General features: G+C 45.3%; 1 pseudogene; it reads left to right on the top strand.

The window, feature by feature from the left end:
- The first annotated feature begins 54945 nt into the window (after positions 1-54945).
- LOC115309215 lies at positions 54946-199045 on the top strand (annotated as a pseudogene).
- Positions 199046-272201: the final 73156 nt, after the last annotated feature.

Here is a 272201-nt window from a genome sequence, read left to right as displayed (position 1 = left end):
AATTAGCTACGCTTCAGGGTAACGACACTTGGCCATATTGTGGCTTAAAATCATGGTTGCCAGTTACCTGAAGCTTTATCTAGAACCACAGGAAACGATTTTCCATCCCCCACAAATGTTTAAACAACCCGCGACAGAGCATTGCAATATTGCATCAGCTTCCTAGCACCGCGTCTAATGCTGAGGGAGTCGTACTTTTGGATCATGACGATCGGCAGTTGCGTTTGCTCTGAACAAGACCCAAAATGGCGGTGCCCAAAACAATATTGGGGAACGGAGTGCCGATACTTTAAAGCTCATTTAGTGGTTCTAGGCATGAAGTGAACTCGGGTGTATTATTTTCCTCTTCGTCTTTATTGTGTATTGATTTCAATCATATCGAATAATGAACACATTATATCACGCTACGCGTGTGTAATTATTTGTCTGAGATTTATTAACCTGACTCAGTATTTAAACCATTCATTTATCGATAGTAAATCTTCCAATATATTTTTTAAATGTGAAGGTAAAAAGACACGGAGATTGATGATGATACAGACGCCAACGCCGCCCTCGGAAATTTTTTGAACACTAGAAATCAGCAGTTTGTCTGCCATCCGCCAGGTAGGGCAACAAAACAACCAAACAGTTTTTAACTTTTTAAAATTAGCTAAGCTCTACACCTATTAAGAAACCAAAACAAGATCATTGTGAAAATTTAATACATCGCAATGTATATCTCTCCTAAACAATAAATGTTATTAGACGCCAAAAAATCTGTTTGATGTGCAAAAAAGATATGCTTCAAAAACAGGTAAGTTTGAAGGGCTCGTGGAGCGTTATGACTTTGAAAATGAAAAAAAAAAGCCATCGTCCACCTCTTGGGTAACCATTGTAGCTCTAAATGTTATAAAAGATTTTATCATAGTTTATTTATTTCTTCAGCGGCATTTGAAGTACCATGACCCGAAGCAAAAAAAAGTGCTACGTTTGATATAAAATATCTAAACAAAAAAAGTTTGCACAACATCACATTTTTTTTACATATTACCAAATATAAGCACTATATCTATAGCTAATGTCATTGCCCTAGCGTTTGTCATTAAAAACATATTTGTGTTGAAAAATGTCAATTTTAGAGCAATATTTGGAGGGATGAAAAAAACAAAGTAGTGCAAATACCAAAAAAGTGTATCGTTACATTCTGCTCCGACATCATTTAAAAAAAACTGCTATATTGGAACCGTGCTATCTTTAATGGATCGTTCATAAAACGTGAACTAGCGGAACAAGTGAGGGTCCCCGCCATCATATTCGCAACGCTACAAATGCGCATAAACAGTAAAAACCAACACATGCATATCAAATGAAAGAGGATTGCATTGCCTTTCGAATGACATTAATCCCACAAAAGAGTATTTAAAAGGAGATGAGTAATGACCTGCCCAAAAGTACCTATACTCCGTTTCATACTTAGCGTGCAACGCTGTCAAAGTACTGGCGCGAGCGCGTGACTTCATCTATGGTTTTGCTTGCGCGAGAACGCGCGCAAATGATTAACGAGATCAAGCCCCACGCTCGCGCCAGTAGCGTTCACAGCGTTGCACGCTAAGTATGAAACAGTATAAACTGCCACATTCAGTGGGACCGTGGCCTTAAACCTGGGTTCCTTAAAACTTCTTAAACCAGAGAACACACTGGCGCCATCAATTAGGAAGCAGTATAAACTCGGAGGTCCGGCATATATTTTTTTTTTTTTATTTCTCGCGCATTATCCTTTCTTTCTTGGCTCGAAAAATTTTCGTCAATGTTATAAACGAGCCTTTCTATGGGTATTCCGCACATTTGACCTCGGAAATCCCGCAAAACCTTCGCTCTTGTGAAATGCAGTTCCAGGGTCACCGCATAGATGGCGCCACAATGCCAGTGTGTTCCCTCATTCTTTAAGAGATCTCGTCTCTCTCAGTCGTACTCGGTCGCAAGAGTGTGAGCGGGCCTTTATTAGGAACATAAAGAAGAGGCATTTTTTCAAATGGTAAAGATAAGGCACGCACGAAAGGTGAACTTTGAGTTCGAAGCAAATTCCAAGCGAATTGTAGCTCTGTTCGAATATATTCGAATCGAAAATGAAATAGTTTCAGGCTTATTTTTACTGCACCATGCTTAAATGAAAGCCCAAATGAAATCGCGAAGTTTGTTTCCAACCTTCCACCGTCCCATATTTCTAAGCCAAGTTAATTTTAATCTAGGTAACTATGTTTATGAGCTGCGACCTCCTCGAAGCCAATGCCCAGATTGGGACGACAGGCCAACGACACATTTAACATAAAACTAAACCTATACAGGTGCCCAGCTATACCTAATTGATGGGGTTTATAAATCTTGTTGCTTCATTTTTGTTTTCTATCAACGTTTGCGAAGAATACGGGAGCCGCCTCCTGCGTGACCACACTAGTTGCCACGAATGCCACCAGTCTAGCGCTCGCCGGAGAAAGGCGCGCGCGATCCTGCGTTATGGACACGTGTGATTAGTACCGTAGTTTTAAAAGTGTTGATTGAGATGAATTATATCAGAATTAACTGCTGGGCTAGTTGGTAAGGCATTATGGAGGACAAGAGTGCAAAAGACACGGACAAGTAGAAGAAGAGGACAGGACAGGACAAAGCGCTACAATCAACTGGCGTTTTTTAATGTGAAAGAGGAGAACGGAACCTGGGAATTTTTTAGTAATGAAAAAGGAAGAAGAAGGCTGCTGTCAAAACAGAGAAACTAAGAAAACCAAAAAAATTATACACACGGACACACACATACATCTATATATATATATATATGTATATATATATATTAAGTTATAAAGAAAACAGGACTGGGGAAATGAGGCTAGGGAAAGAAAATAAGAACAAAACAATTAGGAACAAAAATTAAAAAAAAGAAATTCAAAGAAATATCTAAAAGAGAAAGAAAACTGGAAAATATTAGCGTTTAAGAAAACAAATTGAGGTATTGAAGTTGTCTGTCAGATAAGGCTACTGACGGTGCGCTAATGCATGCGTCCCTTCTGGCTTTGACGGTCATTGAGCCTCAAAGATCTCCCTGGCTCTCGGGTTCTGGTGTTGTTTGAGGATTCTGGTTTTAGGAAACCCAGGGGTGCATTTGCAGTCTCGGATATGTAAGGAAAGGTGTCCTGCCGGAGATGATTTTAGTAAAAGGGCGTGTTCACGCAGTCGGATGTTGACACACCTGCCAGATTGCCCACGTACACTTTGCCACAGGAGAGCGGAATCTCGTAGACGACCGCTATACGGCAGGTGACATACTTGTGTGTGTGCTGAACACTGCATTGGTCTTGTAGATGCTTCTCCGAATTAACCTTAGGACACAGCCTCTTGAGTTTGTCCGGAACAGATATAGCTACATTGACTCCGAACCTGGAGGCTACCCTCAAGTTGTGTGTGTTATTATGTGGATGTAGGAAACTATAGCAGGCCGGTTTTTCCAAACAGGTCGTTCTGTTGGAAGCTGCCAAACTTTCAGCAACATAAAACACTATAAAGGCCCGTTCACACGATGCATTTTTCTCGCGCATCTAGTGTCGCGAAACGTAGTTTCGCGAAATGGTTGCGCCGTCTGAACGAGTCCGAAAAGGTCGCGCGCATCTAAAAAAAGTTGCGCGCACACCTCGCTTCTGGAGCGAGCTTTTGCTGAAACTTTGCCGAGTCCTGTCAATCACTCTGAGGGCGCCGCCAATGGCCGCTCAGAAACGCTTTCACGTGGCCTTTGAGGGGGGAGCGAGCTGTTTGAGAAGACAACTTCACTGCCGGAGTTGTAGCCGAGCCAAATCCGAAAAAAAAAAAAACGAAACCACGAACGATGGATACTGCCGGCGCTTCCGCAAGCACGTCAAGCACCACTGAAGGAAAAGTGGGTAGCATATCGGAAAAAAATCCAGCGATGGACGAAGACGTAATTGGTGATGATGATAATTCGCGTCTATTTTTAGTGATAATTAAGAAATAAAACCCTGAGACAAGGAAACAAAAAGGGACGTACACAGTACCGTTTCAAAACCAGCACAGCGTACAGCTCTCATTTACTTCCACAACAGTCTTCTTCTTTGTCAACCTCCAAACAAATTATACATATTCAACAGTAAATAAAGTAAATGGCAGTGAATGAGAATTCAAGAGTAAATTAAGTAAATGGCAGTAAATGACAGCTGTATGCTGTACTGGTTTTAAGACGGTGGTGTGTATATCCCTTTTTGTTTCCTTGTCTTAAGGTTTTATTTCTTAATTATGATTGTTCACCAGCTCGCCTGCGTTATGACTCTTAGAATGTGGCGGGAGATGGAGAACATGACGGTGAATGGCTAATGGTGATGATGATGATGTTGGCTGTCAACTGAAGCGCCACTTTATGGTCAACACCCAAACTATTTTCGCGAGACTAAACGTCATCGTTGTTGCACGTGAAGCGGTACGTGTGAACGAGCACATTTCGCGAAACTAGAGTGTCGCGAAACTGTTGCGCGCCTAAAAGATGCGTCGTGTGAACAGACCTTTAAACTGGGCAGTGGCGTACCAACTTGTTTTTGAGCGGGGGGGCACACCAGACCCCACCCCCCCCCCCCCCCTCCCTCGGAGCGGGGGGGGGGGGGGGGCGGTGCCCCTGGTATCTCTTGGGCGCCGTCGGCCAGTGTTTGCCCTTCCCAGTGGCGTCTTTCAGGGGGGGGGGGCAAAACATATGCCTAGCCCCCCCCCCCCCCCCCCCGGTTGGTACGCCCATGGAACTGGGATACCCAGAGAGTACCTTTGCACCTGTGCCTCGAAGCTTCTCTTTGCTGATTGCTCATAATATTCCTTCAGGGACGCGTTCCGGCAGCTTTTTACAATCTCTCTTTTAATTAACTTAGAATGGGCCGCGTCATATGATAGAAACCTTTTTTGGACCATGGGTCAAAATCCAACAGGTGTAATTGCTTTGAAATAGAAGCTGCAAATCCAGAAATTGGAGCATGTTGTTTTTTGGCAACTCGTCTCTGAACTTCAATCCTTGAGCCCTTTCGACAAAAGTACTGCGTATGTCGTTGATCTCCCACGTAGCACCTTGCCCAGGCTGATATCGTTCAACAGAACTAAATAATCATCAACATACCTGAAGACACGTGAAACCTTGCTGTTTGACAGGTTCGTGGCGATGTCCCGGTCACATTGGGACAAAAACAAAAATCTCGCATAAATCGGGGGTTACACAGGATCCTGTACAGATTCCCTTTTTCTGTACGTAAGCATTCCCGTTGAACGTAGCCACCGCGGAAGCAAGGTAGAATCTCAGGAGTTCTATAAAAGACTCCACCGCTAGGCCACATTGATTTTGAAAAGAAACTGTTCCATTTGCTTCGACATATTCACTTAATGCTGGGAACAATTTTGTGTGTGGGACTGAATAAAACAGATCTTTTAAGTCGAGAGAAAATGAAAAGCGTAGAGTAGTGGAATTTTGCTGCACGTAATGTATAACAGCTTCTCAATTTGATATCAAGAAAGAGTCATTCAGTTGGAGTTTCGACAGGTGACCCAAGAGAAACCGAGACAGTATTCCCTGCCAAGAACCTCTTTCAGTGACAATAACGCGGAAGGGGCAGCCATCATTGTGGGTTTTAGCTGAGAAAAACATTTCCAGATGATCACCTTTTGCAGCTGTGATCTGCTTTCTCAATTGCGTCAAATCTAGCCCATGACACAGCTGTAGGGCTTTGGCTTTCACTGTTTTTGGTTTGAACCCTGACAGGGTCAAGATTTCGTTCTCCTGTGGCAAAGTGTACGTAAGCCAATCTGGCCGGTATGTCAATATCAGACTGCGTAAACACGCCCTTTCACTAAAAACATTTCCGGCAGGACACCTCTCCCTACATATCCGAGACTGCGAATGCACCCCTGGGTTCGCTAAACCAGAATCCTCAAACAACACCGCAACCCGAGAGCCAGGGAGACCTTTGAGGCTCAAATCATCAAAGCCAGGGGTAGGTTTGCATTAGCGCACCGCCAGTAGCCTTATCTGACACAAAACTTCAATACCTCAATTAGTTTTCTTAAACGCTAAAATTTTCAATCTTGCTTTCTATTTTAAATATTTCTTTAAATTTCTTTCTTTTTCTAATTTTTGTTTCTAGCTGTCTTTTTCTTGTTTTCTTTCTCTAGTCTCATTTCCCCAGTCCTTTTTTCTTTATAATATATATATATATATATATATATATATATATATATATATATATATATATATATATATATATATATATATATATATATATATACATTAGGGGGACCCAAAAGAAACCGAACTAAAGTTTTTTGCACTTATTTATTCCCATTTCAAGTACAAACGTTCAATCGACTTCAAAGTACTGTCCACTTGCACTAATACACTTGTCTAATCTTTTAATCCATGAGTCGAAACATTGTTTAAATTCATCTTTTGTGATGCTTGACAGCGCTTCCGTCGTTTTTTTCCTCACCTCAGCAACGTCAGCAGAACGCTTTCCTTTCATTTCTCTTTTCATTCTAGGAAACAAAAAAAAGTCGCACCCGACCTTGCCCCAAGGTCGGGTGAGTATGGAGGGTGAGGAGCAGGGGTCATACCATTTTTGGTCAAGAATTGTCGTACAGACAAGGCAGTGTGAGCCGGGGCATTGTCATGATGGAAAAACCAATCACCCGACTTCCACAAATCGGGCCGCTTCCGCCGCACACTGTTGCGCAATCTTTTCAAAACCTCCAAGTAGAAAGCCTGGTTAACTGTCTGACCCTGCGGAACAAACTCTGAATGGACGACTCCTTTCACATCGAAAAAACTAATCAGAATTGTTTTGATGTTTGATTTCACCTGACGAACTTTCTTGGGGCGAGGCGAACCTGAAGTCTTCCACTGGCTTGATTGTTGCTTTGATTCAGGATCGTAACCATAGCACCAAGTTTCGTCACCTGTAATAACTTTTGAAAAAAAGTTTGGGTCACTTCGAGACTCTTCTTTCAAAGCACAGCATGCTTCCACGCGACCTTGCTTTTGTTCAGAAGTCAGCAGTCGTGGCACGAATTTGGCAGCCACCCTTTTCATTCCCAAATCTTCTGTCAGAATTCGCTGCAATGAACTCCAACTCACTCCCGACAGCTCCACAATTTCGTCAATGGTCCGTCGTCGATCTTCGTTGATGATTGCACGAATTTTTTCAACGTTTTCATGTGTTCGTGCCGTGGAAGGACGACCGGAACGAGGTTTGTCATCAATTGACATGCCGCCATTCTTAAAACGGGAAAACCACTCAAACACTTGAGTTTTCCCCATGGAATCGTCCTTGTACGCCGTTTTTAACAGTTCAATAGTTTCTGTTCCACTTTTTCCGAGCAAAAAACAGAATTTAACCGCCGCACGCTGTTCACAGAAATCAGACATTGCAAAAACGACGCCCACACGAAACACTTGTCACTATAAACCCAGCCGCAACTAGTCCTAACCTTCTTCGAGGACGGAATTAGGCCTAATGACTCAGCAATGTTCGCTCTATCAACTCCTGGCGGCAAAACGCGGTACTGCAAAAGCTCCGCTTAAAAAACAATTAGTTCGGTTTCTTTTGGTTATATATATAATTTTTTGGTTTTCTTAGTTTATTTGTTTTGACAGCAGCCTTCCTCTTCCTTTTTCATTACTAAAAAAGTCTCCAGGTTTGTTTTCCTCTTTCACATTAGAAACGCCAGTTGATTGTAGCGCTTTGTCCTGTCCTGGCCTGTTCGTCTACTTGTCCGTGTCTTCTGCGCTCCTGTCCTCCAGAGATGAATTAGCCCCATTGAGTGCACCTCTTAAGGTGTATCCACACGACGGACCGGGCCGCGGACCGATTGATCACGTGATACGCGGCCCGCGGGCCGCCCGGCTGCATTGAGCATCCGCACGGCGGACCAAAAGAGCAGACGACAGAGCGAACGGGCCGGTCTAACCCTCAACCTCACAGCTCCGCCAAACGCATGCAGCGAGCTGCTTTGAGGCTATTTGTAAGGAGCCAAGATGGAGGTTGAACGAAAGAGACGTTCGGCCGCGGTGGCCCTGGCGTTGACTATTGAGGACAAGGAGGACTTAAGTGAACCGAAAAAGGCATGGGGACATCTTTAGATGATTATTTGAGTACTCCTCGTGACTATTGTCCCTCAGAGCGGGGAATTGCTCCATGAGCGCGAAGTGAAAAGTTGCATCGTCGCACAACAAAAGGTTCGTCTTCTTCGTCTTCAACAGTTGGGGCCAAAAAAAAAACGACTTTGGATGGGGATTCCAATCCAAACAACAAAAGTCAGCTTGTTGCCAGACTTAGCGCTTTAATAATACTAAAAACGCCGCGGTCCGCCGCCGAGGTCCGGGCGAGAAAAGTCGCTTGGCATTTCTCAGAAGCGCGGGCCGCGGACCACCGGCGGACCTCGAAAACCGGTGACGTAAGATCACGTGATGCGCGGCCCGCGGACCAAAAGAGCAATTTGGTCCGTCGTGTGGATACACCTTTAGCGAGCAGCGGTGCACTGAGGAGAAGCAACGCCCGCAAAAGCGAGCTTCGCTGATATGGTTTCTCCGCAGCGCACCCGTGCTCGGTAAGAGGCGCACTCAACGGGGTTAGCGCGCTGCAGAGCCGTGGCTCGTTGCAATCAACACTTCAAAAGTAAAAAAAAAAAAAAAAAGAGAAAAAAAAAGAATATTGCGGTTTATTTCTCAGAGAATATTAAATAGCGCAGAGGTCAGCAACCTTTTTACTGCCGCTGGCCTTATCGCCGCCAAGCAGACGATAAAAAAAGAGAGAGAAAAAGAAGCAAAGCTGTTCTACGTAATACTGCTCGATTCCCCTCCGAGTAAGAATTTGTGTGTTCATTATTGCTTGCCACCGATGCGAACATTCACATTAAAACGCCCATCTGAAAGCCGTAAACCATTTTAAAGGTGCCTATCTGCCATTTGCAAGACCCACGTTTGACCTCACACTCTTAATCTTGAAAAAAGTATGTTCCCAAATATATACAAGGTGCAAAAAAATTACGAGGTTTCTAACTGCAAAAATAAACTATGCATCACTGAACGCTCATTCTCCACCCAAACGTAGCGTTAGAGGCGCGAACAAGAAGCGATTTTTTGAAATTTTTAATAAGAAAGTGGGGCCCATTTTCGCTTGTTTTCGGTAACTGGCGTCGTAGAGCTCCGTGCTTTATAAACAGTCCATAGGCCGCCATTTTCCCATTGAAAATTTTAGAAAATTCTTTATAGCTTTTGGATAATGAGCGTTCCGTGATGCACAGTTTATTTTTTCGGTGAAAAGAAATTATTATAATTTTTTTTTTTGTTGGACAACAACGTTACTGCCAGATTTTGCAGATTTGAAAATTTTAATTCAGAAAGGCCAGTTACCTGTAAAGGCATTCTTCAGTTTATTGTCTGTTTGGGGAAGACCTGATCAGTTAACTCTATCCGAGAAATCTCTCGAACTTGTTCAGAGTTCATACGTTCGATTATACCGGGTTTACAACCTATCATAACCTTTTTCCTGGTGTGTGTTTGGGATGGAGGGGGGGGGGGGGGGGGGTGGCATTCTGGGTGGAGTGCCGGGGGACGTGTAATTATGCTTTGTGGGCAGCCGGTTGCCTACTCTTGAAATAGGGTCATATTTGAAACTGCAATTCGAAAATTAGAATATTCGCACAATCATAGCAAACAGCTGGCATGCCATGGGCTGTTGCACCGAGAAGACAAGGTCTGTGCGTGACGTCGTCGATTGTTAGTGGATTCGGCCCAAACGGCAACCAAAGCGCATCCGGTTCTAAGACGTCTCAAAAAGCTTAAAACCGGTCTTGTCTTTCTCGGTCTTACTCGGTTGCAAGTGTGTGAACGAGGCGCTTAATAGGGCGAACTTTTGCCAAAAACAAAAAAGAAGGTTAGCGTCGCAGTCTTCGATGTCGGCGAAACAGCAGGATCAAACGCGTAACCGAGATTTCCCCCCCTTCATTTGTTGACCCCCCCCCCCCCCCCCCCCCCAGAAGGAGGAGGCAACAAATGAATCAGCGACCCGGTTTTGCTCCCACGTTCCCTGTCCTCCGACCTAGAGTTACACGTCCAGCCCTGCATCAGCCCCGGGAGGACCGGAGCGACCAGAGCCTCAGTTCGTGCCGCCCCGGCCCCCACGCAGACGGACGCATTCGTCTCGGAGCCTCCACGTCTCTAGGCGTTTCTCTACAGCCTGCCACTCGTGACTTGCAGGCTGCTCCCCCCCCCCCTTTTTAGAGCGCAGCTCTTAGGGGCCCGTTCCCGGCTTGAGCGGCGTCGGCGTAACCAAGGTCACCCCAAGGTCATCCCAAGGTCACATGACCCCCAAGGTCACCCCAATGTCACGTGACCCCCAGAGGTCAGGTGACCCCCCAGGGTCACGTGACCCCCAAGGTCAAGTGACACTCAAAGTCACGTGACCCCCCGAGGTCACGTGACCCCCCCCCTCGAAGTCACGTGACACCCCGAGGTCACGTGACCACACCCCAGGGTTACGTGACCCCCCGCCGAGGTCACGTGACCTCCCCGATGACGTCATCGTCACTGATGACGTCACCGGCATCCCCACAGTCATCGTCATCATCACTGATGACATCATCAATGACGTCACTGATGACCTCACCGGCATCCGCATCGTCATCGTCATCATCACTGATGACGTCATCAGTGACGTCACTGATGACGTCACCGGCATCCGCATCGTCATCATCATCATCACGAATGACGTCACCAGTGACGTCACCGACATCCGCATCGTCATCCTCATCATCGCTGATGACGTCATCGGAGTCCGCATCGTCATCGTCACTGATGACGTCATCAGTGACGTCACTGATGACATCATCGGCATCGTCACGTGACCCCCAAGGTCACGTGACCCCAAGTTCACGTGACCCCCCAGGTCACTTCACCCCCCCCCCCAGTACCCTTCCCTCCTCCTCAAGAGCTGCGCTCTAATTCGGTGTTACAGGGAGTTGTAAACGGCTTTCACTTTTTTTTTCTTTATTGTTATGTTATGAAAACACCTCGTTTCCACTTTCTTGTGTGTGAAACTAAAGTTCTCTAGTGACCTTAATTTCGTCGAACAAGTGCGCCCAGTCGGGTGCAGTTTCTGCAGTTCGACAGTATACAAACTGAACCTCTGCGACAACATCGAGGACGTGATTATGTAAAGACTTTTAATCTTGGGGTCGGCTTGCCGGAGTTCCATCCTCGTTTTCCAACTACTGAACAGTCCAAGCACAATGAAAACATTACACGGGACATTGTCGCTCTTCTCAACTGGAAGGTACCGAATAGTGTGCTGGGTTAATAAGATGTCCTTTTCAAAGGTCTTTGCAGAATGTCCCAAAAGAACACAGCGTCCCAACAGTAGGTGAAGACGTGTTCGATGGTTTCGGATGTCTTACAGAGGAGGTAATCCACACACCAAGGGACAAAAATTTCTTTTTCTTTTAGCACGGTTTTACAGGCAGCCTGCCACTGCAACTTAAAGGGGCGATGCAACAATTTTTGTACTTTGCGCAAATACCGCTTAGAACAGATCCCTGACGTTAATGACCTATGAAACACGCATTCGTTTTTCACTTCACGCAATAGAAGTCCGAGAAAAAAAATTTAAGAAAAACGAGCAGCGTTTACCCCCTCAACTCGCAGCCAGAACAAGCGGCCACGCGATCTGGAGCCGATTATATGCCGCCAATGTTGATCATAGCCACGCGCTGGGGTTGGCAAAGCACAGGACACGCGCTGAGTTCCAGACATTGTTATGGCTCGGCTATTATCGTCGTTGCAGCGATTGGACGTGGGCGACTACCCGAATGCTTCTCGAGCTAGTAATTATCACGAGCCCAAATTGAGTTCCCACGCAGGGCTCGGGTCCAATCTATGAACCGCATTCAAATATCGTCACTTGGGTGTTCTGCGATCCCCACGTTACGTCATCAAATTTTGCAAAGGAGAGATTGAACGAAAATAATTGCTTTTGTCCTTGAAATTTCACCGCAATAAAGGAGTTTCTTGGCCAGTGGCGTTGCGTGCGAGTATCCTTGAGTCCCACTAGTGCCAGTAAGCTCGTGTATAGTGAAAAACATTCCAACTGAATATCGTTGCACAGCTCCTTTAAAGAAAAAGGACTTAGCAGCTGGTGGGACACACATTCTTTTCACGCGACAAAGTGCATCTTGCCCGGGACCCTGGCTGTATGGCGAGCGATACAAAGGTGCGGAAAAAATAAGCTCGACCAGGTCTCGGCGGAGCTTTTTCTTCGTGACGGTTCAAGGTACTCCATTGAAAACCGGGTTTGCAAAAACCAGACATGTACAAGTTACTCAAAAAAGTAATTAAGTTAAGTTATTGAGTATTGGCCTCAAAAGTCATTTGAGTAGAGTAGAAAATAGTGATATGGGAATGTAATTTAGTAAATGACTGACTACCGTAAAAAAGTAGCAAATCGCTTTTAAAGCTACTTTTACATTTTTTATGGTAATAAGATAATCTGTTAATGAAATTCTGCTAGCCAAATATAAAGCAGCTTGTGTTTTCACAGATATGCTTTATTAGTTGGCTCTGCTTCTGCGTGCCCAATTGTTTTGCATTTTGTTTTTGGACAACGATGTGCTTCGTGTGTCTCACTTCTACTTTGAGGTTTAGCACTGCCTGAGCTTGATTTTGCAGATAGTGTTTGCTTGTTTACTGGGTTGCGTAAAGTACACCTAACAAGTACTTGAAGTAAAGTACAAAGTAAATGAAAGGTTATATATACTTCAAGTAAAGTAGTAAGTACACATGATGCAATATACTTGAAGTAAAGTTATATAAATAAAATGTACTATCAATGGCAAGTACAAGTACATTTTAACGCCATCTTTCATGATGCCCTTTCATCCCATATACAGTTTTTTTTACTGGTATGCGTTGCTCCAGCGGTAATCGGAGGTGCATCAGTTTTTTTCGGAAGTGGCGGCAAATATTGGATGAAGTCAAGTCGCCACAGAGTAGTTGCTTTACTTTCTCTGGCGAACTATTTAACACAATCAACTTATAAGGCACTCATTTTATCGATCTTACAGCTGCCATTTCTTCACTCAACAAAATGACAAGATGACAATTTAAAAGACGATAGCGCGTTTTCACATGATGATACGCCATTTTTTGTTTTCAAATTTGAGGAATGTACTTTTAAGTCGAGAGTTGACTTGTCTTGGAGAGTACCAAAGAAAAATACTTTAGTCAAGTACATGCTCAGAGGATGTACTTCAACTAATGTACAAGTTTTCTAAACCTTGTTGAAGCACTACTTTAAGTACCACGCGCTTATGGTACTTTCCAACAGTACTTGTTTATTATTATTATTTTTTTTTTTAAACGGAAAACTAAGATCTCTCTAACGATCTTCGAATCTTGGAAGACCTGCATATTCTGAGTTTTGAGAGGAAAGACAACGCAAAGAGGTTACCTTTACGTTGCCCTTTGACACGGGATTCTTCAAGTACAGCACACATTACGGGAGCACTAGGTGAGCTTCAGAGCGAGTGCTGCACTTTGTTTCCTCCTCTGAGTGAGGATGAATGTGTACGCTTCCTGTAGTGGGCGAGGGTTCCTACATTGGGGAGAAGCAAGGACAAGCCCTTTCTTCAAACGCGTCAAGTCTCCTTTAGCTTCGGTACACAAAGAAACGCCAGTCTTCGGCGTTAATCCCGGAGTTATTGGGCCTCACTCACGTCATGTCTGTCTGTTCCCCGTGCCTCGTAGCAGAGTTGTTGCAGTGTGTATGTGTGTGTGTGTTGGAAAAGGGGGGGGGGGAGGCTCGTGAAAATTTTAGGTGTTTTCGGACCCTCCAAACCACCCCCCCCCCCCCCCTTCCCGCTTACGCCACATGCGTCACCCTCTTTGCAAATATCGGCTGATCTTCCATTTTATTTCTTTTTGTGCAGGAATGTTTGTTCATAAGCAGACCTACCACTAAAATTGTAAAGTAATTTGTAATTTCAGTAGAAGTTACTCCGGAAAAGTAATTAAAGTGAACTACTAAGATAAAAATGTATTTTACAGTAAGTAAACTACTCAGAAAAGTAGTTAAACTACAGTAACTTGAGTAGAGTAGTCGAACTACGCACAAGTCTGGCAAAAAAAGTGCGGCCTCTTTCGCGTCTTTCAAGTACCCGAAAAGACTCGGGGGCTCAGTACTTTGATTAGTCACCGATACTGTCGGTAGGGAGTTCGCCAGTCTCACCGGGATTACATTGCGTAAGAACGGCTGGTTCTTGTCGCGCAGGCAAAAGTGCGAAACGAGCTTGTTAAGGAAGAGATGCGAGAGGTCGAGGCCCCCGTCTTCGACTTTCCGGTAGAGCTGTCCCTTCTCATTCGTTCCCACCGCAATATCCAAATAAAAATGGCGAACACCCATTGGAACTTCTGGATGTTGGCGCGCGGACATGACAAGACTTGCAAAATATACCATATTTTTACTGCCAGAAAAATATTGCACACTGTACCTCTCGCGAATATTGACAGGCCACGATTTGTCCATGTGTCTGTCTTGCTTTTTAAAACTTTCGCTACTTCAGTCCAGTATAAGGCGTGCTGCTCTTATAATACCCCAAGGGCACCCCGAGATAAGTACATGGTGTACTTTCCCAGGTTATACCCGCAAAAAAACCGAGGCCTTAAATCCCACATGCCATGCCACACTCCATAACATTTCCCCCAGTTTACCGCGGCGTCAGTGGCATTACGGATTCCTTTGGTGAGCACAACCGTTTCCATAACACTTACTGCATCACTACAAAAAACGGCAATATCGTCAGCATTTGTAGACACTTTAATCTCGACGCTATTTAAAGAAAAACCGCGAATGTGATTGCTGGCCGCTACACTCACACAAAAGGGGTCGAGATATAGCGAAAACAATAAAGGTGACAGGGGACAGCCCGGTTTCACTGACGTTAGGACAGCAATGCTTTTAGAACCATGATTATTTAACACAAGTCTGGTGGTACACCCTTTACACGCCATGTATTCCCCTTTTAAAATAACGTCTTCTACATTGACGTGTGCTAATATACTTGTCAGGACATCATGTTGGGCTATGTTGAAAGCTGTCGCTGTATCATTGCTATACTTGGCCTTCCCCACTGTTTCCAGAATGCTTCTCGTGACATGCATATTAGTTTGTATAGACCGACACGGCGGCGCAGCTCTGTTTAACAACACGGCCAAAAGGCCGTGCATGCGCAGAAGGTATATGTGGGCAAAAGCGGCCAAGCTCTCCGTGTTTTCTCCATTGCGTTGTGTGGCGTGCGCTCGTTGTTGACGTTGTAGAGACGCTTCTAGATATATTTGTGCGTCGTATTTCCTTCCAACGTATGTCGCATGTTATGCCCGACTATTTCAGTTCGCTACCCGATCCTGGACGGCATCGGTATCGAGACAAACTGTGCGTGGACGGCGTTGCCTTCGACGATCCGTACGCCGTGACCACGGACTGCTGAAGTTCCGACGTGGAGTTTCTGCCACTGACGTCGATGGTTCACGTCGTCGTTTTAGTTTTTTCGCGAAGCCAGTTCACGGCCGACAAGATGCAGGCTTAGGATTACTTTGAGCCGCTTTCCGCGCTGGCGGTGGGATCAACAGACTGTGGGTCTGTGAAAGTGTATTTATTAATCGATTAAATATACACAGCGTCCTTCAGGTCAAGTTGTGATATTTTCTTTCCCTCATAACCACGAGGCACGACAAGTGGTAACGCTTTGTCCGTTTTGCCGCTCTCCTTCTGCTTGGTAGCACGGGCGTAGCGAGCCACCGACTATGCTTGGCCGGTGCTTTTTGCGCGAACACCGTGTGAACAAAATCTAGGTGGTTTCGATCAGGCGACGGTTTCCCTGCGCACATAAGCAAGCATCGGGGCAGAGATTGAAATATAAGCCACACTTGCCTTCAAGAATGTGCTTTCCGCACAAATGGTCTTCCGCGCGAGACGACAGTTCTTTTCGATCCACGGATATTATCCGCCTTCTGCGCCTTTCAGAGTCCATCGGGAACTGGTGGAAAGCCCCTCCGCAACGTGTACTGTACCTTTCGGTGCAATTTACGGCTACACAGCTTTGCGGCATGCTGAAATGTTATGACGCCCATGCAAAACGGGCGCCCTTCTGCCCACACCACCCGGCTCCGGCGCGATCGTAGCGCCGCCGCAGCTCCGTGACTTTAAGCCGCGTGCTGGTCTATAGAGCGCCCTTTTATCTCACACGTCTGGTGGGCTTCGATTACAGTACCGATTATGCTCTGAAGCCTAGGGATAAGGACCTTGGTAAAAATTTTGTAATCTATGTTACACAGTGTAACTGGTCTATAACCCGTGATTTTACGCCCTGTCTTTGCATCCCATGACTTTGGTAACGAGATGTTATGGTCTTCCGCAGAGGACAATGGTAGTCGTTGATTTTTGTATACCTCACGAAAAATGCGCTACAAATAAAGGCTAATTGTGTCTTTAAACGTTTGGTAAAATTCAGCACAGAGACCGCCAGGTCCAGGTGTCTTTTGCCTTGCGAGGGATTCTATTGCGTGGTCGACTTCGCTCTGGGTGATATCACCTTCAATCCAAGTTTTGACGTCCTCATGAAATTTCGGAATGAGTGGTGGAAAATCGTTTAGTTTATCAAACTTTATGGGGTCCGTTTTTCACCAAAGAGTTGTGAATAATATTCAAAGCACGCTCCTTCAATAACTGCCTTATCGCTACTGATTGTTCCTCTACATTCTATTTCTCGAATTTCTCTAGACGAAGCGTGCTTCTTTTCGCCTGCGAGCGCTCGCTTGGTGGGTTGCTCTCTACACAGAAATTTTTCTCAGCGTGCACGCAGGACTTTCCGACGTATATTTTGTCTAGCAGCGGAAAAACCGCGGGTGTCAGTAGCCGTTGATGCCGCTCCGACGGAGCTCATTCCGATACGTCCTTCAAATTCGGAAGCCGGAAGTGGAATGGTCCTCCTCTCCCGCCGCGAGCGAGAGAAGCCACCTGAGTCCTGAGGTGAAGTAGTCCTAGGTTGGCCGAACGTCGTTCTAACACTCCACCATCGCCGTGAGTGGTTGCCAAATGTCGTGGAGCCCCAGCAGCACGAGTGCCGGGGCCATGTTCGAGTTGTCGGTACTGGCAAGGTCCAAATATATAAATGTCACCCACTCTGTCTCGAAATCCACCTAAAACGCTGACCTCATTTCGTCTCAAAAAAAAAAAAAAGAAAGAAAGGCGTTTGTGCATTTGACAAAAAACGTGCTGCAGTATTTTAGTCGCCCCACAGAGGGTGCAGTCGGTATGCCCATGGTACGAAGATGCCCCTCGACTGCAGCCACACCTTCACCGGCAGCACCTCGAGGTGTGGTCGCACGAAGAAGTCTTTGCTCGTTGCAGGGACGGGGAGCTTCCTTACTTTCCTGAAGAGCCCGGCCGCGCAGACGGGGGACGGAAGATCCCTGTAAAGGGAGCGCTGGAAGAACTTTGCTGATGGTGCCCCAGTACATCTTTTTGCGGCTTACTGTGAGGAGGTACTCCCAAGAGAAAGGGGATCAATGAAGCTGGCGATTTCAGCGTAAAAGCGCAGGTTCGTACCTCTGGTGGTGCGGCGCATGTAGTGGTCACCATCCATCTGGCAAGGTACGGGTACCCAAGGTAGTGGAAGGCGCTTAGGGGGATGGGTTCCCTTGTGTCCCTAAAGAGCAGAAATCATTGAACATGCAGCCTCAGCACCACGTTGACAAGGCCTATTTCTCCCGCTTCCAGACCCAGGAAGGGGTTACTCCACGTGTTTTTTCCATTGACTACCTCCAGATGAACGTCGCCCAGCTCCGGTGGATTTTATTGGCGGCTGATTCCGCACAGCAGGCGGCCTACGCCCAGTAGAGAACTGCTGGGTAGGATTCCGACTTTAATACGTACTTTAGCTGTTTAATATGTTATATCACACCGTCATCAACCCCCTCGCAAAAGTTGGGCCAGTCAGTTCGACGTCAGCACGCTGTACGTTGAAGTGAAGTTTTGGGGTGTCGTATATGTGACAATGGGTGTAAGGTCTACACCCCCGCTTTTTTTAGAGCGCACATATGCGCTATTAAAAACCGATAGACGCCTTCTTAGACATGGAGAGAGTTTAGCCTGAATGTCGTTAGTTTTCAGGCGCCACTTCTCCGATAACAGTCCACGTTTGCCGATGGGAGCTCCCAGGTAGCCCTCCACCGTCGTCGTCCATACGATTGCCGCGTAATCATCCGCCTTCGTGACCCACTCCCCGAGCCAGACTCCGATGGACTTTCGCCGGTTAAATTCCGCTCCGGAAGCTCGGGAGAAAAACTGTGACACCGTGACATGGTTCAGCGCGGCCTTTACCTGCATCTTGGAGGCACGTATGACAGTCACATTGTGGGCGTAAGCGAGCAGCTTCAGTTGCTCATTGCCGCTCAGCAGCCTTCATATCGAAGCGTCCTGGATGATGGCCTGGCAAAGAGGTTCCAGCTGAAGAGCGAAGAGTATAGGGGAGAGCGAGCAGCCCTGTCGAACAGAGCGTTCTATCTGTATCAACTCCTTTGTCTCACCTTTGGCAAGCAGCCTTGTTGTTTTGTCTCGGTAGCAAAATGCCACCCAGTCCACCATGACGTCCCCGACACCGCATCTCTTCAGCATCGCCTCCGAAAATTCACGAGAAATCCGGTCGAAGGCTTGACTTATATCAAGCTGAAGTACCGCCACGGTCTGATGTCCTTCTCCAGTTGCTTCCCTGACGACACGCATCGCGTGGAGATTTCGAGCGATGGAGAGACCCCGCAGCCCCTAAGTCTGGTTGTCCCCGACCACGCAATAGAGTCTGAGGTCCAGTCTTCTCGTCATGATTTTGGCCAGGATCTTGTAATCTCCACAGAGGAGACAATTATGAGCCTGCAATCCGTCATCGCCGGGATGGAGCTGTCCGTTGTCTTTTTTGGGAACTTCACAGTGGGACCACTTTGGAAGTGAGACCAGTTCCACAAACCACTTTAGAAGTGGGACCACTTTGGAATAGTACCACTTTGGAATTGAACCCACTTCGAAAGGGGGACCGCTTTGGAGCCGGGACCACTTCAGATGTAGGAACTCTTGCTTGTGGACTCTGTTATTGAGGCCCTTCTCGGGTAAAAATAACCATTTGGTCCAATTGGTGTCCGACAATATGATCCACAATATCCGTAAAGGACAATCGAACGTTTGTATTTTGAGCCTGATGGCTGTATTTTTCATTCTAAACGGCCCACTCTGGAGAGCTCGGAGAAAAGCCAGCGGAGACCACGTGACATCCAACGCAATCGTGACGTAGTTCGTTTCGGGACGCGCAAAGCTGCGTCGAGGCTGACGTCAAAAGGATGGCCTATACTTTGTCTCACCTTGGCATGGACTATTGTTTGCCGCGCATGCTAAAAGCGCGAGCAAGTTGCTTTGTATGAAGCCTCGGCGGCTGCACAGGCGTTCGTGCAGCGAGTGCTCCAGTCAGGGCAGTCAAGGCTAGCCGCTCGCGCTTGGACAGCTTTCGCAGTTAGTCCATACTAAGGTGAGACGAACTATAGTCGTTCCCCCCACCGGAGCGGCTGCTTTTGTACGAGTTTTCAGTGACTGGTAAATTTTCTATGATCTTGTAGAAGGACAATAGCGACTTCTGGGTCACACGAAAGGGATTCTTGGGAAGAGGGGAGTTCCTCCTCCACCTTTTCTCTCGTCGTGGATGGAGGCGAGACAGTTACCGTCACTACCTCTCAAAGTCCCTACGGGTTTTACAAACGAGGTGTTAGCGACATCCACCAGGTGCTCTTTGCTAATCGTTTCATTCGTTTTAAAATTCTTTTTCCTGACTTTTCTAATATATTGGTGTGTTCGATGTGATACTGCTCTTTTGATCACATATAGACAAAAAAATTAGCGCCGAAATTTCTTTGTAGTATCCCTTTAACGTGCACCACGCAGTAGTGATACGCGACCGCGCGCCGGTACGATGCTCATCCAGATCGAAACGGGCAGGGGCGGGATTGAGCTCAGGATCCCTGGGTTCTGCAGCGCGAGCTTTCGCTCCACGTGCTCCGATCTGGTGTGCGCTAGACCACCCGGTTTTATGTGAGTTATATCGAAGGAGGGAGAAGTGTAATACAGGTAATACCAGGACTGATGTATGCGGATGACATAGTATTCATGGCAGATAACCAGGATATATTCAGGAACTAGCTGGAATATCTGGAAAGGAAGGGGACAGCTTGGGCATGAGTTTTAGTAGTGACAAGTTTGGATTTATGGTGTTTAACGACAAAATGAGGGAACCCCTGAGGGTACAAGAAACTGTAATATACCATGTAGGAAAATACAAATATCTGGGAGTCTGGCTTGATGAGAGATGAAAATATCTAGGGGAACACGAGAAGAATATAATTAGAAAAGGGGAAAAATAATCTATTATGAAGCTCAAGGCACTATAGAACTTTAATAGATATGACGTGGTGAGAGGTATATGGAAAGGAGGGATGGTACCATCCAGGACTGTTTTTTGGCAATGCAGTACTGTGCAAAAAATCAGAGGTTCAATTAAATTTAGAAATTCGGCAAAGAAGCATAGGCAAGTTGGCGCTGGGAGCACATGGAAAAACACCAAATTAGGGAGTACAGGGGGACATGGGATGGTCGTCTTTAGATAGCCGGGAGGCAATTAGTAAGTTCAATTTTGAACAAAGGTTAACCGAGATAGATGATACGCGGTGCGCACAAAAGGTATTCAAGTATTTATACATAAAAAGTTTAAGCACCAGATGGACAAACCGAACTCGAAAGCTTACATTTGTATACCTACACACTGGTGATGGGGCTGAACAGAGTGCTTCAGTGAAAAAGGGGAAAATGTGGGAGGGAAGAATGCAAGAGAAATCAGCTCTAACAGTGTGCACGTTACGAAAGCAGGACATAATAAAGAAAAATCTGTTTAACAACTCACTGGGAAGTGCTTTGCTGTTCGAGGCGAGAACGGGAGTTTTGAGGACGAGGACGTATAGGGCTAAATTTCAGGAAACAGACACATTATGTGCTGCCTGCCATAATGATAGCGAGACACAAGAGCACTTGGTTTGAAGTGCACGGGGCTTCGCCCTGCCCTCCCTGAAGGGGTAACGGATTTGGCCGGGGCCCTGGATTTTACTGATGACGATGGAAGGACGGAAGAGAAGAGGATTACAGTGACAAAGAGGCGACTAGAAGATTGGTGGAAATTATCCAGGGAAAATTGAATGATGGACAACTAAAAAGCACAGCTGGGGACAGGCAGGGCAGAGAAAAATTAGGACTTGCTCCCGCGTGGCTCCGGCCAAAATCTCAACCCTCTCTCCTAGTGGGCCAGGTGCTGGGGTAACGCCGACAAGGTTTGACCAGAGGAAATTTGGCGACTCCCTCGCCGGGGGGAAGAGGCAGGGGGTGACACCCCGAAGGTCATCCTGGTGATATCCCACACTGCCTGGTGATAGTTAGGGGGAGAAAATTGGACTTTAAAGGGCGGGAGAAATCATGTTTTTGTATTTTTAGACTTAGGCTAGGTGGCGCGAGCTACCATCTATCGTTCAAGAAGGCGTCGGGTCGCCGTTGCGCCATGCCTCATGTAACCGCCAAGTCCGAAGTCCTATTAAAACACGTTGACTCAAACAGCCGAGTCATAAGGCCACTCGAGGGAGTCGATCGACGTCAAATGGTTTGCGAAAACGCCTCGCTCGCTAAGCCGGCTCGCGAAGTGAATGTTCATCGACAGCAAGGTAGTTATTTGGGCAAGTTGGTTCATGGTTTTAAAAGGCATAAAAGAGCCGAAAACAGCAGGGACGAAGACGCACTTAAGACGAACTTAAGATGCTATTGTTCATAGACATTTACACACCGTTCACAACAAGACACGTTGCTAGCTTATCAGGGCCTCCTCATCGCTGCTACGTGAGACATCCGCTCTCCTCCCGGTTCTTCATCTTCGGGGGTGACATTACATCGACCCTAAAGCCGGCCGGCGTCTCCTCACGAGTGCGAGGCTGGAAACCGGACCCCAAAGCACGACTGGGTCGATTTTCCCGCTGTTTGCTGCCTTATTGTCTGACCTGAGCATCAACCACTCTGCATGCTTCCCAACGCTGCCTTCCATGCTTTCTACCGCGTCACCCTGCTCGCCACACACGTCAACAGCAACAACGCCTTTCTGTAGCCACTACCGCTACTGCAACGGAATCGCTCCATCCCCCGCAGTCTTCAGAGCTCCTGGCGACGCCTCTAGGGGGTGAGCTTTATGGCGGTCCATCGGTTCAGCCCCGGCAATGACGAAAACGACAGAGGTTCTCGTAGGCACGAGCTCGAAGGCACGAAAATAAACAATGTTTTCACCTAAGCTAGGGGTCGGCTGCACCATATATTTCCCGTCCTCATCATAGAACACGCTGCAGGGACTAAGCAAAAGACACACTTCAGATGAAAAGAATAAATGCCCCGATAAGTCATACCGCGAATGTCCAGGGTTGTGTATTTTATCCATTGCATTTTTCCATTATAACTGAAGACTGAATCGAATAGTGACGAAACACCAAGTCCCAGGGTAAGTGCTCACTGCCAATTCACGGCCATGGCATATTTATTTCAAAGGGTGCCGGAGATGCCTACTCCAGGTTCGGCAGCAATAACGAGATTATAACGTTTGTTACCTCCTTAACGTGTACAATGTGTACACTGGATTGTTGTTCCTAGAATGAAGTGATGCTACTGCCATCTGGCTGATAAACCTGGCAATCTTCCAGAGCCTTTCGTACTTCCTAGCTCCTCTCCCACAGTGCGAACAGGTTAACCAATCAGCGTCGAGCACCTCACTCCTCCTCTCCCACCCATCAACTAATCCGGGTCGAATCTCGCAGCCACGCTTTTATTCAAGCTTTAGGTTTAGGCTTCACGATATGAAGAACACATAGACAAGCAATGTTTCACATTAAAACCTGACCGCAGCAAGCCCCGCGCAGTCTTGAGTTTCCGGACCAATGAAAGTTCAGCAGGACTACAGCCAATCACCTAATGTGGCATTGTTTTGTACGGCAGCAGCAGTCTGGCTATTTCTGAATGAAAGTCACCCAATGAAGTCATCTTGAACTTCTGCTTTATCACCTGTCCCGTATGCTTGGCAGCCCTTTTGAAAATTGGGTGGTATGGGAGGAACAAGAAACCATACGATGCCCTTCTTCTAGAAGGATGCCTTGAATTCCCCACCCAGAGAAGTTGAACCGTTCTGCTACAACCATTTCAACAGTAGCCGACGCTGAAGGAATGGCCACTGAAAATAACTCGATCCTCTATGAGCCTAAGCGCCTTATTGTTGTTCTTGTTTGTCGAAACACCCAAGCAGTAAAAAATTGAAGTTTTTGCGCCTAAGCCGTCAGGAACATTTAGAATATCTTGTGAGTTTGTGCACCCCGTGAAACCGTACCACTTATGGTTTCGGTTGCGTCACAGAAACCACCAAAGTTCCCATGGTTGTGTTATACGTTTTTACCATTTTAAATACAAAATACTAGCAGTTATTGTCTGTTATGAAGCGTGGCTCCTGTGCACTTTGACATCAAAGAGTCAGGGTTAAAACATGCCAAAATAATACACTGACCCCTGATCAACAAGATAGCATCTCATACTGGTTACGGATGCTGCTCAGAACTGCATCCGGTAGCTGTGTTGATAACCTGCAGGCTCACAATATAAAGCTTTGGAGCACTAAGCTGACCGGAGCCGGCGGTTCAGTTCCACAGCGAATAGCAAGGGAGAGTGAAAACTACGGTGCTAGCAAACAAAGGCACTTTGTACAGGAACTAGTAGCCGTGTTCTCGAAGACAAACTTTTCGCTCTATGTTTCAGATAAAAAGAGAATGTTCTTTTCTGGTCGACGTCATTCATCCAAACCAAAAAGCACTTGGCGAAATTGCGTTTTTAATTTTGATAACCGCTGCAACAAGGATACCCCATTTGGCACCGCTTTTTCCAGCATAGACAGACTATGCTGGAAAAAGCGGTCGAGAAACTGCATCGCGACGTCGCCGGTGGGAGGAGCCTAATCTCCATCGCCAACAAACTACATCAGAAGAGAACTGCACCATGACGTGTCCGGTGACGTCGCCGAACAGTGGCGATTGAGTTGAAACTACATCGTTTCTTTTTTTCCCTACAGGGAATTTCGGAGAATCGCCGAGTGGGCTAGCGCACACCAGCTCGGAGCACGTGGAGCGAAAGCTCGCGCTGCAGAACCCAGCGATCCTGGGTTCAATCCCCGCCCCTGCATGTTTCGATCTGGATGAGCATCGTACCGGCGTGCGGTCGTGTATCACTACTGCGTGATGCACGTTAAAGGTCCCGGGCTAGCGGTCGTACTGTACTGGCTAAATTACTTATCTACAGTGGGTAACAATGTCGCCATGTTCAGGCAGACTAACCTCCTGCTGAATAAACAACTAACGCCCAATTTTACTTTTTGGCTATATTTGACTGCGTTAGTGCAACTTCTCTCGTGCTGCACGAGAAAGAAAAAAATTTTCCTTCTGGGGTTAAATTTTCGGTGAAGTCGGAAGCAAAAAGAAGAAAAGAGAATATTTTGCTCAAATTGGGCTCGTAGCAAAAGAGGAGGAAAAAGAGAATCAGTTGAGTCCCACGGTGCGCATGGTCTTTTCTTTATGTGCATGTTTATTGTAGTTCAGCTGGCCTTACCTGAAGTAGTTGCTTTAATATAAAGTATATTACTCCTTCTCTCTACCTGGTGTATGGGTGAACTAGATCAACTTAAACCTGTTACCGTTGCTTCCTTGGCTTTTCGCTCAGCCAAATCGCTTATAGGGGGTGCACTCAAATGAAAACACAATCGTGTTGAATCGTGTAAGAGTATTTAGAATAATTATCGATCACGCCGCTGAACTTGCATCACTCCAAGAACATCCTTTTTGTGAGCGCCTTCTCTACTTGAGTTTGTTCGAAACACAGCGACTTCGATCCGAGGCAATCGATGATAGCGTTGGTGCCATCACCAGGTACGGGACTCACAGAGCGGGTGCTATGTTGCGCTTTTTGCACTCCCAGGAGACTTGGAAGAGGGAAGTGACGTCAACGAAACAGCAAACGCAGATTGGATGTTGACAGAAGACAACGAAATCAACACCCAATCTGCGTTTGCTGTGTCGTTGACGTCACTTCCCTCTCCCTAGTCTCCTGGGAGTGCAAAAAGCGCAACATAGCCCCCCACACCAATGTTTTCGTCGCTCCCGACGGTTCCCTGGAAGCCGCCAGCGGCGTAAAAGCATAGAGCTGCGAGGACTTGTTGTTCCACCGTCAGCACACGGGGCCCTTCACGACAACGCTGGAGCTTTCTGCGAAGCTGGTTGTACAGCCAGTGAGTCTCCCCTTTGGTCAGCCGGTATTCGCCCACAAACCTCGCATCGCTCGTCTCGAAATCTCTAAAAACTCGATCCGCTGGCAAACCCAAAGGTAGAGATGAATATGTTAGGGTCGCCATCTTTTACGATGCAGATTGATCCCTGGCTTCGTCCCGACCACTCAGTTAACTGCATCGTCAAAGTGCATCGTGACGACAATTTGACGCCACCGCCAACTGCATCATTTTACGAGCATAGCTCGAACCGCATAAGAAAAAACTACATTTCGACGTCATGTCACGTGACCCAAGAGAATAGCCAATCAGTGCCCAATGCAGTTTTCTACATAATTTAGTTTGCGTTCCAGCATAGATAGACAGGACGTTGAAGAATGGCTTCTGCTCTACGAGCGAATCAGCTAGCATAACAGAAGGGATCCAACTATTATGCTTGCCAACGTTGTCTTTTACCTCAAGGACACTGCCCGCACATGGTTTTTCACTCATGAGGAAACAATCGCATCATGGGACATGTGCAAAGAGAAACTCCAGCATCTCTTTGGCGACCCCACTGGTCGAAGCTGTCCGCTAAACGCAAACTCGCGTGCAGTCACCTACAGAGTCGTACATCACGTACATACAGGACATCCTGTCCCTTTGCAAGAAAGCGGACCCCAACATGCCTGACTCGGAAAGGCTCCCCCACGTCCTGAAAGGTATCGCGGACGACGCATTCCAGCTACTCGTCTCCAAAGACTGCACAACGATGGAGGACGTTGTCAAAGAGTGCCGACGCTATGAAGAAGCAAAAAAACGACGAATCGCCGCAAATTTTGTGCGCCTCCCCAACACGACACCAACATCCACATGTGAAGAGACTAGCCTTCAATCGGACCACATAGCAAAGCTCATCCGCCGAGAACTTGAAGCCATGTTCCCTGTTAACACGTTCACCCGGCTTACTTACTGAATAGCAAGAACCGGTCCTACCGGTCTCTGCCGTCCAAGCAGTCATAAGACAAGAAATCAACCGACTTCATGTTCCAACATACGCACCTGGACGTCGGAATTCTTTCACACGGTCGGATTATGAATCCCCTCCCCTCAACACTTCACCAAACCGGCGTGACCCCACAGCGTGGAGGACACCTCACAACAGACCTATATGTTTCCAATGCAACGCCGTTGGACACATTGCACGATACTGCCGCAACCAGTGGAACGATCGCCCACGCACATTCGCACCGAACAGCTATCGGTCCTCGTTTGGTCACCAGTTTTATGCACCTCCCCGCCCCAACCCTCAAGTTGAAGAACAGCTCACCAGTCGTCCTACATACAACCGCTCGCCCTCTCCACGTCGCCGCCGATCATTGTCCCCCACCCCCCGCCGCCCCATCTCCTTAACCAATGTCCCACGTCAATCGGAAAACTAAGCAATGCAGCTTCGTGAGGTGAAGCTGCTCATGGATCATTGGTAAGAAATCCTCTTCACAAACGTTCACTGACCCCTCATAATCAGATTTTTGTTACAATCGACAATGTTTGAACAACAGCCCTCGTCGAAACTGGCGCTGCTATTTCCATTATGAGGGAGGATCTGAGACGTCAGTTACGCAAGGTCTGAACGCCACCGGACTCCACGTCACTTCGTGGTGCGGACGGTTGTCTAATTCCTTCTCTTGGCATGTGCAGTGCACGTATTGCTCTGAAAAAGAAGACCACGTCCGTCCTTCTTACCGTCATTCCGAATTGCCCTCATGCATTGATCCTTGGATGGGACTTCCTATCCGCCCACAACGCCCTTATTGATTGTGCAATGAGAGAAATTGAACTTAATGTTTCCGCTTCGAACGAAACTTAGGACCTCATTATTTGCAAACTATGTTCCATGGAAACTTGCCGCATGCCACCATTAAAAGCAGTCCCCATCAAGGTGTCAGCTGAAAGCCCTACAGTCGATGGCGACTACGTCGTGTCTCCAAACATGGACATTTTTTTCGCCAAGCGACTTAGTATTGCGCATTCAATTGTTTCTATCCTTGATGATTCCACTTCTCTCTGGGTGGTCAATCTCGGGCATAGCCCGTAACTACTACCTAGAGGCACTTCTCTAGCTGTCACATCACCGTTGTCTGAAGAATCACTATCGGTTACTACCGACAACGACCGACCAACTCTAAATTCAAGTTCGCCGTTGACCTATGATCTCGTTCAACTGACGAACATGATTGATTCTGCGTTAAACGGGACGCAAAAACAACAGCTACATAGTCTTCTCTCGAGATATCACGAAATCTTTGACTTGCCAGCTCATCCTCTTGGCCGATTATCCACCGCCAAACACCGCATTGACACCGGGACCCACCCACTTTTACACCACAGGCGTCATCGAGTTTCGGTAAACGAACGTCGCATAATACAAACCGAGGTGGACAAAATGCTTTCGCGAGACATCATACAGTTTTCTTCCAGTCCATGGTCCTCTCCTGTGGTTTTGGTTAAAAAGAAAGATGGGTCCTGGCGTTTTTGCGTCGATTACCGTAGGCTGAACAAGATAACCAAGAAAGATGTGTACCCATTGCCTCGCATCGATGACACCCTAGACTGTCTACACGGTGCCAAGCACTTTTCTTCTATCGACCTTCGGTCAGGGTATTAACAAATTAGTGTGGATGACAACGACAGGGAAAAGACCGTCTTCATTACTCCAGACGGCCTCTATGAATTTAAGGTCATGCCGTTCGGTCTGTGTAATGCCCCCGCTACTTTTGAGCGAATGATGGACCGCCTTTTAAAAGGTTTACGGTGGACAACCTGCCTGTGCTACTTGGACTACGTTATCATGTTTTCCAGCTCGTTTTCATCCCATCTTGCACGCTTCGATCAAGTCTTGAACCTCTTCAAAGAAGCGGGACTCCAACTTAATTCCTCGAAGTGTCAATTTGGCAGCTCCCAGATAAAGGTCTTAGGTCACTTGGTTGACATGCATGGAGTTCGGCCAGACCCTGACAAGATAAAAGCCGTCCAACAATTTCCGACACCTCAATCACCAAAAGTTGTCCGGAGTTTTCTTGGGCTGTGCTCCTACTTTCGACACTTTATTCGCCAATTCGCTCAAATTGCTTGTCCCCTGACAAACCTCCCCAAGAAAATACCAGCCATTCTCCTGGCAACCGGAACAACAAGCTGATTTCACTCGTTTGAAGGACGCCTTAACGTCTAATCCTGTTATAGGACATTTTGACGACTCTGCACCTACTGAATTGCGCACAGACGCCAGCGATCATGGAATTGGCGCTATTCTAGCTCAGCACCAATCTGGAGAGGAATGTGTACCAGCTTACGCTAGTCGTACACTCTCCCCAGCCGAACAAAACTACACGATAACCGAACGGGAGTGTCTCGCTGTTGTATGGTCCATTACGAAGTTTCGTCCTTACTTATTTGGCAGACACTTTTCTGTTATTACAGACCACCGCGCCCTGTGCTGGCTTTCCTCGACCCAATCAGCCGACTTGGATGGTGGGCTCTCCGTCTTCAGGAGTACGATTTTAAGGTCATATACAAATCTGGACGACTCCACCAAGATGCCGACTGCTTGTCTCGACACCCTGTCGACCCTATTGACCAAACAGCCGACGAAACCGACCTCCCCGTACTTCATATTTCAACTTTTATGAACATCGCAGAAGAACAGCGTCGTGACACAGCTCTAGAGACCATCATTGACAATGTCACTTCAGATTCGACTCAACCCTCCTCTAGGCTTTACACGGTTCACAATGGCATTCTTTACCGACATAATTTTCGGCAACATGGTCCGTCTTTACCTTTGGTAATCCCCAAACACCTTCAACATACAGCCCTAGACGCCTTGCACGATGCCCCAACCGCCGGTCATTTGGGTGTCGTTCGCACCTACGCAAGGGTCAAGCATCGCTTCTACTGGCCCGATATGTACAGGAGCATTAAGCGTTACGTTTCCTCCTGCGATTCCTGCCAGCGCCGCAAGACACCACAATCTCGGCCCGCTGGTCTCCTGCAGCCCCTGCGTCCCACGGTCTGCCCATTTGACCGCGCCGGAGTGGACCTTCTTGGTCCGTTTCCGTCCTCCTCCACTGGAAACCGCTGGATCGCCATGGCCGTTGATTACGCAACACGCTACGCCATAACAAGGCCGCTTTTGACTAGTACGGCAGTAGACGTTGCGCAATTTATTTCAGAAGACCTAATTCTCAAGCACGGCGCACCTCGAGAACTTCTGTCCGACCGTGGGCGCCCTTTTGTGTCACAACTCGTCGCCGAAATTCTATAGCTATGTGCCATCGTCCACCGAAAAACGACGGCCTACCACCCACAGACCAACAGGCTGGTGGAACGCCTCAACAGGACACTTTCTGATATGCTGTCGATGTATATCCCAGCTGACCATCGCAACTGGGACACAGTTCTTCCTTTTGTTATATTTGCGTACAACTCCTCCCGTCACGAAACAACCGGTTTTTCGCCATTTTACCTACTATTCTATCGCGAGCCCATCCTTATGATTGACACACTTCTTCCATTGCAAACCAACGCCCCACTTAAGGTGTATCCACACGACGGACCGGGCCGCGGACCGATTGATCACGTGATGCGCGGCCCGCGGGCCGCCCGGCTGCAATGAGCATCCACACGGCGGACCAAAAGAGCAGACGACAGAGTGAAGGGGCCGGTCTAACCCTCGACCTCACAGCTCCGCCAAACGCATGCAGCGAGCTGCTTTGAGGCTATTTGTAAAGAGCCAATATGGAGGTTGAACGAAAGAGACCTTAGGCCGCGGTGGCCCTGGCGTTGACTATTGAGAACGAGGAGGACTTAAGTGAACCGAAAAGGACATGCTTCTATTACCCACAGAGCGGGGAATCGCTCCATGAGCGCGATGAAGTAAAACGTTGCATCGTCGCACAACAAAAAGTTAGTCTTGTTCGTCTTCAACAGTTGACGCCAAAAGAACACGACTTTGGATTCGGATTCCAATCCAAACAACTGAAGTCAGCTTGTTGCCAGACTTAGCACTTCAATTACACTAAAAACGCCGCGGTCCGCCGCCAAGGTCCGGGCGAGAAAAGTCGCTTGGCATTTCTCACAAGCGCGGGCCGCGGACCGCCGGCGGACCTCGAAAACCGGTGACGTAAGATCACGTGATGCGCGGCCCGCGGACCAAAACAGCAATTTAGTCCGTCGTGGATACACCTTTACAGATCACACCTCCGAAGCCATTTGCTGCGCCGAAGAGGCACGCCAACTAGCACGGCTACGAACACTCGATTCGCAGGAACCACCTACATAGTGTAGTTTCCTATTTGCCGGGCGACCTTGTTCTGGTATGGACGCCTCAACGAACTGTTGGTCTCGCTCAGAAAATGTTTCCGCGCTACACCGGCCCCTATCGTGTCGTCGCACAAGCGAGTGACGTTACCTATGTGGTGGAACCTTTACAACTCTCTCGCGATACACGCCGCACTCAAGCCGACACCGTTCACGTTGTGCGACTCAAACCATACATAGATACCAGTTAACGGCGAGACGCCGTTTCCGCCCGGAGGGAATAATGTGACGAAGAAGAGTATGCGGGAAGATGACGCCGACGGTGCACGCTATGAAGGACTAACCACCATATCTGTATTTCTTATTCTCTTCACTGTATAGTAAACCATTTTCATTATAACGTAACAATATCTTGTGTGCGCCAATGTGAAGACCCGAGTGGTTTGTTTTGGGGTCATAAAATGAACATTATTGTCATCATTAATATTATTATTATTATTATATTATTACTTAGCGCGGATGAATGAAATCTAAACTGACAAGTTGACAGAAAATACACTCAACTACGCAGCCACTCACAGGAAGGTCAGCGGTCGGCCTCAGGGTGAAGTTAGCTTCAAAATGGGTAGGCTGCTGTCTGTTGCCTCGTTTCGCAGAGTTGCCATTGACAATTTCAGCATCAACAGCAGCCATGTCTAAGTTTCGAAGCAGCCAGCATCGATCCTAATATTAGTAGCGGCCTCAGAAGGCGATCATGTAGGCGAAAATGCAGAAGTGCCTGAAAATGTGTGGCCAAAGATGGATGCGAGCAATCATGACAGCCCACTGGGCATCACCTTAGCATTCAACGCCACATACGGCCACACAGAGAATACAGCATTCGTTATGCCCGATGGACTGTTCGAGTTTAAATTGATGCCCTTCGGACTTAGCACCAGCGGCATTCCATCGTGTGAGGGAGGTGGTGGTAGCAGGTTTCAATGGCAAAGCTCCCTCGTGTACCTCGGCGACGTTGTGGTGTTTTTAAGTGATTTCGACGAACACTCGAAACGACATCAGACCGTTTTCAAGACCGCAGGACTGACGCTAGAGCAGGCGAAGTGTCGGTTCACCTACGGCAAGCTGAGGTTTCTTGGTCACGTCCTGAGCAACGAAAAACTGGGGGACACTTAAGCTTCGCCTTTAAGAGCGGAACGCGATAGCGTTATCGGGTCCCGTTCGCAAAGCCTTCTCATGCAAACCCGCGCTCATTCCCAAGCCGTGCAAGCGTGTGTGCAGGGTCTACTCAGTAGCGTCACATGGGACGTCATGTCACGGGAGGTGACACGTGGCTGTCATGTCATGACTTGTGGGATTCGACCTGCCTTGCTGCACCACAAGGTCGATCCCACTCCGTAGCTCGATGTTGAGGACTGCTACGGCCGGGTCCGTCCAGCGGCTGCCGTGGGTTTTGACCAGAGGAATCACGAATTCGGACCACAAAGATACTGAAGAAGCGGGTTTATTCGGCCCCTTTGCCACCACGCTGTGCCCGTCGGCAAAAACCAATTAATAAAAGAAACGGAAAAGTGTCGGCGCTGTCGTATTAGACACATTCACCTGGAGGGGGCCCCCGCTGCCGTATTAGGCAGATTTGTGGGACGAGGGGAAAGCACAAAAAGAAAGAGGCTCATGACGAAAGCTTCCCCAAAAACGAGAGTCTCGGCCGCCGTTCGCGGCCCGTTTATCTAGCTAATCCCGCAGATAAGCCGCGTCCACAATCATTTCCAGAGGGTGCGCCGGACGCACGTTCACTCAAAAGGGCGAGGGTAGACACGCCCTCTTTTAGGAATGCGGCCTTGCCCCGTATCCGGGATGACGTCGCCATAACGCTCCCACGGCCCGCGTGTGCTAGGCCTAGATAGGAAGACGAGGAATACGTGGTTCCCACATACTCTATCGACCAGCTAAACTTAGCAGAACATTTTCCCACCAAATTTAGTGGGTAAATAAGGTCATGACATCATAGCCATGTGTGATATCACACGCGTTGCATTATCGGATTTTTTGGTCCCACCGGCGCCGACGCCGGATTTTCTGTGACAGCTCCTAAACGCTGTTGCATTGAAATGTCCGCCCTGACTCTGCAAAGGCGGCCGACGTAGCCGAATTTTCCAGACCATCAGACAAGAAAGCCGTTCGAAGATTCCTTTGGTTGTGCGTCTACTATCGACGCTTAGTGCAAGCATCTCATAAAAGACGCTGTTTAGTTTTTAATGGGGAGAAGACCAGGACCAGGCAATACACGAACTCAAGCGAAGGCTTCAGTCGCCACTGATCCTCGGCCACATCGGTCTGTCCGCAGAGACAGGCATCCACACGGACGCCAGCAATATGGTGTTCGGAGCGGTGGTGGATTAGCGACAACAAGGTACGGAACGAGTAATCGCCTGCGCCACTCAGACGCTGCCAAAGGCAGATAACAATTACTCAAAAACCGAGAAAGATTTTCTTGCTGTCGTCTGGGCAGTCACCAAGTTTCGCCCTTACTTGTACGGGAGCCCGTTTCTAGTGGTCACAAAGCGCCACTCACTCTGCTGGCTGGTCAACCTGAAGGACCCATCAGGCCGTCTCAGTTGGTGGAGTTTACGGTTGCAGGGAATCGGCACAATTGTTGTCTACACTGTTAGAAAATTCCATCAATCTACTTGGAAAAACCGAATAGAACATGTCCCGTTTTCTGGAAATTCATACAATGTGCTGTTTGCTTTCAAAAACGGGAACTGTACCATATGCATTGAAATGTGCTATTTAGGCAATAAGTATGAGCTTATCCGTATAAATAAAAGAGCCTTACAAGACTACAGTTTATAGTCGGTTCAACTGGTATAAGCGAATTGAACGCGCCCAAAAGTGCCGGATATCCAGCAATTTTTATGGAACTCTATCAGACCGCGAAAGTACAGTGCCCGTGAGCCCTGTAACGCCGCGCGCAGGAAGACATCTCTCACCCGCGCATGCGCAAGCCGCTGCCGGCCGGCGTGGGCCCGCGAGCTGCGGAGTGCTGCTGCCCGTTCGGAAGGCGAGTTCGACGTTGTTATCGCGTCGTCAGAGGCGTTCAAAGGTGCGTAGACGGCTTTGTTTTCCAAGGTACAGTACGTATACGTTAAGTTGTTCCTAACGCAGTGTTATTTTACTATCTCTAAGGGTGTCGTATATTCCAAGTTCGGGATGCCCAGCGTGTAGCGTCTCGTCTTCCCAGCTGCATAAAGCTAGGCCTTTTATAGTTCCTGATTCGGGGCGGCATACCGCCCGACCCTACTTAGTAGTTGGGCACTAGGAGGGTACAGTTTCCGCAGTACTCCCGCATTATTATGCCAAGCCGCTGTCAAAATGCGTGCTTCAGCGCGTCGAATTAAACTTGTTTCGCCGCCAAGTTCAACCTCACATGGTTCAAAGTTTAGCGCTTGATCGGGGAGGGGGGGGGGGGGGGGATAAGGCGATTGGAGGATGAGGAAGATTGGCTTAGAAGGCGTGAACATTGTTCAGTTATGTTTTAAGGAACGAAGTATTTTTATAAGGTCGAAAGCGTAATATATTCTCAATACAGCGTTTGAGAAACGGAGCTTGTTTTTAACTTTCTTTTTTTAAATGCGTCTGAAAGCATAATGGAGCACTGCGTTCCTCTGCTACTCGACCGTGTGAGCGATCTTGGCAGCTTGCTAAATATGCGGTGAAATAAGGGTGGCACCTGCTTGATGCAGAGAAATAGTGCAGGCTTTTGCATCTTAGGAATAGTAACGCATTATCGTGCGATATTTTGAGTCGCCCAGTAAACTTATCCGCGCTGAGCCAGTAATCAATCATCGTCGTGCTAATACTCGTGTGCGTGCCGCGGATGCTCCGGGCGTTTTGCGTACTAAATTAATGCAATTTTTTCAGGACTGATATTTTCTAAATAACTTGAGCTTCTGATAAACGAATTTACTTCGAAATTACCCCGGTCGAGTTGAAACCTTTATTGTAATAGGTGGTATTCACTGGACGCCACATCGGAGCTCTCTGAACGCTGCGCATGCTCAGAGTGAACTCCCGAAAATGGCCTGAGGACACCCTTTTTATGTAGAGTAATGCTACATGCACGACGTCGCGCAGCTCAACCGGAAGTGGCTGTACGCACAACGCTCGTTGATGTTCTTTGATTGGACGTCCCGAATCCTGGCCATAGTAGCAGAGCTTTGCTCTGCCAATAAAAATTACTGCAGAGCCCTCAAACAAATATTTTCGCCCCATCATGACCTAACCAACCTCGCAATTCACGAGCTTGCTTGTTAATATGCGACCAGAGTCGCGCATTATGCATGCAGCCTCACACATTCATTAGCATGCTCGTGAATTGTAATTGGGATTTGTATGCCAAGTTCACTTTTCTTTTTTTTTGAAGATGGGATTTGACTTGTTTTCATCGCTTATCAAGTTCATTCACCTCAATGGTGTGCGATTTCTCCATGTGAATTAAAGGAAGATACTGTATATATCACCGGAATAAAGCGATAAAATATGTTAACTGGAAGAAACTGAGAATCTCTTCCCCAGATAAAAACTGAAAAGGTGTGCCATGTTTGAAAACAATAAAACTCCCGAAGTCCTAGGTATTAATGCTCTCAAACAGAATTGCAATCATAAACGTTCGGTTCAGCGTTCCTTTATGACTAAAAAAATCGACTTTTTTCAGGCAGCAGCATCTTCGACTGCCACTGGATGGCACCAGGTGCTTCGAAGGCGTCAGCTTCCTCTCTGCCATGGAGCTGATGTACGCCACATACCTAAAGTACCCTGCTCAGCTGCTAGCCGCGTTGAAGTTCGTTTAGAGGTAACTATGAATGTGCCTTTCAGTTATGAAAATGTGCGCTGTGAATTTGCTTTGGAAAAATGTATCGTATGGACAGTTCTAATTCCTTCAGGTGGTAGAATTGTCTAGTGGATATTGCATTTCATGAAGAAATTAATAGGCGATTTTTTTGTCTGGGAAGCAGCAATAACTGCTAAATATGTTTTGACAGCGTTAATGACATAATAGGCCGTTAGCAATAAATTATGTAGCTAATCTGTTATCGTGTCCTTGCCAACATCCTAAGCAGTTTGGCATACTTTTGAATGATGGTGTGCCCTTCAACGTATTTCCGGCAAAGCCAATTTGGCTCAAAATTATAAATTTCGAAGACTGTAATCGACTTATTTTTCTCAAGAACCTAATTTTCGCGAATCGCCTACAATTTGAAAAAAAAAAGGTCCCGCGAACAATTCTGGTAAAATGTAAACACATTGGAATCTATATTGAGATCCCACCGCATCGTGAAAATTAGAACCCGCAAATTATTCCAAAACTTCAACTTTGACCTCAATCGCGAAATATTGAGTCCTCTAAACATATTTCGTTTACATTATATAATATGGTACAAGTACAAAAAGTTCAAATTCTGTTTTCATTTGGCAAGGTGCAATGTTTCCGAAACTTATAGGAACACACCAACTGTTCATTACCTCATAAAAGTGCTAACTTGTCGGTGGCCGAACGACAACTATAACATGTTGCTTAATGCAACAATTTTGTGCGCTACGTCATGGATTGATGTAATCTCTAGAGGTAATACAGTAGCGTGTTCCTTTGGTGAGTACTGTACATATACAGGGCGTTTTTTTAAATCTTACTGATTTGTTTAAAGAAAGCCATGAAAGCTACACTTATGCGGTTTCTGCGAGTGAGTTATACGCCCAGGGGGCATTATAGGAGTGGTTAATCTTTGTGATTAGTCGGCTAATTAATTAAAATTTGTTAAATAACTTTTTAATTAGTGAAAATAGACATATGGTTCCAATTAGAAACTTGCTGAGCGTTATCGAAAACCACTAAATCAGTCATTTTTAGAAAGACTTTCAGCGCGTGAGAAGCGTAGTAGTGCATTTAAGTTACCACTCGTGGAGCACATGCAAAGCTAGCTGTCGCGTTGAGGCGCCTGTGCGATTTTTCTGTCTCTTATCTAGCCCCAGCCTTGTACCTGCTCCACGAGTAGTAACTTCAGCGCACCGTTGCTCTTTTCATGCGCTCAAAGTCTTTCTAAAAATTACTGATTTAGGAGTTTTGGACGACGCTCAGCAAATTTCTAATTGGAACCATGTGACAATTTTAACTAATTAAAAAGTTAATTAACGAATATTAATTAATTAGCCGACTTATCGCGAAGATTAATCACCCCCTTAATGCCTCCTGGGCGTATAACTCACTCGCACAAACCGGATAAGTGTAGCTTTCATGACTTTTTAAAAAAAAAAAATCTGTAAGAAAAAAAAAAACAAAAAAACCGCTCGGTGTATCAGACGCATAACGATTCCTCAAACGTATTGCAGTATTCCCATGTAGATATTAAGGGTTTCATTCAGCTTGGTCACACTGTCGCTGAGGCATTGTCAATTACATTAAACAAAGTGTCTAACTTTCGGCAGCAATTCGGAAAGAAATATGTTTTGTAGAGCAGCATATTAGCGTTAGGGTTTGTGTTTGTTTGGCAGGTTCAACAGCAACCTGGAACATGTTGTACCATGTTTTTGTTGAAACTTCAAACTAAGAAAGGCAAAGGCCTGATGTTAACGTGCTGCTTTCTAGACACCCTTATTCACAATTCGCTTGAAAATTGGATGTGCTGCAGTAACTGCGTGACCTGCTCGGAAGGACCGTTTCTCTGTAAGGCATATTATTATGTTGCAATATAATGAAAGAATCAGTATGAATCTGGTATTCAGATATATTGTCATATAGAACCAACACTAGAACTTGTGCATCCTACGGTGCATGCAACTTATATTTTAACCCGCCTTAGTATCGATCGGCTTCAAATGCATGAGCCCTTGTTCTGCAGGGGCACATGAATATACCTGTGACAGGGCTATGCTTATCAGTTAGAATAACTAATATGAACCAAAAGACATGAATGTTTAGCATTCTAATAATAACCACAGTATTCTGCTTAAGCACTTCAGGCAAGTTTTTTTTTTGTAATATTGCATTTACTGGTACTGTGAATTCCTTTTTTTAACCTAAGTATCGTTGGGTGCAACTTTACTAGGCAGGCGAGCTGGTTAATATGACATTCTACAAACCGAGATGGAGGCTTCGAAGACATACGTTTCAATTGAGACGGATGTGTTCGTCCTTTTTTGTAGCCTCCGTCTCGGGTTGTAGAATGTTTTAGCGTTGCGTGCTGACACAAGATCCGAAATGTGTCCAGTTTTTACTGAGAACTGATGCCAGTAAACTGAATTTTTTTTTTGTACAATCACAATCCGTCTTGATGCAAGGATCAGACTTGGAGGCTCATGGTGTGTGCACGGACTCTTCAAATTAAGGGCGTTTGTCTCGGCTTGAAAGTATACTATAGGCAAGGTTTAGAATTTGTCCAGATTGGATTACTAACCGATAGAGAAGTTAAAGAAGGAGCCAGGAACTCCTTAGCTTCTGTTATACATCCTCCTCTAAGAAATCTCACCCATTATTTAAGTCATCTTTTTTTCAGGCGACTTGTGGCAATGAACCCGCAGGAGGGGTCCCGGCAGTCATCAAGAAAAGTTGCTCTGGTGCATCTGAAGGCGCAGGGAGCCCTCCAAGAGTTCTCGAAGTTCCAAAAGAAGTGGAAAGAAACTTCGGTGCTTGTTTAGATTAATCTTTCTTTTCTCTTGTTGTAAATTTGTTGTAAAGGCCAAGATGGTTCTTTTCGAGATGCAGCATGTCAGCATAATTTTTGGTCACATTTTTTTTAGGAGACTGCTCACTTTGATATTTTTTTTATGGCTGAGCTGCCCCCAAAAATATTTGCGGCACGAACTGTGTCTTTTCTTATTGTGTATCTGCTCTAGTCATTTAAAAGAAAAATAAATGTAAATATTTTTGAAGCAGCAAACTGTTCAGTCTTCTTTGCAATGGGTACGTTGCTATGGGTTGGAACCAAAAGGACCAAGCGTGAACTTAGTTTCATAACGAGTTTTTTACAAATGTTTATCTGCCTTTATCCCCGTCACTACATGTACAATGCTCTTTTAACTTGACGTAGCATGTGAACACTTTCTCATGGCATTCCTGGCTGTTCTACTGAGTATATATGTCACCGATTCATTGTTCTGTTTTCAGGATAGTGCTCGCATTAGATACGAGAGTTCAAATTTTCCATACAAGTTTGGGGAACATTTGCGCATTGCAGGTAATTATATGTTGCAAAGACGTGCATCAAGTTGCGCCTGCAAACTGCCAGGACATCCCTGTTTTGCATGTCGCATATCAACTTTTTTAAGGAGGAGCTTGGCATGGTGACATACAAAGCCCGGATGTTCTCATGAATAGCGGCAGTAACATAAAATGGGGCGAGTACTATCACAAACAAGACTGAACTTTTTGGACGCATTGGAACATGTGATGTACTTCGTAAACATGGTACATGTTCTGGCATGGCTTGCAACAGAACGTGCTGTGTGCCACGATAGTACATTTCCTGTAGCATACAGTACTTGTTCCGTGATGATGGTGTGTGGAACTTGTTGTGGCTGCCCATACAGCAACAACATGTCCCGTACTAAAGAAGTATGGAACATGTTCTGTAGTCCGGTAATACAGTACATGTTGTGGCAACAAGGTTAGCATGTATGTGTCCCATATTTTGACAGGAGTTTTTCAAACAGTGTACAAGTCTGGCCGCAAGCACAGCGACGCCGACTGTATTAAGAGCCTCCGTCGATTCCGCTCCAGCAGCAATGACGATGACGACGAGCGTTTTCTCGGCACAATTAGCCCCAATAAAAGGCAGTCCTGAGCTACGCGCACTGATCGAGCGCCTGGAAAGATGAGGGCGCACTGTTCTGCGTGTCTTCTTGCGAGCTCTGCCAACTTTCGCCGTCTGACTAGGTGTACTCAACAAAGAGAACTTTGAGGACAACGACTCTGCGTTGCTACTGGAAATCCGAATCGGCCTTCGAGAGGAAATCTTCCAAGCTTGCCACGATGACCCGACGGCCGGACGCCTTGGCTATAGCAGGATACTCGGCAGGATTCGTGAGAAGTACTACTGGCCCAAACATCCGAAGTTCGTTCATCTGTATACTCATGATCGTGTCATGAGTGCCAGCGATGCAAGAAACCGCCCACGAAGCCGGCCGGACTCTTCCAGCCGATTGCTCCCCGACTTTACCTTTCCAGCAAATGGGAATGAATTTGCTTGGCCTGTTCCCGACGTCAACGACAGGGAGACGATGGATAATCGTCGCCGTAGATTATCTTACGCGATATGGCGAGACGACAGCCCTTCCGTATTGGACTGCTGTGCAAGTTCGCAAGTTTTAAAGCGGTAGCTTTCTAGGCTGAACTACGCCCAAGATCACGCAATCAAGGTCACGTAGTACCCGTGGCTGAAGTGCTCCTTGCTGAAGCCCAGCCACATTCAAGGTCACGTAACCAAGGTTTAACGCCTGAGGCTGAAGCGATGGTGCCTGAATCGTAGGCTCGTAAGCGCCGGTCGCGTAAGCGCAGGTTGCGTAAGCTCTGTTTGCATAAGGGCCGGTCACGTAAGCTCGTAAGCGCCGGTAGCTGAAGCTGACGTAACCTGACGTCGTTAGCCACCCCTTATTATTTAAGTTTTCTGGTTTTGGTTGTTTGGCGGGCACGAAACTCTAAGGTGCTTGCAGCATGATTTAAGTTTTCGGAAGAAGGGGTGGGTGACCTGCTTAAACGGCTTCTAAAAACAAGGATGATTGTCTAACATGATTCGAAGAAAGAAGTGCTTGAAGATTATGTTGTGTTTATAGCTGTACGAACATCAGCATCAATTTCGTGTTTCTGTTCTAATAAGACTGCAAATGCAAGTCAGCGACCGTCCAGTCTATTTCTTCTTTGCCCTCGTCCCAGTCCCGCTGCATTTCACTATGAACTCCAACCAACTCGCCCAAATGTTCACTCTAATAGCTTTTATTTTTTCTTCAAGGGCCTCCTTTTCATATTCTCATGACTTTGTTTTTAATTTTACCATGTTATCAAACCTCAGTACTGTGTACGTTTGCAAGGCAAGGGCAGCGACTTTGTACACAAGAACTTTCTCGTGCCCCCAAGCTTTATAAATCATCTGCGGTTGGATGGTTCATTCACCCAAAAACCCGAGGTTATGTCGCCTTTTGCGCTCAAAGTGGTGGCAGTAAGTCCGCTTCTTCAAAGACAGCCTTCAGACCGCCTGTTCAAAAGAAGAAAGTCAACCTCAAGCCTCTCGCCATTATGCAGAATGGTCAAGGACTAATGCTGAAGTCACTGAGTTCCTTTGGAACAACGTGCGCCTCACGCTGCCATCCAAGATGTCCTGTGCAAAAGAAATAACGCTATAATTCTTGGAGATCAATTAACATGTCCCAGAACAACACCAGTAGACAGTGAAAAAAGGACCGAAGTTTTGCTTCGAGCCGCTCAAACGGGTTGACGAATTGGGAATGTCCAGCTCACTGGCTTTTGAAAGCGGGGTAAAAAGGGCGAGGCGTTTGACATCGGGTGCTTTCGAGCACCAACCGCAAAAGGCTGCTGAAACTATATGAAATCTTTAATTTTCACTATTTTTGCTGCGATTTGTGCAACTAAGTACCTGCGAGGTGGTGAGGTATGACGACTTTGAAGCCAAGCCGCTAGAATAGCGGAGGGAGTCGAGCCGAACCAGCACTGTCTGTGCGACCGAGCGGACGAGTGAGCCCCCGAAAATGGCGCCTTTGCCTTTCCTCCTCTCTCTCAGAGTTGGCGCATGCGTCCAGCGATCACTGAAAAAGACCAATTGGATTGTAGTGAAACAAAACAAAACAAATTTTATGCCTTGTGTAAAACAAGGCATAAAATTCGTATACTTCCTGAAACGAGCAAACTAGCAAACTACAAGGTACCGTGTTCCTGCGGCCGTATAGGCCAGACCGGGCAATGCATTAACATTTGACTCCGGCAAAACCACAACTCAATGAAAGGAACAGCCATATTCGCATTCGGAGATCCATTGCCGAGACGGTTCACAGACACAACAGTGTTGTTCCAACACAAGGACCAATAGACCTCTTGCAAAATTGAAGCGATCCTAGAGGCGTATTACCGCGCAAAGCATCTTGGGTACCTTTGACCACCGTTTCGGTTTCGACTGGCCAACATCAATTCATAACATCCCTTCACCACCAAATACGGTGCACGCATTTTCGAATATGGGACTTTCCTTAAAGTTATGCTGTTGCCTACCAAGAGGGATAGAACGCTGGGCACGTTTTTTTTGAGGTTCCTAATAGACTAGAGATTGTGTGCAGGAAAACAAAGGAAGAAGAAATGTATCGGGTCGATCATCCTGTTCCATCGTCCTAATGTCCTAAGCTTCTTAAATGATCCGTGACACGGGAGGGCCATGTGGCACTCTGGAATGGTAGCCAGGCATCCAGAAAGGTGTGAGACGCGGCAAGCCTTACTCCTTCTCCATGCTTAGTCTAGGCAGGTCCTCAAAGTCGCTGGAGGTCCGTGTTTTACGAGGGCTTTCACGAAGATGAACGGGCGCAATGCAAACGAGCGCTAACTTTACTTCCATACAGTGCTGAGATGCGCTACTTCGCCAACGGGGCAATCGAAATCGAAACGACGCCACTTCTTTCCATGGCCAAAGATGTCCCATAACGCAACGCGCGCGGTGTTGCATGCAGGACATTTTGCAAGAAGTGTATTGTCCCGAGAGATAAATGAAACCTGCCATATAACAAAAAAATGTATCCACGTGTGTAAGCCAGCCATTAGTAACTCTTACGGACAGCGAATTTAACTTTTTTTTTTTGGGGGGGGGGGGATTTGGGTTAGCACTTGAGATGAAGAAAGAAGTGTTTCAAGATCATGTCGTGCCTGTGCCTGCGCGAGCATCAGCGTCAATTTCGTGTTTCTGTTCCAATAATATTTCAGCTGGTAGATAGCGCTTGCCCATTGTATATGTCTTCGTCGTCCTCGTCCCAGTCGCGCTGTTTTTTACCATGAACCGTTAAACTTCGCACTGAAAGGCTTTTGTTGATCACTCAAACCTGGCAGTCACAGCTCGAAACCTAACAAAATATCATGTACGTAAACAGTTTAGACAAATGTTTTTACCTCCAATTCGTAGAGCTCGGTAACAATTTCTTTTATGATGTTTGACATGTTTAGTATTGATATGGTGGACATATTTCTTCATTTTAGCGCATAATGTGGTGACTAAGTAGTTGTAAATCTTGAAAGTGGAACGGTGTAAAACTAATATTAATAATAATTTTAATAAGAATAATAGCTTTATTTACCATGTATAAGTATGGTGGGGGCCGAGGAAAAAAGCTGTCCAAGCAGCTTGACTGGTCCTCAGCCCCCCTCAGGTACATACAGTGGCGAGAAAGACATCTAAAAGAACACAATAAAAATATATAATAATACAAGGTACTTTCATCATAACAATGAACAACATACAACTATCAGCAATACATCACAAACAAGAGTAACACTTGCCTATAAAAGAAATCGGAAAGTTGTACACAAGAAAGGGAAAACTATCCAAACTATTCTAAGATGCTTCTACATAATATATATATACAGGGTGTTTTTTTTTTAAGCTTAACAGATTTGTTTTAAAAAAGCCGTAAAAGTTACATTTATGCCGCTTGTGGAGGTGAGCTATACGGCCAAGGGGACATATTATAAGGGGCAAATCGTAAGGATCAGTCGGCTAACTAATTGAAATTCGTTAATTAACTTTTTAATTAATGAAAATAGACATATGGTTCAAATTAGAAACTTGCTCAGCGTCATTGAAAACCACTAAATCAGTAATTTTTAGAAAGACTTTGAGCGCGTGAGAAGCGCAGTAGTGCACTGAAGTTACCACTCTTTGAGCAGGTACAAAGCTAGCGGTTGCGATAAGGCGCCCGCGCGATTTTTCCGTCTCCTTATCTAGCCCCAGCCAGAGCCGTGTATTGGGAGAGTTTGGCCAACAGGCGGAGCAAAGGCCGCCCCCAGCGCCGAATATTCCCCCCGCGCTTAGAGCGTAAACTAAATTTGTGACACAGCGTCGACCAATCAGGACGCCGCGACGTCAGAATATTGCAAACGACATTCAAAGCGTGAAATAGAGGCGTTCAATCTCGGCCTCTCTGCTCCATCTCACAAATGTCGGCAGTGAAGACAAAGGTACAGGCGCGTGAACCTAGCTCAGCAAAACGCTTTTGTTTGTATGTGAACTCGTGCGTAGGAGCCACTTTCCAAAGCCACGCGCTCGTGCCCATGTCTTTCTCTGCACTGCTGATGTTGGCTTGTTAGAACAGCGTCCTGGAGACGCGGTGTCCCGCTCGGCTCGTGCGCTGGCTTTGGCAGCGCTTTCTTTCACCGTCTCAGCTGAGACGCTGTTTCTAGCAAGTCGGCCCTGGTTTGGAGCGCACGTTCGTTTATTCTACACTCGAATATTGGCGTGACGAAAACCTCGCACGCACAAAGTTTTCAGTCACTGAGAGTTACACCTTTTAACTCTAGCGACGCTAAAACGGCTTGAATTAGTCGTGTCACAAATTTAGAGCTCACGACCACCGCTAGGGGCTGTTTCGCGGCCTGTGGTTGGCCCCGAGATGCTCGCCTATTCAAACCAATGTATGGCCAAACTCTCTGGCCCCAGCCTTGTACTTGCCCCCCCCCCCCCCCCCAGTGGTAACTTTAGTACAATACTACGCTTCTCACGCGCCGAAAGTCTTTTTGAAAATGACTGATTTAGTGGTTTTCGATGACGCTGAGCAAGTTTCTAATTGGAACCATTTGTCTATTTTCCTTAATTAAAAAGATAATTAACGAATTTCAATTAATTAGACGACTGATCGTTACGATGAGCCTCCTATATTATGTCCCCCTGGCCGTATAACTCACCTCCACAAGCGGCATAAATGTAACTTTTACGGCTTTTTTTAAACAAATCTGTTAAGCTTAAAAAACACCCTGTATATATATACACATACATATATATATATATATATATATATATGCATACATACACATATATACACACACATATATATACATATATGCACATACACATACATACAAACAAACACAAACATATATGCTATGCACACGTACGTACACGTACAGATACATACATACACATAGACGCACATATATATACACACATACACATGTACACACTGACATACATATGTGTGTTTTTATGCTTCGTACATTGCGCGAAGTTGACTATATCTGCAAGTGTACAGATCGAAATTAACGTGGTGATAGTTGTTTAAAAGGGATGGTAAAAAATAACGGAGACATTCTTTTCCGGAGTTTAGTCGAGTTGTAGGGACTACCCAGCTCTCTTTGTGTCTTGTAGAGTAACTAGAGGTTTTTATTTGCAGTTGGGAAAGATTGCGTATATTACTTGTATTTCTTTGTGTTTCTAATTTATAGCGTACACTCAAACGATATCCGTATAGGTCGTGTGCCCTGATAACGCGAGAACGACGAAAGAAAATTGAACTTGGTGTTCCATAAGGGGCGTTCCAGATGTGGCGAACATATTTCTTTTGTAATAAATGAATACGCTGTAGATTTGAAGATGTAGTTGTCCCCCACACTAGTTGACAATAGTTTAAGTGTGAGTAAAACAGTGAATTATAAAAAAGAAATTTAAAGTGTGCGGGAAGGAGGTATCGAATGCGTCCAATTAGGCCAGTAATTTGCGCTATTTTTGTTTGCAAGTAGTTTACATGAGCTTCCCATAGCATGTCGGCGGAAGATATGACACCGAGACACCTGAAATTATCTACCTCTTCTATACGACGTGAATTAAGGAATATTTCTGGATGTGTAGGAACGGCTTGTTTTTGTGTCTGAATATAACCGCCTTTGTTTTTCTTTCATTTACTTGCATAGCTTTAGCTGCCGACCAGTTCTCGAGTGTTTTTCTTGTATTATTACATCGATCTATAAGTTCATGAATGTCATGGCCAGAGAAAAATATGCTAGTGTCATCCGCATATACTCTAAATTTGGCTTTGGGGCTAATATTTACAATATCGTTAAGATAAACGTTGAAGAGTAGTGGCCCTAATATGCTGTTCTGTGGCACACCACAAAGCACTGGTTGCGCCTTTGAGCGCATATTGTAAATCTGGACAACCTGTTTCCGATTAGATAAATAAGATTTTAGAAGCAATAAAACCCGCCCTCGGATATGTAGCAATTAAGCTTTTCAAGCAAAATGTCATGATTTACTAAGTCAAAAGCCTTTGAAAAATCCATAAATACACCAAGAACGATGGCTTTGTTTTCAAATTGTGTGAGCATATATTCTTTTTGTTCAAGTAATGCTAGTTCACTTGATTTGTTTTTACAAAAGCCGAATTGGTGTGGCGTCAACAAGTAATACTTATCAATAAATCCCTAAAGTCTCGAGTGCAAACGTTTTTCAAATACCTTTGAAAAAACTGGCAGGATGGAAATTGGCCTATAATTTCCCAGATCATTTCTATCTCCCTTTTTGTAAAGTACTGTAATCTTTGCTTTTTGCATATTTGATGGGAAGACAGCTGTCTCTAAACAGGTGTTAAATATATCAGTGAGGATAGGCGCGACTATATCAGCTACGTGCTTTAGAGGCCGTATCTGGAGACTATCAATATCACAGCTACTGCAATTATTTAGACTTTTGATTACTGATATCACCTCAGGCGCGGTGACAGGTTGTAGAAACATTGATTTGTCATTTCGAATGCTCACATATTCGAGAGCAGCCGACGAGTTACCACGTGTAGTCAGGTTTGCGAAGAAATCAATAAAAGCGTCAGCTAATTCGGCTCCAGACAATTCCTATCCATTCACTCGTAGTTTCGAGACAGGAGCATATGGAGAACCACGATTTAATAGTTCGTTTAGACTGGAACATAACACGTCATGGCGATTGTTTTTATCCTTAAAGCAGAGGAGTGGTATTCTGTCAAATCGCAGCTTCTTTGTCAATTTTTTTCGGTACTGTTTAAACGCCTTCAAATCATCAGGGGCACGAGTATAATAATAAATACATACATAGATACATACATTTTATTGACTCAGTGGGACTATTAAAGACATATATGTTTGCGGGCACATCAAAGCCAGCGAAGGGCTTGTGGGATGACACCATAAAAAAAAAAGAAATGAGAAAAGTCCACTTAGGTGATAAGGTCTGCCTTCAAAATGAGAACTGAAAGATAATAAAACTTTCCCCACCCCCCTTCCCCGCCCCAACCCCATTCCCCCCTCCCCCCTCCCCCTTTCCCGATTGTAGCACAGAGTACTAATCACAAAAAAAAATACAGCATACGAAAGCAATGTACAAATGAATGTAACAACGTAAATAGAATTAACACTTACAGACGCGAGTCCCAAATAAAGTGTAACACAATGCACGGAGACCGCAAAATAAAATAGAAAAAGAAGAGGCAACATTTCGAATCTGCGGTAGCTATAGCAACCAGCACATCAGGATCGTCACAAACGCACACGGAGCAGGCACTAAATACTATCAAGGCTGAGACACTTGAGTTCTTTTTTTGGAGTTTTTAGTGATGTGATATCATAAATATAGTCCGGGAGGGCGTTGAAGACACGTGGCACATAAGATTCGCGCGAGCATTTACCATACCGGGTGCAACAACTTGGCCCTACAAATCGAGGAGAGCTGCGTAATGTGCGGGACGAATGTAGCGGTGTCTTGTAATCACTGCTCCAAAAATTGCGAAGGAGGACGGTCTGAATAAAAAGTGAGCGGAAGTTCGGCAGTTGAAGGCTTTCAAAAATGTCGGCAGTGGTAGAAAGAGGCGTATTTAGAGGATGTTCTTCAGTATGCCTCTTAATAAAGTGTTAACTTTTGCCTGCCAGCGGCCTGAACAGATACGAAACACTGTGATTCCGTACCGTAGCACACTGTAGGCAAGCGCGTGGACTAACAAAAACCGAACATTGACGGGCATAAATATCCGTGTGTTAGAGAGCATACAAGATATAGTTCGTAGTTTACCGCATAAGTAGGACATATGAGTGTTCCAGGACATGTCGAAATCAAAATGAGCACCCAAATATTTCACGTTGTTAACAGATTTGATTGGGTCACAGTTACACGGATGGCAGCATGAGGAGTGGAGAATAAACCTGAGAGTTGCTTGGTGTCTTTTAAGGGGATTGCGGAAGCAAACAAGCTTTGTTTTGGAGCTGTTGATGTCAAGAAGGTTATCCGCAAACCAGTCCATTAGATGGGTGGCATTCGTCTGGAGAATGTTGACTGCAAAAAGGAAATTTATACGACGCGAAGTAAGGAGGGTGTCATCAGCGTACTGGTAGATCTTGAAGCCATTGATAGCGCGAGACATATTATTGACAAAGATATTAAAGAGTAGAGGTGAAAGAACAGATTCTTGAGGTACGCCTACTTTTAAAGAAAGGAGAGAGCTTCTGAATTTCCCAATTAAGACAAATTGAGAACGATTAGTTAGAAAATTCTCTAATAAAGAATAAAACGGTCCCCGAAAACCTAAGCGTTGTAATTTTTTTAGAAGTAATTGATGACTGACAGTGTCGAAGGCCTTAGATACATCCAGGAAGAGCGCACAAGCGAACATATTATTATCAAGCGTTGAGTAGAGGTAATCTGAGAAATCGTCAAGAGCCGGTTGGGTGCCTCTCCCTGCCACGAAACCATATTGGGTGGGTGAAATAATGTCATGTTTATCTATAAAGCCGTTCATCGACTGAAGGTGTTTTTCAAGCATTTGCCCTAAGATTGGTAAAATCGAAATAGGACGATAATTTTCTATTTTTGTTCGCGCACCCCCTTTGAAGGGAGGTCGTACAATGGATAAAAGCAGCGATGCCATCACCACTGCGCTTAGGTCGTATTGAAAAAAATTGGTTGTAATATTTGAGGGTATATTGACCAAGCATAGATTCCGGGGAGATTAATTTCTGTCAAAATGAATGCGTCGACATGAAACATTACATTGCGAACAATTACTCGAAAATGATCCCAGTGCTTACGGATGCTCCGGATGTTGACATGTAAGCAAATAAAACTTTTCCCCTCTGGTTTGTCTATTAGTGACTTAAATGCTTGAAAACTACTAAACAGCGAAAAGTTGCTGCTCATACCTTATATAGCCTTGGCGATATCCCCTACAGAATTAATCCGTAAGGGAGCTGAGTCTGCATTTTTCTTTGCATAGATTTGAGCGTTTTTTGTCCAGATGAATTTGTATTCATTATTTTTCCCCCGGTTCCTAGCCATCCAAAACAACTCGCGGTTGGCACGGGTGAGGTTTTCATTCAGGAACACATTGGGAAGAGTGCCGACATGGTGGAGGCTCCGCGGTCGGCCACGACACCCCAACCACCGCTCCTTCAGAGCAACCGACGCAAAGCTCACCAGGATTAACGGGGCATTGTCAGGTTTTCTGCCTTTTTGGATGGCAGACGCCGAGCAGAGACAACATCCGAAGGCTTGAAGTGCGAGATGCCGATCTTGGAAGCCAGGTCACATAGAGTCTCACCAAGATTTTCCTTTGGGGTTGATGGCAAACCTTAAATTTCTAAATTTGTTAGACGACGCTGCTGGTCTGCGTCGTTCATTTCTGCTTGAAGCTGGCGTATGGTGGTTGCTTGCTTGGTTACTGTGGCCTGGAGTGCCCCGACTTCCACTCTGAGGTCCTGTGTTAGTTGTTTCTGAGCTGCAGCTTCCACTACTATAGAGTCATACTGCGCGTTGATAAAAGTAAGACTCCTCAACTTCTTTTACGGTAGTCTGTAGCCACTCCACAGGGGGCTTTAGTGCCAATAGAGTGTCGACCTTGGCAGGTAGTGTTAGAAGGGTATCGACGCTTCCCTTTAAGCTCAGGAGCACATCAAGCTTTTGGTTGACTGATGCCAGCTGTGCGGAGAAAGCAATGTGTTCGTCCTGGGAGGCACCCTCCACCTCCCCTGCGCTCGTGCGGCCATCCCTGCCACGACATTGCTTGCAGCGCCATTTCTCGCGTTTTGTCGCTCCCATCGTTGTAAAGGTAGCATCGGCAATGCCAGCACATTATCCTAAATGAAGGGACTTGTGGCAGTCAGCAAACGTCATGAATCTACCGTCGGTGGGGACGGATGTGCCACACACACCGCATGCAGGAGATTGAGACATGACGAGGCAGCGAGATTTGAAAGGCAAGGAATATGAAGTTCGGGCTGCAGTAAGAAATCACACGCTCACCGGAACCGTTCAAATAGAGGATGCCAGCCTTGCTCGTAACATCAAGAGGGCGGTGATTGTCGTGGCGGCAAAGCGGTTCACGAGGATGACGCGCCGATGTTCGCAGTCAGATGCCTGTTAATGGGGTAGTGCTCGCAGGATGGAAAATGGCGGCAGTCGAGGCCGTGTCGAGAATCTTGTTGATGTCTGGGCCTGAGACTTCCAGGTGGGAGCCTCACCTTGTGCCGTTGAGGATAGGGGTGTCGAGGGTCTCGAAGCAAAGCTGTGAGAGTAGATTAGGGGCCGCGGGAGGGGAATTCAAGATAACAATTTGCAGAGTGATGGAGACATACGTTTTGACCCCCAGCTTCGTCTTCTTAATAATAATAATAATAATAATAATAATAATAATAATAATAATAATAATAATAATAATAATAATAATAATCAATCAATCAATCAATCAATCAATCAATGTTTTTATTCGTGCCCGGGAACAACCTTGCGGTCTTGGTACAGGTGCACTGTGTTAACATGTAAGGCAGAACAGGGTATAAAGCAATAGTACGGACAACACAAACAACGGACAAGCCCTAGAAAAATACACTTAAAAATTATAAAAAGTAACACAAAGTCACAACACACGATAAGCTTAATGGTACTACCGCCAACACCAATTGCTAGAAAGAAAGAAAAAAAAATGCATTCAAAGTGGGGAATTTCGGCGTGAAAGCCGCAAGTTAGTGCATACAGTTCAAATTTAAGTGATGGCCTTTAACGTTTTTACAAACTGCAGCGTGTTATTGTTAAATATATCGAGTGTTTCAGAAAAAGAAGAATTATAAGTATGCCCAAGTCTGGACACAGGATCGTGGAGGTTGAGTAGACGCCTGTTGCAGAAGGACGCATTTTGCCTTGTTGTTTTTAGAGGAATTTTTAAGAGTACTCTTGACGTCAATACCGTGCAATCAGTGACGGCGTGGACAAGTTTGTATAAAAATAAGATATCGGCAAGTTCTCTCCTACGAAGCAGGGTAGGTAGTGCCACGCTACGCTGAACAGGGACAGGGACATCAGTAGTGGTGGGCACAATGCGCGCTGAGCAACGATGTCTATAGATGGAAAGAAACTTGTTCTGAACCCGTTCTATTTTCGAGGAATTTGTGGCACAAATTCCATTCCATACAACAGAAGCGTATTCAAGCTGTGTTCAACACAATGCACTGTAGAGTATAAGAAATGTGCAGGGGTTAATAAACTCTTTAGTGATGCGGCACGCACTCCCGAGCGTGCGTAGAGCTGCGTTCACGATGTGATCCACATGACTGGAGAAGTGTAAGGTGCTGTCAAACACCACGCCAAGATCTTTGATTCTGTTCATACGTTCCAAAAGGTCTGTCTGAATAACATATGGGAATACAATGTTATGTGTCTTACGAGTGTACGACACGACTTTCGTTTTAGAGCTATTTATCTTTAGGTCATTCTCCCGGCACCATTCTTCAAAAGCATCAACATCTCTCTGTAGCAAAACACAGTCTCGGTCTTCTCGTACCTCCATAAACATCTTAATATCATCTGCGTACTGAAGAAATGAAGAGTGACGAATAATAATATAATAATAATATAATAATAATAAAAGTGTTTATTTGCAAATAAAAATATTACGCTTGATGGAATAATAATATAATAATAATAAAAGTGTTTATTTGCAAATAAAAATATTACGCTTGATGGCGTGCCAGGCTTGGCAGAAAGGTTCAATTTCAAGATGTAATAAGATAAGTCTGGCGGTTGCTGGTAGAAGTATTCAAACGCTTTCAAAAACAAATCGAAATTGTAGGAGATGACTAGTAATTTGATTACTTGTATAGTGTGTACCGTACAAGTTTGTTCGCGTCCCTCCGCTGTGCCGGTTGGGGGGAAGTATCTGGGCCCGTTTGCTCGAAGCCGGTTAACTTTAACCGCGGTTAAAAGTTAACCGCCCTTCCCTACTAGGTACCTACAAGTACCTAGCCAAGTTTGACGAGGGCTGGATGAGCGATAGCTCCGTGTTTTATTATGGGGTGGTAGCTAGTGTCCCCTACTGGCTGTAGCGAATATAAGTGGCTTCCGTGGAAAGGTTCCCGAAATGGGGGGACCCAAAAACTGGGCCCTGCCTGGTTTTCGCGACGCAGCGTGGCATACATTTGAGCTTAAGAAACAATTTTTATTGCTCATGGTACAAATAATCGACAAGGTAAAACTAAATTAACCCTTGTTTGAAAATTTTATAAATATTTGGCTGTACGAAGTGAAGAAAAGCCTCGTTGAAATTTCCTTCCGAGTTCGAAAGAGGACGACGAAGTTGAGTCCTAGAAACGATGAAAAAGAAGTGAGCAGTGAAAGGCGGGCGGTACACCGGCGGCATAAGTGGCCAGCATGTAAGAACTATATATAACACCGTCATAAATTGAAAAACCTGTAATTCGGCTTCACTGAAAATCGACCTATTAGTAAATTACCCGAACATCGAGAAGAACGCTGGAAGTGTAATTGTACGATCGGCGCGCGCTGGCCTTACACTTATAAAATATTTGAAGTAAATAATCATAATAAATCTTTGACGAACGCGCGTGCACGTCAAAATTTGTTTTAGGCTTTTTGCTTCAGAACAGTTATTACTGCAGACGCCAGCAGGTGCAGCGCGTGTAACTACACTCGTAGCATGCACCTCGGTGCTTTTGAAATTCAGCAAAAGGTCTATGGGAACGTTCTCTGTTTTTGTGTGCTATCAATATCCGGCCGATTGAGTCAAGGCAATCCACTTTCCGAAGACGTTGCCATGCCGACAACTATCGCGTTCATTTAGGCTTAGGAATGGCAGAGTCGAAAGTCTATCTAAAAAATGCGGCGAGGTCATTGCTCATGCTTTGCGTTTTAAGTGAGGTAAGGCAACGCGAAAACCTCTTGCACCATTCATTACTGACTAACGCGCCCGCTACTGCAGCTTCTATGACGTATTAGTTCCAAAGCGAGCGGCGCTTACTCACCGGGGCACCGCCATGTTTCCCCGCCGTCCTTACTCTGCCGGTCACGTGACCCAAAATTCCCCATCGTAGGGAAATGCGGTTAACCGCGGTTAGTTAACCAGCTTCGAGCAAACGGGCCCTGGAGTTCATGGTCAGCGGCTCCACTGACAGACGAGAAGGGCAGAGGGGTCGACAGGAGCTCCGGACACGCGGCTGCTGCATCAGACAGATCTCTGAACATTCTTTCCTGTTTATCTGTGTATAAAAACTGGGTCATTTCAATGTCTAAATATTGAACCTAATGAACATGGAAAGGTACATCGCGTTCTACATTTCAAAGAATGATATGTTCTTTAATGGAGCCCACAAACGCCAGAAGTCTGTCTATCCATACGTCCGTCGGTGCCTTTACACGCTATATTTAGCGACGAAATAGACGTCACTTGACGTCATGGTTCCAGGTACACCATGACCTGACCCCATGAGCTCACGTCAATTTCCTCGCTAAATGTTGCTGGCAAATCAACATCACTCCTCGATAAAAACTGTACAATACTTTTTAGACAAATTTTGACTATTGCTACTTGGAGACTGCTTTGCACGCATACTGCACTAAATATAATGGTCGCTGGCAAACTTTTTCCTTAGCGTGTAGTTGTAAATAAGATGTTACCGTTTGTGAATCACAAATCAAAATTCAACATTTATTCAACAACTCAAATTAATTGGGGAGTCTCTTTTCTTTCTCTCGCCCGTCCCTCGGGCGAACAATCTACGTCACCAACCGGAAGCCAATGCTGGGCACTGATTGAACACGAGTGCTGCATCAGCGTTCGGCTAAGGCTTTCGTCCAATCAGTGCCCAGCACTGGCCTTCAAAAGGTGACGTAGAAAGTCCAGTACCACGGCCTTGCTGGCTATGGGTTGGTTAACACTCTCGCGATTACTTACGACCGTGTGCCTCAAAACCTCTTAAAATCCCTTACTACGAGAAAACACACTGGCATTATCTATTAGGTTGCCCTGGAACGATTGCAGTTTTCTTATAATTATTTTTCGCGGATCTCAGATTTTTTACTGGAAAAACTTTTGACAATACTTTAAACAACTATTTCTTATAGACAGTATGTTCGTTTGATTTCGCAAATATCGCAAAATATTCACTCTGGTAAAATGAAGTTCCAGGGTCACCTCGTAAATGACGCGATCCTGCTATTCTGTTTTATCACCGTAAGAGATTACGAGAACTCGGTCGTGACTCGTGAGCTAAGGCAAACGTGTAAACGGGCCTTAACGAGTGATGGTTGGGGGTCCTCCTCATGTGGTACCATGTCCCATGGTCGTGGAAGTTTTTGAAGCCTGATGGTGAAGCGGGCTTTTACAGCACGTTAACATCAGTGTTCATACCACTGTCGGTGGTATACTCTGAAACTAGTCAGGAAGTCCCTATGCTCTCAACTTTGTCGCTTCTCAGTCAAGAATATTGTACAAAAAATAACGGCGAGCCAGGCCATTCCGCAAGGTCCCCACTTTGGCGAAAAGCCAATGGTAAATGTCGTACAGTCCTCCACGAAGAATACTACGTGCTTTCTCAACCCTGGAGAGGGTACACTTTCAGTCTGCTTTTGAATGATATATCAATCTTCTATAAATGCGGAAGTAATACGTCGGCACATTTTACCTCAACAAAGTTCTGACACAAAGATGATTGCGACACTCGACGAAATTATCTCGCTGCAATGTTTTCCACCTCGTACATCTCCCGAAAGAACTTCTGTAATGGGATACCGCCACCGTGGTTGGACAATCTTGGCGACGCTGCTTGTCAGAGGCCAAAAGCCAGATAAGCGTAGAGCTCCGGCGACAATTCACCCAGAAGACGCGTGCGACGAGGAAGGACGAAGCCATGCAAGCAGGTTGGTCTGCCATAGTTTCTTTTTCTCAACGATTCTACCGAAAACTAAAAGCGGAGGTGTCGCGATTAACTTAAAAAGTACTAAACCGCATGATTTGCATGAAACGTATTTGCTAATGCCTTGCGCTGTGAGGAAAGAAAAAAATGCTTTGGCTTCCTCTATTTCTCATCAGTACTTGAAGAAAACAGTGCTGGGCTAGGCCTTGGGAGTTATTATTCGTTTAACGCATTCCTTCTCGCGGGGAGATTTTCATCAGTTGAATGAACGTTGTGAGACACGTTGCATCAAAGACATATATTTTGCCAACTGCGGAAAAGTCTTTTCTCACGTTATATGCGGCTTCTTTGGTAATAGAATTTCTCTACCAGCTCTGGCTAGTCCTTAATTAGGTTCGATGTTCCATGAAGGGCCTCATTTCTTAGTAGTTTCCTGGAAACCACAAGAGAAGCCAACCATGGTTTCGGACGCCACCTTGCTGTCAAGGATTACGCAACAAATACACCCGGTTTATTGCTCTACAAAAACAATTGATAGAAGGACGGTGTTTTTCTAGATTCTGCGAAGGCGTTTGAGCGCGTGCCTCGCGGAAAGCTTCTTCTTAAGCCGAGAAGATTATTAAACAATCGTAACATTTTTGTGAGTGATAGCAGCGTATTTAGATGTAAGACAACAGTCGAAATACAGAATGTCCGTTCCCAACATCAAAAGTTGCGGGGGGGGGGGGGGGGGGGGGGGGGAGTTCGACGAAGATTTGCGTTTGAATGAGTGTTAATTTTTTTTTTTCATTTTAAGAATGACATGGTGGCGGATGCTTTTGGTTTGTTAGCCGACGATTGTGTTTTAACGTATCTGTAAGCACGTGCAATGTTCAGGTATTCGAATCAAGAACATTCACATTGTTTCTGCGAGGTGTGACAATTGGGTCTTGTAATTTGGATAACCATGCACACACTTTGAATGGCTGGGAGAAAAAGCCTCCTTGCCTTTAAAGGTGCCCTGAGGAGATTTCTGAAATTGCCTAAATATTGCGATAACTCATTCTGCGGGCTCTAAGCATCCTAGAAACCCATAATTCATAACGATAGGCGGCCGATTTCCCAATTAAAAAGCAATCAAACCTCGAACACACCGAGATCATCTCCAGCGATTGAAGGAACGTTTTTTCCGGCAGCCAGGACGACATGTTACTTATAAAAGCGCGACATTTCGTTGAGATTCCAAATACTGTTATTACAGAATGTGTATTCTTTTGTAGAAGATAAAAGAAAATAAGAATAGTCAAATGTAAATTTTTTCGTTGAGAGGGAACATAATACTGAAATAATCGTCTCAATTAAATACAGCGCTCTATGTTGCTTTCGTATTCCGCGGGAGTGATATGTTTAGTCGTCAGCTTTCGAGCCCTCGCTCGCTGGGTTTAATCGTAGTCCGGGCTGTATGGGAATGAGCCACGCGCATTCGAGATATCACTCCGCGCTTCCATCGGTGACAGTGGTCCTAGTTTCGGAACACGCTCTTTCCATCGCCGTAGATGAGCTCAGTGTGTTGCGATCTTTGACTGCTTTTTTAATAAGATAATCGGTGGCGTATCGTCATGGTTTAAGAATTTCTAGGACGCTTAGAGCCAGCAGAGTGAGTTATCGCCCTATTTAGGCGATCTCAGAAAACTTTTCAAAGCACCTTTGAAACGATTTTCTAACTTTTTCCTGTTTAACTTGCCTTCTCCTCAGAAATCGCGCATTGTACAAAACTGTTCAAAAAGACGGAAAGGAGGGAGTCCTCTTTTGCTTGGATGCTCGTTTGTGTACCCGGACACAGCCATTCTTCCCCTAGAAGATTAGCCCGTCGCTCAAAATTCAGACAAAAGTTGCTTTCCCCAACCCGTTCACCACGAAGCTGACAGTGCTGTGGAAGCTACGTGCTCGTTGGGCCAGCCACACTTTTGTCACGTGATCACGCTCTCTCGCGCATACCCACGCGCAGAGAATGAGGTCAGGCGATGAAACGAAGGCCGCTGATTGGTCCGGAAAGCGCGGAGCTTCCACTGCAATGCCAGCTTAGGGGTGAAGGGAAAGTGAGGTCCGGTGTCGTGTGACGTGCGTTTGGACACGGCGACGCGCTTTGGGGACCGCGGATGTACCACAGTGAAGAGGCAGAGAGCTTACGAAGGGAAGGAGGTACAAATAGTCTAGTGTGTTTTTAAATTTTCGTACCGAAAGTCAGGCTTTTGACTTTCTACCTCTTTTCTTTTGGCGCACTGAACGATGTGCTGTTAGTAAAATCCCAATCTAAATTGATTTATCCCAGCCTAAAATTCATTTCATGAACCCATTTAAAAAAATCCTGCTAAACACAGCCTCTAAATACAAATACGTGGGACTACTGTTAACATGCAATTTACTTTTCAATTCACAGATTCACTTTATTTCACGTAAGGCAATGGATTAAAAATGAAACTTAAAATAGCGACGTAAACACTCATCGAGGAGTACAAAACTGTTTGCATATAAGTTTTTTTTTTCACTATGCGCAAACCAAATATAATAAGTTTTGAAAATTCAGGAAGATCACCACGATTTAGAGTTAATAAATACGGTAAAAGCGCGTCCATCTCAATGCTTTGTGATCAATAAACGTTGAAGCCGCTTCTCCCCTTTGAAAAAAACGCCGAAAGATCATTTTATAGAAATTTATTTTTCTCCAGTTGAATGATGACCCAAGTCGTAAATTACTCCGACGCGGGTGTCAGATCCGCGCGCGATGGGCACACAGTAGCGAGATAACACGTGGTGTCTAAAGGACTCGTGATTAGACCTTGTGGAGCAAGGACTTCAGTGCAGGACTTCGTAGGGTGAGATGAAACATATAGCGTAGACCGAATGTTTCAATGGCTTAATGCAGACATAAGCTTTTTCTTAGGAAAAATGAATCCATCCGATTGGGCTATTGGGGAATTTAGAGGACAAAACAAAAACTGAGAGCGAAGTGCGTAGGATTGTCAGCGACCTGATTCTTGGTTTCGTTAAATCAAACGTCCCAAACACACACACGGACATTTTTCACTTTCAACTTGTTCCTGAGGACATATAGTTTTTTATTGGTAACATTTTTCTGGCGTACCCTTATAAAGGCATAGTGAAGACCCAAAACTTGTAATATTCTTGCATCTTAAAACAAAAGACAAAAAAAAACAAGCAAAAAAAACCTTCGCGGTAAAATGGGGTACTCCGTATAAGAATAGCCTTATACTTTTAGGGTTGAATACAGTAATATCCTGCACTAGTTGGGACACTAAAATGACTTTGTTTTTGTAAATTACAAAACCAAAACTCTTAATGCGAGGTTGGGACACTAGTCATGACTTTCGTTTCAAGGACACAGTCATTCATTTCGTTTAGAAGTAGCTTAATACTGTAAACCAACAAACACAATCCACAATTCAAGATATGCAGCAACAGAAACATAAATTTTCACTGTTATGCGAGAAAGAGGTCCCATCAAAAGTACTTAAAAGACATTTCAAAAAGAAGCGTGGAGTAGCCATGTTTTCAAAATAACACAAGAGGCATTGGAGAAAATAAAGTGCAATTCCAGCGTCTGCTTAACTGCTGAACTTACCACAAGGCTGAGAAAGAAATCAAATAGACATTATGAACTCGAAAACAGTTTAATACAAGGCACAAAAAAAACAACAGAGATTTTGTTTTATGAAATTACCTTTCACAAACCGAGTTGTATAGTACCGCGTTAACATAAGCAGGGGCCGAGAAAAGGTAAGAAAAATTTTAGTTAATGTCGGTCGTGTCTGTCAGCTAAAAGAGCAGTACAAAGTGTGCTATGCGTATAGTGGCACAAGCTTCAAGAAAATTTGTTTTGTTCTTGAAGCTGGAGATGGGGGCAATTGAACATATTGGAAAAATAATAAATCAGAAATAATTTTTTATAATAATTTGAGTTAGGCGTCTACACAACGACATTTATCCGAAAGAAAGCAGTGTTTTTTCATATTTATTGAAAAAAAAAAACAAAAAAAAAACACGTAATTAAAAGTAAATATGTGTTCGATGTTAAAGACTAAGATTTCCGAGAAATCATTTACGCATACTAGGTTTTCACTAACGCAGACCGATAATTTAGATATGTCTACAATCTTCCAAATAAACTAAAAAAAGCGCTTCAAATTGCTTTCATTCGGATGCAACTAACTTCGAAATATATTGTGTCAATATAGGAATTTATTTTGCATGTTTGTTACTGCTGAATCGTCAGGATATTTATGCCGGCTATGCAATCTCTTTTCTCGCAACTTTAGATTCAGGCTTCAGCGAACATATCTATCAACATGATAATTACCGAACGTAGTGTGGGACACTGTGATATGCTGTTTTTAAAAAGCGTGCCCAAATGTTTGCTTAGCTCAAATAGAATTTTTGAGCGAAACTCTTTGATTTCTTGGAGGAGACATATATAACATACTGATTTCTTAGAGAAGACATAAATAGCTTGGCATTTTGTTGAAAAATAATTTGACATATTTACCGAAATAAGAGTTAACTTGCGGGCGTGCTGCGGATGGTTGTGTATTGGTCAATTGTTTTCTGACCATTTATGCAAATATCTGAGTTTATAAATATAAATTTGGCTCTGCCCTACTGGTGAGATGAAATAGCTCTTAACAACTTTTGAAACCTCAAACGGATTAAAAATAGGTTGAATAACTTTAATTGAAAAGTATTCCTGCAAAAACGTAAATAACAAGATTTAAGAAAAAGCAGCGGCATGGAAAAATAGATGTATCGCACGTGTGAATACTTGAAAGGGAGAAATTGCTATGAAGAGATTTGAATATAAGATCAATAAACATTTTTTAATTGACTTCAGTTTGTTGAAGTCATGGTCATTAATCAGCTCTATCAGCAAGCAAAATTTTTTTAATGCGTCAGCATTAGTGCCCTGGTATATGCGCTGAGCTTGGATTGGTGTGGAGCACACGTATATAACGTTCGCAACGCTGCCTTGGGATGGCGCCACAACCCCACTGGCTGTGAAAATTGGCTAGGAAACACCTTGTGCCAGCGCCGACAGATGGCGGCAGGGTGCATATTTCAAAAGGCTCGGCGATAGGACGCATAGCAACGGAGGCCGCACTGGATTGGCTGGTTATAGGGAGCGACGCCGTGACGCAACACCCAGCAACCGAAGATCTCCGGTGACGTCCCCCTTCGCCAATTTCTCCCTTTAACCTTTAGCTAATGCGCTATGTGCAGGTGAGTTATACGGCCAGGGGAACATATTATAGAGAAGTAATCCTCACGAAGTCGAATAATTAACTACAATTTTTAATTAAATTTATCTCATAGAAATAAACATATTGCTCCCAATTAGAAGCCTGCTCAGCGTTATCGAAAACAACTAAATCAACCATTTTTAGAACGGCTTGAAGCACGTGGGAAGCGTGTGTTTTCAATGATGTTCTGCAAGTTGCTATTTGAAAACATGTTTATCTTCACAAAAATAAATAGTTTATTCAAAGATTTTAGTTAATTATACGACTTATCGTCCGGATTACCTCCTTTATTATGTCCACCTGCCCGTATAACTCACCTGCACAAACCGCATTGGTGTACCTTTCACGGACGTTTTGTAATATAATTGTTCGAAAGCGATGGATAACTCGCTATAGTTTTCAGCCGATTTCCACAGAGGTCTGTAACGTTTGGTTCTAATGGTCACCTTTAACAGCTGGTTGCAACAAGAAACCGACACCGAAAAATGTTTCGCCTTAAGGGAACCACATAAAAGAACATTATTCCCCCGGAAGGATTTGAACTAACAACCTTAAGGGGGGGGGGGGGGGGGATCGAGCGCCAAGGGCCTTGCCGACTGAGCCTACCCCTGGTGTTTCGTTTTATTTATCAATATGAGCTATCCAGGTTGGGGGTCAGACTATGCTAAAACGAAGACAATGGCGTTTGCACGCCAATGTCAGAGCTGTGTATACAGAGAGTTTGGTCAATGGGAGGCGCGGGCAGAGCCAGGGCATGCGCCAGACTCGGAAAGAGGGCTTGGCATGCTTTCTTGACCAACCAGAAGCCGAAAAGAATCCCCTAGCGGTGGTGCTCCGTGGTTGAAAATAGGGAACACGTGATGTTTCGATCATGATCATGCAGGAAATGTACAAGAAACGAATGCGCCGCTCGAACTCCGTTTTGCTTGGACAGAGTGTGACCGCTCGGACGGCAGATTCCCGGCCCTCGACGCTTGGCGTACGGATTATGTCGATCGTTCTGCTAGTTGCACTCTTCCACCATGATTTTGAATCAGCGTGATTGCAACATCACGTGTACCATATTTTCAGTCACCGAAAGTTACTCCGATGCAGTTATAAGGTTTGTTTCTCGCGACCTCCGCCAGGGTATTATTTCCGGCTTCTGGTTGGTCACATTCGAATTTCTGAAGACGCCCTGGAGCACGCCCAGCCCGCTTGCGGCCAATGGCGCCTCCTCGTTTGTCTCCTTTACTTCCCAGCGAATAGTCAAACTCTCTACATATACGGCTCTGGCCAATGTCAAGAAAGGCAGCGAACGTGCGTTTCGAGGCCTGTCCCAGAGCCGTATATCGAGAGAGTTTGGACATATTATGATTTCGCCGCCCTAACGCTCTCCTCCCGAGTGAGCCAATCAGCACGCGTCGCAGAGCGAGAGGCATGAGCGCATGCGCGTGAACTCCCGGCTGCTCCCAGCTGAGTGGGGAGGGCCGCCATTTTCGTTCATTCTCCCGGCGGAATGCATGGGATCGGCATCTAAATCTCGATTATTTCCTTTTATAAAGCTGGCTCTGGCAAGAAAATTATATAATGTCATTCCTCGTTCGATTAAGAAGCTAATAAATCAAGTTTTCTCGACGTATAGCCACAAACTTTTACTCAGGCGAAAAAGAAGTCGGCCCGTAGCAGACGACGCATAGCCTCAGCAGTGCTCTTCTCCGACCAGTCTCCGAGAAGCGTTGCGAAAAAATGGCGGTCGTCTCCTCTATGCTCTTTTCTTTCTCTCTCGCTCCTTCGGCGCTCTCCTCCCTTTCGTTTACTTTTCTCCTCTCCGGCGCCTTCGTCGCCACACCCACTTGCCAAACTCTCCCAATATACGGCTCTGGCCTGTCCTAGAGTAACTGTATAGGCTCTGCTTGCAGAGCCAGAGTATCGCGTTCCTTTTCCTTTCGCCGCCATCTCCGCATTGGCGGAGGAGTGGTCACGTGGGCAGAACTGGATCCGATCGTCGTGCGGGAAAGCGGCCTTCCAGAGCGCCGCGTTTTGGGGGCAACGTATTTTCCGCTTTGCGCTCGCAAAATATAGATCCTAGACCAAAATCGAACGAACCCAAACCTTCCTAAGTCATTGAACATTATGCGTATCAACTGGGTACAGTACAATCCCGTTCTTTATAGCGCGAGCGATGTTTTGGGACATCCGTTTTCAAGGTAAGCGGAGCAGACGACACGGTCGACGATTGCGTTCTTCGCGTCTGCGGCTCTCGCGGAGTGATACGCGATACCGATACGCTACCGGCACATCCGGCCATCTAGGCTAGTCGGCGAGCTCCCGTTTGAAAGCAGGAGGTGCGCTTTTTGCAATCGTAAGGGAAACAGGAAACGACGGGACATCGATCACGGCGCATACGCGGCTCGTCGCCGCACTATTTTCCTTCCGCAGCGCGCCGCAGCACGACAGCACGCCGCCTCGCGTCTGCGCCTTCGTGCCCCTGCAAAAACCGACCGTGGCTTCCCGCAGTGCTTGGCTCCAGAATGGCACCATTGCGGTACTCTGCTCCGCAAGCGGAGCATATACAGTTACTCTAGCCTGTCCTGACGTGATGCGCCATCTAACGGCGCGTGTCAGAAATGAGTGCATCTTCGTTAGGCGCTACCGTTCCGATATACTCCTTTTCTTCCCTGGAAGGCCTATGACACATTCTGTGCTCAAGGGTCTTTGTCAGCATGATCGAGCTTGTATGATTTTACACTATACAGTGTATAATATCTACAATTTATTTTGTAGGTTGTTGTAAAGCGCTGGGAGTCTTCCTTGCCCTCCAGTTCCTTTCTTCAGGTAAGCGAATGAATTTTATAAAACGTAATTACTGTTAATTATTCTGAATTATGAGTTCGTGTTTTTTTTTGTAGTTTATTTCTTGAAATCCAGCTGATCAGTTTCAATATTTCCGCTTACACAAGCAGCGAATAAAAAATGTGTTCAGACTCCTGACTCCTCAAGCTTACACAAAATGTTTTCTATTTACTTCTTTAGCATATTAAAAAAAAAAAACAGTGACAATCTTATTGTAAATTAAAAACCGAAATATGTTCATAGTTACCACAACTTGATCTAAAGTAAATGAGAGATAATTTCAATTCTAGTGGCAACATGTTGATGTATGGTTTCTTTATGCGACATTGGTCTCGTGTGGCTCACTAAACACATCACCGTTTTTTATCGCGAATTTTCTGCAGTTTTTTTCTTAAAATAAATTCTTTAAATATATATAAAATTCAGAACAGAATCAATTTTCTTCCACACATTTAGCACTCGCTATAGGGGACATGGTCTGTAAGCTCAGCTAGAGTTTAGATATCCCATGAACCCAGTGTATTCGTTTTTTTAATAGTTTCTTAACTGGATCAAATCTATTACATAAACTCTATAAGTTTATCCCACCAACGACTTGGCGAACGCAGTCACAAGAACCTACGCAGACACACGCGTGGAAAAAAATAGCCTCTACTCTAAGTTCTCTAAGTTCATGTAAGGTGTGCTTGGCACTTCAACGAAACTTCCCAGCCAAAGGGTCTAAATGAGTGCGAAAAGATTCTATACAGTCTATCCTGAACATTGGAAAATACAAGGCAAAATAAATTTGAACTCGATTCTTAGCGCGACGTTGCGAAGCATAATTATGAATTCCAATAGACAACAAAAACAACAAGAAACTAGTTTTTTGTCATCCAGGGCTAAACTTCGACATTTTGTTGTTTTTTGCTGTCTTCGAACATTTGTTCTTATTTTGTAACATTCAAAATCAAGTTGGCTTATCGAATGCTTCAGTTTTTAGGAAGTTCACCTAAACCGCCGCTAGTATATTTCAAATGTACCTAATTCATCACTTGCTTTGTTACATTAAAATTAGTTATTAGTAATTTACACTACTTATTGTATCGACGCTATTTTTACTTTTCTGGTAACTAGGTGTAACTACTAAGATATTCAGTTTCTCGACATTTCGAGGCTCTATTTTTCCCTGGGGGCAAACGTGAAATAACATGTAATTGAAAGCGTATACGAATAACAAAATTGTGCTCTTATACAATTTAATTCTCCCGCATAATCCGCGAAATGCTTTTAAAATTAAATGAAAGTTTGTTGACCGAGAAATCCGAACGAATAATTAGGAAAGTGCCATGTCAGTGGTGTCTTCCAAATAAGTTACATAAGTGTGCCACAGCGGGTTGTATACGGTCCATATGAAAGCTATAGACGCTTTCAGCGAGTCAGTTACTCGAGCTGCCACCAGTCGGCGCGCCCTTCGCGCGCTTTTTGGGCCGCCATAGCCGCGCCGACCTTCAGTTCCTCGCCGTTGCTCCGCGTTGTATGCTGCGCAGGCCGCTACCGGAGCTTCGTTTTCGTGTTCATTTACGTTCCGCGTTGAAATCTTGCACTTTCTTTGGGTCTTTCCGCTATTTAGAACTTTCATTTAATCATTTGATATTTATATTTCGACATAGCTCTTGTATTTTCTTATTTATGGAATGGAATCGGACAGCGAATGGGTCGACAATACTTATGAGGCTTCAATGACCATGTAAGTTCATCCCATTCTTACGTTTTTGTCGCTAATAAAGGGCAGTCAACACTATTGCGACATATGTAAATTGCAACTGACGCAGTAAGGCTATCGCAGTCGTGCTTCTCGCTGCATGTGCGCGCTCGTTTCCGTAAAGCCGACCCGCATGTCAGCGATTTAGCGTGCGACAAAACGAGCGACGGGGATTTTTTTTTTTTTTTTACTTACAAATACTGTCGCCTCTTGCATCGCTCGTTTTTTTGGGTTTTAAGAAAACGTCGCTCACCGTCTTGGTCGCTTGCTCCGTCACTTCCATGCGGTTTTCCTCGTCGCGCGACTGACTGAGCGACAGCAAAGCGGGTCGCCGTCGCTTATCTGGTCGCTCGCCAAATCGCTTGCATGCGGTTTATACTCAATTAATTTCCATGCACACAGCAATTAACCATTGGCGCCTCGATATTAAGTATAAACCACGTGCAACCGATTCGGCGAGCAACGAGACAAGCGACGGTGACCCCCTTCGCTGTCGCTCGGGCAGTCGCGCGACGAGGCAAACCGCATGGAAGCGACGGGAGCAAGCGACCAAGACGGTGAGCGACGTTTTCTAAAAACCCAAAAAACCGAGCGATGCAACAGGCGACAGTGAGAAATCCTCGTCGCTGACTTTCGTCGTTGTCGCCGTCGCTGGTTTCGTCGCACGCTAAATCGCTTACATGCGGGTCGGCTTTACGGAAACAAGCGCGCACATGCAGCGAGAAGCACGACTGGATAGCCTTACTGCGTCAGTTGAAATTTGCATATGTCGCAATGGTGTTGACTGCCTTCATTAGCGAGAAAAACGTTAGAATGGGGTGAACTTACATGGTCTCTGAAGCCATAATCGTGTATCGTCGATCCGTTCGCTGTCTGATTCCATTTCATAAATAAGAAAATACAAGAGATATGTTGAAATATAGATATCAAATGATTAAATGAAAGCCCGAAATATTGAAAAGACCTAAAGAAAACACACGATTTCAACGCGGAACGTAAAAGAACGCGAAAACAAAGCTCCGGTAGGGGCCGGTGCAGCACACAACGCGGAGGAACGGCGAGAAACTGAAGGGCGGCTATGGCGGCAGGGTCACGTGACGCCAAGATGGCGGCGCCCATGAAATGTTGCCTGAAAGGGTCTATACACTCCGTGCGGGAACTATAGGGGGCGCTTTGAAAAATGCGCGCAGCGCCGCTAGCGGAGGAGCTGGCGTTCGACTGCGAGGCGCGTTCAGCAGCCTGCGGCGTCTTTTTGCATGCCAAGCTGTGGCGGCGGAAGCGCGCACGGACGAAACTTTTGCTTTTTAAGCCGATAAGGTGAGGATGACGTTGCATGAGTGCTGGGGCAGATTTAAGACGGGCATTTAGCTGTTCTCCGCTTCTTATATATTTAGTTTGAGTCGTTATTAGAAGTAATTTTTTTAGTTGCGGTCGAAAAAGGGGCTTGAGGAATTTTCCGAAAAGCGAGACGGCCGCCACCATAATTGCTCTCAGTGGGAACTTTGTTTCGCTCGTCGCTGTAAACCTAGGACTGCTGGAATGATGATATTTGGAGGCGAGTGAGATGTTCACTAAGTTTGTGCACGAAGTGTGCCAAGTTTCTTTAAGACAACAGGTGGGAAAGTTATGTTTCCAACGAATAAAGAAATCCAATATTGGACTCAAAATGTTGTGTTATAGCGGGCTGTGCAAAGTGCAGATTTGGGCACACAGGTGCTTGGACTTGACAGTAACATGACACAGCACTTATTATACAAAAGAAAAAGGTGGCATTGGGAAACCAGGTGAAAATTTGGTTTGGGCGGCGTAACTCAATGGGAACCGGTTTTGACCATGAAAAGGCTGTCAAGAGAATACCACTGGTCGGGGGAGGTGGAGACTTTAGAGGTAGGAAGGGACTAGTGGACTATACTTCCAATTGAAACAACTTTATAAAAAGTGGTTCCAAAGCCGAGAAAACAAAGTTGTCGGCCAACACACGGTTTGGCCGCCAAGGGCTTTTGCAGTCAGCTGTTGTGTAATAACCTGTTGTGCGAGGTGCTGATTTTCGGCGCACAGGTACTTTGACATGACCGTCACTTGGCACGACACTTATTATAACAAAAAGAGTCGGCATAGCGAAACCAGGAGGAAATTTAGTTTGGGCGGCGTAACTAAATGGGAACTGGCTTTGACCGTCAAAGGCTGTCAGATAATACCACTCATCGTGGGAGGTGCACACTTTACAGGTAGGAAGGGACCAGTGGACAGTACTTCCAGTTCGAACCACTTTGCGATAGGTGGCTCTAAAGCCGAGAAAAAAAAAATGTTGTCTACAGAACTCGGGGTGTCAGCGTTTCCACATCCAAAAGGAGGCTGATCAAGAAAGAAAGCACACCATATAAACTTCCATATACAAACGTCGATTCTCCAGTGATTCCGAGTTTCATTGTTGTTTTCTTTAGATTTACATTTGTTACTTTTTTTACCGTTCGAATCTTTCTTCATGAAGTACAGATTGCGTGCCATACACTTGTCCGGAAATATCATCGACACGTACGATGGGGACGAAACTTCTTCGGAGGGCATTCCTCCAAAGAAATTGGCACTGCATACCCGCGAGTGTGGGATGGCATTTCAGTTCGTCCCATCGGCGCTGACACATGCAGGCGTTATTGGTACGAAAACAAACGCAGAGCGCAAAGCGGCAGTGTAGAATATGTCAGCCGTGAGGACACAGTGGCAGGCATGATCGGGAGACCAAATTTCTCGCGTCGTACGGCACGGCTCCATCGTTGTCGCTATCCCACAAAACATCGGCGAGGTGAAAAACTGTGAAACTTTGTCTCCGCGAGATACGACGCATAACTATTGAAGCACTTAATGACGCAGCACAGCTGTGAATGCTGTGAATCCAGCGCAACCGCACCACTCCGACTTCAGTGCGTACCAATGTACGCGGCGTGGTTTCGGTTTCGTTTTCTCTGGGGTTCTCACGACCTACCTTCGCTACCGGCCGCGCGGCGGCGCGCCGGTCGCGTCGCACGGAGTGTATAGGCGCTTTCAGCGAGTCAGTTACTCGAGCTGCCACCAGTCGGCGCGCCCTTCGCGCGCTTTCCGGGCTGCCATAGCCGACCTTCAGTTTTTCGCCGTTGCTCCGCGTTGTGTGCTGCACAGGCCACTACCGGAGCTTCGTTCTCGTGTTCTTTTGCGTTGCGCGTTGAAATCTTGGTTTTACTTTAGGTCTTTTTGATATTTAAGATTTTCATTTAATCATCTGATATTTATATTTCGACATAGCTCTTGCATTTTCTTATTTATGAAATGGAATCGGACAGCGAATCGGTCGACGAAACAAGATTATGAGGCTTGAATGACCATGTAAGTTCATCCCATTCTTACGTTTTTGTCACTAATAAAGGGCAGTCAACACTATTGCGACATATGTAAATTGCAACTCACGCAGTAAGGCTATCACAGTCGTGCTTCTCGCTGCATGAGCGCGCTCGTTTCCGTAAAGCCGACCCGCCATGTAAGCGATTTAGCGTGCGACGAGACGAGCGACGGAGATTTCTCACTGTCGCCCGTCGCATAGCTCGATTTTGGAATTTCTAGAAAACGTCGCTCACCGTCTTGGTCGCTTGCTCCATCGCTTCCATGCGGTTTTCCTCGTCCCGCGACTGTCTGAGCGACACCAAAGCGTGTCGCCGTCGCTTATCTGGTCGCTCGCCAAATAGCTTACATGCGGTTTATACTCAATTAATTTCCATGCACACACCATTGAACCATTGGCGCCTCGATATTAAGTATAAACCGCATGCAAGCGATTGGGCGAGCAACGAGACAAGCGACGGTGACCCGCTTCGCTGTCGCTCGGGCAGTCGCGCGACGAGGCAAACCGCATGGAAGCGACGGGAGCAAGCGACCAAGACGGCGAGCGACGTTTTCTAGAAACCCAAAAAACCGAGCGATGATACAGGCGACAGCGAGAAATCTTCGTCGCTGACCCTCGTCGTTGTCGCCTTCGCTCGTCTCGTCGCTCGCTAAATCGCTTACATGCGGGTCGGCTTTACGGAAACGAGCGCGCACATGCAGCGAGAAGCACGACTGGATAGCCTTACTGCGTCAGTTGAAATTTGCTTATGTCGGAATGGTGTTGACTGCCCTTTATTAGCGACGAAAACCTTAGAATGGGTTGAACGTCATGGTCTCTGAAGCCATAATCTTGTATCGTCGATATATTTGCTGTCCGATTCCATTTCATAAATAAGAAAATACAAGAACTATGTTGAAATATAGATATAAAATGATTAAATGAAAGCCCGAAATATCAAAATGACCTAAAGAAAACACGCGATTTTAATGTGGAACGTAAAAGAACGCGAAAACAAAGCTCCGGTAGTGGCCGGTGCAGCACGCAACGCGGAGGAACGGCGAGAAACTGAAGGGCGGCTATGGCGGCAGGGTCACGTGACGTCAAGATGGCGGCGCCCATGAAATGCTGCCTGAAAGCGTCTACATACGCGCTAATAAGGTTGTGAATATGCATATAGGCTCACAGATAAAGTCATGTCTCGTTAAACGGATTTTCTTAGTATGGCTGCCCTTTTATATAGACATTTTTGACGACGAACTGGGTAAACACATGCAGTTTTACCTCGTTCTTATAGACGAGTCACGTTATAAACGCTTTTTAGAGAGAACGAAGGTGTCCATATTAACGAGATATCACGTGTACTGTAACAAAATTTATGGCACAGATATAACATTTCTGAACCGACTGCTTTTTCGGTCAACAAAAGCCATACATCTTTTTGAACGCATAACTTTTAAGCTTTTCTTATCTACAAGTGATATAGCTGACACGGTGATTAATTGTATGTAACTTTGCTATAGCATTCTGATCAGTTTTGTGCTGCCCAATATTACGAGCTGCTCAATAGGAAGATTTGTTTCAATATTTCCCGTTTCAAGCTCTAAACTGCAAAACGAAAATATGTCTAAGCGTGACTTTGATTAATCGCAGCTGCCAGCTCTCCGCTGGATTGCCCGGATGTTCCCGTCATCTCTAACGGAAGCTACTTCGTCCTGCGGGACAGCAGCACGGGCGAAGGACCGATAGTGCGCTATGCGTGCGAAGAAGGCTTCTTTCTGGAGGGCGATCAAGACCTGACCTGCGTTCTCAAGAACGGATCCTTCCAATGGACACCCGATCCTCCGATGTGCCAAGGTGAGGACTTGCAGTTTGGCAAAACTCTTCTACCGCACGGTCACAAAAGACCCGACGTAAGGCTTGTATCAAATAGTCAGAGTTAGAAGTTGAGTCACTGAGTACCGGGTAAACTAGTAACGAGTATAGTACCAACGACGAAAGAAAGTAACTCAAATTACCTTTTAGACACATCTGAGTTACAGAGTTTCAGGAACTCAATGAAAACATAACTACAAAATAATAAAATATAAATCTGTCATTACCAAAAAAAAAAAACCTTTTTCTTCGCGTAATAATTTTCTTTTAAAATGCTCTCCTTTTCACATAAGCCCCCGGAATATTGAAGACGAAATGCTTGCAATCTCAGAAAGCCTAGCAAAAAATGCTGAAATATGTAACTTCTCAGGCCATGGAGCTTGGTTTGAGAAGTGACAAATTTAAATTGTTCCCGGGAAAAAAAGGATGGTTGTAACTAGCAAGGGACTTGAGAAGTGAATATAAGGTACTTACCATAAGTATTTGAGCTAGATTACTAAGTGCTGAATTTCAAAAGTTTCTGTAAGATACCAAGTTACCCCCAAAAGTGTATACGACAGAGTAAAGGCAGGTTTATACACATGCGACTGCTTATGACCAAGTGCTCTTCAACCTCTTCCTATCTCTTACGACGAGAGAACACACAAGCGCTACCTATCAGGCAGCGGAGGATCACTTGCGATTTCCGTATATTTTCTATTTTTCTTTGGTCATTATTCCCACGCTACTGACTTGAAATTCTTTGCCAGTGTTATACACGGTAATGTTTAATACATAGCACGTGTCTTTGATCTCACAGACACTGCAAAACCTTCGCTCTGGTGAAGTGCAGTTCCAGGGCGACCTGATAGATGGCGCCACAGGGCCAGAGAGTTCTCTCTTAGAGATCACAAAGGCAGTAACGCAATTTGTGGTAAGCAAACGCAAGTGCGTGACCCAGCTTTAACTTGAGTAGAGTATCAACGCTACGTACGAGTCTGCGTAAGAAAAACACCGAAGATGAGCGGTAGACACTGATGACTGCGCATTTCTTGGGCTTCGTCCAATTTCCACATTTTCCTCACGTCTGGATTTTTTCCGCCGCGATGAAAGTCTTACAGTTCTCCCTTTTCAATTTTTTTTTCTGTGAAGTCGATTAATCTTACCAACATGGGTGCCATTCCAAGCCCTGTAATCTGCCATGGTGTCTTCAGTGTTTGAAGGGTGGCTAATTCTCAGAATGAAGATTACCATGATGCGAAGGATTCACCGAGAATAGATAGACATACAGATAGAATTTTTCGGCGCAGGTCAACAGGGAAGAGGACCTGCAGGGCAGTACACTTTATCATATACAGAATGTTTATGCGATACAACGCTATCGTTGTCAAAGGAACAACCAAAGAGTAAATACTCGCGTCTCCAGCTCGTTGCTCGCCCTCCCGCGGCGGAAACGGGAAGCTCTCTTTTGAGGGTCCCCCGATTCTCCTGTTCAGTGGGCACGGCGGAACTGCGCGCGATCATGGCTCGCGAAAGGCCAATTCCGAACGCAAACAACACCCTTCACTGTCCAAACGTATAGTGCTGCAGCCGGTATTGGATTGTGCCCTAATGGAGAGTTTTAGTATTGCGTATAGAAGCAAACGCTAACGCTGTGCGTTTGCGTTAGAGTTGCGTGCCCCACGTTGTGCGTGTGCCTGACCGCCATGCGCCAATCCAAGACCGCAATTTTGGGCTCCGCGCACGCGCAGTGTGAAACACGCAAAGCTAATGCAAACATACTAAAACTCACAACTGTTTTACCGGCTTCCAACGCCAACGCAACGTGCTGCAGTGAGCAGAAATGCAAGCAGGTAGGCGTTCCTTCGATCTGGAAAGCCTGAGATTGGCAAAACGACTGCGCGTAAAAATGAAAGTAACTAGATGTTATGAAAATATTGGTAGCTTAAACATTTTTTTATTTTTTTTTATTTTGGGGATTTGGTAGGATATTGGCGGCGACTTTGCAACTCTTGCCGAGTGTCAGAAGTCGCGACTTTGATAACAAAATATGCTAAACCCACAATTAATGTAATTTTGCATGAATTTCTCGCATTAACGAGAATGCTTTGATTGATTTTAGACAATTTTCATTTTATAACTTGGTGACTAAAAATGCTGCAATTGGCACCAGTGATGATATTGCCACGAATGACAATTGATGAGGCGATGATAACGGAAGAAACTAGACGTTTAATGGGGCGAACTTGTGCCCCAAATGAAAAGGGCCAAAGAAAACAGTAGAGCGTCGCGGGCGTCGATGTCGGCGGAACCGCAGGATCGAGCGCTGGGGCGAGGTTGACCGAGGATCGCCCCTTTAAAGTACAAGCGTTGGGATCTGGAACAATCGGCCCAGAGGGTTCGGCGACGAGAACTTTAGCACCTAGAACAAGCAACAGGATTTTCGAATTTACCAGAACATCATATTTGAGTCAACAAAAATGCGTACCCGCGGCCAGCAATTGAACCCTGGCTTTCTGCGTGGAGGGAGAGCGCGATAACCGTTATGCCATGACCGCGCTGCCTATTTGGCCAGCTGTGAGCGCGGCAATATATAATTAGCGCACTTTCGATTGTCATACTTGTTCGCGTGTTTAAAATTAGATCATAAGCAACAAATTATATGAACCATATTGAATTAACCTGAGACTGGGGTAGAGAAAAAAATCAAAACGTAGACGGGACAGAAAATAGACAGGACGACGTCTCAAACTCAGCTAACTTCGTTTATTTTGTCCACCAGCTTGTCTGCACCATTACGATTTTTTCTAAAATTATATTATACCTTAAAAGATTGCGGATTAAAATATTTGATTTTTAATAGTATTATTATTAATACAAATCGCGGCAATGTATGCCCCCAATAACGCCACGATCAGAAAAATACGCCATTTAAGCACAGTAGTCATTTTAGAAAGGTATCATTTTTTTTCTTTTTAGCATATGAAAATATCTGACATAGTTATCAAGACAGACAAACAGTCAAACACTGGATGCAATATAAAGTTCTATGGTCACGCGTTGCTATAAAAAACAAAAACAAAAAAAGAAACACACACACTTCAGCTGTCTGACTCGGATTTCGTCTTTGGGTTGTCGTAGTGAGGACAGCGTTTATTAATTTATACGTTTTGTGGACATATTGTAAAAATTTGATTTGTTCTGTTACTCTTGTGCTGGGGATAATGTTAAAGCAATTAATCATCTAAATACTCCAAAACCCATTAAAAGGCCCGCAGTTCATTATTTCACGGGACAATTATCTGAGCGAGAAAAGGCAGCGAGAACGCACAAATATCAGCATTGATTTTTTCAACAACTACAATATTCTATGATACCTCTAAGGTGTGTGAAAGAACCTGTCTTTAAAGGGACACTGAAATCTCCGAAATATTTTGAAGTGCCTGATACGAACATGTATGTCAGAAAATAAAGTTTCCGCGAACAATTTAACTGAATAATTACGATGTGAGACACATCATGAGTTATGAAAGAATTCGAAATTGAGACCTATATCGAAAAATTAAATCCGAAATAGAGGCTAGTTTTGGTTTCGCTCCAGAATTAAAACGTGCCTCCTGGGGTAAGCATTACGCTAAACACCGTTTGTTTTCAGGATAAAGAGGTGACCTGCGCTCATAACACCCTAGCTTCCTCGTGTTACCAGAAATAATTTGTGTCGCTCAGTGAATTCGCCAGCACACTAGATAGGCTCAGCAGCGGCACGCACCTCCGACCCTCACTAAACCCGCCATTTTGGAAAATGAGTGGCGCCACTTATAGTTAGTTGGAGTCGCAAATAACAAAGCACACAAGCAAATAAAATAATCAACAAAATATGTCATCCTGTCAAAACATGGGATTGCATGTTTGTTTGCACCCCTGCCAATTAACATTTTGAACAAATTTTTGTTCAATAAATATGCAGGCACTTGTAGGCTTTCCTAGATGGGACTGGCTCGGAGCCGCACAGACGAACAGCTCATCGTAGTCAAGCGTACCATACACAACTTGTAAATTTTTCATAGCACTTGAATGCCTTTTGTCATCAGATACATCAGGCGTAGATCAACCAGTATAGAATTACAGCTATGAAAACCGCGATGATCCATCACATGGTCTATCATAAACAATACGAATCAACTTCCGCTAGACATTTTCAATAAAAGTTCTGTAAGTAAAAGGCACGAAGTTCCACAACACATATGCAAACTTGAAACGTGGCCGAACTAGTAACAGATGCATACAGCCCGCGCTCATAGCTAAAATAAAAAGAAATCGCCGAAAACAAAATGTCGCCGTTACACAGTCAACGCCAATAGCGCGTGCAGGGAGACGCTTTTTTACGCGCTTTAATACCAAAAATAAAAACAAGTGTTTGGTGCAAGACGGTCAGACATCACCGTTTTAAGGAAAGCGCACATGAAGGAACCCTAGGCCGAACTAAAGTTACTGGATTCTGGGAAATTATCACCATTGCCTTACCTGCCTTCTAGCCAGACACTAACCTATACCAACATAAAACGACCAAATCTCGCATGGTGATTGGTTGTAGTAGAAGATTGCGGTTTTATGGCGCAAAAGCAACTAAGGCTATAATGCGCCAAGAAACCTAACTATTACAAAAAAAAAAAGGGTTAAGGATGAAAAGGGCTTTTGTTGCTAGAAGTTATTGAAGTTATGAACATGAAAAGTCTGTAATAGATGACATGACATTAGAGTAACTAAAACTACATTTTGCGTAAAAGGTTGGTGCTCTTTAGGAATTAAAAAACCTGAGTATCTGGAAGCAGCGTCTCATTTCAAAGACACCTAGGTGTAAAAGGGTGTTTCCTGTAGAGCTGCGAGAAGCAACGGCGTCGTTTTTCATCATAGGCTGGACATTCGAGAAGAATACATAAAACACTCAAATCTTCCCGGCAATATTCACATTCAGGAAGCTCCTCCCCGCGCAAGAGGTGCCCATCAATAAGACGCGTATGCCCGATGCGTAAACGAAAGAAAACGGCCTCATAAAACCTCTCTTTATGCCTTGTGCTCTCCTATTCACAAGAAAAGGCTTTATCATATGCAGCTTGTTTTGCAACAGGTTTCATTCTAACAAGCAGAATGAAACCTGTTGGTTTCATTCTACTTGCCAGTGAGATATAACGCAGCACTTAAGTGAACCATAGTAATCTCTGAACGGAAGGCTACTTATATCTACAGCACTGGTACCACAGGCGCTCGCAGCACGATCCACCTCCTCATTCCCAGGGAAACCAACAGGACTTGGAACCCAGCAAAATAGAGCGTTACACCCCTTCCTGGTTGCTTCTACACTTTTTTTTTAAAGTAAACTATAGAGTTCATTTTTAGGGTTGTGAGCGACGTCAGATTTTTTAAGGCACTTAGTGAGTCTGTGTATATCACTGAAGAGGAGTTACTTGCTTGGACAATATGATCTACTGCAAGCAGTAGGCCGTGCAATTTAGCAGTGAAAGCTGTTACGGCTGAATTGAGCCTATTGAGCCTTCGAATACTTCTTACTGAAGGACCAATTATGGCGCATTCAACAAAATATTCCGCTTTTGGGCCGTCTGTGTAGTAGTGATAACAACAATTATGTTCCTTATAAACGTCTTAAAATTCTTGACGGATGACCACAGTTGGCGTATCCTTCTTATTTTGTGAGTGAAAAATCACAGTGCATGCAGTTATATTTCCGTGAAGTCACTCTCTTTGGAACCGAAGCAACTGACAGGTTACTGTCTATACCAATAGACTGTGCCCAGTTCCTAACAAATGGAGGGATAATGCAAGGCTTATTTTCAAAAGTTCTCCGGTATCTCGTGTCCTTGACAGCCTCTTGGGCTGGATGCTGAACGACTGACCGTATCCTTTAATTCATACATAAATCCCGAAGAGAATCGTCGTTGTCAAGGGACATCTCGTTTGCTTCGGCATAGAGACTAAGCACTGGCGATGTTCCATAGGCTCCTGTTGCCAGACGAAGTCCCAAATGATGAACAGGGTCCAGCTCATGGCCTAGCAGAGCCGTACACAAACCTGCCATAGTCTAGGCGTGAGTGGACTACAGAGCCATACATTAGCAAAAGACATAGACGGTCAGAGCCTCATGTTTTGTGGGACAAGACTTTAAGTAGGTTCAGTGCTTTTCGGTATTTCAACTTCCGACTTTTTATGTGAGGCACCAACGATAGCCTACGATCGAAAGTGAGGTTCGAAACTTATGGTCTACATTTACAGGGATGGGGGTCTTGCGCATATATAGAAAAGGATCTGCAGAGGCGTTCCTTATACGGGAGTAGGAGACAGTAACAGTCTTTTCCGGGGAGAAACCAAAGCCGTTTTCATCTGCCCAATTTAAGGGATTGTTGATAGCAACTTAAAGCCCCCGTTCACATTAAGGAAGGTTGTATGATGACATGATGACACAGAGATTTGAAGGTCCTCAATATAGAGTGAATATTGCACAAGGAGAGGTTAGGAACGGGCTATTGACTTCATCTTTACCAAAAAGAGGGTAACGCTGAGGACTACCCCTTGAGGGACCCCGGTTTTCTGGACGAATTTTTTAGAGTAATGGTTCTCAAATGGGTGTCCGCAGAACCTTTGGGGTTCGCGAGTGCATTCTAGGGGTCCGCGAAGCCCTGCCCCATCAGTCGAACCCGGCCATAAAAGTAACTTTTTTCAGATAACGAAGAAATGTTTCAAATTTCGGGCGAGTTTTCTTGTGTGTATGTCAATAAGAGAAGTATACTTCACATTAGCTCTAGTTAGATCCATTTACATATCATTGCTATAATTAACCTATACATTTTTTCTCCTTTCACCACGAACTGGGTCCTCCATCATTTCCGCCGATCCACAAAGGGTCCGCGAAACATCGATGGTTGAGAACCACTGTTGAAAGAAAAACGTTCCCAACTTCAAAAAAAAAACAAAAAAAATTATATTAGAAAAATAGTTCTTTACTGTAGCAAGTATCCTACCTTGAACCCCAGCTTCATACAAATCACAGACAATTTCATGACGCCATGCTGTATCATATGCCTTCTCCATGTAAAAAAACGTGATTTGCACAACGGTGTATTCACAAAAGTTACACGAATTATGGTTTCAAGACGAACTAAATGGTCAATTGTAGAACGACATCCAGGATGTTTTCTTTTTCTAAATAGTGCATAAGTCTTTTGTTTACAATAAGCTAAAAAGTCTTGCTCAGACAGCTGGTAAGGACGATAGGGCGATAGCTAGAAGCAGAGGAAGGATCCTTGCCAGGTGTTAAAAGAGGAATGGCAGTGGCTACCTCACATGTCGAAGGGAATCTGCCCTCGTGCCATATACGATCCAAAAGGTACAATATAAGAACTAACGTAGAAGAATGAAGATATGTTTGCATCTGTTAGTGTATGCCACTAGGTCCTGCAACTAAAGACTTAGTTAAGTGATGAAACATTTCGAGTTCACGTATCGTAAGAGGTCTTCATGGGCGCCAACTGAAGTCTTCACAGCATATCATTCTGCACGCCCTTCGTATGAGAAAGGCGGATGAATAATGTTCGGGGCTCGATAGAAGAGAAAAATGCTCACCGAGAAGACCCTCTTGCTCTTCTAGGCTTTCGGACAAATCCCATTGTGGGAGAGGAGCGGGATTGAGAAGGCATGATGTCGCCCATCAATGCGATTAACTTTATCCCAGACTTGTCTGAGTGTTGCACTACTGTTAAAGGAAGAACCCCTGGAAATTTTCCCGTTTTAACTGAAGTCGGATGTATCTTGCTTGAGCTTTCAGTTGTTTAAAGCAAAGGAGGTTACTTTGCGTGGGGCAACGGCGAAAGATACCCCAATCTCTGTTTTGTTTTTTCCGTGACTCAGTACACTCTTCGTTCCTCAACGGCTTGGGCCGCCGCGGGAAATTCGTGGTAGTTTTAGGAATAGCAAGCACCGCTGTATGAAGAATAAAATTACTTAACAACTCTGTTACTTCATCGACAGGAAGTCTATCAAGTGTCGTGCTTGCAAGTTGTGTCGCTTCAGTAAAAACAGACCAATTGGCTTTCTCAAGCTTCAAACGGACAGTCCGCGTTGGCATGCACTTTTGGGGAATGGTGTTCCTTAAAAAAATAGGAAAGTGCTCACTTCCATATAGATTAGTGCCTGATACACACGTAAAAGAAGTAAAAATGGATGCACTACCGATGGAAAGAGCAATGCACCAGAAAGATAATGATGATGAGCTAAAGAATTTCACAGGGTATCGTATGTTATCCCTAAGAAAACTTGAAGGCAAAAGCCCAAGCCCCGATGCATTAAAAACAGACACATGATATATGTATGTGGCGGTTTCCCTCCGTCGTGGCGTAGGGGTACCACTACGTTGGAAGGGTACCGCGTCGTACTACTGAATGAAAGTTTACTGTTTCGACGCGAGCTGAGAGACAAGAGCGCTAAGACATTCCGGCAAAATATTAAAATTCGCAGATATCAAGTAAACGTTTTGGTACCTTTGGTGTCGCCGACGTGTTTTCGTACCTTTCGCGTCGCCGACGTCTTTTCGCTTAAGCACTTAACGATGAGACATCTAGGGCTTTCGCCTTAATAAGTCGGTTCTCTAGAGTTAAAAGACAACCTGCATGCGACATTAAAATTGACTCGAGTATTCAACCACGGGCATCAATGTGGTCTTTACCCCGCAAGACTTATGCGCGTGAAAATCGCCAAGTAAAAGAAAAGGCTCAGAAAGTTTATGTAAAAACGCATTAAAATCATTTGTCGAAAAAGTAAAAGAAGGAGGAATGTACAAGGAACATACAGTCACCACTTTGTGAAGGAGGAGTCGCACCGCTACTGGCTCGAGTGCAGTATTAAGAGCGATTTCAGATCAGGGAAGGTGCTTTGGGCTGACTCGGGCACGCAGAACTGCAAACTCTTGCGTGCCCGAATCAGCCCTTGTTTGGGCACGCACACTGAGCATTGATTGGACACGAGGGCTGCGTCGGCGTTCGGCGAGAACTCAGATTCCAAGAAATTGCGATCGTCAGTGTTGCTCGATGTTGTCTTGAAAATGGTCTATTCTCGTGCTAAAACTTTCTACAGAACTACGGACATCTGTTAGACATCATTTGATCTGTCTTTATGAGTTACATGCGTTTACACTCGTTGACAGCTTAGTTAGAACACTGGTAGCGTGCAATAACATATTGCGGAGTGCACAAAAAATTTAAGAAATGCTAGTTTTATGCATGGCACGAATGAAAAGATGTTACAAATTTACATGAGGAGACACAAATCAATGATAAAGTGTGCAACAAGAAAATGATCTTATTCCTCCTGCGTAACATGGAATGGATACTGGAGCTACTATATTGGCTTGACGTTATCAGAAACCGCCGTTTTGTAAGATCTGCCTGTTGCTGCGAAAGCACCTATATACCATATTCAGAGGTACACAACTTGTTTTTTTATCTTTTGCAATAGTCCCTGAGGTCATACGTAACTGGCAATATAAGGGAATAAAAACCCGTATTTTGTATTACTGGTGCACCTGTAGGGTTAAAATTCTGATATTCGTAGAAATATCGATATTTCGAAAACGACATTGATATTATTTTTAATATTTTTATTACATTGCAACATAACGAAGTGAAGTAAAGTGGGAAAAAAACGAATGAATCAATGGACGAGACCTGTTGATTTTTGTATTTAACTTTTCTATGTTTTTTTTTTCTTTGCTTCCCTTTACGCTGTTGCTTTGCTTTGATTTCTGTGAATGGAACTGCAAGTGAGTAGGGGTTCCGTTAAGCTGTTTATACCGGTTTTCCCCCTTGTTTCCTCCATCAATGTATGGAAATAGCAAAATAAAGTGTCTTCTTAATATTATAAAGGAAGACTTTTAGCGAGACTTGTGCACTTAACGTGTCACTGGTATCAAGTTAGTCTTTTCTATAATAAAGCAACTACTTAGTTCAATTTTCAAGAAAAGAAAGGCGTAATGCATTTTCGTTTTGATAGTCTAACGAGCAGCGGCATTTTGTTAGCTGTGGAGGGGAATGTCTAACACACAAGTTACAGAATCTGGCTCTCACTCTAGCACGGAACTGTGACTTTCAAGGCAATAAGTCGCCAGATATACAATAAGCAAGATGTGTACAGGGTATTGCACCTTATCCACGATTATCACTGAGCCTATTCTCTGATCTCTATATAGGTAAACGGTCCCTCTTTCCGGAAAAGTCATCAACAAACAAAAAGAACAAGGTTCGTTTGGTCACGCCTTGAGACATTTTCTTTCATCCTTTGTTTACATGCCCTGGCCAGCTTCATCTCATTTAAGAATTATACTCGTGAACGCTTTAAAAAGTCGGTAGAGACAGGGTGCAGGCGAAGACGTGTAAGGTCAAACAGTTTAACCCATACATTTTGGGACAGAGCGAAGAATCACAGGTACATAGCTTTCTGTTTGGGACAACCCCGCCTCCCCCCCCCCCCCCCTTTTCTGTCGCCACTGTCAGTGCTAGAATCCATACCTTGACCTAGGTCGTTCCCAAACCCCATTTTACCGTGTGCCACACTCTAAGAAGAAAGATTACCTCAAATCACTAATGGCAGCATTTGGTTCTCTGAACTCCTATTTGCTACCCGAAAATACATTCTCGTCAAGAGCTAGGTACCGCGTGAAAAACGTTGGAAATAGCTGCACTTTGCCTAAACTAATCGAGAGGCGTGCGAGAGCAAACGCAGCTATTAGTCCGCCACAGACGGGTACATCTGTCTCTCTTAGTCTTTAAAGGGAAACAAAATTATCGCCAGGAAGGCTTAACCGATGATATTTTGCTCGTCTCCGGAACATGTGCGACTCAGCCCAGCATAGCTGAATTTGTTGACCAAATGCAGATGAAACTGGTGGAGTTTATTGCTGACCTACAATCGGTCATACATTACGTGTCACCCTGACCTTGGCCCGGTGCATGAAAGCGAGTTAACGACTGTATTGACTTCAAGGCTATTTGAATATCTTGTCAACACTGATGTGGTGATAGTTGACAAGTCCCCTGGTTTTACTTCCCCTTGCCTATATATAAATATTCATCCAAACGAAACGCCTCTGAAAACTAACATATTTCATTTGTCTCGAATTAAATAATTTCAAGAATTTTTAAAGGACGCGCTTTCAGCACCGGAGTCTTGAAGTCACAGTAAGCCTCAATCGTTAAAATGGAGAATAGGGAGTTTTCGTGGACCGCGTTTCCCCCTCCGCTAAGCACTCCGCAACATAGACGCTGATAGTGTGCCTGCGTGCCGACGGCCTTAGCTGTAGAGTTCCGGGTTTCGTACACTGTTAGAAAAACTCCTGTCAAAATATGGGACACATGCATGCTAACCTTGTTGCCACAACATGTACTGTATTACCGGACTACAGAACATGTTCCATACTTCTTTAGTACGGGACATGTCGTTGCTGTATGGGCAGCCACAACAAGTTCCCTGCACCATCATCACGGAACAAGTACTGTATGCTACAGGAAATGTACCATCGTGGCACACAGCCGCACATGTTTTGTTGCAAGCCATGCCAGAACATGTACCATTTTTAAGAAGTACATAACATGTTCCAATGCCTCCAAAACGACACAGGTTACATTTTTTGTACGTACGGAAAAAGTTCAGTCTTTTTTGTGATAGTACTCGCCCCATTTTATGTTACTGCCGCTATTCACGAGTACACCCGGGCTTTGTATGTCACATGCCAAGCTCCTCCTTGAAAAAGTTGATATGCGACATGCAAAACAGGAATGTCCTGGCAGTTTGCAGGCGCAACTTGATGCACGTCTTTGCAACATAAAATTACCTGCACTGCGCAAATGTTCCCCAAACTTGTATGTATGGAAAATTTGAACTGTTGTATCTAATGCGAGCACTATCCTGAAAACAGAACAATGAATCTGTGACATATATACTCAATAGAACAGCCAGGAATGCCATAGAAAGTGTTCCCATGCTACGTCAAGTTTAGAGAGCATTGTACATGTAGTGACGGGGATAAAGGCAGATAAACATTTGTAAAAAAAGCGTTATCAAACTAAGTTCACGCTTGGTCCTTTTGGTTCCAACCCATAGCAACGGACCCATTGCAAAGAAGACTGAACAGTCTGCTGCTTCAAAAATATTTACATTTATTTTTCTTTTAAATGACTAAAGCAGATACACAATAAAAAAAACAAAAAAACAGAGTTCGTGCCGCAAATATTTTTGGGGGCAGCTCAGCCGTAAAAAATATCAAAGTGAGCAGTCTCCTAAAAAAATGTGACCAAAAATTATGCTGACATGCTACATCTCGAAAAGAACCATCTTGGCCTATACAACAAATTGTAATATTAACAATAGAAAATAAAGATTAATCTAAAGAAGCACCGAAGTTTCTTTCCACTCCTTTTGGAACTTCGAGAACTCTTGGAGGGCTCCCTGCGCCTTCAGATGCACCAGAGCAACTTTTCTTGACGACTGCCGGGACCCCTCCTGCGGGTTCATTGCCACAAGTCGCCTGAAAAAAAGATAACTTAAATAATGGGTGGGATTTCTTAGAGGAGGATGTGTAACAGAAGCTAAGGAGTTCCTGGCTCCTTCTTTAACTTCTCTATCGGTTAGTAATCCAATCTGGACAAATTCTAAACCTTGTCTATAGTATACTTTCAAGCCGAGACACGCCCTTAATTTGGACAGTCCGTGCACACACCATGAGCCTCCAAGTCTGTTCCTTGCATCAAGACGGATTGTGTATGTACACAAAAAAAAAAAAAAACGATTTAGTTTTTTGGCATCAGTTCTTAGTAATAACTGGACACATTTCGGATCTTGTGTCAGCACACAACCCTAAAACATTCTACAACCCGAGACGGAGGCTGCAAAGAAGGACGAACACGTCCGTCTCAATTGAAACGTATGTCTTCGAAGCCTCCATCTCGGTTTGTGGAATGTCATATTAACCAACTCGCCTGCCTAGTGAAGTTGTACCCAACGATACTTCGGTTAAAAAAAGGAATTCACAGTACCAGTAAATGCAATATTGCAAAAAAAACTTGCCTGAAGTGCTTAAGCAGAATGTTGTGGTTATTATTAGAATGCTGAACATTCATGTCTTTTGGTTCATATTACTTATTCTAACTGATAAGCATAGCCCGGTCACAAGTATATTCGTGTGCCCCTGCAGAACAAGGGCTCATGCATTTGAAGCCGATCGATACTAAGGCGGGTTAAAATATAAGTTGCATGCACCGTAGGATGCACAAGTTCTAGTATTGGTTCTATATGACAATATATCTGAATACCAGATTCATACTGATTCTTTCATAATACTGCAGCATAATAATATGACTTACAGAGAAACGGGTCACGCAGTTACTGCAGCACATCCGATTAATGTGAGCAACGAATATTTTCAAGCGAATTGTGAATAAGGGTGTCTAGAAAGCAGCACGTTAACATCAGGCCTTTGCCTTTCTTAGTTCGAAGTTTCAACAAAAACATGGTACAACATGTTCCAGGTTGCTGTTGAACGTGCCAAACAAACGCAAACCCTAACGCTAATATGCTGCTCTACAAAACATATTTCTTTCCGAATTGCTGCCGAAAGTTAGACACTTTGTTTAATGTACTTGACAATGCCTCAGCGAAAGTGTGACCAAGCTGAATTAAACTCTTAATATCTACATGGGAATACTGCAATACGTTTGAGGAATCGTTATGCGTCTGCTACACCGAGCGTCTTTTTTTTTTTTTCTTACAGATCTGTCTAAAAAAATAGCCATGAAAGCTACACTTAACCGGTTTGTGCGAGTGAGTTATACGCCCAGGGGGCATTATAGGGGTGGTTAATCTTTGTGATTAGTCGGCTAATTAATTAAAATTTGTTAAATAACTTTTTAATTAGTGAAAATAGACATATGGTTCCAATTAGAAACTTGCTGAGTGTTATCGAAAACATACGCGCTGAAGCACGGATGTTGAGAGCGGCTTGGCATAATAATGCGGGAGTACTGCGGAAAGTGTGCCCTCCTAGTGCCCAACTACTAAGTAGGGTCGGGCAGTATGCCGCCCCGAATCAGGAACTATAGAAGGCCTAGCTTTATGCAGCTGGGAAGACGAGACGCTACACGCTGGACATTCCGAACTTGGAATATACGACACCCTTAGAGATAGTAAAATAACACTGCGTTAGGAACAACTTAACGTATACGTACCTTGGAAAACAAAGCCGTCTACGCACCGTTGAACGCCTCTGACGACGCGATTACAACGTCGAACTCGCCTTCCGAACGGGCAGCAGCACTCCGCAGCTCGCGGGCCCACGCCGGCCGGAAGCGGCTTGCGCATGCGCGGGTGAGAGATTTCTTCCTGCGCGCGGCGTAACACGGCTCACGGGCACTGTACTTCCGCGGTCTGATAGAGTTCCATAAAAATTGCTGGATATCCGGCACTTTTGGGCGCGTTCAATTCGCTTATACCAGTTGAACCGACTATAAACTGTAGTCTTGTAAGGCTTTTTTTATTTATACGGATAAGCTCATACTTATTGCCTAAATAGCACATTTCAATGCATATGGTACAGTTCCCGTTTTTGAAAGCAAACAGCACATTGTATGCATCTCCAGAAAACGGGACATGTTCTATTCGGTTTTTCCACGTAGATTGATGGAATTTTCTAACAGTGTAGCGGGCTGCGGAGAGCATGGCGGGACGGCGAAAACGATCTACGAAAACTCCCTGATAACTTGGGACTCGGCTTTGCGTCTTCGCGTGACGAACCTTTCGGTCTAGTCCTATGTCGAACTCCCAATCCGCCACGACACATTTCATCCACAGCCCGTTCTATTCTTCATATTTAGGGGCAGTATCCTGATGCCTTCATGCTGTCGTCACTGTTCCACATCTTTTAAGATCAACAAAAAAAGACAACAACAAGAAACAAACAGAATTGAATATGGATGAGACGATCAACACTGTTACTGGCGGCGCCTGAGTCCAGACAGCGACTGCCTCACCGCCGCCTCTGATCCGTCTTATCAAGGCGGCGTACGCGATGTGCGCGTGACCGGCTTGATTCCGTTGCCGCGCGGGAAAGTTCGCAACCTGTGCCCCTCAGTCGGGCAACTGGGCTGGGGAGCCGCCCAGGGTGCAAACAACACTTATAAAAAACCTACAACGCCAATTGAGAAATAAGAAAAAAGCAAACAATAAATAAATAAAAACACAGCGCACCTGTTCGGAAATAGAAAGCTCGAATTGGCAGCCTCTTGGTGTCACAAGTCATGCATGTACGTCATTCAACCGTTTTACAGGCGTAGGAAGAATGCCCAGAATGGGCTGCATCGTCTCCGATCTCGTCAGTCCTTACAGTTTTTGGTTGTTATTTTGCTCTCTCGAAGCGGGATCGCGGCATCTACTTTGGTTTTCCAGTACTGCAGCACTGCCAGAGGTGCTTGATCTGTTTATCCTCTTATGTCTGTCCTACAATTTGGCCGGGCGTCGCGGGGACTTATATTGAGACGCAAATTGCTAACAGCGCCTCCTTCCGGCGCTTTCAATAAACGGGTGTATAGAAATAACGTGTTTCCTTTTAGCTGCATTAGCACGTTTCTTCTAAATCCCAGTAGCGAGTAACGTATTTGGGAAATTTTGGGGCGTGTAACAAGTAGCGGTAATTGCTTGCTTCTTTTCAGCAACGTGCACATGTTGGATTCCAATGATGTGCTAAGACGTAAGGATCCCAACACTCCGAAACCGTCCCACTCTTTTCTTAGTAACCGTTGAGGAGCAGTAGTCTTTTTGTTATTCTCTTCTACGATTGTTATTATTTTCTTTTTATTAACCACCACCGAAAAGAAAGACAGGGGAATTGGTGGCCGAATGGGCTAGCCAACACCAGCTCGAGGCATGTGGAGCGAAAGTTTGAGCTGCAGAACCCGGGGATCCTGGGTTCTAACCCCAAACCTGCCCGTTTCGATCTGGATGAACATCGTACCGGCGTGCGGTCGTGTATCACTACTGCGTGGTGCACGTTAAAGACCCCTGCCTAGTGGCTGTACTGCACTGGCTAAATTTCCCATCTACAGTGAATAACTATGTTGCTATGTTCTGGCTGACTAACCTCTCATTGCATAAACAAGTAACAACTAGTTAAGGAAAATACAAGAAACGTTAAAGCTTCTCAACGGTTAGAATCTCCACTAAAGAATGGCCTGTTCTGACCCTGCAACACAGATGTTTGTCACGTGTTTACGTAACTTGTGTACTGCACGCAGCTGACGTTTCATAGAATCTCGCTCATTCGGAGCGCATTCTGAAGGACTCATGTATACGTAGCCTTTTATATGTATCAGGCTAAGATAAAATAAAGCGCCATCGTCATCTTTATTGCTGAATGGATAGCATAATAATAAAGCCGATTTCGGTTCACCCTTTCACGTACTCGACCGAAACCGAAGTTTTAACTGTAGACTGTCCACGCTCTGACGCACTCTCGTTGTAATTGTGTTGTGTGTAGGTTCAGTCAGCGGGAAGTTATTTTCAGCCCCAGTGTGCGTCCAGTGTTCCTTCCGCAGATAAGAAAGGTGGCCAGTGCAGTAAGACAGCCTAATGTCTTAAACGTGCATCACGCAGTAGTGATACTTGACCTCACGCCAGCCCCATGCTCATCCAGGTCGAAACCCATGAGTTTTGAAGCGCGAGCTTACGCTCCACGCCCTCTGAGCTACACTCTCAAGAAAAAAGGGTGTCAAAAGGTGTATTCTTACACCCTTTGTCCCATATAATACACCCCCAAACTTCAGTTAGACATACAGCGCCCTACAGTCGAACAGAGGGCCCGAAATTCTAAGGGGGGTTGATAGCCGTGTGGTACAACGTATTAAAATAGGTAATGTACGTTTTGCTGAACACGAAAAAAATAATTCGGGTTACCTCCATCATCGTCGACTGAGGGTGGGACGGGACACGGGGTAATCCCATTCTCCCCCATCTCGCCCGAAAGCAAAACTGCTGCTGGGCCGATTTCTATAAAGTTTATTCTCTCTCTCTCTCTCTCTCTCTTTCCTTTGCCTTACTCTAAAAACTCGGTGTTTTCTTTATGTGGTCTTTGATACGTACTTTAGCTATTTAAAATGTTGTACCACACGGCTATCAAGCCCCTCGTAAAGTTTCGGGTCCAATATTCGACTGTAGGGCACTGTACGTCGAATTGAAATTCTGAGGTGTATTATATGGGACAAAGGATGTAAAGAATACACCTTTTGACACCCTTTTTTCTTGAGAGTGTATGGTGCGCTAACACTCGGCCACCTGCCCCCCCTTCTGTAAAAGGGACCAAACAGGACTGCTATGTCGAAACGCTCCTAGTTCTCGGAGCACGTGGGACGAAAACCACAGTAAACCGTCACGAAAGGCAGTCGTACGCCCGCCAGAATTAGCAGGCTTTTCGGCGTCTGAACTTGGCGGCGCGTTATGCTAAATTTAGCAAGCGGTATTGTCGTGGCAATATGACGTCACGTTACACGCCACATGCACCTTTTCGTCACATGCCGTCACGGTGTCACGTGACAGCCCCCAAACACTCTGCACGTCGTATGCCTCTCTATGTGTCCGCGGTCTGGGGTCAAGAACTTCGAATTGTTTTCAGAGGAGCTGGACTGCCCAAACCTGGGGACGCTGAAGCACGGCTACATCGAACACGACGGCTGTTGCGCTCCCGGCGACGTGGTGGAGTTCTTCTGTGACGAAGACTTCGAGCTGGAGGGCGCCGCTAGTGCCACTTGCCAGTACAACGGGTTCTGGAGTGAGCCGAAGCCCACCTGCAGGAGTGAGTGCATTGCGGTCCTCTGGTCCACAACCGGCGGTTAAAGACGCCTTCACACTGCTTATACATCATTCCAAAGACACGGTCCGCAGACGCGATGAAAACATTATCCGCGGACACCCGTCACGCATGATCTAAACAAAGAGAGAGAGAAAGAAATCGCTGTTTAGTAAACATTGAGGTCAACCAGCGCCCGTTGCTGGTTCGATCTCGAGTTCGAAGCTCGCATGATTCGTAATACTGGCTGTTTCCGCGAAGACTTTAAAAAAATTATTAAAAATAGGGTAAATAAAAAAAAAAAAACACACACAAAAAAAAAACAAACAAAAAAAATGAAATTTAGTTTGGGGAACGAACTGCCAGTCACGGCGGATGTCAGAGATTGCGAAAACAGACGCACATGCTAATGAGCAATGAAAAGAACTAAGGTTTACTAAGAAACGTATTAATTAGTGAAGATAAACATATGGTTCGAATTAGAAACCCGGTGAGCATCACCGAAAACCACTCAATCAAGTCATTTTAGAAAGATGCTCGCATAAGAATGCAGAGTTTTGCCGCGTTCCGATAGAAAAAAAAAAAGCTTTCTTGGGACGTGTTTCTAGGTTTCGGTTTCCTATCGGAGCGCGTTTTTGCGTCAGCCGTCCTGCCCCCCGGTGGCCGAGGCGCGCGACGAACGTAAGCCATACTTCTTCCAGAGCCTGCTTCCTCCTATCCTACGAGAGGGCCGAGGCGGCCGATTCGCTGCTCCGCCAAGTGGAGGCAAGACCGCTGACGCAAATAAGCGCTTCGATAGGAAACCGAAACATAAAAAAAAAAGTCCAAAATAAGTTTTTTTTTTTTTCTTTTGAACGCCTTAAAATGCTGTATTTATCCTATGTCACCCTTAAATAATTCGGTTCACTTTGTTTCCGATGACGCTCAGGGAGCTTCGAATTTTAACGCATGATCAAGTTCTAATAACTAAAAAATCTAATCGGCAAGTTTTAGTTAATTATTCAGCTGACGAGTACGTTTTTGCAGTCTCTGATGTCCGTTGTGGCTGGCACTTTGTTTCCAGACAGAGCGTCCCATTTCTGTTATATTTCTTGCGTTCCAGAGAAACCGGTTGCGCGAACATTGGTTGCCATAGCAGCCGACTCATCGCAAGCAGTCACAAAGCCTAGTCCAGACATTTGCGCTTGAGTGGTATCGCTCACACACACATGCGCCTGAACGCGTTTTAGCGCGGAACTGCGGCAGGAAGGGGTTGCATGCGCCACCGAGTGCGACTTAACTCAACTCATCCCCAACTTTCCTGGACAGCAAACCCTTGGCGACTGCACAAAAATGAGAATATCCTCTGAACGACAAACATAGCAATGTTCCCCGGGAATATTTTAGACGACAGTCATAAGATATCGATAAACAGGAATTAAACTTTTGGACGCGTTGAGTTTTTATTCCACAACTCTACAAATGTTTTCTTTTTTTTTTTGCGTTGAGTTGTTTGGGTTAGATTAACAAAATTGTCAATTTCTGCTTTTCTTGAAAAAAAAAAGAAAAAAGATTGCAATAATCCGGGGTGCTGTAACTGACTGGGTATCATATAGAACGCAAACCGAACTAGGTTGCCAATATTTCTTCGAAAACCTTTTATTCCGCAGAATGTCCCAGGAAGTTGGCCATGTTTCCGCCACGACGCCTTCCGCTAGATCAATCAGAAACCGAGGAAAGTAAGAAAGGTTCACGTGATTACCCGCGCCCTTCAGCGACGCGCGTTCAGTGCCCCATTCTTGCTTTTGTTTGTTTGGAAAGAAGGGGGGGGGGGGGAGGCTACACGAAAACAGCAGATTTTTTTAAGGTAGCGATGGATCAAGCTGGACAGAAACCGCGGAAGCCAGCGAAATTGTCGCAAAATCGGCCACTTTTGACCCCCTCGACGCGCGCCGCGATGCCGTGGAGTTTGCTGGAAGCGACAATAGAGCGTTCCTATTGGCTCCTTACATGCGATTGACTTCGTGTCAACGCAACAGAATGTGCAAGCTGGGCGCAAACGCTCTACGCAATGCTCCGCGTCCGCCTGGTGCAACTGAATGCGTCGCGCCTTTCCACTGAGACGCGTCGAGCAGACCATGTTGACTTTGGAAGTTGGAACCATATTTTCGTAAGTCATTGTGACAAAGCTGGTCACACTCAAGCATTGAATAGAAATATCCGCAATGAAAACTTGCTTGAGTAAGGATGGTGCCTAGCGTCCCACATTTCATACCCTCGAGGTGGCTCTGAGGTCAACATCTCCCATAGATACAGCGAGGGTTGAACGGTCTGCCGGGGCTTCAAACATGTTAGAAAAAACGTATAAATCCTAGCATGTGTGGGGGATCGGTGGCCGAGTGGGCTAGCGCACACCAGCTCGGGGCACGTGTAGCGAAAGCTCGCGCTGCAGAACCAAGGGATCCTGGGCTCAATCCCCACTCCTGCCCGTTTCGATCTAGATGAGCATCGTTGCGGCGTGCGGTCGTGTATCACTACTGCGTGGTGCACGTTAAACACTCCAGGCTAGCGGTTGTACCCCAGGGGCTAAATTGCTCATATACAGCTGAGACACCAGACGCCCATTGAGGCAGACTAACTTCCGGCTGTATAAACATACACACAATAATTTACTTGCTGGCATGTGTTATTCATGCTGTATTCACACGGGAAAGACATCGCGGAGGATTTCTCCACGGGGCGCGCATCACGCGACGAAAACGCTGCGGGCTTTTGCCAGGGATGGGCAAAATACATGCAAATATGTATCGAAATACAAATACAAGATACTTCGTCAAAAGTGTATTTAATTACAAATCTAATTACATTTCCGAAAAAGCATTTAAGTACAAGATACAAATACAACCAATTGTATTTGGTCTCCTCCAAATACTTTTCCAAATACATTCCTCAAAATTTGCGTCATCGACTACAGGGCACCTGTAACGGGTGTCTGGGTATCTCAATTTAATTTTGCATCGCACACTCGGGAGTTAGTGTGCGAGGCTCTAATAACGTAATAGAAATATAATCACAAAAAGAAATGTATTCAGCTTGGACGTAATAGGTGAAGAAAGTACAGAGCTTCAAGCGGCTTTTTTTGTCGATTACATTTTGGTATAGACCAACAAAGAACCGAGACGACCAAGACGCGCAGCGCTAGCTAGAGAGTTTTTATTGTTGCAACTCGCACCAGTTGCGAAAATCTGGACGGCCCGCGCATTTAGAATGTTCCGGGCAAAAGTATGGATGGAAATCAGGCTGGAAAGCATCACAAGTTGTCACAGGCACTTATTTAGCCAGTCTGCCTGTGAACGTCGATTTCGTCGCTATTCTTGCCCTAGACTAGCACCGTAATCACAAAGTCACTAAACGCTCGTGCTTGACTGAGAGACACTGCATTCGGTGCAGAACGTAGTTTTCTTCTTGCTCTGGACACGTCTTAGGATCAGCGAATTGAGTCGTGACAAAAATATGAGGGATGTATTTTCGCCCACAAAATTGTATTTAATTACAATTGTATTTGAAATACCCACGCTTTAGTATTTAAATACACACGTCAAATACATTACCCAATTTGTAATTAAATACAAATGCAAAATACACAAAGTATTTGAAATACGTATTTCAAATACTTGTATTTAATATACTGCTCATCCCTGGCTTTTGCAATGTGGCGCTGTGAGGTCAGCTCCACGGCGGAGGGATGGAGGGATGCTCAACCTTTACAAGCGATCACGGATTGGCTTGGCGGCGGACAAGTTTGCTTTTGATGAGAGTCTGTCGTGAAATGCTTTGGTGTCAAGTGTAGGGACAACTAAATTTGCCTGTGGTGGTGTCAAGAGTGGTAACCGCTAAAGTTGGCTGCACGCATCCCTCTCCCCGGCACCTTGTCGGTGTGAACGGCGGTGTGCCGTAAGTACGTCAGATGGCGCACCCCTGTAGTCGCTGACCGCTTAAAAAACACAAGGTGTGTTCCGAAACCAATGAAGTGCTGCCTTAGCTAATAACAACCAGTAGTGCCAACTCAAAAAAAGCATAACCCCTATAGAGAAGTAAATGTAGATGGTTGAGCGTGGGGGGGGGGGGGGGGGGGGGGGGGTCTAATTGACCATAACGAATGAGGGACACAAAAGGCACACAGACAACACAGGCTTTCGAATTGCAACACAACGTTTACTGGTTTCACGTTGCCTCCCGAAGCTCGACGGGGGAGCGTCTGGGAGGGACGGAGGGAGGATAGTGGGTGAGAGAAGCGGGAGCCACGTGGCCCTGCCAGCAGCTATGCGTAAACGATGGAATTCAAGGGTCTCCTCTGTGTCATTGGCACGTTACCATTGCATGGCTCCTTGAGTGCCGGCGGTGCCTTCATGGGGAAGGAAAAGAGGGTGTTGGGGCAAGGGCAGGAGAAGAGAAAGACGAGAAGATACGGGACTTTCATCCTCTTTATGTTTTTGGAGGAACCCCCTCGCCTCGCAGGAACCGAATCTCTCGATCCAACAGAGAAAGGAAAGGGCTGACTGGACAGGTTTGAGGCAGAAGATTTAATCTGTAGGGACTCAAGGATTTTCCTCCCGAATCGAGATTTGTGCCCCCGAGAATTTTGTTTTCGGAAAACACAGGAGTGCACGAGGGGCAGTTTTTGGCGTTTGCCACGACTGGATGGCAGGAGTCCGGGGATGGAGACGAGATCTCCTTGGCGTGCTCACGGAGACGGTCATTCACGCAGCGCCCCGTTTGACCGAAGCACTCGGCTCCGCAGGCGAGAGGAATACTGTACACCTTTTCCTTCTTGCAAGGCCGGAAGCACTCCGCGTGTTTTTTTTTTGTTTTTTTTTTTTTGTTCATGTGGGTGGGGCTTCTGAGTTGGCGTCTCTCTTTCACATGCCTCCCAATTTAAATTTACATTTGACGATAACTCTGGTATCAAATTGATGTGCAAGCGCGCGCAATCGGTGTGCCGTTGTTGTGGGAGTAAAGGCTCTGTTATACTCCGACGTAACGCGGGCGCGCGTGCGAGTGCGTCACAGCGACGTCACGTCGGCGAAGACCCGACGCTCTATACTCCGGCGTCTTGGCGTAAAGGGCTGTTTATACTCCAACGTCGACGAACGCAACGCGCGCCGGCGCAGACCGTCGTTCGTCGGCCACTACGTTGCGCCGAAAAGCGCCCGAGCGATGGTGTTTACAGTCCAGCGCAGACCAACGCTGGTCCAGCGCGCCCCGACGAACTGCCCCACTGTACGCATGCGCGCCTCCGTGGCAACCGCATCGTCTGTACGCACACAATGGGCGGTAGCTTGCGCCATCTAGCCTAGAGGCAATCGGTCAGTGTGGTTCGTCCTCGTGTTGTCATGTCACGCTTCAAAACAACCATTCGGGGTAGCGGTTAGCAGTTCAAAAACAAGCAAATGTTGGTGATAACGAGTGAAAACCAGCATTTATGTCCTCCTAAATGCCACACAAATGTCAACGAAAAAAAAAAAAAGAAAGAAAAAGCCCGATGACCATTGAATTTAGCTGCTTGCAGGTTCGCCGGTATCTTGCCAAGCGACTCCGGCGATTTCGCCGGGATGCTTCAATGAAATCTATGTACTCGATATTCCACAGAAACCTCTTTCTGACAGGTAGCCGGTATGTTATCATCATAGTAGACTTCCACGCTGACTTAAAGGGGCACTGACACCCCAAAGGTTGTATTTATTTTTATTGTCTAAAACGATGCAAGTTGCAGTCATAGACACGCAAAAAAAACCGCATCGCGAAAAAAAATTTTCCCGCGCGCGCGCGCGCCTTTTTATTTTTGGCTTTTGATTTTCCCGCCTCTCGCCTCCTCGCTTCTTTTGATCGGTGACGTCAAAAATCAGGAAATTTAGAAGCTTTGTAGGCGACATCTCTATAACATTTAATAACGGCAATCGTAAAACATGTTTTTTAACGCAATTGCGAACGCACTACGGCCCTTCTTTTTGAAATACCAAAAATCGGGAGTTCGTTGTGGTGCCGTCTCCTGGATTTGTATCCTCCAACGGAAAACAGGCGACACCGCTCAAAACCGGTCCGCCGCAACGCCACCGCTCACTCCTTTCCTCCTCGCTTTGGGTCGCCATGGCAACAGCAGGGGGTGGTGAAAGAAAGTCGACTCTCAGGTCTCCGCGATTTTTGACGTCAAGGCACCGGCGCCGATCGCGCGGGAACTTCGAATTCGGCATTTGGAAATTGTTTTTTTACTTCACAAATACTGAACTCCCAAATTTCAAATTTTGAGGGTAATGTCCCGGCATCGTTTTCAATCGTTTCGGATAATAAAAAAAAATATGATTTTGATGTGTCAGTGCCCCTTTAAGAAACGGACACCGAAGAGAGCGGACGATGCCTAAATCACGCAATGTACGCGTTCGAAATTGTAACGCACTTTACAAAGCCTATACAAACAATACAGGATTCAGCCCAATTGTCATCGCGTATCGCTACTATCGTTTACAAGCTGAGACCATTTACAAGGTGGGACAGCCCAATTGAAAATTTCTGGCCGGCTAAATAGTTCAGAGGTTTCCGTGACCGCCGTTCCCGTACATTCGACGACGCTTTTTCGATCGGGAACGACTGCCGCTGAGTGCGACTGGCACATGATAATAAATAGCACACACATTAGGTCATCCTTAATTCCAATTAACCCTACCTTTGGCGCGTCATCGAGCTTCCAGCTTTTGCCGGCACCCCAACACCACGACCAACCACCCCCGGCTCGTTAGGTCGATAGGCCTATCGAGAATCGAAGGTAGCGCATCCTCGGAACGGTTCACATCCAAGCACACAATCGCTCAGTCAAGCGCACGAACGTTAAATACGCACACCAACACGGAAACACGACAACAGCACACGACACACGGCAAGAACGACAGGTTCAGATCCCAGAAATGAGCATCTCGCACCACTCTCCGACCGGCTCTGACGACCCCGCCAACCGGATTCCCAAATAAGGCATTCGCGCGAGGGCTTCTGGGATAGCCTGCGTCGGCGGCGCCGACGTCCAACGTCGAACGTAGAGCATGTTCAAGTCCGTCGCAAGCTACGACGTCGCGCGCCGAGCTGCTCAGCGCGGCGCCACGTTCAACTTGACGTTGGAGTAGAGACACCCCGTTCCCAGAAAGCGTCAGCGAGCGTGAACGAGCGCGTGCGCTCGTTGACGTTACGACGGAGTCACGCGCTGGCTCCGGCAGCCCTCGCGCGGGAAGCAGACGACGGCAGCACCAGCTGCACCACTCCGTGTGACGCCATGTTTGAAGAGTCGGACTCGGTCGTTGAGAAGCTGATCGAGGGAATTCGTCCTCACCTGTGTATCTACGACATGAGGCAGTTTGAGTACCGTAGACCGTTCGCTTGTCATAGATGTACCGTATGTACAGTGATCGCCTACGTTTGCGGCGCAGGCGGTGCACCAACAGTGCGCGAGTTTTCGTCGTGCAAAGTACGTCCACGCCGTCGCTCGAGCTTGGGGCTCAAGAAGCCCGAGAATTTTCGTCTGCTTTTCGAAACGAAAAGGAACCGAAAGTGGCGCCCTCTCGCAGGAAACGTGCCTTCGTAGTCATAATCTGCGCATGCGCCGCGCCGGCGGCTCACCGACGCGCGCCGCGGGAGCCGCCAGGGCCGCCGGAGTATGAAGAGGGCGAATTTTCGACGCGCGCGGCGGGACTGACGTGACGCAGCCGACTTCGGCCAGCGTTTGCTTGCGCGCGCGTTACGTCGGAGTATAACAGAGCCTTAAGGAATGTGCGCAGGGCGGGAAGACTGAGGCCCTCAGGCGGCCTCCTTTGGACGGCTCCCAGGCTGCACAATGAGTTTCGTGCTGATATTATCTATAAAAAAAGAAATAGGAAGTGTACTGGGTAACCCGCCTTCCGGACCCTAATGGCTTGCAGAGACGGGCTCCCACCGATCATGGGAGAGCAGGACGTTTTGCAAGAGGAGGAAACGAGAGACTACGCAATAACTGACGGCTAGAGAAGGGGGGGAAGGGGGGGGGGGGGGGAGACAGATTTCTGGGAGAGCTTTTGCAAAATCCAGCATAGACCATGAGATGAGTGATTTAGTCGAAATTGGAGAAATTGTAAGCCCTCCAGAGTGGGGTCCTCTTTTGTGAAGGTGAGACAGCTGGCGTTGGTTTTGAATGCCTGAAAGATGAAAGCATCTGAGATGAAGACAAGATGAAGATCTAGGTATAATTCGAAGATCTTACATTCAGTGTCCGAGCGAGCAAGATACTCCTGCACCGCGCGTTCCACAAAAGAGCGATAAATCTTGCAGATAATCGGCTCGAGGCAGGAACCGATGCAAATCTCAGAGAGATTCGGGAGTAAAAAGTAGTAAGTACAGACAGCGAATGCACGGAAAAACTATACTCGTCTTTACCTCCAGGACTTCTGTTGCCACTCAAGAAGAGGAGGAGACGGACCCCTTCTATGTGGAGGAAATTTAAATGATAAATAATTCGTACACTCTCGTGAAATGTGTTGGAAGTATGAAAAGGGCGACCTTTCAACATGGAACCAGGCACGCAACTGCCCGCTCTTTAATACACTTCTTCCTCTTCCCTCGTGTCGGCAAAGCCGACACGAGCGATGAACTATCTCACACATCTCCCCTACTAAGTAAACTATCTCACACATCTCCCCTACTAAGTCTCACATCGGCAACGTTCATTGTTCGGGATACCTCTTTGGTGGACGAACACATCTTCCACTCCTTGTGTAGGTGTGATTGTTCTCGGCGGAATGAGGTCCAGGCTCCGGTTGCTCAGTTTCGTCTCTTTGCACATCCTCGTGTCCCGGTACTATTTCTGGCCTGGGAATCTGACTTGGTAAAGGAATCAGGTGTGTTCTGTTTCTGCGAATGGGCTCTCCGGCGTCAGTGTCAACCCAGTAAGATCTGGGCTCATTTGCATTGCTTTCGACGACTCCTTGTCGTTGCAGGTCCACTACCCACACGTCGGTTCCTTCGTCAAGGTCGACCAAGTCCCTGACCCCATGCCTACGGTCGAAGTCTTGTTTTTGCTTTCGTCTCTGGGATGTTTCATATGTTCTTACGCTGCTAAGATCTGGAAGGCAGGGAACAAGGCACTTGGATGAAACAGGAATAGTTGTTCGCAACCTCCTGCCCATCAGGAGTTCTGCCGGAGAGTACCCATTTTTCAGTGGACTTGTTCTGTATGCCAACAGGGTCTTATACGGGTCTCCAGTTTTCTTCAGTGACGTCTTTATTATTTTGACCGCGGCTTCTGCCATTCCGTTGCTTTGGGGATATCGTGGACTCGAAGTAATGTGGCGAAAGCTGTACTCTTTTGCAAATTTGTCAAATTCGGCACTTGACAACTGGGGTCCGTTGTCAGATAACACCACGTCCGGTATCCCATGCCTCGCAAAAATGGACTTGCAGTGATTGATCACACTTTTTGACGAGAGGCTGGCAAGGCGGGTCAGTTCTGGGTAGCGTGAGAAATAATCAGTTACGATTAGCCACCAGGCTCCATCCCAGAAAAACAAATCCATCGCTACTCTTTCCCATGGACGTTGTGGGAAATCTGTTGGCAGAAGAGGCATCTTGTGATTGGCGCTCTGTTTGAGGCACACGTGACAGTTTTTGATCAAACGTTCTATGTCTGAATCGACTCCAGGCCACCAGACAGAGTCCTTCGCTCGTCCTTTGCATTTGTCCATCCCGAAATGGCCTTCGTGAAGTTGGCGCAGGACTTGGTCGCGCATCGATTCCGGGATTATCACTCTTGACGTGTATACTAATACGTCGTCAACAATTGAGATGTTGTCTTTGATTTCCCAATAGGGTTTGAGATCCAGCTCCACATCTCTTCTTCTCGGCCACCCTGTTTGAATGATTTTCTGAAGACGCATGCACACTTTGTCTTTACGTTGTTCACTGGCGACTTTTTGAATACTGTATGTTGTCAGAGGCATAGAAGAGGCGACGTGTGTAATGTAGCCGTCAATTTCATTTTCGAGCTCGAAAGGTTCGGATTGTAAGATAGGAGACCTTGACAAGGCGTCGGCTGCAGTGAGATCCTTGCCAGGGACGTAAACAATCGCATACGTGAAACGCATGAGTCTCATGCGCATCCTCTGTAGCCTCGGTGTCAGGTCATCGAGCGCTTTGGACCCAAAGAGTGAGACGAGGGGCTTGTGGTCAGTTTCAAGAGTGAAGTTTCTTCCCACGAGGTAGTCTCGAAACTTCTCGCTGGCCCATACGAGGGCCAAGCCTTCCTTCTCGATCTGTGCATATCGGCGTTCAGTGTCTGTTAGGAGTCTTGACGCGTAGGCGATCACCTTGAACCACTCTCCTTCTTTCTGGCGTAAGACAGCACCTAGACCGTATGCCGATGCGTCAGCACTGACAACTGTTTCCTTGCTTGGATCGTAGATGCCTAGAACTGGGTCTGATGAAAGCATAGATTTCCACCGGTCGAAGGCAAGCTGTTGAGGTTGATTCCAGACGAAGTCGTGCTTGGTGCTTAGCATCGACGATAGCGGTTCTAGGAGCTGTGCACCATTAGGCACGAAGCGCGCCAGATACGTTGCCATTCCCATGATGCGTCGTAACTCCTTCTTTGATTTTGGATTTGGCATCTGCAGAATAGCTGACAGCTTTGCTGGATCTGGACGAACTTGATTGTTCTCAATCACGTGTCCCAGGAAAGAAATCTTCGTAACGCTGAAGAGGCATTTCTCTCTGTTTAGTGTGATCCCCGCTTGAGTGAGACGCTCCAGGACTGCTCTTAGATGGCTATCGTGTTGATCTTTTGTAGATCCCCAGATCAGGACGTCGTCCATATGGCACGCCACTCCTTCAAGACCCAAAAGAACATCGTTCATTCTTCTTTGGAAGTGTTCTGGCGCCGAAGAAATTCCGAACGGCAACCTGTTAAAACAGAACCTTCCAAAAGGTGTTATGAATGTAGTCAAGGGCTTGCTGTTTTCACTTAAGGGGATTTGCCAAAACCCCGAGTTGGCGTCGATTTTCGAGAAAACGGTTGCCTTCTGCAACATTCCCAAAGAGTGTTCCACTGATGGGATCGGGTGCCATTCCCTCTGGACGTACTTGTTCAGTTGCGTAAAGTCAACGCAGATGCGAATGTCACCCGAGGCCTTAGGGACCACTACCATCGGGGCGCACCACTCCACGGGTTCTGTCACTGGTGAAATGACTCCCAGATTCTGCATCCTCTCAAGCTCCACTTTTGTCTTGTTAAAAAGAGGCAGAGGGACCCTGCGAGGTGAAGTCAAGGCAAAGGGCGTCGCATCCGGTGCAAGCTTTACGTCGTAGTCACCCTCCATTGTGCCGAGACCTTGAAAAAGGCTGGGAAAATCTTCCTCAGGGTACAGTCCACGCACCTCGCAGATTTCAGAGAGTACTTTGAGTTTTTCTATAGCTGGCTTTCCAAGCAGCGGTGTGTTGAGGCCACGCAGAATGTAAACTTCCTCTTCGCTACTGTAGTTTTTGAACGAAAGGTTCATGCTTGCGACGCCTAGAACGTGAAGCGACTTGCCGTCGGGCCCCTGCAGCTGGCGTCTCGGCGAGTGTAGAGTGCGGTCTTTGAAGAGACTCCTAAAAAGGTCTTCGGGGATCACCGTCTCATCTGCACCGGTGTCTATCTTGAATAGAACCGGTTGGCTTTGGACCAATATTGACAATTCCCACTTTGAGGCTCCAAAGTTTGATAACGTTCCGAGAAATCCTGGCTCTTGCTTCCCATTGTTCTTCGTTGCGGTGGCGGGTTTCGAGGCAGTCATTAACTGTCCTGTTGAGACGAGCCCTTCTTGTTGCTCGGTGACATTTCTAAGAGAAGATGTCGACCGACAAACCGTCATAAAGTGTCCTCCTTTTCCACAACTCCGGCACACCGTGTCTTTTGCTGGACATCTCGATCGAGGGTGTGTTTCGTGTCCGCACCAGATGCAGGATCGTTCTTGAGCTTTGGTGTCGTGTTGGTAACGTTTTGATAAAGTTCTGTCCCAAGCGACTGCAGCCTTTTGCGGCGCAGTAAATTTCCTTCTGGTGTGTATCTGGTCTACTGATTCTGTGTTTTCTGGGAATCGTAGCTCTTTCTGCTGTTGTCGGACTGTCTCATGCTGACGGGCAATTGTGAGTGCCTTCATCAAGTCCAGCGACGAGTCCAACTGTAGTTTTTCTGAAACTTTTCTGTCTTGCAGGCCCACGACCAAGCGATCCCTGATGAGTTCTTCTTTTAGCTCGCCAAAGTTGCAGGTGTCGGCTAATGTGTGCAATGCCGTCGCAAAGTCTTCCACTGATTCACTCTCTCCCTGTGTTCGGGTATTGAATCGTGCTCTTTCGAAGATTATGTTGCGTCTTGGAAAGAAATAGGTCTCGTAGTGGCCTAACACGACTTCAAACTTCTTAGCGTTCTCAGGACTTAGCTTGAAAGTGTTGAAGATGTCCTCCGCTTGCGTTCCCATCAAGTAGACAAGCGTGTCGACTTGCTTTTCTTCGGTAGCAGCTTGTAATCCCGAGGCTGTGCGGTACCGAAGAAAACGTTTCTTCCAAGCAGGCCACTCGTTTGGAGTGGTGAAGTTAAATGGGTCGGGTGGAGCTATTTGGAACGACGCCATTATAGAGCTGATGTCTGATTGCGTACCTTGTATTAGAGGTTGACCAGAACTGTTCCGTGGCAGCTGCTTTGCGGTCGCTTCGGCGTCTGAAGAGCCGGTTGTTTCGCAAGCTGAGGGATTATGCATGGCCGGATCCCACTTCTGACACCATGTTGGAAGTATGAAAAGGGCGACCTTTCAACATGGAACCAGGCACGCAACTGCCCGCTCTTTAATACACTTCTTCCTCTTCCCTCGTGTCGGCAAAGCCGACACGAGCGATGAACTATCTCACACAAAATGTAAGCAGGCCTAATCTATCTATTGCCGTGGTCGGCATCATCGTTTCATAGGCCACACGTGAAGTCGGTCAGCTGCTCTAGACGAGGGTGTAGTAGCCTATACAATTTTCGCACAGTGCATATTACAGCCTAAAGTCCTTCCTCGAGGGCTTGTGCACATATCCAGCTGATTTTTCGTCACGAGGGAACGCAGTTTGCTTACGACACTGCCTGTCGGTACAGTGACTGAAATCAAAGGGAAGTTCAACAAACCGTTGCCAAAACAACAACCTACGATGCTCGAACACCAGCGCAAAGCATCTCGAAGGGACTCTCCGAGTGTGGTGAAGTGGGGTGAGATGGTTGCGCCCCTGGCGGCAAGCAAGTGAACTACATACGGAGAAAACATGCCATTGACTCCCGGGTGATGGCAAAGGCCGTAAGAAGAGAAAGAGAGCGCGCGCTTCCAGTCCGACCGTGATCCTGTCTCCATCTCAGACGCTTCCATCCTTCTGGCATTCAAAAGCAGGGAAAAAAAATATGCGCAGTGCTTCCGGCTCTGCACGAGGGAGAAGGAGTACAGTATGCCTTTTGCGCGCGGAGCCGAGCGCATCGGTCAGACGGGGTGCTGCGTGAATTACCGTCTCTAAGAGCACGGAAAGGAGATCTAGTCTTTTTTCCCAAAATCCCTTCTTCTAGTCGTGGCTCACGCCAAAAACTGCCTTTCCTGCTCCTCTGAGTTCTCGGAAACCAAAATTAGGAAAGGAGGGGGGGGGGGGGGGGGGGCACAAATCTCGATCAGTGAGGGAAATTCTTGAGTCCCAAGCAATAAATCTTCTGTCTCAAACCTGTCCAGCCCTTCCCTTTCTTTTTAGATCGAGAGATTCGGTTGCTGCGAGGCGAGAGGGTTCATACAAAGACGTAAAAAATACAAAATGCCCGCATCTTCTCCTCCTTATCTGCTCCGCGTCCTCCCCCCAACACCCTCTTTCCTTTCTTCTCCATGGAGGCAGCGCGGGCACTCAAGGCACCATGTAACGGTGACCTGTCGAATGACACACGGCAGACCCCCACCTTCCGTCGTATAGGCATAGTTACTGGCAGGGCCACAATAGAGTAATTGCATATGCTCCGGCTTGCGGAGCAGTGTACCGCAATGGTTCTTCCAGAGAGGCCATCTTGGAGTCAAGGCTGCACTGCGGGAAGTGTCCGTCGCTTCTGCAAGAGCCCCGAATGCGCGAGCCACTCGATCGTCCTGCGTGTCTTTTTGTTTGCAGACTTGGAGAACATGTTGTAGAACATCGCTCGCGTTATAAAGCAACGTGATAATACTGTATCCAGTGGCTACACATAGCGTTGAATGGTCAAGGAACCTTCCAGATCGTTTTAGAATAATGTGGGATGTACATTTTCAAACGCAATGCAAGAAACACGATCCGCCCGAAACTCGGCGCCTGCAAGGTCGCTTGCTCGCAAGAAGGTTGGATCCAGCCCGGTGCACGTGTCCGCTTCTCCGCCAATACGGAGTTGGGGGTGAAAAAAAGAGGAACACGAAACTGAAGCTCTGCAAGCCGAACCTATACAGTTACTCTAAGCCTCATGGCTCCCGCATCTCTCATCCACCCCCCTCCCTCCCTCCCTCCTTGACGCTTCCCCGTTGGGCTTGAGGAGGCAAAGTCAAAACAATGAACATAGGGTCCCTCAATTTCATTCTGTTTAGGGTGATGCCACCCTTTGTAGTACCCGATGCCGACAGCACGCGCTCATGGGTAAAATACAAAGAAATTGCCGAAAACAAAATGTCGCCATAGCACAGTCAGTGCCGCAAACGCGTGCAGGGATACGTTCTTTTTATTTATTTATTTTACCCTCAGGGAGTGAGCATTACAGAGGGGGAAGTGGTTGCATGAGATATCGAAAACAAAAAAAAAAAACAAAAAAAAACACAGACAAGATATACAAGAAATACAATCAGTGCAGATTAGAAAAAAATACTTTCCAAGGCTTTTTTAAAAAGGACGTGATCTGTGATCGAGACTACGGGTGCAGCCAGGTGGTTCCAGTCAAAGGATGTAGACGGTATGAAGGAATGGTGAAAGACGTTATTGGTGCGAGCATATGGGATGCCAACTTTGTGTTGATGGTCAAGTCTAGGTGAAACGTAAAGAGGAGGTATAATTAGCTTATCACGCAGCGTCTCATGAGTGAAATAAATTATATGAAACAAACTTAGACGGGCTACTTTTCTACGAGTTGATAATTCAGGGAGAGAAAGATTAGACTTCATAGTGCTTACGCTGGCTGTCCGATGGTAATTCGAAAATATAAATCTAACAGAAGGATTTTCGACGGCTTCAATCAGATAAATTAGTATAGACTGACCAGGGTCCCAAACAGAAGATACATATTCCAGCTTTGATCGTACAAGGGTTTTATAAAGAATTGGCTTCAAAGACTGGGGTGATAAAAAAAAATTCCTTTTAAGAAAACCTAGCATGCGATTAGAGTTGTTAATGATGTAGTTAATGTGAGTCGTCCATGATAAATCAGATGTAATATGAACTCCTAAATACTTATAGGCCGTAACTAATTCAAGGGGATGGTTATTTAGCGTATAATGGGGCTGAGATGAAGTACAACGAGACACTCTCATAACCTTACATTTGCTAGAGTTTAGTACCATAGACCACGAGTCGCACCAGCTGGAAACAGAGATAATATCGTTTTGTAGTAGGTTAGAATCAGAATCATGAGTAATTTCTCGATAAATAACGCAGTCATGAGCAAATAAAGACATTTTTGAGGATACATGAGAGGGTAGATCGTTAATGTATATAAGGAATAATAACGGACCAACCACAGAACCTTGAGGGACACCTGATGTTACTGATACCATAGTAGAGCTTGTGTTATTCACGTTGACAAATTGCTTACGGTTCGTTAGAAATGAATGTATCCACGTGAGTACCGCCGGATCAATATTTAGTTTACTAAGCTTGGACAAGAGTAAAATATGGGGCACTTTATCAAAGGCTTTAGAGAAGTCTAGAAATACGCAATCTACTTTGGAGCAAACGTCAACGATAGAATGAAGGTCGTGCGTGAATGATACAAGTTGTGTTTCGCATGAGAATGTCTTTCGAAAGCCGTGTTGAAAGGGACAAAAAAACTTATTTGATTTTAGAAAATTGACTATGTTGGAATAAATCACGCGTTTCAGAACAAAAAAGAGAAATAAACGTGTGGGGCAAAATGGCGAGGTGTCTCCCCCCTAAGTGAAGCGAAAATTAAGGCACCCTATGTAAACATTTTGTTGCAAGTCGAAAGCCTGTATTGTGTGTTTGCCTTCCATGTCCCCCGTTCGTTATCGCAGAAACCGCTAGAGAAATCCGGAAAAGTCTTTTAATTTAAGGCGCACGCCATGAATGACCGTTTCAACACTATGTTTCAACGTGTGCCCCCGTAGTGTCTCCATGGCGTCGTAAGCGTTGTTCTCACCGCACCCGCAAGCATGATTCTCACCGCAATTTCTGTCCCCATGACTTTAACTTGCCACAGAAATGAAGTCAGTTACGATTGATAAATGCAACTTGGGGAACATTTCAGACCACCATGAAACACGCTAACGTTACTTGACACTGTTCAAAATTTCGCCAACTGCAAACACAGCATTTTCTCTCCCTATAGACAACTCAAGAAACCGCGAAATTTAGAGGCAAAACCGCTAAATTGGCAACGCTGATACGGCCGATTGACAAATCATGAAGTGTGAACATTTTAAGTGTGTTACACAGAACGTGTTTCTGACTGGTGTGTTTACCGCGTCTAAGAAAGTAGTCCCTTGATTTCTACCTGAAGACTTCACAGACGTGTCATGCTGCTGCCCACAGCACTCCTGGCGGTGTGAGCGCAGCCGTGGTAGATCTGCAAGACGCCTGTTCACTGCAGGTCGCTTTCCAGCTTGACAGACTACGGAAGCTTCGGCAGCTAGGAGTTGCGACGCTGCTACGACAGCGACGCTCGCGTTTGTCTTTGTTTTTTTGGGGAACTTCTAGGAACAACCACTAGAATTGCGACATCCGGGAGCATAACAGTCAGGCTCTTCTGACGTCATTCGTTGCCAATTGGGTACCACTTTGGATACTTGGGCAGAATGGGACGCTAAACTCTTCAGTTGGAGACGCGTTCAAGGCAGTGTGGTTATGAGCAATGCCCTGCGTTTCTGAAGCAATCAGCGCGAGCAGGGGGTGATTTCACGTGATTACTTATGTTTCGAAATCTGCTCAGATGCAGTGTCTTCCAGCTTGCTCGAGTAGTCGGGAATGTATAATACTTTTAAAATGATACCCAAATCGTTGCTGTCGACGCGCAGATTCTCGACGAAATTCGCTAACACCTAGAGCAGGGGTTCCTACTCAGGGAAGGTTCGGTACTCCAACGTCGCAACGATCCGCCTATGGTTATGTTCTGAGGGCCAGTCTGTTTTGCCGGGCATCGGCTGCTACGGATGTAGCCAACACTGCTCCCCTCGATCGCAGCAAACAGCCGCGTACTGATGTCCTCGAAGAGCCCATCTTTCCTCCCGAGTGTCTGCGCCGCGTCATCGGAAATTGGAAGCGTGCGAGAAGACCGTTTTCCTTTTCCGTAAAAGGAAACGTAAACCTAACGAGCGAACGAACGGAACGAAAGAGCACGGTGGGAACCGCGCCGCGGTGTCACGAACCCAGTCCAGTTCAAACCCTGACCGACCAAACGAAAGACGGCCGCATGCAGCTGCAGGGAAATACATTCTAACGCATTTAATAACAAAAAGAGGATCGGCTGGTGGTTCATTTCCATACATAGCGCGAGCCGGCGTGTGAGTGAAGCGCACCGAGTGCGCTTCACTCACACGGGGATACATGGCGCCCAAGTATGGGATCCCTTCCAAACCGACCGTTCCGGTTGTTTCTCCCAGCGGTGGTCCCACATTTCCTCGCTCACCGCTTCTTGTTGTACCCACGGTGGAAGAAACACATTTAGGTGCACGATGACTCTCTGTCCGACGCGGCGGCCACATTATGTTCCGCCAGTGGCGTCACACCTTGTGACGCTGGCGGAAGTTACAGAGTGCTGCAGCGCCTCTTTTGCGGCACCGATCTCTCTCGTAGTAGGATGGATTATGGATCGGGAGCCCTTCGGTAGCACCACCGGCGGCCAGTGCTTGACAGCAGGCAATGCACGCAAATCTATGGGATAAACGAACAAAAGTTGGAATATTGTAGCTGAACGCGTTGCTCAGAGAGTATTTTATGGCGTATTGCGATCATTATACCGGCTGTTTGGATATCCAGTCGGCATTTGTCCGGCGTTCGAACGCAGATTAATAAAAATAAAATGTGCCGGAGCACCACCGACTGTGCTGACGTCGCTTGCTTTAGTTCTGATTAAAAGGCAAGTTCAACAAATGAACGACACGCTCCGAGTTTTAGTTCGTCACAGAAGCCCTCTCTGCAGTTTAAAGCAACGGCTTGTACCAGACGTACTCTGTACAACCGTTTAAAACCGTACGCATGCCCCCAGTAAAGTCCTATTAACTTTTTGTCTGCTAAGCTCTGATGACTTCGAGATCACAAACGACTCCAAATTGATTCTGGACAACCCAAGCTTGTATCATTGAACCGCGTCACAGTGTAGGCCAAACAAAGTCGCAACCCTCGGCCTCCAACCACAAACTATTTAAAATATTGGCAATATATTCTAACGCTTTTAATATATTCGCTCAGAATATTAACTATCATTCTCGAAAAACAGGATAAGAGTTTCCTCGTCCAGAACAACCTATTAAAATTGTAGTTTTCCCCGTTTCTCCCATGGATGCATTGGCTGGTGTCAAGCGATGGCTGCCAGTGGTGCAGCTCGACCACAGCGTGACAAGCCTCGAACTGCGATCTAGCCTATCAATAGAGAACAGTGTTTAATGGTCACGTCTTGCGTAAAGCGCTGAATGGATTTTATAATGTTACAAAGTACCGCCAAGCTGGTGCATGCCGGGGTGCACTTGAGCCAAAAATGGCGGATCGTCGCCGCCAATCTAGTTTTGTCGCGGCGGCGCGGCGCCGGCTCTTACCGTAGGCCAATAGGAGCGTGCTCGCAAACGGCGGCCCGTCACTGCAGCCACAGCAGACCAATAGGAGCGTGAGCGTCTGGATGTGGGAAATGCCATGAGCCAAAAATGGCGACGCGTAGCCGGCATCCAACAGAAGCGCCCGTGGCACGATCAAACCTGGATCAAAAGATGACGGTATATTGAATAAGTCAGGATATCCGGCGCTTTAGTCTTGCGGACGCTAGAGCGCCCCCTCGCCAAGAGAAAGAGGCCTATAGGGGAAGTGGCAGACGCTGCTTATCAACACGCTGAGACGCGGGTTAGGTTAGGTATTGTGCCTGGAACGCGTTCCGACTAGTGTGCTTACTGAGTCAAAAAAAAGCGGTCCCTCGATTTCCGCCATGGTGACGTCAACAAGTAGCATGCTGTCTCCGGCCGCGATACTTTCGGCGTCACAACAAAGGTGGTGGCTGTGGCAGACGCCTGGGGCGGCTTAAGAAAGTACTGCAAAAACGGGGGGGGGGGGGGGGGGGGGAGCGTCTTGGAAACGCGGTTTGAGTCCGACTCAGCTCGTGCGCTGACTTTGGGTGCACTGCCGTAGCCTTCTTTATAGGGAGTATTCACTGGCGGCCATAGCTGTGTGCGCGAATGCTGAGCGCGTGCTGATGGCGAGCTTCCACAGTTCTTTCGCAACGTGCATTCCGCACCCTCAAGAGTGCCGGTTTTAGCAGCCTATTGATGTGAGCTTGTTCTGAGCATGTGCTCTGAACAGCACCCACAAATATGGCGTCCAGTGCATACTCCCTATACTCACAAAGCCTGGCAGATCGCCAAGAGTAGCGGCCGCCGAAATGGAAAAGGTGGAACAGCAGGCAACAGATGAGAGGAGAGCCACGTGACTGGGGCGCCGCTGCGGCGAGACGCCGAAACACACTTCTCTAAGCGAATAAGTGTGTTTCGGGTCCTCGCCGCCTCAAAAGCTGTGCGCTGACGTCCAGGTTTCCCGAGAAATGGCTCTTTGATGCTCTGTGCTACCAGATCCTCGCGCTCCAAATCTGCGACCGAGCACTCTACGGCCCCGTCGTCTAACTGCCAGGCTTCGGGAGTATAGAGGAGGCTATAGCACTGCCAAAGCCAGCGCATGATATGGCTTTGGCAGTGACTGGATGAAAGAAATCATGCTTTCTTTCTCGCTGCTGTCTCTAGCGAGCCGCTCCTGTTCAGCTGCAGGTCGCACTTCAGCTTGTCAGTCCACGAAAGCTTCGGCCGCTATGTTTCGTGACGCTGTGACGGAGCGACACACATGTTCGCTCGTGCTGTTCGCCGGTAGTCCCACGACCAACCGCCACGAACACGACATTAGACAGCATGACAGTCAGGCTTTTGAGACAACATTTGCTGCCACTTGGGAACCATTTTCGATATTTGGGAAGAAAGGAACGCTAAACTTGGCAGTCGGAGACTCGTTCCAGCCACTGTACCGGAAGTGAAATGGCGTTTCGTAAAAACGCCGTACATACAAACGTCGATACGCTTAAAGGAACGGTGCAACAATTTGCGGACTTTGGCTAATTAATTGCGCGAATTGATCCCGGCCACATATAAAACGAAGGACCGAAAACTATTCTTTCCTACTTGCCCTAGTTTTCATTAAAAAAAATAAAAGAAATTGGTATCTCCGGCACCCCTCAACTCAACATTCAAGCGGCACCAGCTTCACCTGTGACGTCATTCGGAGTGGCGTTGGTTTCCGGTTGGGTTCTTCTGGCTTCCGTTTCCCCAGCGCTCGCCGGCTCGCCAGGCTCGCCGCTCTCCCGCTCTCCCGTGGATTCCCGAATCCCGACCAACATGGCGGCGCGGCGGGCAGTCGAAGTCAAAGTCGAGGTCGAGACACCAGGAACAATAACGATACCACGATACTACGGACCACGACCAACGCACTCCGTCGAGCGAGGGAAAGACAAAACGTCCGGGTTGCTCGTGTAGCCGCCGTAGGCGCCACGGGCGTCGACGGATGACGGCGACGGCAGGTTTTGTTGACTTGCGGTAGATAGCGCCACAAATAGTTCATACCCTTTTAGCGGCAATATTAGGCTTTTGAAGAGTTTCTGCATGCCTAAACAACAAGATTTTTTAAACTTAACCTTAAATCAAGCTTACAATTGCCTAACACTATCACTTACAAAAACCACTCCGAATGACGTCACACCACAGGTTGCATTTGCGGCCACCATGTGGCCGCAGGTTGGGAAAAAAAGGGGTTTTTCTTCTGCGATTACGCAGCAAAATAGAGGTATTTTGGGGTATGGTGGCACTTTTTCTCTTACTTATGCCGAAGTAAACAATATAAAAAATACAAGCTGCACATTCGTTCAGTGTTAAAATCATTGCACCGCCCCTTTAAAGCAACTCACGGAGAAGCTCCGAATTTTATTTCAGATCCCTCTTATCAAACTCTCCTTTCACAACCGGAAATGCAAAAAAAAGAAAAAAAAAAAGAAGAACAGTTAACGCGCGGGGTGGACGGAGTAATCAGAAAATGTCAGGTGTTTCCCACGGAATCACAGCGTCCAATGTGACAAAACCTCTGACCCTCTATGGTCGGAAGGCCACTTTCCTGCACCTTAAGGCAGCGGTCCCACGGCAGCCATCTTGAAGAAGGCGTTAGTTCAACCAATAGATGGCGACACGCACCCGTGGGGTGTCCGAAACATTGGTTCACAGTGGGATGGCTCGTGCACCATCACGTTCCCCTCGTGGCCTTGCTCGCGCCGCTTTCAGCTGTGCTCAGCTAGCTCAAGTAGCGTGGCCCAGCAAACGGGTGTATGCGAGAATGTCAGGCTGGGTATAAATTGTTCTCTGATACAGGGAGATGCGGTTCGGCGGTTGTAACGGGCTTTCGCAATAAATCTTAACAAGAAGAAATCAAATGTTGATTGACGTGTTAATATTCTATCAATAAAAATTTCTTCTGCAGGAATGCACGCTCTGTAGACTCAATCTTCCAAGACACCAGTGGAAGCGGATGTCAAGTAAACTGCTTCGCGATTTGCGGTACTTACCTCACCATTTTAATGACGACTAAAAAAAGGTCACGAAATATTATGTTTCACGGGGTCCGGAAGATCTTGTAAAGGTTGTTACATTATAGTTTTTAGAAAACAAACGCCGTTGCAATATTTTCGGAAGTACTGACACACATAATGTTGTAACTACAGCTTAGGAGGAATATGATGAAAACCATCAAAAGAAATAGGAAGACATTTATTTGCAATGGTGACGCTATGAATGAACGGCGTTTAGCGAAGGCAAGTTATAAGCGTTCGATAATTCATAAGTTCGCGTAATTGCTAACTATAGACATGCGTTTTTGTCGGGAGATGGTGTTGCGGTGATGACCTCATATCGGATGTCTCGTGGCAGACGAACAAGCAAGTTTCTTCTCAGCGAATGGTAAGTGTCCAGTGTCAAGCACAACACGTGGCTACCGACGTTGTCGACGTTTCGAACACTTACCGCTTTCGACAAAAGTCCTGGCACCTGGGCTAACTTTTTGGAAAGACTCGAAGTCTTCCTTGAGTCCAACGCCATCATGAACAGTAACTGAAAACGTTCCACTATTCAGTCGGTGGGTGGCGAAACGTGTCCACTTCTGTGGAGTCATGGGCGATGTGTACTCTAAATGGCTGAAAGTTTACACGATGCCTGCCACGACGTCCAAACACGTCATTGACGTTCTACGGTCTCTTTTACCTACTTTTGCCCCACGGAAAATACTTTTCTCTGATAACGCGCAAAATCTTGCTTCAAACAAAATAAACAAGTTTTTGAAGAAAAAAAAAATCGGCGTCAGGCATTACATTAGTGCACCATACCATCCTGCAACTAACGGGCATGCAAAACAAATGGCGTGCAAAAAAAAAAAAAAAAAGAGCTTACGGAAGAAGCAGTTCGGTGAAGAATCGCCAGGTTGTTGTTCCAGCAGCACGCGACGGTCTCATCTTGCACGGTAAAAACACCCGCCGAAGCATTATTCGGCGGGCGAAGAGCCACACCCCTCGATCTCATGATACTATGGCTTACGAACGAAGATCGAGAGATTCCCACATCGGGAGTAATTGCAGTTTATTCGGTCGGACAACTGGTCTACGTAAAGAATTCCACCGGAAGTCGGGCCTTCCATGTAAAACTTGAGTAGGAAAGGCTCTATGTTGGTTGACGGAGTGCCGATACTTTAAAGCTCATTTAGTGACTCTAGGCATGAAGTGAACTCGGGTGTAACATTTTCCTCTTCGTTCTTATTGTTTATTGATTTCAATCGTATCGAATAATGAACACATTATATCACGATACGTGTGTGTAATTATTTGCCTTAGATTTATTAACCTGATTCAGTACTTAAATCATTCATTTATCGATAGTAAGTCTTCCAATATATTTTTTAAATGTGGAGGTAAAAAGAGACGGAGATTGATGATGATACAGACGCCAACGCCGCCCTCGGAAATTTTTTGAACACTAGAAATGAGCAGTTTGTCAGTCATCCGCCAGGTAGCGCTACAAAACACCCAAACAGTTTTTAATTGTTTTTAAAATTAGCTAAGCTCTAAACCTATTAAGAAACCAAAGCAATAACATTGTGAAAATTTAATACATCGCAATGTATATCTATTCCAAAGAATAATTAGATGCCAATAAATATGTTTGATGTCCAAAAAAGATATGCGTCAAAAACAGGTAAGCTTGAAGGGCTCCTGGAGCGTTATGACTTGAAAATTAAAAAAAGCTATCGTCCACCTCTTGGGCAACCATTTTAGCTCTAAATGTTATAAAAGATTTTATTATAGTTTAATTATTTCCTCAGCGGCATTTGAAGTACCATGACTCGAAGCACAAAAAAGTGCTACGTTTGATATAAAATATGTAAACAAAAACATTTTAGAGAACATTAAATTTTTTTCTGCATATTGCCGATTATAAGCACTACATCTGTAGCTAGTTTCATTGCCCTAGCGCTTGTCATTAAAAACATATTTGTGCTGAAAAATGTCATTTTTAGGGCAATATTTGGAGGGATGAAAAAAACAAAGTAGTGCAAATACCAAAAAAGTGTATCGTTACATTCTGCTCTGACATCATCTTAACAAAACTGATATATTGGAACCGTGTTATCTTTAATGGATCGTTCATAAAACATGAACTAGCGGAGCAAGTGAGGGTCCGCGCCATCATATTCGCAACGCTACAAATGTGCATGAACAGTAAAAACCAACACATACATAATATCAAACGAAAGAGGATTGCATTGCCTTTCGAATGACATCAATCCCATAAAACAGTATTAAAAAGGAGATGACTAACGACCTGCCAAAAAGTACCCAAACTGCGACATTCAGTGACAGCGTGGCCTTAAAGGAGCGATGCAACAATTTTTGTACTTTGCGCAAATACCGTTTAAAACGGATCCCTAACGTTAATGACCTATGAACCACGCGTTCGTTTTTCACCCCACGCAATAGAAGTCCCAGAAAAATATTAAAGAAAATCGAGCAGCGTTCACCCCCTCAACTCGCAGCCAGTACAAGCGGCCACGTGATCTGGAGCCGATTATATGCCGCCAGTGTTGATCGTAGCCACGCGCTGGGGTTGGCAAAGCGCAGGACACGCGCTGAGTTTCAGACATTGTTATGGTTCGGCTGTTGTCGTCGTTGCAGCGATTGGACACGGGTCACTACCTGAATGCTTCTCGAGCTAGCAATTATCACGAGCCCAAGTCGAGTGCCCACGCAATGCTCGGGTCCAATCTATGAACCGCATTCAAATATCGTCACTTGGGTGTACTGCGATCCCCACGTTACGTCATCAAATTTTGCAAAGGAGAGATTGAATGAAAATGATCGCTTTTGTCCTTGAAATTACACCGCAACAAAGGAGTTTTTTGGCCAGTGGCGTTGCGTGTGAGTATCCTTGAGTCCCAGGTGTGCCAGTAAGCTCGTGTCAAGTGAAAAACATTCCAATTAAATATCGTTGCACAACTCCTTTAAGTGAGCCAATGGCTGTCATACACAGGGAAGGCTCGGCGAATTGAGGTGCTGCAAATATGCCAAGACCTAACAAAATCAGTCTGCGTCGCGGCACTGAGCACGGCGTTTCACCGTGCACAACGTCACAGCGCAGACCGTCTTTTTAGGTCTAAACATATTTGCAGCGATTGGTTCTCCCAAGTGCTTTGTGGCAGAGTAGGCTCCCCAGAGTTGTTAGATTGACTGGTACGATCTAAATTTGAAACAGGAGAAGCGGCTATGGGCAGCGACAACTTAAGGAACGCTGGTTGTGGCGATGACGTTAAAGGCCGACCTACAACCTCGGTTTTCTGCAAAGATGATGATCCTCTTGGTGCTCTTCTCTCCTAAGCTGCGAAAAAAACCAAGTTGGGGCAAGGTTAAAAAAAAAAGGTGTGGATATAGGAAAGCAGCAGCGGCCAAAAGTGGAAAGCGCGAAATGTAGGTCGGTCTTTAAGATTGCTCTGAAAAACAAAATCGTTAATACTACTATTTTTACGCTTGACCAAACTTGCATGAACTATAGACGTGTGCAGGTACGGCCCCTGGGCGCCTCCATCTTGCTGCTGGTGTGGGTAGATCGTGTGAAAGCCAAGCGTTGCTGAGGCGTACCCAGGGTCTGCAGACCGGCGCCCAAGCAAAGCGGTTTCCATCCACGGTTGCCAGACTAGCTTTCGAAGTGCGGCTGCTTGCAAGCGTCTATATGTGCCAGTTTCTCGTTTTGCCTTCATGACCTTGAAGGATTATGGTTTTACGAACATATTTGAATGGATTAAAGTCTTTGGGAAGGTTGCCTCGCTGCTTGCCGAACCTAGAGGAATGATGCAAAGCCAGGTTTTTCAAAAACAAGTGGCTACATTTAATATTAGAAGGACGGGACGATTAGGTGCACACCGAAAAGTTCGAAGTGCGGCTGTCCATGACCGGCCTCGACCCAGGAGACCTTTTAAGCATTTGTGACGTTCTTCTTCTACTTTCGGGGTTCGAGGCAACGCACCCGTTGTACGGCGCGCGCGTCGAGCCATCGTTCGTCTCCCCGGCGCAGAGCGTGGTGGCGGGTTACGGTGGCGGCGACTGGATAGTGGCGCCCTAGGGGTGCCTCCCACAAGTTATACCTTTTCATTTTTATCTGAACACACGGTTCTCTAGACATGACACGTACGCGCAAGAAAACGATTACATAACTATTCCATCGTTCGTAAAGTCATAGTGTTTTTGGCGAGCTAGGGTATATTCAGTACAAAGTGTAACAGATGTGGCAGTCCTAAAGCCGAAGTCGCATTGCTAGTACATCGTGCAAAACACAGTCTGCAGACGCTGTCTGCGTGTTCCTTTCTTTGTACGACGCTTCTGTCACATTGGTCATCTCTCTGTAGATATGCTCCAAGCATGCACATGTGTCAAGCTTAGTAAACATGCTTCGAACATGGTTGAGGCTTGGCCGCAGATAATTTTGTCGTCATGCCTGCAGCGAATACCCTGTCTTTTGCATGATGTATGAGCTGCAGGAGGCGACATGACGCCACGGGAGGTGAAGCCGGGACGGCTTCCGGTTCGGAGGGACACCTCCCCAACGAGAACCATAAACGAACAAAACCAAAAGACTTTATTGGACGGGAAGGACACCCTTGGTCACTCATGGGGGCGTTCTCAACGACCGCGACCTTTACTTCCGGCTTCACTTGGGATTTTCTCGTTTGACTGGATGGGGCCGGTAGTATGTCGTCTCCTTTTCTTCCTACCTTCGCGGTTTAAGGGCATCTGTTTAAGGGCAGCTTTCCTTTACTCAGGCATCTTCTGTCCGGATCCTGGGGTGTCTGCAAAAGGCAAAAAGCTGGCAGTTCTGGCGAACGAAGTCTACGAGGGCCGCTGCTGTCCTCGGGAAACACTGATGGTCTTCGAATGCCTTGAGGGCTACGATTTGATTGGAGAGGAAATCTTAAGGTGCGGCGCCGACTCCCTCTGGTCATCGCCGCGACCACTGTGCAAACGTGAGTTACGTTCTCAAGCTCTTTTCTGAACATAGTCACTTCGCAAAATGCTTTGCGATGACACCGCACTCGGTTTCGTCCTAAGTCAGAGCTCAGCCGAGGTTAGACCACACACGAACACATGGGTGCAGATAGCTCAGGAAACGGAGAGCGTGGCGAATCGCGAGCATCTTGTTACCGCTCCTACTCGCCAGTGGAATTACAACGTAAGCCAATAAGAACGCTGCAGATTGACTCACGAACCAAGAACAAGGCACGCCCCGCTCGTCTAAAGTTAACAGTGACTATCCGATTTACTCGAGTAATAGCCGCACTGTTTATGAAGAAACCTGTGGGTTCGCGTTTCCGCGGAGCACGCAGACTGCCAATCACCACGATCAACAGCATGATTACAGCTGTTTACAGGACAAAGATAACGTCTTCATGCAAAGATACCATCCGTGAAGATTCATTTGTATGGAGAATCGTGCTATGTTATTCGCTATTCGCTAATTCGCTTTGTTATTTATGCGCAACATAATGACTGGCTGTGTATGTGTTCCGTGGGAACGTAGACGCAAGGGCCTTGTTTATAAATAGTGCGGCTATCATTTCGAGTAAATACGGTATACACACAAGCTAAAAGCGATGGTCGCAGTGTGCTCCGTGTGCCTGATTAAATTTGCTGGAGACGCCGCACGCAAAACGAACGACGATCGCTGTGATATTGCGCTTTTGACACTGTTTGATTGGCCCATCGGCACGTAACGTCGGTTACGTTTTGACTCAAGGGGAAACGAGATATTTGTGATGCGCTTTGGTTTGACGGCTTGTATAAAATTATTTAGGAACTATAATTATGCTGACAACTTAGAGAAACAAAACCAGGGCGAGACCTATCACGATCACGTAGACCTTGCTCCGCGCGATTCGTTTTTCAGCGTCCTTATCGGTCATTGCCGCATACCTATACGGACAGCAAGTTCGTCTGCTTCTTGCGCAGGGGGTTGCTGTGACTTTAGAACGCCGAGCTCTGACTGGCTCTGACTGGAAGGATAGTGGGTAGAGCTGAAGGCAGCTTTTTTTGAGGTCTACCCACCATCCTTCAGTCAGAGCCGATCGCAGCTCGGCGCTCCGACGTCACCAGGACCCCCAGCAAAAAAAGCAGACGAACTTGCGCACCGCATAGGCTACGAAGCGAGGAAAGTCGGGGCTCGCCATGCCCTGCGTTCCATAAACTGCCAGACTGTAGCTGCGCATACAGTAACGTCGTTACACAGTAGGAAGGTGGCGCCACTGTACAACAATTGTCGACAAAATAAACTCGCAAGAAAGCATCGTGGGTCAAGGTAGCGGATTTTTCCGGCCATGTGTTAATTGTAGTATGCAAGATTTGACGGGGCAAGTTTCCATACTCCCAGACAGTACCGTATTTGCTCGAGTAATAGTCGCACTTTTAATAAATAAGGCACGCGGGTATGATTTCCCGCAATGTACGGGCCGGGGATAGCTAACCACCGCAATCGTCGAAAAAATGCGAGCGATTTATTTGCTATCTGCTCAGATCGCATTTTTACGGATTCTACGTTTAAGCAACGCATTTTTAGGGATACTGAAATTCAAAGAACCTGAAACTTACGGTGGAGAGAATAGAGAGGTGAAGACGTATTCCACCGGCAACGAAGTATACGCTAGCGACGTGACGTCAGTATAGTTTCCCCGATGTCGCGCATGCGCAGTGATTAAAAAAATGTTTGATAAACATGACGGTCCGCGTCATCGTTATCCTTTGCCGGCACGAGGAGGATATCGGTGTTGAGGTCGGTAGCATGGCTCCTTGGATGCGGAAAGTGTGGGACACCCTACCCTTTTTTACATAAAAAAAGCAAGTTGTGCGCATTGTTCATACACCGCACGAAGTAGTTCTTACGATATTTGGTTGTCGCAGAAAGTAGTAATTCTTTTGGAGTTTGAAACGTGTACGTCTTGACAGCATAGCATGGATCCAATCTAAAATGTACCTACATATATCGTAATTCTTAACGTAAAGGGGAAAAATTAGTAAGGGTCCGCGTGGAGCCGGACCTTTTTTTGCTACGGTTCTTGAGGTAAAAACGGTGATAGATGGAGCCAGAACGGAAGTTGTGCTTCCCGGGGTGGGGTGGTCCACCCCGTGCAGCTAACGGATGAGGAAGTGGTTAAGACGGTAGAGTTGGGATAGTATATGACTGCGCTCGGGGACAGACTCCGTATAGTGGAGGGTCATCAAGGTTCCCCGCGCCGGACGCCTGACAGGACGCGTAGCCGCGACGTTGTTCAACGCGGTGTTCAATGTGGCGTTGAAAAGGGTGAGTGTTGGGGCCAGTATGAGAAGGGAAGAGTTACGATTACAAGGTGGTTGAGAGGAAGCTATAGTCAGCCTACTGAACTTTCCGCCTTGCCTGTGGATTACGTGGATTGCTCTCCATGGTTCGTTTACACGCTTCAATCATCGCCTTCTCTGGTGCTGGCTGTCTGGCAGAAGCATTGCAACACGCTCTTTAAGAATTTTCACCTGCACTCTTCTCTTTGATATAAGCTCACAAATGGTGCCAATACAAATTGACTTTTGGGAATGCGATAAAATAAAAACTTAAATTTATTCGAAATTTGACGATGCTGGCTCAAAACTACGAATCAGCAAATTAGCTTAAAGTGGGGTATTTATTTAACGTGAGGAGCACTGTAGTGATTACGTGACTGACTGCCCGCCGACGTAATGTTGTGCATATCAAAACCAGCAGGGTCGTAAATTGAAGTCCATATTCCATGGGTTCTACCGGGAGGGCAGTGCGCCTCTTTAGGATGGTCGGCCTTCAGCACGCCGTCTTTGCCTTCCGCCGTGCTTTGCCTGCGTGTGCATGCTCGAAGCTCACAAAGCTCCAGAGTGTAATGGAAGGTAGTAAGCTCGTGCTAAAAGGAGTATAACGGGAAGACCTCTCGGCTGTTCGAACACTATCGATGGTTATTGCAGACGCGGCCACGGACCCTGTTCTCTTTTAAAGGGATACTATAACGATATTTTGGGGCTTATTTCTTGGTCTATACGTTTTCAAGGGTGCAGTGTCACATCGGCCACACCAGTCTCTTGTTGAAAAAGAGAAAACATAATTTTAAAACGAATTAAACGATCAGCAAAGGGCAACTAGTGTATGTCGCTAAAGCCTCGTTTGTAATGCCCCTCTAGGAACCTTTCCAAGTAGTAAGGATGCTTGTCTCACCTGGGACTATACATGCCTTGAACCTGACGTCATCCCGCCAGCTCTACGGCCACCACGAGAGATGAAGGGAAGGAGGAACTCGCCTCTCACAGGGACTCTCTTTTGTGTGTCCCAGACGTCGCTACTGTCCATCTACAAGATTCTGGAACATTAACCCGTCACTCAAAATTGCACAGAAGCAGCTTTGCGGTTAGTTGCGGTGGCCCGATCGCTGGCATACTTCGGACGCTTCGGCAGCTGGAACGGCTATGGCATCCTGTAGACGTCAGCCTCGCCGCAGCTTTGCTCATTCCGAGACAAAGTACGTTGCGATTGCGCCCAATGTCACATTCTCTGCGCTGGCTACTGCCCTAGCCCTTGACCGGTTGGGCCGTTCATAACAAAAAATACAACCATCAAGCTCCAAATAGAAACGTGCGATTGTCATTTACGGGTATTGTGGATCATTTCAGACTATTTCTGAACACGACAGGCATATTTCCAATTTCGTTGAAGCATTCTTTTATGTGTAATATTGTCACTGACAGGATAAAAAGGGCTGGGAGGTCTTTCAATTGTCCCACCGCCAGCACGAACTTCTCTTTTAAAAACACTCCGGTGTCTCGTGAGCTTCGACCTTGCACACGCAGCCAAAGCAGAATGGAAAGCAATTTGAGTCGTCATAGACTAGATTTGAGTTGTTATAGACGGATAGACGTGAAGAAACACAAAGTACCGAACTGTAGAAGAGTCATCAATAAACAACTCAGTCCTGCCCTTCAACAGCGGCCATTGCCTGCGAGGGATTCCTAGTGGACCACGGTACAGTGTCTGGACCCAAATCGGAAGGGGACTACTACGGCCTGGGGGACGCCGTGTCCGTTTCTTGCGACGACGGCTACCGAGTCGAGGGCTCTGACAACCGGTTCTGCGAGGAAAATGGTGAATGGGACGCAGACCCCCCACAGTGCGTCGGTAAGTGCGCGCTGTTGCCAGTCAATGCGCACCGCGAGACACAGTTCGTGCGAACATAACATCGGCGCTTTCTGGGGTATTCCTCATAACGGGTTATGGATAAAATAAAACCAAATGTTAGCGCTTATATTGGTACCCATTACGAGCGCATTTAGCCGTGCTATTAGTTTACATGACCGTTTGGCACTAATAAAAGAAAAAAATAAACTGGAGCTATGTTGGGTAAATGGCTTCTTTGAATGGACTGCAACCTTAGCGAGGCCAAACTTTCACGGAAGGAAAATTTTGGAGGTGCATTTAACCTTCGCATAAAGAACTCGCTGAACAAGTGTGGCAGGATGAAACTCGCGGAGGGCGTTAAAGTAATCTGTAATAAATATCTCGCCCCTAGAATTCGTATTATTTTCTGAAGTTTCCACTGTGCGTGTGTAGCCAGCAGCAGCGGGCAGGAGTCCGCAATTTTCAATGGCTCACCGGAGAAAAGCTCACCGGAGAAAAGCTCACCGCAAAACAGGCAGATTCGGAGAAAGGCTCACCGGCCTTTGAGCGGATGCGGAGAAAAGCTCACCAATTTTTCGTTTTTAACTTGGCGGATTCTGCGTCAAACGTGGCAATTTAACACAATTCGCATTCGTCACTTCATTAAAAATACGTAATCTTTTTTTGCAATACTCTTGAAGTTCATTGTAAATATTTACTAATTCCTCAGAAATTAGTAATAAACCATTTTGTATGTTATTGAAGCCGCAAGGGGGGGGGGGGGGGGTGTAAAATCAGAACATCGTACACCAGTAAAAAAGACAAAAATTTATCGACAGCTGACAGTGCGCAGTCGGTAGCCCTGTCAGATAAAAATATATTTTTTTTTTGCGAGCTAATATGAATAGCGGTGTGCGAACCGTTTCAGCTCCAAGTATTGTGTAATGCCTAATAGACAAGTAGGGATTTGTTGATGTAATCTGTGTCGGCTACGCTGTTTTATTTCTGTTAATTTGACTAACAATCCTTTAGTTGCGAGAACAGCTTCGTCCTGTCGTGTTTGTTGTCTTCACACCGTCGTCGTCGTTTGAGCGGTTTTCATCATGTATAACGTTTACCAACTCGCCCGATTCACTTACTTACAGAAGAGTACTTCTTATATAGGTCACGAGTAACAACGGTGCCAGTGTGCAGCTCTGAAGGTCATGAGTGGCTCGCCGTAGAAGGGCACTATCACACAAAGGCAACGTGTGGAAACATCAACACGAACGGCTAGAAAACGTGCATGTCCGTGGAAGAAAGAAGCCTCGGTATCCTACTTACTGATTTCTCTTGTTTTAAAAGGTTAACAAAAGCTACAAAGATAATTTCAGGCACCGCGTTGTTGCGCATGCGCTTTCGGTTTTTCGGCATTTACAGTTTTGATTTTTAGGTTTTAAGCAGATATTATTAAGTGTTCGAACATATTGCTGTTCTTCAAGTTTATTAAGTTTTCAGTTAGGCCGTTAGGCTTTCGTCTCCAAGAGAGTAAGCCACAAAAACACTCGCCCGCAATTATTAATTTGGGAGCAATATAGCCAATACGCTTAATAAATATTACAAAAAAATTGAGTTTTCTTTTCTACAAAGCTTACGAATTTTATTAACAATAAATTGATATACTTATGTTACGCATGATCCAACAGCCTCTATATAAAAAAAAGAAAATAAAAAAAAAGAATTAGAGCGCAGCTCTTGAGGAGGAGGAGGGAAGGGTGCTGGGGGGGGGGGGTCAGTTGACCTCGGAAAGGGGGGGGTCACGTGATCTAGGGGGGTGGGGGTCACGTGACCGGGGGATCACGTGATGATTACGTCATCAGTGATGATGACGTCATCAGTGGCGTCATTGATGACGTGATCGGCATCCGCATCGTCATCGTCATTATCATTGATGACGTCACTGATGATTTCATCGTCACGTGACCCCCCCTGGTCACGTGACCCGCCCCCCCTAGGTCCTCTCGAAGGAACCCGAGGTCCTCCCGAAGGAACCCGAGGTCCTTCCGAGGTCCTCCCGAAGGAACCCGAGGTCCTTCCGAGGTCCTCCAGAAGAAACCCGAGGTCCTCCCGAAGGAACCCGAGGTCCTCCCGAAGGAACCCGAGGTCCTCCCAAGGTCCTCCCGAAGGAACCCGAGGTCCTTGGGGGTCACGTGACCTTGGGGTCACATGACCTTGGGGGTCTCGTGACCTTGGGGTGACCTTGGGGGGTCACGTGACTTCGCGGTTACGCCGACGCCAACGGCGACGGCGACGCCGACGCCGCTCAAGCTGGAAACGGGCGCCTAAGAGCTGCACTCTAAAAATCGATGAGCTTTTCTCCGCATACGCTCAATGGCCGGTGAGCTTTTCTCTGGATCCGTCGATTTTGCGGTGAGCTTTTCTCCGGTGAGCTTATCTCCGGTGAGCTTTTCTCCGGTGAGCTTTTTTCCGGTGAGCTTTTCTCCAGGATTCGTTCCGCTGTCGGATACAGCAACGATGGCGAGCGTTCTCGCGCTTCTAAGTTTTTCCAGGCTTCCCTCTGCTAGACTGCACACGTCGAAGCGTCAGCTGTGGATTAGGGCGACCCGGCGCGACATTGCGGACGGTTGGACATTGCAGCCCGCCAAAGCACTTCCGCGTTTGAAGTAGCAACTTCAAGGCGTCTTTTTTTTAAAAATAGTGTGTAGATACAAGTTACCTGATTGATTAGGTATGCTGATGTGTTTTTTAATGTCCCACGCAGAGGGAGCGCGTTAGCCGGTGTTCGAGTTTCGGTGATGAGTTTGGCTTGAGCTTGTTCTTGCTTCCTATGTGACATTCTCGCGCTGCTACGCAAGGTAGGTTTCGGTTTCTTAACAGAGTGCATCTCCGCGCCGGAAATTCCGCGGCCTGTGGCCAAAACACGCGAGGTATACGTTCGCCACCACGTATCGCACGTAGAAACGACTATAGATAAGAAAGCCCCCGGACTGGCCAGATGAGGTTTGCCTTTGTGACGTCGGTGCTAGCAAGAAGACGAACTTTTACGTGCAATGCGTAGCGCCGCAGGCAGGTTGCGCGTCTTGGCTGCACCGGGTGAAATTGCTAGCGCGGAGACGCGTTCCGATAAGAAACCGAGACCTAGAAACGCGGCCAAATTGACCTATTGCTATATCATCCAAGCATCAAGGAGAATTGGGGGTTGGTGTTCCACGCAACACACGCGCACGCCTTCTCCGTTTAAAAAAAATCGAAGTAAATAATCAAAATAAAGCATTGACGAACGCGTGCAAGATGCCATTTGTTTTAGGTATTTTCTTTAGACAAGTTACTACTGCTGACGCCAGCACGTGCGGCGCGTGGAACACCAATCCCTGCATTCTACTTGATGCTTGGGTAATATAGCAATGGGCCTCCTGCGGTGCCCAGAGGGTGCTGCGAATGGGACTCGTTAGGACTTGTTTTGGCTAGTACAAATAGTAGCGTCTCAAACTGTCACGCATGCAGAAGCGTGCCTGCTCTGGTGCCGAGCGCGAGATCACGATGAAAATACAAAGACAACGAAAATTCGAACGCCGTCAAAGCTAAGACGCTGAGAGCGTGAGCCAAGAGACGCCATTTCACGCGTTCCAAAGTAGACATCAAAAAGAAAAAAAAGATTAAGCGTCGCGACACAGGTGTTGCGACGTCTCCACCCAGAGATAAGAGACGCGTGCCCTAGTGGCGGTGTCATGAATTTGGCACTTTTGATTCTCTTGCGACGTTGAGTTTGGCCGATTTCTGGCGTCCAAAGGTGTTTTTTCGTTCTTTAGCACCACATAGAATTGAAAAAGCTCGACAAACTTGTCATAAGTAGTGCTATGCTCAATCAGGTGAGCTTGTACTACCCAAAATGAGGGCGCTACAGTTTGTTCAAAGCTTAAGCGCAGGAGGCCTGTTGGCCTATTAGGTAATTTTTCGGAATGCCGTAAAATGCTGCGCGTACCTTATATCATTGTAATACTGGTCATAGCCTCCTATATACTGACAAAGCCTGGCAGATCGCCCAGAGGAGCGGCCGCCGAAATGGAAAAGGTGGAGCGCCAGGCAACGGATGAAAGGAGAGCCACGTGACTGGCGCCCCACTGCGGCGAGACGCCGAAACACACTGCTTCCGAGCGAACAAGTGTGTTTCGGCTCACACTGACTGGTAGCACAGAGCTCTTTGATGCTCTGTGCTAATAGATCCATGCGCTCCAAATCTGCGACCGGGCACTCTATGGCTCTGTCATCGAATTGCCAGGCTTCGTGAGTGTGGAGGAGGCGGTGTATGGGTGGATTTCGTAGTTTCGGATGATTGGCTTGAAGTGTCGAATTGAAACCGTACCTTTAAAGTCAATAATTAAAAGTTTAAGTACTAAAAAGTAGTTAATGACCCAAATGTATTGAAAAGTAATAATTTTTTTTATGGCCATTTGGTACAGACCGCTATGGCATGAACCTGTTTTCTGTGCAATGCGTAGCTTTTGCAGGAGAGATTTGGCCCGCGTTTTCAAAAACACACTGTACATTATGTGCCGTCTTCGTTCACCCTTGACCCCAGCCATGTGGTTGACAATTCCGGTAGCCGGGACGAAAGAAAATAAAAAAAGTAAGGCAATGCAGTTTGCAACGATAAAATGACGTAGAAAAGCCAAAGCAAGAATGATAGACAGTTGCGACTGAAACGTGAACTTCTCTCAGTAGTGTGTCGAGAGCGAAACGATGTTTTCCCGCATACCGGCTGTTCCGCTATACATTATGGCGGCGCCCTCGCAGAAAGGGTCTATAGTTTGATATTAGCGTACGGGCTTGCAGACGGGAGAGATTACTTTATTGTAGAGGTAACTACTTATTTTCATAATACGCAGCGTACAACTGCACCCGGCGTGACTTTGGACCTCACGTAGTTGTACCGGAATTCCGAGCTACGAATGCCACGTCTTTCTCCGTGGGGACTACGGTGTACTTCAAGTGCGAGGAGGGCTACGTGTTGGACGGTCCTTCGAGCACCACCTGCAAGAGCGGAGGCTGGTTCGGCCGCCCGCCCAAATGCCACTGTGAGTATGCATGAAGCTTCTTGGAACAAACTCTCTGTGATGGCTTTGAAGCCAGCTTTCTAGGCGACGGCACTTACTGTAAAAGGCGTCAATGAATACTTCGAAGAATATATGCACAAATCAATAAAACAAGAATTAAACACGCTATAGTTCCCGTTTCTTGACAATCTAGCTGTAATACTTCACACAGAATTATGAATAAGGTGATATTTTTTAAGGGAAAATTTAAGTCTGTTCAATAAGATGAATGTGCGAGCTGGGCTCTTAATCAAAATTTAAACTCTGTTTTGTGTTTGTTTATACATTAGTGAGTCGCAGCGGGCAGCTGTTGTCTCCGCGGTAGATGAGAAATTCGGCAACTTCAGTACCACAGCAGGCCTAGGGTATTTAACATGCGTCTAGCAGACTTGATACACAATTGCACGCGATGCTCGTCCAGATGCGCTAACCCATACAAAAATGGTCTATGGTCGGCTATAGAAAATCCTTTGTATGGCCGGCTATAGAAAATTGGCCCAATTAGCTATAGCCGCTTCTATGGCTGTCTATAGCTTTTCCTATGGTCTACCCTATGGTTGTCTATAGCTTTCTCAATGGAAATTTGGCTATTGAATTTTGTATGGTTTAATCTATGGGTCTCTTTAGAAAGGATGCTATAGCCGCCTATGGCGTTTCTTTTGGTTCCTTTGGCCGTCTATAGCTTCTTGTAAGGTCTTCTATAGAGATCTCTATGGCTTACTTTATGGATCTCTTTAGACACCGTGCTATAGCTGCCTATGGCTTTTCCCGTGGTTTCTTTAGCCGCCTATTGCTCTTTGTATGGCTCGCTATAGCTCATTCTATAGTTCGTCCTATGGTTCTCTCTACCCATCGTGCTACGGCCGCCTATGGCATTTCGTATGGTTCCTTTAGCCGCCTATAGCTTTCTGTATGGTCTGCTATAGAGATCTCTATGGCTTACTGTATGGATTTTTTTAGACACTGTGCTATAGCTGCTTATGACTTTTCTTATGGTTTCTTTAGCCGCCTATTGCTTTTTGCATGGTCCGCTATAGCTCATTCTATAGCTCGCCTCATGAGTCTCTTTACCATCGTGCCATAGCTGCCTGTAGTTTTTCTTTTTACCGCAATCGTATGAAATGTGAAACAAATTATTTGTTGTCACTGGACATTTAAAAAAAAAAAAAAAAACCTTGTGAGACGTGCCGAACTTCATAGCCCCATTTAAAACAAAGAGCTAACATTTCAACAAAACAACAACAAAAAACAAATGCACTCACTCAGGTGTTTGCAAAAGCACAGGTAAACAGACACAAGGCATTGTTTTCAAATCTCCTAGAAGTTTATTACACACAGCCCATTCTGTAGACAAGCACACACTAAGCAATCTCTACTATGTGAAGAGGTACTACTGAGCTGTTATACAACTGAGAATATTGTAAAGCAAACAAGAACCAAAGGCAATTCCTGGGTAGTGTCTAGTCCCCCGGCGGCCGGCCGAATTCCCCCCCCCCCCCCCTTCCCCCCGAAATTCTAATGCCAGTCGCCACTCATTAGTGCTGCAATCAGTTTATCAAAAGACGTTTCATCGAGATCGTTTCATCAACACGTGACGTTTATAAACAACTCAAAATATGTTTTTTTTTGTTTTGTTTTTTGTAATGATTTGCCAAGTGGCGTGAACGGGTGGGCTGAGTCGGTGAGCACGCGCCTCAGGAATACAGGCGCGACGAAATGTCCCTGCAGCGTCCCATTCGCGTAACGAGTGCCGACTAAACGTGTGTCCATGAAACGTCTATCCACGAAAAGGTGTCCATGAAACGTCTTTTCACAAAACGCAGAGAGAATAAGAATGTCAGTATTCTAACTACAATTTTCACATGATTTCAGAGAGCTAATGGCAGGCGACTGCGGTAGAATTACGGGGAAATTATTCTCCCAGCTGTCAGAAGATAGGCACTGCCAGGAGATAGACACTACAGAACGGTCAATTGTCGCCGAGTAGGTTGCAGCGCACTTACGTTCAAAATACCGGACTTGAAAGATGTAATCCGACACGGGCACTGCAGACCAACCACTCAAACACAAAACCGAGAAGGAAGGGATCCGTGAAGATTCACCACGATGCAGCACAAGCTGTCATTTGCCGAACGAAACACTGAACGCATCACAAGAATGTCTTGGGCTTCTTTGAAGAAATCGCTTGTTGCCGACATAGGGGTAGGACTTTTCGATCGGGATACCTTTTAACATAGAAGCGAAATCCACAGCAGCCCCGCGGGCCGCACGGCACGCGAAACTAGGTCCGCAAGCAGCCTCATTCCGGGATTGGCAGCGTCTATTACGTCATCCGTCAAACCACGTGATCACGCGCCTTCCGTTGCATGCGCACAGAGAGCGGAGTGAAGCGATAGAAAGTCTACGGTTGATTGGTCCGCCGAGTCCGCACCTTCTGCAATGCTTTTAGCTTAGGGAGAGAGAGAAAACAGAAAAATTGAAAAACAGAGCTCCTTCAAGGCCAGAACGGGGGTGCGATCACAAAGACTAATCCTCAGGGGCATACCAACAATGAACACAGCGAGAGAATGTGTCACTTATATCCTGTTGACGGTTCGAGCCAAGGTTGATAGTGCAGTGGATGCTATGTGTGGCCTTGGGCTTAAGGCAGGTGCCGTGTCCAGCGTTATCACCAGCTTCGAGACAGTTGTCACGGGACCCTAACCGGAGACATGATTGGCCTCAAACACGCATAGCGTCTACTCTGCTGTCACTACCGAGTGAACAGGACAGCTCCATGAAGGCCCCCCAGCTTTTGGACTTCTTTCTAAACCTGCGCTTCCCAGAAGTGACCCAAAACGAGGCAGGTTTTAGATATCATATTTTACGCCGTGTAGCCCATATTATAATTTAAAATGAATAATTAATGGCGAATACTTTTTCTTTGCGCAGGATGTCCACAAATAAATAAATAAATAAATAAATATACATATGTATACTTATTTACCAAGCACTTTTGAGTTGTGTGTACACTGTTAGGTTCGCATTTTTAAACGTCAATTTTGGGAATCTTTGCATCGTTGTGGCATCTATGATTGCGTGGTTTAAGAAATTTGTGCCGTAATACGTTTTTCATCCGTGAGTTCAGTCTATATCACTGCCATCAATTACAATCTCTGAGCACCATGATGACTCATGGTGGGGATGTGTGCTCCAAGAAGCTTCAATGAGTTTAATGTCTCATAATTTAAAGAAAAAGAAGAGAAATTAGCCACAGCGCTTGCTGATTTGTTGAATTCGCAGAACAGAGAGATAATAGGACGCACCTAGGGTAGCGCGTGCCTAATGATATTACTTTTTTTTTCGGCTGTTATTTTTGTATATTTCGCCGTTCTCGACATGGGCGTTGACGAACATTGCACCGCTGCTTACGCCCCTGCCGGGGTAAGCTTTTTTGTTGTCACGACACTCTATCGCGCTATAGGCGCGTTGATTTAACGCTCATGAAGTCTCGAGAGAATTGTCAGTTGTTTAGTCAGAGCAATGACGCAGCAATCGCGAAATGAGAGACGACTGCGCCTCACTCTGATAAATTGCGAGCGTGGGACTCTCGAGCAGCGTTAACTTGCTGATGATGCAGGGCGCTGCTTTGTCGTTGAGATCCTTTGTCCTGCGAACGCCGGCGAAAACGTTCCAGTGCTCGGCGTACCCTAGGCAGCAGCGCCTGTCAGCGATCACCCGCGCAGCATCGCAACCTTTCTGGAGCCTACTGGCAGTCTGCGAGCGCCGACGATTTATCGTTGCGACTTGAATGAGAGCATTTTATGAACTCCTGCGGTGAACATGAAACACCGCGAACATGAACTCCCGCGAACATAATCCCCGCGACGGCGAACCGCCGGCGCTCGCAGACGGAGGGTTCCGATGCTGTGCGAACGGTTGTTGGAGGACGCTGTGTAGGGTATATTACGCCGGGCGCTGGAACGGTTTCGAAGCCATTCGAAGGGCAAAGGATTCGCGACGACCAAGTAGTGTCTTGCATCTTCAGTAAGCTAACGAGGCTCGAGAGTCCCAAGCTTACATTTCCACAGAGCGAGCGCGGCCGGCCAGATCGAGGCGCAGTCAGCACTCGCGTCGCGATTGCTCCGTCGTTGCTCTACCTACACCGATGACACGTGCACCGGCATTCGAAACCGCCCTCTCGAGACTTTATACGAGTTCAATAGACGGCTTTATAGGGCGATAAACCGTCGTGACAAGAGTAAAGCTCACCTCTGTAGTGGCGTAAGCAGCGTTCTTGACGCCGCGTCAAGAACGACGAAATATACACAAAAAAAAACATTAAATATATTTAACACAGCAGGCAGAAAGAAATACAAACATGGCAGGGACACGGACAAAGTAGAAGGTGCGCTACGAAATACATATACTTACAAAACACACTGGAAACGACCGATAATTAGAGCTAAAAAACGGAAAATTGAGATGACGTCAACGCCGAAATAAGGCTATGCGCAGGGAAAGCAGCCGGCAAAACTGCAATAGTCCTATAGGCAGCTAAGGACGCTTTCGTGATCGCGGGCGTATAGCCTCGGCGACGTACGCCCCGTTAACCTGGCTGAAGAAAATTCTCGCCCCGATCGAGCGCAAGAATGACTCTCTTCCACCTTCGTACATCTCAATAAAAGAAAATAAAAAAAGGGTTGCGGGCCTATAGCCTAAGCAAACCAGTGAGCCGACAAAAAAAATTGGATGGTCGCGAGTCTATAGCTCGGGAGACATACATCCTTCTATAGCCGGCTAAAGCACATTGTAAGGTCGGAGGCTGTAGCTTTGGTGACATAGAACACTATTGAGTCGGCTAAAAAAAATTCAATGGTCGCGATTCTATAGATTTAGGGACATACACCACTCTATAGTCGGCTAAAGCACATTGAATGGTCGGAGGCCTATAGCTTTGGTGACATAAAACACTATAGAGACGGCTAAAGAAAGTTCGATCGTCGCAAGTCTATAGATTTAGGGACATACACCACTCTATAGCCGGCTAAAGAACATTGAAAGGTCAGAGGCCTATAGCTTTGGTGACATAAAACGCTATAGAGTAGGCTAAAGAAAATTCAATGGTCGCGATTCTATAGATTTAGGGACATACACCACTCTATAGCCGGCTAAAGCACATTCAATAGTCGCGAATCTATAGCATCAAGGTCATACATATTTCTATAGCTCGCTAAAGAATAATGAATAGTCACGAGTCTATAGCTGCGTAGTCATAAATTATTCTATAGCCAGGTATAGAAATCGGAATGGTCGAGATTCTAAAGCTTTGAAGACATACATTTTTCTATAGGTGGCTATAGCGTGTTTTATGGTTTCTAATGGCTGACCATAGAGGGCCATAGAAGGTGATAGCTCACCATAGGATTTTCCATAGACGTCCATAGACCATTTTTGTATGGGAACGCACCCGACCCACCGATTCTTCAAGATTTCTCACAATTCTTCATATCACAATCTTCTGCTTTTCTGCCACAGTGATTCAATGCGGTGCGCTAAAGGCCCCCGACAACGGCTGGATGACGGGCAGCTCCACCGCGGTGGGATCGACGGTGTCCTTCCACTGCTTCCAAGGCTACCGCCTACTAGGTTCTCCAGAGCGCCAGTGCTTCAGCGACGGTCAGTGGGGAGGCGACGTGGCCCGCTGCGTTTCGGAGGGTGAGCACTGAACTTCAGATATAGATCGATCGATCAATAAATCAACTAATCAAGCAATCACTCGATAAGTATTCAAAAATATCAATCAATCAGTTAACCCCCTAATCAGCCAAACCGATCACTAAATCTAAAATGAGTCCGGAGCCAATCAATGTATCAATTAATCAGTTAATCAACACATAATTTATAAAAGATGCAGTCAACAAACTAATCAATAATCAGTCAATTAAGCAACTGACCAATCAATGTATTAATCAATCAATCTGTTCACCATCGTAAGTTGCGGGGGAAAAGCATTAAAATTGCTTGGCGAGACCTATGCAGACTCATGATTGGTATAGGCGACTAACCAACAACCGTCAAGGAAAGCGCAGACATATCCCATAATATAACAGTTGGCAAGCTTTCACCCAGAGGGAACTTAGCAAACCGTTCCCGTGTTCCGCGTACCGCACTGCCGGAGCCTTAATTTGAAGCACGCGCTTAAAAGCATGCCTCAAAGTCTCCGGTCGTGCGGTACGCGCGGAACACGGGACGGTTTGATAAAAGTCCCAATTTTCGGACAAGATGTTCTAGAAGAGCAAGTATTCTCATACCCGCTACCCTATACCCCAAGGGGGTTGGGAAACGGAATGGAAATTCGGACATTGGGGTTGCGAGGATGCGGGTTCTAAACTACCTTCGAAATAGCAGAGTCGTGGCGCGTCATTTAGTACGTCACGTACCAGAGGTAAGCGCAGGACACGAGTTGGGCACCAGTTCGGCGTCAGCGTTCGTCCGAGACTCGTGTCATCATCGATTGGACTCGAGCCCCGGCCGAACGCTGAACGCTGACACTCGCGTTCAATCTGCGACTTGCCTCTTTAAGTAATTTTGAAGATACAACCCTCTGGCCTTCTTACCTGGTTAATAAGACTTTCACCGTCACTGCACTCGCTTCTCCCGCTTATATTTAGGAGTCCTCGGGGATCCTTACGTACGTAGCATGTGTCGTAGGGCACGCGTTTCTCCGTTCGCGCGTCGTTGGGTCCCGATAGGGAAAGTGTAATCATTGCTAGTTTTCTTCGAGTTCATGGTTAAAGCGATGACAGCGGTAGAGGCCAGCCTTCAGCGGGACACTACACGTGCGAAGCACCAAGAGACAACTGGTCTTTCAAGAGCACTGACAGGGTATCTATGCTCGCCGAGGTTGTTGTTCAAACATGACTAATGACAGCCCAACCACGCAGTAAACAAATTGTGGCTCGAAATGCGTTTTTTTTTTCAGCCCGAAAACAGCCGGTTGAGAATTGTCTTGTTTGAGGTGCGCTCACTTTTTTTCCAGGTTCACGAGCTGTGCAAACTAACGTTCGAAATATATTCGAAGTCTTGAGTCATGAAAAGGACACGTTCACTATTAAAATAGAAAAACAAAATATAACACAATTTTTTTTGTGGCTTCCAAAAATCTGCAAAGACAATGAGTGAAAAAAAAAGAATGTTGCACATATCACAGGAAATACACGTATTCTACGTCATTCTCAATATGGAGACGTACCGCGGGCTGGACGACGCGATGATGGCGCACGGAGACCAACGTTCCGACGGTCAAGGGGCCGCCACTACTTCCGAGCTGCCGTTGGTGGCACCGGCCAATCGATCTTCAAGCACAAAACAGCGAGCGGGACGGAAATAAGTGCGAAACAATCGCACGACAAACGGTGCCCCTAACGTCCTCGTCGTCTACTTCACACGCCAAAAAAACGAGAAAAAAAAAAAAAAACAACAAAAAACAAACAAACAGAGAAGAGAGTGATACTCACGTGACTTCCGGCAACTCTCTCCACCTCTACATATCTCCCTCCTCCTTGGGCCACATCGTCCACATGTCACGGCCATGAGCCTCCGTGCTCATGTTTCGGGTTCTGTTTCGAACAGTTGCATAATCTTGGTTTTATTAAAAATATACGTGACTCTGTAACAAATATAGGTTGGGTAGTATCCTAGCATTATATTAAATTGCATGGTAAAAAAATGTCTTGTGGTGTGTCAGTGTCTTTTTAATAATTGGGCAACAGTAGACGATGCGATGCGAGTGATGGACCAAGAAATAACCGATAGATGCGATGTAGCCCTTAGCGAGAAGTAGCACAGTCGCGGCATACTTGCGCCGAACTTATTGCGCATGCTTTCTTTGAATTCTTTGTGAAAATGGGCCAATCTCAGACATACCAACCGATATTAGAGCTGTATTTATACTTTGCTCGTCACGGTAATTCCACGGCCCCCTCAGCCACCACCAGAAACATTGGATGGCCTCTCAAACACCGCTGGACACCATGGGGAGAGCTAATGTACCTTTAAAAATGTCCCCAGACTTTTCTCTCCCGTTATCTTTTGATCGCGGGAGTTTGTTAGGACAAAGAACTGCCAAAACATGTTTGAAACTGCCCAGGCAGGATGTATATGGGGCCTGCAGTGGGGCGAGGGCAGAGCATAGTTTTATCCGAATTGAGTTTTGCGGCGTAAATATTCTACTGAAAAAATATGTTTATTTAAGAAAAAAAATTTTTTGACATACGTGTCATTTATAGGCACTTTAAATTAAGTATTTGGGAAGATCCGTGTCCCTTCAATCGCCCCTCTTCCCTTAAACCCATAGTTTAGAAGTTTTAGTCACGCGCTTAGACACTCTGTCGCCATAGCGCATGTCCTCGTTGTCAGGATTTCTCCTTAAAAGGGAGTATAAGAAAATAATTTGTGACGAAACATGGGACTAAGGATGGTTTTACTGTACTTACTTTAAATTTTCCTTGCAGCATCGATTAGGGAGAAAAGCTTCTGCCTCGATCCAGGGGCTCCTGACAACGGCATCAAGCTGGAAAACAACTACAGAGTAGGAAACAACGTGAGCTTCGCTTGCAGATCGGGATTTCAACTCCGCGGAGAACAAAGCATCAGGTGCAACTATGACGGAAACTGGTCCGCGCCACCGCCGCTTTGCATAGGTGAGTTCATTTTGTGCTGTGCCATGTTTACACAGGACGAGGTCGTGAAAAGCGTGCCAACCTAAACAGTCGATTTGGGCATTGCAGTATTTCTGCTTCTTAAACAATGCCCAATTTTACAGCGCGGGAGTCTGTTTAAAGGAGCTGTGCAACGATATTCAATTGGAATGTTCTTCACTTGACGCGAGCTTACTGGCACACCTGGTACTCAAGGATACTCACACGCAACGCCACTGGCCAAGAAACTCCTTTGTTGCGGTGTAATTTCAAGAACAAAAGCGATCATTTTCATTCAATCTCTCCTTTGCAAAATTTGATGACGTAACTCGGGGATCGCAGTACACCCAAGTGACGATATTTGAATGCGGTTCATAGATTGGACCCAAGCATTGCGTGGGCACTCGACTTGGGCTCGTGATAATTGCTAGCTCAAGGAGCATTCGGGTTGTGACCCGTGTCCAATCGCTGCAACGACGACAATAGCCGAGCCATAACAATGTCTGGAACTCAGCGCGTGTCCTGCGCTTTGCCAACCCCAGCGCGTGGCTATGATCAACACTGGCGGCATATAATCGGCTCCAGATCACGTGGCCGCCTGTTCTGGCTGCGAGTTGAGGGGGTGAATGCTGCTCGTTTTTCTTTAATTTTTTTCTGGGACTTCTATTGCGCGGGGTGAAAAACGAACGCGTGTTTCATAGGTCATTAACGTTAGGGATTCGTTTTAAGCGGTATTTGCGCAAAGTACAAAAATTGTTGCATCGCTCCTTTAAGGTGCAACCCAACCGGGCAGGCCGTTTTGCTTCTTTTTTGACGTTTTATGACTTTTTTCATATATTTTACAGTGTTAAAGTTAATGTCAAATGAAAGAACAACTTTTTGGATATACTTTAATGTATTAATGTTACGTCCATTTATAGCTGTTAGTTTATTATTTTTGTTTTAATAGACCCTAATATCTAATATTGAATTTGTTTACTTGACATAACGTTCATTCTTGGAAAAACAGCCTGAGCTTAGGGAAGAAATAAAAAGTTTTTTCCAGGCTGTTTTTCCGAATATGGTATCAACGCGCTCAAGTCATCACCGTTAGAACGTCCAATTGTTCATGATAACTTACGCATATAATAAAGTAAGAAAAATAAGCAACAAACTGGACAGATATGTAAATAAAAAAAAATAAATAAAACACGTTTACAATTCTCTGTAATGCCGAATTAGAGCGCAGCTCTTGAGGAGGGGGGGGGGGAGGGTACGGAGGATGGGGTGTGCCCCTCCTCCCCCTCCATACCCTCCATACCCTCCTCTCCTGCCCCCCTCCCATTTAGCGGGAAATTTGTGCTAAATATCCCGCTAAATTTATCGAAAAATTCCTCGCTAAATTTAGCGGGTAAATATTCCCGCTAAATTTAGCGAGAAAGTTACGAACTTTTTGCCTCTAAATTTAGCGGGAAATTTAGCGAAAATTTCCCCGCTAAATTTGGCGGAGAAACGGAATTGGTGCTAAGGTCAAGTGAGGTGAAGTCTCGCTAAATTTAGCGGGTAGAATTTTCCACTAAATGTAGCGGAAAAGCTTGTCCACTAAATTTCACGTGACGTCACATTCATTCACGTGACGTCACGTGTGACGTCACGAGGGTGAAATTTTTCCGCTAAATTTGGCGACAAATGTTTTCGCTAAATTTAGCGGGAAAAGTTTTCCGGTTTCAGTGGCGCCACGTGTGGCGTCACGAGGGTAAAATTGTCCTGATACTGCTTCACAGCGCACAAGATCAGATACAATTGTGCGCTGTGAAGCAGTATCATGAATAACCAACTCGCCCAAGCTGAAGTTCTGACCCAAATTGCCCTGCTACATTTGGCGGGGAATTTTTTTCGCTAAATTTAGCGGGAACATTATTTGCTAAATTTAGCGGAAAGCTTTTCCCGCAAAATTAAGCGGAGAAAGTTTCCGCTAAGTTTAGCGAAAAAAAATTAACGCTCGTGACGTCACACGTGACGTCACGTGTGGCGTCATTATGGGAAATGTCCCATAATGCAACGCACGTTTACGCCGGCGGCGACGGCGGCGGCGACGCCGCTCAACCCGGAAACGGGAGCCTAGGAGCTGCGCTCTAAAATAAAATTTAAAATGGTAATATTTCATTGTCCTATAAAATTAGAATCACGTCAACTCATCGGAAATATGAGACATGAAGTTACGAGGGTTCCTTCGATATTACATTTTAGAGCGCATCTCTTGGGCGCCCGTTTCCGGCTTGAGCGGCGTCGCCGTCGCCGCCACCATTGGCGTAATCGCCCGTTGCATTATGGGACGTTTTTTATAATGACGTTACACGTGACGTCACATGCGACGTCACGAGGGTCACGACTGAAGGTCACGACGATGGTCATGACCTTCACAGCGGCCTTCACGAGGACTTCACGTGTAACCTTCGTGACGTCAGGAGTGACGTCACGAAGGTCACAAGTGACGTCACGAGGCTCACTAGGGTCACAAGTGACATCACGAGAGAGGAGGGAGGGAGGGAGGGGAGGAGTGGGAGGGGGAGGATGAACGGGGGAGAAGCAGAGGAGGGAGGGGGAGGGGAGAAGGGGAAGGTACGGAGGAGGAGGAGAGGGTACCCTTTTCTCCGCACCCTCTCCTCCTCCTCCTCAAGAGCTGCTTTCTAATTCGGCATTATAGGGATTTGTAAACGTCCTTCATTTTTTGAGAACTTTTATATCGATATTTACACGTGAGGTTTTGTATAAGAGCTAAAACATTTCCCATTGAGTTACGGCAAGTTGCAGTTTCTTCATATAAAATACAGATGGCGACAAGAGTTCAAGAATGGCTTGGTGTGCAGTTGCTGTCGTGTGCCGCTTGCAACGCCACGTGAAACACAGAAAAAGAGCTAGATGTTTGGGTGCCAGATGCCTGGATGCCCGCAGTGAGCGAGTCAGAGATGTCAGAACATCAAGCGCGAGGCTGCGGGTGCAGCACAACTACTTTTGCACAAGTTCGACCGTGCGTGGGTATACATGCCTGGCCCGATCCAAATGAAATGCGCCATGAAAGAGATTCAGCCATTTGCGATGCCGTCAGGTATGCTAAAACAATTGAATGATTTTATCGATTGCAGAAATCATTTTCACAATCATACTGTGACTTGTTGGAATGGCTCAACTGTATTTTGTTTCCCAACCACCTCAGTGGCTTTTAAGTGGCAATGGTATGAAACCGAAACATGAGACATTAAAACACTTTAGTGACTATGAGCCAGTGCACTCTCCTATGAATCCCTGTTTGGCGGGCCGGCCGAGGTGCCCGCAATCTGACGGAGGTCAATCTGAGATTTTGGTTGCACATCAAAATATCTGCAGTTGGTATAAATGAATCTGCGATTACTTTTTGGCTGGGGCGTGCCAGATGACCTTAGTTCGTTGGGCTTGTAAAACCCTAAGATCTAAAAATCGCTTTATTTAACCTAAGTTGAGAGCGCAACCAACGTTACGGACTGATGAAGCAAATGAAACAGTGCCAAGAGCGAGAGGTCGTGCATTTTGTTCTCTTTCTGTTCCTGTGCGATCATCGGCTGAACGGGCGGAACGGGCTGAACGGCTAAACCAAGTGCAATAAAAAATAAATGGCCTTCATATTTATTAAAAAAAAAAACTCTAGTTTGCTGCATGCAATAGCGAACAAGTACGGCCTGGCACGCAGGCACGCGCGTAGGTGCGCCTTGTGGGCCTCACTCAGACATGGCGGCGGGGGGCGCGACGCAGAAGGAGGACAAGGAGGATCGTCCTCGATGAAAAGGGGGAAAACGCGGCGAGCTCGCACTGGCAAGCGCAGGAGAGGCTGCACGGCCGAGCTCAGCGCGGCGCGGCCACTTCACGAGAGCGCGCGCTGGGCCGTCGGCCGCTACCTCGGCAGTAGCGAAAGGTGGCTGTCCGCGCCAGTACGCAGCAGACGAACTTAGGGTGCGGAAGAATGGCATTCATGCTTTTGCATACACAATTCATAAGAAGTGCTTATGTTTCCTCGGAATGTTTAACACAGAATGTGGTTTATAAGCCGAATTCCACGAGAAAACAATCTTGGAGGACCGTCACCAATATCCCTGCTAAATTCAGTGGAGACAGAATGAAAAACTGCGCGCAAAAAACGAACATGAAGACAAGCACAACAGTCGAGTGCTCGCCTGTTGTACTGCCCTTCTTATGTCTGTTCTTTTGCTTGCTGTTTCTCATAATGCTTCAGTGCCAACTGACCCCGTTCTTGGCACTTCACGTGATCTCAATCTGTACTCTAAATTTAGCAGGGAAATACAACTCACGTGACCAAGTCATGGGACCTCAAATCACGTGACGTTAATTTTCTTCCTATATTTATAGAAGGAACTGATGTCACGTGACGTCTAATGTTACCTCACGTGAAGCCAATTTTACCGCCAAATTTAGTGAGGAAAATCGAGGTCACGTGACCACGTTTTATCACCTGAAGTTATATCAACTTCCCCGTTAAATTTAGCGGGGTGATTAATATCAAGTGACATGACACACATGATGTTACTTTAGACGAAGATAAGCTCGCAGCGTTACTGGAACGAGCACCGTAGCTATCGGATGATGTAAGAGAACGATTGGAAGAGCCGATCACCCTCGAATAGAGTGAGCGTGCCTTTGATGGCTTGTCGTCCCGGGAAACACCTTGGCCTGATGGATTTAGCGGATAATTTCTTAAGGAATTTAAGAATGCACTCTCCCCCTCCCCCTTTTTTTAGAGGTGATTCATGAAGTGTACACCCGTAGGGCTTTGCCGCATTCTTTTGCACGGACGAATATTGTGTTGACACCAAAGACGACCTAGGCTACGTAGGCAAAACGTGTAACAGAGTTCCGATCCATTACATTGTAAAATGTTGACAATAAAATTTGCGCGCTCATTTTAGCTAGTAGGTTGCAGCCAGTCTTGGGCAGTCTTGGGTAAGTTACTTTTAAAAAGTAATTCGTTACAGTTACAGTTACTTTCAGAAAAAAGTAGCGAAGTTACCGTTACAGTTACCGCAACAAAAGAGTAACTCGTTACAGTTACAGTTACTTTTAAAAAGTAACGACGTTACTTTTCAGTTACTTTTCTATAACACAAAAAGAAAGTAGAAAAAACTAGAAAACGCCCTTCACCAAGTTTTATTGCATAAAATTAAAAGTACGCTTTTTACTTCATATTGTAACTTGGTAGAAGTTGATTCTCGAAATTAGTGTTTGAAAATTTCCACGCCAGAGTAGCGGCGCAAATCAAAATGCGAAACATGCGCTGTGCGGAGTACTGGCGCTAATCAAAATACGAAACATGCGCAGTGCCCTCCGCGTGTAAAAGAAAAACCACAACGTAAATAGTGCTTCTAGACACTAAGATGTAAAGGCTCGTACACACAGAAGGCTGGATCACACAGACCCGTTCTCTTACGTTACGTTACGAAACGTCATGGGAAAATCTGTGGTTCGTATTAAGCGTGGCTACCAACTCAAGGAGATAGCCTGGCACGCGACATTCGACACGAATTTTTCGGTGACGACGAGCTACGATGGTGAGTTACCGTGGCAACCAAGGACACAAGGCTCGTCGTAACTAGGGTGCCTCAATGTCGTAACGTAAGGAATTGAGCTTGGTTCAACTTTCCACACAGCACCGTTTTCTTACGTAACATCTAAGTCACCGAAACATTCGCGTCTCGAATGTCGCGTGCCAGGCTATTTCCTTGAACTGGTAGCCACGCTTAATACGAAGCACGCATTTTCCGGTGACTTTTCGTAGCGCAAACGTAAGAAAATGGGTCTGTGTGAACGAGCCTTAAGTGTTCAGTTACAAAGTTCAAGCGCGTGCGTAATGATAACTAGATTTTTTTTTTCATGAAGTCTGCACGTGGCTATATGCGGGTCGTGACTCGTGAGAAAGGACGTATTCACAAGTTTGTGCAAGGTAAACTTGACACTCGAAATGTCGGAATAGACGTTTTGAAAAGTGCAACGAAAATCTGAATTGTACGTCGAGTCTCGTTCAGTGATATATTGTTCATAAAACACTGGAAAGTAACGACAAAAGTAACGTCGTTACTCTCATCGTTACCTCAGAAAAAAGTAATAGAACTACAGTTACAAGTTACATTTTTAAAAAGTAACTCGTTACAGTTACAAGTTACCAAAAAAGTAACGAAATTACAGTAACGCGTTACTAGTAACGCGTTACTGTAATTTCGTTACTTTTTTGGTAACTTGTAACTGTAACGAGTTACTTTTTAAAAATGTAACTTGTAACTGTAGTTCTATTACTTTTTTCTGAGGTAACGATGAGAGTAACGACGTTACTTTTGTCGTTACTTTCCAGTGTTTTATGAACAATATATCACTGAACGAGACTCGACGTACAATTCAGATTTTCGTTGCACTTTTCAAAACGTCTATTCCGACATTTCGAGTGTCAAGTTTACCTTGCACAAACTTGTGAATACGTCCTTTCTCACGAGTCACGACCCGCATATAGCCACGTGCAGACTTCATGAAAAAAAAAATCTAGTTATCATTACGCACGCGCTTGAACTTTGTAACTGAACACTTAAGGCTCGTTCACACAGACCCATTTTCTTACGTTTGCGCTACGAAAAGTCACCGGAAAATGCGTGCTTCGTATTAAGCGTGGCTACCAGTTCAAGGAAATAGCCTGGCACGCGACATTCGAGACGCGAATGTTTCGGTGACTTAGATGTTACGTAAGAAAACGGTGCTGTGTGGAAAGTTGAACCAAGCTCAATTCCTTACGTTACGACATTGAGGCACCCTAGTTACGACGAGCCTTGTGTCCTTGGTTGCCACGGTAACTCACCATCGTAGCTCGTCGTCACCGAAAAATTCGTGTCGAATGTCGCGTGCCAGGCTATCTCCTTGAGTTGGTAGCCACGCTTAATACGAACCACAGATTTTCCCATGACGTTTCGTAACGTAACGTAAGAGAACGGGTCTGTGTGATCCAGCCTTCTGTGTGTACGAGCCTTTACATCTTAGTGTCTAGAAGCACTATCTACGTTGTGGTTTTTCTTTTACACGCGGAGGGCACTGCGCATGTTTCGTATTTTGATTAGCGCCAGTACTCCGCACAGCGCATGTTTCGCATTTTGATTTGCGCCGCTACTCTGGCGTGGAAATTTTCAAACACTAATTTCGAGAATCAACTTCTACCAAGTTACAATATGAAGTAAAAAGCGTACTTTTAATTCTATGCAATAAAACTTGGTGAAGGGCGTTTTCTAGTTTTTTCTACTTTCTTTTTGTGTTATAGAAAAGTAATTGAAAAGTAACGTCGTTACTTTTTAAAAGTAACTGTAACTGTAACGAGTTACTCTTTTGTTGCGGTAACTGTAACGGTAACTTCGCTACTTTTTTCTGAAAGTAACTGTAACTGTAACGAATTACTTTTTAAAAGTAACTTACCCAAGACTGGTTGCAGCACGCTATTCGAGATTTAGTCGGGGAGCACCAAACTTGTGGGATTAGGGGCAGATCAATGCAGTCAAATAATTCCTGTAGCGCGGACAGTTTTAGGATGTGTTGGTAGTGACAGCGGCCAAGTAGCAATGATCCAAGTAGCAATGATCCAAGTAGACGTGCAGAAGGCTTTTGATCGTGTTCACCATGATGCTATTTCGGCTGTTTGAAAAAGGGCGAATGTTGGGTTATATTTGAGGGGATCCGTATGGTGTTCACCAGGTGCACCACCAAGGTGGTGCACCTGGCATTAATTGTTTAAGCCCAAAAATACCGGTGTCGTCCCCTGTAAGGCAGGGATGTCCCTCCTCCTCGTTATTGTTCATATTGAATTTAGTGCCATTTCGTTTAAGTGTGACTAAAAGCCAGAAGGTAAGCGTTTTTTTATAGGTTGTATTGAAAGGAAAGTGTTGTCCCTCGCGGAGAACATTGCGTTATTTTGTGTTGACAAGAGAAGTGTTACTGAAGTTTTAAAGCTGTCCTCTTCGTTGTGTAGGGCAACGGGGCTGTAGTTAACCTAGATAAATGCTCTTGATTATAGCACGGTGCGAGGGCTACAACGCCAGCGCAGTTTGAAGGGAAAAGATGGAACACTGTTTCGTGCAAGTACCTATGAGCCCCGTTGCAGCACGTGAAGAGCACAACACCATATTCGGAGAGCGTCGTCGAAGACCTTAAGAAAAAGACATCTCGGTGGCGTAACCGCACTTTGTTGATTTTACTCGCGCGACTGTATGTAATGTATTTTTAACCTCAAAGCTATGGTGTGCCCTGCAAGTATTGTGGTGTACGAGGAGCTGCATCCAGAAGATGTACAGAGTCGTTTCACTGTTTGTTTGATCGTTGGATAGTAAACCCATGTGTGGTTATAACCTCTTCCGCCGAGTCCTTAAAAGGGGGCCAAGCTTGCCCATCGTTTTGTTTGAAAAACTGTTCCTCGTTTTATTTTTTCGTGGGATCAACAAAACCCACTGTTGCTAGTTATGATACAGCCCCGCCTAACAGAAGCCCTACAGTATTTTGTTATGACTTCAGAGTTTGGCCCCCCGGCAAAACTAGTTTGTTTCGTAAAGGAGGATCTGGATTTTTTTTTTAATGCAAGATTTTCACTTGGGTATTTGGCGACTGTCACGTGGAAAAGACTGACGCGAAACCTTCTTGATGTCCTTTTTCCTGTGCCACTGTATCATTTGCGGTACGTCTCTGGGCCTGGACAAGATATACTAGCCCGTGTTAAGAGAATTGGTGTGCCGGCCGGCTATCAAAACGTTTTTCTTTTGGCTGCACAGCTCCACTCTGCCAGTGAAGGTGTGGCTTTTGAAGCGTGGGTTGTACTTCCCTTGGGGCGTAAACTACCTCCTTTGCCGACAGCAGAAAACTATCGAACACGTGTTCGTGCATTGTTGGGACGCTCTTTTTTATTGGGATGTTTTACAGCGTACCCTGAAAAAAGATCTATGCGTTGACTATTTCACCACTATATTTCTCCCTATCGAGAAGGGGGACAACGTGCCATATGACATGTTTATGGCGCTAGGGCTGTACAGTCTATGGCGATCACGCTTGGTGGTGCGACACGCTGACGTCCAACCATAATCAGCGGGTGTATTCTTCATTGAGCTTGCAATTTAGGTCAAAAGTGTTCTTGAAAAAACAGAGACCCCCCCTGAATCTACTGGCCTGCAAGATAGGCTAATGGGTATGAAAAAGGTTTATCACCGCCAACGGGTCCAAGTTTGAGCCCTTGGCGTTTTAACCTTTGTTTTCTTGTGTTCGGCGTGTTTTGTGTGTTTTTACACAATAAAGAGAAAGTGCCTTGCGTGGCCTAGTGAGTTGCGTGTTTGTCTCGCAACCGAAGGGTCATGGGTTCGAATCCCGCCTAAAATTCTTCAAATATTTCTCTGAAGGGGCCGTGAAACGATATTCAGTTGGAATGTTTTTTCACTTTATAGGAGCTTACTGGCAGTACTGCGACTCAAGGATACTGACACACAACGCCACTGGCCAAGAAATTCCCTTTTTTTGCGGTGTAATTTCAAGGACAAAAGCGAGCGTTTTCTATGAATCTCTCCTTCCCAGAACTTCATGTCGTAACTGGGGGATCTCAGCATCCTTTAGTGGCGACATTTAAACGCGGCTCATAGATTTAATCCGAGCATTGCGTGAGCACTAGATTTCTGCTCGTGATAATCAACAGCTCGAGAAACGTTCGGGTAGCGGTCCGTGTACAATCGCTGCAATGACAACAATGGCCGAACCATAACAATGTCTGGAGCTCAGCGCGTGACATGCTCTTTTCCGACCTCAGCGCGTGGTTATGATTAACTTTGGCGGCATATATTTGGCTGCAGATCATGTGGCCGTTTGTTATGGCTGCGAGTTGAGGGGTGAACGCTGCTCGTTTTTCTTTAATTTTTTTTGTTCGACTGTTTCTGCCTGTGGTGAAAAACAAACGAGTGCTTGATAGGTCATCAATGTCTGGGTTCCGTTCAATGAGGTATTTGCGCACAATACAAAAAATTGTTCCATCGCTCCTGTAAGTCAAATGAATAACTTTATAAAGTCAAATTATTTCAGCCATGTGGCGACCTTTAATTCACTTACGTGTCATGTTTTTTAACCACTTTCGTTCCACGCGGCACCTCACATTTCACGTGAAAGTTTGTGGGTTGTTTGAAATTCCCGCGCGAAGTCATGTGGCTGTGGCGTCATGACCGTATCGACCAATCCGGATTTTCACAGCACGTCACTGACACCGGCTTTTCTGCGACACAAGAGCCTTAACGCTATTGCTTTAAAAAAAAAAAAGTGAAAGAACAAGCGCGCGCGTTTGGAAGGAATGCTGAACTGGAAAGCTCGCTCGCTTAGCCCTCGTAGGAGTAACACGCATCGCCGGAGTAGCCGGAGTCTGGTGTTTTGTCACGTGACGGAACCTGCAGGAATATTAAGTACCTACTCAGCATGACGCTAGTCTGGCACTCGCGTCCAATCGCTGAGAAGACGAGCGCTCCGTCAGCGTTCGGGTGGCACTCCCGTTTGCTGGTTCCGTCCAAGAACAAGAAAACGCGGCTGGTGCCAGCTATATAACATATTTTGTGTTAACAGTGATTTCAGCCGAATATCTGCCGTAGTTGTTTTATTCTCAAGAAAAAATTAAGGACGGCAATATTACGACATCTAGAAATACTACATAAAATCTCGAAAATGATCCCTGAAGGACAAACAGAAATCTCCAAACACAGCTAAATAACGGTGCGCGACCGAAAAAATTCGCCTGGTCCGGGTATCGAACCCGAGACCTAAATATACATTTCCAGTAGAGCTCTCTACCAACTGAACTAACCATGGGTTAGACGTCAGTAGAGCAAACAGGTTTTATCAGCTGCCACTAGTCTACACCAACAAGGGTGAAAGGCTTGCATTTTAAGGTTTTAAGGTTAGGATTATAATGCAAATAAATGCAAAGGTGCAAGCGAGCTGGACAAGAATGACTAAAATAATCCCTTGAGGAGTGGAGCAAGGGAAACAAAGGAAAAACACAAATCTCCAAACACAGCTATAGTGACTGGTGCGCGACCGAAAAACTCCGCCTGGTCCGGGTATAGAACCCGGGCCAGGCGAATAGAATCTTATGAATGTATATAGTACACGTTTTTTATACCTAGTGTCGACATACGTTTTCGACTTGCGTTCCATGGATTTCTTTTGCAATGTCTTAAATATTTTGTTCAGAGTAATGAATAACTGTAACATTCCCGAGCATTGCAACAATGTCGGACTCATTGCACGCATTTGAATTCGAGTTTGATTGTGTACATAAATATTTTGTTTTTATTCCACGTAGAAACTAGAGAACGCATAACGTCCCGCAATCCTGATTATGCGCCCGAATATTAATTCAAGTTATAAGAAGAATGATTACTTGCAGGCTGACCGTATTTGAGACAAGGAATCAGGCTGGAACTAACGGACACATTCTTTCTTTATTCCAGGCAGGTTCTACTTCGACAAGCCTCGGAGCGTTGAGGAAAGCTTGAGGAACCAGCTGACGCGCCTTGCCGAGGAATCCGCCAAGTTGAACAAGAACGACGAACAGCTGGAGAGATCGATCAACGTGAACGAGCGAGGTGTTCGTCACATCGTGTACTTCGCATTTGACGCCTCTGCGAGCATTGGGCTCAACAACCTCAAAACTGGAATTGGACTGGCAAAGGCGATCACCAGAAAGGTAGTGCAACGAACAAAGCCAACTCGAAAGGCTATACTCTGCTGCCGGGTAAGAATCCCCGGAACAAGCTCGTTCCGAAAAGCCCTGCACTCTTTCCACTTCAGAGCGAACGCTGGAGAGGAGACGGGAAAGGAGGAGGGTCCCATCACCTCCTCTCCAGCGTTCGTTCTGCTAAAGTGGAAAGAGTGCAGGGCTGTGCGGGAGGAGCTCGCAGTTCTTTCTTTGCCCTGCAGCAGAGTATAGAGATGAGCAAGATGAATAATAGATGTTCGGTGTAAATTCCACTGGACGAAATACAGGGTAAACTAAATGTCTTTCTAAAAAAATATATATGATTCGTAGAAACACGGTAGTTGTGCTGTTTCGTATGCCGACTGATCGCGTTCTTTTTAATGTTTTGTTGCAGGCGGCGCTATGATCACCTGTAACAAGGTGTGATTGAAGAAGAAAGCGCAGCGTGTTTTGTTGTACAGCGAAAGTAGATCGCCCGTTAAAGCTGAATGCTAGTTAACACAGGAGTATAGAAAGAAAGCGCCAGATATTAAGAGATTTGAAGTGTAATATGCAAGGTTTATAGAGACGGGCAGTTTCGGGGACATGCATGAAGCTTGAATACCTACTGTAAAAGAAGGGACTGTCAACGTCGTGCTAACCGCTTTTCAGCGGGGCCCTCTGAAGTCAACTCGTCGTATAACGCATGAAATGATTATGAACCTCGTCCATATTAGTTTCTGAACTTTCGCTGAACTGGAACTGGCAATTACTTTGGTGATACCACAAAAACACTGCTTTATTTTTATTGACGACATGGTAAAAGAGGAGATCGCAGGACCATTTGCAATAAAATAAAACTCGATGAGTCGGCCTACTTAACGCCATAACTTTCGTGTTTCTAACCGTCATAACGTTTAAAGAGGCTAAGACAAGCCAAAATTAAAACACGCGATAACTATACGGCTAGGGACTATTATATGTTCGTATCTTTTTGCTAAAATTTGGTTTGTAAATGACGCCACAGTTCCGTAGATAAATCGATTTATATGCGGGACTCTCGGATCCACACCGTTCGGGGAGGCCGCCATGATGGGTGGGTCTGTGACGTGCTTTGCCTACGGTACCTGGCTGCGTGGCGTCCCCTCACACTCACTCGCAGGCTTGGGCCTCGGCATTTCGCGCTTCAGCTTCCTCTCTTACCTTCCGCGTTGCGAGCACGCGGTTTCGAGACGATCGCTCTCTCCGTCGCAGTCTTCGACACCGATGGCCTCAGCGATGGCAACAGTGATCAAAACTTTCTGCTCAACCTGAACGCAGTTTTTGCAGCAACGATCGGCAAGAAATATCTGACTAACGATAAGATTTTCACATCAAATACAAGTCTAAAAGCACTTCGAGACGTCTTTATATACGATCTGAACCTTCGCTTCCAACATATCAAAACGTCTTGCCACGAAAGCTAAACTAACATACTCTGAGAACCTCTTTTCTACAAATTTATCTTTGTAAATTTTGCGTGAGCATTAATCTGCCGAACTGCTGCCTTGATCGGTATCTGAAGCTTCACCAATGAGCATTTCACTGATCTTCGAGAAGATCCCCAAGAATAGACCGCGATAATGGTGACAGGTACACTCACACTGTGTATCTGTGTAAGTGTATTAATTTCAGTGTATCACTGATACACTGAAATCACAGTGTATCGCGGTCTATCACTCGAAACGAATGAATAAACAAGAGGGAGAGGCGGGGCATGGGACAAAGTAACCTGTTGTATTTGTTTTAGATAATCGTAAATTAGTGCGAGACTTCCACTACCAATCAGTGACGGTTGACGTGAACATAATGGACTTACATTGCTTTATTACAGGGTCCTCCAAACTTTTTGGCTAAAGAGCCCGATCGGAGATCTGTCACAACCTCAAGGGCCGAAGAAAAAAAAAAAAAGAGAACACTTGGGGGACGTTTAAGTTTCCTCATTAAGAGTGGAATGCGATAGGGTTATCGAGCGCCGTCCGTAAAGCCTTTTCATGTAAACCCGCGCTCGTTCCTAAGACGTGCAAGTTTGTGTGCGTGGCCTAGTCCGTAGCGTCACGTGTCACGTGACGTCACACGTGAGCGTTGTGGGTTGTTCGTAATTCCCGCGCAAGGTCACGTCGCGTGACGTCACACGTTTGACGTCACGTGTGATATTCTATAGGACGTTACGCGTGGCTGTGATGCCATGACCCTATCGACCCGATAAATTTAGCGGAAACGTTTTCCTCTAAATTTAGCGGAACATTTTCCCGCCTAATATAGCGGATACATTTTACTCTCGGTACGTCACACGTGACGCCACGAGTGACGTCAGCAGGTGCATGCCGGGATTTTCCGGTCCCGCCGACGCCGACGCCGACACCGGATATTCTGCGGCATGAGAACCTAAACACTATCGCGTTAATAGTAATTAGAAGGAAGAGATTTTAAGTAAATAAGCCTAGATAAGCATTTAAACACCGAAATGAATGTTAGAGTAAGTATTAAGAAATCCTAAGCTGGATTAATACATGTACACATCAAATCGAAATTTAATATTCGGCTAATTATGACATTACACAACATTTGTGACCAAGAAAACTAACCAAGCATGAATCAAAGCGCATGGAAACTTTGGCCCATTCGCGTTGAGCAAGAACTAATACTGACAATATGCAATAGTTGTGACAGAGGACACTAACCGCTCATTCACACTGGTAGCGGATCCGCGTTCGCAAATCGGTTGGGAACTAATGCTAGTGATGACAAAGCTCAATTAATAATATGGCGAGTGGACCCTGGTTACCGACGTAGTTCCTCTCGTTCTTTCTTGTATCTTAGTTTGCGCATTTGGAGCGCGTCGAGGCGCCGTCTCTTAACGTGCACTTCTTTTTGCGCCTCTTCTTCTTCTTCTTCTTGTTGTGAGGTCCAGAGAAGGAAAGGGAAAGCCGGGAGAGATGTTGGCCTCCTGTACGGGGCGAGTCGCTACCCGGCTTGGGGAAGGGGGAGGAGCCGTAGGTGGCTAAAAGAGATAGTGTGGAAATTTGGAAACCAGTCCAATAATGTGATGGGGGTTTGGCACAAATGTGGGTTTCAATTTAACAACCTTGCTGTTTGCGGTGTCTGGTATTTGATCAAAGACGGTCTGCCAAACCAGTCTCACTCAAAAAATCCAAGAGGTCTTTGTAAGCCCTGTGGACAAGCCGACGTGGGGCTTCTGGGATGAGGAGTTCCCGAGTGTTGGAGGAAGGAAGTCCATTGAAAGTGTAGCGTTGAAACAAGGTTTTACGCTCTTCTTCGTATTCTGTGCATACTAGTAGCACGCGTTCAATCTCCTCTAGGGCTCCACAGTGTAGGCAATCAGGACTATTGACTCGTTTAAGTTTGTGCAGAGTTGACCTTGTGTTTGCGCAGTTTGCCCTCAGCCGATGTAACATTGACGCTTGTTGTCTTGACAGCTTGCGGGGGATTGCTGGAGGGGGCCGTCCTTCAGCCGTCTCTCGGTGTGGGTGGCGCTTCTGGTAGAAATTTCGTATAAATCGCCATGCTTCGTTGTACCGGCGAAGAGAAATGGTTGGGGTCTCAAGTCCATGGGCCTCAGTAGCGAGGGCATCCGCCTTCTCATTTCCCGCAATTCCAGTGTGCGCAGGACACCACTGAAAAGCAAGTTGCCAACCCTTTCTTTCAGCCGACCTGGCAGATGCTACAGTTGTTGCAGTTAATGGAGTGCCTGTCTCAGGGTTCCGGAGAAGATGAAGAGCAGATTTCGAATCTGTGAGGATGACTGCTCTCCCTGGCGTTCCACTTCGCACTAGGAGCTCCAAAGCCCGCCAAATAGCCACCAGCTCCGCAGTAGTAGAGGTTGTGGCGAAGTTTAGTCTGTCTGCAATGCAGACGTTGTGAGTTGGGATGAAGACTGCTGTCGTGGTAGTTCCTGTCGCCGGACTAGTGGAGCCATCGGTGTATACTTGCAGCCATCCAATATACTCTGTGTATAGTAGTTCCTGGGTCAAAAGGCGAGAAATAGTCCCAGAAACACTCGCCTTGCTATGCATGTAAGGGAGGGTTTCACTTATCGTCAGTGGTACTTCTAGATGAGGCTGCGGGGGTGGAGGGATATGTCCGGGCGGTCCTATAAGATCTTCGAACTGTCTAGCCAAATAGCCAAAGCGGGAGTTGGGGCGGTCAAGGATGTGTGAGAGTAGTGAACTCCCAGAGGATGCACCATGAATTCTCGCAAGGTGACGGCAGGCGCGCTCATCAGCCCGGAGAAAAACAGGCCATTCCTCGGCAGCAACGAGTGTGGCAACGTTTCCCGCGTATCGCGGCAGTCCGACGCACATCCTTAGTGCCACACGGTGAAATGTTTCAACATCACGTTGTTGTGCTGGTCCGATGTTGAGAAGTGGCAAAGTATAATGTAGGCGGGAAAGGATTAAACCTTTATATAACTAAAGGAGGGCGTGTTGTGGTGTTCCCCAGGCATGGCCGCGGAGGCACCGTAGAACTCCGAGAAGGCTGCGGCACTTGGAGAGAACTTTGCGGACTTCCGGTCTCCAGGTTACCCGATCATCCAACAACAATCCAAGATATCTATGTGTCCTCACTCTCTTGACTGGCATCCCAGCCATCTTCAGTTGCAGCGCTCGTTCGGGGGGGCGTCCTCTCGGACGGTAAAGCAGCGCTGCTGTTTTCTCAGGGGAAAGTGTCAGTCCGAGTTTTTCGATGGCAATGCAGATTGTATCGAGTGCCTCTTGGAGTTGACAACGAATCTTCCTTGCCCTTCGAGTTGGGCCAGCGCACCAAAGAGCCACATCATCCGCATAGATGGATATCTGTACAAGGAACGGTCCCTGCTGGCGAAGTGAGCTTGGAAGCGTTGCCATGGCCACATTGAAAAGTAAAGGACTAAGGACACTTCCCTGTGGAACGCCCTGAGTCACAGTACGTGGACTGCTAAGCGCTCCCGGGGCCCTGACCCGAATCGTTCTACCAGAGAGAAATGCCTTAATATATTCAAGCATTTTCCCTTTTACTCCGAGATGTCTGAGGCGCTGGAGGATAACAGTATGCGGAAGTGTATCAAATGCCCGCTTTATGTCTAAGAACACACAGTGAAGCATGTTGCGGCGTGCTTTTGCCTCTTCGAGTGCAGATGCCAAGTCGCCCATTGCGTCTGCTGTACACCTCTTCGCACGAAATCCTGACAGCTGGTGTGGCAGCGCTTGTGATTGCTCTAGGCGCCATGTCAGGCGTCTCAAGACCAGGCGCTCAAGTACCTTTCCCAGGCAGCTTGTCAGGGACACAGGTCTATAGGATGAGGAGGAGTGGCTCGGCTTACCGCATTTCAATACCGGAATTACGATTGATTCTAGCCAGGTCATAGGCAGAATGCCTGTTCTCCATATTGAGTTGAGTGTCTCTAAAAGTTGTGGATGATAAGCTTGGTCTATGTTTTTCAATGCGTGATACGTGATTCCATCTGGCCCGGGTGCACTTCGGCGTTTGCAGTGTCGGAGCACATATTGCTGTTCAAAGATGGTGAAGTCGTCATCTGCTGTGGATGCTTCAGAAATGGAAGGGCCTATCAGCTCTCGGGGTAAAGCCACGGCTGGTGGAGGAAGGGGGCACGCAAATTCATCAGCTAGCAGTTCTGCCGTTTCTGTCATGGTTTTGTCGTTCCTGATGGCGAGTGCTGCAATTGGGTGACAAGGGACCTTCGCAGCTGCCAAGGCGCCAACTAACCGCCAAGCTTGCGCGGCTCCCCTCGGATTCCCGAAGGAAATACATTTTTGAGCCCACTAATAGCGCTGCAATTTTTTCGTGTGCCTCCTGAACGCCGCATCTATTTTTTTGTAACGTGCCCAGTCGTATTCTGTATCTGTGTGCATAGCCCGTCGTTGGGCTTGTCTCCGTGCCGCTCGGAGGTTGAGAAACTCTAGGTCAGGGACAGGTCGCGTGATGGGAACCTTCACTAGTCGGGTCGCTCGTCGAATGCAGTTTTCAATGATGGCTGGTAGGTCTGTAGCGTCAGCCGCAGTTACCGATGCTGCCATATATTCACGGTAAAGGTCCCAGTTGACTATTTTGCATGTTCTGGTGGCGACTGCAGTTGCGTTCGGCGAGGCTATAATGATGGGAACATGGTCGCTACCCCATGTGTCTGGTTGTATTGCCCACGACACTTTAATCGCAGGCGATGCAAATGTGAGATCAAGGACGCTTTTTCTGACCCCTTTATGGATAAATGTGGGTGCTCCGCTGTTTAGAGTTGTGAGGTTCAGGGCCGCAATGGTGTCTTCCAGGCGTCTTCCCCTTCTGTTGGTTCGGCTATCACCCCAGTTCATGTTGTGTGCGTTGAAATCTCCAGCTAATAAAAGTTCACCTTTAGCTCTCTGTTGAATTTGGTGCAACACATCTGGGTCCCATGTGCCCCCAGGGGCTACGTAAATGGAAACTATTGTGGTGTCTTGCGTGCCGAGCCTTACTATGACTCCCGCATACTCTGCCGTTAATGAGCAGAGATCTGAAAGGCCCAGGACGCTTTGATGGAGGCTTGATCTCACCAAAAGTGAAACTCGAGACCTAGTATTTGAGTCAATTGTGGTAGAATTGTAGAAAACATATGGAGAGAGTCGTACCTCACCTTGTAGGATGTTGGTTTCTTGAAGTGCAACTACATCTATGGTTCTCTGCTGTAGAATTTGCCGAAGTTCAGGAATGCGTGTACGAAGGCCGTTCACGTTCCATTGGAGAATCGATGGGAATTTGGGGTTGCGGTTTCGTTGACACGGCCTGTTGGCTTTCCCTCCCTTTACTATGACTCCATAAGAGGAAGATTCATGTTAAGGAATGAGAGGAGAAGTCGTGCCCACTGCGCATCCACAGTAGATATAAAAGCGTGAGCCATGCGGGTTGCCTTCTGAAGAAGTGGAATCCAGCTTTCCCATGCAGATTTAGCTGTAGGTTCAGCATTCGGGCTGGGAGGAGGCTGCGGCTTCAGTGCAGGCGTCACATTCAATGCTGGTCTGACAGTGTCGGCTTTCGATTCCACAGTGCAGGTGTGGTGGTTGTTCAATTCAGAAGCTCCCTGCGTCGTTTTGCCTTTTCGCTGAAGTGCTGCAGCGTAATTCACAGCACTGACATTAGGCTCCTTGATGGGATCATTCCTTTTTTTCGGTGGGCTTGGAGGGGGCTGACCATTTTGATTTGCGTTGGCTGTCTTATACTGTTGGACAGCTGTCCTTGCAGCACGAAAATCAACGGCATGTTGACGTGCGTAGTTGCGAGTCTCGCTTTCTTTCTTCCATTTGGGGCAGGATGAAGAAGTGGCAGCGTGAGGTTGTCCACAGTTGACACACTTTTCTTGCTCCGAACACTCGGTGTTGCTCTCATGTAAATCTCCGCAGCGGCTACAAATAGGAGGTCCCTTGCAAGTCGCTTCTCGGTGTCCATACGCGCAACACTTACGGCACTGTATGGGGCGTTCCTTGAATAGAGAGACTGGGTGACGGACATGGCCGAGGTAAACATAGCTTGGCAGTGTCGTTGTAGAGAAGGACAGCTTCACTGCTGTGCTCTTGCCAAGTTGTCGCAATCTTGCCACTCGACCTTCCGGAGATCTCACGTTCTGTTCGATCTCTACTTCAGAAAGCGCAGGATCAACGTCTGTGATGACTCCGACGGCGTAGTGTCGCGGAACCGGCTCATATGCTCTGACCTTCATTCCACAAAGCTCGGAGCAGGCAAGGAGCGTTCGAGTCGTCTGGCCATTGCGCGTGTCTACTGCAATTAGGTTGAGTCTTTTGTTGGGACGGACCTCAAGAATGCACTCCGGGCACATTTGTTCCAAAGCAATTGACAGTTTAAGGCTGCTGAGTGTTGCGATGAGCTGATTTTCAACCGTTGATACAAAGATGACAGTCAGCCCCAATGTCATTTTCGGCGAGTGGGTAACTGTATCCGTGCTTTTGCTTGAGTTTGAGTCAGTCTTCTTGCGTTTTTTAGCTCCTTTGGTCTGCCAGCCTTCTTCGTCGTCGTTGAGCTCCATGTCACAGAGTTGTGACTCTTCGGCATTCAATACGTTGATATTTGAATGTTGACCAGCTGCGAGCTCTTCTGCCAAGTCAGCAGCGGAAGCTTCGTACTCCGATTTTGCAAGAGATGTACCGCATATCGAGGAACTCACGCTGTATCGGTCGGTTGCAGCTCTTTGACTTGCCGTTAGTGAGGGAGTTCTGGTGGACATAGCGGAGTCGTTTCAGGAAAGCCGAGGAATAATCCCCAGCCGACCGTCACACCTGCCCGCATGCAGTTGGAGGCAGGCTTCGCACTTGTATAGGCTCAAAGAAAAACGTGTAGAAGGTTGATACTATTAAAATATAGCCAGAAATATGAGAGACGAAAAGAGCACAGACCTATTCGAAGCACGTCTTCTTCTTCCTCCTCTCTTTTTGCGCCGCTAGCATCAGGTCTGCTAGAAACGGGCCTCGGGCCAGTCGGAAGACTTCCACGTGCTGGGGTTTGGGGACCCCTGGTTCATTTCACTGCCACAGAAATATTGCAGCCTTATTTGGGTTATAGCCGAGGCATCTAATCTTAACAATGCTTCCCTACCTAAAAAGTTGAGTGCTGTCTACAATGCACCCTATAATTCTCACACCGAGACCGCGTTCCACACTTCCCAAATATAAAAATCCACGATGTATGTGAATATTGACCATGTTACAATGTATAACAGAAGCGAAACTAAATTTGACGAAACTGCTGCATAGAACGAAATAATCTCACTTACCCGAGCCACCACACAGAATATTGAAAGTCTCTTAAACAAAAATCGAATTATTGCTAGCAATTTGTAGGCACAGGAAATAGGAAATAGCATACACTATACTCGGAGACCCGTTTTCTTGGCATTTCTGAGCGCGCGCACAGCTTTGTTCAGGGCTCAAAAAGGGGAGAGGGAACAAGTGCACGTACCTTTGGATTCATTGCCAAGAAAAGTTGTTCCCGAGTAGAGTTCTTAGGTCGCTCAACGCCTGCATGGACAAAGAAATTCACCTGGACACACTTTGTTCTCAACAGGTACGCTTCTTTCTTTTCAAAAGTTGTACGGCCAGTGCGACTGGTGTATTTAAATAACACAGTTAATTTCATCACTGCCACAACTTAAGTCGGTTTTCGTTTGTGTACATCGTGTATTGTACGAATAGACCGATATCACCAGTCAGTTTTTTTACGCCACCACTGTCGCCATTCATCGTGGGCATCGTTGTTTTTTAGCATGGGCGACATCTCCGCTGCGGTTCTGCGTAAGCAAACCACGAGAGGGCACTGCGCTGTCTCGTGCGCGTGCAATGGCTTTCATTTGATAATTTTACTTTTATGAACACACAACACACACAAACAAAAGGTGGAAGGTCAGGGCGCACTTTCTGCGACAAAGGCGACAAATACCCAGCGAGAAACGAAGTTTGGTTTAACAGATGGCGCCACCTTACGGGGAATTTTTGCAACTCCGAGATGGCCCGAGACCGCAATACTTGGATCCAATCTCGATCTAGAATGACCGAGCTCTTTTCCGAATTGTGACGTAGTGCTCGCGTTTAAATTCTTGCTTGCTAGGCCTTCCCAAAGTTGAACCTTCTGACCACCAGCCGCGAGGACCAGCGGTCGACCGAGGTGCCTCCTATTCACTGCCCCGGGGCAGTATGTTCGGAGCTGCTTGATTGGTCCCTTTAGCTCATAGCGATGGCTACTCTCCTGCCGGGAAAAAACTGAGGGAGAGGAGGAGACGAGAGGGACGTCAGAACACCGAGCTCTGGTTGCGATGACAAGTTGGAAGACGCAAAGCCTCTCTGTCTCTACTCAATCCTCGAACGCGTTTGAACGCCGAACGTCTTTAGTCCGGCATTGGGTGTTCGCGTTCAAACGCGTTTAAACGGTGAGTACAGACAAAGGCAGCTTTGCGTCTACTCCCCAACCGCTCTAACCAGAGCCAGGTGTTTTGACGTCCGCTCTAATTTCCTTCTCTTCCTCAGTTTTGGCCTACACAGTGAAACGAAGTGTTGTTCCATTGAATGTTCGAGGGTAAGAATAAATAGACACAAAAAAATTAGTGTCTTCCGGGACGTTTCCCGCTTTAGCTCCATTGGTTATTACCTGTTTGATTGATGTTGGCAACAATAATAATAATAAAAAAATTGTAAAAATAAACGGAATAAAAATATTAGTTTTAAGTTGTCCACGCACAACATATTTATTTTGACTGCAGACTGTAAATAAAACAACGCACACTCGCAAAATAACAACAACAACAACAACAACAACAACAACGACAACAACAACAACAGCGGAAACGACGACGACAACAACGTCGACAACAACGACAACAACAACAACGTCGACAACAACGACAACAAAAACAACAACAACGACAACTACAACGACCACAACACAAGTGCAGCAGCATATCTGACGCTATAGAAAAATCAAATTCGGTACACGGTTAATAGTTATGGTGTAATTATGCGAAATAATCTATTTCATCGTGCATGATAAAAGTATTTATCGGTCGTACATTGCAACTTACTTTGGAACGCCTTTCTATTTAGATTAACGTCACTGATGATGGACACCGCGTGGGCGCCGTTCGGTTCAACAACACGGCGAAGCTCATGCTCAGCCCAATGAATGTCAAATCTACGGACGCTGCTCTGCTCGCATTGGACGCCGTGGCAACGGAGAAGACAGGTACGTGCACGACGGACTGTTTAGAAAAATAATCCCCGTATAAATCGTACGCGCGGGTACCACGAGAAGTTGAAGTTTAAGACAAAAAATCAACAACATACGACGGCGACAAGCGCCGACAAGCTAAAACAAATTAAACGTATTTCAAAGTAAAAAATAAAATAATCACCGAGATTGAGGGGCAATTTTGTGTTTTATAAGGTGCTAAAAAAACTTGTTCGCACGCGGACACTGGTGATGTTCATTTGTAGGGCAATTTAACTTTTAATATAAAGCTACTCATCAACAGCGCATTTAGATTGGCTCACCAAGAAGTTAGGAGGTCAAGGAGAAATCGCTCACTTCATCAGCCAAAATGGCGACCATACGAGGAGCGCTACTTTCCAAGCATCCAGTCCCTTTAGGTGGCACAAGAAATGAGAGGGGGGTTAACGCTTTGCCGAGTCGCGCGCGCGAGAGTCGCCTGAACTGCTTGTGCCGCAGAGCACGCGAGTTCGGCCGCTGTCCGCAGCGATGAGCGAAGATTGTGGAATCGCGGCTGCCGGAGTGACGTCTATCGCCGTTTCAATCAGAGATAGGAGCGCGTCACGTTGAAGCGAGCTAACGAGCGTGCCAGCAGTCGAGAAAGGACGCGCGTGTGCACTGCGCGGCGGCGTTATCGGTGTGACGTGACTTCCGCGACCCAGTTTTCGTCACATTGAACTCCCAGTTTTCACCTCATTACAAGCGCGGACAAAGACGTAGTTCTACGTCAGCTATCTGTAATTGAAGATTATGAGCCGGGTTCTAGTACCGTATCGACGTATAGACTCTGAAAGACTACTCAACACGTTTTGTATCCGTACATTCTTAAAATCTGTAGCGACTACTCTCCTGCAAAGCAGTTGGGAGAGCCCATTGCGGCCATCTACGCAGCAAACTAAGCAAACCTAAAAATGTTCGTGAAAAAACAACAACAACAGAAAACAGCAGGTGTTGTTTCAGTGAGCAGGGTAGAACGTCATTCTCAGTTCCACAGCGCAATGGAGGATCCTAATAGGTCGCTGATTGTGATTTTGAAAGAGAAGCTGGATTCAATGGCTCAAGTGCTGTTCTTTTTAGAAATTGACTACTGCGCTGCCCAAGTTTGCAAAACAAAAACTGGAGCAGTGCTGTGTGAATTCGCAGTATAGTCGCAGCGAGAGCTGCGACACGTCACGACGAAGTCTTTGTGCATCCACGTCGCGTTCACACACCGTGGGGTCCGTGAACAAAATCGTTTGAAACAAAATAGGCAACCGACCATTTTGCTCCAGAACGCTTTTGTTTCTTTTTTGTTCCGGAGCGCGTGCGAGCCGTCGCACGGTTCGAGCTCTTGGCAATAACAGTGCTACGACGGCATTTGGTTGGCTGCTAGTTCTTCATATTTTTTCAGAGAGCGCGGGCAGTGGCCATCGGCTACTACAAAAGCCATAAGTAGGGTGCCTCAATGTCCTTCTGGTTAGGGTGATGCCACCCTTTGTAGTACCTGATGCCGACAGCACGCGCTCACGGGTAAAATACAAAAAAATCGACGAAAACAAAATGTCGCCATAGCACAGTCAGCGCCAGAAACGCGTGCAGAGACACGCTCTTTCACGCGCTTCTGAACAAAAAATAAAAATAAAAGTGTGGGACAAAATGGCCAGATGCCTCCACCCTAAGCAAAGCGCACATGAAGGCGCCCTAGCCATAAGTATAAAGCGGGCGGCCATGTCGTGCAGCGAACCCAGATTCGATTCCCGCTTGCGACGGGCCATCTTTTCCAAGGAGTTGGCAACATCGACGACGGACACCCTGCGCCCCACTACGCCGACGACAACATCAACAATAACTACGGTTGCAACATCAATAACTACAACATTACCAACGGATGTCATTTTCGGTGGTGGAAAGAGCCCATAAAAGGGATCGCTGTCAAAGACGGGGTTCAAGCGTTGTAGAGCTAAAACATGTGCACTACGGAGGGAGCTAGTTTGAGAAGAAAAAAAGACTGTTCGACGATCAATGGGATTCATTTGATGGACATGCGTTAGCATTGGTTCTTTCTCACCCCTTTTTGTACCCTTTTCCATTCGTTTAGGACACCTTGACATTCTATTATCACCGCTTTCCTGTCGTTTGTTAATGTATTTTCTCTTCGCTTTCCGCTTCACGCTTCCGTCGCCTTGCCTCCGCGACAGCAGCCAAGCGATGCTTACGCTCTTCGATCTCGGCCTTACACCCCCGACGCGTAGCCTGTGCTTTCTTCCGTCGTCGCTCTTCGATTCGGTCACTCGTGGAACGGACGGCGTCCATCGCCTCAGCGGAAACTCAGCTGGGCCGCATTCCGAAGTGGTGCGGCGTCTGCTCTTCTCTGGCTCCGCGCCAGCCGTGCGACGCTCGTATTGGTCCGAAACGTTGACGTCAACACGCGTCACCCTCTTTCTCTGTCGCTGCCGCCGTAGTAAGACATTGAATCTGTAAACACGATACCTCCTCACCACTCCGCTCACCTCTCGACGTCAGGCAAGGCGCTGACAAACGGACGCACGGACCGACACCGGCGGGTTTTCGTGAAGACGAGCGTTCTGTTGCTAACGTATTAAAAACGAGAGATGTGAAAACAAAAATAAGTACGTCAGGTTCTCGTGCATTAGCTATAACGACGCGGGATTTGGTACGATTTTTATAACTCAATTGAAGTGAAGCTGCCACCATTGCCATTTTAAACAGTTTAGTAACTGAATCAGCCACTGAATCTAGTGACCGACGACGTCCTGCATAATGATCAACGTTTACACCATAGAGTATTGCAGCTATGTTAGAGAAAATATTTAGCTGGACTCTTGGGTGGCGAAGTTTTCCCAGCCAACTGAAATTGCCAAAATGTAAGGCCTCTTCGCTAGTAAAAAAATATCGTCAGATTTCAGTAACTACTGTCCAAGTCCTCTCATTTAAGTCTTTTTCGCGAGGCTCGTTCACATATAGGAATTTCTGAAGAAAAAAGTTGCTTCTTCACATAACAGCTTGGAATCAGGTTAATCAACGACAACGTCCTTAGCGTATTTTTGTATTTTATTGTAGTAGTTACGTGCAACGCGGACGAGTGTATGTCATTTACTCAGAGAACCAGTACGGTCTTTTAGATAACGCCCGCTATAGTGACTGATAACTTAAGTAACGCAGGGTGCTGCTTATCATGTTAAGCTCATTGCTTCGTGATTGCGTTTTTAGCGTTCTTATGGGCGAATGTAGCCATCTCATTGGACAAGCTGCGTAGCAGCAATGAGGCTACCTTGATTCGCCACACCCTGCACTTCTTAAGCTGTCAGCGGCTGTAGGGAAGTTCGTGAGAACGGGAGTCACAGGTGCCATGCTTTTGAAGGTCAGGAGCTACACATCTCGTTGACGTTGTGGTGAAGGAGCAATCAATACAAAATATTTCAACTGCGCACCCGATAAAAACAGCATTAATTTTAGTGGTAAAAACGAGAGCTGTTTAAGGTCCGTCTTATTTTCGAAACTATTCACCTATAGTAATTACCCAATCGAAGTACGATAATATTTTACAATTTTAGCCATGGGCAGCTGCGGTGCAAACAACAACAACACCAGAGGAGGCACACGAAGAGAAAAAAAAACAAGGGCGAATCTGTTATCCTCTGCTCGGTTGTTTTATATAATCGATAACCAAACTCGCCTTCAACTTAACAAGCTTCTGCACAATTGTAAGCATTGATAAGTGAATGGATATGCGCTTAAACATGTGTTTTCTTTTTAACAGCTGGCGGTACGGCGATCAGAGAGGCCGTCAAGGCCATAAGGACTAGCTTGGAGATCGTGGACGGTCATTTGAAAAAGGACGGATTTAAACTCAAGTTCAGCATCTTTTTTATCACTGACGGTGAGTAGCTTTTACAAGAGCATTTTAGCTTATTAAGGTAGAAGACGCAAATAGAACTAACTAATTCTGTCGTTGGAATAGGCTTTCGCGCCTAGAGCCTTCCTAGAACGTTTCCAGCAATAATTGTATTAGTTCCAGATGAAGTTCCATTATCACAGGGAAGCTAAATCTGTGATGGGAGCAGATATCTGCATTTAAGAGATCATGAGCAAGCAGTATTAGGTAATGCAAAATAAATGGTTTGTAGAATGAGTTGTGTGATCCGATTTCTTTGTTTTCGGATTCGCTACAGAGCTCCTTGGACATAAATAGGCACCGCTGGGGCTTTGTAGTGTAGCTTTTGACACAAATCAAAGGTGGAACACCTTTAACAAAAGTTGCTCAGTTTGTAATGATATTCTACTTATATTTGCAGGCAAGGCAAACTTGGGTGGCAGTCCTGCCAAAGATGTCGAGAATCTTCGGAAACGTCACTATGCAGATATTTACTGCATTGGACTCACCGGTAGCCCTGATCACAATGCGCTCAAACAACTTGCGACGGATACGGATCATGTGTTCATCTTGCGAAATTACGCTGTGATGCAGTGGTTGGCTGACCACTTAACCAACGGCACCACAGGTATGTTCATCCCTACCACCAGGGGTTCTTGGTTTTCAATAAGGTGAGCGTAGTTCTTCACCTTCGGCTCTCTGCTAGTCAATTCATGAAGACGATGCAAATTCGATATCGAAAATAGGACATACTTTGAATATAACGGAAAATTCATTCAGGAGTCGGATCACGTTTTAGCCCTACAAATATCTTGTTCGGCGGTGCAGCATTTTGTCTGAACTTAAAGTCTCCAGTTCTCTTTATCAAACTATGCATTATAAAAACGTTACTTCTATATATATATATTATATATATATATCTGTCTTATCTTTATATCATACAGAAAATCATTTCTGCGCTGTAAAGGAAGTGTACTTCGGTAAAAGAGGAAAGCTTCACATCAACCAACACCGCAAGTGCAGTATTTTTCGAACCGTAGTGCGCACCTGGCGTATTAGGCCCACGAGCGTATTTCGATTAAATAAAAAAAAATAATAAAAATGCAGCGACCGAAGTTTAGCATAGTTTGTAGGAGGATCGGTGCCCGAGTTGGCTAGCGCACACCAGCTAGGAGCACTTGGAGCGAAAGCTCGCGCTGCAGAACCCAGCGATCCTGGGCAGCCGAGTGCAGCTGTAGCCTCCACCATGGTAAGGAAAAACTAGCGCCACGAGGCGCTAGTGGCAGAAAGGCGAACATACGTATGATCGGAGATTAAAATTGGTCTCGAAAGGCTGCCAGATGGCGCCACCACTGCCGTTGGCGTGCGCCAACACCTCCTAGGAGGTGTTGCGTGCGCCCTCCGTCCTCCTCCTCCTTCCCTTCCCTTCCCTTCCCTCCCCTCCCCCCCCACCCCCCCCCCCCCGGGTTCTTTTTTTTTTTTTTTTTTCTGGTTTGTTTGCTAGGCTGGTGCCGCGCCGGCCGCTGTGAGCGGCCAGCACGGCACCGGTCTAGCAGACGAGCCGCCCGCCATATACTTCACAACAACTGCGCTTCACGTGATATTACCAGTGCAATCAAACAGAAACAGCACGTTCATTGAAATGTATTTTTTTATTGAACCCCATTCAAATGAGTTGCGGTACTTCAAACACGCATCTACAAACTCCATTGGCAGTCCACCGCCCTCAAAGGGGAACCAAGAACTGTAGTAGGCAGTAAACACAGTAAAGTTGTCAAACATGTAAAACGAAATTAATTACTTTAATGTACAAACTAAGAGAAAAGCACTTATCATCGAATTATCTAAATGCTCTATAAACAACTCCCGCAAACTAAACTTCTGAATACCCAAACAAACAAATCAACACTGAAATAAAGGAAAAGGCTTGCAGGTGAGCTGCATAAGAATAAACGATAAATAAACCATAAACAAACTCGCTAATAGGCAATGCAATTAAGAAAGAACGAAACTATTGTTTTGGAGTGTCTACATCTCTGACTGTAGGTGCTTTATCGGTACTCTATCCTGACATATAAACACGAAGCTGTCTAATTAACTGAAGATTGCTCTGACAGCAACTCACCCAGAGGAGCAAGTCCTTGCAGCAACGGATTCGCAACAAGAACGGTGGGGCACGCGTTTTTCCACAAACGAATCTTCCCACAACTTGCAAACACGGTAGCACCGAAGTGCTCGCTGCACAAACGACGCTGGCGCAGCTTGCTCGTCGGCAAGCCGGGCAGCCCGGGCAGGCTTCCAAAGTCCTGGCGATTTGCATACGCAATCCATTTCGATGCTCTGATGGAAAAGTCGAGTTTCGAACGCTGACAAAAAAAAAAAAAAATGATATAGAAGTTCACCTGTCGTCTGTTGGAAAGCGGAAGGATGAGCACTCCGAGGTTACTTCGCCGCGCTGTAGACTCTGTAATACGCCGTCATGAGGCACGCAAAACACTCGGCAGAATCTCTGTCAAACTAGAGACGTACATCTCTAATTATTATAAGCGCGCAGCAGCGTCGCACCGTACTGCATACTGCCGTATAATCCGCACTTTCGATTTTAGCACGCGCGGAACGGTTTGAAAGCTTGGAGTGACGAGCGAGCGCAAACAAAACAAAAAAGACAAAAACGGTCGTTTCCCTTCGCTCTTGGTCGGAAGAGCCCAGAGTGCTTCGCTTTCGGTAGCGAAGATCATATACACGTCGCCTGCGCTGAAAATCATAGCGGCAAATATGAGCATAACAGTTTGGTCGGAGTCGGCTGGGTAGACCTACGAATCTGCTCTTTGGATGGACGTACAGGAGAGGAGCCAGCGACGCGGCGCCCCTATCGGCCCAACCGGGAACTCCGGAGCTGCATTCGGATGTCCTGGGTTCAATCCCCACGTCTGCCCGTTTCAATCTGGATGAGTATTGTGCCGGCCACTGGTGCCGGCGTGCTGTCGTGCATCACTACTGCGTGGTGCACGTTAAAGACCCCAGGCTAGCGGTTGTACTGCACTGGCTAAATTTCTCATCTACAGCCAGGAGGCCCATCGCCCGTTGAGGTAGACCAAGTTCTAGGCTGCATAAACATACACAACCCAATTTTTTTTGCATAGTTTGTACTTGGGGCACTCAAAACTATCCTTCTATTTCGCTCGCCTTGAAAAATCACTGCCTTATGAACGCGCGAGTAACCTTGTATCAAACAGAAGGCATTAACTTAATCTATGATTCACAGAATTCGTCACATCTCGTTAGTATTGATCGACCTTGAAAACAAAGTATCCTTGTATAATCCGCACCTGTAGAAAAAAAAAGCACAGCCAGGCAAATGCTTCGTCACGGTTGCCGGTGGGGGCTCTCAAGGTCAAAGCGAACACGCTTTGACCTTTAACCGCACTAAAACACAAAGAAAAGCACAACAACGCAGCTGCTTTGTCATGCAAGCAGTCGTGAAGCCGGCGAGGTTCGTCGCACATGCGCAGTGGGGGAAGTGAAGTCACCGCTGGAGCGCCATGTGTGAAAGAAATACGTGGCGCGCTGCTTGTAAGAATGCGCTGCGTGTAGGAATAATTTAGCATTCCTACACGCAAGCAGGCTTCAATGTCTTCGGCGAGTTTTCTCTCGCTCTTTCTTCGCCCCTCTTTCATGCGTGCAAATCAAATTTGTACCTATCTCAAATACTCTACTCAAGATACTGTATTTCAAACACTTTTTGAAGTAGCTTGGTATCTTGCAAATACTTTTGGTCGAAAGTATTTGATCTTGTATTTTATATACACTCGTGAGTATCTTGTACTCGCTATCTTAAATACGTTTTTGACATTCCGCAATTTTCCGAGTTTTTCAATATGAAGTGGCGTGGCACGAGCAAACGTGAACATTCTTTCGAGCAACTAAATCCTGTTGCTAGCATGGCCAGCTTTCTGAGACACGCTGTTTTAGTTCCCGATTCTCACCACACGTGGCGTATCAACCTTGAGCAACCTAGAGTTCTTGTATAGGCTCCCCTACGGGAGCCAGAGTTGCGTGTTCATCTCCGTAGCACCGTCTTTCCTGCACGGCATGTTGATCCCGCTCGTCAGATGACTGAATTCGGCGGATAGCGGCGCCGCGCGTTCGAGGCGCGCCCAAGAGCAGGGGAACGTACGCCGGCGCGCGTGCAACGTCTACTTTCCTGCACGGCACTTTATCCGGCTCCCCACGTGATCGCGCAACTCTGGCTCCCGTAGAGAGCGTATACAGGACCTCTAGAGCAACCTAAAGCTTCTCTATCCTGGGAGAAGTGGCGCCATTCATTGTTGTGGAAATGTTCGAGGCACGTGCCGCGCGCCACTTCTGGGAAGACAATGGCGTCTGAAATCAAGCTCAGTACTGCGCTGTGCCGCCATGATCTTCCCAAGGGCTGCACGTTGCACGTGCCTCGTGCATCGATGCCCCTTGCGCTACTTTTAAAACATGAAGGGGCTTTAAAGCAACCTTGGCAGGTTTTCAATAGTGTGATTGTACCGCTTAGGCAACTTCATCCAATCCCCATGCGTAAACCGTGCATGAAAGTGGAGCGAACCAATATATATCGTGCGGTGCCCTTTGGTGAGGTAGAAGCATTGGAGCCACATTGCCATGAACATAGGTGACGTGCGTAAGACAATTGCTTTTATTGCCCGTTGCTAAGCTTTGCAGCTCTACCACCTTCAACCGATGTCCTACTATCCCGTCGAAAGGATCATATCACATTAATATTATTATTATTATTATTATTATTATGACACAATATTATGTGTCATACGATGTTTTTTCAAAATCTCCATGCAAACTCCTATTTCTGCGGTTATCGCCCAGCAGACCAAAAATGCGGCCGTAACTTAATTCTTGAGTAACTTAATTGCTTGAGTGGTGACATCTCAGCCTCTTTTCTGCCCAGTCGTTTTTTTATGCATTTTGAAGCGCGCGCAATCTGGCGTCACTCAGCTCGGGCGCGTAGCTTTGGCTAATGCATAGACGCCATTTTACCACCCAAGTCACGCACCGACTGCGCCAGAGCGTCACGCATGCTGGCACATTCAGGGCAACCATGGATGTTTTCACCCTCAGATATACAGGCATGTAGGCACCCTAGAGCAAGATAAACGGAGAGTTCGAAGCGCGCGACCGCTATCTGAACCTCCTCTCCTGCGCATCTCTGCGGCCTCCCGCCCTTTTCACCGTTTGCGTCTGGCCAAGTACTTTACTAGGAGGAATACATTCCACTCTGCTCATTTGCATTAGACAGACCGCCTACAGCGCCGAAAAGGAGGTCCGCGCCGAGTCTTCTTTTTTTTTTTTTTGTTAAATAAGCTATCATTATCATCAGTCGCAGACATTTCACGACTACGCGCTATGCTACGCCGGCGGTGGGTGCGCCAGTGCAAGCAAGTGTCTCGAGGTGTGAAACAACGTCAAATCTGTTGCGTGGTGTTACCGTTTGATACTTTTTCGAAACGATGCACGCGATATACACCGAGTTTCAGCAAACATTAGATAAGTTTAGGTTTCTGAATTTGGCTTTTAGAAACAAAGAAATCTTCCCAATTATGTGTATTTTGCCGTTTTGCGTTCAAGAGACAATCTGTTATTTTCTGTATTGCGTACGTCATTTCAGTGATGTGCGCACTACTATGCTGTAGTTTTGGAATTTGTATTTACTAGGCGAGAAAACACTATTGTTTTTTTCTTTTAAGGCGCTACCGGCTCTTGGTCAGCAAAACATTTTTTCTTTAGTCCTAAGTTTTTAGTCTTTATTTATTTGGATCTGGAGAGCCGCGGCACCGCGGAAAGCCAGCAGCCCGTACCATGGAGGTCCGCGGTGCCGCGTCTAGTGAACATGACAATGTCATTAATATACACATGCATAATGACGACGACATGAATTGTTGGTATTGGGGAGGATAGCAGTCCGATTCGCAGAAGTCCAGATTTCGTGGAGGCGGGTTGGGCGGGTCAGCAGCGAGCCATGGAGATTTGGCACGCTGTTCGATCGGTGCATGAAGGAGCCCCAGGAACAGGATGGCGCTGTTGCTCACTGGGGTCCACTGGGGTCGAAGCATCAGGCTCCAAGGACGTAGCTCAGTCAAAGTAGAAGCTGCCGCTTCCGAGGAACCAGGGCTCAGATTGAGGCACTGCCGTCGCCCGGTGTGTCATCCTCTCAACGTCGTCGTCGTTGCGTTCTTTATTTATGCGCGTATATATGTATAAATATAATAAGATAGATAAAAAGACACACAATCGAACGGCCAGCGGCGCGCCGTTCTAGTTATATTTCTACCAATACACGCCTGAAAGAATTTTGTTCAGTTTGTGTCTGTAACCGAGCTAAAACACTACGTACACAGGCAAATTCAAAGCAAAATATATACAATGCAAGTGTTTCTGACCCTACATAACAATTGCTTATGTTTGAAATCCTGGGCACAAATTTTGATTGTAAACATCTAACTATTATATAGTCATATTATAACCGCCACATTCTTATGGCAAATTCCAGTGGGCGTTTTAGAGCGCGCCGGGACCAGTTGACCAGATCCGGACTGGAGCACACGGTCCGAACGGGGTCGCGCCGCCTACGGATCCCCAGTGGAACATGACCACTGCTCCGGGATCGGCGGATGCCTTCCCGTCATTCAACTGCCCGGGAATCCCCTTTCCGCGGCCGCCGCGGTCGTTTCGAAGACGTTTTCGCAATCGCGGCACACGTGTTCGACGCACGAGCGGCAGGAATGGCTCAGGCGATTTTAGCAGAGATTGCCGGAATGCCCGTAGCGCGGCAAATACCTTCTCTTCCCCTTCCTGGAGAACGAACCGGCTGTCGAGCCAAGGGGTAAGCAAGCGGCCATTACGAATTCTGATCTCGAGACATTCTAGGAGCCCAGCCCGCGACGTGCTTCTTCTTCTTCTGAGGCGAGATGGGCGAGATCAGGCGAGATGCCCCACGAGAAAGGAAGTTACGTGTGTGCGCCGAGGGCTGGCCCGGCTGGCTTCCGGTTGAACCCGCCGAAATCGTGGGAGCGACTTTTCTCGTATCCAGATCGAGATCTGGAGCGGGAGCTAATCCAAAACGACCAGCTGAAACACGTCGGTCTCGATCCCGATCGCCCCGTGAAATAGGCTCGCTCCAGAAAAGTCGATCCCGGCGCGCTCCAAAACGACCAGTGGATTTCGCCATTAGTTAATATGCTGTCACAAACGCATCGTACAAATGTTTTTTTTTTCGATATACCTATGTAAAGGTATGCTTGGCCGCAAGCTTCTTGGTGCATGGCGGAGTGCTAACCCTACAGGGGAAAAAAGCGGTCCGAATTTGAAAGTCCCGAGGAATAACAAGTATTTATTAAAATACGGAAACTTTAACTGCGGTGTGTGCTATGAGTCGGCAGCTATTATATTCCTCGGGAACTTTACGATTCTCCATTTCAGTAAGAATAAATTCAAAATTTCGTCAAAGTGGCCCTTAGGACCCAATGAAACAATATTATATCGGGCCCAGGAATAAAAAGTATACAACCCTGAGGTTCAAGTAGGTATTAAATAAGAGTATATTAGTGCCCTCTATAGTTTCCGGGGGAACGTAAAGATTTCTGCAGTATTTTGGCTGAAATTATTATTTTATTGCGTTTTGCTGAGAATAGCCAAGAGAGGGCGCAAGGAGACCATGTCCAGTGGAGTTCCTGTATGGACGCTTTACACACGCGCCAAATTACAGCCGCCATTGCTGACCTCCTCTTGTCTTTTCCAAATGGCGAGCCACTAAAGTGGGCGTTGACGAGCCTCCAGAAGGGTCAATGCTGTGGAGAAGGACACAATAGAATCAAATGGGGCAATAACCTGGCCTGCTGTGGTAACGATGAAGTGAAGTAAATGTAATAAGAGGAAACAAGAACTGAAAGTCAGATATGGCGACTCCCATGCACAGCTGCTGCAAAGCGTCTATAGGCTCCCTACGGGAGCCAGAGTTGCGCGTCTGTTTTCCACGTGCCGCCGCGTCACTATCCGCTGAGATCCGATCACGTGAGGAGCCGGATCAAGTGCCGTGCAGGAAAGTATACGTTGCATGCGCCCCGGCGTACGTTCCCATGCTTTTGAGCGCGCCGCACGCCTCGAACGCGCGGCGCCGCTATTCGCCGATTTCAGTCACGTCACGAGCGGGATCAACATGCCATGCAGGGAAGACGGCGCTACGGAGATGAACGCGCAACTGTGGCTCCTGTAGGGAGCCTAGACAGGAACTCTAGTGTCCAGGAATGCTGGGGATGCTCCGATAAGCTACGGTGACTTAGATTGAGCTCGTGAAAACATTGCTTTTGTTACGATTGTGGCTCATATTTCTCCCCAAAGTTCGTACATGAAAGGTTTCCCCCTTGCCTTTCCAAAGGTTCCTTTTGTTTCCTAGAGTTTTCCCCAAAAATAATCCTCAAACAAAAGGGGTGGTTTTACGAAAGTAGCGATTGCCACACTGAGGCGCAAGGTAGAACGGGAAACGACCCACGACAATAATGAAAACTTCTGTATCAAGAAAATAAGAACAAAATAAAATAACAAGTAAACAGAAAAAATAGACTGTTTTTTCTTGTTGTATATTTAGCCCCGCAACGGCAAAACGCTGTGGGTTTTTTTTGTTTTTGTTTTGTCTTCCGTTTGGCAGCCATTACTCTCGCAGATATTGTCTCTAAGCAAACATTAATAAGCAGAGAACAGGACAGAAAGCGAACTACGAGCAGGGTGACCTTTCAAAATGCTAACGAAGCGCCCCCCAAAGTTGAATGCCTTTCTGAACGCAACCTACCTCAAGAAGGTGCGACCAGTGTCGTGGTTATTATATGGGTTCTCTTTGTTATCCATTCACTCATTTCCGTATCTCAAGTTACTTTTTAGTGAACTCCCCATATAGGTAATATGGATCGTAGTTAAACGATGCGTTTAACATCAGCGATGTCACTATAGCTGAAGCGACCTCTTCGGAATAAACCTACGATGTTTTTTTGAATTTTTTTATGTGCCGTTCTGTGCAGTAGCGTGCTAATAAGCCATTCTGATAAACCAGATTTGCGTAACTGTATGTCACTGACGTCGATACAAATGCTGGCCACCAGTGTCACTGACGTCGACACATAATGCGGAAGTATCTTCAAAAGTAATTGAAATACATTTCTAAGTGTTTGTACTCTACTCAAGATATTTTACAGTGAAAGTAACTTGAGTAGTATTTTAAATACTTTATGAATTAGTAACTTAACTTAAATACTTTTATCGAGCATTTTGTCCAGCACTGGTGCAAATACGTGTTCTGATCAACTTGCTCGCCGTGGTCAGTGTTTTGCTACACAACTGCTCCCGCCTTGTTCGTTCTTTAAAATAAATGAGCTCTAATAACCCTTCTAGTTTCGCTTCACTTTTTCTGACATGTGCTCCAGCGTTTAGCTCCCACCCGCTCCTGCAGCGTGCATTGGTGTTTGGCCGGGGTGCGATTTCCTGCGCTTATGCTCTCTTAGTTTCGCTCTCTGAAGACTTCAATTTTTGAAACTCAAGTGCGCGAAGCATAATTTTTTTTCCGGAAATCGCACACAGGGTATGAGCTATTTTGACGATGAGCTGCGCCTCCGCGTGTGGTATTAAAACTTATGTTTTCTGTTTTTTTCATTAATATTCGTTTTCTTTAAGATAATTATATTTCTACACTATTTTTTCATCATTCGTCCGTAATAATGCCGTTTATAGACAAACTCCGCACGAGATAGTTCCATTCTCGTAGGGTTCACTTTGCTCAATATTGTGTACACATTCCACCAAAAATAAATATGATTACTTAACTTCAAGGTCCCATCACATAAAGATATAGTATTTCTAGTAGAAACTTAACTGCATATAATATAAATCGCGTACGAAGTACTGTACTCTATTCCAGGAGTTGTGTGCAGAAAGGGCAGAGGCATTGGCGTGGGCACGTGGCTTTCAGATGCGCTTTCTTTTCGCGAGTGCTCGTGAAAAAAAAAAAAAAAAATGAAAGCCAGGCCCTCGCGCCTGTGCTTTTGCCTGTGCTACACGCAACTCATGAGATACTAGGCACTGAAACCTGAAAGAGAAAAAAAGAAATGCTACTACCCCAGCATTTATTATTGGCGCTTATGTGAATGCATTTCACAATGAATATTTATAGCAGCGCACGCACTCAAGCGTTATATTTTAATAACAGTTGCTTCGTACGATATTCAAAAATGAAGACAAAAATATGCCACGTATTTTCTCGTTCACTAACTTCGCTTGTTTAATCCACGCTTCTGTTTAGAACTGTCGACGTCAGCATCCGTTGCCGAGCGATTTCGTGTGAACGGACGTGGTCACGACTGAAGTGTTTTCTTAACGTTTCCTTACCAGACTATTCGGTGTGTGGCCGGAGCAGCAAGCACACGGCCGAGACAGGACTGGAGATCCCAGATGATAGCCCTCAGGCCCGCATCTACGGAGGTCAAAAAGCCGTTGATTCCTGGCCCTGGATGGTCGAGATGCGAGCAGCCGCCGACGGAGAGGTTATTTTTTAATCATTTCATTGTTTGTGTTGCAATCAATGCACTGTTATACCTCCTTCCCGTGTCTACTTTTTTAGTGTGCAAAATATGTACTTTAAAATTAAATGGGGCATGCACACACCGTCTTATATAGTAAATGTGAGCTGTTAGTGGTTTAAAATGCTCGTTGACATGCCCAGCGTGCTGGTTCTACTTGATGTGATCATCATAGTTCATCTTTAAATACTTGACAAGAGGAAAAATCTTTATCGTCTAGGAATAGCAAGTGTTGTTTGTCTTTATTATATGCACTTCTAAGAGGATCAATTTTGTGCAATTTTAAAACACGTTACTTTTAACACAAAAAGGCTTTAAGAAATGGATTTAACGCGAAAAGCGTCACGCTCGAGTGTAGCGAAAGACCGTCACACACATGCCAAGAAAGCTCACAGTATACAAAATCCACAGCGAGCAATGTATAAGCTCATAAATCATATGAAAGGCCTATATTTACCTGGTCAAAGTACCCGCGGTAGCACATCGTGGAAATTTCTTTTTACTGAAGTCGCATCGCCTCTGAGTTGATCGCGCCATACATTTTACAAGCCGCGTCCCACCTCTCTATGATCTTGGCATGCTGCTACACATCACAATTGATCGCAGTGCCGAGTGCAAGATTATTTTATTAACTGTTTTCCTATTGATCTTCATCAATAGTTCGTGCGAGAGGCGAATTTGTGAGACAATGAAATAGATGTCAATAATATTGTACCACAAAAACGCTTTCACAGTGACTTCATTAAGCGGTTCCAGCGCACACTTCTCGCATATTCGGTCTATTTGAACGGCCATTTCAAGAACTTTATTATTGGGCAGGAGATCGAACTGCGGGGGGCACTTCACTGAGCTAGTTGTCCCCACAGCTCGGTGTTTACTAACACACCAAGCAAATAAATTGAACATCGCCAGCACGGTCTGGGCACGAGTGCTTCGCTCTGACCACTGCTTGTCGAAAGAGGAGCGGCCTTCGAATCGTCATCTCCAATTTCTTTGATCAGAAAGAAACATGAAATTTCCGTTTGCTGTCCCCACAGCTGAAGAGTACCGCTGGAAGCGTGACTGTCCGATATTCTCTCCAATATTCTCTTCATCCTGAAGCCAAGAGTGCAGCCAAAGCTTCAAGCGGGGGCTCGCCGGCGCTCCTGGCTTTGATGCATGTACTTTTAGCGCGAGTGCTCGTTCTGCAGAAGAACACTTCAAAGCAGCGACGTCGAGATCTCGTGCTTGTGGCATTAGCTGCAGTCTCAGCTCAAGACTGAACGGAGTATATTGTGCCAAAATCCAAAGCGTTGCGATTATACTTCGTCTCAGCTTAACATAGACTAGCTGCGAAGGCTGTGCAAGCGCGAGTGGGTAGCCTTGACTGTCTACACTGGAGCACTGGATGCAGGAACACTCGTTCAGTCGCCGAGGCTATAATCAAAGCAACTAGCTCGCGCGTTTAGCTTGCTTGGATATCAATAGTCTATGGCAAGGTGAGACAAGCTATAGCAGTCAGTTCACAGTGGTGTTCAACATGGTGTACTACCTCTAACGTTAATCATATTTCTTCTAAAGCGTGTAAGCCTAGGATTATTCGCTGAATTCGTTTTGAAGTTTGAATGAGTTGTTGCATTTCTCATCCCAATTGGAGCCCCAGTTAGAACCCCGAAGGACCTCAGAAAAAGTAATGGTCACGGTGAAGTGGTTGAGAACAGTTTACGCGGGTTTCGACACACTTCTCCTTGTTTGGTAACTCACACCCGATTAGGGAAACCGAACGAGCGACTTTTAAATTGAGTTAAAATTAGACCGATCCTAGCATCTTCGGTTGGATCAATGCTCTTTGTTTAACCAATTACGATCTAGAGGATATTATTTTTTTTTGTAGCTTCTCGGGTAGCACAGCGGTCTGTTCTGGTACCTTTATTTTCCTAATTTTTGTTAATGACCTCTCTAAACAAATTACTTCCCCTGTTAGACTGTTTGTGGATGGCTGTGTCGTAGATCCTGTTATTTGCAATCCACGTGAAAGTGCCACGCTGCAGTCTGATTTTAACCTGATTTCACGCTGTTGCGTTGACTGGCGAATGAAACTTTACGTTAATTACTAAATCCGAAAGTGTGGGTGTCTCGAGACTGCTCAAAAAACTAACCCTGTCCCACACGTTCTTAATGATATGTCGTTAACATCTTTGGTTTTATACAAGTAGCTTGGTATTCACACAACACGTAACGTTTCGGGGAACGTGCACATACACTACGTATTTTATAATTATAATCGTATGCTGGGATTTCTACGCCGCCACTTTGTTTTTACTATTTCCCCTGTTAAACTACAATAAGAGTTCTACTTGGACCTAAACTTAAGTACGCGTGTTCCATTTGGGATCTTGGGCATGTAATTCAAAGCCGCTCCGCCCGTTTTGTTCTATTCAAATATTATCATACTGCTAGTGATTCATCAATGAAATCAACTCTGGACTTCCCTGACCTGGCCTTACTCCGCAGACACCTTCGTATATGTCTCTTTCATAAACTTTCTAATTCTAGCCTGATTTTCAAAGATAAATCCTTTATTCGCGCACCATACGAGTCATCTCACACCGATTATCAGGTTAAGGTGGGAACGCTAGCGTGTAGTACGAACATATACTTTGACTCCTTTATCCCGAAAACATCAAACGACTGAAACCACCAACCTCCGAAGCCGGAAACACGCCAGCGATTTCATATTTCACATCCACTCCTCTCTGTAATGTCTTCAAGACCTGAGAGTATAAATACAATCAACCACGCATCAAAGAAACAAATAACAAATAAACAAACAAATAATTTTAAAGATCAAATTTCATAACTTCTTGTGTATTTATAAGAAGTTTTTATGAAGAATGAGTTAAAATTTCCCGTGCATATCTGTTTAAAAAGATACTAAATAAGAATATTAACACGAGCTTACCGCAGATCGAGAATTCAGATTGATCAGTGATCGAATATAATTTATCAGTATATTTATACGCCCCAAAATACATAACGATAATAAACCTAAGAGAAGGAGAACAGAGGGGCATACAACAAACACACATCTCTAGACACAGCTGAGTGAATGGTGCGCGACTGAAAAAAATCGAAAGAGAAAGAGGGATTAATAACCTTCCAATATCGACGCGGGGTATTTAACAACAAGGAGGGTAACGTATTATTAAAATAATGGGATTTTGCATCTAGGAGTGATTTTCTATACACGCCAGCTGCAGTACGGTACGCCGACCATCGCTGTTCGTTGTCTGATAGCTTTGCAGCACGAAATATCCTTTTTTTTCTTGCTTGCTAGCCTTTTTAAAAACACGTTATACCAAGGCGATTTAGGAGAGGACGAAATGAAGCGATGTGGCATGTGCACTTTCATGAGGTACGCAACTTGTTCTTTAAATAAACACCAGTTATTCTCAACTGAGCGCTCATCAAAACAATCCGAGTAAGAAGCAAGAAAAAGGCAAAGGTTCCTATTAATGGAATCAAAATCAGCTCGTGCATAATCAGAAATTGGCTTAATTTCTTTTGACCTAAAGCATGTAGGTAGATCTAAGGGAAAATGCAATGAGGAATGATCACTAAGACCTGGCAAATGAGTTAACGAAGAGATGAGCTCAGGCGATGTTGTTAAGATGAGGTCTAAAACAAAAGAGGTCGAAGCAGCAATACGCGTAGGTTAGGTGACCATTTGTGAGAGATTAAAATCAATACACAAGTTCACAAATTCCTGGCGCTCAGACGAGAAAGAACTAAGATGAGTAGAAACATCTGACCAAACTATAGAATGATAATTAAAATCGCCCAAAAGATTGACTGGAGCATTTGGAAATCGAAAAATGAGTGTGTTGATTGCATCGTGAAATTTAGAAACAAAATTGTCACTTCTAGGGGGAGGGCGATAACACGCGCCTAAAATGTATTTCTTGTTATTTTTTTAAGTATGAGACCAACCCACACTAGCTCCAATTCAGATACCACGTTGATATGAAATGACGGTATGTTTTCCGATACCGCAATCAATACGCCGCCACCGCTTCTTTCAGCCCTGTCATGACGGTATACATAGAAATATTTCTGACAATTTAATATCTCGCTGTTACGTATCTTGCCTGATAACCAGGTCTCACTACGAACAACAACATCAGCATTAGAAGAATCAATAATAGACGATAAGTCATCGTTCTTTTTCACGACGCTCCTATAATGTTAATGTCTATAAATGTCTATAATGTCTATAAATAATGTTAATAATGTATAATGTTAATGTCTATAAATGTCTATAATGTCTATAAATAATGTTAATAATGTATAATGTTAATGTATATAAATTATAATGTTAGTAAAAACAGGAATAATATTAGTAGAAGTGATAACATCACAACTTCCACCCCTCGCTGCATGTTATTGCGGAGTTTGATTGGGATTAGAGGCATTATGTGGAGGAAAATTAAAGTGTGGTAGAGAAGTTGAACGAGAGTTGGAAGCTCCGGTATTATGTTGAAATGAAGTGTGCTCCGGCTCCCGGAGTTCATTTCAATAACTGAGTCAGAGGCAGGTACATAGACATAGCATTTGTTTCCAGTGAGAACTTGTCAAACCGCGGTCTAAAAAGCTGTTTCCCTGTCCTCGCAAATTGGAGTAGTTTACGCCGAGATAGATGCACAGAACAGATAAAATATTCATTTACTGAGAAGTTGGTGCCCTTGAATTTAGAGGCATTTGAAAGCACCGCCTCTTTGTTTTTGTAAGAAGCCATTTTAACAATAATTGGGCGACGCCGTTGCCGGTTGAATTGGCCAAGGCGATGAGCCCTTCCCATACATGACGCGGGAAGTCGTAAACCTTATCTTTCGAGGCATACATCAAGGACAGCCTTTTCAGATTGTAACCAAGTCTTTCTCCCAGTATCGCGGAAGCCAAAGAAAAGAATGGTTAGCCCGGCGCGCTTGGCTCTCAGCGTCTTCACAGCGTGTTCTTAGCTGAGATATCTCGGTGGCGGCAGCCTCCATCAAGTGAGCAGAACTGACGCTGCTGTTTACGCCGGTTGATTTTATAGCGGAAAGGTGATTTTCTAGCTGGTTGACCCGTATTGTGAGCGCATTTAGTGATTCTTCGGTGCCCGCTTTGTTTTACTTTTAAGTCTCTAACTTCCTGGAGGATGTTATTTTGGCCTGCCTGACGTGTCCTTAATATATCAAGAACTCCATTTAGTAGAGCTTCTTGTTCTTTGGTCATTGGCCCAGGGTTATACTCAATATCCCCACCGAGGAGTAAGAGCACCCTGAATCTAACACGGTCAACATATGTAGAAATGGATGCACAGGCAATCTTCTACAGGTCTATACATTTGAGATACAACTCAAAGCATGCCTCGGGGCCCGGCAGCACAAAACAACACAAGTCATTCCCTTTGAATTCAAGATGTTCAAATTTACCAACCTGAAACGAGACGACGAAAAACTTAGGCATCTTGATGGCGCAGTTGCTGCCAGGCCCACTGACAAAATTATTTGTAAAGGTGGATGCAAAACGTTTGGAGTGCATGCCGATGGCAATCGACCCCGGAAGGTGGTTCCAGTCCTGGGATGCACAGGGAACAAAATGCGAATAAAATGCTGTCGGGGTAAAATTGTGAATGCAAACCTTGCGCTGATGGCCGAGACGAGAAAAAGCGTGACAAGGGCGGCTGACAAATTCATCGAATGCGATTAAGTTAGGACACTAAGTTTTACGAAATAAAGCGAGGCGAGACATGTTTGGAGGCAGGAATTAAAGTTGCAGCATTGACAAATGAGCTTTTACCGCGTTGTGTGCTTGAGCTTTCAATTTCCTCGCCCGTTTCAGTTCTTATGTGGTGCGACCATCATCTCTTCTCAATGGCTTCTAACGGCTGCCCATTGCCTCCGCGAGGGCAAAGACGACGGCTATCGCAAGAAGAGCGTGGACGAGTTTAAACTTCGTCTCGGTAAGAAAAGACTCGTGACATTATACACTCCCGTTGACAAACTAATCAATGTCTGCCTACATCTGGTGCGGGTAGTGTTCAACCAGATTTGCATTAAGTGAATCGTCGGCGCACGGGCCCTGCCATAGCTTGCTATATAATGACAAAACCTGGCAGATCGCCACGAGATGTGGCCGCCGAAATGGAAAAGCTGGAGCGGCAGGCAACGAATAAGAGGAGAGCCACGTGACTGGCGCGCCGCTGCAGCGATACGCCGAAACACACTTCTGCCGAGCGAACAAGTATGTTTCGGGACCTCGCCGCTGCAAAAGCTGTGCGCTGACGTCCAGGTTCCCCGAGAAATGGCTCTTTGATGCTCTGCGCTACCAGATCCTCGTGCTCCAAATCTGCCACCGGGCACTCTATGGCTCCGTCGTCGAACTGCCAGGCTTTATGAGTATAGAGAAGGCTCCCTGGCTTTAGCAGCGTCAGTGCGGCGTGTTGATGTGCACACTCCTAACCCACCACCGGGCTAGCCAATGTACCCCAGAATTTCATACATAAATAAACAAACATTTAATATAGATCCGCCTGGAGCCTCTGGCTAAAATATGAACCCCCCCCCCCTCTCCAATTTTAAATTTAGCAATCTCGGATTAGCTTTTGGAAGCACTATACAGTTATTTTAATGTACGCTAGAGGTTCAACTTGCGCTAGTGTCTATGCGACTTCCGGGATGTAAATTGAAGCAGACAGCAACAATTCTACTTTTGCGGTGCTCCTGTGCATTCCTGAAAACGCGCGTAAATTTTTTCTCTTCGCCGAAAAAACAAACAAACCATAGATAACTTTTATGTGGGCCGTGCCGAATGGTGTGCACGTTTATCAACACTGTAAACGTGTAATTGCTCTGATTACGTCATGAGTATTCGTAATATTTACTCTTAAAATCAATCGAAGAGAAAAAAAAAAGTACTTGCTTTTCCCCGTACAATCAAGTCAACATTCGACTGGTTGCTGTCTGCTTCAATTTGCAAGAGCACATTAGCGCCAGCTGAGCCCTCTAGCGTACTATATAATATCTGCATCGAAAGTACTTATGCCGACCGGATTTTCTAACTAGAACTTTATCTGAAGCTGCTCAGAGTGTCTTCGATGAAAATATGTTTAGATTTTTTAATGTTTTCGCAAATTGAGTTCTGGTTTATGCAGCGTATTTACTTTTACGAAAGCAAAGGCTTAAATGCTAATTTTTTAAGCCCAGCTTTTAGGCGCCGCCGTTCTCGCATACAGAGGAGTCGGCGTCGGAATCGGCGTCGCCGTCGGCGTAAACGCTGCACACGGAAACGGGCGCTTAAGAGCCTCATGATGTAACACTGCGCGTCTTACATTGCGGGACGGTACAGACCTTAACACCAATTCAATTCCTCGGTAAATTTAATGGAGGAACTGATTTGGTGTGTATGTCTGCGGCGTCCCGTAATGCAACACCGCGCGCAGTGCATTATGGGACGTGACAGGCCACGGCTTCACGGAATGCGGCTTGGCGCCTCTCGCTGCCCCCAAATAGGGCTCTCGCCGCCGTACCCTCCTCCTCCTCTCTCGCCTACCTTCAAGCAAAACAAAAAAGATCGAAATATTAATATACAGGGTGTTTCACGAAAGATGGACACATTCGAAATTGCAAAAACTACGCGTCGCAAAAAAAGAAATAATAATAATAAAAGAAAAGGCTTGTGTCGTCTTGGTTTTTGGCCAGGGGCCCATTTAGGAAAATTAGTGATGTCCGGGATAGTTAGATTCGTAAATATGTTTGCGTAGTTAACCTTTTTTAATATTGTGTTTAAGGGCATGGTTTCAATTAGAAAATTGCTAACATTATCGAAAAACACTATATAAAAAAATTACAGAATGATAGAGGGCATGAGAAGCATTGTACGGCTCTCTGAAAAACCGCACAAGTTCGACGGGTTTTTAATTTTTGGTTTGCTATCAGAGCGCATCTCGGCCCCGACGGCACCGCGCCCCGTGGAGAAATAGTGCAACCAACCTCTGCTGAGCTGTCCTAGCGCAACGCAACAGGCGCTCCTTCAGAGTCAGTTTGCCGAGCGGCCTCGCTCGCTATTGTTCTAGGGACATGTAAATTTTTCACCAATCGCTTCAAAATCATTCCTCGTTTTTTGAAATGTCTCAATTTGAAGGAAGAAGGTGCAACAAAATTTTGTTTTCTTATAGAAACAAAAGGCGGTGGAACTCTCTTGTAGCGCTTCAGGCAGCTTACAAAGGAAACGCTATGAAGAAATCGAAGGTCTACGCGTGGTTTTCTCGCTTCAAGGCCGATGAATTATTGATCGACGACCAGCCTGGCTCTAGGCGACTCTCAACCTCCTCAATTGATTAAAACGTCGAAAAAATTCGGGCATTGTTTACTCCGAGTTTGTTCTTTCTGGTGAAACTATTAATCGGGTGTTTTATCAGGTAGTTTTGTGACGCTTGCCCAACTCAGTAAGTAAAAAATTAAAGGAAGATCTATAAGTGGATTTAAGGGAATACGTTGGCATGCCGCCTCGCAAACCCCACGCACTTCCCCCTTTGGGAAGCGCTAACGCTGACGTGTGTGGCAGTTGCCAAGGGTCATGCTAACGCATTTGTAAGCTAAGGTAAGGCGAAGCGGGCTCGCGGAGCCTGCTTCGCCCCAGCCTTTATCGCAGGCCTCTTCTTGCGCCGAATTTCGGCCATCCGAGCTAGGCGCTGCTTCCACTCCTCTGTCACGTTCCTCCGCCTCGCACGCTTCATCCGCTGCTTGACGCTGCTTTCGCTGTTCACCGGTTTCCCACGCGTGGATTCGCTTCCGTCCCGTGATGGCGCCTTCTGTCCGCAGATGGACGGCGTCAGCTTTTCGCTGTCATATAGGTACTAATGCCAACGCATTAAAACACCCCGATTTGTGGGAAAGGGGGAGGTGTTGTTCCATCACGAGAATACCCGAGCACACACTGCTCTAGGAGTGCAACTATCGTTTAGCAGAAATGGCACGGCACCGCTTCCTCCCCTACTTGAGAGGAAAACGTGTTGTGGGTGTCAAAGGTCCTTCAAATGAGAGTTTGCAAAATACGAGGAATGATTTTAAAGCGCCTGCAGAAACAGTTTACAACATGGCGCGAGAACTTTAGCAGGCGGTGCCGGTCGGCAAACTGACTCGGAAGGGGTGCCGCTAAGTTCCGCTAGCGGCGGAAGCTAGTAGCACGAACGCCACCCCCCTGAAATTATTTCCGGCCACTTTTGGGTCCCCCCTTGTATTTGTATGATTGAGGCGGAGTGTATTTAAGCGGGAACTTCACAACAAAACACGGAAGAAATGCTTTTTGTTTCGTGCCTTGCATTGTTTTTTTTTTTATTTGCAGGACTCACGGATAGAAAAAACACGAGCCATGAACAAGAAGTATTCATTGAAGAAATTATTCGACACGACGGCTACATTGAAGCAACTAACCAGAATGACATAGCGCTTTTGCGCCTGAACCAGACTATTACTTTCAACGAGTTTGCCAGACCAATTTGTTTGCCTCCATCTTACGGTGAGTGTGCGAGCCATTTTGGAATAAGTACCTGGATGAAGGACGATAATGTCAAATGTACGCAGTACACCACGAGGGTATACTGGCACCCTAGAGCAACTAATAGCGAGTTCGTTTCACGGCACTCGTGCCCACGCGTGCCCACTCGCAGCGTGGAACGGGTTCGTTTCGGCCGGCACTCCACGACTGGTTGCACTCTCCGAGTTCGTTTCAGCGCTGACACCCCACGCGTGCATGCACTCGCTGCACCGAGAAAATCGGGAGTGCGCCAAAATGCAATCCCGTCATGCCTCGCTCCGGTGGGGCCGGCGAGGAGCGGGAGCAGACGACGAGGGTTCGTCTGCTACGATGTGTCGCGGAACCGAACGGAAAAAAAGTAGATTTTCTGATAGAAATCGCGTCCCGCGGGCAACAAAATCAAACGCGAGGTTGAATTGTGAGCGTCTGCTATTTCACGAAGGAAGCAATTGACAACCCGTGATTTATTTGCCGGTTTTAAATCGCTCTGCTGCCGTACAAACGCTGAAATATACCAGTGTGTAAAGAAATGCTCAGAACAAACGCAACAGCAGCCCCCGAGATGTCTATCACCATCCGTGTGCGGGTGAAAAATTTAACATTTGTCGACAAAACTCCCCCAGCAGAAACCTCTGACTGCCCAATAAGCACCAGAGAAAGCTAAAGATGGAGATCTTACACGAGGATTGGGCAACATCATCATGTTTAACATTTACCTACGTCAGCTAACTTGCCCCGTCGTATTTTGTTCGAGAAAGCTCTCGTTCTCGACGCCCTCACCAAGGCTAATATCTAATCCACCTATAATGACAATCCAAATCGAAAGTCCCAGTTTTGCTGGATATTCCAACAGGCTAGTTTTAAGCCGTACCCTTTCAGTGGTTCACGCGTAATACCATGCTCAAACGGACCAAGCTTCTGCTTGGACAGAATTATCAGTTTTCTTCAGTGTAAACGGTTATAAGAATTGAAAGATCGCAACCAGCTGCTTTGTAGACAGCTGGTTGCGGAAAGTTACGCAGTCTGTAATTATCTCTACGGCAACCTTGCTGCTTGAAGTCATCGCAACTATAAACTACAGGTTGCAGCGACCAACGTTCGTAGATAAACGTTGTTAGCGACCGCATTCTCGCATTCCCACGCATCACTCCGCACAGAAAGGCGCTAGTTTCGGTTTGAAGTCGGTACCTTTCTATAACATAGATGGCGGCAGCATCAGTCTTCTGCACTCGGTGCATTTGGCGAGTTCGTTTGAGTCCAGTTTTCCGTGCAACACTCTGTGAGTGCGATGCATTCTGGGAGAGAACTCGAACGGTGCCAGTGCGTGTGAAACGAACTCGCTATAACTAATCTGCGGGTCAGTGCAAGGGAACGTCAGCCATCTTGTTACTTAATATAATTTGTTTCCAGTTATCTGAATCTTTATCTGAAATCAAGGCAAACGATTTACGTCCTCCAGAAGTGCTTCCGGAAGTGCTGAGTAGTTAAATGACGGAGCAAAAATATACGGCCTAAGCATTTTACCAGCGTATCTGCATCCTAGGAAGTCGAGCTTTTTCCCATTTAACGGTCGCCAAGTGCACCCGCTCTGCATTACGCAACAAAATGGCGGCGCATACTAGACATTCGGAAATTTGAGTTCCGAAACTCTGCACGTAACTCGAGGCATAACCAGTATAACCGAAATATCTCAATGTAGAGGGCGACTGCATTGGAAGTGTGCTCGCCATTCAGTAGCTGTACTTGACAAGTGTTCAGACCACACTATCGGTGCACTAGAATTATATTAATGAAGTATTCTAACGGTATGTCTTTAGATCTATATTTATATATTCAAAACCTTTAATTTTTTTTTCAATTTGCGTATAATGTGGATTACTAAATCAGTAAAGTGATGAAAGGCGTCGGGCGCGCTGGAAGCGAGATATGGAGCTGAAGTTACCGCTTGTGCTACAAGCTTATGGCTGGCGAAGAGAAAAAAAACGAGGATGATGAAAGACGGAAGAAACTGCGCTGATAATTTTTCCACCGCCAGCCTTGCACCTGTGGCACGGCTGGTAAGTTTGGCGTAACATTGAGCTTCTCACTCCCGGTCTTTCTAAAATGTATTTTTATAGTAGCTTTTAACGACTCAAAAAGTTTCTAATTGGAACAATACCTATATTTTTGCTAACTGTAATTAATTAACAATATTCGAATTAATTTTCCGCTTTGTCTTCACGTAAGCGCACTATATTATAATCCCCTGACGTGTAACTCACTTACACAGACCATTTATTGTATGTGCTTTTTTACGGTTCTTTTACAATAGTTCAGTTGCAATTAAAATCAATTACCCTGCATATAATATATCGGCGATTTCGTTTTAAATCACGCAATAAATCACGCAAAAAAAAAGAGTAATGTCTCAAAAACTGCTAAAATAATACATCATACGTTTTTGCTCTATATTTCTAGATCACAAATTATTTACTTTTAAACAAATTAAAAGCGAATTTTGGAATTGGTGGGATCGTCACAGGTGACGGGTTTGAAAGCAGCATCAGGTTCAAATATCTTCCACACAACAGAGATACTTTTTACGAGGTTTTAAAAGCTATAATAATGGTGCCAAACGCTCATAAACATTTGTTGTCGTCTTTAATTTATTATTGTGAAAAATGCAAAGGATGGCCTCATTGACATATGTACATGATTCGGATGATAACGTTTCTTAACTTCACAAAAAATGTAAATTTTTAAATTAATTTTGTTTTTATTTTTATGAGATGGCCTCCCTATCTTCTAAAAATTGTACTAAGAATGATATGTAATATATTTTTTGAACATATAATTTTGTACATTCAAAAATTAATTTATTTGTAGTTCTAGCTTAAGAGGACGGAGACTTGGGCGAGGTGGTTGTTGATACTTGGGTGAAACAACGCACCAGGTTTACACACAGAAGACAGGCACACAATAAACAAAAAAGCGCAGTGTACGTGTGTTTTTTTTGTGTGCCTGTTTTCTGTGTGTAAATCTTGTGCGCTGTTTCACCCAAGCTTGAAGTTCTATTTCAAGATGCGAAGGTAGGTCGTAGCCATTTGTTTCTGCCAGATTGTTATTTGTTGGCATTTGCTCATAGTGTTAGTTAGTATCCATTTAACAAATGATGGAGTATGTTATGTTAAATATACAGATTTATTCATAAATATGCGCAGCTTGTTTACATAAGAATTAAGAAATAATAATAAAATAAATTTTGAGAAATTAGATACTTGAAATCAAAAGTTTTAAGCATTACCCTCTGAAAGTGTAATCCTAGGTGCTTTGGCACAGGGGATAACAACAAAGGGGCAAGGACCTTTTATCTTCAAAGCACTATGATGCTCAAATGCATTATTTAAGGTGCGTTCTCTTAAAAATATTCAGAATACATGAAACCGTCGCTTGGGAGAGTTAAGAGAGAACCTATATTTTTACGAAATACCCCGATACATTGAGCGGGGAAACTAACTATGGTTAATAGGTCTCGTTAAGTCAGGTCACGCAGCATCAATTTTCTCGCTAAATTTAACGGGGAAAGTGGATCGGTGTTGTGACCAATTTAGCTTTAGCTGCCGGCAATAAAATAATACCAGGGTAACCGACTGACGGCGTCAGGTTTGAGGTGACTGTATACATACAAACACTAAAAAGATCTAGTAACGCAAGTTCACAAGAACATTTATTGAGACCAAAAAGTGACGTTAAAATGTGTTAAAGGCTCACACTTAAGTCCAGGGAAACTTTTTAACATAAAATTGAGTTACAGTCCTAATTTCGAGCGTCCGTTCACAAACGACGTACCGAATGTTCTTGGTAGGATTAAAAGCCTTCTATTCTTTTTTTCTTAATTTTGTGTCGGAGCAGTGATTATATGTGCTGCGTCACTTTTAGAAAGAATAGTTGCCGGCACTTCACGCGCGACTAGATGAAGGAAGTCATCAGCAGGTTGAGTAGTTTAAAGTTTTGTCTTCCTCAGTTTGTTTACGAAAGTTTGCTGCAGGAGCGTCTGTACCAGGTGCGGGAAGTACCAGGTGCGCGACCCGCACCTGGAACTCCCCGCATGCCGTCAGAGAACATATGTCACTTATGACCGTCTACATTGACGCCAATGAAAAAGAACGGAAGGCTATATGTTTTGCCAAGGGCATTACGTCATGCCACGTATCGATGAACACGCATAACAAGAACGAGTTCCTCAATGTTATGTTATAGAACCATCGAGAGTAATGTTGAAACTTGTAACCGACTTTAATAGCGCTTTTCGATCATATGAACTATTCTCGTGAGTTTACGTTACAAGATATTTTGTATAATTATCTGTACTTGCACCCAGTGTATGCAGGTTTTCTTTTTTTTTTTAAGAAAACGACTGTTAGTAGGTTTAAACAAGCCTACACTCTTAAAAGACTTATAGTCCGTGGAGATACGATATCTGGAAAAAAAAGTTGAAAATTCGTTTTAGGACTGGGCACATTTAAACTCTATTGTTTCCCCCCCCCCCCCCCCCCCCCCCGAAATACTTCATCATTACGCATAAAATCTTTGGAGAGAACTATCTACGGGATTTTTATTCTCATGACACAATATAGGGAATTATTTTAATTTTTATTTTTTATTTCTCTAAGTTAATATATTGCACGCGTGTAGAAAAACCCTCAAATATTAAACCTCACATCCCGTGTTTGTATCAGGTTTAATTTATTTAATTGCGACTTAAATTAAACCCAAAAAGACTTTGACAAGGTGCCAAGAATGAATTAATTACTCAGAGCAATATAAATGACAACGACCAAGCTTCGCATCTTATACTAAAGCTTGAAACATTTCGTATTTTTAAATGTACGAATTTATATATCCAAAGTATATAGCATCAGATCTAATTTTTTTGGGTGGTTTTAGACCATACCAAAAGCTTTAAATAAAAAAGATGAAAAAAAACACAAAATAATAAAAAAATGGCTTAAAAATGATGTTGAAATATGTATTTTTTGTTTTCTCTTGTATTCAAAAGTGTTTTTCTCTTAAATAAGTTTATTTGACTATAACAATATTATACTTTCTGAATGTGTGTCTGCTTAGGATTTAATTTTGTATATATAAGCAATAATACAAAAGGTGACACATAATATTATAGTTTAAACCAGGTACATTATTGTAAGGAGTTTAGGCTCTTGACGTTTCACGATAATTTTTAAAAACAATAACACCTTTTTATGAACATGTGACGATATTAACGTAGTTTGAAAAGCCACGTAACAGCTTATTCTTGTTATCCCCGGTGCCGAAGCACCGGGGATCATGGCTTAAAGATTATGTTGAAATATGTATTTTTTTTTTGTTTCCTCTTGTATTCAAATGTGTTTTTCTCTTAAATAAGTTTATTTGACTATAACAATATTATACTTTCTGAATATGTGTCTGCTTAAGATTTAAATTTGTATATACTTTAAGCAATGATACAAAAGGTAACAAATATTATTATCGTTTAAACCGGGCACATTATTGTCAAGGAGGTTAGGTTCTTGACGTTTCACAAAAATATTTAAAAACAATAACACCTTTTTATGAACATGTGACGATTTTAATGTAGTTTGAAAAGCCACGTAACAGTTTATTCTTGTGCGAAAGGTATCTGAGCCTGGCGAGCCTTTCAAATCATCTGCGACGATCACCGAGATTCGAAGATCCGTCTTTGGTTCTTTGGAAGTCAATTACTCAAGAACTAAAAATATTACACTAGAACGCATTCCCGCTTCGTCTGAGGGAATAATTTCACCAGCATGTAAATATTTCCTAAAAGTTTTTGAATTATGATTCATTTATTTTCGTACGATTTGAAATGAAATTGCCAATATAGAATATTGTCCTTAATAGTTTGCGTCTTCTGTGGCGATCTAGGTTCAAGCGGGAAATGTTTCGGGACCCGGCGGCAATTCGCCAGTCCAGCTAAAAACCTCAATTACCTCGATTATTTTCACCGGTATAAAAACGCTACGCGAAGAAGTCTCGGAAAAAGAATGCTTGGGACATGAAAAATATCTGCTGAATAAATATCTGACTTAACTTGATACAATATAAATAAAAAGAAAATGCACCTTGTAAATAAAAAAAAGTAGTTTTGTTAGGCATGGGTCATGTGGTTGACGTGAGGTCGCAATACCTGTCGCGGCTTCACGCCACCTATCCCGGTGCACTGCCAGATTGCCCGGCGGGGTCTGTTTTTCTGAGCATTCATGGTATCTCGCTTTTTTGTTATCTTCTGATCAACGGCCCTCGGAATGTTTGGGCAAGGTGCCGAAAGTGACTCGTTATGGAGCGTGGTAAACGGCGCAAAGCCACGAAGTATCCCACTAACAACAATCGCTGTAATATCTCTGTAAAACCCTGTAACAGATATCGGGACCCCTTCGTGAAAGTGTCCATCAAATAGCCCCCCGAGAGTTTAAGAATGTAGCATATAAAGCGCCTCTAGAACTTCCCCCATCGCAACTCACTCGCTAAACGAGACTTGATGCAACAGGATGAGGAGGCCGTCTCCTTCGGGCGCTCCTTCATTCGCCCTTCTCGCCATCTATGCGCTGCCTCCTCTCCCTCTTCGGAGAACGCTCGAAGTTGGTAAGGAGGGGGAGTCGAGAAAGACGTAACGTCACAATTAGTGGCTGTAGTACTCTGTTGCGTCACAGGTTTTGTCGACTGACGAAACGAAAGTGTGTGAATCAAATTCTGAGCTTTCGAATTATTTCCCTGATAAAATCTTGGTTATTTCGATTGGATAATTTGACAGAGTAATTTAAGGCGCATAAAACTGCTGGAGGCGTGAAGGCCTGCGATCGTTATTTTAATGTTGGAGAGGTCAGGCCCGGAAACAAGAGTAGGAATGTGACTTTTATATAGATTCATAGATTTTCGTTCACTTGCTCCAGTATCCGCTGGCCTTTATATTGAATCAGGCCCGGACTAGGGGTTACACTCAAGGGGCACACTCATTATTTTGATAATAGGGTTGATTAATTAAATCATTCATAATAAATATTCATTTGTTTACCTTGAACCATTAACGAGATTTTTAGCTGCATTTAAACCTGTCATTTATTTTACAATTAGAGTTGTCTGCTGTACTCAAAATGTAGTCAGCAACAAATAAGTCTGAACACGAATCCCACAGATTATTATTACATTTTACACCCAATAAGAGACCGTGCAACTTACAATAGAGTTTCTAGACTGCCTTAGCGTATCCATAAAGTTGAGTAGATTTTTATAGGCGATACACTGTCGTTTTGGAACTATGGTTTTTAATGTTTTGTCCATGTGTAGAATATTCAAATGGCGTAGAATGACATTAAGGTTTGGAACTGTGATGGATATGGTATAATTAGTGATAACTTATAATCATCTCTCTTTATTATTGATATTAAACAATTAGTCTAAGCACGGCGTTTCGATATTGAGTAATGTACTAAATGTATGGGATGTCCACTATTAATAAATACCTACCCTAGTACTGACTTTTTTTCTAAAGGCTTCCTCGTCTTGAAATAAACGCTTTAATCTTAACTTTTGGCTGCAAGGTATACATTTTTTTGTTCTGTATAGGACGGCAACTTTCACAACGTAAGAACTGGCGTCTATCAGTGTTCTTTATAATGTCACCCTTTAATTATTTTCTGCTATCCTGAGTTAAACATAAAGAAAGTTTATTTCGCTTTCTGGTACTTTTATGTAAATTTAATATGTGGGTTAAAACAGTTTGCGAAATTAATAAATTCGACAACTTTGCCCTTACCGTTATATCAAATTATAAGTATATTGTGGAAAAAATGTTTATAAAAATCGTTTGTGTGTAAATTAGTAGATACTTCTATAAAACCCTAATGAAAATGTTCGCATATGATTGCTGAAAACGCGATCCCACGAATTCGTTATAAATCTACGTGTAGTGGTTACTCAGAAATGTGAAATCATTAAGTTATGGAGTTAAATGCATAAAAATATTTACCACATTCTTTCTATCGGCTAATTGAGCGTCTTCAACGCTAACCATAGCAGCTCCTATTCCTTCACCATGTAGTATATTAGTTTATATTGAGACCGCGTTCATTGTCGCCAGCTATATATTAAAAAAGAAACAAATATTTGTGTCATTAATGAAATGAAGAAAATGGGAAGAGTCTTTCATGTATGACGGTGCTGTAGCTTAGTACCCCTAATTTGTTCATCAATGACGCCTGAGATGTGTTCTGTGTGTGCACCAACTCCAGGAATAATATGTCTACCAGGGTGATTTTGATTGTGCACTTCCGTTAGCATATAAAAATGTCCGGGTCTAGCATTTTCTTGTAGGAGATATTTAACACTCTCCTTCTTTACGGAAACAGCTAAACAACTGAATAGGACTAAATAATATAGGAAGCTAAATAATGATCTCAGACGTAATTTAGAGGTGAATATTAAGTAAGAACTAAAACGTCTATAAAAAAGAAACAAACGGACACGGAGAGCTTTAAAGTTTTTCAACAAGAAAATCTAAGACACGGAGATTTTTATATACTAATGAAAGTACTCAAGCCAAATCACCGAGGTAGACCCACTATTTCTAAAATAGGTAAAAAAAAAAAAGAATATAGAGGTACTGCAGCTAAGGCCAAGTAACACATAAAATACTCTTTCAATTAAAGAAAAATTAATTCATTATATACAAATAGACTATATGTCAAAGTATTACAAGTAAAAATGGGCGTAGTGTCAATATACACCAATGTAGCACATTATGAAGGAATACGAGTTGCTCTGGATAGCGTCGATACATTGAACCGGCCTTTAGTAAGAATACGCTAAATATTTTCATGCATTTCAGTATAAAACCTAATAATTCACATTTATAAATACCCACTAATCACAGATTTATAGCACAGCAATACGATCTCCCTTTTTCATTATATATATATATATATATATAGGGTGTTTCAGAGAACGCAGACGAAATCGCTCCTGCGAAAACTACTCATCACAACAAAAGAGGCTTGTGGTGGTTTGGTCCTGGTCCAGGGGCCCATTTAGGAAAATCATTAAAGTCCGGGTTAGTTAAGTTGTTAATTGATTTTGCGTAATTATATTTTTAATATTGTGTTTAAGAGCGTTGTTTAAATTAGAAAATTGCACAGCGTCATCGAAAAAGACTAAATCAACAAATTTCAGAACGATAGAAGGCACGCGACGCATTTTACGGCTTTCTGAAAAACCGCGCAAATTCGACCGGTTTTTAAGTTTCGGTTTGCTATCGGAGCGCAACTCGGCCTCGGCGGCACCGCGCAACGTGGAGAGATAGCGCAACCAACCATTGCTGCGCAGTCATCGCGCGACGCAGCAGAGGCTGGTTGCACTATCTCTCCAAGGGGCGCGGTGCCGCCGGGGCCCAGATGCGCTCCGATAACAAACCGAAACTTAAAAACCGGTCGAATTTGTGCGGTTTTTCAGAAAACAGTAAAATGCTTTGCGTGCCTACTATCGTTCTGCAATTTGTTGATTTAGTGCATTTTAATGATGCTGAGCAATTTTCTAATTGAAACCATGCCCTTAAACACAACATTAAAAAAGTTAATTACGCAAAAATAAATAACAACTTAATTAACCCGGACTTTAATAATTCTTCTAAATAGGCCCCTGGCCGAGGACCAAAATGCCACAAACCCTTTTTGGTTGCGATGAGTAGTTTTCGCAGGAGCGATTTGGTCTGCGTTCTCTGAAACACCCTGTATATATATATATATATATATATATATATATATGACGACTTAAGAGGAACGTCTCCTAATTGAATTCTACCCAGACCACTTTTTAAAACGTTATTTGGACATCTTTATAATTTAGAAAAAGGAAAATCACATTTGTTTTTCGAGTTTATTAATTGTGCGAACAGTTCTAACCTACATATTAAATTTACATACATGTACTCTGACACACATCTAGGCTTTCTTGATGATAAACTGAGGACTGAAGATAATAATAAAAAAGCATTATGTAGAAAGCCTAGAGATAGACGTCAGGTTTTACATGCTAAAAGTTGCCATTCTATACAAAACAAAAAAGGTACACCATACAGCAGGTTAAGGCGTTTATGTTCAGAAAAGAAGCCATTTGGAAAAAAAACGATCGACCACTAAGGGAGGTGTTTATTAACCGTCGATATGCCGCACATTTAGTAAATAACTCAATATCGATAAGCCGTGCCATTCCGCGGGCTTATAGTTTAATACAATAGTAAAGAGAGGTAATTGCAACTGGCAACTCATTTTACTATATCAGTCATAGTTGGCAATAATTATTAATATCCTCAACACCACATGAATATTTAAAAGTGAACCTTTTGGTAGAAGATTTTGGTAGACATCTACCTGGTTATAAATTACGAATATTTTACATATCGATGAAACATTAAAAGCTATAGTTCAACGTGCGCCTCCTATCGCCTTTAAAAGTCACACGATTTTATGGACGGGTAGATTGTCCAGAAACAGCATTGGACGTAGCCTGGTCCGTCTAGGTTTTGTAATATGTAAAAATAATAGCTCTGTTTTGTGTTCAGATTTATGGTTGGCAGAATCTCATCGAGAAAAGCAAACAACTTTAATTTGAAAATAAATGTGTCGTTTAATTGCAATTCGGGAAATGCGGTTTCTTTGGTTCAATGTCAAAACTGCCAAATTTATTATAGAGGAGAAACTGGAACAATTGTTCAAACGCGTGCGAATCCGCGTAGAAGTCACATTCGTACACTTGTTCCCGGACGAGGTCCTCGTCATCTTAATTCTATAGGTCATAATGAAGTGTCTGAATTTAGTGTGATTTTACTTCAAGGTGACTTTAGAATCACCAGAGACTGAAAAACTAAGCCATGCGGCGCGCAAGTTTGTCTGCTTACTTTTGCGGGGGTTGTGGTGACGTCAAAACGCCGAGCTGTGATAGGCTCTGATTGGAAGGATAGTGGGTAGACATCAATGCAACTTGCTTTGAGGTCTACACACTATCCTTCGATCAGAGCCAATCAGAGCTCGGCGTCTTTCTGACGTCACCGCAACCCCCCCCCCCCCAAAAAAAAAGAAAAAGCAGACGATTTGTTTTTCACATAGCAATTAATTTATAATTTAATATTTTAGAAGTTATTTTTATTGGGAACGTTATTTAACCTCAAAAATTGATTATGACGATGCCATCTTGTTTGATCCGAAATGCCTTTAAGCATTGACTCTCTGTATGTAACATAAGCTCAATTAATTGTCCCTCTGAATTTTTATAGACCGCCTGTCGCAGCGGCTGCCCTTCTACGTTGTGAACCAGACCGCTTTTGTGATCGGCTGGGGCATTGAGCAGCAAAAAAGTCCAGTTGAGCGGCTGAAACAACTCAAGTTACGCATTCAGACGCAGGAAACTTGCCGGAAGGAGTTCGAAAACTTTACATATGACGACTCCATGATGTGCGCAAAGTATGCTGAAGGTGAGTGACGTTCTGCCCCATATGATTATTTCGAGGTATCCACATAAAGTCCGAGTGCGTTTTTTTACAAATATGAATATAACATTATTTTCCGGGCAAATATAGCCACTGGGATTTATTGTATCGAGTACCTTTATTAAAATGGCGCCCAAGAGATGTCGCCCTTTTGGCATTTGATGTTCTTCGACAAGCTAACTGAGCGAAGACAATAACGAGCTCTAGTCAATTTATACAAATTGTATAGATTTCGTATCTTGAACACTATATTGATTAAGTAAAAAGTTGCCTTGAAATAGTGACCAATCTTGAGCACCTTATTAAATATATTTTTCACGGGTAGAAGAGAATTGGAGTGCTTCTAGAGCCATGCGAAACCCAACCTTTATATTAGCGACCGCTGCAAAATGCCTTAGTGGGCAAAATAATGTAACAAAACAAAAAATCACGCTTGCTAGCACTGCAGATTTAAGAAAGCCGCGCAGTATGTATACGGGCTTTTATGAATGTTTTGGGTTTGTGCATCGAGAATTCATTTGAACATCGGACACCGTTCTCAAACGTTTTCGTTATTAAAACGGTAGTTTTGTAAGGCCATAAAACCTCAGAAGCTGCGTAAGCAGGAAATATGTACTTCGGTCAGTCCGTAACCGCTGAACGACCTTGCATCAAACGGTAACCGGTGCCAGGGATAGAACCCCGGTCTCCGGCGTGGAAGCCGAGTACGCTGCTGACTGAGCTACAGACCCAGCACGCAGGAAGGAGAGGGTCTGAAGAAGTAGGTGTGAGAAAGCGCGCGGAACGGAAAAAAACTAAACGGGCAAAAAAAAAAAGAAAAAAAAAAGAGGAGCAGAAACGGGTGGTGTAGAAAGAGCGCGCGGAACGAGGTGGAATGGAATTGGCAGGAAAGCGCGCTTTCCCTCTATAGCTGACAGAGACAAAAATCAGCGCGAAGGCTTTTATCAGGGTGGTTATGAAGGGAAGCACGCCCAGCGTCACAATAAGATAATGGTGTAAAGTAATCCGTTTCAATAGAAAACACAGCCCTAGGCGCCACCTAGACTAAGAGCACCATCCACTAGATGCACTGAAAGACTAAGGGTCATTCTGCCTATTGTGTATCCCAGTCAGAATACGACGAAGCGAATACGGAGTTCGGTCCTCCTTTTTTAGTTGGGCGTCGGGCTGTTTCTTGGCAAACTACATACATCACATCATCTCGCGTGTACACAGTTGAGTAAACACATCTATCACAAAACATGGGGTCAGAACTTTTGGGAAAATTCCGCTATCGTCGCAATCGCAAGTGAAGAGCCGAGCTGACAAAGGGTGATCAAGCCTTTTGGGCTACAACGCTGCGCTGTTACGGGACTAGGCCTAACTGCTCTTTATTTGGGCAAGCACAGAAGGGAACACAACGTTCGTCTCCAAAAAGTTTTCACAAGACTGCAAGAAAACGGGATCATTCTAGGCGCCAAGAGGTGCTTGCTCGTTCAAGAACATTTCTCTTTTTGGGACACCTGACTGATCACAAAGGTGTAAGCCCGGACAGAAAATATCTCCAGTTAATTAATCCTGCCTTCTCAAGAGAACACCGCAGAGCTAAAAAAATGACACGTTTACAATTCTCTGTAATGCCGAATTAGAGCGCAGCTCCTGAGCAAGAGGAGGGCAAGGTACGGAAGGAAGGGTATGCCCCTCCTTTCCCTCTGCACCCTCGCCTCCTAATTTCATGCTCCCCTCCCATTTACCTGGAAATTTTCGCAAAATTTCCAGCTAAATTTAGCAAAAATTTTCTTGGTAAATTTAGCGGGGACACTGAATTGGTGCTGAGATCACGTGACATTTTTCCTGCAAAATTTACCGGGAAAATTTTTCCACTAAATTTAGCGGAAAGGTGTTCCCGCTGAATTTATGTGACGTCTCACGTGACGTCACGTCACGTGTGACGTCATGAGGGTAAAATTTTCCCGCTATATTTGGCCGAGAATTTGTCTGCTAGATTTAGCGGTAAATTTTCCCGCTAAATTTTGCGACAGAAGTTCCCCGCTTAATTTAGCTGGAAACGTTTCTCACTATATTTCTCGCCAAGTCTAGCGGGAAAATTTTACCCTCGTAACGTCACACGCGACGTCACGTGTTGCGTCATTGTGGGAAACGTCCCATAATGCAACGCGCGGTTACGCCGACGGCGACGGCGACGACGCTCATCCCGGAAACGTGGCCTAAGAGCTTTGCTCTAAAAGGTTTCTAGGCATGGTTAACTTTATAGCAAGATTCATACCAAACCTGGCCGACGCACTTGATCCCTTCCAAGAGCTACTTCAGAGGGATGCAGAATTCGTCTTAGAGACTCGTCAATAACGAGCTTTCTACAGAGTAGGATAGAATCTGACATCTAGACCAGTCCTGGCATTCTCCTCCCCGATGAAAGCGATAATATTAGCGGCTGATACCTCCAGCTTCGGCATTAGAGTCGTGCTCGCACTGTCGCGGACACTATTAGCTTAAACTCGGCAGCCGTGGCCGTTCCCTACCCTAGCGCCACATAGCAGGAGGACTCCAAAACACCTACCCTGAGTGGCGGAATCGCTCTTCCAGGTTGTGATCACACTCTCCCCTAGTGACTGCTAGATGCAAAAAAAGAAGCCGCCACGGCAGTTACCTATGTTTGCTTCACGGGGTTCTGTGAGAACCTCTTCAGGCACGGAAATTTCGTGACTCGTGGAAACGAGTTAGCCAAATAACCAACAGACATACCGAGCTAAGCATAATTGTTGCCGATGATTGTATACATATCTCGAAATATTATGTTTATTAATTGGACAGAAGCCTGTTCATGTTCTTTTTGCGTGTGAGAAATGCTGTGCTGATGTACTTAGTTCCGTATGTCCCCTTTGTTGAACGTTTGGCTGACTCGTTTCCGCGAGTCAGGGAATCTCCTCACCGAAAGAGGCACCCACAATAGCCTGTGGATCAAACATCGGAAGTACTGTGGCGCCGAGGGTACGGAACGGCCACGGCCGCCTTGTTATTGCTAATAAAGTCCGCGATAGTACAGCTCCAGGAAGATGAAACGATCCGGGCAGCCGCCTACATTTCAATACTATGAACTCAAAGGGGAGAAGGGTACTCGCAGTTTGAAAAGGAAGCACTTGCGATTGCCTGGGCTGGCGAAGAGATGAAGGACTACCTCGTGGGGCTAACTTTTCCCATCTAGGCAGATCACGATCCTCTGACAACATTGTTAACCAGAAAAACCGTGGACGACTTTACACCCAGGCCTCAGCGAATATGTCTCAGAATGATGAGGTACGGCTTCACGATGGAGCATGTCCCGGGAAAAGACCTCGTAGTATCTGACACTCTCTTTGTACAACCCCTACAAGAGTGAAGACAGCTTATGTGTTGCCGGGGAGCTTCCAGAATTTTAGCAATATCTCATTCAACGCGTACCTGCCCCAGACGTCCGTCTAGAACCACTGTCGGCACCTCAAGCAACGATCCGGTCAAGGGTGCCTTGAAACAGTTTATTATCGACGGGTGGCCAAGAGCGAGTTGGATTCCGCCCCCCCCCCCCCCCTTCCCCCTTCCCCACCAGGATTGCCGCCCGATATTAACAGTTTAAAGAGAAGCTAACGTTACAAGCTGGCATTATAAAGAAAATCTCACGGTACCTCATACGTATATTAATGAGGTCCTTTCTACCACAGTTCCTATACGATGAGCACGAGGACGTCGTCAAGTGTTCAAGGTGAACTCAAAAATTGTGTTGGTAGCCTGGCATTACTAGAAACATTTCGAACAGGGTAGATTGGTGTTCAGATTGTCTACAGTAGCACAGAAGTCAGCTGCTCATTCCGAGTACGCTTTCAGGTCGTCCGTGGCAAAAAGTGGCCATTGACCTCCTCTCCTTCGAAGGCGAGAACTGCCTTTTTGTCAGTGATTATCTTTTCTTCTACTTTGAAGTGGTCATCCTTAAATATATAAAAAAAAAAAAAACAAGAAACGATCAATATGAAAGCAAAGTTTATTTTTGCTAGACATGGCGTGCAGGAAACAGTCGTAACAGACAAGCGCCCCCAATTTCGATCGGCCTTCGTGTCATTCAGCAGAAATTGGGGCTTTCGACACGTCGTACGATCCCCAAATATCCACAAAGTAACAGCGCAGCAGAAGCTGCCGTGAAGATAGCAAAAGTGAAGTTCAAGAAGTCGGCTGACCCCTATAAAACACTTTTGTCATACTGTGCCAAACCACTGAGTTGTGGATTCAGTCCTGAAGAACTCCTGTTTAGCAGAAAGTTTCGGACTCAGGTATACCGGTCCCACCAGAGCTGCTTCATCCGAGAGTACCTATCCTCTCTATTTTAAAAAGAAAAACTGAACGCCAAGCAAATGCTAAGCTGACACTCCCTCTAGAAAACCGCACAATGGTGAAGACAACTTATGTGTTGCCGAGGAGGTTGCAAATTTGACCAAATCCTCAATAAACACCTTCCTGCTTCAGATATCTGTCTAAAACAACCGGCGGCAGCTCCAGACGGCGATCTTCTGCCCTGTCGGCAGCTCAAGGCAACATGCATGGCTGCAGTTTGAGTCACCACACTCAAATATTGTATAGCGGGTGATTCCAAGGACTTGCTATACACATGCTCCGTGGAAGTCTTGCTTTCACAAAATTCAACCTTGCTTATATAAGCAAAGTGAACGCCTCACATTCGCTGGATTTACTTCCCACCTGTTGATAAAGGTATCCAAGTCCCCACTAAAAAAAAAAAAAAAAAGAAAGAGATTGGGCCTATGGCACGTGAAGTAACTGCAAAACAAACACGTTGAAAGGGAAAATTTGGAGGCATTTCCTATATTCTCGGTTTGGCCCACAGTCTCAAAAGAATTGCAGGCAGATGTGTTGCGGACGTGTTGTTGTCCACTCCTGACAAACTGTCACGGTTGAGCAGAGCCGTCTTCCTTCTTTTTTTATTAAATGACAAAAAAAAAATAAAAAAAATAAAGAAATTGGAGATGTTGGCTGCCGCGAAGGCATGGCCGGCTACTCCACACAGAGCCGTCAATCCCCCTGTTAGAGATGCTAGTTTGTGCAAGATGACATGCTCTGAACATTTCGTCACTTTTGTTGAAAGGTTATTTATTCACTCTGTTTGTCCCGCGGCAAGCGTTACTTGCGCCAAACAGGCCGCGGTCTTTATGACAGTCTAAGAGAATATGCTTACAATGCGTCCTCGGTGATATCTGGTCACCCTAGCATTCATTGCCGTGACAGTCATTGCGTGCTTGAGTTTCAAAGATGTGAGGCTGTAAAACGTCACCGTTACTAGCTGACATGTGAAATTCTTGATGCCTTAGATATTGCAATGTTAGTTGATGTCTGTGTCAGCCGTCCTTTAATCGCTCTCTCTCTCTCAAAAAAAAAAAAAAAAAAGATTGCTTTTCTTGTACCATGCTGTGCTTGTGTTGTGCGCCTTACCTTTTGCGACTTCTTGGCGTTTTTTAATGGGATGTGTTTTTTTTAGGCTGATCTTCTGTTCCTTTTTTTCTCTTTTTGCTCTTGACAGTGCTAATACATATGACGCTGTATCGGTCTTTATAATTTACTTGTGAGTCAGCGCTCAGTGTACGTCTTTCTTCATGTGGTCCCTAATCCCTTGCGCTGTTTTAATTTTCAAATGTTAAGGAGGCGACCGATTTCAACAGGCGTCATAGAGTTAGCAATCTGCCAGAGTTATCGTAAAATGTCTGGATAACAGACTTAAAGAAATCAGGATCGTATCGTATCGTATCGTATCGTATCGTATCGTATCGTATCGTATCGTATCGTATCGTATCGTATCGTATCGTATCGTATCGTATCGTATCGTATCGTATCGTATCGTATCGTATCGTATCGTACACAACAATTGTTGTTTTTTTCAGTGATAATTGTAAAGTAAAAAAGAAAATTTAAACATCGCAAAATGTTTTAAAAAAAAGAAGGTACGCCCACACTAGGGATCGAACCCGTGTCTGCTGCGTGTGAAGCGGACGTTTTTCCATTAAGCTACTGAAGGATTTTTTTCTTCTTTATTGCATGAGCTACTGAAGGAACTCTTTCGTTCGTAGTAATGCATCCGATCGACTGTATGTCGGAAAGTTTGCTGCCGATTTCCCTCCATTACATGCACTCCCGGCTTGAAATCGGGCAGCATCACTCATTGGCCACATTCGCACCAAGTAAAGAAACCGTACGCGTGCGTATTCAACTCGAAGTACGCACTTCGTGCTTCACGTTTGAGCGAGCGATGTCTTCAGCCACTAGAAAGGACAACGGCTCGGCGACGTCTTCTGGCAATCGGCTTGCTGGTCGGGCGTGTCGTACGGGATGAATATCAATTCCTTTGATCGGTCCAAAATTTCTCTTTCGAAGAAGACAGAATTCGCCAGTACCGTGAAGAACAGTTCTGAAGTAGAGGCCCCACGCCCGGTCGTCCGCTGCCACCCGCGAGTCCCACGAAACGCGAAACGACGCCATGTTGAGAATTATGCAATGAACGCACAGAATGCTTCTGGTTGTCTGTGCAACCCTTTTTTTTTAATCAACGTATTTGCAGCTTTTTGCAAGCCACAAAAAATGGGTTTCACATTTTTTTTAATTTTTAGTATGGGCTGTGTGCCTTCAATGACCCACGACTTTGATTAAATTTGGTGGTCGCGTCGAAACCTTAGAAAACGGCCCGTGACCACGGAAAAGAGGGTGAGCGCGACTCAAATCGGCCAGTTCTCGATCGGCGGTTTTCGGGCGGAAAGAAACCGAATTTCGAACCACAAATTCGGTTATGAGTGGTTGGGCTCTCATATGTTGCGTGCAACTAAAAACCTCGGCGAGCATAAATATTCTGTCAGTGCCCCTTTAATAGATTGGGATGGGGCCAGTGAAACGGCGATCTTTTTTCTGCAGGGTGTCCAAACAGTACATAGCATCCTCCGTGTTTTCTATCTCACGGCATATTCCGCGAAAGTTGTTTTGCGCACGTTCGTTTTTAGTTTGGACACCAACCGCGCAAACAGCACGGTTTTTCTCTTCGCCTCCTTGTTGTCGTTTCTTCCTTGTTTTTTTGTTTTTGGGAGATTGGGACCAATAACAAAGGCAGATGCCTTCATGACGGAGAGGAGAGCGTGTGAATGGCTTTCTGCACCAACGTGATGAGCACGCTTTAATCTTCTCTCCAAAGAGGAAAACAATGGGAGGGTCCCCCCCCCCCCCAACCTCCCCCCTGCGAAAAAAAAGAACTTAACGAAAGCATGCCGGAGTACGGCAAGTGCCGTGATTTTAGAAAACACTTCATCTGCTGCGAGGAAACACGCTATCTGCTCTGTTGTGTCTGGGCAGCCCTTATCACTATACGGTGCGCTCCGTCTAGAAGTCAGGCGACTTCCGCTGTCGCGTATGAGGCCTACAGCGGGAAACACATGTACGACGAAACCTTCCGATCCGACGTGCGGACTGCCGGAATGACCTTGGGGGGAGAGGGCTTTCGTAGCATCGGAGAGCGTTGAAAACCCTCGCCTCCGACCGTCGTATTGCGCGGTCGGACGTCGGATCGGACGGTTTCGTCGTACATGTGTTTCGCGCTTACGGCCTGCTAGGGGAAAGGGATCAAGCGACTCCCACAGTAGATACCACGTAAGTTCCCGCTTTTTTTGCGGATTGAGGCTGACACTCTCTTCTCTGTTTCAGCCAAGGGAGACGCCTGTAAAGGAGACAGCGGGGGCCCCCTAATGCAGGGCGTCGTCGACGACGAGACCGTGTGGACCCAAGTGGGAGTCGTCAGTTGGGGCGACCGCAAGTGCAGCGGAAGGAAACCAGGCGTCTACACTAATGTGGCCAGATACGTTCCCTGGATCAATGAAGTTATGAGCAGAGCCCGCAATGTCAGTGATGCAGCCCAGCCGCCTCTGCCCAGCGCAGACGATGAAAAGGCATAGCTGCTTACAGCGTGCGTTACCTGTCAAACAAACCGGAACCAAACAGCAATGCCAAAAAAGAGCGCCAAATGCGTGTCTTTTTTTTTTCTTTTAAATTTACACTTATTTTTAAAAAAAAGATTCAATTGGGATTTGTAATAAAAGCAGTTTGTTCAACTTGTGCCTAATATTTGAATGATTTCAACGTTCGTAGTATGGTATGATAGTCTCAGCTGCGTGCGGATGTTGGTAGATTTTCAAACTATGAAATTGTTCGTGCTTATAATAATAACAATAATAATAATCTTTATTTTCATTTAAAGAAATGATGGAACAAAAGGGAAAAAGCTTCAACAAGAAGCTTGACTTGCCCTCAGCCCTATCGGCAACCGTTTTCGTGCAATGAAAAAAAAAAAAAATCATATACAGAAAATTATACATTATCAATTGGGATAACAGAAACAAGACACAGAACGCTCAAATATGTAAAAGTAAGTTACGCAACTCTTCAGAAGGTATCGTATCTAGATTTCTATTTTTTCTTCAAAGTTGTTTAGAAGTTTTGGAATTAAATACCGAAGCATTTGCTGCCCATAATTTAACCTGCATAATGGAACCTTCCAATATTCATTATGGCGGGTCAAGTAAACAGTAATATTTTTTCTAATGTAATTATCTCGTTTAATAGCATACTTTCTTTTTTTTATTTCATTCTTAATGGTGATTAGAAGTTTATAATCAGGTAGCTTATGAATTTTTATATTCGCAGATTACTAAACATGGTCTCAGTGTGAGAGTCATAAGGTGCGTTGAAGATGGCCCTCGACATTTTTTTTAAGCAGATAAATTTTCTTGAGGTTGGATGCCGTTGTTGTGCCACAGATAAGGTTACAATAACTCAGCAGTGAGTAAAACAGAGCGTGCTAAATAATTAATTTCACGCGAACTGGTAGAATTTGGCTGTGGCGATACGTTAAACCAACAACACGTGACAATTCGGAAATCAAACAATTTACATGGCTATCCCATGACATATTTTTAGAAAAAAAAACATCTAGTGTTTCACAATTATCCACGATCTCTATCGGACTTGAGGTAAATACTAAATGCCTTGGCATAAAAATTTGTTTATTTTTCGGACGAAAGAAAATAGCCTTTGTCTTTTCAGTATTAATACTTAGTCCATTTTTCTTTGCCCACGCCGCCAACCTCGACAAAGTAAAATTAACGTAATCCAGAATTGCATCGTTGTTTAAAGAGTAAATAAATATAGTAGCGTCGTCTTTATAAATTACAAATTTAGCAACAGGGTCTATATTCACAATATCGTTTATATACCGGTTGAAAAGAAGGGGCCCTAAAATACATTCCTTATGGAACCCCTGAAATAATAGCAACAAAATGGTGAGTTGGGCGAGTTGGTTCATAATGGGAAAAGACAAGCGCCGAAAGACTAGTACAAGGTAAGAATACGACGACACAAGGCGCCTTGTGTCGTCGTCTTCTTACCTTGTCCTAGTCTTTCGGCGCTTGTCTTTTCCCTGAAATAATAGCTTTCTATCGGAGGAATGACCACCAATGTTAATATATTGGAAGCGGTGACTCAAGTATGAATGTAGGAGTGATAATGGCAACCCTAAAATACCTTAGTAATTAAGTTTACAGAGCAGAATGTTATGATTCACGAAGTCAAAGGTTTTAGTAAAATCTACGAACACGCCAGCAACCATTCTTTTTTCTTCGAAATTTTGTAATATATATTCTTTCTGGGACAAGAGGGCTAATTCCATGGAACGGTTTTTTCTGAAACGAAACTGCGAAGATGAAAGTAAATCGTGCTTATTCGCAGATTGAACGAACTGGGACTGTATTACTTTTTCGATGCCTTCAGAAAATAAGAGAAGAATTGAAATCGGTCGATAATTGCTGAAATTATTTTATCTCCTTTCTTGTGAAAAACAGATACTTTCGCCACCTGCATCGCCGTAGGAAATACTTCAGACGAAAAACAAAGATTAAAAATATGAATTACGTATGGCACCATTATACCAATAACGAACTTTAGTGGGCGTATTTGTATATCATCGCAATCGCAGCTAGAGCTGTTTTTCAATTGCATAATTGTAAAAAATACCTGAGCATCTGTGACAGGTTCAAGAAACATGGAATGACTATTTCTGAGTTCTAAGTATCTGCAAGGATCAGTATTAACGTTTGTAGTAGATAAATTTGCAAAATATTCACTGAAAGCATTTGCTAAGGAAAGACCACTTAGATGCACTCCGTCCCGGTAAGTATTATTAACTGGCTGATGGGCTGAACCAAGATTTAACACTGAATTTAGTTTTGCCAAACCAAGTCCGTACGACCATTTCTATCCTTAAACTCCTTATCATGATGCTCAGCTTTAGCTGAACGTAATAATTTTGTTAGTTGGTTGCGATATATTTTAAAGAACCGTAGGTTTTGGGGGTCTTTAGATTTAACAAATGTTTGCTACATCACGTTCTTTGTTTTAAACTTTTCAAGTAAATCAGGTGTTATCCACGTTCTTTTTTATTTTTTTAGATGCCTTAAACATTTTGTGCGGAAAATGACGACTATAAATGCTTTGAAATAGTTTTAGCAAATGTCCATAGACTTCATCTAAATCTTAATTCTGAACCAAACATATCACACCAATTAGTTTCTGCAATCTCTTGTTTGGATGCAATCAACGCTCCGGTGGTTATATGTTGAAACGGGTACGATGCATTATTTCAATTTTGTTTAGGGTTTCTAGTTTCCAAATATGTTGTTAAAAATAGCGACAGTGTACCATTTCTTCTATTAGTATCTAGAATCTAGACGCGACCGAGTTTCACTATGTTTAATTATGGCATAGGCCTTTTGTTCCTAGTAAATGGCAAAAACAATTTCCTTGAGTAAGGTATATACCATAGCACACTTGTGCATCCGAAATGGTTGAGCCAATTAGTCAGACAACACGTGAAAACTATTCGACTGAGTATCCGAATATTTTAGGGGTGTATGACTGCATGCCCTAGTCGACTTGAGTCAATTTGTGAGTACTCTTGAATTTGCCTGTGGCAATTTTAACAATAAAATAACAAACATCTGCAGATGTTTCTCAGTATTATACACTTGCTTTCTATAAACTTGATCTGTATTAATCAAAGTGTGTATGTTTTCATGACCAGAATAATTCATTAAAATATCCTGCCAGTGTTTCATGGATGATTAGACAAGGGATGTAAATCTATATCTGGTAATTGCTTTTTTGTCAAACACTGAGGCCACTACACTGAATGTGATCTGGCTGTTATTGTGGAAGCTAGCGCTTTTGGCCACGCAGGAATACACGCCATGGCGAAAAGTCAGTCACAGGAATCGGGTGAGCGGCTTTAATCTAAACAGAAAAACCGTAAAAATAGCAAATTCTGAACACTTACGCAACCCGTGAGGTGAAAGACAGCGATAGCTGAGATGAGATGTCAGTGCCGCTAAGGTGTGATTTTGGAGAATATGGACTGAATGAAAGGTAAAGGTGCGAGTGCGCGCCAGAGAGTCGCGTGTCGTATCAAACTGAGTAACACACCGGACGAAAAGTCTTTACAGCTTTGGAAGCAATGAGGATGTAATAAGCAGAGAGCATTTCAGCTGTCTGGGTAAAAGAAGAGCGTGTTTTTGTGCCTAACTTCGGTACAAATATTTACACCTGCTAAACGAGAAGTTTCGAATAGACAGGGACAAGGAAGTGAACAAGAGAAAAATGAACTCTCAAATGAAGGTTTATTGAAAGAAGCTCACTATTAATACCATGTTTCTGACTATTCGTTTAGAAAATAAAACTCTCTACCTGTCTGGTGTATTGACGGGTCACTAACGCACTTGTCTTTTGATACAAAATGCATCGTAAAATCCCAAGGAAGTTTTATCGGCGTATGTCCTTAAGAATTGTTGTCTGCTAATTCTGGGTCACATGGGCACCTATCTCAGTACACTGGCAGATTGCACGGCGGGGACTGTTTTACTGACCATGCATGTTATCTTGCTACCATGAATGGCCATGCATGTTATCTTGCTTGCTTGTTATCTTCTTATGAGCGGCCCGTGGAATGTGTGGGCGGAGTACCGAAAATGGCCCGCGTCGATATGGAGCGCGGTTGACGGCGCGGAAGCGCGAAGGGCCCCACTAACAACTATCACTGTAATATCGCTGTAAAAGAAAAGAGCATTCCTGTGCAACTTTATTGTACACCTACAGAAATAGAGAGAAGCAGGCGCTTATTAAAAATGAGGGCAACCGTCGCCTATGGCAGGCGCTTTGAGATCGACCTAGTGCAATCCTGATACCTCGGGCACAAAGCTGTGTCACGGTATGACTGTACGGTGCTCTGTAAATGTCTTGCTGATTCCTGATGTATTCACATATTAATCGAAGGCGCGCAAAGGCGTGGTGGCGTTATCCCGTCCTGACCTTACTCGGTGCGTAATCTCAAGAGTGGACGTGTTACAGATTCATCACTATGGGGGTGCCCAGCTGCCTGCATCACTGCATGGCATTGGAGCTATTTATAGCCGATTCGAGAACACGCTTTATATTTATGCCATTGTTCGCGGAAGTTTCTGGCGCCATTTTCGTGCTAACAATTTCGACAAATGATGCAACTAGAGAGTTTGCACTCACCGGAGGAATATATGTCTCGAGGAAGTGCGCTTCAAATATGTTCACTTGTGACCGGGTTGCTGTCATTGCTACACAAAGGACCACGTGTCAGGCCTTCATCAGTCCTGATGAAGGCCGGACTCTGGCGGAAACGTCGACCAATATGTGATAAAACTCCACTAAAAGCTGCGAAGTTGGTTTACTTTCTTTTACACTTTTCGTTGTCCTACCAAACGCTTCTTTCCTTTTATATATAATATATTGTAACAGTAAGCAAGAGAAAAAAGCCAATTACAACTCCCTGTAACGCCGAATTGGAGCGCAGCTCTTGAGGAGGAGGAGGGAAGGGTACTGAGGGGAGGTTAGACACCTCCTCCTCCTCCCCTTATTCTTTAATGTGCTCCGGGGGGGTCACCTGACCTCGGGAGGAGGGGGTCACGTGACCTCGGGGAGGGGCACGGTGGAAGAAATACATTTAGGTGGTGACTCTGGCTGCTCTCCCCGCGGGGAGCGAGCGACCAGATCGTGTTCGGAACTAGGAGTATACTCTGTTTCACCTTATGATGTACCGCAGGAAAGGCTACAAGCGCGAGCTCCTTACTCTGGGGCACATCCCGGCGGCACAAGCTCTCGTGACTTAAGAGCAGCTGCCAACGCTATGAGCTCGCGCTTCTAGCTTTGCTGCGGTACAACGTGGGGTGAAACGAAGTGCAGTTGTTCCGTGCCGCCGCGGAGGGCGCTGAGGTGTGAGCACCGTGGGTATATGAGGTCTCTCTTCGGCGGCCACGGAGTCGGGGGCGTAGCTTGCTCGCCCTTTTCGCGGTGTGGTGGTGGTGTGTGGTCAGTGGCTGACCTCGTGTTTTGCTTTGGTGCTGTGTCAATCACCGGTGCCACCATCGTGCACGAAGATGAGCATTAAACCGAAGAAGAAGTTTTGCTATAAGGATGAGAAAGACGCGCTTCGTTCCCAACTGCAATTCGGAGTACCGGAACTGCGCAGAGCGAGTGTCCTTGTTTAAAGCTCCATCAAATGACGCTCGTCTGGAGCAGTGGCGTCGTACAATCCCGAGGGCCGATCGCAAGTTACTACCTAGTCTCCTCATCTCGTTGACCAAGTAAAGACCGAGCTTGACAGTCTAATTTCTGTCGAAGACTGGGAATGCGAAGATGTGTGGACAGAAAAGGCTTATGAAACCAAGGCTGTGGACTGCATGCTATATTATGTAACTGGGTTTTTGAGCGTGGAAATAAAAAAAAAGCTACACGCTGCCCTGCATGCCGATCCGCTTTCAGCATCCACAAGAACACTTCTACTGAAGCAGCACTGACAAACGTGAAGAACAGAGGAGGCCTTACACACCCCAACAAGAGCCTTTTCCAGCTACTGAAGAAAGCGGAACAATTCTTCGTGCAAAATAAAAGCCACAAGACTGCCTACTGGGACACAATCGACAGTATTCGTGACACATGCACAATAACGTTTCCATGCGCTGAACACAAAGAAGAAACAATCGCCCAGTTGCTCCCCTACTACTTCAGCATGCGAATGCGACAACACTGTAAGCATATTACGATGAGTAGGAACAAACAAGTTTAAGAGATAAAGAAATCAGCAAAGCAGCGCTCGTCTTCGTTTAAGGGCATGGGCGAGGAACACAGGATGTATGAGATGGCGTTCTTTGGTACTATGCAGTGAATTCAGCCTTTATGTACATTTTGAAGCAAAAATATTTGTCAGGTATTTTTTTACCTGTAAGACGGGGTGACACCATATTGTGCGAGTATAGATGAAAAGTGATTTATGTCTTATAACCGCTACAATTGTTTGACTTTCAGTCACTGTGTCATCATGTCAGTCAGTCCGTCATCATACTGTGTCATCGTTTCAGTTACTATGTCATCATAAATAGGAATTGTTTCTGCTCACAAGGTTTGTATGTTCCACAGTACAAGTTGACATTGTATGTATAAACCATTTGTAATGCTAAAACCTTTATGCGCATTTAAAGAAATATTTCGGCCCCACTATGTAACATTATTAGAATTTATTTGTTACAATAAGGCAGGAGCAGAGTGGAAAAAATCCCCCGATCTCATATAAGGCCACGCAATGTGTGTAAACAATTTATGGAACGGTTACCAAACATGTAGTTTGACAAAACATTCGAGCATGACCCAGGTGTTTACTCTAAATTACTCTAAATTATTGAAGGTCCAGTAGATTATGTCGGGAAGTTTTATATTTATACGAGCATTTTTGTCACGTTGAGTCATCATCGAAATGTTCTCATTGGGGGAAAAAAAAAAAAAACAGGAACCGCACGGGGGAAAAGGCGATCAGTGCCAGTGCGCCAACATAAATCCATCATTTCACAACACAGTACACAGGGACCTGGTAAAGAATGCATAATTTCCTTCACAAGCCCTCTATACAAGTGTTCACAAGCCCCTCCATACTTGCGCGCCATCTATCCCCGTGCGAGTGAAGCGCGCTCGGTGCGCCGAACATAATGTGGTCGCCGCGCGAGACAGAGAGTCATCACCTAAATGTATTTCTTCGACCGTAGGGAGGGGGGCCACGTAACCTCGGAGGTCACGTGACTTTGGGGGGTCACGTGACCTTGGGGGTCACCTGGGGCGTCACGTGACCTTGAAGTGACCTTGGGAGGGATCACGTGACCTGGGGGTCACGTGACCTTGGGGTGACCTTGGTTGCGCCGACGGCGACGGCGAAGCCGCTCAAGCCGGAAACGGGTGCCTAAGAGCTGCGCTCTAAAAGAAGAGGAGAAAGAGAAGCGGGCTCCCGAGCTAGTGGAGCCAGAAGAAGAACGTCGATCGGTCGCACAATAAACCGTTACAATTTGGTGACAGTACTGGGATGCGGACTGAAACACGTTAAGGACTTCTGCCGTCAAAAGGGGAACTTTCCGGTGAGTCGTCTCCCTCGAGCCAGCTACGAGATGACACCGGTTCGCGGTCGAATGTGGCACCAATAGGTACTCAGACGACATTGGTGACACTCGGAGTTCTGGAAGGATTACTGGAACGACAAACGTAAGCAATCATGGCCGCTGCGCAGCAACGGTCAGACGATTTGATTGCAAACTATGCCAACATCTGTCAACGAGTAGCTGCTTTGGAAGCACTTGGGCAACCGCCACAACCAACAGCCGCCGCCATTGAGCAGACTCCTTTCCCAAACCAGACTGTCACTGCACCATCTGCACAGCACCGTTTCAAGTTGAAGCCATTCGATGGTGAAACCCCCTTGGATCTTTGCCTACATCAGGTCGACATAATGGCCGAAGCAAGCCATCGGACCGAATATGACAAGGCACGCGCTGTCATCGCCCAACTTGATGGTCCGGCGCTCAGCGTACTCCATGCACTTGAAGGCACCCGGCTCACGTACACAGCATTAGACGCAACCCTACGTGATCGTTTTCGGGATGGCCACCTACAACAAGTATACTACGCAGAGCTCCGGTCATGACATCAACAATCAAGTTAGAGGTTACCGGAACTTGCGTCAAGTGTAGAACGCCTAACCTACAAATCATCTCCGGGAGCAATACCCGATACCTTAAATCGTGTCGGAACGGCCGCGTTCGTGGATGCTATAAGCGACCCCGAGGTTCAAAAGTTTGCTCGCCTGGCAAGACCGGACACAATACGAGCAGCTGTCGGCCACGCCATGGAAATGAGCGCTGCTCAGTGATAACATACGACTTTTAAAACGGGGGAGTAATGACACGAGCGCCGGCGAGCGAGCGTGTGCGTGGCCGAATGGTTACCATGCTTCGCCGTTGCGCGGACGCTTCAGGTTTGATTCCAGGGTGCGGACTCTTTTATTTTTTCTTTCAACTCGGCGTTCTCGTAAGTTTGAGAACCCTCTCGTCTGATCGAGTTACGATTGTTCTACGCGCCGAACGTTCTACGTCGAATGTTCCAGAAACTGACGTGGGTATAAAATGCGCTCCGCGTGGCGAGCCGGACCCGCTTTCGGCCCATGGCGCTCGATCCTGCTGTTATGCCGCCATCGACGCCTGCGGCGCTAGCCTTCTCCTATTTTACTTCGGCAGAAGTTCGCCGATTAAATCTTTAGTTTCGTTCAGTTATTCGTCGCCTCATCAATTGTCATTCGTGGCAATTTGACTGATGCTGTCTCATAGGTGCTAATGCAGAGCGATCTTGCACAGAAAGGGTATAAAGTCTAATTCCTTCAGATCCTTACGTTATACCTGCGTAAGAGAGCACGAAGAGGCCCGAAATCGTCGGCACGCAGCGGCACATAACGACTCCGCGCACTGAACGAACTCGCATGCACAAGCTTTGGACGCCGCCATCTTACCGATGACGTCACGACTTTTACGAGGTCACGTGACGAGTAGTTACTACTTTGCGTACAACATGGCGGCAGACGGGGAGGGGGGAGGGTGCCACTTTCGAACTTCCGGTCAACCACTCTAAGACCCTTATCTCATTCGTTATGACGATTTTCTTCTAACTAAATAGTTCTTGAAAGCCTAGTTGTCTTGCTAGTGCGCCAGGGGGCGATAGTGTTTGAGGCCAAACCGGTCTTCGCGAGCTGAAAGAGTTTTTGGCGTCAAAGAACCTTTCAAGAACATATTTATTTTAGTGTTCTCATATAAACCCGCGCTCGTTCCCAAGTCGTGGAGCGTGTGCGCGTGGCCTAGTTGGTATCGGACGTGTGACGTTATGTGAACTGACGCGTGAGGTCACACGTGGTTGTGACGTAACGACCTTATCGGCCCGCTAAATTTGGCGAGAAACATTTCCACTGAATTTGGCTTAAAATGTTCCGCTAAATTTGGCGGTAAACCTTTCTGCTAAATCTAGCAGAAACTTTTATGTAACGTCACGTGTGACGTCACGCGTGGCGTCACACGTGGCTGCGCGCGTTGTAATATAAGGTTTTATTGTCCCACCGACGCCGACGCCTGATTTTTTTTGCGGCACGACATCCATCCTAAACGCTATCGTGATAAAAACAGCACCCATGGTGACAAGATTTAGCATGGCGCGCTTTGCAAGCTCCAGAACGCGTTTGAACTGAAAACACTTTTTGAAGCCACAGTTAACCCAACCATAAATAGAAGTACTTCGACATATCTTTATTGGGTTCCCTCGACTTGTGACTTGAGAACAGATCGAGGGCAGTACTGCAGCACCGGGAATCCAAACCGAATCCCGCAAGGATCGGAGAGGACGCAGGGAGAAAAAACGGAGCGAACCAGCTTCTGACGAAGTTTATATTTCAACTAGAAAACAGAAAGAATAAAACGTAGATAGGACGGAACATAGACGTGTGCATTATTTCAATTCACAACAAAGTTTATTCAATGGAATACGGTCGGCCGTTCCCCCGCACATTCATATAGTGAATTCGCGTGGCGCTACCCTGGCTATGAAAAACCGCTTGACAGGTAGGTGGTTACGAACTACAGAGCTATTTCTCCGACATCAACTTTCTGTAAGCTTCTGGAAGATATCATCTAGAAACATATATCTCATTACCTCGATATTTATGCAATCCTTTGTTCACAACAACGTGATTTTCGTTGTAGCTATCCTACATACACCGAACTATTTTAATTCAAGCACGACATTCCTACTGCCTCAGATGAAAAAAAAAGGACAATAGATTCCAGTTTTATTAGTTCAACACCTTAAAGTTCTTCAAAACTGCAGACGAAACTAAGAAACCAATTACTTATTAACTCGATCGCTAATTACTTTAAAGATAGATCTCACTTTGTTTCCTTTGGAGATGTTCATTACAGTAACGTCTTGGTGAGTTCCGGTGTCTCGATAGGGTTAGTTTTAGGACCTTTTTTTATTTCTGCTGATGTTAATGACGTTGTAGACCATCTTCCCGGGAAAATTCGACTATATGTTTGTTGATGATTGTGTTTTGCATAACGATAATATTTGGATTGATGATCAAACATTGTTATGTGTCTAACTTATACAGTTCCGAAAATAAAGCAAAAAATGGGAGATGGAATTTTTTTTAGAAATCTGTGTTAATTATTTTTATTAATAAGGTGAAAACCTGTGTTTTAGCTACGGTAAAAACAATGTAACCCTTCGTCAGGTGACGAAGGGTTACATTGTTAGTGACGAAGAGTTACATTACAAGTCCTAAATGTGAATGATACAATAGTTCTATTTCTCTCGTTCACTGCAGGGCTGGGATATGTTAAAATAACTTTAAAATGTTCAACTAGGGAAGTCAAGATTACCGCGTACAAGACCTTAGTCAGACCAATCTTTAAATATGGCTGCGTGGCCTGGAACCTGACTCCAAAAGGTGACATTAAGGCGCTCGAAGCGATACAAGCTAAGGCGACAAGGCTTATTACTATCGGGACGGTCATAACTTCTTTCCTACATCCTTATTGTTGGACGTTGGGCTTGAGCTCTTGAATTCCGAACGCGCTACCCGAAACGTTCGAAGCTCCTACATAAAAAAGCAAACAAAAACTGTGTACTTGATTGTGAAAAGTATATGGATTTAATTACTAAATCATGTACCCGAAGTTTTCATCTATTAAGTATTGTACTGAATCAATGTCAAATCTGTGGTTTTAAAAGTTGTTTTTCCTAGAACTATCTAAAATTGGAACATTATTGAGGGAGCAATTTCTTCACTTCAGTGAGAAACTTATACGGTAAGTTCAATATGTTCTTTTTGTATGGTATTGCTTGTTGTGTCACAATTGTGTATGCAGTGTGCACAACCAATTTATTAGTTCTGCCTTTTTCCCCCTTTGTTAAGTTATTTTTGCTGTTATATTGTAGGGTGTGCAGTTGATACTTAATTGTTTGTATACAATTTCTTTTTAATTTTCACTCCTGCAATGACCTAACGTTAAGTCGCAGTATTTTCAAAGTATAAGGTATGTTCGTACCCTTCGGTATAACGTATAAGCTTAAAATAGCCTCCCAACAAAATAACTCGTCAACGCAATCGTCCACTGCGAAAACTCGGACGAATTCGTAGCCGAGTTCAGCAGCCGGTGAGAAGAAATAATTTTTTTCTGATACATATCGTCGAAGATAACCAAGACCGCTTACCCGATGTCGACCGAAAAGGATAGCACCCTTCCGTCGAGGACAGGATTGTATGTATCACTTTTCTGTTTTTCGCCCACGTCTTCCGCACTTATCCAGACAAGCAACTTTTCTGATAACGCGGCCATAGTTAACGCGACCGGCGGTACTGCTGTAGACAGCACACAAATTTCCGACTTTTCAAAAAGCAACACACGTTCGTTTTTTTATTTCTTTACATACACCGGAATCACAAGATGTCCCGGCGACCCGCAAAGGTAACACTTTCTTTCAGAGGAAGACAAAGGCTCACATTTCCGCGGACACGTTCGTGGCTCGGCGCTGAGTGAAGGCTTAGCGTCCATTTTTTGCATTGCTGGAGACGATACGAGCTCTTTAGGGTAGTGAACTCTTGGTTCGACCACATAACCGATGACCGACGCATGGTCCAGACCCTTCAAGAGTAGCCTTCAGAAACACCCTTCAGGCTGCTCCTGAAGTGCCCTTCAGGAGCAGCCGTTCTGATGGCTGCTGGGTCAACGTCTCACTTGAGGCCAGCTGGTCTCGGATGAACTCGTTCACCGTGAATCCAAAGTCGCAGTTCTACGACAGGTCCGGTAATCTGGAAACAAATGAGTCTATTAATTCCACGGGTAGCTGCGCTCGCTTCCTGAGCCGATGTCGAGCAACGACCCCTTTTAAAGTTGGCACCAAGTTGCTCTCCAGGGCCACCAGACCGAAATGGTACTCGTACGGTGCAGTAGGTGTCATTTGGCTCTCAGGTAGTTTATTCGTTTCTGGTACCGGAGGGTGTTTCTCCTAATGGATGTGAAAGATTCGTTGGCCTCCCTCCCTAGGCAATGTAGCAGTAGGGCCTTTCGCCGAGCAGGTCCGTGGATGTCACCTCCTGTAGCAAGCAAGTAATTGTTAAACACTCGTTTTCACTGCCTCCACGGGATAGCAGGTCATCCGGTAACAGGCGGCAATGGGAACGGCACCTCGAGGCTTATGATCACTACTGCTGTGTTGCTGCCGAAGCATCTGAAGTAACACTGCTCCAGTACCGGTGAGGAACAGTGTATCGTTCTTTTTTAAGGTCTTTTATAACCATGAAACGCGAATGTGGCGCCGCCACAAAAGTGAGCATTTACGCAGACCACGGGACAAGGTCCTCTGCAAAAAGGAGAATACTGTTGTTGAAGACGACGGCACGAATGAATGGACAAAGAAAGGGAGAATATTTGTGGGTACAAGAATGGGGGCCATTAGAAATTGAGGACGGAACCCCACCGAACAAGGTCGGGTCGTTTGACTAACCTTCGACGATAAGAACACGCAATCATAATTATGGTTCCGTGTTTTCGAGGTTTTACTTTTTTTCAACGAATTCGGGGGTGCTTTCTCGGCGTTTACCATAACTTCGGTGTTTTTCAGTAACAAGTTTCGGTTTGGGACAAAAACTAAAGGTTTATCGGCACTTATAATGACGAAAATATAAACACGGGCATAACATTATTTAACTCTCAGGTAACTTATTGTGACCCGATTACTTGGAGAACGTCCCTGTACCGAAAAGAAAAATAAAGGAGACAAGATGTGTGGTTGCATGAAGAAGGTTCCCGAACAGTGCATTGGGAACTGTGTACCGGCAGGGTAAACAAAAAATAAAACACACACACAGGAGCGCTCACATACACACACACACGCATACGCACACACGCCATACACACACATGCACGCACGCCCGCCCGCCCGCACGCACACATACACACACACATAAAGTGTTTTCCGTGAAGCTTAGGCTGGTATATCTTCCAGAACAGCTTTCATTCTCGGTTTTATGGTTTTCCCCAATTTGATAAATACTGCTCCGTGGTTAATTTTCAGGGTTTATCGGTATTTACCAAAAACGCAGAAGCCTAAGCATAATTATGCAGAATTAATCCTAATTAACGAGACTTCCCAAGTGGCGCAACGGGAAGGGAACACCGAACCGTCCGACCGTGCCCGACGCCTTTGCTCAGCGCCCCGATGAGGCGAACGGGAAGTCGCTGGAGTGACTCTAATCTGTCACAAGGAAAGAATATGAAACATTATATTGCCTTTTCTTTCTGCTTATTGCGCCTCTCAAATACGCGAAAGGCATTCTCCCCCCCCCCCCCCCCCCCCCCCCGCTCTTCTTCGTTCAGCACTTTCAGGCACTTTAAAGATTATGCTATAAACCGGCGATTCACAATTGCGGAGACAACACTCCGGACAGTGCGAAGAAACGGAAAAGACGCAGTGAAGACACGGATTGTTCGTGGTCTGAACTTGTCTAATGCTCATCCAATCATGAGGCTACCCAGCCACTTTTCGTCCGAAGGTTATGACATGTTTAATTACTTCAACGTTGGGTACGCCTTCTAGGGAACACATCTGAAATTGAAGAAAGATAATTGTTTGTAAAATTCGTCACTTGCTTTTTATCAAATACCCTTTCTGGTTTTGATCTGAGCGCACAGATATAATCTAAAGCATTTTGTCCAAGTTTACTTTTTTTTTCTAGTTTTACAGCTCTTCTGACTCTTTCGTATTAAAACGTGTGGCGTCTTAGGCACAAACAAATAAACTAGCATGAGCAGGAAACAATATCAATTATTCGCGAACGCGTTTCTTTTTTTTTTTTTGGTTTGCGGTGCTCACCACTGTACCTCATTTTTAAGGAGCTAGGTATTCTTTAGCTCATTGTGGTCCCCTTAGCGCTTAGTGCGGGGTTGTGGAGTACGGACGCCAGGAGATAAGTAGGATGTGCATTTTCCGGTTTTAACCAAAAAGCACCAATTAAAATCAACCGGCAACCAGAATGCCAAATCGATCGAAACCGAAAAACACCGGTGGGTGCATATTTTAGCCCTAATTAAAACCGAAAGAAAAACACAAAAAAACAGTCACTGTCGTTTAATTTTTTCGCCCTAGCTACGGCTTAAACGTGGCTACAGTTACAAAAAAAAAAAAAAAAACAGGGACAGAGGAGATAAAGACGAATACGACAGGCAAGTGCACACCGCACGTGTTTTTCTGCTCAGACCCTGTCTTTTTGTACACAACAATAAACCATTGTGGTGGTCCATCGGCCTGCCAGGCCGCCGATAAAAGACGACGACGTTACTCGTCGATACGAGCCTGGCGACACGAGAGAATAAACAGACCGCTTTCACCTAAGCTCGGAGTCGGCCGCAACATCTCTTCCGTCCGCAACGTCGAACGCGCTACAACCATGTTGAATCAGTACCAACTCGACCAACTGACTATCTTAATATAGCGACTACTATTTTCTTTGAAACTCCTCCCCCGTAGACGTTTGTCGAAGGTGTTATTTCGTGCATCCCACACACTTTTTATGTCTGTTCAAGGGTCGTGATAATTCTTGAAGAACGCGTCTCTTTAAAGTTAAGCAAGCTAGACATTGACCGGAAAATCTCTGTTAGATCGAGCACTTTTTATGTAACAGAACACAATTTGTAACAGCTAACGATTTCAAATTCTCACTTGCCCGGTTAACTCTGGTGTGACTCATGACTCTGTTCTTGGCCCCCTGGTATTTCTCTTATACTTGAATGATCTACCTAACTCTATAACCTTATCAATTTAGTTTTTTGTCGAGGATTATGCCGTTTTTTGTGTTATCTCCTCTCGTGCACATACCTCCTTACTTCAATGTGACCCAAACAAAGTTTCTAATTGGTGTATCTCATGGCGAATTCCTGTTAGATGAATGCGAATTTCGAGGCATACATACAGGTGTAACGTTTGCACCTACCACATTGCAGGTTCTGCCCTAGAGGTTGTTACATCTTGTAAGTACCTCAGCATTAGTTTAACTGCCCAACCTTTCTGGGAGACACACATCAATTATGTAATTAATAACGCAAATCAAATGCTAGATATTTACATCGCAACTTCTCTATGGCGTCTTTATCTTTAAACCCTTTACTCTACAAACCGTTAGTTCGAACTGAACTTGAATATATATAATCAGTGTAGAATCCAGACCTTGAGGTTTTAGTTAATTACCTGGAAGCAGTACACAATCGCAGTACGCGTTTAATTTATTCTAACGACTCTCGTTTATAAAGCGTGTCTCAATGAAAACTATATTAGATGGCGCTCATCTGGTCCTACGTGGAAAAGTGGAACGACCATTTTTCTTTCCCACATTTTACCAATATTATCAACCATCACACTTCTCGTCACGTACAAATTACCACCATAAAGGAGATGACCCTCACTTTTGCACTAACATGTCTTAGAGCGCAGCTCTTAGGCGCCCGTTTCCGGCTTGAGCGCCGTCGCCATCGGTGTAACCGTACCCCCCCTTCCCCCCCCCCCCCCCCCGAGGTCACGTAACCCCCCTCCCTTGAGGTCACGTGACCCCCCTCCCCCTCAGCACCCTTCCCTACTCCTCCTCAAGAGCTGTGCTCTAATTCGGCGTTACAGGGAGTTGTACATGGCTTTCATTTTTTACTCATAAATACCAAATAACAGCGCTGAATAAATCCACCTGCCCACCTTAATCACCACAATCACCAAAGCATCAGTGTTGACATTTGCTATTAAAAGTTATAGTTTTTCCTTGCAAATTACATTTGTTGTTCCTTTGATGTATTTGCCAATTTTTTTTTGTATTTTTGTATACTTTCCATTCCCTTCTGTAATTCCCTATGGGCCTCGAAAGTAATGCAATAAACAAATACATAATTACTGGCTTAATATCGGTGATGTACGACGGCTATGACTGCAAATCGTCATGATCTTGGCGGTTGTGCTAATTTTTTCACCGTCGCCGGATCAAAACATTTTCCAGAGACAAGTTATTGGGCTGTACGAATTGATACAAACAAAAACAAAAAAATTGGCGAAGACCTCTATATAGTTTTTGGTTATTAGTATAGTACCTTGAAATATTTGACGTGTAAGACGTTTAACATTACATTCTCCCATGCTACGCATATTGCGTTATACTCCATATTATTATATATGTCGTGCTATTATCAAAACATATCCTTAAAAAAACAGTTTAAATAAATTAGAAAAAGCTGGTCGTACAAACAAATTTGCGCTGCAATCGATTAAATTCGCGGGAGGACCGATTTCGGGTTCCTCCCAAGTCTGGCGGTATTAAATAATTTTCCTGGAATCCCGGGATTTAGTTCAATGCTTTACCGATGGTTTTGATACCATAGCCGTGACACTTACGAAAAATCTCTCAAGTACTTCAACATCCTTTGGTGTAAACTGGGGATTCATCTCAACCTGTAACAAAAAAAAAACAAAACCCGGCAGCCTTGCTCACAGCTGTGTAGGGGAATGAATTCGACCCACTAACATTCCAAACTTTCAATCACACTGATATATAACAATGCAAGAGCATGGTCTTTGTTCACAATCCCTGTCCTGTAGTGGCTCGTGTGAAAAAAGCTGGAGATCTATAGACAAATTGTAAAAATCCCAAAAGGCCGTGCGCTGGACGCGCAGTGAATTATGGGAACGTAGTGTATGCTACTCCTAATTCCCGTAGAATCTACAGTTTTTACCCTGGGGAGTACGAAATAAAAAAAAAAAAAGGAGGCGGCAAATACTTGTCTGGGAAGACTGTGTTCTACTCCGTTCATTTGCATTAAACAGCGCGCCTACAGTACTAAATCCTGCCCTAGCTGAGTGAACAGTCCGCGTCCGAGAGACAGTATGCCCATTGCACTGTCCACGCCGTCGCGCCCTCGTGCTGCGCCAAGAGAGAGGACAAGGGAGAAGGCTGCTCACGGCGATATATGGCGTCAGTCACGCCTCCCAGAGGCTGCGCGCGTCCAGCCGTTCCAAATACGCAAGGGCTGTCGGCTTCGAGGCCATGGCACCTTTGAGGAGTAAAACGTATTCTCTAGTGAAGTGCTGGATTCTAGTCTGCTCGTTTTCATTAGACGGTGCGCCTACAATGCCAAATCGGCTCCCCTCTTCTGACGTCACTGCCCAAGACCGTCCACTCATCCTTCACACGAGCTTTCAGATTACCTTCGAATCGTCATTCTGCCTATCTTTCTAGTCCGCCAGTGTTCTTTCTTTTTTTTTTTTATTAAAAATTTCATCTTAACAAGATCTGGGCGTTCTGCGTCGCGGAATGCGAGGCCCACGTTCGACCGGCACTTGCCTTCAATCAGAAAGAATTCGAATTTTAGACGAACATTAAAGCAGCGCTCGCGTCCGACCCCGTACTGGTCTCGGGTGGTAGACGTAGAAAATCTGTGACTACGTCCTTATTCTCGAACAGGGTTCGCACTGTCGTATAGTGTAATAGCGTTTTCATAAAAATATTGGCAGGGACATTTAGATTTAACGTCCTCTAATGCACAAAAATGCGGGATTTAAGAAACGATTGTTAAAGTTTTGTTTAAAAGATATTAAACAATTTTTTCGGGGACGAATAAGAAACGTATATTTTTAACAATTTCCTCCCCTCAATTTTGCGTAAAAACTGACGGTGCATAGCTCACGTGACAGTACTTTCCGAGCCATAATTAGGTGCAAACTAAATGTGTGGCATCGGATCACGTAACGTCAATTTGCCCGCTAAATTTATAACAGGGTAAGAATTCAGTAGATCATCCTATTATAGGCAACAGGTTAAGAATTGAGTAGATAGCCAGCCTCCCGTACGATCATAATGCACTTAAATGCAAAGGTGCATGCGAGCTGGACAATGACGAAAATAATCCCTGCAGAAGGGGAACAAGAGGGACAACGGACAAACAGAAATCTCCAAACACAGCTAGGTGACTGGTGCGCGACCGAAAAATACCGACTGGTCCGGGTATCGAATCCGGGCTTCTTCATTTCCGGTGGAACGCTCTACCAACTGAGCTAACCAGGCTTAGACGTCAGTAAAGTAAATATGTTTTATCAGCTGCCACCAGTCTAACACCAACAAGGGTGAAAGGCTTGCATTTTAAGTTTATTACAATGCAAGTAAATGCAAAGGTGCAAGCGAGCTGGACAAGAATGACGAAAATAATCCCTGGGGAAGGGAAACAAGAGGAACAAAGGACAAACACAAATCTCTAAACACAGCCAGGTGACTGGTGCGCAACCGGCTTTGCGGTTTTTTCGGTCGCTTGCACCTTTCCATTTAATTGCATTAAAATCATAACCTTAAGATGCAAGCCCTTTATCCTTGTTGGTGTTCGACTGGTGGCAGCTGATAAAACCTGTTTGCTCTACTGACGTCTAATCCCTGGTCAGCTGAGTTGGTAGAGCGCTTCACTGGAAACGGAGTGGTCACGGGTTTCATACCCGGACCAGCCGGATTCTTTCGGTCTCGCACCAGTCACATAGCAGTGTTTGGAGATTTGTGTTTGTTCTTTGTTCCTTTTGTTCTCCTTCTCCATGGATTGTTTTCGTCATTCTTGTCCAGCTCGCTTGCACCTTTGCATTTAATTGCATTAAATCATAACCTTAAGATACAAGCCCTTTACCCTTGTTGGTGTTAGACTGGTGGCAGCTGATAAAACCTGTTTGCTCTACTGACGTATAATCCCTGGTCAGCTGAGTTGGTAGAGCGCCCCGCTGGAAATGGAGAAGTCACGGGTTTCATACCCGGACCACGCGGATTCTTTCGGTCTCGCACCAGTCACATAGCTGTGTTTTGAGATTTGTGTTTGTTCTTTGTTCCTTTTGTTCTCCTTCTCCATGGATTGTTTTCGTCATTCTTGTCCAGCTCGCTTGCACCTTTGCATTTAATTGCATTAAATCATAACCTTAAGATACAAGCCCTTTACCCTTGTTGGTGTTATACTGGTGGCAGCTGATAAAACCTGTTTGCTCTACTGACGTCTAATCCCTGGTCAGCTGAGTTGGTAGAGAGCTTCACTGGAAATGGAGAGGTCACGGGTTTCATACCCGGACCACGCGGATTCTTTCGGTCTCGCACCAGTCACATAGCTGTGTTTTGAGATTTGTGTTTGTTCTTTGTTCCTTTTGTTCTCCTTCTCCATGGATTGTTTTCGTCATTCTTGTCCAGCTCGCTTGCACCTTTGCATTTAATTGCATTAAATCATAACCTTAAGATACAAGCCCTTTACCCTTGTTGGTGTTAGACTGGTGGCAGCTGATAAAACCTGTTTGCTCTACTGACGTCTAATCCTTGGTCAGCTGAGTTGGTAGAGCGCTTCACTGGAAATGGAGAGGTCACGGGTTTCATACCCGGACCACGCGGATTCTTTCGGTCTCGCACCAGTCACATAGCTGTGTTTGGAGATTTGTGTTTGTCCTTTGTCCCTTTTGTTCTCCTTCTCCATGGATTGTTTTCGTCATTCTTGTCCAGCACGCTAGCACCTTTGCATTTAATTGCAGTAAAATCATAACCGTAAGATACAAGCCCTTTACCCTTGTTGGTGTTAGACTGGTGGCAGCTGATAAAACCTGTTTGCTCTACTGACGTCTAATCCCTGGTCAGCTGAGTTGGTAGAGCGCTTCACTGGAAATGGAGAGGTCACGGGTTTCATACCCGGACCACGCGGATTCTTTCGGTCTCGCACCAGTCACATAGCTGTGTTTGGAGATTTGTGTTTGTTCTTTGTTCCTTTTGTTCTCCTTCTCCATGGATTGTTTTCGTCATTCCTGTCCAGCTCGCTTGCACCTTTGCATTTAATTGCATTAAGATCATAACCTTAAGATGCAAGCCCTTTACCCTTGTTGGTGTTAGACCGGTGGCAGCTGATAAAACCTGTTTGCTCAATTGACGTCTAATCCCTGGTCAGCTGAGTTGGTAGAGCGCTTCACTGGAAATGGAGAGGTCACGGGTTTCATACCCGGACCACGCGGATTCTTTCGGTCTCGCACCAGTCACATAGCTGTGTTTGGAGAGTTGTGTTTGTTCTTTGTTCCTTTTGTTTTCCTTCTCCATGGATTGTTTTCGTCATTCTTGTCCAGCTCGCTTGCACCTTTGCATTTAATTGCATTAAAATCATAACCTTAATATACAAGCCCTTTACCCTTGTTGGTGTTATACTGGTGGCAGCTGATAAAACCTGTTTGCTCTACTGACGTCTAATCCCTGATCAGCTGAGTTGGTAGAGCGCTTCACTGGAAATGGAGAGGTCACGGGTTTCACACCCGGAGAACGCGGATTCTTTCGGTCTCGCACCAGTCACATAGCTGTGTTTGGAGATTTGTGTTTGTTCTTTGTTCCTTTTGTTCTCCTTCTCCATGGATTGTTTTCGTCATTCTTGTCCAGCTCGCTTGCACCTTTGCATTTAATTGCATTAAAATCATAACCTTAAGATACAAGCCCTTTACCCTTGTTGGTGTTAGACTGGTGGCAGCTGATAAAACCTGTTTGCTCTACTGACGTCTAATCCCTGGTCAGCTGAGTTGGTAGAGCGCTTCACTGGAAATGGAGAGGTCACGGGTTTCATACCCGGACCACGCGGATTCTTTCGGTCTCGCACCAGTCACAGAGCTGTGTTTGGACATTTGTGTTTGTTCTTTGTTCCTTTTGTTCTCCTTCTCCATGGATTGTTTTCGTCATTCTTGTCCAGCTCGCTTGCACCTTTGCATTTAATTGCATTAAAAACATAACCTTAAGATACAAGCCCTTTACCCTTGTTGGTGTTAGACCGGTGGCAGCTGATAAAACCTGTTTGCTCAATTGACGTCTAATCCCTGGTCAGCTGAGTTGGTAGAGCGCTTCACTGGAAATGGAGAGGTCACGGGTTTCATACCCGGACCACGCGGATTCTTTCGGTCTCGCACCAGTCACATAGCTGTGTTTGGAGATTTGTGTTTGTTCTTCGTTCCTTTTGTTCTCCTTCTCCATGGATTGTTTTCGTCATTCTTGTCCAGCTCGCTTGCACCTTTGCATTTAATTGCATTAAAATCATTACCTTAAGATACAAGCCCTTTACCCTTCTTGGTGTTAGACCGGTGGCAGCTGATAAAACCTGTTTGCTCTACTGACGTCTAATCCCTGGTCAGCTGAGTTGGTAGAGAGCTTCACTGGAAATGGAGAGGTCACGGGTTTCATACCCGGACCAGCCGGATTCTTTCGGTCTCGCACCAGTCACAGACCTGTGTTTGGAGACTTGTGTTTGTCCTTTGCCCCTTTTGTTCTCCTTCTCCATGGATTGTTTTCGTCATTCTTGTCCAGCTCGCTTGCACCTTTGCATTTAATTGCATTAAATCACAACCTTAAGATACAAGCCCTTTACCCTTGTTGGTGTTAGACCGGTGGCAGCTGATAAAACCTGTTTGCTCAATTGACGTCTAATCCCTGGTCAGCTGAGTTGGTAGAGCGCTTCACTGGAAATGGAGAGGTCACGGGTTTCATACCCGGACCAGCCGGATTCTTTCGGTCTCGCACCAGTCACATAGCTGTGTTTGGAGATTTGTGTTTGTTCTTTGTTCCTTTTGTTCTCCTTCTCCATGGATTGTTTTCGTCATTCCTGTCCAGCTCGCTTGCACCTTTGCATTTAATTGCATTAAAATCATAACCTTAAGATACAAGCCCTTTACCCTTGTTGGTGTTGGACCGGTGGCAGCTGATAAAACCTGTTTGCTCAATTGACGTCTAATCCCTGGTCAGCTGAGTTGGTAGAGCGCTTCACTGGAAATGGAGAGGTCACGGGTTTCATACCCGGACCAGCCGGATTCTTTCGGTCTCGCACCAGTCACATAGCTGTGTTTGGAGATTTGTGTTTGTTCTTTGTTCCTTTTGTTCTCCTTCTCCATGGATTGTTTTCGTCATTCTTGTCCAGCTCGCTTGCACCTTTGCATTTAATTGCTTTAAAATCATAACCTTAAGATACAAGCCCTTTACCCTTGTAGGTGTTAGACCGGTGGCAGCTGATAAAACCTGTTTGCTCAATTGACGTCTAATCCCTGGTCAGCTGAGTTGGTAGAGCGCTTCACTGGAAATGGAGAGGTCACGGGTTTCATACCCGGACCACGCGGATTCTTTCGGTCTCGCACCAGTCACATAGCTGTGTTTGGAGATTTGTGTTTGTTCTTTGTTCCTTTTGTTCTCCTTCTCCATGGATTGTTTTCGTCATTCCTGTCCAGCTCGCTTGCACCTTTGCATTTAATTGCATTAAGATCATAACCTTAAGATACAAGCCCTTTACCCTTGTTGGTGTTATACTGGTGGCAGCTGATAACACCTGTTTGCTCAATTGACGTCTAATCCCTGGTCAGCTGAGTTAGTAGAGCGCTTCACTGGAAATGGAGAGGTCACGGGTTTTATACCCGGACCACGCGGATTCTTTCGGTCTCGCACCAGTCACATAGCTGTGTTTGGAGATTTGTGTTTGTTCTTTGTTCCTTTTGTTCTCCTTCTCCATGGATTGTTTTCGTCATTCTTGTCCAGCTCGCTTGCACCTTTGCATTTAATTGCATTAAAATCATAACCTTAAGATACAAGCCCTTTACCCTTGTTGGTGTTAGACCGGTGGCAGCTGATAAAACCTGTTTGCTCAATTGACGTCTAATCCCTGGTCAGCTGAGTTGGTAGAGCGCTTCACTGGAAATGGAGAGGTCACGGGTTTCATACCCGGACCACGCGGATTCTTTCGGTCTCGCACCGTCACATAGCTGTGTTTGGAGAGTTGTGTTTGTTCTTTGTTCCTTTTGTTTTCCTTCTCCATGGATTGTTTTCGTCATTCTTGTCCAGCTCGCTTGCACCTTTGCATTTAATTGCATTAAAATAATAACCTTAATATACAAGCCCTTTACCCTTGTTGCTGTTATACTGGTGGCAGCTGATAAAACCTGTTTGCTCTACTGACGTCTAATCCCTGGTCAGCTGAGTTGGTAGAGCGCTTCACTGAAATGGAGAGGTCACGGGTTTCATACCCGGACCACGCGGATTCTTTCGGTCTCGCACCAGTCACATAGCTGTGTTTGGAGACTTGTGTTTGTCCTTTGCCCCTTTTGTTCTCCTTCTCCATGGATTGTTTTCGTCATTCTTGTCCAGCTCGCTTGCACCTTTGCATTTAATTGCATTAAATCATAACCTTAAGATACAAGCCCTTTACCCTTGTTGGTGTTATACTGGTGGCAGCTGATAAAACCTGTTTGCTCTACTGACGTCTAATCCCTGGTCAGCTGAGTTGGTAGAGCGCTTCACTGGAAATGGAGAGGTCACGGGTTTCATACCCGGACCTCGCGGATTCTTTCGGTCTCGCACCAGTCACATAGATGTGTTTGGAGACTTGTGTTTGTCCTTTGCCCCTTTTGTTCTCCTTCTCCATGGATTGTTTTCGTCATTCTTGTCCAGCTCGCTTGCACCTTTGCATTTAATTGCATTAAATCATAACCTTAAGATACAAGCCCTTTACCCTTGTTGGTGTTAGCCTGGTGGCAGCTGATAAAACCTGTTTGCTCTACTGACGTCTAATCCTTGGTCAGCTGAGTTGGTAGAGCGCTTCACTGGAAATGGAGAGGTCACGGGTTTCATACCCGGACCACGCGGATTCTTTCGGTCTCGCACCAGTCACATAGCTGTGTTTGGAGATTTGTGTTTGTCCTTTGTCCCTTTTGTTCTCCTTCTCCATGGATTGTTTTCGTCATTCTTGTCCAGCTCGCTAGCACCTTTGCATTTAATTGCAGTAAAATCATAACCGTAAGATACAAGCCCTTTACCCTTGTTGGTGTTAGACTGGTGGCAGCTGATAAAACCTGTTTGCTCTACTGACGTCTAATCCCTGGTCAGCTGAGTTGGTAGAGCGCTTCACTGGAAATGGAGAGGTCACGGGTTTCATACCCGGACCACGCGGATTCTTTCGGTCTCGCACCAGTCACATAGCTGTTTTTGGAGATTTGTGTTTGTTCTTTGTTCCTTTTGTTCTCCTTCTCCATGGATTGTTTTCGTCATTCCTGTCCAGCTCGCTTGCACCTTTGCATTTAATTGCATTAAGATCATAACCTTAAGATACAAGCCCTTTACCCTTGTTGGTGTTAGACCGGTGGCAGCTGATAAAACCTGTTTGCTCAATTGACGTCTAATCCCTGGTCAGCTGAGTTGGTAGAGCGCTTCACTGGAAATGGAGAGGTCACGGGTTTCATACCCGGACCACGCGGATTCTTTCGGTCTCGCACCAGTCACATAGCTGTGTTTGGAGAGTTGTGTTTGTTCTTTGTTCCTTTTGTTTTCCTTCTCCATGGATTGTTTTCGTCATTCTTGTCCAGCTCGCTTGCACCTTTGCATTTAATTGCATTAAAATCATAACCTTAATATACAAGCCCTTTACCCTTGTTGGTGTTATACTGGTGGCAGCTGATAAAACCTGTTTGCTCTACTGACGTCTAATCCCTGGTCAGCTGAGTTGGTAGAGCGCTTCACTGAAATGGAGAGGTCACGGGTTTCATACCCGGACCACGCGGATTCTTTCGGTCTCACACCAGTCACATAGCTGTGTTTGGAGATTTGTGTTTGTTCTTCGTTCCTTTTGTTCTCCTTCTCCATGGATTGTTTTCGTCATTCTTGTCCAGCTCGCTTGCACCTTTGCATTTAATTGCATTAAAATCATAACCTTAAGATACAAGCCCTTTACCCTTGTTGGTGTTAGACTGGTGGCAGCTGATAAAACCTGTTTGCTCTATTGACGTCTAATCCCTGGTCAGCTGAGTTGGTAGAGCGCTTCACTGGAAATGGAGAGGTCACGGGTTTCATACCCGGACCACGCGGATTCTTTCGGTCTCGCACCAGTCACATAGCTGTGTTTGGAGATTTGTGTTTGTTCTTTGTTCCTTTTGTTCTCCTTCTCCATGGATCGTTTTCGTCATTCTTGTCCAGCTCGCTTGCACCTTTGCATTTAATTGCATTAAAATCATTACCTTAAGATACAAGCCCTTTACCCTTGTTGGTGTTATACTGGTGGCAGCTGATAAAACCTGTTTGCTCTACTGACGTCTAATCCCTGATCAGCTGAGTTGGTAGAGCGCTTCACTGGAAATGGAGAGGTCACGGGTTTCACACCCGGAGAACGCGGATTCTTTAGGTCTCGCACCAGTCACATAGCTGTGTTTGGAGATTTGTGTTTGTTCTTTGTTCCTTTTGTTCTCCTTCTCCATGGATTGTTTTCGTCATTCTTGTCCAGCTCGCTTGCACCTTTGCATTTAATTGCATTAAAATCATAACCTTAAGATACAAGCCCTTTACCCTTGTTGGTGTTAGACTGGTGGCAGCTGATAAAACCTGTTTGCTCTACTGACGTCTAATCCCTGGTCAGCTGAGTTGGTAGAGCGCTTCACTGGAAATGGAGAGGTCACGGGTTTCATACCCGGACCACGCGGATTCTTTCGGTCTCGCACCAGTCACATAGCTGTGTTTGGAGATTTGTGTTTGTTCTTTGTTCCTTTTGTTCTCCTTCTCCATGGATTGTTTTCGTCATTCTTGTCCAGCTCGCTTGCACCTTTGCATTTAATTGCATTAAAATCATAACCTTAAGATACAAGCCCTTTACCCTTGTTGGTGTTATACTGGTGGCAGCTGATAACACCTGTTTGCTCAATTGACGTCTAATCCCTGGTCAGCTGAGTTGGTAGAGCGCTTCACTGGAAATGGAGAGGTCACGGGTTTCATACCCGGACCACGCGGATTCTTTCGGTCTCGCACCAGTCACATAGCTGTGTTTGGAGATTTGTGTTTGTTCTTTGTTCCTTTTGTTCTCCTTCTCCATGGATTGTTTTCGTCATTCTTGTCCAGCTCGCTTGCACCTTTGCATTTAATTGCATTAAAATCATAACCTTAAGATACAAGCCCTTTACCCTTGTTGGTGTTAGACCGGTGGCAGCTGATAAAACCTGTTTGCTCAATTGACGTCTAATCCCTGGTCAGCTGAGTTGGTAGAGCGCTTCACTGGAAATGGAGAGGTCACGGGTTTCATACCCGGACCACGCGGATTCTTTCGGTCTCGCACCAGTCACATAGCTGTGTTTGGAGATTTGTGTTTGTTCTTTGTTCCTTTTGTTCTCCTTCTCCATGGATTGTTTTCGTCATTCCTGTCCAGCTCGCTTGCACCTTTGCATTTAATTGCATTAAGATCATAACCTTAAGATACAAGCCCTTTACCCTTGTTGGTGTTAGACCGGTGGCAGCTGATGAAACCTGTTTGCTCAATTGACGTCTAATCCCTGGTCAGCTGAGTTGGTAGAGCGGTTCACTGGAAATGGAGAGGTCACGGGTTTCATACCCGGACCACGCGGATTCTTTCGGTCTCGCACCAGTCACATAGCTGTGTTTGGAGAGTTGTGTTTGTTCTTTGTTCCTTTTGTTTTCCTTCTCCATGGATTGTTTTCGTCATTCTTGTCCAGCTCGCTTGCACCTTTGCATTTAATTGCATTAAAATAATAACCTTAATATACAAGCCCTTTACCCTTGTTGGTGTTATACTGGTGGCAGCTGATAAAACCTGTTTGCTCTACTGACGTCTAATCCCTGGTCAGCTGAGTTGGTAGAGCGCTTCACTGAAATGGAGAGGTCACGGGTTTCATACCCGGACCACGCGGATTCTTTCGGTCTCGCACCAGTCACATAGCTGTGTTTGGAGACTTGTGTTTGTCCTTTGCCCCTTTTGTTCTCCTTCTCCATGGATTGTTTTCGTCATTCTTGTCCAGCTCGCTTGCACCTTTGCATTTAATTGCATTAAATCATAACCTTAAGATACAAGCCCTTTACCCTTGTTGGTGTTATACTGGTGGCAGCTGATAAAACCTGTTTGCTCTACTGACGTCTAATCCCTGGTCAGCTGAGTTGGTAGAGCGCTTCACTGGAAATGGAGAGGTCACGGGTTTCATACCCGGACCTCGCGGATTCTTTCGGTCTCGCACCAGTCACATAGATGTGTTTGGAGACTTGTGTTTGTCCTTTGCCCCTTTTGTTCTCCTTCTCCATGGATTGTTTTCGTCATTCTTGTCCAGCTCGCTTGCACCTTTGCATTTAATTGCATTAAATCATAACCTTAAGATACAAGCCCTTTACCCTTGTTGGTGTTAGACTGGTGGCAGCTGATAAAACCTGTTTGCTCTACTGACGTCTAATCCTTGGTCAGCTGAGTTGGTAGAGCGCTTCACTGGAAATGGAGAGGTCACGGGTTTCATACCCGGACCACGCGGATTCTTTCGGTCTCGCACCAGTCACATAGCTGTGTTTGGAGATTTGTGTTTGTCCTTTGTCCCTTTTGTTCTCCTTCTCCATGGATTGTTTTCGTCATTCTTGTCCAGCTCGCTAGCACCTTTGCATTTAATTGCAGTAAAATCATAACCGTAAGATACAAGCCCTTTACCCTTGTTGGTGTTAGACTGGTGGCAGCTGATAAAACCTGTTTGCTCTACTGACGTCTAATCCCTGGTCAGCTGAGTTGGTAGAGCGCTTCACTGGAAATGGAGAGGTCACGGGTTTCATACCCGGACCACGCGGATTCTTTCGGTCTCGCACCAGTCACATAGCTGTGTTTGGAGATTTGTGTTTGTTCTTTGTTCCTTTTGTTCTCCTTCTCCATGGATTGTTTTCGTCATTCCTGTCCAGCTCGCTTGCACCTTTGCATTTAATTGCATTAAGATCATAACCTTAAGATACAAGCCCTTTACCCTTGTTGGTGTTAGACCGGTGGCAGCTGATAAAACCTGTTTGCTCAATTGACGTCTAATCCCTGGTCAGCTGAGTTGGTAGAGCGCTTCACTGGAAATGGAGAGGTCACGGGTTTCATACCCGGACCACGCGGATTCTTTCGGTCTCGCACCAGTCACATAGCTGTGTTTGGAGAGTTGTGTTTGTTCTTTGTTCCTTTTGTTTTCCTTCTCCATGGATTGTTTTCGTCATTCTTGTCCAGCTCGCTTGCACCTTTGCATTTAATTGCATTAAAATCATAACCTTAATATACAAGCCCTTTACCCTTGTTGGTGTTATACTGGTGGCAGCTGATAAAACCTGTTTGCTCTACTGACGTCTAATCCCTGGTCAGCTGAGTTGGTAGAGCGCTTCACTGAAATGGAGAGGTCACGGGTTTCATACCCGGACCACGCGGATTCTTTCGGTCTCGCACCAGTCACATAGCTGTGTTTGGAGATTTGTGTTTGTTCTTCGTTCCTTTTGTTCTCCTTCTCCATGGATTGTTTTCGTCATTCTTGTCCAGCTCGCTTGCACCTTTGCATTTAATTGCATTAAAATCATAACCTTAAGATACAAGCCCTTTACCCTTGTTGGTGTTAGACTGGTGGCAGCTGATAAAACCTGTTTGCTCTATTGACGTCTAATCCCTGGTCAGCTGAGTTGGTAGAGCGCTTCACTGGAAATGGAGAGGTCACGGGTTTCATACCCGGACCACGCGGATTCTTTCGGTCTCGCACCAGTCACATAGCTGTGTTTGGAGATTTGTGTTTGTTCTTTGTTCCTTTTGTTCTCCTTCTCCATGGATTGTTTTCGTCATTCTTGTCCAGCTCGCTTGCACCTTTGCATTTAATTGCATTAAAATCATTACCTTAAGATACAAGCCCTTTACCCTTGTTGGTGTTATACTGGTGGCAGCTGATAAAACCTGTTTGCTCTACTGACGTCTAATCCCTGATCAGCTGAGTTGGTAGAGCGCTTCACTGGAAATGGAGAGGTCACGGGTTTCACACCCGGGGAACGCGGATTCTTTCGGTCTCGCACCAGTCACATAGCTGTGTTTGGAGATTTGTGTTTGTTCTTTGTTCCTTTTGTTCTCCTTCTCCATGGATTGTTTTCGTCATTCTTGTCCAGCTCGCTTGCACCTTTGCATTTAATTGCATTAAAATCATAACCTTAAGATACAAGCCCTTTACCCTTGTTGGTGTTAGACTGGTGGCAGCTGATAAAACCTGTTTGCTCTACTGACGTCTAATCCCTGGTCAGCTGAGTTGGTAGAGCGCTTCACTGGAAATGGAGAGGTCACGGGTTTCATACCCGGACCACGCGGATTCTTTCGGTCTCGCACCAGTCACATAGCTGTGTTTGGAGATTTGTGTTTGTTCTTTGTTCCTTTTGTTCTCCTTCTCCATGGATTGTTTTCGTCATTCTTGTCCAGCTCGCTTGCACCTTTGCATTTAATTGCATTAAAATCATAACCTTAAGATACAAGCCCTTTACCCTTGTTGGTGTTATACTGGTGGCAGCTGATAAAACCTGTTTGCTCTACTGACGTCTAACCCCTGATCAGCTGAATTGGTAGAGCGCTTCACTGGAAATGGAGAAGTCACGGGTTTCATACACGGACCACGCGGATTCTTTGGGTCTCGCACCAGTCACATAGCTGTGTTTGGAGATTTGTGTTTGTTATTTGTTCCTTTTGTTCTCCTTCTACATGGATTGTTTTCGTCATTCTTGTCCAGCTCGCTTGCACCTTTGCATTTAATTGCATTAAAATCATAACCTTAAGATACAAGCCCTTTACCCTTGTTGGTGTTAGACTGGTGGCAGCTGATAAAACCTGTTAGCTCTACTGACGTCTAATCCCTGGTCAGCTGAGTTGGTAGAGCGCCCCGCTGGAAATGGAGAAGTCACGGGTTTCATACCCGGACCACGCGGATTCTTTCGGTCTCGCACCAGTCACATAGCTGTGTTTGGAGATTTGTGTTTGTTCTTTGTTCCTTTTGTTCTCCTTCTCCATGGATTGTTTTCGTCATTCTTGTCCAGCTCGCTTGCACCTTTGCATTTAATTGCATTAAAATCATAACCTTAAGACACAAGCCCTTTACCCTTGTTGGTGTTAGACTGGTGGCAGCTGATAAAACCTGTTTGCTCTACTGACGTCTAACCCCTGGTCAGCTGAGTTGGTAGAGCGCTTCACTGGAAATGGAGAAGTCACGGGTTTCATACCCGGACCACGCGGATTCTTTCGGTCTCGCACCAGTCACATAGCTGTGTTTGGAGATTTGTGTTTGTTCTTTGTTCCTTTTGTTCTCATTCTCCATGGATTGTTTTCGTCATTCTTGTCCAGCTCGCTTGCACCTTTGCATTTAATTGCATTAAAATCATAACCTTAAGATACAAGCCCTTTACCCTTGTTGGTGTTAGACTGGTGGCAGCTGATAAAAGCTGTTTGCTGTACTGACGTCTAATCCCTGGTCAGCTGAGTTGCTAGAGCGCTCCGCTGGAAATGGAGAAGTCACGGGTTTCATACCCGGACCACGCGGATTCTTTCGGTCTCGCACCAGTCACATAGCTGTGTTTGGAGATTTGTGTTTGTCCTTTGTTCCTTTTGTTCTCCTTCTCCATGGATTGTTTTCGTCATTCTTGTCCAGCTCGCTTGCACCTTTGCATTTAATTGCATTAAATCATAACCTCAAGATACAAGCCCTTTACCCTTGTTGGTGTTAGATTGGTGGCAGCTGATATAACCTGTTTGCTCTACTGACGTCTAACCCCTGGTCAGCTGAGTTGGTAGAGCGCTTCACTGGAAATGGAGAGGTCACGGGTTTCATACCCGGACCACGCGGATTCTTTGGGTCTCGCACCAGTCACATAGCTGTGTTTGGAGATTTGTGTTTGTTCTTTGTTCCTTTTGTTCTCCTTCTACATGGATTGTTTTCGTCATTCTTGTCCAGCTCGCTTGCACCTTTGCATTTAATTGCATTAAATCATAACCTTAAGATACAAGCCCTTTACCCTTGTTGGTGTTAGACTGGTGGCAGCTGATAAAACCTGTTTGCACTACTGACGTCTAACCCCTGGTCAGCTGAATTGGTAGAGCGCTTCACTGGAAATGGAGAAGTCACGGGTTTCATACACGGACCACGCGGATTCTTTGGGTCTCGCACCAGTCACATAGCTGTGTTTGGAGATTTGTGTTTGTTCTTTGTTCCTTTTGTTCTCCTTCTACATGGATTGTTTTCGTCATTCTTGTCCAGCTCGCTTGCACCTTTGCATTTAATTGCATTAAAATCATAACCTTAAGATACAAGCCCTTTACCCTTGTTGGTGTTAGACTGGTGGCAGCTGATAAAACCTGTTTGCTCTACTGACGTCTAACCCCTGGTCAGCTGAGTTGGTAGAGCGCTTCACTGGAAATGGAGAGGTCACGGGTTTCATACCCGGACCAGCCGGATTTTTTCGGTCTCGCACCAGTCACATAGCTGTGTTTGGAGATTTGTGCTTGTTCTTTGTTCCTTTTGTTCTCCTTCTCCATGGATTGTTTTCGTCATTCTTGTCCAGCTCGCTTGCACCTTTGCATTTAATTGCATTAAAATCATAACCTTAAGATACAAGCCCTTTACCCTTGTTGGTGTTAGACTGGTGGCAGCTGATAAAACCTGTTTGCTCTACTGACGTCTAACCCCTGGTCAGCTGAATTGGTAGAGCGCTTCACTGGAAATGGAGAAGTCACGGGTTTCATACCCGGACCACGCGGATTCTTTGGGTCTCGCACCAGTCACATAGCTGTGTTTGGAGATTTGTGTTTGTTCTTTGTTCCTTTTGTTCTCCTTCTCCATGGATTGTTTTCGTCATTCTTGTCCAGCTCGCTTGCACCTTTGCATTTAATTGCATTAAAATCATAACCTTAAGATACAAGCCCTTTACCCTTGTTGGTGTTAGACTGGCGGCAGCTGATAAAACCTGTTTGCTCTACTGACGTCTAACCCCTGGTCAGCTGAATTGGTAGAGCGCTTCACTGGAAATGGAGAAGTCACGGGTTTCATACCCGGACCACGCGGATTCTTTGGGTCTCGCACCAGTCACATAGCTGTGTTTGGAGATTTGTGTTTGTTCTTTGTTGTTTTCGTCATTCTTGTCCAGCTCGCTTGCACCTTTGCATTTAATTGCATTAAAATCATAACCTTAAGATACAAGCCCTTTACCCTTGTTGGTGTTAGACTGATGGCAGCTGATAAAACCTGTTTGCTCTACTGACGTCTAACCCCTGGTCAGCTGAGTTGGTAGAGCGCTTCACTGGAAATGGAGAAGTCACGGGTTTCATACCCGGACCAGCCGGATTCTTTCGGTCTCGCACCAGTCACATAGCTGTGTTTGGAGATTTGTGTTTGTTCTTTGTTCCTTTTGTTCTCCTTCTCCATGGATTGTTTTCGTCATTCTTGTCCAGCTCGCTTGCACCTTTGCATTTAATTGCATTAAATCATAACCTTAAGATACAAGCCCTTTACCCTTGTTGGTGTTAGACTGGTGGCAGCTGATAAAACCTGTTTGCTCTACTGACGTCTAACCCCTGGTCAGCTGAATTGGTAGAGCGCTTCACTGGAAATGGAGAAGTCACGGGTTTCATACCCGGACCACGCGGATTCTTTGGGTCTCGCACCAGTCACATAGCTGTGTTTGGAGATTTGTGTTTGTTCTTTGTTCCTTTTGTTCTCCTTCTCCATGGATTGTTTTCGTCATTCTTGTCCAGCTCGCTTGCACCTTTGCATTTAATTGCATTAAAATCATAACCTTAAGATACAAGCCCTTTACCCTTGTTGGTGTTAGACAGGTGGCAGCTGATAAAACCTGTTTGCTCTACTGACGTCTAACCCCTGGTCAGCTGAGTTGGTAGAGCGCTTCACTGGAAATGGAGAAGTCACGGGTTTCATACCCGGACCAGCCGGATTCTTTCGGTCTCGCACCAGTCACATAGCTGTGTTTGGAGATTTGTGTTTGTTCTTTGTTCCTTTTGTTCTCCTTCTCCATGGATTGTTTTCGTCATTCTTGTCCAGCTCTCTTGCACCTTTGCATTTAATTGCATTAAATCATAACCTTAAGATACAAGCCCTTTACCCTTGTTGGTGTTAGACTGGTGGCAGCTGATAAAACCTGTTTGCTTTACTGACGTCTAACCCCTGGTCAGCTGAATTGGTAGAGCGCTTCACTGGAAATGGAGAAGTCACGGGTTTCATACCCGGACCACGCGGATTCTTTGGGTCTCGCACCAGTCACATAGCTGTGTTTGGAGATTTGTGTTTGTTCTTTGTTCCTTTTGTTCTCCTTCTACATGGATTGTTTTCGTCATTCTTGTCCAGCTCGCTTGCACCTTTGCATTTAATTGCATTAAAATCATAACCTTAAGATACAAGCCCTTTACCCTTGTTGGTGTTAGACTGGTGGCAGCTGATAAAACCTGTTTGCTCTACTGACGTCTAACCCCTGGTCAGCTAGGTTGGTAGAGCGCTTCACTGGAAATGGAGAGGTCACGGGTTTCATACCCGGACCAGCCGGATTCTTTCGGTCTCGCACCAGTCACATAGCTGTGTTTGGAGATTTGTGTTTGTTCTTTGATCCTTTTGTTCTCCTTCTCCATGTATTGTTTTCGTCATTCTTGTCCAGCTCGCTTGCACCTTTTTGCATTTAATTGCATTAAATCATAACCTCAAGATACAGGCCCTTTACCCTTGTTGGTGTTAGACTGGTGCCAGCTGATAAAACCTGTTTGCTCTACTGACGTCTAACCCCTGGTCAGCTGAGTTGGTAGAGCGCTTCACTGGAAATGGAGAGGTCACGGGTTTCATACCCGGACCAGCCGGATTCTTTCGGTCTCGCACCAGTCACATAGCTGTGTTTGGAGATTTGTGTTTGTCCTTTGTTCCTTTTGTTCTCCTTCTCCATGGATTGTTTTCGTCATTCTTGTCCACCTCGCTTGCACCTTTGCATTTAATTGCATTAAAATCATAACCTTAAGATACAAGCCCTTTACCATTGTTGGTGTTAGACTGGTGGCAGCTGATAAAACCTGTTTGCTCTACTGACGTCTAAACCCTGGTCAGCTGAGTTGGTAGAGCGCTTCACTGGAAATGGAGAGGTCACGGGTTTCATACCCGGACCAGCCGGATTCTTTCGGTCTCGCACCAGTCACATAGCTGTGTTTGGAGATTTGTGTTTGTCCTTTGTTCCTTTTGTTCTCCTTCTTCATGGATTGTTTTCGTCATTCTTGTCCAGCTCGCTTGCACCTTTGCATTTAATCGCATTAAAATCATAACCTTAAGATACAAGCCCTTTACCCTTGTTGGTGTTAGACTGGTGGCAGCTGATAAAACCTGTTTGCTCTACTGACGTCTAACCCCTGGTCAGCTGAGTTGGTAGAGCGCTTCACTGGAAATGGAGAGGACACGGGTTTCATACCCGGACCAGCCGGATTCTTTCGGTCTCGCACCAGTCACATAGCTGTGTTTGGAGATTTGTGTTTGTCCTTTGTTCCTTTTGTTCTCCTTCTCCATGTATTGTTTTCGTCATTCTTGTCCAGCTCGCTGGCACCTTTGCATTTAATTGCATTAAAATCATAACCTTAAGATACAAGCCCTTTACCCTTGTTGGTGTTAGACTGGTGGCAGCTGATAAAACCTGTTTGCTCTACTGACGTCTAACCCCTGGTCAGCTGAGTTGGTAGAGCGCTTCACTGGAAATGGAGAGGTCACGGGTTTCATACACGGACCAGCCGGATTCTTTCGGTCTCGCACCAGTCACATAGCTGTGTTTGGAGATTTGTGTTTGTCCTTTGTTCCTTTTGTTCTCCTTCTCCATGGATTGTTTTCGTCATTCTTGTCCAGCTCGCTTGCACCTTTGCATTTAATTGCATTAAAATCATAACCTTAAGATACAAGCCCTTTACCCTTGTTGGTGTTAGACTGGTGGCAGCTGATAAAACCTGTTTGTTCTACTGACGTCTAACCCCTGGTCAGCTGAGTTGGTAGAGCGCTTCACTGGAAATGGAGAGGTCACGGGTTTCATACCCGGACCAGCCGGATTCTTTCGGTCTTGCACCAGTCACATAGCTGTGTTTGGAGATTTGTGTTTGTCCTTTGTTCCTTTTGTTCTCCTTCTCCATGGATTGTTTTCGTCATTCTTGTCCAGCTCGCTTGCACCTTTGCATTTAATTGCATTAAAATCATAACCTTAAGATACAAGCCCTTTACCCTTGTTGGTGTTAGACAGGTGGCAGCTGATAAAACCTGTTTGCTCTACTGACGTCTAACCCCTGGTCAGCTGAGTTGGTAGAGCGCTTCACTGGAAATGGAGAGGTCACGGGTTTCATACCCGGACCAGCCGGATTCTTTCGGTCTCGCACCAGTCACATAGCTGTGTTTGGAGATTTGTGTTTGTCCTTTGTTCATTTTGTTCTCCTTCTCCATGGATTGTTTTCGTCCTTCTTGTCCAGCTCGCTTGCACCTTTGCATTTAATTGCATTAAAATCATAACCTTAAGATACAAGCCCTTTACCCTTGTTGGTGTTAGACTGGTGGCAGCTGATAAAACCTGTTTGCTCTACTGACGTCTAACCCCTGGTCAGCTGAGTTGGTAGAGCGCTTCACTGGAAATGGAGAGGTCACGGGTTTCATACCCGGACCAGCCGGATTCTTTCGGTCTCGCACCAGTCACATAGCTGTGTTTGGAGGCTTGTGTTTGTCCTTTGTTCCTTTTGTTCTCCTTCTCGAGGGATTATTTTCGTCATTCTTGTCCAGCTCGCTTGCACCTTTGCATTTAATTGCATTAAAATCATAACCTTAAGATACAAGCCCTTTACCCTTGTTGGTTTTAGACTGGTGGCAGCTGATAAAACCTGTTTGCTCTACTGACGTCTAACCCCTGGTCAGCTGAGTTGGTAGAGCGCTTCACTGGAAATGGAGAGGTCACGGGTTTCATACCCGGACCAGCCGGATTCTTTCGGTCTCGCACCAGTCACATAGCTGTGTTTGGAGATTTGTGTTTGTCCTTTGTTCCTTTTGTTCTCCTTCTCCATGGATTGTTTTCGTCATTCTTGTCCAGCTCGCTTGCACCTTTGCATTTAATTGCATTAAAATCATAACCTTAAGATACAAGCCCTTTACCCTTGTTGGTGTTAGACTGGTGGCAGCTGATAAAACCTGTTTGCTCTACTGACGTCTAACCCCTGGTCAGCTGAGTTGGTAGAGCGCTTCACTGGAAATGGAGAGGTCACGGGTTTCATACCCGGACCAGCCGGATTCTTTCGGTCTCGCACCAGTCACATAGTTGTGTTTGGAGATTTGTGTTTGTCCTTTGTTCCTTTTGTTCTCCTTCTCCATGGATTGTTTTCGTCATTCTTGTCCAGCTCGCTTGCACCTTTGCATTTAATTGCATTAAAATCATAACCTTAAGATACAAGCCCTTTACCCTTGTTGGTGTTAGACTGGTGGCAGCTGATAAAACCTGTTTGCTCTACTGACGTCTAACCCCTGGTCAGCTGAGTTGGTAGAGCGCTTCACTGGAAATGGAGAGGTCACGGGTTTCATACCCGGACCAGCCGGATTCTTTCGGTCTCGCACCAGTCACATAGCTGTGTTTGGAGATTTGTGTTTGTCCTTTGTTCCTTTTGTTCTCCTTCTCCATGGATTGTTTTCGTCATTCTTGTCCAGCTCGCTTGCACCTTTGCATTTAATTGCATTAAAATCATAACCTTAAGATACAAGCCCTTTACCCTTGTTGGTGTTAGACTGGTGGCAGCTGATAAAACCTGTTTGCTCTACTGACGTCTAACCCCTGGTCAGCTGAGTTGGTAGAGCGCTTCACTGGAAATGGAGAGGTCACGGGTTTCATACCCGGACCAGCCGGATTCTTTCGGTCTCGCACCAGTCACATAGCTGTGTTTGGAGATTTGTGTTTGTCCTTTGTTCATTTTGTTCTCCTTCTCCATGGATTGTTTTCGTCCTTCTTGTCCAGCTCGCTTGCACCTTTGCATTTAATTGCATTAAAATCATAACCTTAAGATACAAGCCCTTTACCCTTGTTGGTGTTAGACTGGTGGCAGCTGATAAAACCTGTTTGCTCTACTGACGTCTAACCCCTGGTCAGCTGAGTTGGTAGAGCGCTTCACTGGAAATGGAGAGGTCACGGGTTTCATACCCGGACCAGCCGGATTCTTTCGGTCTCGCACCAGTCACATAGCTGTGTTTGGAGGCTTGTGTTTGTCCTTTGTTCCTTTTGTTCTCCTTCTCGAGGGATTATTTTCGTCATTCTTGTCCAGCTCGCTTGCACCTTTGCATTTAATTGCATTAAAATCATAACCTTAAGATACAAGCCCTTTACCCTTGTTGGTGTTAGACTGGTGGCAGCTGATAAAACCTGTTTGCTCTACTGACGTCTAACCCCTGGTCAGCTGAGTTGGTAGAGCGCTTCACTGGAAATGGAGAGGTCACGGGTTTCATACCCGGACCAGCCGGATTCTTTCGGTCTCGCACCAGTCACATAGCTGTGTTTGGAGATTTGTGTTTGTCCTTTGTTCCTTTTGTTCTCCTTCTCCATGGATTGTTTTCGTCATTCTTGTCCAGCTCGCTTGCACCTTTGCATTTAATTGCATTAAAATCATAACCTTAAGATACAAGCCCTTTACCCTTGTTGGTGTTAGACTGGTGGCAGCTGATAAAACCTGTTTGCTCTACTGACGTCTAACCCCTGGTCAGCTGAGTTGGTAGAGCGCTTCACTGGAAATGGAGAGGTCACGGGTTTCATACCCGGACCAGCCGGATTCTTTCGGTCTCGCACCAGTCACATAGTTGTGTTTGGAGATTTGTGTTTGTCCTTTGTTCCTTTTGTTCTCCTTCTCCATGGATTGTTTTCGTCATTCTTGTCCAGCTCGCTTGCACCTTTGCATTTAATTGCATTAAAATCATAACCTTAAGATACAAGCCCTTTACCCTTGTTGGTGTTAGACTGGTGGCAGCTGATAAAACCTGTTTGCTCTACTGACGTCTAACCCCTGGTCAGCTGAGTTGGTAGAGCGCTTCACTGGAAATGGAGAGGTCACGGGTTTCATACCCGGACCAGCCGGATTCTTTCGGTCTCGCACCAGTCACATAGCTGTGTTTGGAGATTTGTGTTTGTCCTTTGTTCCTTTTGTTCTCCTTCTCCATGGATTGTTTTCGTCATTCTTGTCCAGCTCGCTTGCACCTTTGCATTTAATTGCATTAAAATCATAACCTTAAGATACAAGCCCTTTACCCTTGTTGGTGTTAGACTGGTGGCAGCTGATAAAACCTGTTTGCTCTACTGACGTCTAACCCCTGGTCAGCTGAGTTGGTAGAGCGCTTCACTGGAAATGGAGAGGTCACGGGTTTCATACCCGGACCAGCCGGATTCTTTCGGTCTCGCACCAGTCACATAGCTGTGTTTGGAGATTTGTGTTTGTCCTTTGTTCATTTTGTTCTCCTTCTCCATGGATTGTTTTCGTCCTTCTTGTCCAGCTCGCTTGCACCTTTGCATTTAATTGCATTAAAATCATAACCTTAAGATACAAGCCCTTTACCCTTGTTGGTGTTAGACTGGTGGCAGCTGATAAAACCTGTTTGCTCTACTGACGTCTAACCCCTGGTCAGCTGAGTTGGTAGAGCGCTTCACTGGAAATGGAGAGGTCACGGGTTTCATACCCGGACCAGCCGGATTCTTTCGGTCTCGCACCAGTCACATAGCTGTGTTTGGAGGCTTGTGTTTGTCCTTTGTTCCTTTTGTTCTCCTTCTCGAGGGATTATTTTCGTCATTCTTGTCCAGCTCGCTTGCACCTTTGCATTTAATTGCATTAAAATCATAACCTTAAGATACAAGCCCTTTACCCTTGTTGGTTTTAGACTGGTGGCAGCTGATAAAACCTGTTTGCTCTACTGACGTCTAACCCCTGGTCAGCTGAGTTGGTAGAGCGCTTCACTGGAAATGGAGAGGTCACGGGTTTCATACCCGGACCAGCCGGATTCTTTCGGTTTCGCACCAGTCACATAGCTGTGTTTGGAGATTTGTGTTTGTCCTTTGTTCCTTTTGTTCTCCTTCTCCATGGATTGTTTTCGTCATTCTTGTCCAGCTCGCTTGCACCTTTGCATTTAATTGCATTAAAATCATAACCTTAAGATACAAGCCCTTTACCCTTGTTGGTGTTAGACTGGTGGCAGCTGATAAAACCTGTTTGCTCTACTGACGTCTAACCCCTGGTCAGCTGAGTTGGTAGAGCGCTTCACTGGAAATGGAGAGGTCACGGGTTTCATACCCGGACCAGCCGGATTCTTTCGGTCTCGCACCAGTCACATAGTTGTGTTTGGAGATTTGTGTTTGTCCTTTGTTCCTTTTGTTCTCCTTCTCCATGGATTGTTTTCGTCATTCTTGTCCAGCTCGCTTGCACCTTTGCATTTAATTGCATTAAAATCATAACCTTAAGATACAAGCCCTTTACCCTTGTTGGTGTTAGACTGGTGGCAGCTGATAAAACCTGTTTGCTCTACTGACGTCTAACCCCTGGTCAGCTGAGTTGGTAGAGCGCTTCACTGGAAATGGAGAGGTCACGGGTTTCATACCCGGACCAGCCGGATTCTTTCGGTCTCGCACCAGTCACATAGCTGTGTTTGGAGATTTGTGTTTGTCCTTTGTTCCTTTTGTTCTCCTTCTCCATGGATTGTTTTCGTCATTCTTGTCCAGCTCGCTTGCACCTTTGCATTTAATTGCATTAAAATCATAACCTTAAGATACAAGCCCTTTACCCTTGTTGGTGTTAGACTGGTGGCAGCTGATAAAACCTGTTTGCTCTACTGACGTCTAACCCCTGGTCAGCTGAGTTGGTAGAGCGCTTCACTGGAAATGGAGAGGTCACGGGTTTCATACCCGGACCAGCCGGATTCTTTCGGTCTCGCACCAGTCACATAGCTGTGTTTGGAGATTTGTGTTTGTCCTTTGTTCATTTTGTTCTCCTTCTCCATGGATTGTTTTCGTCCTTCTTGTCCAGCTCGCTTGCACCTTTGCATTTAATTGCATTAAAATCATAACCTTAAGATACAAGCCCTTTACCCTTGTTGGTGTTAGACTGGTGGCAGCTGATAAAACCTGTTTGCTCTACTGACGTCTAACCCCTGGTCAGCTGAGTTGGTAGAGCGCTTCACTGGAAATGGAGAGGTCACGGGTTTCATACCCGGACCAGCCGGATTCTTTCGGTCTCGCACCAGTCACATAGCTGTGTTTGGAGGCTTGTGTTTGTCCTTTGTTCCTTTTGTTCTCCTTCTCGAGGGATTATTTTCGTCATTCTTGTCCAGCTCGCTTGCACCTTTGCATTTAATTGCATTAAAATCATAACCTTAAGATACAAGCCCTTTACCCTTGTTGGTGTTAGACTGGTGGCAGCTGATAAAACCTGTTTGCTCTACTGACGTCTAACCCCTGGTCAGCTGAGTTGGTAGAGCGCTTCACTGGAAATGGAGAGGTCACGGGTTTCATACCCGGACCAGCCGGATTCTTTCGGTCTCGCACCAGTCACATAGCTGTGTTTGGAGATTTGTGTTTGTCCTTTGTTCCTTTTGTTCTCCTTCTCCATGGATTGTTTTCGTCATTCTTGTCCAGCTCGCTTGCACCTTTGCATTTAATTGCATTAAAATCATAACCTTAAGATACAAGCCCTTTACCCTTGTTGGTGTTAGACTGGTGGCAGCTGATAAAACCTGTTTGCTCTACTGACGTCTAACCCCTGGTCAGCTGAGTTGGTAGAGCGCTTCACTGGAAATGGAGAGGTCACGGGTTTCATACCCGGACCAGCCGGATTCTTTCGGTCTCGCACCAGTCACATAGCTGTGTTTGGAGATTTGTGTTTGTCCTTTGTTCCTTTTGTTCTCCTTCTCCATGGATTGTTTTCGTCATTCTTGTCCAGCTCGCTTGCACCTTTGCATTTAATTGCATTAAAATCATAACCTTAAGATACAAGCCCTTTACCCTTGTTGGTGTTAGACTGGTGGCAGCTGATAAAACCTGTTTGCTCTACTGACGTCTAACCCCTGGTCAGCTGAGTTGGTAGAGCGCTTCACTGGAAATGGAGAGGTCACGGGTTTCATACCCGGACCAGCCGGATTCTTTCGGTCTCGCACCAGTCACATAGCTGTGTTTGGAGGCTTGTGTTTGTCCTTTGTTCCTTTTGTTCTCCTTCTCGAGGGATTATTTTCGTCATTCTTGTCCAGCTCGCTTGCACCTTTGCATTTAATTGCATTAAAATCATAACCTTAAGATACAAGCCCTTTACCCTTGTTGGTGTTAGACTGGTGGCAGCAGATAAAACCTGTTTGCTCTACTGACGTCTAACCCCTGGTCAGCTGAGTTGGTAGAGCGCTTCACTGGAAATGGAGAGGTCACGGGTTTCATACCCGGACCAGCCGGATTCTTTCGGTCTCGCACCAGTCACATAGCTGTGTTTGGAGATTTGTGTTTGTCCTTTGTTCCTTTTGTTCTCCTTCTCCATGGATTGTTTTCGTCATTCTTGTCCAGCTCGCTTGCACCTTTGCATTTAATTGCATTAAAATCATAACCTTAAGATACAAGCTCTTTACCCTTGTTGGTGTTAGACTGGTGGCAGCTGATAAAACCTGTTTGCTCTACTGACGTCTAACCCCTGGTCAGCTGAGTTGGTAGAGCGCTTCACTGGAAATGGAGAGGTCACGGGTTTCATACCCGGACCAGCCGGATTCTTTCGGTCTCGCACCAGTCACATAGCTGTGTTTGGAGATTTGTGTTTGTCCTTTGTTCCTTTTGTTCTCCTTCTCCATGGATTGTTTTCGTCATTCTTGTCCAGCTCGCTTGCACCTTTGCATTTAATTGCATTAAAATCATAACCTTAAGATACAAGCCCTTTACCCTTGTTGGTGTTAGACTGGTGGCAGCTGATAAAACCTGTTTGCTCTACTGACGTCTAACCCCTGGTCAGCTGAGTTGGTAGAGCGCTTCACTGGAAATGGAGAGGTCACGGGTTTCATACCCGGACCAGCCGGATTCTTTCGGTCTCGCACCAGTCACATAGCTGTGTTTGGAGATTTGTGTTTGTCCTTTGTTCCTTTTGTTCTCCTTCTCCATGGATTGTTTTCGTCATTCTTGTCCAGCTCGCTTGCACCTTTGCATTTAATTGCATTAAAATCATAACCTTAAGATACAAGCCCTTTACCCTTGTTGGTGTTAGACTGGTGGCAGCTGATAAAACCTGTTTGCTCTACTGACGTCTAACCCCTGGTCAGCTGAGTTGGTAGAGCGCTTCACTGGAAATGGAGAGGTCACGGGTTTCATACCCGGACCAGCCGGATTCTTTCGGTCTCGCACCAGTCACATAGCTGTGTTTGGAGATTTGTGTTTGTCCTTTGTTCCTTTTGTTCTCCTTCTCCATAGATTGTTTTCGTCATTCTTGTCCAGCTCGCTTGCACCTTTGCATTTAATTGCATTAAAATCATAACCTTAAGATACATGCCCTTTACCCTTGTTGGTGTTAGACTGGTGGCAGCTGATAAAACCTGTTTGCTCTACTGACGTCTAACCCCTGGTCAGCTGAGTTGGTAGAGCGCTTCACTGGAAATGGAGAGGTCACGGGTTTCATACCCGGACCAGCCGGATTCTTTCGGTCTCGCACCAGTCATATAGCTGTGTTTGGAGGCTTGTGTTTGTCCTTTGTTCCTTTTGTTCTCCTTCTCGAGGGATTATTTTCGTCATTCTTGTCCAGCTCGCTTGCACCTTTGCATTTAATTGCATTAAAATCATAACCTTAAGATACAAGCCCTTTACCCTTGTTGGTGTTAGACTGGTGGCAGCTGATAAAACCTGTTTGCTCTACTGACGTCTAACCCCTGGTCAGCTGAGTTGGTAGAGCGCTTCACTGGAAATGGAGAGGTCACGGGTTTCATACCCGGACCAGCCGGATTCTTTCGGTCTCGCACCAGTCACATAGCTGTGTTTGGAGATTTGTGTTTGTCCTTTGTTCCTTTTGTTCTCCTTCTCCATGGATTGTTTTCGTCATTCTTGTCCAGCTCGCTTGCACCTTTGCATTTAATTGCATTAAAATCATAACCTTAAGATACAAGCCCTTTACCCTTGTTGGTGTTAGACTGGTGGCAGCTGATAAAACCTGTTTGCTCTACTGACGTCTAACCCCTGGTCAGCTGAGTTGGTAGAGCGCTTCACTGGAAATGGAGAGGTCACGGGTTTCATACCCGGACCAGCCGGATTCTTTCGGTCTCGCACCAGTCACATAGCTGTGTTTGGAGATTTGTGTTTGTCCTTTGTTCCTTTTGTTCTCCTTCTCGAGGGATTATTTTCGTCACTCCCGTACGAGCTTTTTGCCTTTGAAACAACTTTGTTGGACGCGCAGCCGAATCCCGACGAAAAGCAACCGGCGCATGCTAGAGTCGGAGCTTCTACTCAATTATTTTACAATCACTGACGTGACGAGAAAGTCAAGAGAGTCTCAGTTGCCCCTCCTCGAGCGCGAGCTTCCTTCCTTCGATGACGCTTCGGCACCCGATGACCCTCAAGCCTGCAGGCCCAGCAAAAGCAAGGGGGAAAGAAACGTGCGCTTGCTGGAGGCCAGGTACACGAAAAAGAGCCCAACAACCAAATGCGGAGAGCAAGTTCGTTGCTTCTTTCGCAGCTGTCGCGGTGACATCTGAACGCCGATCTCCAATGGGCTCTGACTGAAATGATACGGGGTAGACCGGATGGCTAGCTGCCTTGAAGTCTACCCAGTATCCTTACAATCAGGGCTATTCAGAGCTCGGCTTTCGGACGTCACCGCAACCCCTGCGCGAAAAGCAGACCAACTTAGCCCGCTATAGCCTCCTCCGCTATAGCCCTCCTATATAATTACAAAGCCTGGCAGATCGCCACGAGAAGCGGCCGCCTAAGTGGATAAGGTGGAGCGGCAGGCAACGGATAAAAGGAGAGATACAAGACTGGTTACCCGCTGCGGCGAAACGCCGAAACACACTTATCCCGAGCGAACAAGTGTGTTTCGGGTCCCCACCGTTGCAAAGGCTGTGCGCTCACGTCCAGGTTCTCCGAGAAATGGCTCTTTAATGCTCTCTGTTACCAGATCCTCGCGCTCCAAGTCTGCGACCGGGCACTCTATGGCTCCGTCGTCGAACTGCCAGACTTTGTGAATATAGAGGAGGCTATGCCACTGCCTTTTGACTGCGAGCTCGTCAAAGTGTTACCAAAGGCATAAAACTCGCGTCGAAGGCGGAGCGTATACTGGACCCTTTGCCCGTTAACGAATGTCGTCCGTCACTGACTACAGGCGGTGTTTCCTCTGAGCGGGACTTTCCTTGCTCGTGTAGTCTTGGCGTGGCTAGCCCTTCACAGCTGAAATCCTCCAGTAAAAAGCACAAAGCAGAAATGTGTTTTCTTACATATAACAGCTCCTTTCGTATTTTGACTTCTGACGACGAAACACATGTTTCGCCTTGGATGCGCGAGCAGATTAATATTAAAAGAAAACGTGAGACGCTGAGCTCATTCCAAAAAATGAGCTCGCTGATAATCATGTTACACTCACGCCACGTCACGCGCCGCGGCCAATAAACCAATCCGGGAAGGGCTATTTCTTCATTTCCAACGACGTTTCTTAAATTATTTTTATTTGCTGGAATAATATTCTTCGTAACGTTAGGGAGGAAGTTCTCACCCATTGTTGAAATCCTTCTGGCATAGCGCACCTCAAGATCATCTAAAAAGAAGCGATTATTAATAGTCACAGCTCCCTGAATCGACAAAAAAACTGGAAATAAAAAAAAAGAAGATATTCGCGATTATAGCGGTTAGCATTGAGAGTGACTCGGTTTTTAACCGATTTATGCGCGATTTTCAGAACAGATACTGCGAATCCCCGAATCTCTGCTCGTTTTTGGCAAATAATTTCTGCCCTAATGGCGCATGAGCCTGCACAATGGCTTCTTTGCTCATAAACTAATGCTGCGAATTGTGTGGCCAGCCCCTAACGAGGGGCTAGCCACACAATTGTGGGGCCGGATCTTTAGGCAAATGCCTATTTTGTTCCTTCGGTCCCTATTCTACCTTTTCTATATATGAGCACGAATCATGAGTTAAGAAGTGTTTTAAGAGTGGTATTATAGCGGTTATAGATATCCATTTCGGTGTTTGAGCCTACATTACCGTTTCCCACCTATGAATGCTCATTTTTTTTTACTTTCTTGCTTCGCTACTAAAAAAAAAAAAAAAAAAAAAGAAAACGAAAAAAGTTTGTTTTGTTAAGTTTCAATTTCAAGCGAAGTATTTTTCATCTTGCTGCGATGCATAGCAACAGGCTGCTCCAATCTCTGTCCAGAGATCCACCACAAACATCATTGTTTTTTCTTTACGCCTTTATGCCTAGGCACAAACGGCGCCTTACTTCTAGTAGAAGGCCCTTCCCGCATTTCCCCACGCCCCCCCATACGCGTCATCCTTCTTTCTATTTCCCGCCGCACCATTGCTTTCTCCCCTTCTCGCCTCGCCCGAGAGAAGCGGGTTTGTTCCCTTGACATGTCTGGACAGTGTGGAGCCCGGGAGCAGCCTGGAGGCTGGAAGTCTGGATCTGGATGCTGCTTTACACTGTTTCACCCTAAATGGACCTTAGTGGATGCTGGAAGCGTCCCAGCCAGCCCAGCGCTGGGAGAGTGGCATGTGGCTCGGAGTCTCCGCGTGTCGTTCCGCCCAACTGGAGTAGTACGGCATTGGCTGGGATGGGTTAACACCGCTGCTTGGGCTAGTCGGTTTTCCATAATTTGTACTTCACAGCGCATAAACGTCTCACAATAGCAAGCACTCATTCAAGACAGACACACAACGCTGACTCACAAGTCACAACCTTAAGGCGGGCGCTCAAAATTTCTTCAGCGTGGCAGAAGATTTTCCCCTCTTTCCTTTTTTGCTCCTCCCCTTTTTTCCTTGCTTTTTACGGCCTTCTCCCAGGAGTGCTAATGGGCCTACCAGCCCCCCGACAAAATCTTTGTTACCCTTCAAGGTTCTCCGCTCAATCCCAAACATCAGGGATTAGTTCGGCAGGCTGGATATGAGCTCAGAAGACTACCAAAGGCGTTTCACCCTAAATGGACCTGTAAGGTCCATTTAGGGTCGAAAAGCTCGCGGCTTGCTTACTTTTCTCCTTTTCTTTTTTTACTGTTTTTTCCGCAGTTCTAAAACACACCCACATACTTCCGCATGCAGCCACATACGCAACACCGCATATTTATCTCGTGTGAATGGAATTTGAACATCACAGCAGAAGAAAAAAAGGCGGGTATTTTCATCTGAACTTTGAGCTCTACCCAGAGAGTTGAACATAGGTCGTTCGAACAACGGCACACTGAAGAGCGATTGTAGCACTATCGTTTTTTTTGTTCAAAGTAATTATCATGAGTATATACCAGTCGAAAATATTGCAGTCAAAGGGCGCAGCATGTAAAATTAGTTGCTTTTTGACAATATATAGTCATGTATCGAAATGATGATGTTGTTTGCGGGTTTTATGGCGCAACAGCAACGGAGACCATACTGCGCCAGATTAAATTAACTGATGAAACTCCTATGGTTACCTCATTAAAAAAAGACGATCCTGAAAACAACTGGGACTAGATCTGGTGTATAAGGCTAGTACTAGTAATAAATGATAAAACTCGATCAAGAGGAACGAGAGGGTGCTTTCCCAGCAAAAGAGCGGGATGAAATGGAACACAATATCTAAAAAATTCTGAAAAATGAGCACGTCGTTCAGTGTTAAATTCCGGGCAGAGCCAGAAAATATGGAGAACAGTAAGATTGTCTCCACAGTGCTCACAAACTGGTGGATCCACCCCATAAAGGAGATATCCGTGTGTAAGGAAGGAGTGCCCAATTGGAAGCCGCGGCACAATACAACTTCGTGAAACCGGTTCCTAAGTGAGGAGCTCTCCCAAGACCCAAGGACTGGTTTGCTTACATGGAGCTTGTTATTAGACTCCATGGCTCACTCTGTCTTCCATAGAAGAGCAAGTGACGACTTAATTAATGACTTGCTATCCCGATAAGGCAAGCTAGCTTAATATTGAGAGCAGTTACCTGAAGATGCAGCGAGCCTGTCTGCCTCCTCATTACCCTTTATTCCCACATGACTCGGAACCCAGCAGAATTTTATATTGTGACCTTTACGTAAAGCTCCGTTAAGTGTACTTCGCACCTGTTCCACAAGCATATTCTTAGTGGCTTTTAGAGAGCATATTGCAGTAATGGCATTTTAAGAGTCCACAAATATTACGGCTCGTCTAGTTTTAGTCTTCAGAATATAATTGAATGCAAAAGACACAGCATAGATTTCAGGAGTAAATATACTCGCAAATTCCTCTAGACGTTTAACTTTTCCAAAACGACCTGAATGCACGGCACACCTGACAAACGATGAAGTCTTGGCACCGTCCGTGTAAAAGTGAGCATACTTTTTGTATTTCTCTTCGAGGTCAAGGAATTCCTGCTGAATCACAAGAGCGGATATGCTATTCTTATTAAACTTAGTGAAAGTCCAGTCACAAAAAAACACGCACCACATTCCAGGGCGCCACGCAAACTGTGTTCTGAATTAGGTTAAGTTTATCCAGACGAAGTTGAAGTGAAGAACAAAATTGCTCTATACAAAAACTTAAGGGTCTGACAATGCTTGGCTCATTTTCAAAGAAACGGTAGAATTGAGACCTTTGTACAGAATGATACGTTGGGTGATCAGGGTTTGCTAGGACCCTAGACGCGTAGGTTAGGCTGAGCCTCTGAGGCATTGACGTCTTTTATACAGCGACATCTCACTTGATTTCGCATACAAACTAAGTACAGGCGATGTCCAAAAAGCACCTGCTGCCAAACGCAAGCCAAGATGATGTACAGGATCCAACATCTTGAGAGCAGATGGGCGAGCTGATCCGTACACCACGGCGCCATAATCAAGACGAGATCGCACAAGCGCAGTGTACAAATGCAACAGACATTTCCGATCCGACCTTCATGATTTATGAGCCAAAACTTTCAGAAGGTTTGTGGAACGAAGGCAAATTTCTTTGGGAAATCTCAAGTGGAGAATGAAGGTAAGTTTTTTGTCATATATGACACCAAGAAACCTGTGCTCCTTCCTAACAGGAATCAGAGTACCGTTTAGTTCCAAAACTGGGTCTAAGGAGAGCCCGCGACGTAGGGAAAAAGGCACACAGACTGTCTTTGCAACAGAAAACTTGAAACCCTTTTCGTCTGCGCACTTACAAAGTTTGTTTATAGCCAGTTGTAACTGCCGCTCACAACTAGAAAGATTGCAAGAAGATGAGGAGATCTGTATATCGTCAGCATAAAGAGAGTAGGAAATAGACGGAGGTAGCATTCGTGCGAGAGAATTCATTTTCAGAACAAACAAAGTGACGCTCAAAATGCCTCCCTGTGGGACTCCGTTTCCTTGAACAAAAGGTTTAGACAGAATGCTGCCAAGCCAGACTTGAAAGGTTCTGTTTGTTAGAAAGTTGTTAATGCATTGCAACATCCTGCCACTAATATTGCAAGCCTACAGGTCTTTCAGGATACCATGTCTCCAAATGGTATCATGCGCCTTGTCCAAATAAAAGAACACTGCAACACAGTGCTGCCTGTTCACAAACGCTTCGTGTATAACGGTTTCCAGGCGAACCAAATCATCGAGAGTGGATCGACCTCGGCGAAACCCGCAGTGATTTTTGTCAGGGACCTTTTGCCTTTCTAATATGTATACTAACCGCCTGTTTATAAGCCTTTCAAATGTTTTCCCAAAACAGCTCGTCAGAGCAATGGGACGGTAACTTGATGGTAGTGAAGTGTCTTTTTGTGGCTTCAGGAGCGGGATGACATGTGCATGCTTCCAGGCATGGAGAAAGCAGGCTTTTTCCCACAATAAATTGAAGATCGAGAGGAGACTTTTCAGGACTCAGGAGAAAGGCATTTCATAATGAACTGCGTTGGGCCAGAAACCCTCGTTATGTCTAGTGCCATTTTAAGTTCACACTGCGTAAAAGGCTGGTTATAAGGCTCAGAGTCTCCTCCAGACATGGAGATGTTTTGTCGCTCTGCACGAGATTTAAATCTACTGAACGAATCACTGTAGTTTGCCGAGCTGGATGCGTTATAAAAATGTTCACCAAGGATGTTGCAGATGTCAACTAAAGATGAAGAAGAGGCATCAAAAGTAGGAATTGCAAAGCACCTATAGTCTCCATTTATTTTCATGTATCTATCCCAAACCTCCTTGGCTGGCACAAAACTATTTATAGAAGAAACATACTTCATCCAGGATTTCCATTTTGACTGCTTCCTGGTCCAACGGGCTTTAGCTTTCCGCTGCCTGAACTCTGCGAGATTACATGATGTGGGATATCTGCGAAGTTTGCCCCAAGCCCTGTTTTAATCCGCTAAGGTTGTGGCACACTCCTTGTTCCACCATGGTTTGCATTTTTTCTGGCACATTACCAGAGGTTCGTGGAATAGATACCTCAGCAGCATTTAGTATCTGCTCAGTAGTATAAAGTGTAGCATCTTCGGGTGACATAGAAGAAAGCAAAGAAGGGTCCAAGGCGGAATATAACCCAAAAAGTGACCAGTCAGCTTTATCTAACTTCCACCTAGGGATACATTTCAAAAGTGAGGGCAGCTGAACAACGCTCTCTAAAAAAATCGAAAAGTGATCACTGCCAAAAGGGTTGTTGAGAACATTCCATGTAAAGCAAGAAAACAATGAGGGGGATGAAATCGACAGATCTATGAATGTAAATGTGGTGTGAGCTGCACTGAAAAATTTTGGCTCTCTCCCATTAAAAAGGCATAGCCCAGATGCCAATAAAAAACGTTCAACTACACCTCCAGGAAAGTCTTGACGAATACTACCCCATAGGGGGTGATGGGCGTTAAAATCGCCTAGAATCATAAAGGGTTCTGGGAGCTGACCTACAAGGCCCTGCAATTCACAAAGATGTAATGGAGTGTTAGGTGGTAAATAAAGTGATACTACAGTTATGAGGCGGTCTAAAAGAAGGCGCACTGCCACGGCTTCAGGTGGTGTGCAGAGCGGGACCTCAGAGCAGGCGACCCTACCTTGTACAACCACTACGACGCCACCAGAGGAAGTATCACTAAGACGGTCTTTCCTAAAGACCCGGCGACGTCTTAAAATATGAGGAGAGCGATCCCGTAGATGAGTTTCCTGAAGAGTAAGAGCTATCGGCCGAAGCTCATCCATGAAATGATTTACATCATCAATATTTCTTAAAAGGCCGCGACAATTTCATTGCATAAAATTTACTTTTGCCATTTATAAAATTTGTTTATATAGGAAAATGTAAATCAAGAAAACTCGGTAGTAAAAAGATTAAAACTCGGGAGAGAGACCACTTGAATTACTTCGGCGCAGTAACCGTTTTTTTGTTCTTCCCTGCGCGGGTCTGCGTCTGCCACTCCATGCTATCCGGGTCAGAAGCAGGAGCAGCCGAATCGTCCAACTCCATGGACAAGTCTGCCTCTTGAGTCGTGTCGCTGGTGTTAGTCAGCGTTTTCTTCCGACTTGGATCACGGGGAGCCAGGTCCCGGCCGCGACCAGCCGAAGAGGCAGCGGAGGTGCTGGGCAGAGCGTCTTTCAACTCTGCCTGCTCCGGCCCCTTGGGTACTGGGAGAGCAGCACGAGTTGTGCCGCTCTTTGGAGGAGGCCCTCTTTAGCGAGATGGGGCGAGAGTGTCGCTCCCTCTCACCGGGGGAAGGCGTCGAAGTAAGGACAGGCAATGGCGTTGCCTGCTTGTCCTTAGACTTGAGGGCAGCTAGTGTGCTCCCTCCAGAAGGTGGGGGGAGCTGCTGCCCCTGTGTGTGTGGGGGGGGGGGGGGGGGGGAGCCGAAGGGTTGCTGCCAGGGCTTCAGGCGAGACCTGGGTGGCCTTCGATTCCGTTCGCGGTGAAGGGACCCTGCGCACCACGTCGGAGTACGTATCTTTCGAAAAAAAGGAGAATCTTTGTTTTGCCTCTGGATACGATATGTTTTCTTTGGCTCACAGGGTAAGGATTTCTTTCTCTTGTCGCCACAGGAGGCAAGAGCGAGAGTAGGCAGGGTGAGGACCCTTACAGTTGGCGCAGGAAATGGCATCTTCACAGATGTCGGCTAGATGGTGGTGCCTGCCACACATTGCGCACGTCTCCCTCCCTCGACAGCTGCGCGATCCCTGGCCAAAGCGCTGGCAACGGAAGCACCGCTGGGGGTTAGGGACATAGGGGCGGATGCGGCAATTAAGGTATCCTGCCTTGATGGTTTCTGGCAGTGTGTGTCATTCAAATGTGAGAATGACGTTTTTGGAAGGGATTTCCTCACATTTTTTCCGGAATATAATACGCTTAACGGCAACAACATCTACACCTTGGAATCCCTCGAGGAGTTCTTCCTCACTAGTGTGCAAGAAGTCGTCCTCGGAGAGGACCCCACGGTTGGTGTTGAGCGTGCGGTGAGGGCTAACCGACACTTTGACATCAAGAAAACGAGACATGCGGACGAACCCGCATGTCTCGGGGTCCGTGGAGACGCCACTCTCCAAACACCTGCTTTCACAGGTGCCCCCTGCAGGGATGTATCGAAATGAACACAGTCTGATCATTTCTGGCGCATATTAGGTTCGTACTACAGGTTTTTTCTAGAGTGACATCCGCCTCGTTGAAGCAACTAAGAAGAGTAAAAAACAAACCTCCATAAAAAGTTAAACGGTTTATGGTAAATTTATTGTATCTTCAGCCTTTGGAAAAAATTATTCGTGGCCAGACGTGCATTCAGTCTTTGTCAACAAATGTAACTGGAAACTCGACAGCCGACAAATATCTTGCGTATGAGCAAAGAGAGCGGGAAACACGAAGATCGAACCGCTAAATCACAATTTTCTTCGCGTAAAATAGTGCAATTAGCAATAGTAGCATATTATGTCATTCATTAAGAGACAGCATTACGAAGTTCTTATTCTCTTCTGTTCCCATTTGTTCGCAAATTAAGAAATGGGATGCCCAGATAGCCTCTGCAGCCCTTGCATAATTGTTCGGGGCTCTGTCAGGGTGGGCGAAGGCCAGCGACCATCTACAAAAAAAACCAGGATTTCGGAAAATGTTCTACCGTAAGTTTTGGGGCTGCTTGGCTAACTTAGGCGCCTGGCGTTGCCCGGCCTACTTAGAAAAGAAGCAGAACAGCGGCCAGCTCAACGTCATCGCCAAGCGAGAAATCATGCCGAAATGTTTCCTTGATCACGTGCGAGATCTGTACCTGAACCCAGCCGGGATTCGCCACAATTCTTAATTAATCTATGAAACAAACTACAAAAACAGGGAGGCTTAAACGATTTAGAAATTTTTGAATATAGTCATGCGGGCTAACTGCCCACAAGTACAGAAAGAAAGAAATGCAGAGCTCTATTGTGTTCTTTATGTCTCTACTTGTTTTTCGCGCTGTACGCCAGTTAAAATAAAATCTCCAATATCTGTAGATTAGGCCTGGTTATGTTGACTCTAAAAGGTAAGTAATCAAGCAAGTTCGGCATCGTGCCACCCCAATTTGTGCAAATACAATTTTATGCGGAATTTAACCTCAAAAGAGTTCTTCTCCGGGAAATAATGCTTCCGTCGTTCTTCGTCTTCCTGAAGTTTCCTGAACTACCGATCTCGGCTACACGACTTTTGGCTCCACAAAATATTACGTTCAGTACAAATTTCGGTTTTTCTTCCAAAAGTACCGGAAATTATTTATTTTGCAAACATGTCGGGTGGTGATGCGTGTTAAAGTGTAGGACCGTTGACTGGGCACTCGTTGGCGCCTAGAGTGCAGTGCTTCCTTTCATGCTGCGACGAGTGTTGAAATTTGAATATGGTATAAATAAAATCAATTAACACTCTTAAAATTACTTTAAACTTGAGCTTTATTCAGGAATTTAAATTTTGATCGTAGATTTTATTCATTGTCGTCTTCGATGAGGGAACAACTTGCCGAGGAGGCCGCGCGGTCCACGGACGCGGCTTGACAGATAAGGTTGCGAATGCTTTTCACGAATCTTTAAAGACCAACCATAAAAATGAAAGTCGTTTACAAATCTCTGTAACTCGAAATTAGAGCGCAGCCACTTTAAGCCAATGAAACCAACTTTATGTTGTTTGAAAACGTCTTGCGAGAGTTGCAGTATTTTTAACTATGTCTAATGAATTAAATGTCTAAGACTAATTACCCAGCTTTTTAAATGTATTAAGAACCGAAATGTCAATCAGAAAGTTCTAGAGCTCCTTGAGAAACACCCGAATTAGCTGTCTGCAACATGATATGGCTCGCGTGACTTTCATCTGACCTGTAATAAACCTTATGAAACATGACGAAATATCCCATGATAAAGCGCCCGCCCCATCATAAACTCAATTTCCAATGTCCCAAGATTTGTTTTTATAGGCCGAAAAAAAAATGCATGCAAGACGCGTGCCCCACGCTTTATTTATATCGGAAAAGAACTGGCTCTCTGTTTCATATACAGCGTTTTTTTTTACTATATATATGTATATATATATATATATATATATATATATATATATATATATATATATATATATATATATATATAAACATGCAAATTAACGTTTTGTGGGTTTGAGCTATACTGTCAGGCGAAGATTGGGTTCAAGAAAGAAAGCAACAAAAACCGACTGATTACCTAACATTTCTTAATTAACTTTTTAATTTTAAAAGAAAATGACATAGTTCTTTTTTTTATTTTAGAAAGCTGTTGGGCATAATCGAAAGCCACCAAATTGTCCGGTGAAAGTTAGCGCGATTGCGGTTTGTGTAGGTGAGCTATACGGCCAAGCAAGGATTAGGTTCAAGAAAGAACGCAACTCAAACTGACTGATTGCCTAAAATTCGCTAAATAATCTTTTAATTAGAAAAGAAAACGGCATAGTGTATTTATAAACTTGTTGGCCATAATCGAAAGCCACCCAACCGTCCATTCTTAAAAAGATGTAACGGCGTACACGGGGTCCTAAAAGATGTAACGGCGTATACGGGTCCTAAAAAACCTCCTAATTTGGGCGCGAAAATATAGTTCTGATTTTATGTGGCCTCCGTCTTCATGGCGTTGGCACAGCCCAACGCCATGAAGCCAAAGTGATAAATCATGCGCATCGCCGTGACAACGCCACTGTAGAAGGGAAGAGGAGCGCAGCGGCCGAAAAGATTGCGGTAACACGATGCGCGTCCAAATTAGGTTTTTTAGCCACGCCGTGAACTACTTCCCGTGCGTTACATCTCCTTAAAAATGATTGATTTGGTGTTTTTGATGACTACAGATAAGGCACAAGCCGCAGTTGCGTAACTCTGACGTCTTTTTCAGAAAAAAAAAGTCTAGTCGTTAAAAGTATCACCCCGTAGAAACACGATTGCAAGGCAGTTTTTTACGGCCGGCGACATCATTACGGTACTGAACGAGACGTTGACAACAGATCATACACAACCACTGTTTTTTTCGTACGAGAATGAGGAAACATTTGATAGCAAATAAACTAGATTTAGCATTCACCAAATTCGGCTTGTTTACTTGATTCAAATCGATATTTGGTTTGATTACACTTATTTCGTACCCGCACAAGCCTTGATTGTTTTCGTCGTGTGAGGTTATTAACAATTTATTAACAAATTATTATCAATCGGAGCTATACGATTACACGGAGGGGGCGCATTTGAAGATATTAAAAATTGTTCTGAATACACAAACAACTTTTCAAGCTTCTTGCTGTTTGGGGCCTTTCCTACACGCAGTACGGATAATAAAGTCAAAACCTTATAGAGGAGACCATCTTTATCGGCTCAACGCGCCAACACGATGTGAAGCGTGTAATGCGTACGTTGGAAAAGAGAAGAGAGATACCGGCGAGCGAACCATAGCATCGAATGTCCATGCATCAAAAAATGTCCGTACACCGAAATATTCGCGCACCGAAAAGTCCCGCACCGAAAAGTCTTTGCAACAAAAAGTCCGCACACTGAAATGTCGGTGCACCGAAAAGTCCGCACCGAAATGCCCTACAGCAAAACGTTCTACACCGAAACATGACGGAGGAACCTACCACGGATGCGATCCTCCGTCACCTTTGCTGGTCCACGAACCATAATGATTCCGAACCACAGGTCTATGGAGCGCCATCCCTGAGATATCGAAAAACGCCGCTCGTACTTCCCGTTGTCGTCGCCATGAATTCGCCTAAACAATGAAAGATGCCAAACAGATATCTGTATTAAAAGTGATACTTTAATGACTACTTATTTGAACTGAACAAGTTATTTGTGCTCTCACAACAGCAATATTCGTTCTCGAAACCAACGCTAAAAAAAGCCAATCCAACTCGTTGAGAAGAGCAAGTGCCCAGCTCGCTCAAAACAGCTCCTCTATTGGTTCAGCTCCGTGTCGCAGGTGTGCTGGCTGGCTTCAGGATAATCTTTTCAAATCCTTCAAGCTTTCATTCCCCCCCCCCAAACTTGCCCCCTCCCCCCCCACCGCCCCCCCCCCCCCCCAGAAAAAAAGATCAGGCTGTCAGCAGAAAAAAAAAAAATCGAAAAATGCCGAGAAGAAAACGAGACGCGATTTCCTCCTTTCAGAGTGGCGAGAACGAAAGTGAGTGTCGGGTTCCTTCTCTCTGCTTGCGGGCCGGCCTTCAAGGTGATAACCGCGGACTATTTTACAAATTCGTTTTAATAGAAGAAGAAAAAAAACGGCAAAACAATTTCCACACTTTGTTTTAATATAATGTAGACGAAAGCGAAGACAAATACAAAGAGTTGTGAGTCAGCGCTGTGTGTATGTTTTTTTACTATGCCTGAGCAAGTGCTTGCTACTGTGAGACGTTTATGCGCTGTCAAGTACAAATTATGGAAAACCAGCTAGCCCAAGCTGCGGTGTTAACAAGCTTTATTTTTAGTACATCGGGCCCCAGTCCATGTCTTCCTCTGAGCCCAAGCTTCCTGGTCACCTGGGTCGCCATTTGCGTCTGCCAAGCGTGGACATATCGATCCTGTATTCGAGTTAAAATGGTTCCGCCTGAAGTCAAATGCCTTTTCGGTGGCTTCGCCCCCTCTGCCAGTCACGTACGGCAGAAGAATATGCAAGATTCTTCAGTCTGAGTGGCACAGACAAACCAGGCATTATAGGACGAGCCTTTACGCCCACCTCTGCAGTGTTCCTTTCAGTGGCCGCACATGGCGTGGGTACGCGTACCAAATAAATAGATTGACAGAACACTTATGGCGTCTCACCTTAAGGCATCCCCGTAACTTAACACCAATAAAAGTGCGGGCACCGAGTGACCTTGTGCATACTATCGGAGACATACACCTGCCACAGATGGTGGAGCGCGTCTTCAGCCTTGGTCCCGAGTTCGCTGTACAACCAAAAAAGTCGGCAGCAGATCTACTCTCCATGGTCAGACAAGTGTCCCACCGAGCTCCAGAATCTGAATTTGATCGCGTCACCTCTGGAGGAGTTGACATACTTTTGCGACAAAAATCACCGGCTTCACCTCTACCAACCAAGAAGGTGATGACCTACCTTAAAGAGCACTGCTTGTCTCTAATGCCAGCGGATAAAGATGGGGGCTGTGTGCTGATGCACCTCGATATGTTTGGAACAAAAGCCCTTTCGGCCATTGAGCCCGTTTTCCAACACCGTAACGACATCTCTTTAAATAAGATCAAGAGTGAAACTAAAAAAACTGTGTCAGTCGCTGGAACTAAAAACGCTTTGCTCCTACATAGACCGCAGCAAACTTTTAAGCCTGGAATCATTTTTCAGTGCAAAAACACATAAAACCGATTGCCCACGCAAAGTGATTGTTTCGGAAAAAGGAACCTGGCAGAAGTCGGTCGCATTATTCCTCCAAGAAAGGCTAAACCTTCTCACGATCGACGATCCTTATTTAATTAGGAGCTCAAACGACGTAAAAAGGTTCTTAATAGAGAATGGTGACAACAACCTGAACGCGTTTTCAATCGACATCAAAGACCTCTACTACTCGCTGCCACAAGACCGTCTTTTACAGTGCATTGAAGAGCGCATAGACTCCTTTGGTACCATCGCCTTCCAGAACGCTGCGGGTATCGCCCAAGACAAGTTCATCGACTTAATTTCCCTGTATTGCACCGCTTTTGCCACGGGGGAAGGAAAAACATACCTGCAAAAAAAAAAGGGCGTATGCATAGGGTCGTGTATCGCCCCGATACTCAGCGACCTTTATCTTGCCTACCACGATAGATTATTGCAAAGAAGCTTGGACACCTCAAAGATAGCGAAAATATTTAGATACGTAGATGATTATTTGATCTTCGTAGCAGTGGAGACTTGCAAGTTTCCAACGACGTTGGCCACCGTTCTATCTGTATTCAAAGGCTGCATGAATCTCTTGGAGCTTACCCACGAGCTTCCGGTCATGAAATCCATCAGATTCCTGGATATAAGACTATTTTTATCGAGTGATCACGTATGCTGGTCATATGAGCAACGGGGAAAAAACCTGCTACTTCACTTCAACCCCGCTCACTCAAAACTGGTCAAAAGAGGCATCGTGCAATCTATGTATCAAAAACTCTCTTAACAAATCATGCGAACATTTGATCAAAACAAGCTTCGATGCGCAAATCTCTCGGTTAACAGCAGCAGGATACCCCAGTGTCTTATTAACGTCAATTGCAGAAAACCTCCTCAAACATATAAAAGGACGGGAGGTCACTCAACCTCCATTAAGAGAGGTCAACGAGACCCATTGTTGTGCCTTATATTCACAACTTCTCCCGCGGACTGAAAAAAAGTAACGAAAAAAGTCAATGTTGAGGTGATATTCTCAGCTCCGAACAAGCTCTCCAGCTTGTGCAAGAAAGTGAACGCTTCTTCGAGCCGATCAGAGAGCTGCACTAAGAAGCACAAAACCAGCTTTGTCCAGTGCACCGAAAATGTCGTGTACTCCATGCCTCTCTCCTGTGGGAAACGCTACATCGGCCAGACTGGACGGTGCCTGAATGATCGACTTCGCGCACACCAGAATAACATCTCAAGAGCCATTTCAGGACATTTACGTTGCTGTACCGTGCTTGACCGAAGCAACAACCAGCTAACAAGGGTGATCATTGAAGCAAAGCATAATGCCAGGCTTGACAATGAATGTGTGAGCAGCCCATCTCTCACCTTATCGGCAAAAAAATTGGCTTATCTAACCTTAAGATGATAACCGCGGACTATTTTACAAATTCCTTTTAATAGCAGAAGAAAAAAATGACAAAACAATTTTCACATTTTGTTTTAATACGAAGTAGACGAAAACGAAGACAAATACAAAGAGTTGGAAGTCAGCGCTGCGTGTATGTTTTTCTGTCTGTGCTCGAGTGAGTGGTTGCTATTGCGAGATGTTTATGCGCTGTGAAGAACAAATTATGGCTGGGATGGCTCGTCCATTTCGCTCCCGTTCGTTCGAAGATAAGGAAATGGAGCGGAATGCCCACCAAAATTCTTTTTTTTTCTATTGGTGAGCGAGCGTGTGTGTTTGTGTGCGTGTGTGTATATATGTGTGTGTGTGTGTGTGTGTGTGTGCGTTAGGGTGACAACCCGTCCCGCGACTCGTGGGACTGTCTCGCATTGAGGACTCGTGTCCCGCGTCCCGCAAGAATTACCAAAATCTTTAAAATGTCCCGCATTTCACATTGTCGTAGCATTCGACTACACAAATTATGGTGATTTCGAGTTTACTTCCTCCTTTACTACGTCACTTACCAGAGGCCAGCGTTGGGCACAAGTTGAACTCGGGTGATCCTGGCTTTATCACTACTGAGTGATGCATGTTAAAGGCTAGTACGTACAGAACAAGCTAAATTTCTCATCTACAGCGTGAACCAGCCTCGCCGCACAATACAAGGGAGACCGATCCTACGCTGTCCAACCACGAACGTTGAACTTTTTTTTCTTTTTTTTTTTAATTCTGTGTAATTCTCACCCTTTTCCGTTTTGATCTGGATGAGCATCACACCGGCGTGCGGTCGCGTATCACTACCACGTGATGTACGTTAAAGACCTCAGGACGGCAGTCGTACTGCACCGGCTACATTGCTCATCTAGATAGGGTAACAATGTGGCCATACTCTGGCAGACTAAACTCCCGCTTTCTAATCACCTGACTAATTTGTTGTACTTTTGCACAAGGGTGCTGCATTAGCGTTCGGCTGAGACTCGTGTTAAATCAGTGAGGACACGAGTTCTAGCCGAGCGCTGACGCTCATTCGTGCGATGGTCTTTCTTCACATCATTTCACCTTGTTCTTTGCTCCGTGTTAAAAAAAAGGTAAAAAATAAAAGGAGGTTGTATATACTCGATCATATTTCACGCAGAACATATGAGTCTAGAAGGGGTTCACTGACTATATTTGAGGGTCGTGGAAAGTGGCTTGTTGGGACAGAATCGCGACATGGGCGCGACATGGGTGCTGTCGGTCGAGTAACCTCAACTGAACCTTCGATCAGTTCGAGGCTATTTCAGATGTTAGTGATCAATGTTCAAAACTTCAACTCACCGCTTCAACTGTCTTGCCCATTCTTTGTTCGCAGGACTCCATTATAGAACAAGTGTGGTCGAAAAACTGAAAGCGAGATATTAATGGGAAAAAAGTCCCACAGGTTAAGCCGTCAATTGTATTTTTGGTAGTTACTCCGAATGCGATATTCGATAATATAGACACGTGAATATATTTATATATAAATTGTTTATAGGACTCATGTGACGGCCCTCTTGTATACGCGCTAAAATAAATAAATTCTCTAATTAAAAGTGTACTCAGGCAAGGCTTGGGTCACAATATCTTATCTTGGAAGCTGCTTCTAGCGGATGAACACATTGTTCAGTAAACATCTTACATTAAACACACTTGCAATTTGATTCTCTAACGCGCATGATAGACTGCTGAGTGTTTGCACTCGATTTTAGAGCGCACCTCTTAGGCGCTCGTTTCCGGCTTGAGCGGTGTCGGCGTCGGCGTAGCCGCGCGTTGCATTGTGGGAAGTTTCCCATAATGACGTCACACATGATGTCAGGTGTGACGTCACTAGTGACGTCACCGCACTTTGCATTGTGGGTGAATTTTTGCGCTAAATTTAGCGGAATTATTTCCCCTTTAATTTTAGAGGAAAAAAATTCCTTGCTAAAATTAGCGGAAAGAATTCCCCGCCAGATTTAGTGGAAAAAAATTGCCCGCTAAATTTAGTGGGGAATTTAGCGAAACTTTCCCGCTAAATGGGAGGGGACCAGGAGAGGAGGAGAGGAGAAGTGAAGGGTATGAATGAGGAGGAGGGGCATACCCTCCTCTCCGTGCCTTCCCCTCCTCCTCCGCCAGAGCTGCGCTCTAATTAGGAATTACAGGGGATTGTAAACGTCTTTTATTTTATTCCAGTTTAATTTTAGCTCTGAATTTTGTGTTTAAGTTTTTTGTGTAAGGTCCTCAAATATAGAATAAGAGTAAATGCTATTTGTATATAGGTATACTCACAAAATGAGTTATGAGGCGCGAAATACAAGTGGTAAGAGGAGAGAATAATACTCAAAATACCTTGTTTGTAGATAAATGGGTGATTTCAGATTAGATCGACGAAAGGATGGCTGGTCGCCATTTTTAAATAAACCTATGCTTTTATATTTCATTGTCTAGCGTCTGGTATAAACAAATCCACACTTAGTTTTGACTAGAAAAAGAAATTGGGGACAGGAAAAATCGTAAGGCATGAAGAGGTGGACAGTTTCATTAACGCGCACTGATGAAGGGGGCACCTTTGAAAGTGAATAACTAAAAGGATAAATTTAGAAGAACTCTATTTCTTCTTAAAAACAAACTATGGGTACAGCTTGCTTGTAGTACGAAGTAATATTATTTATTTAAGTTTTATTTTTTTTTTCTATATTTTGCTAAACATTCCTGCTCGAACGACAAACGGCAATATTTGAAGGCCTGTATCTCATGAAATAATTTAATCATTATCATATAATTTGCAGGTAGCATATTGTTATATATGGAAATTATTTAAGTAATAAATAAGGTACCTCAGTAATACGATAGTCGGGATATACTTAGGCAAACACGGGGAAAAAAAAATCGAACAACGAAAAATTCCGATGAAAATAAAAAAAACACCGCCTTCGGTTTTTTTCAAGAATTTGGTTACCCTGTCATACCCTATCTCGGCATTCATTTCTATTAAAAACACGTTGCATTCTTTTATTGAGAAAGAGGACACAACTTCCCCAAGTAGGATCCTTTTTCAAAGCCTACACTTAGCAGTGCCCTATACGAGAAGTAACTCTGAGTTCCAATTTCGGGAAACTAACACACATCTTTCATATATTTTTATTCATATGCAGCCATTGACAACTAGAGCAATCGGTCACACACTAAAGTGAGCAGAAACTATATTCAGCATACTACAAACAGCGTACGAAGAGGTACGTACCCTATTAGAGAATAGTGATTCGAGAAAAGATGATGCAGTGTGGAGTTTTACTTCCCGGTATAATTTATATTTAAAATAAAAGACAGAAATTTACTTCCACACACAAAAATAAAGACGAAACGCTAAAATTGTTTAGGCTAGTTATGTATTTCCGGGGACAAACCATTTCAGGTGAGCGGTGCCACCGCGCCGGACTGAAAGAGCTTCGACACTGTCGGTGAACGAGTGGATCGTGGCAAGCCGCGATATTGTATTTTGCGCGAGGATAACGTTTCGTGATTCTTATAAGGTGATCAGGTAAAGATTATATAAGCTATAGCCAAGTAAAATAGTAGGTTAAATACCCCGCGAAGAAAACTGTGATAAATAAGATGTCCCTGCATTTACAATGAGCAGCCCTTGAGGCATAAATTCGGCACTTTACACGAAGGTTTTCCTCGATGTACCCATTTAATAAAGTTTTCTCTAACCAGATCCGACTGACCGTGCTACATATATGTCACAGGTTCCTTCTGTTGATGACTTGCACAGCCGCCATGCGTGCCAAGACTGAATGCCAGGAAAAACGCGCACCGTCAGCCCCTCTTTTTTTTTTTTTTTTGGCGAAACGGAACAAGCTTATTTTCGTCCAGAAACGCAAGATGCACCTAGTTTCTCAAATGGAACGCTCACCATTGTCCTGGCCGTCTGAATTGCGTTTATTGAACGTTCTCTCAGGTTGTTCAGAGTGGCCTGGTGCTTCACGAGTCCGCCAACTCCGTCGCATGCATTTTCCCATGTCCAGATGCAGAAAATAACCACTGGGCTTGTGGGCAATCATTCTGTGCAAACTGGTGAAGCTCGGAGCGATTCTTAAAATGACTGGCGGCCCCGTCACTTACGCACGTCACGTGCAAGTATACAGCAACGTTGCCTTCAACCGACTCTTCACTTCTTGTAGAGCCAAGCACGTGAGAGCGACGTCGTCACACAGGTCTTCACTGATGATCAACGCTGTTTGTAAATTTCCTGGTAGTCACTACACATGTAAACATCGTAATTTTTCTTCTGCAGTGGTACGCTTTAACTTTGTCTGGAAGCACGATGGTCCAGTTTTCAGCAAAGTCAAAATGAAAGACAATGCTCCCGCGTTGCATGCAGCTGCTTTTCATCGTAGATAGCTTTATCTTTCGTTTGTTCGATATGGTTGTGAAATATTCAACTTTCAACCGTTACTTAAACGACTTTTAGAAAAATCTCTAAATTCATTGTCTTTTTTTTTTCTTACAATGTCGCCGGACTTTTATGCTGTAAGCAGAATCTCTTCATCCTCTGGGATATGAGGTTCCTCAAATGTAAGAGACTGGCCTTTTGGGCAGTGATCGCAGTCTCCTTAAAGACACAGACTTGTTACTGGGTCGCACAAAAATGCTGAGTCATTTCACCAGTGTTGAATGTTGAGCCTGTGACGTTGTCTACAGCGGCAATACAAATATAATATTTGGCGCAGCGCACATAAACACACACTTCCTGGTGTGGAATGCATTTGACCCATCTAGGGCGCAAGGAATAAAATTTCGTTAGCCCAACGCCGGAATCGGGATGCTTGTCTTTGTATACACGAAGGTCCTCTCGGATTGAGCGTGTCAGAAAGCGCTTTGGCACGAACGTTTTGGCACGAACAGCGCGGTTCGTTTGAATTTTGCGTTCTTTTTCGTGTGTAAGGAGGGAGTGTATGTTTGCAATCGTGCGCTGTAGTGTGTGTTAGTATGAGCAACCAAGTCGCCCAAGCTGCTACGTTAACAAGATGTTTTCTCCCCGTCGTTCATGGCAGAGATGACGTCCTTTTGGTAGGGACTTTGGCGCGAACATTGTAGCTCGTCTTTCGTGAAGTACTCTATAGGGCAGCAGACAGGTTCTCAGGGCTCACCTTGCACCTCGAGTAAGGATCCGGCTCATACCACACGCCATGCTTTTCCTTACCTAAAACGTAAACACTGTCGTCATGTTAGCCTTTCCTAGGTTAACATGGCGACAGTGTTTACGCTCTATTTTATTTAGGCGAGGATCGAGTATTTGGGGGTTCTGCTCTCTGTCGGTGTGCCTCTTTACGCCTGATATTATCGCCCGCCAAGCCAGTAAGTGGGATGGCGACAGGAAGGACTGCTCAGTAAACAAGCATCCACGGCCATATTTTGCTGGTTGAAACGAACCATTTTATCCTTGACAGAGAGCGGGAAAATGCAAAAAAAGATTGTATCGGCCGTTTTGCCAGAACTAGCGACGTGTGTCACCTGCTACTTCTGTCAATTATTGCGCCATAATCGTAATCTTAGAGAGGAAATAATTGTTGCTAGACACAGGACACTAATCACGCAGAAAGGGAATGCTGGAATGTGTTTCTATTCTAGGAATAAGTCACGGATATATATAGAAGAGAGAGGAGATAACGGGAAAGAGAGATGAGCATATAGTGCCGTAGAAAAAAAAAGAAAACAAAGTTCCCAGTGGCTGATGGCTGCAGGATCTTTTCTCGGATCAGTAGTTCGTAATATGATAGCGCTTTTTACAATGTAGTTTATCCTCAATTTTAGTGTGTGAACGATTTATGTAGTAATCAATGGCCTCATCTGAATAAAAATATATAACTAAATGTGTGTTAGTTTTATGAAACTGGAACTCAGGGTCACTTCTTGCATAGGGCTTGGCAGAAAGGACCCTATTTTGGGGAGTGGTTTCTTCTTTCGCAATAAAATAATGCAACATGTTTTTAATAGAAATAAATGCCGAAATGGAGTATAACTGGGTACCTAAATTTAAAAAAAAAAATCGAAAGTGTTTTGTCTTTATTTGCATCAAAATTTTTCGTTGTTTTTCCCATGTTTGCCTAAATATATCCCGAGTATCGTATCATTAAAATGCCTTATTATATGATAATATTTAAATTATTCCATGAGATACAGGCTTCCAAGTTTTGCCAATTATTGTTCGAGCAGGCATGTTTGGTAATTTTTACAAAAATAAATAAAACTGACATAAATATTATTACTTTATATTACAAACAAGCTGTACTGATAGTTCGCGTCTGAAAAGTATTATAAATCTGCTATTGTTATAGTTTTAGTTATTCACTTTCAAACATGCCCCTCCATCAATGCGCGTTAATGCAACTGTTCACCTCTTCATGCCTTACGATTTTTCCTGTCCCCAAATATGTTTTTTGGTTAAAAGCTAAGTTTGGATTCGTTTATACCAGACACTAGACAACAGCATATAAAATACATCAGTTGATGTAAAAATGTCGACCAGTGACCCTTTGGTCGACCTTATCTGAAATCACCCAAATAAGAAAACTTTTTATTTCGGCTATCATTACATCTTTACAGTGCTTGTGCGGCGAGAAACTCTTATAATGAGAGTGTACTGTAAATAAGTTTTTTTTTTCTTTTTCACGTAATCAATATTTTGCGAATTCGATAAGGTTTAAATTTCGAGAATATTTCCCTGCCACAAAAGTTGACTATTGGGAGTAGTATGCTATGTATTCATTAGCAGAGGGTAACATGATGAAGTGAAGAGAACTTAGTGCTAAAGTTTAAGACCAAAATTTTTGGAAAAATGAGGTCTTCGGGAATCTTACGTTGTGTACAATATAACCCATTGGAATTAAGAAAGAACGACGCAACAAGGTGACATCCTGGCACCTGTTCGCATCACTCACACACTCTGGCATAATGTGTCAACACTATGGCAGGCTATTAATGGAAGATATTAACTGCCGGAGCCCAACTTATTTCGGGGGACGTTTTCAAATTATACAACTTGAAAATATAATGAACATAATGGCCGACTTTTTTCTGCGTTTCTACCCTCTAAAAAGAGATTACTTTTTTATTTGAATTTATTTAATATTTTGGAAACATGAATATTGCCGCGCGCCAAGTAGGCAGCGCGGCCGTAGCCTAACGGTTATCGCGCTTGCCTCCCATGCGAAGGGCCAGGGTTCGATTCCTGGCCGCGGATATGCATTTTTGTTGACACTGTAATGTGATGTTCTGGTGAAATCGAGAACCGCCTAGCTGATTCGAGGTCAGAATGTTCTACGCGTCGAACCTTCTACGTCGAATGCTCCAGAAGCCAACGTGTGTACAAAAGCGGCTCCGCGGGCAAGCCGGAGTCAGTCTCGCCCCAGCGTTCGACTCTGCTGCCACGCCGACTTCGACGCCCTCGACGCTATATTATTATCTTTTGTACTCTTTTATTTTTGGCACAAGTTCGCCACATTAAGCGTTAATTTCTTCCTGTTTATTTATTGTTTTTCTTAGTCACCACCCGTGACAATATTTACAAAACGTTAAATATACGATGAAGAAAAGTCGAACTTGTTATATTTTCTATCTCGCTCAACTTACCAAAAGCAAATAAGCAAGTAACATCCTTTTTTTTTTTCAAAAGTTGCGTTATTAAAAAGTTGTGATATAAAGAGAAGAAAAATCCTACCAGATTGGAACAGCCACCACTGCATCATGGCTTCCGACAAAATGAATAAATAACGCTCGATTGTTTTCAACGGCTTCTTAGAAGTCATATTAAACAAATGTTTAAAAAATATTTGGCGTAGTTTACTTGAGCAAATACCGACTTGTCCATTGAAGCTTCGCTCAAAATTCATGAACTATAGTTCCATGAACCAGTTCTTTTTCTGGCGAATCAACAAAACCGGTTCATATTCAACTTTACTTTCGCGTAGCGAGAAGCGAAACGCGCAACTGAGACTGACGAAGCATTTTACTCGTTTACTAATATTCAGACACAAGTTAAGAATGCGCCAGAAGCTCCTTCCAGAGCCTCATAACTCCAGCGAGTGTTCCTCCGCAATTGTGAAATAGTCCCGTATCGATGTGCACGTCGTGCTGACGTCTCATAACTCGCCACGACTTCTTGGTATGCGAACGCAAAAGGATGCAAGGGACACACAAAAACACGCCAGACATGGACAGCGTTCAACTCGCCACGAGTTTGTTCTCTCTTCCGGCGTGCATAGCTGGCGTGATCTTGACAGCTCCCCTGCCGGCTCAAGGCCATGCTCATCCCTGCCCTGCCCTGCCCCTGCCCCCCCCCCCCCCCCCCCCCTTTCCCGACAGAGGCTTCCTATCGCCTTCTCGAAGATCCCGTCATTCTTTCTGCTAAAATAAAGGAATATGAGACCCACATTGTTGTCGCTTCTCTGTATGAGGAAGGCCTCGACTATTTTTCGTCCCAACCGGTCAGGGTGCTTTTTGATAGCCGCCGCCTCGTTAAAGATGGGCCTACATCCCTCGCAGCTATTGAGGTGCGCTTTTAAGGGAAGCTTTCCTGTTACTGAAAGTTTATATTTGAGTTATTTTAATCTATCGTTTATGCACCGCCCTGTCTGCCCAGTGTAAGTATTGCCGCAAGACAGTGCAATCGAGTATACTTCTCTCTCTTCGCATTTTAAAAAGTTTTTTTTTGTTTCTTTTCGCACTTGTTTTCTATGCCAGTACCTTCTCCATTAACTTTTTGCCGGCAGGGGACCTTCCAAGACCACGCGAGCTACGGACGCCGGAAGGGGGAATATTACACTTGTTGCGAGTTGAACGATGTCCGTGTCTGATGTGTTTTTGTGCGTCCCTTGACTCCTTTTCCGTTCTGATACCAAGATGTTTAACCAACACGCTCTCCTGACTCTATCTATGTTCACCACGGCTACTAGCTTTCATGGTTGGCTCGTGGAGCGATTTTATGTCGTGACTGGAGCTTCCTAATGTTTATTTGCCGCATTCTTAACGTGTGTTTTACAACCGTTGTACATCAGCATATTTAACCTGTCACGAGTAATTATAAATGTGGACGAAAACAAGGTCCTTCGCTAAAATGATGTTCGTTGCAGGTGTTTGCGAATATAATATGAACCAAAAACGAGGGAGCAACAAGCTAAAAAGAAAAAGAAAAATTAGATGCGATTCCCGCAGGAAGTAACCATAAAACTTGCGCCTCGTTTTTTTTATTTTTTTATTTAATACAATATAGCGTTTGCAAAAGTTATTCTTACTCTTCTGATCATACCGTCATCAGCCTTGAAGGATAGTTTCGGAATCAGTGCGGAACATTTTTTCAAGAAGCGTTGAATGATTCGGCCGAGATCGCGCGCCAAAAACATCTCTGAAACACACAGAAAGAGTACATGGTAGGTGTTCTTACACGGTGCGACGTATCCATCGAGGCGTACAATAGATTCGCGTGTGCCAGACGCAGAAAACCTAGGTCATCTACCTGACGGTCAGCAAGTTCAGTGTAATATTGCCAATTTTTTTTTTTTTTCATTATGGCAAGATTGAATACAAGAGACAGTGTGTAGGTATGCATAACCCGAGGAATCCAATCAAGCAGCGCGTCTGTTGTCGGCAACTGTGTTGAACTGTCTAAATTCAAACGTCCTCGAGGGGTCCAACGACGCTTACGACAAAAGTATACGAGACATCGGAAAGAGGGCGGAATTCGACTAGGCGATGGACACTCGTGGTTTGCTGCGGCTGCCGTAAGTGCAGTTTAATATGAACTCTGAGTTGGGCCGATTTTAAGGGATTCGTTTTGTGGCCAAGCGCTGGATATTATCCGCAACTTGTTGGGATCAGAAAGGCGGTCACGCCTTCTTGGCGGGCCGGTTAGTCTTTGCGATGTCTATTCCAAGTTGTGTGGCTAGGCTGCCAAGGCAATTATCCCCTACTATATGTCCTTAGCATTGCTTCACTTCATACATTTTCGTCGACGAGCGGTCAAACGACTTTAACTGCGGACTCTTAAAGAGAGTAAAGCTGCCAGTAAAGAAATGTAGATGGCGGCAAGTTCACCTACCTTAAAAAGACGGTGCAACAATTCTCTCACATTGAGTAAATATAGATGAAAGTTGATTCTTGGAGTGAATGACTAACCAATAAGCGTTCGTTTTTTCTCTACGCCTCCGCTTAGAATGATGTTTCTTTTTATTGAGGTTTCCAACGAAGACCTGTATTATTTCCGCTCAGAAACTGTGTTTAAATGATCGTGTCAATATGAAAATTCACGCGCGGTTAATGAAATTTTCCAATTTATTCAACCAAGTTAAACGACATACAGAAATTTATTTCACATGTAAGTACATTTTTGGAAAAGAAAAAAATTGGTAAATGCAGACAAGTTTAGTTGACATCATTTGTAATTCTTTTTAATCAAGTCAAAAACACAAATTATGGCAAATAGGAAAAGAAAAAAAACTGGCTCGCGACAAACAATCAATTACAGAGCGAAATTGATGGCGGAAGATGAAACGTGCTATATGCTATATAAATTATGGTATTTACATGCCACCATCATCAACCTGCATGGGCATGTTCGGCGTTATCATTTCCATAAGTTATAGCTTGCACTGCCTTTCCGCTACTTTTTGCAGGTTCAAAGATGTTATGAGGTAGCTTCTACCGCAGTTGCTGAAATTAAAATTTTAAATTCATTAAGGTGGGGTTGTCGGAACCCGAGACCACAATCCCGGCCCGACCCGGGCACGGCGTCGTCCTTGTGCCGTTCTCGTGGCGTGTCGCGTGCTGTTATCACCGATTAGTCTTGTCTTCTCGTTATTTTGTTTTGGAGTTCCTATTTCGCGTCAGTGCGTTCAAATGGGCGAGCCTGTGCGTGGATGTGGACGAATGTGCTAGGTCCCGTATCTCGAGAAACTGGCCTAACGAGACAGGCCAGGTTGCGCTAATCTGCAAAAGCCTGAAGCTCGATGGCGTGCCAAATGTACAGTGAAATGAAATGAAGTATGCCCTCACGCATTAGATACGTATGACCCTGTAATATACATTCGCACCGGCAGCGGTTTCATTCAAAACAACTAATGCAAATTTTTGATTGTATGTGCATGGCGTGCCCAGATTAGCATATATGAGCTATATCTAGTTGACCAGAGATTTTTATGTGCGGTATCTCTACCTGTAAACAATAGTAGGGGTAAGCGATAAATACGAATTAAAACCAGGAATGTTCAATTTGTGTTTCATAAAGTAGCGTATAATTTTGAACACGAACATGATGTAATTGAGGCATCGTTCCCTCCGACTTTATACTCATAAGCGGAGTCGGGAAAATGACTTTATAAGTTCGTCCCAAACTCGATCACCGTACTCTCCGGACTATGTCCGTTTGCGGACTACACAATATTTTTTTTAAACGTGAAACGCTTATAGGCTAGGTTTTAAGAGGAAGTAAGCCTCAAAAATCGTAACCGCGAATTTGCCCGCTAAATTTAGCGGGAATTAAGGTGGCGATGCAGGCTAGTTGGTACACATCTCCAAAAATTGTAACACAGCGCGCAGACGAGAGCACCGAGTAAACAGAAGAACACAGGACGAGCGCTGACGCTCAACTGAAACATTTAATGAAAAGAAAACAAAAGACTAAGACCGAAAAAAAACACGAAAACAAACACACTGTCACTGTCAATCAACACGTGCCCCCCCCCCCCCCCCCCCCCCCCCCAGGAAGGCAATCTTCTTCCAATGCAAATCGCTTCATTTACATTGGAAGGGGATTGACTTCCTTGACACGTGTTGATTGACAGTGACCGTTTGTTTTTTTGTTTTGTTTTTGTTGGTTTGCCGCTGTTAGTGTTTGCTTTTCATTAAATGTTTCAGTTGATGGTCAGAGTTCGTCCTGTGTTCTTCTATTTCATCTTTGTGTCCTCGACTTCTGCACGCTGTGTTAAAATTTTTGAAAATAAATTGAGCGGGGAGAGTTGCGTCACATGGCTTCATGTCACTTGACCTAAGGGCAAATTGAGCTTCCCTGCAAAATTTAGCGGAACGATTGACGTGATGTGACACCGTCACATTACATTTACGGAAATTCAGTATCCCCGCTAGATTTAGCGTTAAAATTGACGCCGTGTGGCCTCAACACCAATTTAGTTTCCCCGCTAAATTTAGCGGAAAAAATGACATCACACGACTTCGTTTCACGTGACATATACTGTAAACGACTTAATTTTCTCGAGGATTTAATCTTCGCAAATTTCACGAATCGCCTACAGTTCACGAAACATGTGTCCCGCTAGAAATTCCGGTAAAATGTAAACACATTGAAATCTATATTTAGAACCCACCGCGTCGCGAAAATTAGAACCCGCGAATTATTCCAAAACACCAGCTTTGACCTAAAGCGCAAAATATTGAGCCGGCGAAAAATAAGTCGTTTACACTATACTAATTCAGTTTCCCGCTAGATTTAGGGGGAAAATTGAAGTCACGTGACCTCAACCCCAATTCAGTTTCCCAGCTAAATTTAGGAAGGAAAAGGATGTCACATGACTTGATGTAACGTGACCTATACACCAATTTAGTTTCCCCGCTAAAGTTAGCGAGAAATTGGCGTCACGTAACCTAGATATATTCAGTCTGCCCGCCATATTTAGAGGGAAAATTGACACGTGAAACGTGGAGTTAGCACCACTAACTCTAACTCTAACTCTATCTATAACTATAGCTTTAGCTCTAGCTCTAGCTCTAACTCTAACTCTAACTTTTACTCTAAGTCTGACTCTAGCTCTAGCTTTAGCTGTAGCTGTATAGCTCTAGCTATAGCTCTTACTCTAACTCTAACTCTAACTTTAGCTCTAGCTCTAACTCTCACTAACACTTTCACCACTAACTTACACTCGCTCCACTAAACACTTGGTGTAGCGCCAGTGGTTTAGTACTACTAGCGCTAAACGAGGAACGTTTCAGGTAGCAACACAATTGCAGGGCAGTGTGCTGCACATTATTTTTCAACTTTGTTCATTAATATTGACGTGACACTTTGGCCAGTACACTTTGCCCAGGTGCGTGCTAACCATAGCTTGCGCGTAACGTCGCGCAAGGACGGGGGCTCGCGCCACGCTGGTGGTTGACTTAGCACCATGCGTATGCGCTCACCAAGTCGAAGAGTGCGAGGCCGGAACATGCGCACACATTCAGCGTAAGTTTTTACCAGAGCTACATAATTTATACCATTTTTAACTTGAAACGACGCGCGGAGTTTGTGATCATGACGTTCCGCAAATACTAGCAAAATTTACCTGCAACGCTCTCGCGTTACGAGCGAAAGGCATTGATGTGACGCAAAACGTAATATTCTGACGCGATGAACTGTCGTGTCGGCAAAACAAAAGTTTGATTACGCATTTTAAGGCGTATACATTGTTGGAAGCGCAGAATTATTTACCGAGCGGCTCCAGGCTCCGCCACTGAAAGGTCTTCGTATAGGTGGGAAGTTGTTTCGACTTCGCGAAGCGCTGGTAAACAGCGCAAGGGTCACCGTGACGCGTTCGCTGGAAGTTGTAGGATTGTTCAATTACCAGCGTGATGAAGCGAACGGCAAAGGTCCTCCACATCATGAATGGGCAAAGCCGCCGCGAAGGCTCAAACGGACTTAAACAGGTTAGAGAAGCGAAGTAACAATCCACAAACAAAATGCGTCGTGCAAACTGGATAGCCTGCGACCGCATCAACGATGTCAGCTAGTTGAGTCTTCTCTGCCATTCATGCCTTCTCTCTTTTTTTTTTTTTTTTTTTGATAGCTGCTCTGTCGTGCGTAGTGCTGATGAAACGATCACCTGGATAACCTGGATACTTAGAGTGTTAGAAACCGTCTTCTTTTTGACGCCTCTACTGATTGCTACAGAAGGACGCGGCGCAGTTTACCTTGGCTTTGACTGCGAGTGACCGTGTACTCGATCACCAGCCTGGTGGTTGCCGGTGGTCGACGTCGCCATGTGACGCAGGTGCAAGCCACGCAAAGTGCGGAGTGCAGTACAGAAAAGACGCTAGTCTTTATTTCTGCAATCCGCACTGCGCGTTGTCGGTCCTCCTTTTCTCCCCATCTCCGCTCCTGGTCTACCTTTTTCCGGCAGGACCGAGGAAATCTTCGACGCGGGAGAGAATGGAAAGTGGGGTGGAAGCTAAATCCCCGGCAGAGATGGCAGTAATGACATTACTGTAATCAAATTACAGTAAATAAATTGCTCTTCATGGCAAGGAGTAATGTAATGAATTACTTTTTAAGCTGGTAATTTAGTAATGTAATGAATTACTTTCAGGCAGTAATTTCGTGAAAATTACTCATTACTTTTGAAATTACTTTTCTACCAAATGAGAAAGTTCGTTTGCCAGCTTTAA

The sequence above is a fragment of the Ixodes scapularis genome, unplaced genomic scaffold (genome assembly GCF_016920785.2).
Source record: "Ixodes scapularis isolate PalLabHiFi unplaced genomic scaffold, ASM1692078v2 PGA_scaffold3__209_contigs__length_174095766, whole genome shotgun sequence".
In the NCBI taxonomy this organism is placed as follows: Eukaryota; Metazoa; Arthropoda; class Arachnida; order Ixodida; family Ixodidae; genus Ixodes; species Ixodes scapularis.
Note: the sequence above shows the minus strand (reverse complement) of the source record. Positions and strands in the feature narration are given on the sequence as shown.